At 55.1% G+C, this 265,683-nt stretch overlaps 87 protein-coding genes and 4 non-coding genes across 91 annotated transcripts; 51 read left to right on the top strand and 40 right to left on the bottom strand.

Moving 5' to 3' along the window:
* Nucleotides 1–703: 703 nt before the first annotated feature.
* Nucleotides 704–3,037, top strand: ACO1O0_003057 (regulator of G protein signaling domain-containing protein; the record flags this gene model as incomplete). The annotated part of the gene is made up of 3 exons (XM_083192517.1): nt 704–1,354; nt 1,523–2,857; nt 2,921–3,037. 3 exons carry the CDS (start codon nt 704–706, stop codon nt 3,035–3,037), a joined length of 2,103 nt encoding a protein of 700 aa, XP_083051574.1.
* Nucleotides 3,038–4,364: 1,327 nt separating this feature from the next.
* Nucleotides 4,365–4,959, top strand: ACO1O0_003058 (uncharacterized protein; the record flags this gene model as incomplete). The annotated part of the gene is made up of 2 exons (XM_083192518.1): nt 4,365–4,613; nt 4,678–4,959. 2 exons carry the CDS (start codon nt 4,365–4,367, stop codon nt 4,957–4,959), a joined length of 531 nt encoding a protein of 176 aa, XP_083051575.1.
* Nucleotides 4,960–5,251: 292 nt separating this feature from the next.
* On the bottom strand, nt 5,252–5,992 carry ACO1O0_003059 (uncharacterized protein; the record flags this gene model as incomplete). The annotated part of the gene is made up of 1 exon (XM_083192519.1): nt 5,252–5,992. The coding sequence occupies one exon, from the start codon at nt 5,990–5,992 to the stop codon at nt 5,252–5,254; it is 741 nt and encodes a 246-aa protein (XP_083051576.1).
* Nucleotides 5,993–6,634: 642 nt separating this feature from the next.
* ORC4 (origin recognition complex subunit 4 C-terminus-domain-containing protein) lies at nt 6,635–9,172 on the bottom strand (the record flags this gene model as incomplete). The annotated part of the gene is made up of 3 exons (XM_083192520.1): nt 6,635–7,690; nt 7,747–7,908; nt 7,961–9,172. The coding sequence occupies 3 exons, from the start codon at nt 9,170–9,172 to the stop codon at nt 6,635–6,637; spliced, it is 2,430 nt and encodes an 809-aa protein (XP_083051577.1).
* A 1,600-nt stretch (nt 9,173–10,772) lies between these two features.
* Nucleotides 10,773–11,714, top strand: ACO1O0_003061 (trypsin-like serine peptidase; the record flags this gene model as incomplete). Its single annotated transcript, XM_083192521.1, has 1 exon — nt 10,773–11,714. The coding sequence occupies one exon, from the start codon at nt 10,773–10,775 to the stop codon at nt 11,712–11,714; it is 942 nt and encodes a 313-aa protein (XP_083051578.1).
* A 421-nt stretch (nt 11,715–12,135) lies between these two features.
* Nucleotides 12,136–13,653, bottom strand: ENP1 (snoRNA-binding rRNA-processing protein ENP1; the record flags this gene model as incomplete). Its single annotated transcript, XM_083192522.1, has 2 exons — nt 12,136–13,003; nt 13,058–13,653. The coding sequence occupies 2 exons, from the start codon at nt 13,651–13,653 to the stop codon at nt 12,136–12,138; spliced, it is 1,464 nt and encodes a 487-aa protein (XP_083051579.1).
* Nucleotides 13,654–14,307: 654 nt separating this feature from the next.
* Nucleotides 14,308–15,543, top strand: HGH1 (the record flags this gene model as incomplete). Its single annotated transcript, XM_083192523.1, has 4 exons — nt 14,308–14,328; nt 14,377–14,526; nt 14,590–14,703; nt 14,764–15,543. 4 exons carry the CDS (start codon nt 14,308–14,310, stop codon nt 15,541–15,543), a joined length of 1,065 nt encoding a protein of 354 aa, XP_083051580.1.
* A 654-nt stretch (nt 15,544–16,197) lies between these two features.
* ACO1O0_003064 (Kelch repeat-containing protein) lies at nt 16,198–18,303 on the bottom strand (the record flags this gene model as incomplete). The annotated part of the gene is made up of 4 exons (XM_083192524.1): nt 16,198–17,250; nt 17,306–17,982; nt 18,038–18,133; nt 18,189–18,303. The coding sequence occupies 4 exons, from the start codon at nt 18,301–18,303 to the stop codon at nt 16,198–16,200; spliced, it is 1,941 nt and encodes a 646-aa protein (XP_083051581.1).
* A 3,566-nt stretch (nt 18,304–21,869) lies between these two features.
* Nucleotides 21,870–24,267, top strand: ACO1O0_003065 (uncharacterized protein; the record flags this gene model as incomplete). Its single annotated transcript, XM_083192525.1, has 5 exons — nt 21,870–22,067; nt 22,120–22,266; nt 22,315–22,356; nt 22,426–23,845; nt 24,179–24,267. The coding sequence occupies 5 exons, from the start codon at nt 21,870–21,872 to the stop codon at nt 24,265–24,267; spliced, it is 1,896 nt and encodes a 631-aa protein (XP_083051582.1).
* A 910-nt stretch (nt 24,268–25,177) lies between these two features.
* On the bottom strand, nt 25,178–26,762 carry ACO1O0_003066 (uncharacterized protein; the record flags this gene model as incomplete). Its single annotated transcript, XM_083192526.1, has 2 exons — nt 25,178–25,614; nt 25,679–26,762. The coding sequence occupies 2 exons, from the start codon at nt 26,760–26,762 to the stop codon at nt 25,178–25,180; spliced, it is 1,521 nt and encodes a 506-aa protein (XP_083051583.1).
* Nucleotides 26,763–27,448: 686 nt separating this feature from the next.
* On the top strand, nt 27,449–28,669 carry ACO1O0_003067 (uncharacterized protein; the record flags this gene model as incomplete). Its single annotated transcript, XM_083192527.1, has 2 exons — nt 27,449–28,182; nt 28,249–28,669. The coding sequence occupies 2 exons, from the start codon at nt 27,449–27,451 to the stop codon at nt 28,667–28,669; spliced, it is 1,155 nt and encodes a 384-aa protein (XP_083051584.1).
* A 1,828-nt stretch (nt 28,670–30,497) lies between these two features.
* On the bottom strand, nt 30,498–31,865 carry ACO1O0_003068 (uncharacterized protein; the record flags this gene model as incomplete). The annotated part of the gene is made up of 2 exons (XM_083192528.1): nt 30,498–30,627; nt 30,697–31,865. The coding sequence occupies 2 exons, from the start codon at nt 31,863–31,865 to the stop codon at nt 30,498–30,500; spliced, it is 1,299 nt and encodes a 432-aa protein (XP_083051585.1).
* A 749-nt stretch (nt 31,866–32,614) lies between these two features.
* On the bottom strand, nt 32,615–33,808 carry ACO1O0_003069 (carbon-nitrogen hydrolase; the record flags this gene model as incomplete). Its single annotated transcript, XM_083192529.1, has 2 exons — nt 32,615–33,473; nt 33,642–33,808. The coding sequence occupies 2 exons, from the start codon at nt 33,806–33,808 to the stop codon at nt 32,615–32,617; spliced, it is 1,026 nt and encodes a 341-aa protein (XP_083051586.1).
* A 1,862-nt stretch (nt 33,809–35,670) lies between these two features.
* On the top strand, nt 35,671–37,252 carry ACO1O0_003070 (uncharacterized protein; the record flags this gene model as incomplete). Its single annotated transcript, XM_083192530.1, has 5 exons — nt 35,671–35,820; nt 35,876–36,272; nt 36,353–36,444; nt 36,550–36,663; nt 36,788–37,252. The coding sequence occupies 5 exons, from the start codon at nt 35,671–35,673 to the stop codon at nt 37,250–37,252; spliced, it is 1,218 nt and encodes a 405-aa protein (XP_083051587.1).
* A 1,367-nt stretch (nt 37,253–38,619) lies between these two features.
* On the top strand, nt 38,620–40,525 carry ACO1O0_003071 (flavin-containing monooxygenase; the record flags this gene model as incomplete). Its single annotated transcript, XM_083192531.1, has 4 exons — nt 38,620–38,748; nt 38,808–39,471; nt 39,522–39,682; nt 39,755–40,525. The coding sequence occupies 4 exons, from the start codon at nt 38,620–38,622 to the stop codon at nt 40,523–40,525; spliced, it is 1,725 nt and encodes a 574-aa protein (XP_083051588.1).
* A 1,716-nt stretch (nt 40,526–42,241) lies between these two features.
* On the top strand, nt 42,242–46,088 carry ACO1O0_003072 (uncharacterized protein; the record flags this gene model as incomplete). The annotated part of the gene is made up of 5 exons (XM_083192532.1): nt 42,242–42,378; nt 42,451–42,665; nt 42,924–43,802; nt 45,207–45,996; nt 46,064–46,088. The coding sequence occupies 5 exons, from the start codon at nt 42,242–42,244 to the stop codon at nt 46,086–46,088; spliced, it is 2,046 nt and encodes a 681-aa protein (XP_083051589.1).
* A 2,177-nt stretch (nt 46,089–48,265) lies between these two features.
* ACO1O0_003073 (uncharacterized protein) lies at nt 48,266–48,904 on the top strand (the record flags this gene model as incomplete). Its single annotated transcript, XM_083192533.1, has 1 exon — nt 48,266–48,904. One exon carries the CDS (start codon nt 48,266–48,268, stop codon nt 48,902–48,904), a length of 639 nt encoding a protein of 212 aa, XP_083051590.1.
* Nucleotides 48,905–51,960: 3,056 nt separating this feature from the next.
* On the top strand, nt 51,961–52,850 carry ACO1O0_003074 (DUF3632 domain-containing protein; the record flags this gene model as incomplete). Its single annotated transcript, XM_083192534.1, has 2 exons — nt 51,961–52,321; nt 52,387–52,850. 2 exons carry the CDS (start codon nt 51,961–51,963, stop codon nt 52,848–52,850), a joined length of 825 nt encoding a protein of 274 aa, XP_083051591.1.
* Nucleotides 52,851–53,739: 889 nt separating this feature from the next.
* On the bottom strand, nt 53,740–55,857 carry ACO1O0_003075 (uncharacterized protein; the record flags this gene model as incomplete). The annotated part of the gene is made up of 1 exon (XM_083192535.1): nt 53,740–55,857. One exon carries the CDS (start codon nt 55,855–55,857, stop codon nt 53,740–53,742), a length of 2,118 nt encoding a protein of 705 aa, XP_083051592.1.
* Nucleotides 55,858–56,133: 276 nt separating this feature from the next.
* ACO1O0_003076 (baculoviral IAP repeat-containing protein) lies at nt 56,134–56,793 on the bottom strand (the record flags this gene model as incomplete). Its single annotated transcript, XM_083192536.1, has 3 exons — nt 56,134–56,244; nt 56,301–56,594; nt 56,653–56,793. The coding sequence occupies 3 exons, from the start codon at nt 56,791–56,793 to the stop codon at nt 56,134–56,136; spliced, it is 546 nt and encodes a 181-aa protein (XP_083051593.1).
* A 700-nt stretch (nt 56,794–57,493) lies between these two features.
* On the bottom strand, nt 57,494–58,019 carry ACO1O0_003077 (CoA binding domain-containing protein; the record flags this gene model as incomplete). Its single annotated transcript, XM_083192537.1, has 2 exons — nt 57,494–57,861; nt 57,926–58,019. 2 exons carry the CDS (start codon nt 58,017–58,019, stop codon nt 57,494–57,496), a joined length of 462 nt encoding a protein of 153 aa, XP_083051594.1.
* A 263-nt stretch (nt 58,020–58,282) lies between these two features.
* TMT1 (S-adenosyl-L-methionine-dependent methyltransferase) lies at nt 58,283–59,260 on the top strand (the record flags this gene model as incomplete). The annotated part of the gene is made up of 2 exons (XM_083192538.1): nt 58,283–58,296; nt 58,348–59,260. 2 exons carry the CDS (start codon nt 58,283–58,285, stop codon nt 59,258–59,260), a joined length of 927 nt encoding a protein of 308 aa, XP_083051595.1.
* Nucleotides 59,261–60,215: 955 nt separating this feature from the next.
* Nucleotides 60,216–60,798, top strand: cdc4 (uncharacterized protein; the record flags this gene model as incomplete). The annotated part of the gene is made up of 3 exons (XM_083192539.1): nt 60,216–60,396; nt 60,473–60,706; nt 60,770–60,798. The coding sequence occupies 3 exons, from the start codon at nt 60,216–60,218 to the stop codon at nt 60,796–60,798; spliced, it is 444 nt and encodes a 147-aa protein (XP_083051596.1).
* An 857-nt stretch (nt 60,799–61,655) lies between these two features.
* PRD1 (metalloendopeptidase) lies at nt 61,656–63,817 on the top strand (the record flags this gene model as incomplete). The annotated part of the gene is made up of 2 exons (XM_083192540.1): nt 61,656–63,493; nt 63,550–63,817. 2 exons carry the CDS (start codon nt 61,656–61,658, stop codon nt 63,815–63,817), a joined length of 2,106 nt encoding a protein of 701 aa, XP_083051597.1.
* Nucleotides 63,818–66,919: 3,102 nt separating this feature from the next.
* Nucleotides 66,920–68,573, top strand: ACO1O0_003081 (major facilitator superfamily domain-containing protein; the record flags this gene model as incomplete). The annotated part of the gene is made up of 4 exons (XM_083192541.1): nt 66,920–67,024; nt 67,079–67,123; nt 67,184–67,389; nt 67,442–68,573. The coding sequence occupies 4 exons, from the start codon at nt 66,920–66,922 to the stop codon at nt 68,571–68,573; spliced, it is 1,488 nt and encodes a 495-aa protein (XP_083051598.1).
* A 1,126-nt stretch (nt 68,574–69,699) lies between these two features.
* Nucleotides 69,700–71,391, top strand: ACO1O0_003082 (uncharacterized protein; the record flags this gene model as incomplete). The annotated part of the gene is made up of 4 exons (XM_083192542.1): nt 69,700–69,992; nt 70,055–70,256; nt 70,318–70,509; nt 70,570–71,391. 4 exons carry the CDS (start codon nt 69,700–69,702, stop codon nt 71,389–71,391), a joined length of 1,509 nt encoding a protein of 502 aa, XP_083051599.1.
* Nucleotides 71,392–72,273: 882 nt separating this feature from the next.
* ACO1O0_003083 (uncharacterized protein) lies at nt 72,274–73,239 on the bottom strand (the record flags this gene model as incomplete). The annotated part of the gene is made up of 3 exons (XM_083192543.1): nt 72,274–72,374; nt 72,437–73,130; nt 73,192–73,239. 3 exons carry the CDS (start codon nt 73,237–73,239, stop codon nt 72,274–72,276), a joined length of 843 nt encoding a protein of 280 aa, XP_083051600.1.
* Nucleotides 73,240–73,983: 744 nt separating this feature from the next.
* Nucleotides 73,984–75,237, top strand: LAP1 (putative aminopeptidase; the record flags this gene model as incomplete). Its single annotated transcript, XM_083192544.1, has 2 exons — nt 73,984–74,163; nt 74,227–75,237. The coding sequence occupies 2 exons, from the start codon at nt 73,984–73,986 to the stop codon at nt 75,235–75,237; spliced, it is 1,191 nt and encodes a 396-aa protein (XP_083051601.1).
* A 179-nt stretch (nt 75,238–75,416) lies between these two features.
* Nucleotides 75,417–77,114, bottom strand: ACO1O0_003085 (Gar1/Naf1 RNA binding region-domain-containing protein; the record flags this gene model as incomplete). Its single annotated transcript, XM_083192545.1, has 1 exon — nt 75,417–77,114. The coding sequence occupies one exon, from the start codon at nt 77,112–77,114 to the stop codon at nt 75,417–75,419; it is 1,698 nt and encodes a 565-aa protein (XP_083051602.1).
* A 426-nt stretch (nt 77,115–77,540) lies between these two features.
* ALG9 (dolichyl-P-Man:Man(6)GlcNAc(2)-PP-dolichol alpha-1,2-mannosyltransferase) lies at nt 77,541–79,520 on the top strand (the record flags this gene model as incomplete). The annotated part of the gene is made up of 4 exons (XM_083192546.1): nt 77,541–77,608; nt 77,676–77,934; nt 77,995–78,414; nt 78,465–79,520. 4 exons carry the CDS (start codon nt 77,541–77,543, stop codon nt 79,518–79,520), a joined length of 1,803 nt encoding a protein of 600 aa, XP_083051603.1.
* An 869-nt stretch (nt 79,521–80,389) lies between these two features.
* Nucleotides 80,390–81,551, bottom strand: ACO1O0_003087 (uncharacterized protein; the record flags this gene model as incomplete). The annotated part of the gene is made up of 4 exons (XM_083192547.1): nt 80,390–81,021; nt 81,090–81,280; nt 81,330–81,466; nt 81,546–81,551. 4 exons carry the CDS (start codon nt 81,549–81,551, stop codon nt 80,390–80,392), a joined length of 966 nt encoding a protein of 321 aa, XP_083051604.1.
* Nucleotides 81,552–82,115: 564 nt separating this feature from the next.
* Nucleotides 82,116–83,813, bottom strand: ACO1O0_003088 (ankyrin repeat domain-containing protein; the record flags this gene model as incomplete). Its single annotated transcript, XM_083192548.1, has 1 exon — nt 82,116–83,813. One exon carries the CDS (start codon nt 83,811–83,813, stop codon nt 82,116–82,118), a length of 1,698 nt encoding a protein of 565 aa, XP_083051605.1.
* A 591-nt stretch (nt 83,814–84,404) lies between these two features.
* On the top strand, nt 84,405–86,795 carry ACO1O0_003089 (HET domain-containing protein; the record flags this gene model as incomplete). The annotated part of the gene is made up of 2 exons (XM_083192549.1): nt 84,405–84,523; nt 84,710–86,795. 2 exons carry the CDS (start codon nt 84,405–84,407, stop codon nt 86,793–86,795), a joined length of 2,205 nt encoding a protein of 734 aa, XP_083051606.1.
* Nucleotides 86,796–89,034: 2,239 nt separating this feature from the next.
* ACO1O0_003090 (SLC26/SulP family anion transporter) lies at nt 89,035–91,575 on the top strand (the record flags this gene model as incomplete). Its single annotated transcript, XM_083192550.1, has 2 exons — nt 89,035–89,544; nt 89,590–91,575. The coding sequence occupies 2 exons, from the start codon at nt 89,035–89,037 to the stop codon at nt 91,573–91,575; spliced, it is 2,496 nt and encodes an 831-aa protein (XP_083051607.1).
* A 1,538-nt stretch (nt 91,576–93,113) lies between these two features.
* Nucleotides 93,114–94,829, top strand: ACO1O0_003091 (uncharacterized protein; the record flags this gene model as incomplete). The annotated part of the gene is made up of 2 exons (XM_083192551.1): nt 93,114–93,120; nt 93,148–94,829. The coding sequence occupies 2 exons, from the start codon at nt 93,114–93,116 to the stop codon at nt 94,827–94,829; spliced, it is 1,689 nt and encodes a 562-aa protein (XP_083051608.1).
* A 164-nt stretch (nt 94,830–94,993) lies between these two features.
* On the bottom strand, nt 94,994–95,821 carry PSF2 (DNA replication protein PSF2; the record flags this gene model as incomplete). Its single annotated transcript, XM_083192552.1, has 2 exons — nt 94,994–95,641; nt 95,708–95,821. The coding sequence occupies 2 exons, from the start codon at nt 95,819–95,821 to the stop codon at nt 94,994–94,996; spliced, it is 762 nt and encodes a 253-aa protein (XP_083051609.1).
* Nucleotides 95,822–96,096: 275 nt separating this feature from the next.
* On the bottom strand, nt 96,097–97,118 carry ACO1O0_003093 (Zn(II)2Cys6 transcription factor domain-containing protein; the record flags this gene model as incomplete). The annotated part of the gene is made up of 2 exons (XM_083192553.1): nt 96,097–96,985; nt 97,108–97,118. The coding sequence occupies 2 exons, from the start codon at nt 97,116–97,118 to the stop codon at nt 96,097–96,099; spliced, it is 900 nt and encodes a 299-aa protein (XP_083051610.1).
* A 2,385-nt stretch (nt 97,119–99,503) lies between these two features.
* On the top strand, nt 99,504–100,646 carry ACO1O0_003094 (uncharacterized protein; the record flags this gene model as incomplete). The annotated part of the gene is made up of 1 exon (XM_083192554.1): nt 99,504–100,646. The coding sequence occupies one exon, from the start codon at nt 99,504–99,506 to the stop codon at nt 100,644–100,646; it is 1,143 nt and encodes a 380-aa protein (XP_083051611.1).
* A 220-nt stretch (nt 100,647–100,866) lies between these two features.
* ACO1O0_003095 (proline--tRNA ligase) lies at nt 100,867–102,598 on the bottom strand (the record flags this gene model as incomplete). Its single annotated transcript, XM_083192555.1, has 2 exons — nt 100,867–102,109; nt 102,165–102,598. The coding sequence occupies 2 exons, from the start codon at nt 102,596–102,598 to the stop codon at nt 100,867–100,869; spliced, it is 1,677 nt and encodes a 558-aa protein (XP_083051612.1).
* A 2,186-nt stretch (nt 102,599–104,784) lies between these two features.
* ACO1O0_003096 (AAC(3) family N-acetyltransferase) lies at nt 104,785–105,744 on the top strand (the record flags this gene model as incomplete). Its single annotated transcript, XM_083192556.1, has 1 exon — nt 104,785–105,744. One exon carries the CDS (start codon nt 104,785–104,787, stop codon nt 105,742–105,744), a length of 960 nt encoding a protein of 319 aa, XP_083051613.1.
* Nucleotides 105,745–107,246: 1,502 nt separating this feature from the next.
* On the top strand, nt 107,247–109,054 carry cct1 (chaperonin-containing T-complex alpha subunit TCP1; the record flags this gene model as incomplete). Its single annotated transcript, XM_083192557.1, has 3 exons — nt 107,247–107,334; nt 107,392–107,477; nt 107,537–109,054. The coding sequence occupies 3 exons, from the start codon at nt 107,247–107,249 to the stop codon at nt 109,052–109,054; spliced, it is 1,692 nt and encodes a 563-aa protein (XP_083051614.1).
* Nucleotides 109,055–109,418: 364 nt separating this feature from the next.
* RIP1 (ubiquinol--cytochrome-c reductase catalytic subunit RIP1) lies at nt 109,419–110,391 on the bottom strand (the record flags this gene model as incomplete). The annotated part of the gene is made up of 4 exons (XM_083192558.1): nt 109,419–109,600; nt 109,681–109,831; nt 109,895–109,983; nt 110,097–110,391. The coding sequence occupies 4 exons, from the start codon at nt 110,389–110,391 to the stop codon at nt 109,419–109,421; spliced, it is 717 nt and encodes a 238-aa protein (XP_083051615.1).
* Nucleotides 110,392–110,886: 495 nt separating this feature from the next.
* Nucleotides 110,887–114,491, bottom strand: ACO1O0_003099 (mono-functional DNA-alkylating methyl methanesulfonate N-term-domain-containing protein; the record flags this gene model as incomplete). The annotated part of the gene is made up of 3 exons (XM_083192559.1): nt 110,887–111,186; nt 111,243–114,342; nt 114,397–114,491. 3 exons carry the CDS (start codon nt 114,489–114,491, stop codon nt 110,887–110,889), a joined length of 3,495 nt encoding a protein of 1,164 aa, XP_083051616.1.
* A 576-nt stretch (nt 114,492–115,067) lies between these two features.
* Nucleotides 115,068–116,577, top strand: ACO1O0_003100 (MCT family MFS transporter; the record flags this gene model as incomplete). Its single annotated transcript, XM_083192560.1, has 2 exons — nt 115,068–115,581; nt 115,637–116,577. 2 exons carry the CDS (start codon nt 115,068–115,070, stop codon nt 116,575–116,577), a joined length of 1,455 nt encoding a protein of 484 aa, XP_083051617.1.
* Nucleotides 116,578–120,359: 3,782 nt separating this feature from the next.
* ACO1O0_003101 (uncharacterized protein) lies at nt 120,360–121,347 on the bottom strand (the record flags this gene model as incomplete). Its single annotated transcript, XM_083192561.1, has 2 exons — nt 120,360–120,877; nt 120,978–121,347. 2 exons carry the CDS (start codon nt 121,345–121,347, stop codon nt 120,360–120,362), a joined length of 888 nt encoding a protein of 295 aa, XP_083051618.1.
* An 852-nt stretch (nt 121,348–122,199) lies between these two features.
* ACO1O0_003102 (PQ-loop repeat-containing protein) lies at nt 122,200–123,379 on the bottom strand (the record flags this gene model as incomplete). The annotated part of the gene is made up of 3 exons (XM_083192562.1): nt 122,200–122,941; nt 122,992–123,249; nt 123,303–123,379. 3 exons carry the CDS (start codon nt 123,377–123,379, stop codon nt 122,200–122,202), a joined length of 1,077 nt encoding a protein of 358 aa, XP_083051619.1.
* Nucleotides 123,380–124,838: 1,459 nt separating this feature from the next.
* On the top strand, nt 124,839–126,128 carry ACO1O0_003103 (uncharacterized protein; the record flags this gene model as incomplete). The annotated part of the gene is made up of 1 exon (XM_083192563.1): nt 124,839–126,128. The coding sequence occupies one exon, from the start codon at nt 124,839–124,841 to the stop codon at nt 126,126–126,128; it is 1,290 nt and encodes a 429-aa protein (XP_083051620.1).
* A 575-nt stretch (nt 126,129–126,703) lies between these two features.
* Nucleotides 126,704–128,127, bottom strand: ACO1O0_003104 (uncharacterized protein; the record flags this gene model as incomplete). Its single annotated transcript, XM_083192564.1, has 2 exons — nt 126,704–127,136; nt 127,190–128,127. The coding sequence occupies 2 exons, from the start codon at nt 128,125–128,127 to the stop codon at nt 126,704–126,706; spliced, it is 1,371 nt and encodes a 456-aa protein (XP_083051621.1).
* A 1,049-nt stretch (nt 128,128–129,176) lies between these two features.
* Nucleotides 129,177–130,304, bottom strand: ACO1O0_003105 (uncharacterized protein; the record flags this gene model as incomplete). Its single annotated transcript, XM_083192565.1, has 3 exons — nt 129,177–129,881; nt 129,939–130,009; nt 130,277–130,304. 3 exons carry the CDS (start codon nt 130,302–130,304, stop codon nt 129,177–129,179), a joined length of 804 nt encoding a protein of 267 aa, XP_083051622.1.
* A 1,613-nt stretch (nt 130,305–131,917) lies between these two features.
* Nucleotides 131,918–132,565, top strand: ACO1O0_003106 (uncharacterized protein; the record flags this gene model as incomplete). Its single annotated transcript, XM_083192566.1, has 1 exon — nt 131,918–132,565. The coding sequence occupies one exon, from the start codon at nt 131,918–131,920 to the stop codon at nt 132,563–132,565; it is 648 nt and encodes a 215-aa protein (XP_083051623.1).
* Nucleotides 132,566–133,086: 521 nt separating this feature from the next.
* On the top strand, nt 133,087–134,552 carry ACO1O0_003107 (uncharacterized protein; the record flags this gene model as incomplete). The annotated part of the gene is made up of 2 exons (XM_083192567.1): nt 133,087–133,285; nt 133,351–134,552. The coding sequence occupies 2 exons, from the start codon at nt 133,087–133,089 to the stop codon at nt 134,550–134,552; spliced, it is 1,401 nt and encodes a 466-aa protein (XP_083051624.1).
* Nucleotides 134,553–135,185: 633 nt separating this feature from the next.
* Nucleotides 135,186–136,200, top strand: ACO1O0_003108 (uncharacterized protein; the record flags this gene model as incomplete). Its single annotated transcript, XM_083192568.1, has 2 exons — nt 135,186–135,400; nt 135,492–136,200. 2 exons carry the CDS (start codon nt 135,186–135,188, stop codon nt 136,198–136,200), a joined length of 924 nt encoding a protein of 307 aa, XP_083051625.1.
* Nucleotides 136,201–137,216: 1,016 nt separating this feature from the next.
* Nucleotides 137,217–139,696, bottom strand: BEM1 (phosphatidylinositol-3-phosphate-binding protein BEM1; the record flags this gene model as incomplete). The annotated part of the gene is made up of 5 exons (XM_083192569.1): nt 137,217–137,527; nt 137,577–138,249; nt 138,314–139,111; nt 139,251–139,375; nt 139,450–139,696. 5 exons carry the CDS (start codon nt 139,694–139,696, stop codon nt 137,217–137,219), a joined length of 2,154 nt encoding a protein of 717 aa, XP_083051626.1.
* A 2,454-nt stretch (nt 139,697–142,150) lies between these two features.
* Nucleotides 142,151–143,774, bottom strand: ACO1O0_003110 (SAC3/GANP/Nin1/mts3/eIF-3 p25 family-domain-containing protein; the record flags this gene model as incomplete). The annotated part of the gene is made up of 3 exons (XM_083192570.1): nt 142,151–142,364; nt 142,420–143,629; nt 143,687–143,774. 3 exons carry the CDS (start codon nt 143,772–143,774, stop codon nt 142,151–142,153), a joined length of 1,512 nt encoding a protein of 503 aa, XP_083051627.1.
* Nucleotides 143,775–144,262: 488 nt separating this feature from the next.
* On the top strand, nt 144,263–144,359 carry ACO1O0_003111. The gene has a single exon. It is a non-coding gene; the product is annotated as a tRNA-Leu (tRNA).
* A 483-nt stretch (nt 144,360–144,842) lies between these two features.
* DTXS1_1 (NRPS) lies at nt 144,843–169,095 on the bottom strand (the record flags this gene model as incomplete). The annotated part of the gene is made up of 2 exons (XM_083192571.1): nt 144,843–160,613; nt 160,681–169,095. 2 exons carry the CDS (start codon nt 169,093–169,095, stop codon nt 144,843–144,845), a joined length of 24,186 nt encoding a protein of 8,061 aa, XP_083051628.1.
* Nucleotides 169,096–172,325: 3,230 nt separating this feature from the next.
* Nucleotides 172,326–176,650, top strand: VPS36 (ESCRT-II subunit protein VPS36; the record flags this gene model as incomplete). Its single annotated transcript, XM_083192572.1, has 6 exons — nt 172,326–172,508; nt 172,684–172,891; nt 172,976–173,310; nt 173,401–173,665; nt 174,695–174,740; nt 174,790–176,650. The coding sequence occupies 6 exons, from the start codon at nt 172,326–172,328 to the stop codon at nt 176,648–176,650; spliced, it is 2,898 nt and encodes a 965-aa protein (XP_083051629.1).
* Nucleotides 176,651–178,815: 2,165 nt separating this feature from the next.
* Nucleotides 178,816–179,153, bottom strand: ACO1O0_003114 (ATP19 family protein; the record flags this gene model as incomplete). The annotated part of the gene is made up of 3 exons (XM_083192573.1): nt 178,816–178,858; nt 178,911–179,041; nt 179,100–179,153. 3 exons carry the CDS (start codon nt 179,151–179,153, stop codon nt 178,816–178,818), a joined length of 228 nt encoding a protein of 75 aa, XP_083051630.1.
* Nucleotides 179,154–179,573: 420 nt separating this feature from the next.
* ACO1O0_003115 (mitochondrial 18 KDa protein-domain-containing protein) lies at nt 179,574–180,503 on the top strand (the record flags this gene model as incomplete). The annotated part of the gene is made up of 2 exons (XM_083192574.1): nt 179,574–179,782; nt 179,837–180,503. 2 exons carry the CDS (start codon nt 179,574–179,576, stop codon nt 180,501–180,503), a joined length of 876 nt encoding a protein of 291 aa, XP_083051631.1.
* Nucleotides 180,504–181,169: 666 nt separating this feature from the next.
* ACO1O0_003116 (AN1-type zinc finger protein) lies at nt 181,170–182,099 on the top strand (the record flags this gene model as incomplete). The annotated part of the gene is made up of 1 exon (XM_083192575.1): nt 181,170–182,099. One exon carries the CDS (start codon nt 181,170–181,172, stop codon nt 182,097–182,099), a length of 930 nt encoding a protein of 309 aa, XP_083051632.1.
* A 387-nt stretch (nt 182,100–182,486) lies between these two features.
* ACO1O0_003117 (Rad4 transglutaminase-like domain-containing protein) lies at nt 182,487–185,586 on the top strand (the record flags this gene model as incomplete). Its single annotated transcript, XM_083192576.1, has 2 exons — nt 182,487–184,753; nt 184,806–185,586. The coding sequence occupies 2 exons, from the start codon at nt 182,487–182,489 to the stop codon at nt 185,584–185,586; spliced, it is 3,048 nt and encodes a 1,015-aa protein (XP_083051633.1).
* Nucleotides 185,587–187,924: 2,338 nt separating this feature from the next.
* On the top strand, nt 187,925–189,530 carry ACO1O0_003118 (major facilitator superfamily domain-containing protein; the record flags this gene model as incomplete). The annotated part of the gene is made up of 5 exons (XM_083192577.1): nt 187,925–188,113; nt 188,164–188,364; nt 188,421–188,716; nt 188,776–189,022; nt 189,093–189,530. 5 exons carry the CDS (start codon nt 187,925–187,927, stop codon nt 189,528–189,530), a joined length of 1,371 nt encoding a protein of 456 aa, XP_083051634.1.
* Nucleotides 189,531–189,796: 266 nt separating this feature from the next.
* ACO1O0_003119 (fungal specific transcription factor domain-containing protein) lies at nt 189,797–191,921 on the bottom strand (the record flags this gene model as incomplete). Its single annotated transcript, XM_083192578.1, is given in 5 exon segments — nt 189,797–190,322; nt 190,409–190,652; nt 190,739–190,766; nt 191,003–191,902; nt 191,916–191,921. The coding sequence occupies 5 exon segments, from the start codon at nt 191,919–191,921 to the stop codon at nt 189,797–189,799; spliced, it is 1,704 nt and encodes a 567-aa protein (XP_083051635.1).
* Nucleotides 191,922–194,757: 2,836 nt separating this feature from the next.
* On the top strand, nt 194,758–195,738 carry ACO1O0_003120 (uncharacterized protein; the record flags this gene model as incomplete). Its single annotated transcript, XM_083192579.1, has 1 exon — nt 194,758–195,738. The coding sequence occupies one exon, from the start codon at nt 194,758–194,760 to the stop codon at nt 195,736–195,738; it is 981 nt and encodes a 326-aa protein (XP_083051636.1).
* Nucleotides 195,739–197,594: 1,856 nt separating this feature from the next.
* On the top strand, nt 197,595–200,974 carry ACO1O0_003121 (uncharacterized protein; the record flags this gene model as incomplete). Its single annotated transcript, XM_083192580.1, has 6 exons — nt 197,595–197,893; nt 198,194–198,650; nt 198,705–199,134; nt 199,200–199,557; nt 199,592–199,819; nt 200,266–200,974. The coding sequence occupies 6 exons, from the start codon at nt 197,595–197,597 to the stop codon at nt 200,972–200,974; spliced, it is 2,481 nt and encodes an 826-aa protein (XP_083051637.1).
* A 374-nt stretch (nt 200,975–201,348) lies between these two features.
* Nucleotides 201,349–201,806, bottom strand: ACO1O0_003122 (uncharacterized protein; the record flags this gene model as incomplete). The annotated part of the gene is made up of 2 exons (XM_083192581.1): nt 201,349–201,619; nt 201,691–201,806. 2 exons carry the CDS (start codon nt 201,804–201,806, stop codon nt 201,349–201,351), a joined length of 387 nt encoding a protein of 128 aa, XP_083051638.1.
* Nucleotides 201,807–202,536: 730 nt separating this feature from the next.
* Nucleotides 202,537–207,107, top strand: ACO1O0_003123 (uncharacterized protein; the record flags this gene model as incomplete). Its single annotated transcript, XM_083192582.1, has 2 exons — nt 202,537–204,790; nt 204,841–207,107. 2 exons carry the CDS (start codon nt 202,537–202,539, stop codon nt 207,105–207,107), a joined length of 4,521 nt encoding a protein of 1,506 aa, XP_083051639.1.
* A 265-nt stretch (nt 207,108–207,372) lies between these two features.
* On the bottom strand, nt 207,373–208,211 carry ACO1O0_003124 (DNA-binding protein; the record flags this gene model as incomplete). The annotated part of the gene is made up of 2 exons (XM_083192583.1): nt 207,373–207,573; nt 207,639–208,211. The coding sequence occupies 2 exons, from the start codon at nt 208,209–208,211 to the stop codon at nt 207,373–207,375; spliced, it is 774 nt and encodes a 257-aa protein (XP_083051640.1).
* Nucleotides 208,212–209,485: 1,274 nt separating this feature from the next.
* Nucleotides 209,486–211,390, bottom strand: ACO1O0_003125 (tryptophan synthase beta subunit-like PLP-dependent enzyme; the record flags this gene model as incomplete). The annotated part of the gene is made up of 7 exons (XM_083192584.1): nt 209,486–210,055; nt 210,110–210,470; nt 210,523–210,583; nt 210,641–210,731; nt 210,784–210,907; nt 210,959–211,151; nt 211,204–211,390. The coding sequence occupies 7 exons, from the start codon at nt 211,388–211,390 to the stop codon at nt 209,486–209,488; spliced, it is 1,587 nt and encodes a 528-aa protein (XP_083051641.1).
* A 1,989-nt stretch (nt 211,391–213,379) lies between these two features.
* On the top strand, nt 213,380–214,626 carry ACO1O0_003126 (major facilitator superfamily domain-containing protein; the record flags this gene model as incomplete). The annotated part of the gene is made up of 4 exons (XM_083192585.1): nt 213,380–213,599; nt 213,663–214,020; nt 214,206–214,259; nt 214,311–214,626. 4 exons carry the CDS (start codon nt 213,380–213,382, stop codon nt 214,624–214,626), a joined length of 948 nt encoding a protein of 315 aa, XP_083051642.1.
* Nucleotides 214,627–214,964: 338 nt separating this feature from the next.
* ACO1O0_003127 (PI31 proteasome regulator N-terminal-domain-containing protein) lies at nt 214,965–216,220 on the top strand (the record flags this gene model as incomplete). Its single annotated transcript, XM_083192586.1, has 3 exons — nt 214,965–215,145; nt 215,210–215,518; nt 215,580–216,220. The coding sequence occupies 3 exons, from the start codon at nt 214,965–214,967 to the stop codon at nt 216,218–216,220; spliced, it is 1,131 nt and encodes a 376-aa protein (XP_083051643.1).
* Nucleotides 216,221–216,517: 297 nt separating this feature from the next.
* On the bottom strand, nt 216,518–217,027 carry ACO1O0_003128 (uncharacterized protein; the record flags this gene model as incomplete). Its single annotated transcript, XM_083192587.1, has 1 exon — nt 216,518–217,027. One exon carries the CDS (start codon nt 217,025–217,027, stop codon nt 216,518–216,520), a length of 510 nt encoding a protein of 169 aa, XP_083051644.1.
* Nucleotides 217,028–217,344: 317 nt separating this feature from the next.
* Nucleotides 217,345–217,727, bottom strand: ACO1O0_003129 (uncharacterized protein; the record flags this gene model as incomplete). Its single annotated transcript, XM_083192588.1, has 2 exons — nt 217,345–217,643; nt 217,694–217,727. 2 exons carry the CDS (start codon nt 217,725–217,727, stop codon nt 217,345–217,347), a joined length of 333 nt encoding a protein of 110 aa, XP_083051645.1.
* Nucleotides 217,728–218,457: 730 nt separating this feature from the next.
* On the top strand, nt 218,458–220,132 carry ACO1O0_003130 (Zn(II)2Cys6 transcription factor; the record flags this gene model as incomplete). The annotated part of the gene is made up of 3 exons (XM_083192589.1): nt 218,458–219,263; nt 219,323–219,770; nt 219,836–220,132. 3 exons carry the CDS (start codon nt 218,458–218,460, stop codon nt 220,130–220,132), a joined length of 1,551 nt encoding a protein of 516 aa, XP_083051646.1.
* Nucleotides 220,133–220,392: 260 nt separating this feature from the next.
* ACO1O0_003131 (glycoside hydrolase family 71 protein) lies at nt 220,393–222,298 on the top strand (the record flags this gene model as incomplete). The annotated part of the gene is made up of 4 exons (XM_083192590.1): nt 220,393–220,465; nt 220,852–221,472; nt 221,529–221,656; nt 221,753–222,298. The coding sequence occupies 4 exons, from the start codon at nt 220,393–220,395 to the stop codon at nt 222,296–222,298; spliced, it is 1,368 nt and encodes a 455-aa protein (XP_083051647.1).
* A 416-nt stretch (nt 222,299–222,714) lies between these two features.
* Nucleotides 222,715–226,113, bottom strand: ACO1O0_003132 (karyopherin KAP114; the record flags this gene model as incomplete). Its single annotated transcript, XM_083192591.1, has 5 exons — nt 222,715–223,115; nt 223,236–223,360; nt 223,421–223,992; nt 224,043–225,705; nt 225,779–226,113. 5 exons carry the CDS (start codon nt 226,111–226,113, stop codon nt 222,715–222,717), a joined length of 3,096 nt encoding a protein of 1,031 aa, XP_083051648.1.
* Nucleotides 226,114–226,868: 755 nt separating this feature from the next.
* On the top strand, nt 226,869–227,967 carry ACO1O0_003133 (ketopantoate reductase family protein; the record flags this gene model as incomplete). The annotated part of the gene is made up of 2 exons (XM_083192592.1): nt 226,869–227,067; nt 227,129–227,967. The coding sequence occupies 2 exons, from the start codon at nt 226,869–226,871 to the stop codon at nt 227,965–227,967; spliced, it is 1,038 nt and encodes a 345-aa protein (XP_083051649.1).
* A 1,742-nt stretch (nt 227,968–229,709) lies between these two features.
* Nucleotides 229,710–231,460, top strand: fur4 (permease for cytosine/purines, uracil, thiamine, allantoin-domain-containing protein; the record flags this gene model as incomplete). Its single annotated transcript, XM_083192593.1, has 2 exons — nt 229,710–229,802; nt 229,874–231,460. 2 exons carry the CDS (start codon nt 229,710–229,712, stop codon nt 231,458–231,460), a joined length of 1,680 nt encoding a protein of 559 aa, XP_083051650.1.
* Nucleotides 231,461–231,842: 382 nt separating this feature from the next.
* ACO1O0_003135 lies at nt 231,843–231,914 on the bottom strand. Its single transcript has one exon. It is a non-coding gene; the product is annotated as a tRNA-Thr (tRNA).
* A 2,122-nt stretch (nt 231,915–234,036) lies between these two features.
* ACO1O0_003136 (transcription factor domain-containing protein) lies at nt 234,037–235,311 on the top strand (the record flags this gene model as incomplete). The annotated part of the gene is given in 3 exon segments (XM_083192594.1): nt 234,037–234,043; nt 234,063–234,567; nt 234,612–235,311. 3 exon segments carry the CDS (start codon nt 234,037–234,039, stop codon nt 235,309–235,311), a joined length of 1,212 nt encoding a protein of 403 aa, XP_083051651.1.
* Nucleotides 235,312–240,952: 5,641 nt separating this feature from the next.
* PPG1 lies at nt 240,953–242,029 on the top strand (the record flags this gene model as incomplete). The annotated part of the gene is made up of 3 exons (XM_083192595.1): nt 240,953–240,968; nt 241,028–241,516; nt 241,572–242,029. 3 exons carry the CDS (start codon nt 240,953–240,955, stop codon nt 242,027–242,029), a joined length of 963 nt encoding a protein of 320 aa, XP_083051652.1.
* A 304-nt stretch (nt 242,030–242,333) lies between these two features.
* On the bottom strand, nt 242,334–243,197 carry RDI1 (immunoglobulin E-set; the record flags this gene model as incomplete). The annotated part of the gene is made up of 3 exons (XM_083192596.1): nt 242,334–242,464; nt 242,535–242,906; nt 243,098–243,197. 3 exons carry the CDS (start codon nt 243,195–243,197, stop codon nt 242,334–242,336), a joined length of 603 nt encoding a protein of 200 aa, XP_083051653.1.
* A 2,033-nt stretch (nt 243,198–245,230) lies between these two features.
* ACO1O0_003139 (KilA-N domain-containing protein) lies at nt 245,231–246,498 on the top strand (the record flags this gene model as incomplete). Its single annotated transcript, XM_083192597.1, has 2 exons — nt 245,231–245,297; nt 245,351–246,498. The coding sequence occupies 2 exons, from the start codon at nt 245,231–245,233 to the stop codon at nt 246,496–246,498; spliced, it is 1,215 nt and encodes a 404-aa protein (XP_083051654.1).
* Nucleotides 246,499–247,586: 1,088 nt separating this feature from the next.
* ACO1O0_003140 (NAD binding domain of 6-phosphogluconate dehydrogenase-domain-containing protein) lies at nt 247,587–248,861 on the top strand (the record flags this gene model as incomplete). Its single annotated transcript, XM_083192598.1, has 3 exons — nt 247,587–247,694; nt 247,769–247,939; nt 248,139–248,861. 3 exons carry the CDS (start codon nt 247,587–247,589, stop codon nt 248,859–248,861), a joined length of 1,002 nt encoding a protein of 333 aa, XP_083051655.1.
* Nucleotides 248,862–250,282: 1,421 nt separating this feature from the next.
* ACO1O0_003141 (RTA1 like protein-domain-containing protein) lies at nt 250,283–251,422 on the top strand (the record flags this gene model as incomplete). The annotated part of the gene is made up of 3 exons (XM_083192599.1): nt 250,283–250,514; nt 250,597–251,095; nt 251,167–251,422. 3 exons carry the CDS (start codon nt 250,283–250,285, stop codon nt 251,420–251,422), a joined length of 987 nt encoding a protein of 328 aa, XP_083051656.1.
* A 223-nt stretch (nt 251,423–251,645) lies between these two features.
* Nucleotides 251,646–254,085, bottom strand: APL6 (AP-3 complex subunit beta; the record flags this gene model as incomplete). Its single annotated transcript, XM_083192600.1, has 3 exons — nt 251,646–253,763; nt 253,832–253,974; nt 254,046–254,085. 3 exons carry the CDS (start codon nt 254,083–254,085, stop codon nt 251,646–251,648), a joined length of 2,301 nt encoding a protein of 766 aa, XP_083051657.1.
* A 291-nt stretch (nt 254,086–254,376) lies between these two features.
* On the top strand, nt 254,377–255,009 carry ACO1O0_003143 (uncharacterized protein; the record flags this gene model as incomplete). The annotated part of the gene is made up of 1 exon (XM_083192601.1): nt 254,377–255,009. The coding sequence occupies one exon, from the start codon at nt 254,377–254,379 to the stop codon at nt 255,007–255,009; it is 633 nt and encodes a 210-aa protein (XP_083051658.1).
* Nucleotides 255,010–255,196: 187 nt separating this feature from the next.
* NUF2 (Nuf2 family-domain-containing protein) lies at nt 255,197–256,644 on the bottom strand (the record flags this gene model as incomplete). The annotated part of the gene is made up of 2 exons (XM_083192602.1): nt 255,197–255,313; nt 255,367–256,644. The coding sequence occupies 2 exons, from the start codon at nt 256,642–256,644 to the stop codon at nt 255,197–255,199; spliced, it is 1,395 nt and encodes a 464-aa protein (XP_083051659.1).
* A 3,520-nt stretch (nt 256,645–260,164) lies between these two features.
* ACO1O0_003145 lies at nt 260,165–260,246 on the bottom strand. The gene has a single exon. It is a non-coding gene; the product is annotated as a tRNA-Gly (tRNA).
* Nucleotides 260,247–260,261: 15 nt separating this feature from the next.
* ACO1O0_003146 lies at nt 260,262–260,341 on the bottom strand. Its single transcript has one exon. It is a non-coding gene; the product is annotated as a tRNA-Gly (tRNA).
* Nucleotides 260,342–261,703: 1,362 nt separating this feature from the next.
* On the top strand, nt 261,704–262,996 carry ACO1O0_003147 (uncharacterized protein; the record flags this gene model as incomplete). The annotated part of the gene is made up of 2 exons (XM_083192603.1): nt 261,704–261,830; nt 261,909–262,996. The coding sequence occupies 2 exons, from the start codon at nt 261,704–261,706 to the stop codon at nt 262,994–262,996; spliced, it is 1,215 nt and encodes a 404-aa protein (XP_083051660.1).
* Between the last annotated feature and the right edge of the window lie 2,687 nt (nt 262,997–265,683).

The following is a 265,683-nucleotide window of genomic DNA, read 5'->3' on the forward strand; positions in this document are numbered from 1 at the left end:
CAAGACGATGGAAATCTGCACAGGCACCGTGAATTCAACTAAGGCCCCATGGTCTTTCAGAGCAAGAAACTCTGTACTCGTACTCAGGAAAAGCCCCGACGAAACCCCACCGTGAGCAGGCAGCCTGTTGCAGAACAGGTTCAGGCGGTCACTGCCCGTGTGTTTACTCGCACTAACCTCGAGGCCTGCCAGGAAGCATTGACGGGCAGTCCAGCGCGTGCTTCAGTGGGCTACGGGCTGTCGCAGCGGGTGGGCGGGTTCCAGGTTCTCACCTGGGCAAGTACCCGCGACCTTCGTGGATCTCACTCGCCTGACGCGGCCACGTTGCTGGGCGCACACCCCCTGGGACCCACCACCACCAGCACGACAACCACCAGCCATGGTTCAATCTCAAGTGCCTGAACGAGAAGGGCGAGCCAGTGAGCCACTGCGGGAGCCATGACCATGTGGTGACCATTTCACTCCGTCCCCAGCAGCCATTCGATTGCAAAACTGGAAGCCAGTCAGTCCCAGCTCCATCCATCCAAGTTCATTGCCCCAAAAGCCCACTCACTCTAAAACACACGCCTACTCCTTCCTTGGTCATTTCTGCTTTGCTCCATCATCCTGCTGGCTGCCTTTTATTTCAACCAGCCCGGCCCCGTCACCTAAAAAAAAGGTCCCCTGCCCCCTCTCTGGAATCACCTCCCCTAAACCCCATTAGATGGCCGCCGTGTCTCGACGACCTTCGATCCCCGAATCACCACTGTCTCTGGATCCACCTGGGCCTCAATCGACTTCCCTCTCATCAGCAGCACCTGTCTCGTCGGCCGACTCTAACCTTCCACCTTCTACGGCACGATCCTCCGTCTCGGACCGCTCGACTCTCGACGACCTCGCCTCTGGAGCCGCCCCTCCTCCGCCTCACTTCTTCCGCCACCACTCGAGCTCGCCTTCGACGAACTCACTGCCCAGAGTCCAGCAGCGTTCGTCATCAAGTGGCATTTTCTCTCTCGCCGCCGCGGCTCTAAAGACTCAGAACCGCCTCACCAACACCTCAGAGCCCGCCGTTCGACCCCGCAACTCGCTGGCTCGGCTGTCCCTCGCCCCGGGTTCTCCTCCCAACACCGAGCCTTCCAGCCCAGCAAGGAGGTCAATTTTCAGGAGCTCGTCAAATCAATCTCTCTCAGGGCCTGCCGTGGACGCCAAACCGTCTCTGTCCCCCGCTTTGGGCAAGGTGCCACTGTCCCAGCCATATTCCGAGACAGACCCGAACACCCCGCCCCCCATCAAGGTGTCTCCCCGCGACAGCAAGATGCATCAGACTTCGTCGCGCTTACTGCGCATGACGGACGATGAACGTCCCTTTACTAAGGTACGTGCAGAAATATTTGACTTCAAATTGGCCCCGTCCGCCAGGTCGAGAGCCCACGGGGACAGACAGCGCACACCAAACCCCCTCCCCCCTGGTGGGGTCTCTTGGATACCCCAGCAGTTTACCGAGAACATTCGGAGCTGAATTGGCTAACATGCCCATGTGCAGGATTTTAATGACCTTTTCTCTACACTCCTTGTCAGCCTTCTGCCTTTATCGGCACACAGAGTGCGGCTGACCAAGGTCGATTACACGTTCCTGTCTGAAGATGCGATTAACAACCTCGGTTCCCTCAAGTTCTCCCAGTCCAATCGGATGCCGGATCCCAAAGACCCATCGCGAATCGTTACCACGACGACCACAACCACGTTCTCTATGGCAAAGGACATGGCGCGGTCGATCTGCCAGCGGTTCCTCGAGGCCCGCTTCATCGAGAGCGCTGATGGGAAATACCAGCAGGTATACAACATGAAGGGTTCGGTGTGGCAGCTCACGCCCAAGGGTGTCACCGTGCTGGATAGATTCTGCTCGAGAAACGGCATCCAGCAGAAGCAGGTCGCAGAACTTTCCGCGATGCACTCGACCCATCTCGTGATATTGGAGCGAGATTTGCAGTCGGACAAGCTCCTCCACGACCGGAGCACAATCGACGTCATCTTCCGCAGATTCGCTGGCGCCGAGGGTCGAAATGTCAAGTCGAGCGTCAACGCTGCCGACTCAGACTCGTTGCACGACTACCGCGACGGTTTGACGGGTGTCAAGATGGCTGCTGAGCGCAAGGTGAATGGCAAGACCTACCGTGAGACCCTCACAGGTAAGGCGGCCTCGGACTGGCTCATGGACTGCTCGACTATCGTCGACCGCCGGGAGACGATTGAGGTCGCGACCCTATTTGTCGAGTACGATCTGATGGAACCCGTGGCACAAGACCGTGCCTTCATGTCTCAAAACCCAGGCTGCAGCCTGTTCCAGCCTACCAAGTACGCCATCTACCAGATCACGCAGCACGGGAAGGATGTCCTCAGCGGCAACGGCCGTGGCCGACAATCGGAGAGCGAAGGTGGCGTCACTTCGCAGCGCAACGGCATCACCCGAGACTCCAACACCCAGCGTCTGGACAAGATCCTGAACGACCCCGCGCTCCGCCTGCTCTTCCGTGAGAACCTGCGCGAAACGCACTGCGAAGAGAACCTGTCGTTCTACAAGGATGTGGATGAGTTTGTGCGCTCGTGCAAGACGGCTATTCGTCTCGCCCAGAAGAACCCCAATGCCACATCACTTGATAGCGTCAAGGAGATTATGGCACAGGCCTACGGCATCTATAACGCCTTCCTGGCGCCGGGCTCGCCTTGCGAGCTCAACATCGACCATCAGCTCCGCAACAACCTGGCAACCAGGATGACCAAGGCTGTTGGCCAGGACGTGACCATGATCGACACGCTTCAGGAGGTGACTTCTCTGTTTGAGGATGCCCAGAACGCCGTGTTCAAGCTCATGGCCAGCGTAAGTTTACCCAACCCATGCAATAGTATTGGCTTTTTCCCCTGTACTAATGAACGTGTCCAGGACTCGGTACCCAAGTTTCTTCGCAGCCCCAAGTATGAGCAGCAGCTGCGCAACTACGAGTTTGAAAACGTCGGCCGTGTTCCGGAGCGAAGCCAGAGCCGGTCGAACCGAAATTAAACTCCAGCCTACCTTGGCCTACCTTGGCTACACTGGCTAGGCTGATGATGTTGGCGCGACCCTGTGGCGGGTGGCGAAACGACCCCCACGACGCCATGTGGCTGCGCGGCTTGCTTGGCTTCACGAGTCATGACGACAGCGGGCCTGCACCAGGCCAATCTCAATTCTACAAGTTCTCAACCCGCGGTGGTGCACGATCGCAGTCCCCCCGCCTTGCGATCGTGCCACGGCCACTGCCGGCACGATGATAACGGACGCTAAATAGATTCCCCTCCATCCATCATATCATGTTGCATCATTGGTGTTTTCTTTTATTTGTCATTCTTCTTCTTCTTAACTATTTCCATTTATTCCATTTTTCTCCACTTCTTCTACCGTTACTCATTTTTGGCACGGCCCCTTTTTCTTCCAGACAGCCTCACGCTCGCTGTTAGCCCGTGGTGTTTGGCATTACTTTGCTCTGGATTTGGCAGTTTTCATACTGCGTTTCACCGTCATCGGTTCTTGGAAAACAAAAACGGAGGGGAAAGGGCGTTTTAAGGCGGATAGGCTTGGCATAGAGGAGAGCGGTCACCTGATGATTTCTTCACACTTCCCAAAGTAATACCGGGGGCGAAGGGACTTGGCAGACGACTAGACCCGAGCATGTGGGATGCATTTGGAGCGGACGATGGACACAAGCGCTGTCCCTGAGCGGCATTGGACTGGGGCGATTCCGGCATCGAGAGAGCCAATGGCATGAAGCTGGGGTGCATCTTGGGCTAGGAGGGGGGCGATGAGACAAAGGCTGGGACTAGAAGCCGTGGTTAATGTGCGGCAGCATGTACGTTACGTACATAGAAGGCGTCACCAGCCCCAACACGAAGAATATCGAAATGACACCGAGACGAACCTGGTGCATGTGGGAATGTGAGGGAATGTGGGATCTGGTTGCCCCAGCATTTGCGCTGGGGGGCTGGCAACTGACAGTGAGTGACTGGCACGCTTTGAATCTGCGAGTGGAATGGACGCAAACCGACCTCCCCAGCAACGGCCACTCAAGGGCGGGACAGCGATTGGCCTGGTCCCTCCCCGAGGTGAAGAATCCCGAGGCTGGGTTTCGCTTCCGGCTGTTTTGATTCCATGAGATGTTGATGGGCCGGAGACAACGACCTGGACGAGGCATAAAAGGCGGTGCTCCGGACTATAGAGGACTACCAATCTTGGAATCAACGCACATCATCCACCTATTAGCCAGTCGCCTCATACGCTCCCTATTTTGTCCCTTTGACCAAGCAACTCGCTCGAGATACTCAGACACTACAGGTACCAATACCCAATCGTCACCATGTTTGCCAACAATATCCTCGTCCTCGCCGGCCTCACCAGTCTGGCCACCGCCTACGTGGCCCCGGTTCCCTACCACGCCTTGCCACACGCACGCCACGGCAACGAGACCGTCACCACTACCAAGGTCGTCGACGAGTACACCACCTACTGCCCTGAGCCCACCACCTTTGAGCTCGGCGGCCACACCTACGAGGTCGAGGTGCCCACCACCCTGACCATCACCGAATGCCCCTGCACCATCGTCGAGGTGAGTCCGGCCTGGATATCCCCAAACTACTCCAGGAAAAGCCAGTACTGACAGTCAGAAAAAGCCCTGCTTCACCTGCCTCCCCACAGCCACTGCCGTCCCAACCAGCGCTCCGAGCCACCACGGACCTCCTGCTCCTCCCAGCCATTCCGGCCGGCCCGGTCACTCCGGCCAGCCCGGCCAGCCCGGCGCCGAGCCTACCCACGTTCCCGGGGAGAACCCTGGGGAGAATCCTGGGGAGAATCACGAGCAGCCGCCACCTGTGACGGGCGGAGCCGAGGGCAGCCACCAGTATGGCACCGCCGCGCTGGCCGCTGCCGCCGCGTTCGGTCTGCTGGCGCTATAAATAGCCGCCGCCCAAGAAAAGGGGGTGTTTTTTTGTCGAACGGTTGATACGGCCTAAATACTAATAGCTAATGGGGTTCTTCGGAGAAGGAATAAAAAAGAGCATGATCGCAGTTGTTCGGATAGATGGCTCTGGTTCTCGGTGCATAGATATTTCCATAATTCAAAATTCTTAAACCTTCCACACATGGGTATAACGTCCCCGTCTCGCTGCTATGATGCCTTTGATGCTTGTTGCTCGGTGACTAACCAACCAACCAACCGTCTTTTCGACCAAATTCCCCCAGCATTCGTCATGACTGCCCTTGCGATACCGCCGCTGCTCCACGCGGTTCTGCCGGCTCCGAACCTGGAGCCTCGTACAGCTCCGCCCCTGGCGCCTCATACAGCCCCGGGACCTGGTACGGCTGACCCTGGTCCGCGCCGCCCGACGCAAACAGCGCCCGCTTGTTGCTGTGCTGGAGGGCGTGATCTCCCTTGGCCACCGCCATGACCTCGGGCGCGTCCACCCCCTCGCCCAGCAGGCGCATCCTCGCGGCCATGTTGTCCGAGAGGGTCGTGTGGGCCTTCTTGATGGTGCGCTTGACGAAGCCGGCCATGACGATGTTGCAACGGAAGTCGACGTCCTCGCGCAGGTACAGCCCGGACGAGGGGGCGCCCAGCCCCAGCTCCTGCGGCTGCGGGGGCTCGCCGGGCAGGATGCCGCCGATGGTCCACTTGTCGCGGATGTCGACGCCCATGGGCGCGTAGCAGTGCGTCTGGAGGCCCAGGGGGAGGTTGTGGAATGCGCAAGTGTAGTCAACGTCGCCGGTGGCGAGCCCGGGGACGTAGTAGAGGCGGTCGGTGATAGAGTACCAGGTGCAGGAGCGCTCCTCGGGCTCGGCGTGGTCGGGGGCTGGGATGGGGTGGCGCCTGTTGACGAGCGGGTTGAGGTCGATCATCTCGAGGTGGTTGTGGAGGAAGGCGACGGCCGTCTCGCGCGACATGCCCTCGGGCAGCGGCGTGATGGAGGTGAAGGTCGTGCGTTTCAACATGGTGTCGTGTGCATCTACATCTGGCGGAGGAGATGGAAGATGAATGCTCGACAGGCTTTCTAGTATTGGAGGCGGACAGCGACAAAGGATGCAGTGATCAGCAGTCAGCATGTAGGGGTTGGCCGAGAGCAAGAAATGACGTCCATGCTCAGCGCTTCACCGCCCGGGTTGCCCTACTTCAACTTGGGATAGGGATATAGGGTAGAGACCGGGGTCTTCAATTGGGTATTATATTTAGGACGGAGACCATTGTGTTTCACGCCCCCCGGCCATTTCTCGATTGAATGAAGAAGTAGCAAAGAGGAGATAGCATGACATGATAGACTTTAGGGTAGCGTTCCTTCAACGCCTCGTAAAGCAACACGAGCAATCAGCCACCAGATAGGGGCCGTTCCAATTACTAACATGCTCCTAAACCGTGATTCTAATTTGGGTTATAATTAGTATACCTTAAAGGTAGGTAAATTTACTGGGACTATAACAAATCTCCATGTCTATACAATCTATGGTGCCTAAACCGTCGTACTAGTACTTATCTATCATGAGGACATTATTTTATTTAGATAGCACCTCCTCGGATGAACGGCCGATCAAGTGCATTCATGGCCAGTATGGATATGATAGGCAATTAATGCTCGATCCTCAGATCTCCTTGCACCACCTGGCCAGCACGGCGCTGAGCTTCACTGCAAGGGGTATCTCCTCCAGCGCAACATCTACCTTCCACATCCTACCCTCCAGACCACCATGGCCTATGCCCTTCCCGCCTCCGATCCCCGAGGGCACGAGAAGGCCCAGCGAGATGAGCCTCTCCCATGCGATGGCCGCGACCCCGCGACTCCAGACCCGGACACCGCCGCCCACGGCCAGCATCCCCGACGCGGACGATTGCACTCTCTGCCTACCCACCAACGAGCTGTACTCGTCGTATGCCATGGCGAAGTTGACTGTATCCGTATGCGCCACAATGTCCAGGCGGGCCGCGGCAATGAGCAATCCCAGATCCAGGTCAGATAGCGTCGATAGGAGATGCATCCGCGAGTCTGGCGGTGTCAGGGACGTTGCCTCAGACGCTATCGAGGGGGCACCCAATTTCATGTCTAATGACGATAGGGTTGACAGTGGTAGGATCCACTCGCTGAAGAACGCTGCAGCCGACTTGGTGGTGTAGTAGTGGTACTGTAGCAGCTCTTGGAACGGGCGCTGTTTGTAGAGCTCCTGGAACATGTCAGCCATGTCGACCAGCATGAGAGTACGTGCAAAACTCACATCGATTTTGGAATTCCAATACTTGTGGAATTCCCCGTAGCCCTCCAGGTTGGTGTCGATGCCCTCCTTCTCTGCGTCCTTTCTCTCGACAACAAGCCCCTGCTTGCACACCTGCCAATACGCCGGTAGCGACCTGGGCAGCGTCAGGTACACATATCGATGGCTGAACCGACTCTTGACTCTTTTCTCCAGCATTTCAACAACACTCAGCCGCGTCGTGCAGCCTAGAACAGCGATAGGTGCTTTGCGGGACTGGGCGACATCGAATAGATTGTACAGTAGGGTTTGCCGTGGATGAGCGGCAAACATATCGAATTCGTCAATGATGAAAATGATGGACTGCGACGTCACTCCCTCATCGGTGCCTAGGATCTCGGACGGGTGCGATAGGAGGGCTAACAGAGAGGCCATTGTGTCCGCGTAGTTGGTCTGCTTGTATCAGCCGGGGGTGCTCCTACGCCAGGCTCGTAAGTATCATGGCTCACCCTATTGACGAGGTCGTCCTCAACATCCATCTCCTTGCCCAGTTGGCGCCAAATCTCCTTCAGCGCCAGCTTATCATCAGTGTGAATAAATCCATTCAGTCGTACAACGTGAAAGTCCTGCCGTGATGTCTTTGATACATCGGAAATTATATTCTCCAACAGCTACCCATGTCGTTAGTGCTTCCATTGAGCAGCTCGGGAGGGAGATACTCACAGTTGTCTTGCCACTGCCCCTGGCGCCAATCAATAGCATAGAGTTTCCTTCTCCAGCCACAACCGTTTGCTCAATCATTTGTCGAGCCTTCTCCTCCACCTCGTGGAGCCCAAACATGTCGATACGCCGTCGACCAGTGCAACGGTCTAGCAAAACCCTCTGGAGGGATCGTAGATGCTGATCGAGGTTGGGTATATCCGGTATGTCGGCGGCCTTCGCGGGGGCGTCCGGTAGGGATGCTGTGTCCTTTTTTGGCGTGTTGACAAGTACGTCTTCCTGGGAGCATGACTTGCATAGCCAATCTCCCTCTGGAATCTCAGTTATGCCGTAGCACTCCTGATGAACCGCATAGTCACAGTTATCGCACAAGATGATCTGGTTCGGCGGCTTCGAATGGGGCTTCGAACATATCCCACACACGATTTCGTCGACCGGCTCCTTCTCCTTTGTCTTTCTGGGCGTCGGCGTTTTCCTGCTTTTGGGTAGATCCTCAAAGTGCAGCTCCCCATCAAGTTGCCCGTCAAACTTGACGCTCTTTGGTGTCTGGCCCCTGTTCTTGGAGGGCGTCAGGATCCCCCTCGGCTTTGGTGACGGTGCCGTGGAGCCCCATAGTCGCTTGGCTGGAAGCTGTCTCTGTGCTGAGGGGGTACCCGCCTGCTCGGCGCCAGATTGGTCCTCTGCTAACTCGTCGTTTTGATCATCATCGAGGTGTTGGATGAAGCTCGTGCTTTTCGGGCGACCGACCGATCGGGGCTTGGAGGGTGAGTCGTTGACGGAAGCTCCTCGTGGCGTCCTTTGCTTCGCGGCGCTTCCGCTAGGGGTTCCCTTTGCCTTCAAATTGGCGGATTTGGGGGTGGTGTTTGTGGAGGCAGCCAGTCGGGGCTTCTCAGAGTTATCCCATATCGTACCCCTCAACGCTGCCAACTTGATGGCAGGGCGAGGCTTGCTGGGGGATCCGGCGGGGGATTGGGTACCAGAGGGAGGCGCTGCTCCATTGGTAGAGGCTTGCGGTTGCCGTCCGTAGCCAAATACGCTAGATATGGCTGAGCTTATGGCGCCCAACGTTCTGGGGGCGGAAGGGGACTGTTTAGCGGTGGCACTGAGTTTGCGCTTCTTGGTCGGGGTGGGCGTGGCTGTAGGATGGTCGTCGGGTCGAGACTGACTGCGCTTGTGACCGTTGGGAGTGGCATCGTTCTCGTCGGTGGCCGTCATGGGATGGGGTTGACTCGGCGGTAAACCGAAGCGTTTGGTCGAGTCAAATTGATCTGAGCCAAGTTTCTGAAAGGTTGTGGCTTCAACGGGCAGACCGAAGTGTCGGCCCAAGTTGAGTTCGTCCAGCAGAAGTTTGTGAGCGGCTGTGGCTTTAAGGGGGACCGAAGCGTCGTGTCAGCTTGAGTTCGTCCGGTCGAAGTTTGTGGACGGCTGTGGTTTAAAAGATGAGGCCAAGAATCAATGATGGAATCTTGAGGGCAGCATGTATGGAGTACTGCTGGCGGAGTGAGGAGGGTGGTGCCTGCGATGGAAGGTACTTGTGCACTGTGTTGTACCTGTAGCGCGTCGGCCGCCCTGCAGACGCGTTAAAATAAACGCCAATTGAACGCGCCAGGCTTTAATGGACTTTGACCCCCTTCACCACCCGGGATTCATACCACACACTTGGCTTCATGCATCATCGAGTCCTGCTAATCGATACGACTCTAACATGTGCTTTTTGTGAGATATTATTCACTGCAAGGCAGCCACAATCATGGCAGTCGAGAATCCCCGATGAAGCCATCGGGAGGCATCAGCTCTTTGCCAAGCTTCACATCGAGAGCGTCGAGGAGAAACATGGGCCAACCAGCCTTTGGGCCTTGATGTGCCCAGGGGCATAAGAAGACATGAATAGTTTCACGGACCATAGGCGAGATCCAATGCGGTCCAGTACTTGATACTACCGCAGCGATGCAGAGTCTCGCCTGCGTCTCGTTAAGCGCCTGCAGGGTCCTCGGCCAAGCATTCTACACCACTTTGACCACTGTGTAGCCGCCACACCAATGATTGGCGGGGCTTCAACGAAAGCAACACAGAGCCTGGCTGGACCTCCGTCCTAGATCTCGCCATTCTTTCTCTACCTGCCATGTCAGCACCGATAACCTGGATCGGGCATAGGATCCTTGATCGACAAGACCGAGGAGGCCTTGCAATATGGCCTGCTGGGATTCCAGCCTAACTCGAGCCAACGTGGTCATGGTTGACCTTGATTCACTGCACTCAAGAACAATGACTCAATGCAGAGTTGCCTTTGCTGAGATCATATTCCTACCCTTTCACTGCCAAACAACATTGTTTTACTGGGCATCCCGCTGTTCTCTCTGCCTGTTTTCATTGGGATCCGTGCTGTTTCATGGCGGGCTTGAGCTACCAAGTAAGCTTGGGTGCGGCCCGGAGAGCGACCACCCGGGCGCCTCAGGGACACAATCTTTAACAGGACCCAACTAATACGAGACCCTCCCATGATGTATAGCGGCTGAAGCGATGGTATATCCATGCACGGATCACCTCTCCTCCCCCCTCCACGATCCATGTTCTCACTCATCTGCCTTGACTCACAGTGCTCACTCATCTACAAAGGCGGCTGGAACAGCTGGTCTGGACAAGTCTGCCATCAACCCAGCAGTTGTTCGTATTCTTTTCGTCTCCGTTCCTTTCCCTGTTGCTCTCGGTCCTCCCCTTGCATCCTTTTCTACGCACGCTCTTTACTGTCGCCGTTCTTTTCGTGCCCTTAGGAAGGCCATACAACTCTTTCACCATGGTATATTTTATTACTTTCATGGCTGCGGCCATTCTTAGCTGCTCTAGGGCGCTGGCTAGCCCCATCGAAATCGAGGTAACTCCTTCGAACCCTATCATTGATGGTTCTGTCGGCTTCGACGAGAACTATCGGGGTGGCCCTAGTGCCCTCGACACGAGTGAAAAGGCCATTCTTCCCGAAATCATGCGCTGGTCCGAGGACCAGTTCGCCAACGACACCAGTGCTGTTGCCACCCCCTTTGAGCCTCCCGAACCTGTGGCCAAGAAGCTGCTCAGGCGTTTCATTTTTGGTGCTGGGGACGATCGGAAGTACTGGAATATAGGCGTCTATCCCTACCACTCGGTCGGAAGACTGCAGTGGGAGAACAATATCTTTTGCTCGGGAGCTCTCGTGGGACCCCGGCACGTCCTGACCGCCCGTCATTGCATCCCAGGTGATCCCGTCGGCGGCAGCTTTGCCCCCGGATACGATGATGGAGCACGTTTTGGCCGCGGCCGGGTTGTGGCGGCTTTGACCTCCGAGGGCCAGGAGAAGGGCTCTCCGTGCAATACCAAGGCGGACTGGGCCGTCTTGATCCTCGACAAGAAACTCGGCGACGAGCTCGGCTACTTTGGCGTCAAGACGCCCGACCCCAGCAAGTTCGACAAGCCGCTTTTCTATCACATGGGGTACCCCGGTGACCTGGAAAACGGTGGCCGGCCCTATCGCATGATGGACATCACGGTACTCTCGGAGCGGAGCCTTGGGTGCGATCCGACCGGCCCCTTCTCTACGGACACGGATACGGCTGGTGGGCAGTCTGGGGGGCCGCACTGGGAGTACGATAAGGACGGCAACCGGTGGATTTGGGGCGCTCTGTCCATAGGAGTCAGCTGGGGCGAGCGTCTTGGCTACGCTGGGTTTGCATCGGGGGCACAGATGGTTGACGCTATCAACAAACTTCGCAAGGAGTACCCATAGTAGGGCATTGAGGCGTTTCTAGTCTGTGGATATAGAATATACAGAACAATAAACAAAGACGCGACCAGGTATTCCATGCAGAGGCTTTCCTTCTATCGTTACCACTTGTTAGGGTGTCCTTTGTTCTAATGCAACCCCGCCCTTGATGACTGTTCTTCACTTCGGCACTGAGGGACAATAATACGAATACCTGTGTTGTAGGTTTGAGCGGGAATCACAGATGGGTCCCAAAAGGCAAGCGAAAACGGAATCAGATATATAGATAGAGCCTCCTAGTACTAGTAGTAGACTCGGTTAGATCCTTGTCTCGAATCAGTCGAAATACTTGGAATCCCCATCCAATGAACACCACAAACGCCGCGCGTCATGTCGTTTCGCGTCCCAGAGCCCCATCCGCATTGCCTCACCCAGCAGATCCTCATTAGTCCATCATCATGGTGTCGTCTCCGTCCAGCGCCGCCTCCTGAGACTCCATGGGGATGCCCCGACCACGACCGGCGAGGAGCTCCCTCCGCACCTCGGGCCCAATGGCCGAGTGGCCGTGGGTTAGAAGCAGATCGAGCAATGACTCGCGCTGGTCCTCTGTGATGTCTCCCTTGTAACGCTGCGCAAACGCCAGCAGACTCTGGTGCCAGATCACGGGAAGCTTCATCTTTGCATCGCCCTGCTGCGAGATGCCAGCCATGGCGTCGCCGCTCTGGACCGAGGCGGGATCCACGCTTCGGAACCGCAGGAAGTGGAAGACTAGAGCGTCGATGACCTGGTATGGCAGCGCGTACTTCTTTTCCAGCAGCGTCTTGATGAAGATGTTGGTGGCGCCGCCACCCTCGGTGCCTTGCGATGCTTCCTCGGCGGCAATGTCGCAGAGTCCCTTGAGAGCCGCAGCGGAGTGCAGGACAGGGATCGAGACTCTCGCTAGAACCGCAGAGACGATATGGGCCTCGCGCAGGGTGCAGGTGCCGCTTCCGACGAGAGGAAATAGGAAGCCCTTGAAGAAGGCGGCTGGCTTGTAAAGACCCTTCTTGAGGCAGTTGAAGAGATGGACATTGAGTTTCTTGTTATCGTAGATGTCCTCGCGTACCCGCTCCAGGACAACCATCTCAAGGAAGCGCTGGACGACGGCGGGCTTGCTGGAGACGAATATCCTCGTGGCCTGGTAGCAGGCGTTTGGCGTCCAAGTCTCGGGCCTGGTAACAAAGAGGATGTCTTCCCAGTGAGGGACGGTGGGGAGGATCTTGAAGGGCTTGGGCAGCGGGCCGGACTTGTACCGGGAGAGGATCTGGCCGATTCTGCAACACGTTAGCCGACGGAGGCTCTTCACCTGGATTCAACATCTGCCTTACTTGGTGTAAGCTTCAACGACCTTGGGAGGGAGCTCAAAGTCATCGTCCGGCGGCCCGGCGGCCCCTCGCGATTCGCCAGCCTCGTGGGCTGCAATCTTCTGCAGGATCAAGTCGGCAAGGTTGACCGACTCTCCCTGCTCCTCGTCCCCAGTGGGCCGGCGATCCCAACCGTGCTTTAAAAGGTCGTCCTCCTCATCGGGAAGGAATTTCTTGTACGTGTCCAAGTCCTCGGGATCAACTTCGATCTCCTCGACCTCCTCATCCTCATCGCCCCACGCCTCGTCGTCGTCGCCGTACAGCTTCTCGGGCTCGTCAGCGTCGTCACCGAACCTGGAGTCGTAGCCAAAGCTGTCGGCAGCGGGCGGGGCCGGCTTGGGGCGCTCAGAGTCCTCCTCCTCTTCGAGCTGGCGGCCTATCCGCAGGATGTTCTTGGAAGCTTTCGAGTCGACAAAGTTGTCACCGTCGTTGGCGGCATCGTCCTTGGATCTGCGCTTGCCGGGCTTGGAGCGGAGGATTCCGGTCGCGACAATGTCATCTTCTAGGGGGTTATGGCGACGCCCTTGACGGGCGACCGCGGGAGTTGTGGCCTTGGGCATTTTGAGCGGCTCAATGGGACGTCTGGTGGTTGAGGCGGTTGAGGCGCAGAGCAGACTGGTCGGAGCCGAACTTGTGGTGGCATGTGGGCAGAATTTCAAAAATTTGTGTTATCGATCTGCCACCCCTCTTTCCGTGAAGGGTTTAGCGGCATACCAGCAGAGCGACTCACCGCTTTCCGTTTTCACCTGGCTGGAACTTGACGACACCCAACTTTTCTTCTTTAGCCCAGAGATTGATATACATATAGAGTCATCTAAATATAGTCCTAGGTCCCAGATGTGTTGATTTTTTATCTAGGGATATAAATATGTGAACGTGCTAGCCCATTAGCTGCCCACAACTCACAAGCACAACCACTTGACGGTCGGTTAACCATACCCCCTGGGAAATTGGAGGTAAAACCACCACGTCTTGGACGGATTCATCATTTTGGGATCTTTGAACAATTGGATGTTTCTTTTCCCCTCGTAACAATGGTCGTGGACCTGGTGTCTCGACTCTCCTGTTCCGGTTTGGGCCTCCTACTATGACGCTGTGCAGCCCACTTTGGTCAGACCCTTCAACCCCACTATCACCTAGCTGCCCCTCCATCGTCCTCGCTGCAACACTCGACACTCACTCTGTAACTTTCATGACATAGTCTCGCAGCAACAATGGCGACCCAACTGGAAGAGGTGCGCCTCCCTCCCGAATACGTGTGCCATCCTCTGACAGCTTGACAGCTTGTGGGCTTCATTGCCAACCCCAATCCCCAGATCCGCAAGCTCGCCCTTGAAAATTTGGTGCCGTACTCGACAGAAGAGCCCAGCATCTTCAAGGCCGACCAGTTCACGCCCATAAAGAATCTCAAGCTCTTGGTTAAGGATCATCCTGTAAGCTACCTTATATACGACTACGGTTAACTTGGAATAAGGATATGCTGAGACGGGGTTTAGAAAATAGCAGAACATGTCCTCACCATCCTGGTCAACCTGTCTGGCGACAGCGCCGTCCTCGAGAACTTGGCTACAGATGACCAGTTTCTCGAAGTTCTTTTCAAACATATAGTCGTGAGTGACGCCCCGTATCTTAGCACTGCGCTTCATCCTTTGGTTCTGACTATATCCTAGCATCCCGAGGAGCCCAACGCCAATCTGCTGGCTATGCTTCTCGCCAACTTGGTCAAGTCGGACTCCCTCAAGTCCGTCCTCAAGAGGGCGCAGCCCGCGCCTGAGGGCCTCTCCTCGGATGAGTTGATCCTCAACCAGCTCATGGACCTCTTTGTCCGGGGTCAGGACGGCGCCTACAACAAGCACGCCAACTTCGACTACCTGGCCTACGTCTTCGCCGACCTGGCCAAGCACGCCGAGGTGCGCCAGTACTTCCTGAAGCCGCAGCCCTACGACGGCGTTGTGCCGCTCTCCAAGCTTAAGGTCTTTACCGAGCACAAGTCCAACATCCGCCGCAAGGGCGTCGCCAGCACCATCAAGAACGTCGCCTTCGAGGTGCCCTCCCACCCGGCCCTCCTCGCCGAAGACGCTGTCAACATCTTGCCCTACGTGCTGCTGCCAATCATGGGAAGCGAGGAGTACGACGTCGACGAGACCATGGACATGCTGCCGGACCTGCAGCTGCTGCCGCCCGACAAGAAGCGCGACAGCGACGAGACCATTATCGTCACGCACCTCGAGACCCTCCTGCTGTTGACGACGACGCGCGAGGGGCGGGACCTGATGAGGCAAATCAAGGTGTACCCCATCGTCCGCGAGACGCACGCACGCGTGCCAGATGAGCAGGTCAAGGAGGCGTGCGACCGCCTGGTCCAGGTAATTATGCGCGAGGAGGAGGAGCCGGGGACGGGTGAGAGAGTCACGGAGATTGACGAGGAGGATGAGATTGTCGAAGTTTAGGATACCAAATTGACGCTTTTAACATACGATATATCGAGGAAATCCTCACGCTCAGTCCGTCTTTCAAATGATGCCCAAGCACAAACATTATCCCTGGACAACGCCCGAATATGTATCCAAGTTATCCACCAAAAGAGGTGCCCGCATTATTTTGCCGTAAACAAGTTTGAAAAATCAAGATTATTGCCTTCCTAAATCCTCTTCATTCTCATGAAAGACACTTCGCCGCAGCGGGCTCACCATGGTCGATCTAGCCGAGAGGTAGTCTTCACCGGGGTAATCTCCAGCTGTCGGCGGTGATACGGGCGCCGCCTGGTCCGACATACTTTGCCTCGATGATGACCTCTCCTCACTTGTCCCGGCCAGAGTTTCTGAGAGTGACTGAATCTGCCCGTGGCTCTGCCCTGGCTCGGGTGCGTTGGGCAACGAAGGTGAGTCAGGACGAGCGTCACTAACGTCCCGCGAATGACCAGCCGCTGCCATAGACCCGCGTGAGACGGTGCTTTGGTAGTCGCTGGTCGCTCCGGAGCGGAATGAAAAAGGTGTGGAGGGCTCCTTGTCGTTCCCGTGGCGCGAATGCTTCTGAATAATATCAATGGGGCTCAGGCCTGTATCGGACAACTCAATGGGGGGCGATGTATCTGTATCTTCTAGTTAGCCAAAGTACGTGTTGAACAATTGAAGTCCAATGTTACCGTCAAGCTCTGCAATGGGGGTCCCGCCCATTTCATGGTGTGCAACAACAGGCGGTGGCGGGGATATTGCGGATGGCGCCCTCTCTACGGTCTTGGCCTCTCCTATTTCGGGGCTCATAGTGGTGTCGTCTGGTATGGTCACCGCCTTCTCTGTAGGTTGACCCCTAATCCAGGATATGATTCTGTTACCAGAATCTTCGGTTCCGTAGTCGCTGGAGCGGTTCTTGATGATCTTGCGACGCCGCCACAAACAGAAGACAACAATAGCGGCGGTCACAACCATCAAACCCAAGACGACTCCTAACACGGGGGCAACCCATGAGGGAAGTCCGGATCCACCACCACTGCCGCCATCATCTTCGTTATTGGGAAGATCTGGCCGGTTGGACTCCGTCTCTTCAGCTTTGTAGGGACCCCAGGTCGTGATCTTGTCCATGTCGTAGGAGCTGGAGAAGATATCCTCGAGCGCATCTGTCGCCCAACCGGAAGGAGAAGGCGTAGTGAGCGTGGCGCCGCCAGAAGCGTGGCCACCGATGACTTCGCGAACCTTGTCAGGGACACCGTACTTGCTGTGGCGATCAGGATGGTATGAATCCATCCATTCTCCACTAGTGAGGTTGAAGTTGACAATTGGGCCATCCTTGAGGCATCGCTTTCCTCTTCCGGCCAAATCTACATCTCCTCCAAATGCCATCATCTGATCAGGGTATGGCATGAAGCACTTGTGGCCTGCCCTTGCGTGTAGCGGATTTCCCTTGTTTAGAAGCGTCCATGTGAACGAAGGCAGAGAGAGGACCCAGACATCGTCGGAGAATGGGTCGAGATGGTTGAGGCCATCATTTCCACCGTAGTAGTAGATATTGAAGCTCGAATAGTCGGAGGCCGGGGCGACAACAGCACAACCCCTTGATCGGGTCTCTGTCGGGCCGTCTTCAGTCTCTTGGCTGTACCACTTTTCATTCTCGATGTCGTATATGTCGATTTTACGCATAAATACCGGACTCTCTTTCTTCTGCCAAGTTGTTAGCATCTAACGAAGCGCTGTCTCGAGATAAACCATCACGTACGTTTGCATCTTTATTTTCCGACTCATGCCCGTATCCTGCCCACTCTGGGTATACCACTCCTCCAAGGACGACAAGAATACCCTGTTTACCGACGGGGACCCACACAACCTCAGCATTGGCTCGGCCTTTAACAGCCTTGGGTAGTTCTTTCTCACTCCATTTTTCGTAAATTTGACTCTCCATGTCCAGCTCGATCATGGTGTTAGACATGTTTCGCGGCGCATGGGTCCTATTTTTCCAATCGGCGGAGTAGATATCTCCCCCGCTCTCAGATTTCATTCCCGAGAAGTACCATGCTTTGTTTTCTGAGGGTGCGCTGACGGCAGCTCCGTATGCTACGTATCGGTTGACGCCGTCAGGAAGGGAATTTGGGTCGAATCCACGATCGAAGGCAGGCTTTTCGGGCCCATACGAATAAATTCGGTATCCCAGCACATAGTCTGCATCGGGGTCGTCGTAAAGATCTCCATTGCGAAAAAGGGCGCCTCCATACATGTAAAATTCAGCATCGTTAGCAAGCATACCCCCATCTATAAAGTTGGGTGCGGCGCCATTGGCATTCCCTTCACCGCCAATGGCTTTGGAAATGGTATTTTCGATGAGTAGCTTGGTGACGTTGGTGTCGGCGTCAAAAGGGTTGCTCAGATTGTAACTGAAGATGACCCCTCGAGGATTACCTGTGCGGGCATCCGTTAGTTCATATTGGAAACTGGTTCACGTTTTTGAACAAACCCCAACTCTCGGGCGAACCATACACCCCGTTGGACAGGCCTGGTGTCCAATACACGGTGCCGCCATCGAGATAAACCGTGTCACGGATCAAGGCGGCTTGACCAGTGTTAGCTGTGGCTGCTAGAGATGATACGAACTGAGAAAATATCACCTCTTGGTTGGTACCAAGAACAGATACTGGTATTGACCTGCTCATCCTGCCAACCAACATACTGGGCACTGGCGCTGGCCGCATAAGCAGACCAAATGAACTGATGAAAGCGCATCGTGGAGCCGTTAATTTTTGCGGAATGGCTTTCAAAACTCGAGGCGACTCAACTTGGCATGTTGTCGCATGCAACTTAGCTGAGGTGGCGGATGATTTGATCTCGAGAGAAACCAACAATCTAGCGCGCCCGGCCAGAGTGATTGATACGAGACCGGACAAGCGGTTACGAGGGCGACGTATATTGAAGGCCGAGCACCCTAGCAAGTATGGGGTGGCGTCGAATGAAGGGTGATATTAAGGCTCTTGAACTGTCAATAATTGAGAAAGGGCCAGTCTCATGCCAGAGCGCCGAACAAATCCTCAGCGACGCACCAACACTAGAACTGTCGGGTGTCAAAACGGCCACTGTGAGGCTTGGTACGCGGGAACATTTGGGACTCGGAAGAAAGAAAGCCACAGAAGTCCCGGTCAGGTCATCAGGGCACCAGAAGAGGGGCGGGCAAAGCATCAGAAACCTAGGCAGGTACGCATGATAGTACGGCTGGCTGGCGGAGTCTTGCGAAGGTGGGAAAGGGACTCTGACCACCATCAAAGACACCACCGCATGCACCAAGTACATTACATTTCACCCCACTTGGGTAGTGCCCGAGGAGGGACATCATCATGCGAGGGATACTCACCTGCAGCGGATGCAATGGGCCGTCTTCCCAGGCCTCCGGGCTCGCGCCCATGGCTGTCAGCTGTCAGATCGCAGCGACAAGTTGTTCGCGATTTCTCAATGGGATCGTGGAGGCAAGCAAGTCCATGGCTACGGCTGACTCTGGACAGTTCCGCTAAGCTGCGGTGACCTCGGTGCCGATATGGACAACAAAGTGCGACCACGAGTAATACTCCTCGTACGAGTTCAGGCCTCTGGGCATGGATGTCCAATGCACGAACCAGGATGGTGCAGTTGCAACGGTGTACCCGTACTCCGCACTTGGTAGAAGCATCGAGCGTAGGGTAAAATGCCAACAATACCACAGCACCGCATTGTTGTCTCTCTTGGGAAAGGCTTTTCGATCGATGGGGTGTTGTCAAGCACCTCCGAGCGATCCAAGCTCCAGCTAGGCCAAAGTGAGCGGGCTTAGCATTCTGTGCAGTGGGCGAGATTGGGGTGCACATTGAGCCTCATTGTGGTGTCAATAACATCACCTCTCGTATCTGCGTGCGGGAGTCGCTCTTATCCAAGCTGCTTGTATCACAGCCATATCCGGCTTTGAGACTGGGCCATTGAGCTCTTCGGGGAGAAACTGATCGAAGTGGGAGCTCGATAGCTGGGGAGTGATAAATATCAAATGGTATGGCAATGATGACGCTCCTCCGGTGATGGCAAGCCCAGATAGGGATCGTCGCCGCGGCTGCATGCGAGTGCAAAAGCACTGGGGATGTGTTGGCACCCAAGGTCCAAGCCGAAGTCAGCAGAAACTAGGTCAGCCAGGGCGGGCCAGTCTCCGGCGGTGGCCCAACAACGAGGTGCCAGCCGCAGTGGGCTGCAGGTGAGATGCAGCTTAGAGCGGGCCCAAGGACGCCGCCCTCCCGTCGCCTGCGGGTTGTGGTTTGGCCAGAAAGTCACGCAGCATGTGGTGTGTGTACACTTACGGATAGAAAATAGGGAGAATTGGGTGATGAGATCTCCCAGATGCGTCGAATGCGCCGAGATCCAGTGATGGCTCTGGTGCGGGCGTAAAGAGGTAAAGCAGGTGCCCTGGTGCCTTCTAAGACCCAAACCCCAGGACCCTCGGACCCTCAGTCCCTCACACGGAAGTCGCACCTGCGGGGAACCTTTACGGATATCTTGGTGGCTTGCACGGTTGCACCTACTCCGTAGTCCCATGTAAAATGCCAAGCTTCTAGGTGGAGACCAAGTCCAGAAGGCTACCAATGGCGTACCTGTACGCTTAACCAACCTCGTCCTCAAGGTCCTCACCACATTGAGGGAGGAACAACGGCCGAGACCCCAATTCAATCCCACCTCCACCCTCATCGGCCTTGCTCAATTTCGTTGCGGCATCAGCAGAATTTCTGGCGAGAGCCTTCTTTGACGAAAAACACCGACTTCCACCTCTTTACGGCTAGTACGGAGTAGTAGTCTCGGGTTTCCACATTATCTGCCGACCTCAGCCCTACCGTATTAGTTCTCTTGGAGATGGACCTGGGGTTGGAACTTTATCGAGGCAACCTCTCTCCTCTTTCAGCTTGCGGCTCTGATGCCGATACGGACTTGACGAGCGTCACGTTGCCCCGGCTGACAGTTGAACGGAGGGGCCTCTGTTGTGTGTCGAAGCCGGCTCACGAGTCACCACCTCGCACACTGCACTTTGTTATGCTGCATTGCTGCAGCCTGGGGTCACCCAACGCTTCCACCAATCGCCTTTGCATCTGCGCGGAAGACCCGTCGACCCCTGGCGGCCGCCCCGCTTCTGATCGTGGCTGACCGGCAGCCCGTCGTCCACCAACAGCAGGAACACACGCCGCTCGCCGGCTCAAGATATCACCGGCTCTTGGCATCAGGTCCCCGCCTCGGGCCCTGCCAAACTCGCCCAACTCAGCCCTAACACCGCGCCTCCATTCGTTCTCTGCTCCCCGTCTCTTCGCTTACCCCTCACCCTCAGCCTCTGGAAGGCTGAGTTTGTGCCGCTCGTGAGACCTATGGTTACCTCCCATAGGCTGGCATCAGCCTCGACGTTGGCAGGTACGAGGGACGGATGGAACTTCGTATATCCTCACTTTGGGTCAAGATGCGGGTCGTCCACAACTCCCAGCAACATCCTTGTTGGCCGCGGCCTTGCTTTGTCGCCCTCAGTCCTACTTGCTACGTATGTACGAGTACTTTTTACGCCCCGATAGTTTTGCCCATTCCGGTGACAACCAACATGGCCCTAGGGTTGTATCCTGGCGCACCGTTCGGCCCGGCATGGGTCTTTGATGATGAGCCCATGCCGTGATTCTTACTAGAACTGCCCGCAATGCGGGCCTGGTCAGTGGTTGCTATGCAGAGAGCTCCACCCCAATACATGACCTTTTAGTCTGGAGCTACCCAAGCTCCCCTCATCTCGTGGTTGTGCCTGCATTCTTGTTTTCCTTGTGCCTTCTCTCCAAACTCCAAGTTCGAAGCTCGTCTCCGGCCGCGCCCATCTTGACGACTGTCGACATCGCTGGGTGGCTCGTTCCATTGTCTCCCGAGGACTCGGAAAGTGACAATAGGCTCAATATCAGCGTGATTACACCTGGTCCTTGCGTGGCGCATCTCAACGGTCTCTCTGGTGGCTTGTCAATAGACACACATTCAGAGAGCTTGGGCCTCCCGGTGCTGATTGCTCTCTCGAGGTTCTCGATTTATCAAACACATAGGGAAGTTCTCCTCAGCCGGTGAAATTGTAATTTCCCAGGAGTATCTTCGGCCAGGTATGTGCGCCCTCCATCGCCACCCCAATGTTGCCTATATACTCTCTTCTTGCTTCATGATGTTGACATAGCATCCAGAACTGAATACGCTCCTTGGGATCCATTGGACGCTCACTCAATTGGTGGTTACGCCCTCGGCTTCACTCACTCGCTTGATAAACACGCACAATCGTCAACATGCGCCGAACGTGGGCCCTCTGCGCCTTGGGTGCATTCGCGACAAGCACTCTGGCGCAGGAGTATAGTGCTTCGCCTGTGCCTGACCCTACCTACGGGGAACCTGTGCCTGACCCTACCTACGGGGAGCCTGAGCCCACCTACGGAGAACCCTCCCCATCCTGTAGTCTTCACTGCACTGTCTTTGTCATAGAGACTGTATGTAATATCCGACCTATCCCCAGCTTCTATCATTGACCAAATATTGCAGACTTATTTCAACACAACATTCACGGAGACGACGACATGCACGGAAACTGAAACGGAGACGGAGACGGAAACAGAAATCATCCTCACCACCGATGTTGAGTGGACCACCGAGTACGTGGTCAGTACGACTACTACTACTTTTGAGACGGTAAGTCTCGCGAACTGAGCAAATTTCAAACCCACACCCTCCTGACAGATCGAATTAGTCCTACCCCGTGACGACGACAACTGTGATAGAGTAAGTAGAGATATTCCTTGGATGATTTGCACCTGAATCCCGATCGTGCTGACTCGAGACAGGTGCCAGGACGAAACACCCACCGCCGAGACAACCTTTTATAAGGCCACACGGCCCGCAGATGATGTAGAGGCAGAGTGCTGCGGCCATCCTGACCCTACTCCTGTCTGCGGCACTATCACGACTACTGAATGGGTCACAACTACAACAACAGCACTGTCCACTGTCCTTCAGCCAACAACAACTACCAAGACGGTGCCCACCACGATTCCGACTCCGACTCCTGTACCCACCACAGTCTGGCAGACGACGACATCAGTCACGACGGCTACCATTACGTCCGAGATCCCTGTCACTGTGACTTCTGGCACAACCGTGTGGACGACTGTGTATGAGACCACCGTCAGCACCTTTACCACCAGTATTCCTGTTGTATCTTATACCACCGACTCCATCACCAAGACTGTAACACCACCGCCCGTGACGGTAACTGCATCTGTGACAGTTACGCCTGCCTTTGAAGTCACTCTCTGCCCTGCTGCTCCAACCGGCAACTCGGAGCCTTTGGATCCCAACTCCGATCTGACCTTCGGATGCAAGCCAGGCAAGGTCTGCAACCCCCCGAAACCTGCGGGCTGCAACTTCTGGCCTGAGCCTCCTAGTGCAGACTTTCTTTGCCAACCCGAACATTGCATCGACGCACCGCCATTTTCAATCATCCAGTGGCCGGAGAACGAGACGGGTTACTTCCCCCCTCAGTACGGCTATTTCAACCTAAACCCCGAGATCTTTGGACTGTCTTATGATATTTTCGAGTACGAAACCTACGAAAAGGTCAAGCATGGAACGACGTACACAATCACCACGGGAAACTGGGGGCCCCAAACAAGCTCCGCGGAGCCCGAACCGTACAAAGAGGTGCTCCGACGCAAGCTTTCAAAGCGAGATATCCCCGCGAGCGTTTGTTTCGACAACTGTGAAAACGCCAAAAACCTTGCAATCAATAATGGAAAATTGGATTCTCTGTGCAAACCTGGAAGTGACTTTATGCAATATTACGAGGCTTGCGAAGAGTGCATCGAAAAGTCTGATCCAGGGACACCTAACACCATTCGCGAAGAGCTCGCGCCAGTGTTCGACCAGTATCTCAATTTCTGCAAAGGACACAATACGAAACCTACAGAGACATCAGCGACAGCCCCGGACAGTGCTATTACGTCGCCGCCTGATGTGAGCACCACATCTCAGGGTGGGACCAACTCTGGCACCTTTGAGCCTATAACTACCACCACTGAACCCGAGGAGCCTACGACAGAGCCTACGACAAAGCCTACGACAAAGCCTACGACAGAGCCTATGACAGAGTCTACGACAGAGTCTACGACAGAGCCTACGACAGAGCCTACGTCAGAGCCGCCTTCCACTGAGAGCCTCCATGAGCCGACATCAACAGAAGAGGCTACGAATGCTCTGCCGACCACTAGCGAGGGTGAGTCCAGTGTGGCTTCTTCTTCTACGGCTCCGTCTTCTACAGAGCTGTCCCCTTCGGGCCCGTCTGCGACAGATTCGTCTCCTTCGGACCCATCTTCTACAAGTCCGTCTGCTTCGGATCCGTCTTCTATGGCTCCGACACCCACCGCTCTTTCTTCAAGGGTGGATGAGTTTCCGTCTGGATCTGCATCTGCTGAATCTGCACCTACTGAATCCAATACCACTGCAGTTGATGGGTCTCCCTCCCCAACCGGTGTTCCCACGACGGGGGAGACCCCTGGGCCTCCTCCCATTATACCCACCCCGGGCTCACCTACCCCGGGCCCGTCAGCCATCCCCACTGGCGCCGCCTCCCGCTCCGCCGCATCCTTCACCCTCGCCGCCACTCTTCTCTCTATGCTCGCCGCCTTCTTTGCCTAAAGGTTTGCGTGTATACTCTTCACTCTCTCTCGCCATTCACACACCTGGCCTGGGATCATCATCACCTCCTTCTTCACGACGGTCCTTTACGAAACAAAAACGATAATGATTATTTTACTATGATTTTCGAATTTTTACCCTTTTAAGCCGCCTTGAACGGCGAAGCCTGATGAAAGCGCTCATTCCTTACGGCAAAGCATTGGGCGTTTAAGCACGGATGACGATACCCGCCCCCCTTTCTCTCCACCTTTACCGCGTCCAATACACTTCTGGGAACAGGCTGCTTGGGGGCTGGGACAGATTACGGTTATTGTTGGCAGTACTGTTTGCTGTTTTAAGTTTTTCCCACTCTCCGCAAAAGGGAGTTTAAGTGGTACGGGGGCGGTGGACGACGAGGTTGCATGGCAATCTAAGATAGAAGGAACGCAGGTGGCTATGTTTGGGCATCCTAGTAGTAGTAGTAGGGTGCGAGATGTATTAGACCACATTTAATGGAATTTTGAGTTGGAAGCAGTATTTAATACCGTTCGTTCGAGGATCTTGGCGATGCGACTCCTGAGGTGGTGAGAACTCAGCACCCTATTGATGCCGGACCCTATTGATGCCGGACCCTATTGATGCCGGACCCTATTGATGCCGGACCCTATTGATGCCGGACCCTATTGATGCCGGACCCTATTGATGCCGGCCTCTGTTGTTGTCGAGTTCCGCTGCGAAGGGCCTTCTAAGAGCGTTCCCGGCACGTCCATGAAGTTCCTTGCGGTCTGCCAAGCCAATTCAATGCTCATTCGATAAAGAAACACATCCAGGAGAACTTTTGTGCTTCCTCCGATGTATAAACTCTTACTTCATGTCGGACCCAGCTTCGTTCGGCCGTCTTCCAAGACTCTGATACCAGGCGAAGGCCCCATTAGCCGCTACCGACATTCCCGGGAGAGGGAGGAGACTCGCTGCGGAGCGCTTTGAGATTGAGAGGGGCCTTAATATGCTCCTGTGAACGGTCACTGAATACTGTCGGCGCCGTCATCTCGGTCTGTCTAGCATTGGTGCTAATCGAGCCAGCCTGGCCCGCTGGACTGTCCATGGTGTCCAGTGACTCTGGTCCCTCGTCGCTCGTGGGTCTCTGTCGTCTACTAGCTTGATCATTTGGGCCGAAAATTTCAAAAAAGTCGATTCCCGGCGGGAGGAAAACGTTTTCGCACTGGAGTTGGGTTCTCAGGGCAGCGAGAGCCGGGCGCAACGGGACGACATAGGGCTCCCCGAAGGCGTTGTTCCCGACGACGTATCCATACACGCTCCCGCTGTTGCTATCAACGACCCACGAGCCAGAGTGGCCAGGGAGCAATCCTAAGGAATTGCGTTAGTATACCCCTCAGCAGCCGCAAGTGGAGAGTAGATGGGGTGGTCATACTTTGAACGCCGGCCAGCGTCAGATCATACGTCTCGATGAATTCTGCCCCCGAGCCTATCATGACTGACGATCGCTGGTTTCTGATAGTTCCAGCTATCTGGATCTTGGACGCCAGTACTGCGACGTTTCGCTCGCCTCCAGGGAGGAGATCGTCCCCGGTCGTGAGCTCCACCCTCTGGGGAGTATTCCCGGATCTGAAGATATCCATAAAGTTTGGCAGCCAATGCGACCTCTCCAGTTTGATCAGAGCGCAGTCGTAATTGGCACAGAGCCACTCTTGCTCATGGCACCCAAGGTGGCGCGTGAAATGAAGCCTACTTGGTATATGGGTGTTAGACTGGGCGGTACCCTCTTCAAAGTCGTCCAACTCGAGCTGGGGTTCATCGTCGGTGTCCATATCGATGTCATAGTCATCCTCAACGGGAGTGTCAGAATCGGTGGATAAATCATCATCAACTGAACTGGACCTCAAAGCTTGGAATATATGGCCCGATGTCATCCCGTACGGGGCCAATCCTTGCTTGGTCTGTATCATGATGACTCCGCCCATTGTTGCCAAGCTCGCTCTATCGCGATATGGCACAAATATGGTCTCGCCGCACAAGGTCTTCTCGGGATAAGCAAAGGAGGAGTGCAATTCAGGGCCTGTCCAAACGTCAATACCGTCGCTCCTCGCCAGCACCTTTGGCGGCCGGCCTAGGACGTATACGCCGAAGTCGGACTGGAACTGCTCCTTCACGTGGTCCTGGCTGAAGAAGTGCTTCACGGCCCTGGCGGCCGCCTTGTCGCACTGTATTATCAGGAAGAGAGCCGTATCATCGTCGGAGCGGCCGAGGTACCGGAGCTGGAGGGAGGCATCGGGCCTTCCTGGGCTGTACTTGCAGAGTATCTCACAGAGCTGCGAGGAGAAGAGGACCTTGATGTCGACCAAGCGTCTTTGTGCAGCGAGGGGCACGGGCCGTTCGAAACGCCTGAGTTTGGTCCGCAAGGGCCAGCGGCCGACGACTACCTCGTCTGGAGCTTGTTGCGATCCTGTAGGCGTATCCGCGCGCGTTGACAGCGTTGGAGGATCCGCTGGTGACATTCGACTTACCAGTACTCGAAATGGGGTTAGATTTGACTCAACCGGCTGGCTCAGCGTACGATCACGGCTCGTGGCACTGGAGGATGTGGTAGGTTCATGTTGCGTCGACGCTGAAGCAGGGCAGTCTGAGGAGGAGGGGGACTTTGACGTGTCGTGCGGTTGGTAACACTCCCGAATAGATCCAGAGTCGGCTAGGCTTTCCGAGAAGAACTGTAGGGCCCGACTGCTCGGTCCCCTGGGCCGTGGTGATTCCAGTGTCATCGTTGGTAGTTGAATTAATGTTAACTCTTTCAAGTCACAATCGTTAATAGAGCGGGCAACGGCACAGGAGGGCAAGCTTTGCCTCAGCCTGGTGAGCTTGTCACCTGTGACGAGACCTCATTCCGGAGGGGGCTGGGCCATCCCACTACCGTCTGGTGGCTGTGCATATCAGCTTGACTATCGATTTGATTATTGGCAGGAGGACAGGCCGCCTACCTACTATTATATACGACTGTGACCGGAGACAACTCATCACGCTGCAGAGCTGGGGCTGAACCACACCAGGCGAAATCGGGACTCGAGCTGAACCTCGTACTTGATACTATGAGCATAGATGTTGTGCATGCAAGACACCATCTTACCTCGAAAGGTGCTAGAATCTGGAAGAAGAAGGTTACTTTTGAATCTCTGTCTCTGTCTAGGTCATGGCCATGTCGCAACGTCCCATCGATTTGAACGATCGCAAGCAATTCCTAAGCTTCTGCCGCGCAGCCTGGTCCTGGGACGTCTGCGAGAGCTGCCATACACCAGAAGGATGTGCTGATCATCAACGTCCCGATACGGCCTCGAGACGACTGGAACCGTACTGGTGGCATTGCAAGCGTATGATAGGTCCTGGCCCTTCTTCGGAGGAGAACCTGATCAGTCTGATCGCTTCTTTGCGGGAGAACGCTCCTACCATCACAAGACAGTCGCTTCGAGAACAAGTCTTCCCTACAGCGCAAGAGGCCATCCCGCCCCAGCTTGATCAGAATGCCGCCATAGATGCTGCCGTCAAGATTCTCTTCATGTCCAACTGCTCACCCATCGACCACTGGTCTGATCACCTGGAGACGGGCATGCTTCGACGGCCGTGGAGGGACAACGTCGTCTTCGCCAGCTTCATCGAGGACATGCTGCCGCCGCAGCAGACGCACCCCGTGTTGTCCTATCCGGAGAGCCTCGAGTATGCTGACTTCAAGTCGTCCATCAAGGCTACGAGTCTCGTCAAGTACCTGGGGATCCGCATCCAGCCGACCGACGACGTCCGTGACCATCTATACTTTGACACGAGGCGAAGGGAGCTTCGCATTTTCCACTTCACCGGTTTTCTGAAGCAGCAGCTGCAGTTGACCAAGGACGCCCCACGGGATCTAGCTCTCGCTGACGCCTTGAAATTGTAAGCCAGATAGATGCAAGATCAAGTTTAGTATTGCATGCCTGTCCCAGTCTAATTCTGTGATAGGGGTGCCCTCCCGCGGCAGTTCGTCCTCGAGATTCTTGACTCGCTCCAGCACATCCTCTTCCCCCTGTCGGACAAGAAGTCCCGCAAGCTCCTGCAGTCTCTGATTGCAACGCTGGGGCTGGACCCGGACATGCTGCGCTTCGATTTTGCCTCGAACCGCAACCCTGGTGAGGAGTACACGCCGTACTATTACTTCGCCGACCGCCTGGCCGACCTCAGGAACGAGCTCGAGGCTCCGCGCCCGCAAGGCTGGGTCCAGGAGCTGATGGAGCGCAAGAGCGGCGCGCGCTACGTGATGCTGGCGACGCTGGTTGGCATCGGCCTTGCCATCCTGCTGGGCATAGCATCCCTCGCCGTGGGCTCGTATCAGACGTGGTTGGCCTATCAGGCATGGCAGCACCCAGTTTCGAACGGGCCATAGTGAAAGGAGCCGCTGGTATTGAGGTGCCATATCAAGGATCACGGCTAATGTTAAGAGAACCACCATCTATAAGGGGTAGTGATTATTCCATGGAACCATATGTTCAAAGAACAGAAAAAGCAGTCAAGAACGGTATTTCTTAGGTACTATCAATTAGTACACGAAAAGTCAGGGGCTTCTGGATAAGGGATTTGTGAGTTTATCATCTAATAAAACTAATATTGCTAGTGTTCCTACTCTTCAATTTTATCTCATTAGGCCCAAGCTCATATTTTCCTTTATTGTGTACGGACTATCTAGGTCTTTACGGCTTCCATAATAATAGGAATTACGAGAGGGGAGTACCTGCTGTAGAAAAGCGGCTGAACAGTCGATAGGATTCTATCAATGCTAAAATCTATTAATTTGAAGAAATTCTTGTTTCTCAATAATGCAAATACAAGATAGTCCTTCCTTGAACGTTCCTCCCGGTTGCGGAATGAATAACAGGCAGGAGAGGGCGATGAGGGCCAGGGCAGTCACGGACAAACATTCTCTTGCCCTGATGCTGGCCTCAACGCCTCTAGTTTTTTATCTCTCCTTCTTCCACCTAAGATTACTATACCACGGCAAGTCACATTCCTCACCAGTCTCTCGCCTTGCTTTCTCCCTCTTCTCCCCCCTACCCCTGACGCCCAGGTCTCTTCCATTCGGCATACCCATACCACCGTCAGTCTAATCCCTCGGTACATACTATCAAGCTTATCAACTATATACTAATGGTGATGATGCAGAACAGGATCAAACCCTGAATCATCGAAAACAAGATGGATGAATTTCTTCGGTGGACAAAGTGCGTCAGATATTCTCCACAATCCTAAATTCAATCCGTATTGACAAGGAGCATCACAGCAGCACAATATTGATAATCCCGCTCCCTAGGACCTTGACGAGGCCATTTCTACCTCGTCGGACGCCCGGGCTCCTTCGCCCGACTATTGGTGTTCGGCGACTGTGTATCCTCAGATCGTTCCCCGGTTTCTCGATGGACGGTGGCGACTTGGAGGCCGAGTGAGTAGTCAAAGACTTTCGCCGAGATCCTCGCAGCTAATCAGCCAGCCAGCTCCGACCAGGAGGAAGAGGAGGATGACGTCTGGGTGGTGGGTTTGTTCCCGTTCGGCCTGCTCATTCTGTTGGTGCTACTGGTGATGGGGGTTAGTCGATTATTCCGATAAATAGGGTTGATGGAGTGAGCCACACGGAGGAGGCATCTAAAAATCTTCTATTCATTGGCAAGACAGGTGTTAGATTACGGCATCATGGGTTATGACCACTGGCTTTGCAATAATACAGCTTAAAGATGGACTTGAAATGACTTTCGGTCAGGCTTCAGGTTTAGCAAATACGCAAGCTGCGGGTTCTGGCCAGGAGTGTACCATATTGACGTAGAGGAGCTATTAATCTCCCCCGCGCTGTTCGTTGACTGTGCTCACTTGATTTACGTTCAAAAGGATGGAAGTCTTTCTATTTTATTTTATTTTCAATGCGCCCAGTCGTCGTCTTCCGTAGATGCAATGGTTGGGAGACTGGCAGCTCAAGGCTTAGAGTTTTAAAAGTCTCTACAACTATGTACCTGTACGGTTGTGATTAATACCTAGAGATCGCAAGTCGGAATGGTTCCATCAGCGCTTGATACCCTAACGGGGGTGAAGGTGGCACGGCTGTCACTCGCGCAAGGAAGAAACATGGCTGTGACACACAAATCAATGGCATTCCTAACTAAGGCTCTCATAAAAGGAACTATAAATACATAATTACTATGAATTAGGGCTTGGTCTCTGCATGTCTTTCATGTCTTGCCCTCCAACTTGGCCGCTTGGGGATTGATGTAAGACACGATGCGGAGGTCTCCTCCGGCTTGTATGGAGCATGCGATCCACGTGTGGACGCCAAGGCCGCCGGCAAGGGCATGTTCCTTGCTGTAAAACAGTCAGCGGGCTGCAGCTACATAATGACGGAGCTTAAAATGTGTTTTGTGGGTAACTTACAAGGTCTTGTGCATGCATTTCGAGTACAGCTTGGCGTTCGCCTCGGCCATGTCAAGCCCAGGCCGTTTCGCAACCTCATCCACCATGAACCGGGAGACGGACTCGATGACCTGGAGGTCGCTCTTTGCGTAGTGCCTAACGGGTATGTAGACCTTGACCTTGGGGGCCTTACCGCCCACGCGAAACTCGACGTTGTAGAGAATCCCGGCTGTGCGGTGGCCGTTATGAGGAAGGGGCTCGTCATCGAGTGTGCCCTCGGTGCCCAGGAGGGAGTCCCAGAGAATCCGCAGCTTTCGCATGCCCTCCTCAAAGTCGGGGTTCCGTAGCTGGCCCCCGAGAGACATCATCTCCCGGACGGAGCCGAAGCTTGTCTGTCTGTTGCGGAAGTAGATCTTCAGCCGAGACTTTTCCACAGGGAGCAGGTCGAGTGCCAGCATGTCCATTTCAAGACCCAGGTCTGGATGTTTATCTGAATAGCTAACAAAGTCATGGAAAGAAGAAAGCTTCTCCGGGCAGTAGCCCGGGGCCGAAGTGATGGCATCTGAGATTACTTGCAGATTCGTCCGCTTTGTGACATATCCCACAGTGCCGGGGAAGAAGTAGGCCTTGGGGGTGACAGGGGTGTTGACCTTGTCTGTCAGGTCAAACGCCCAGAAGACGGTAGAGGGATGGCCCTCTGGGAACTCATCGCTCCAGCGGTGATCGAGACACGCCACGAAGTGGTTGTACCATGTCGTGTCAGTATCCGGGAACACCTTGACCACCGCCTTCTTGAACTCTGCCGCGGCCTTCTCGTTGCGCGGGTTTGCAGAGGTGCCTGCGTCCAGCGCAATGGGCTCGACCGAGTATCGGATGGTGGGCTTGTCTGCGCCGGTGTGGAAGTCCCAGCTGAGTTCGATGGGGGTGTGATCATCGGTCATGAAGCTGTCCCAGCGTGGTAGGTCCAACGCTGGGGCAGGGCCAAGATACGGAGAAACGAGACTGGCAAAGCGGTAGAGAATACCCAGCTGGGCCCTGCTCCCGTAGCCGGCGCCGTTGACCAGGGCTGCTAGGACGTACCCAGATGTCTGGTACCAGTAGCGCTGGTGAGGACTAAGACGGCGTCTGCTCCTGACCCTGACTAGGTGCCATGCCTTGGACCGGGAGGGGGAGGATTTGGAGGAAGGCATTGGTAATATGGGGCGTATGTGCTTAGATGGAGTATCTCAGGGTCCTGCTGGCCAAGAGCTCTGGAGTCTGCACCACCCAGAGCTGAAAGGGTCCGGATGGTTCCCCTATAAATCCCCCTCAGCTCGGTCTCTAGTCTGTACAGGCTGAGACAGCACGATCCTTCGTAACCCATAAGATATTACTGCGGGAAAGCATAGGCACTGCGTGGGTCATTACACCCTGATCGGGACTACCGATGGCCCAGAAGGGACCATCCACCATCCTTTCTCGCTACGGGATCATCCATGTTGAGCTAGTCCACCGGGTACATCTCCTGCAAGTTTGTGCAGTCTCGGGCGTCTCAAGTAGGAAGGGGGGGGGGGGGAAGGGGGGGAAGGGGAGAAAGGGACCCAGGGGATTATTGATACTTTGATAGGACAACCTGGGAGCGCCTGGAGTAGTGCCAGTTCCCGAACTGCCGATGCGAGTTGCCTCTCTAGTCATCTCACTTCCGTGGTTAAGCACGGCTGCATGTAAGTGATGCTTACAAGCTGGTGGATCCGTCATCTCGTAATGCGTAGAATGTGGCTCGTTGCAGATAAGAAAGAGGGACGGAAATCTAGCCTATTAGAACATTGAAACTACATGCATGTATAGTCTATTACAGCGTTCTTAAGCCTCGTCTGCTGACCAGCCCCCCTCATAGCTTAGTATGTAATTCCACAAATATATCACTCAGTTACAAAGGTCTATCGAAAATCATCATCCTTCAAACCTCCTCCTTTGGCTCCACCTCCTGGGCCGCCTTGAACTGCTTGGCAATGACAACCTCTTTGGGCTGCCTGTCCGCACCCAGCCAGAGGAGGTCAGGCCGGCTGTAATGGCCGACAATGTCCAGGAACCCCCTGGTGGCCACAATCTTTGAGAGGTCCAGGTCACAGTAGACGATGCCCTCGGTGTCAGCCTTGCCGTCTCCCAGGACGGCAGTCAGCCGGCGGCCATCGGGCCCGATCACGCAGCTGTGACCGCCGCCAGGTTGACTACACGAGAGGCCCTGCTGGGTCTTGAGGACGTCGATGCCCTTCTGCGAGCACACCGCCGTGCTGTGGAGCACGTAGGTGGTGCTCTCCATGGCGTAGGCCTGGGACAGCACCTGGGCGCCATCGGCAGTCATGCTGAACAGGCCAGGGTGGTCGACGCCGGTGGTGGGATCAATGGGCGGCCACATGGATATGTGGATGGCCTCGCCCTGGGCAATGGTATGGTACTTGAGCAGCGGCTGGGTGTGCTCCCAGCAGGCCAGGCAGCCGACCTTGACCTTGCCGTGCTCAGGGCCAAAGTCGACCTCGACCACGTTGTTCAGGTCCGGGCCCGAGCCCTCACCAAAGACGGTCCGCTCCATGTGGGTGGGCTTGACCTTGCGCCGGTGCATCAGCACCTCGCCCTGAGGCGAGACAATGGCCTGCGAGATGTAGATGCTGTGGGACGGGCTCTGCTCCGAGAAGCCGAGCACCACGGCGATCGAGTGCTCCCTGGCCGCGGCCTTGACCAGGTCCATGGCCTCGGACTCGACAGGCAGCGAGTTGTAGATGTAGCGCGTCTGGAGCTCAAAGTCGACGGGACGGGCCCTGCATGGAACGTCAGACACTTTGGGGAAACCATTCGAAAAAGGCAGCCTCCCGCTGTCCACCCCTGCCCCGTTGCCCTCGCCCTCGTTTGTTTCCCCTCCCGGTGGAAAGGGGCAGGGCAACAAGGCAGAGAGACATGATGGGAAGAAGATTGACAATTTGACCTACCAGATCCAGCCAGGATAGCCCGGGAGCCAGCATTCTGAGAAGGCGACCAGCTTGGCCCCGTTTTGTGCAGCGTCTGCGATGAGACCACACGCCTTCTTGACGGAGGCGGCCAGGTCGAGGTAGACGGGCTCTGCCTGGGTGACGGCAACGCGGATGGGGACGGCCATGGTGGAGGTTGTCTCAGGGCGCAAGTTGCAAAGTATCCAGTACGGGTTCGAAGTGTAGTCCTTTGGGGGTGCTGGGGAGGTGGATGGACAGAGAACGGTTGATATTTGGGATATCCAAGGGTCCGGAGTAATAATACCATGTAACAGCACCGACAACACGGGACGACGGTCAAACAATGATTCTGTCAGCCGGTTGGTTGCGCAAACCTGAGCAGGTTGGCCAGCAGGCCGAACATGGCAATAGATGTATGCATGGGGCTCGCTGACCACCTCCCTATTCGGGGATTGACGAGCTCCCTGGCTACCCAGCTGGTAAGTAGTAAGTAATGGTCATACATGGCCAGAACTAGCATGGTGATGCGCATTTCGGTGCAGCATCTTGTAGGCTCCAGCCGTCCATCGCAGGAGCATTTGTTTCACGTGTGTGGCCCAGCCCCAGGGGCCAGCAGCAGCTCCCGAACCCGATCCCCTGTCTCCGGAGGCCCGGTCCCCATGTATCTATCTGCTGCTATTCGGCGATTTGCTAGGTCGTACGGAGTACTCGTACGAGATCTAGGGGGGGGGGAGGGGGACCGACGTATGAGTACGAGCGCACCATGTTCGTACTACATGGGCTATGTATGCAATCCCCTCGTGCAAGCTGCATTTCTCTCACATGGGCTCTGCGTGTTGGATGTTCCACCCGCCTGAACGGCACCGGGGTCGCAAAGCAGCGTGGGAGAGACTCATATCATATGAGTACTCGTACATGAGCATCGGGGCTGCAGCACCGTTTCCGTTTCCGCATGTCTACCAACACATCTCGCCGACATTGTGGTATTGTACGTACTCACACTCGTGGTCGTTGACTAGTCTTTGGCTAGTATGGATACGGATACTAGTTAGTCTCTGCCACTGACATGTGAGACATTTCGGAAGTCGAGCCGGTACAGATCTCGCGAGTGGTCCCCCTTCTCCCAGTCAGTGCTCTCTCTATGCATGATCTGCACCCCTGCCGACATGTCATATCCTCCTGGCTGTCACCGACTCAAACTCTCAATCCTCCAACCTCCAGGGGGGTTGGGGGGGGGGACCCCGGCAGGCTAACCGCCCATCAGCACCCAATTTGTGTCACATTGCTCACATATCAAATGTCGGTTAACAAGCAAAGCTGCCAAGCTCCCCCGGCATCGTAGCAAATATGGATCATGGGATTTGGATCCCGGGCAAGGGGGTCCGGGTCAATGAGGAATTCATCGTCAATTACAGTTAATGACAGTTGCATGCGAGTCTTACCTGACGCATCTGGAGGGCGTACATGATATTCGTAGTACATAGCAGTACTAATAATACTGGACTGCGTATACGAGTATGTATCTTGACCATCTTGCCCACATACATTACAAATAAGGATCCCAGTGTCGCATCGCCTCCTATTTATATGCACCCACGTAGGGGTGGACCCTGCTGCAGTGCATTCGACGTTGTACTCGTACGAATAGCACTGCCCATGACATCTGCCGCGATCCCGACGTCCCCGGCATGCCAACGTCTTACTCGTCCTACTGGCTTTGCCTACATAGGCAAAGGATCGCTGGCCAACAGCATGTCTCGCCAGTTGCCACCTTGGCACATACGGTCACTGTTGAGACAGAAATATCGCCCAGCCTATCCGTAGCCCTACTAGTCCAGCCTCCGTGGGATTCGAGGGCGCTCGAGTGTCTAAAACCACGGCTGACACCGTCTCCAGTTCCTCTCGACTCTACCCTCACCCAAGGGGCTTCGGATTTGCTCTCCATGTTCTGCGTCTCCAGCGACCGCTCTCTCCCTCTACTAGGTAGGCCTCGAAACCCTCGTCGCCACCCATTTTGGACGACGCGACCATGGGCCAGACTCTCGCTGCCCAGATCGCCGAGATATGGATTCTTTACGTCATCGGCGCCGTCATGATCGGGGCCCGTATATACTGCAGGACGAGGCTGGTGGGTTTCCACAACTACCAGTGGGATGATTATCTGATCATAGCCGTGGGGGTAAGTCCATACAACTCCCCCCCCCCCATCATAAGTCTCAACACCACCTACAAAGGCGCGCATGCTCAATGAGAATGGCCTCGTGCTGCAACAGTGTATGTGGACAGCCGCGCCCGTCATCGGCCAAGTCTTTGTCCAGGCCGCCCAGGGGCGACACACGTCAGACCTGACCTACGAGGAGCGAAAGAACATGAGCGAGGCCGAGCGTGCGGAATGGACCTTTGGCTCGCAGATGTTCCTCTTCGGCCTCAGCGGGTACTTTGTCATCCTGTGGACGCTCAAGTTCAACATGCTGTGCTTCTACAGCCGCCTCGTCCGCAGCCTGTGGACCGAGAAGTTTGTCAAGCCGCTCATGGTCTTTGTCGTCATGTCTGCCGTGGCCATCGTCTTCACGCTGGCCCTGACGTGCCGCCCATTCCACAAGCTGTGGCAGGTCTGGCCTGATCCAGGACGTAAGGACGGACCCCTTGATGGTCTTTATCATAAAAATGTCATCTTTGCTGACCTGTGGCCCTGCGATGGATGATGATAGGTCACTGCGAACCCCAGAACCTCATCTTCTTTCTCGTCATCCTGGTCTTCAATCTTGTCACGGACTTCTGCATCATGATTGTGCCTCTGCCGGTGCGTCCAAGCCACTCACTCCACTCGCAGACGCCTTTTCGATATTAGTTCCCCATGGTCCATGTCCCATCCCCGCTGACACGGCAGTGTGCTGCTCCGTATTAGGTGCTCCGAGGGATCCAGATCAACCGCTTCCAGAAGCTCGGGCTGTGGTTCCTGTTCAGCCTTGGATTCTTCTGCATGTTTGCGGCCATTCTCCGATTCGTGCTCATCTTCAAGGTATGTATGCAGACATATCATCACCACTCCGTTATTCTATGATCAACATCCGCCCCCTCGCATACTCGTATACCCCAGTTCTCAAGTGCCGTCGGCTGACCTGGGCCGGTATTATTCACGTCAGCTGAACCAGCGCGGTGTCTCAGCCATGTGGTCACTGCGCGAGGACTGCGTGGGCATCTTCGTCGGCCAGGCGCCCCTCGTCGCGCCCATGCTGCGGCGCAACTTCTGGGTCCAGACCAGCTACGGCTCGTCCAAGAGCAGGACGTCCAACGCGCGCAGCCACCACGCCCACAACAACAACGCCGCCAACCAGTACCACCGGAGCCCCGGCGAGAGCCACGAGCTGCGGTCGACGACGCACGTCAGCAGCGGCAAGCCCAACGACCCGTACTCGATGACGACGCTGGGCATCGGCTCCGAGAGTCAGGAGGAGATGGTGGCCAAGGGCAGCAGCGGCGCGCATGGCATCAATGTCGACATAGAGCGGCCGCGGCAGAGTCACAAGGGCGGCATCCTGGTGCAGAAAAGCGTTGATATTCGAGACTCGGATGCCGTATACGGCGGCCCCGAGTCTCCCCGGTGGTAACGTTCATCTATTATCTTCTACTCCGTGGGGGAGGGGGCGGTTGGGGGAGATGGGCTGGGCCTGGTCTACTCGATATTGTGTATACATGGATACTTTCTTGGGCAGACGTGTTTTGGACATTACTATTAGATCTACATTTAATCCGGACCATAAAAGTAGTACATTCAAATATACCCACGTCATTTATTTAGCGGTGGTAACAGTTTCATGTGCTCATGGAGCCTCGGAGAGATGCGACTCGGAGGAGGCGCTCTCTGGCGTGTGCCACCCCCAGCATCGATCACGATGAATCCACCAAACCCAAACATGAGCTCACCGGGCGAGGGGGGGGGACGGGCCCTGTCTCAGGCTATCTGTCACCGGGACGAGACATTGTAGGGAAAAAGACATAGTACGAGTAGTAGCGGTGCAGCTGCAGAAGGAAAAAATCGCACAGCTCGGGGCGGCACAGACAGCAAGTGTCTCAGGTGTGTGGAAACTATTGAACCAGTGCTTCCAGCTGACATGATGGGATCATGTCGCATGGACCACGGGGGCTCATTCAACCTTCAGTCTTCACCGTACTGGGTACCAAGTGCAGGATTTAAGATTCCATGTCCAGAGTGCCGCGGTCATCGCCTCACCCCGCTGCCCAGGACAGGGTGTCACTGTCACTGTGGTCTGTGGGCATCCATGGACCATGATCCAAGCATCGTCTGCATGCTTGGCCCCCCTGCTGGGTGAGTCCTGGGCCAATTGCAGCGACACGGGAACGGCGGGATCCTCCCATGGTGCATAATAGGATCAAGGCCCGGCTGGCAGTTAACGGCGTGCCCCCCAGAACTATCCCTGCTGCTCTGTACATACGAGCAGCGATTGTCGGTTAGTCAATGCTACGGTAGTATGTAAGGTACGTCTTCCATGTATCATCGGGATGCGTGTACGAGCAGCTCGCTGCGGGCACGACAACCGAGACAGCAACGAGATATCTGGGAAATAGGACAATATACGAATACTGTAGCCTGTTCCTCCCGGCTGTCGTGCGATCCACTTGTACTGTTTAAGGAGGTCTCGTCAATATCCGGAGTTCGCGCTCCCCACTAATGCCACCAGTCGGATGAAGACAAAAGAGATGACTTTGCCTCGCATCCCACGATCCTATGCCCGAACTTGGCCCCAGTCTCATTACAGCTGTGAAGCCGAATGATACATGGATTTGGGGTATTACATATGAAGTTGGTATGCGGATGGTGGCTTTGCAACAGTGTGATCCCCCGAGTATTGACCTCAGCTTGTATCTCTCCCCTAGTATCTCTCCCCTAGTATCTCTCCCCTTGTACCTGTAGCGTTGACTGTTGAGCCTGGGATCCTCATCTCCTTTGAGCACCATGGATCCACTTCGAGAGAATGCCATTCACCACGAGCGCTTCGTGAAAGTCGTCTGCGTTGGTGCTGGTGTCTCCGGCCTCTGCCTCGCCTACAAGCTACGCCGGTCGTTCACAAACTACTCCTTAACGGTGCTTTACTATATTGCAAGTGTCTACCAAGTTCATATTGCTAATTTAGAGCATGCCAGATCTATGACAAGAATCCCAAGATTGGAGGGACGTGGTATGAAAACCGCTATCCCGGATGTGCCTGTGATGTCCCCTCGCACAACTACACGTACTCCTTCGAACCCAAGGCCGACTTCACGTCTGTCCTTGCCAGCTCGAGCGAGATCCAGGGCTACTTTGAGGATTTTGCCACAAAGTACGACCTGCGGCAGCACATCCACACTTCGCATCTCGTCACCGAGACCTCCTGGGACCAGGTCAAGGGCCAGTGGCACGTCACCGTCACCAACCTCCGGTCCGGCCAAGTCGTGCACGACTGGTGCCATATCCTGGTCCACGCAACAGGCTACCTGAACAAGCCAGCATGGCCCAACGTCCCCGGGCTCGAGAGCTTCAAGGGCCCCAAGCTGCACAGCGCCGACTGGGACGAGAGCGTCTCGCTCGACAACAAGGACGTCATCCTGATAGGCTCGGGCGCATCCAGTGTCCAGATCCTGCCCGCCATCCGGCCCATCATCAAGAGCGCCAAGGTCTTTGTCCGGACGCCGCGATGGACGCTGCCGTCTCCCAGCAACAAGAAGGGCGACAAGTTCTCGCCGGAGGACATGGAGAGGTTTATCAGCGACCCGGAAGCGGTCCTGAACCTGCGACTTGCGAATGAAAGAACCTTGAACAGCTTTTTCAGTAAGTCGGGCCCAACGTCTAGAGTGATGAGTAGACCTAACCAAGACCAGCCATGTACATGAAAGGCACAGTCTTGCAGAACCAAGCCAGGCAGCTTCTCGAGTCCGAGATGAAGAAGCTGGTCGTCGATCCCGCGCTGCATCAGAAGCTTGTCCCCGACTTTCCAGTCGGCTGCAAACGCATTCTACCATCAGGCTTCCCGTTCCTCAAGGTGAGTTCATTGCTTGCCCTCTCAATGAAGTCGATCACATGAGTAGAGAAACATACTCATCCAAATTCACAGAATCTTCTCGAAGACAATGTGGAAGCCGTCTACTCAGGCGTCAAAGCCTTCACTGAAACCGGCTGCGTCGACGACAACGGAGACTCCCACGAGGGCGACATCATCATCTGCGCCACGGGCTTCGACGTCTCCTTCATCCCACGCTACCCGGTGCTCTTCAAGGGGCACAACCTCCAGGAGGACTGGGCCGCCTCCATCACGGGATACATGGGCGTCGGCATCGCCGAGTGCCCCAACGCCTTCACCATGGGCGGGCCCTGGACGCCCATCTCCAACGGGCCCGTCATCGTCGCCCTCGAGGCCCAGGCCGACTTTGTCTGCTCCTTCATCGACAGGTACCAGACGGAGCCCGGCATCCACAGCGTGCGCCTCAAGTCGGCCGCGTCGTACGACTTCCGGGCGTACATGGCGCGCGCCACGCAGGGCATGGTCTGGTCCGACAGCTGCCGCAACGCGCACAACGTCAAGACCAACTGGGGGCAGCCGTCCATCACGTGGCCTGGGTCGACGCTGCACTACCTGGAGGCGCTGCGGGAGCCGCGGTTCGAGGACTACGACTTTGAGTACAGCGGCAGTCGGTTCTCGTGGCTGGGGGATGGTGTCTCGCAGGCCGAGTGGGACGCCACGGCTGACCTGGCTTACTATGTCCGGAACAGCGATGATGGTAGGCACTTGAGTCGAGGGGCAAGACGTCGGGAGATGACGAAGAGTGGGACACAGCCTGAGAGGGAGCTTCATCGGCAAGCAAAACTGTCCACTCCCGACGCTTAGCGATGTAGGCATAGACAGGGAAGCTACGGTGTCTACAAACTATATCAGATTCTGTATTTATGAGGATATTGAAGTGCTTGCTGTTGCCAATATTGATGCACCTATTGTGTGTATATTGCAATGCTTATTCTAGTCAGTCTGTAACATTCCTATGAGAGGCGACAGCCTCAGTGCATGTAGCTCAACTCATATTTGATTGTACAAGCCACCTGTCAGTCGGCCATTGCCATCTGAATGTCATATAATCTGTCCACTCTTTCCATGCATGATTTAAACTTGGCGAGTTCCCGTTCGGAATCATTTTGTGCAAATATCTGTTCGATCCAGTTGACCAGTGTATATGGCCGTCGGTCCAGACTACCAGCGAGTGCCAAGTTAGGTACACGCAGAACTAGAGTGATATTTGTCCGCTAAAGAGATAGAGTGACCGAGGTTCAACGAGGTTGAAATTGAAGAGTTCGCCTTGGACTAGCCACGTCGGGTTAGTCAGTTTGAGGTGAATTACAGCAATATCGTGGTGGAATACCGTACAAAGCTCCTTTGGCTCTTCACCAGCCGAGATGTATCGCTCAATGTGAGATATCCCAACCGGACTTGGATTATGGCACCTCCTCAATCGAACGCAGCCCTCTGTGCCCTCGGGTATCCTCGAGCTCGAAGTCGATTGCTTCGGTCAAGACCTGCCATGTTGAACACCTAGTCATGAAATATTGCCTCGTGATTGCGGCATTGGTCGACTGGCGACCTAGAGGCCCCACTATAATATGCTCGACGTGTTAGCTCTAGATTTTGGTCTCATGTAGGTAGCGTCGGCTTCGATAAGACTTACAGCTGTGTCTGTTGCGTCTCTGGTGGGAACGTTGGACCCATTTGTATACAACGAATACTGATGGGGGCAGAGCAACTACCAACGCAACAATTGCTATTATGGCCTCGATGTTCATTATTCTGGCAGAACTCGGATGAAGAAAGGGTAGGTAAGAAGGGCGGAATGGGTAAGGGATGTCAGTTGTCTACTCAGGATCTCATAGGAAAGAAAGAAAGAAAGAAATTTATGTAGGTAGCTGCTGTGTTTTACTGCTCTCTTTGGTGACTTGTAACATGAGCATGGGTGCCACTCTCAGATTCTGGCTTCAGCGTATGAATTTCGGGAGCATAGTCATTAGCATCTGGCTTTTTGTCGGATTCTGGATTCAGCCAATAATAAGAATGTCCTGGTAATCGGGTGGAGAATATACCGTTCAGATTCTGGCTTGCACTACTAGCAAACAGGGCGGAAGCCAGGGATGGCATGGTGGATGGCACCAAGCCACCAAGGCACCGTCATCGGTCATCGCTGGCGGTTCAGATTCTGGATAGAGCCACTCACAACCCGCATGAAGCTTGAGGCTCAAAGCGGTCATGGCCCACTCAGATTCTGGCAACGGCCATTCAGAGGCGAACACCTCTGGCCAGGGGCGCCGTTGGGTACGGTGTTGGGGCCCTGAGGTGGCCCAGAGCTTCAGATTCTGGAAGCGCCCAATCAAGATGGACTGTAGGTACAGAATACACATGCAGTCTGCACTCCAACAAGGCTCCCAGACTTGAGGAGCTGAACCGAAATCTGGGCATAAAAGCCCCCAAGGGCCCATCTCATCTCGAGTCTCCGATTCTCAATTCAAACCATGGTTTCTGCGTCAAAGTAAACATTACCGTCTCGTTCAATATTCATCCGCAATGGAGCAATCTCGACCTCAGCCCACTCAAGATGAATGGCTTCAGCACAAGGCCACCATCCGGCGGCTCTATATCGTGGACAAGATGCCGCTGAAGCAGCTGCTCGGCGAGATGGCGAAGATGGGCCTCCAGGCGACGTTAGTACCGCCCCGTCATTCTGGTAGACTTCCTAGTCTCATTGCGATTGATAAAACTAACCGGTCTTCTAGGAAGGCACAGCTTGAATACAAACTAAAGCAGTGGGCTTTCCGAAGGAACATCGACAAAGACACTTGGATCATCATCGACCGCCGGATCACGAAGCGGAAACGAGAGGGCAAGGATACCGAGGTGATTCATTGCGGCAAGCGCCTGAAGCCATCGACAGTCGAGAAAGAGACAAACCGTCACCGGCACAAGACAATATTTGCACAACTTGGTCCGGGTAGGTGTCTCTCTCTAGCCATATCCACACCGAGTCCCTTTGCTAACATCATCTTCGCTGGTTACTAGCACCAAGTCCCCCACCCACGTCTGCGATCGACCAGCAAGTCATGGTCTGCACTCCACAATCACTGCCAATGGAGTTTACATGGCCCACTACTCTGCCATGGTTTTATTTCCAATCTGAATACTCTCGGTGTTAGTATTACCCCTGCAAAAAAAAACGTTGTCCAGATTCTGATCCATCACTCCCCCACAGTCTTTGCAAGTCGTCCTAGCACAAGCGACCTAAATGTTGGAATCTCTGAGACGGTCCAGCTCACCCAAGCATCTCGAACTCGATTCCTCCTTTCGGAAATTGTGGCACTAGACTCTGAACTTGGGTCCATGCCCCTTGGTCAGCAGCCTACAGTTTCTCGACTAGCAGCTATCATTGGAAAATCAATGCCCGAGTCCTTCCCAGAGGAGCACTTGCACAGTGCTCAACTTCTGCTGGCTGGGTCAAGCGAGGAGTCGCTCCACGAGGGCTGGAAAATGCTCATTTACAACCTCTCCAACGACTTGACTGACTTGCGCGAGGCCATGGTGTGGAATACAACGATGCAAATGCTCGAAGAACACCGCATTTTCAATCTTCAGGTCGACTTGCGGAACCCCCAGGACAAGACCATCCAGGGACTCATGGACACCTTGTTCAGTGCAGCAATACATTGGACAACTAATAATTATAGCAACAACAAAATCAACTACGATAAGGCTCTGAACTTGGTTAAATGGCTCTTGTCATCAGGCTATGACGCGAACTCCAGAAGCTACTACCAGGTCCGTGCCGTTGGAACTCAGGTACCCCTCATGGCTGCTGTATTGTCTGGCAATGTGGATCTTATGCAGCATCTTTTGGACAAGGGCGCCGACGCCAATCTCACTAGCCTACTTCAGGGCGGGGGCGGGGATGAGTATTGTGATGAACACTGGGGTCTGCCCATGCACCCCGTCACCGTTGCCATGATGCCTGGCTGGGTGGCTGACTGGGTGGACCGTATCAACCCTGAAATTTCGTTGCGTATGGTCAAGATCCTGCTGAGATACACCAACACGGCGAATTTAACCCGAGCTTTTCATATTTCTATTTCGCAAGGTAAATTGCAACTCGCAATGGAACTATTTCAACAAGGAGCCAACCCAGCCACCGTATTACGACATTTGAGGAATGACGATCGCATAAGTTTCCAATACGAGGATACTGCATTAAGCTTAGCCATTGCAGTGGGAAACGAGGCAACTCAACTCGTCCTGGATGTTCTCAAATCTCAATACACAGCGCAGCAAATGGGAAGCTTTGTAACAACAGATGTCTTTGTGGCAGCAGCTTTCAAAGGGGACGATAATACAGTCCGTTTCCTCCACAGCATCAACCCCGTTGCGGCGACCTCTGCCAATCAACGCGGCTTCACCCCCTTGCATGCGGCAGCTCACCAAGGCCACCTAAGCACTTGCGAACTACTTATTGAGCTCCAAGGCTCAGAAATGTACCGCTCAACAACATGGCTATCTCCTCTGCATCTAGCAACCGTTAGGGCGCACAAGGAGATTGTACGGTTGCTCATCGAGAAGGGTTGCGACGTCAATGTAGTTGCGATACTTGATGATACGTATGAGGAATTTAAGTGGCAATTAGTTGTCTGTGGGTCTCCAAATGACATACTCGAATCCTTCGAGCCTCTAGATTTGGTCGTGGAAAAGGTTGAATCGAGCCCTTCTGACGCCTCTGATCTCTTAGACTGCGCCGCCATGTTAGCTCAAGCGGGAGCTCGATTGACAGGCGAGGAAGCAATTCTGGCTGCTCGTTTCTGCCATATAAATCTCCTTTCTGCGGCCTTGAGTGCTGGGGTGGATCCAAACTTCACAGACTACACAGGAACAAGTGTACTCCAAACTGCCTTGGCAGCAGGAGGGCTCAGGAACTCTGATCCTAGTGCCTTGCACGCGGTTGCAACACTTCTCGTTGATAAGGGAGCTAGGCTTCTCGGAGGAGAAGTCGTGTTGGCAATTCTCCAAGGTGACTGGGCTCTTGCGAAAATCCTCACGCACGGAACTGAAACTCTGGCGGACACCGATCCCAACGGAATGACGGCTCTTGAAGCTCAAATACTATCTCCGAAAAAAGACCATCTCCTCTTGGCCAATGGAATGAGAATATTTGAGTACAATGCCGGAGCTCTGTGCGCCGCTGTTATGACTAGAGATTACTCAATTACTGAGCAGCTTCTTGCTTTCCGTCCACTACACCTACAGGCGGATATCCTGGAGACAACGGCCGTTGGTCTGGCGGCAGAGACAGGAGATTTGGTCCTCTTACGAAAACTGCTAGCATATCTACCAGTCTCAAACGTTGCGTTGCTACCACTGTATGCCTCCTGGGAGGAACCGTGGTGGATAAAGCTGTGTCGCATTCACCAGCGCTGTTTTTGGCGCTGCAACAACAGCAAACATTTCAAGGGGAGCGCACTTGCTCTACCTGTAGCACGCGGGAACACCGCAGCGGTTAGCGAGCTTCTGAGGAGTGGTTATGAACCGGATATCTTCACTTGGACTGTCATTGCTTGCCGAAATAACCTGGAAATGGTCAAGCTTTTAATCGAAAACAACAAGCGGCCTCCCAGCATTTTCACAAACTTCCCGGTGTGGTCGTCACCGGATGATAGCTGCCACCCATTGATAGGCGCTATGCAGACCGGCAACAAAGAGCTTCTACTCCTACTCTTGGATGCTAGCCCGAAAATTCACCAACACAAAGAAGAAAATCCGCCGTTCCCAACTCTCCTCCAGTGCGCGGTCCAGCGGGGCTACCTCGATGCCGTGGAATATCTCATCAAAGCTGGGGCAGATGTCAATGAGTATAACCTGTACATCTCGGGAAGCCGATCTCCTGTCCAGTTTGCAGTCGAGTTAGGCCGTTTGGACATTTTGGACTATCTCGTCAAGGCTGGGGCAGACATCAATCAGCACAGACAGCAGGATGAAGAGTGCCTAACTCCCCTCCAGTGCGCGGTTCAGCTGGGTCGTTTGGATATCGTGAAATATCTCGTCGAAGCTAAGGCAGATATCGATGAGCATAATCTGCAGATCTGGGGAAGCCAATCTCCTCTCCAGTGTGCCGTCGAGGAGGGCCATTTGGACATCTTTCACTGCCTCGTTGAAGCTGGAGCAAACGTCAATAGCCCACCGGCGCTCGAAAGAGGTGGTACGGCGTTGCAGTTTGCTGCTATCAAGGGTCACTTGGGACTGGCCAGGAAGTTACTGGGTCTTGGTGCCCATGTGGATGCTCCTGGGTCAAACGAGAATGGTAGGACTGCATTAGAGGGGGCCGCTGAACAAGGCAGACTTGATATGGTGCAGCTTCTACTTTGCCATGGAGCTCTGACTACAGGCCCTGGGCGCCGTCAATATATCAGGGCTATAAAACTGGCCACTGGAGAAGGAAAGAATGCTGTGGCAAAGCTGTTGCGAGATTTTCGGGAATGGTCAGAGGAAGATGAAGACATGATGATGGAGGAAAGCCTCCCAAAGGATATCTTGAGTCTAGGTTCATCGGTTTGGGCTCAAAAGCCGGAGGTGGACAAATTATGTGTAAAGGATGTACGGGTTGAGTACACAAAGGCTTCACAGAGATATTGTTACTAGAATTGGAGAGAATAAAACTAGAGAAGATACCTAGTGAACCATACCCTAAAGCTGCGTCCATCTTATTCTTTTTGCTATCCTACTTGACACGGCCCGATCGGCTCTACGAACTTACTACTTCTATATACGGTAGTATCAGTATCTTCTTATAGGTAAAGGGATACATACGAACTTGGTGCCTATGATGAATCTCCAGTCTTTTTGTCACATATATATTCATCCCACTGACTGGTCATACCGTTAGGAATCAACTCCTCTGCAGACTTTGATGCGCTATTTTCTAGAATGATAAGACGGCAGATGTTAATTCCGTCAGACTGTTACTTTTTTTTTATCTAGCGCGAACCAAGGGTTTATGATAGGTACTAACATACTAGCCTCCCCAGGTACTCGCCGTGTCATTCCCTCTCCGGGAGACACTTAAGTGGTATGGCTTATGGAAGAGAATTAGACTCTTCCACGGTTCTTTATAAGAATTCTACTACACCTAGAAGAATCTGCACTTTATAAAGAGCCTATTTATCATCTTCCGCCATCTCCAAAAGACGGGGATTATCCGCGAGAAGTAAAGTATTATTAGAGTGAGTTAGTCTACGGGGAACGTCCTGCCTTTTCCCAAGCTGATAAGAGCCACATTCTATCGCCTTTCCTTCTCAATTCGCCGCAGTCAGTCACCAGTTATACAATCATTCACCGGACTTTGGTCCGACTTCTTCAAGAGCAGGCGAAGCAGATCACGTAGCCCCAAGATGTTAGAAGATGACAGATGTGAGGTGTGGGTGTTGGCTAATGTCGAGGCTATGACCTAGAGTGGATTGGAACTGCCAGCCGAGTACCTATGTAAGTTCTATCTCAGCATTTCAAATTTACTCCCCCGCGTATTCGTATTCTCATCTCCTATTATCTCATCTTACCATTTATAAGTTGCCTTACTCCTATGTAGACCGTCTCGCTCGTGAAAAGTCGGCTTAATCCATTGAAATTTGTCTTGTCCTTTTAATGTTCCTGGAGCCCCCCAAATGTGGGAATCGCGCTCTGAGTTCATAATCCCGCAACCACATGGGTGGACTGAAATGAGTTCTCATTTTCTAACAGTTGGTTAAACTGGTCAACACAGTTTGCCATCTACCACGTCCCTTGACACCGCGTTGTAAAATTTCCTCTCTGCCAATGCAGAGGCTGCTCATTTTTTTTTTTTTATCACGGATGACCATATTTAGAGTGTCTTCTTTCCACAAAACTAGAGCAAGACTTTTTCCATCCGCAGCTGGGAGTTATATGACCTTTGTCCATGAATAGCTTTCTGTTCTACCTCATTCAAGGACCCTGGCGCCAGACTCGGGGGTTAACGTCATGACTCCATCATGCCTGACCATATATAGCGAACTTGATTGAGGATCTTCTTGGGACGTTACATAGTCGCAAGTCTTGTGGTGGCGAATCAGAAGTTTTGGACAAGGAGTGCAATGAGTGAGCACACACATATTTTGGATAGAGGCAAGCAAAATCGAAAGTTGAGCACGCACCGTTTGCTGAGACAGGCCTGGCACTACGTTGTCATGAAACCCCTGTCAGATGAAGTCTGGACTCGGGAGTTTCCAAACTCGCCGAGTTTAGTGCCGGGATGGTGCCCAATATTAGATACTCCCCTCCAGGAAGCGGCTTGGCATCCCGGAGCTAAGACGCTAGCAATTTCCTCCAGGTCGGTGCGATTGACACATATATTGGCGACAGCCGCCGTCTTTTGCCTTCTTTGATCTATTTTCTCCTTGAATTTTGTTGCACTCGTGCTCTACCCCAGTCCCGAGTTCCAACTACAGTCGCTCGTTCCAAGACTCACCACTCACCCCATCCCCTCATTCAATCTCAACGCGACACGGACATCCAAGTAAATATTAACACAACACAACCACTATGATGAAGTCCTTGATCCCAATTTTCCTCCTCGCCGCTACGGCCGCCGCCAAGACGGACATTGAGGGCTGCACCTCCTTCACCAGCATGGTCACCGTGCGCCCAGAGCCCGGCTACGGAAACACCTACCAGACCGTCATCTGGTACCTCCCGGACTCGCTCGAGATCTGCCAGGGCGTCGACTGCGGCGGCGGCCGCGCCCCTCCCAAGACGGTGCCCGGGTGCCCGATGTACTCGGGCACCGAGACCGTCACGCCGAGCTTCCTCAAGGAGGATCCCATGAAGGCCACGCCCACGGTGGGCACGGCCGAAGCCACCGCGACGGATTCCTCCTCCGAGGCATCTTTGACCTCTGAGCCTCACAGCACGGCAGAGAGCACATCCGACGAGCCGAAGCCGACAGTGTCTTCATCGACCACCAAGAATGAATCCGAGGAGACGGCTAAGACTACAGTCACCTCCCCCTCCGGGAGCGCGGCCACGGCCACAACAGGCCGGGAAGTGGAGAGCAGCGGGGATGCTGAGAAGACTACTGGCGGAGCTGAAGTAACCACGACGGATATCCCCGACGCTGCGGTGCACACTGGTGTGGCAGCATTGAACGTGGTTGCTGGTATTGCTGCTGCTGTTGCACTCATGTAGTCAGTTTCTGATGGTCGAGTTATTTGACCCCCGTCATTGCCATGGTCTCAATTCTGAGGTAAAACCCACCGAGATGGCAGCAGTCCACGGTTTGGGAGACCGCTCCAGTGCCTTGCCCCTCAAGGTGTATGTTTAATTATTTGCTGGTGGCCCCGATTTTATGCCCAAGCACCTCAGGTAAAGGTGGAAGAGGAAGCCCGATAACCTACCCATAAGACGTTCCAGGCGCTCGACATCCATAAGGTAGCGAAGCCCTGACTGATACGCTAAAATATCTTTTGATATCCACGGGCATCCCCAGTTTTCAAACGAAAGGGAAAGTGTCAAATAGACAGGCGGACTAAAGGACTAAAACTTTTCACGGGTAACGTACAGCCGTTGAGAGACCAGAAAGGATTTCAGAACCCCTTAGGAATGCTATCAGTTTCTATCCATGATCTCCAAAAATTCATTATCCTCGTGATTGCAGTGGTAATTGTCAACTCAAAGGGAGACCGGATGATTTGGGAAGAGGGTGTTCTGGCAGTTGATCTATCGTGCCCTTTCAACCCTAAATTTGGGCACCAATCCGGACTTGAACATTGAATATCCCCGGGGTTGGAGACAACCTCAGACTCAGGGGGAGGGCCCTTGTGTTCATTGTGGCCAGGATCCCGAAAGTAGAAACTGCCGATTTTCCGCCTCCCGAGTTTGAAGGCAACCCGTGATTTAGGCGGGGGTTCCTTGTCGTGTTTCCATCGTGGTATCCCAACCCTGAAGGTAAAGTGAGGTTCGTCATGAACTTCCTCTTGTGGGCCGGACCAACTCGACTGCGGGTATTTGCCCGGGGTAGCTCTGTACAATGTACAATGTGGTTCCAACTCCGCGGGTGAATGTCTTCAAGGTCGATAGTACATGCGTCTACCTATTCGCTATTAGTCCTCATACAAGATCCGGGAAATGAGGGAGGAACACTTTGACTTGCAAGACTTTTCAGGCTCTGAGAATACATAGGAAAGCCTGAGTCGGTGCGCCACAGAGGCATGGTAATCGGCAACTCGCAGAAGGGAGGCCGAATGATTTGGTGGGGGTTCCGTGCAGGGCCTGCAGGTGCCAGATCCAGGGCCTGTCGAAGGGATATTCGGCCGACCGAGTTTCTTCCTTACAACGGCTAAAAGGCCGGTGAAGGTTCCATTGACAGAATGCCCGGGCGTCTTAGATTTCCATGGATCTAAAGTATGCCATCGACTCGGATTAGCAACTTGTCACATGGATGGACTTGGAGTCCGAAGACAAGGAGGAACAGAATCTGAGTGGTATTGTAAAGAAAAGCTCAAGATTTGTGGACGATGGGTGGGTACGAAAATCAGCCTCTGGTGGGATGGAAGGAGAGAATAGACCTGGGCCGCCTGGCATGGCTCCTTCTGTTATCCGAGTTCTATTTGTTCAGGAGCACTCATCACATGTAGGTAGGTAGTTGGGGGAGGCTACGAGGTCAAGCTACTAGTACTCAGAATGCAGGCCTAAAAACAGTACTTATTTTACTCACAGCGAGAATGTTCTTCGATGTGTTGTGATGATATTGCTCTATTTATTGCGGCATTGACCTCTATAATACCCTAATTATTATAGGGATATTATTGTGCTTACTGTGTGCTTATTGTCAAGATATTGTAAAGATATCAATACACGATTGTCCCAATGATACAGTATTGGTTACAGCCCGAGAAGCTCCCACTCAAACCACCGTCTTTCAAAGGGAAAGTGCCTCGTCAACCCATTTGACTCTAGTCCAGCTCAGCCGGGTCCATCCCCAGAGCCTTTCGGGCCACAACATACATTCTTGCCGCAGCTAATCGTGCATATCTGCGGACCCATCGGAACATGAATGTGGCCACGTGTAGTGAAGAGGGCGCCACCCGTCTTGGACTGTGCTGCGTGGCGTGTGTCACCAAGAACAGTCCCCTCAAGTTACCTCCCGGAAACACCTCCGAGGGCGTCCCCTTCCAAAAGTACTCATACCAAGCCCCCTGCCCGGATATATGGATCCAGATTTCCCTCATGTAACGAGGTTCTGGTGGTAGGAAATGTGGATATGGGGGTGGGTAGAGCCGCTTTTCAGACTGCTTTCTGCAGCCAACTGCCCCATAGTAGTCGTCGCTACTGCTCTCATATTCCACGCCCTTGCTTTCCGTATCCCATCCGAAATCATCCTCATCATCCTCATCTTCTGTGAGGCCTGTGAGGCCTATGAGGTCTGTTTGCATGGGAGCTCCCGCCTCGGACACAGGCCTTGGCACCACCACCCGTGTAAGACCAACGGCGTGGAGGTATGTCCCCGCCTTCTTGCCCGATGCTTGGCGAGAGCACACCAGTTCGAGTGGTGATCTGTTGCGGTTTGCCTCAAGCCGTCTTCTCTGGCATCTTGGACACAGCTTTCCGGGCTTACGGCAGACCAGACAGGGATTCTTCCCAAGATCACTCATGGTGAGGGGGAGTGCGGAATAATAGTCATCGTCCTTTGAGCACGACATTGTTGCTGTGGTCAGTGTGATTTCATTGAAAGGATGGGGTTTAGGAAAACAAAGATAGTAAGTTTGCGAAAGATTGGGAAGGTTTAGAAATCTACAAATTCCATCGCTGGGAGTCGGTGTTTTATATTATTTCTCAGCTTGAGTTGGTGGCTTTTGCTCACGCCCGCCCTCCAAGATACGTAAAGCACACGCACAAAAGTACTAGCTATTTTGACTCGAAATAATGGGAATGTATCCCTCAGTTTACAGTTGACCACTATAATTTAGAAAAGTCAATGACGTCGCCGCACCTCAACGAATGTGGGACGGTGTTCGGTAGTGCAGAGGCTGGTCGGGAACCAGGTCGTAAAGGGACGCACCTAGGCCACGATAAATAATAATACAGGTTTATGATGAAAATGGCATCAATACCGAGGGTGGTGTTGGCCCCAGGCAGGTAGATGGTACCTCCCAGGGGTCCGGGCAACCCCGCTTGCTTAGTCCTCGGGACCAACAACATGCTACCTACATCTTGCCTCGAGCACCATATCAAGCAGCGACTCAATGGCTACCGAGAAGATCAACCTGCAGCCTCTCAAGGATGAAGGTTTAAATGATTGGGAAGAGAAGGTGGTCGCTGCCTTTGAGAAAGCTTTCGAATCACTTTCTGAGCCTGGCCTTGACGATGCGGCAAAGCTCACAGCTACTCAGCTGCAAGAACTCATCCCCTTCGACGCACAGCCCAATAACATCGAATTCTTGTTTGAGAGACTCTGGGCAGTGGTGGCCAACATTGCCAAATATGTTCCATACCGACACCAAGGCCAGGCGTTCCTCGTTCAAGTTCTAGTGGCTTTGAACTCTTCTGGCGATCCCTGGAAAGGTCTTCCCTACTTGGTAATATGCTTAAGAGATAATTGGATCGGTACGTATTATATCTACCCTCCTCTCTACACTTCTATTTCACCTCGGCTAAGTAACGTATTAAAGATCCTACCTTCGAGGTAGTAGAAGGAGAGGAAGAAACGTATTCTCTGGAAGAGTGGCTGAACTTCAACTCGTTTACGGCTCGACTCTTCGGTGCCAATGTCAGTCCCGCGGGGAATTTTGCTGTCTGGCAGCTGAGGCACGGTCTTGAGGAAGACCTATCCGATGACGCCGCCGCCTTCGCCAACAGCCGAATAGCCGTTGCCAGCGAATGGCTCATCCAGGCTGGTGCGCGCATCCTCCCAATATGCCTTGTCCAGGAGCAGGAGGACCTCGACGAGCATGACAAGAGATCCCTCAGCGGCGGCGAACTATATACCGGGCTCCCAGGTTTTGACCTTGAGCGGTGGGGGTTTTGGAAACGGAGACTTCTGACGCTGCGGGAAGAGACTGCTCAGGGGTCAATCAATGGCATTGAAGAGGCCATAGATTCCATGCACGCGGCTGCGGTTGCTCTTGTCTCATAAGGAGTTGAATTTAGGGCGGATGGCGTGTCACGAGTTAAAGGATTAGACGACAACAGCAACACATGGCGATTACCGGCTAACGGACGCAAATTCAAGTAAACCTATAAACGCATCAAGCATTGGGAAACCTTCAGAGTGCAAGACGGTAGTAAATTAGTGCGCTTATTGGGGTAAGGCGGGTTTCCTCGTAACAGTTGGATATGTATAACTCGCAGATGCCCTTCAGCCTCCAAGAAGCTCAGTGTATTCAACATTGTAGCGCATGATCGTTCGTTGGGTGCCCACTTGTGTGTGCCCTCGCTGTGCATAACCCATCAGGGCGCCGGACCATCGTCCTCGTTCACGAACTACTAGCCCTGTCAGATGGGCTGTTGGGTGCCACGGATTCATATTAATTCGGTTCCCTTGTGACTACTATGGTTTATCACCTGTACAAAGTATTTTGAAGCCCACTTCCTATGTGGCTGTTGCTTTTCTGTGTTCAACTTTATTCACGCCACGTTTGGGACTCTCTGCCCTGCTGATAAGGGGCTTGACGTCCACTCTAGTGGTACTCATTATCTTCCTTCTCCATCGCCCCGAGACTAACTGCTCCATCATAAGTTAGATTCGTCATCCGTCGGCGCATTGATCGTGGTCCGTGGCTACCCATGGGTACTGGAATCCCATAAGCCTATTGATGTGCACCAATTAGGGGGCACCAGCCAAAGCCTCATCGACTGTCAACAAACCACAATGCTGAGCAGAGACCATATGCATGCAACAGTGTATCCCATTTATATCCAGGGTCCAAACTCAAACAAACGCCTTAGTACGTACGTACGTACAATCCATCCAGACAAGCCGCCTCCCATAATTACAAACGCCCCTTCCACGCTTTTTTCCGACATCACTCCACTTGCAGGCCCTCCAGCACATTCATTGCCTTGGTGCCTTCACTCTCGAACCGGCTAACCATGGCTTCGCACTCGTGCTTCAGCAGCTTCTCTGCCTCGCCGGCATTGAAGTAGATCCACTCTTCCACCGTCATCCGCTTCTCTGGGCTGGAAAGTTCCTTGCCTTTCCTCAAAAGAGTCTCCACGCCATTCTCCTTCCCATCTCCCGCAAATGGTGTGCCAAGCACCGCATCGAGATCCAACGGCTTCCAAGGGGTCTTGCTCTGAAGCCCCGCAAGCACGTTGCGTTTGGAAGGAGAGCTTCGTATGGGAGTCGCTACCATCGGCGCCAGCGCGACTCGCTTGGTCGTGGCGCTTGCCCCTTCCCTAGACGACGGCGGCGCATTTTCAGCGTCCGATGACTGAGGAGATTGCGAAGGAGACAAGGCGGCCTGTCGTGCCGAGGCGCTGGGCGAGACGCCGTGTGCTGGCGTCGACGGGGGTTGTGCAAACTGTCGGGATGGAGGCGACAGAGCTCTTGGTGACTCCTGAACAGGCGACAAACCAGCCTCTTCGTCAAAAATCTCAGGCTCGGCCGCAAGTGTCTTTGACTCTTCTTTGGCCCTCATATCGGCTGCGTGCGCCTCCTCCTGTAGCTGAGCCTCAGCGTCTTCTGACTTGCTTTCCACCGACAATTTCTTTGGTGGTCTTCCCCGGCTACGTTTCACCGGAGGATCAGCCGGCTTCGCCTGGATAGCTGCACCGGAGGCAATCCCCTGCGAGGCCTTGGAAGGACGACCACGGCCGCGCTTCTTAGGGGGCTCAACTGGCTCCACCGGCTTCTCAATAGGCTGAATAGACGCAGCTGAAGCAACAGAAGCCTTGGATGGTCGACCACGTCCCCGTTTCTTAGGCGGCTCCGTAGACTCAACAGGATGAAGCTCAACGGGATCTTCCGCCAGCTCATCTGCCTCGGTAGGACTTTGAGATGTAAAGGAATCCCGAGATAGACGCCCGCGACTCCTATCCTGGGATACAGGTCGCTCCGAATCTGATGTTTTAACAACCGTGTCGGTGCTACCCAGGCTAGCATCATGCTCGTCCGCTAATTCTTCCGGCTCCAGCTGCTGTTCTACCTCAGACTCAGCCTCAGCCTCAGCCTCTAGCTCAGCTTCAGGTTCAGGCTCGACTTCGGGCTCCAGCTCCCGCCCAGGTACGAGGTCAACCTCAGGCACAGGCTCGACTTCAAGCTCAGGCTCCAGCTCTGGTTGAGGCTCAGGCTCGGGATCCGCGGGTATTACCTGTTCCTCAGGCGAGGGCTCTGCAGCTTTGGACTTCTTAGGCTTAGTCTGTTTAGAGACCTTGCGAGTGCCGGCCTTGCGTCCCTTCTTGGGGACTTGCAGTTGTTCAGGCTCAGGCTCCGGCGCTTTTTCGGGCTCATCCACCTCCATTTCCGCACGGAGAGCCTTCAGCTCATCCTCCATATCATTATCGTCAGGCTCAGCTGGGGAAGGGTCAAACATGGCGAAATTTTCTGACTTCTTCGCTTGAGCATTCTTTTTGCTCTTGGCTGCCTTGGTCTTAGCCTTGTTCCTTTCCGAGTCCGAATCAAGTGTGATATCCTCATCATCTGTGAGGGGTCGCTCGAGATCTGCCTCGAGCTGGCGCTCAATCTCGTCATCGTCGGGGAAGTCGCCAGGAAGTGTTTGGAATGAGGCCACAGATAACATAGACGTGTTAGTTCGCGATGAGACCTTTTCTTTGGTTCGAGCTGTAGATCCGCGACCCTTTTTGCTGCCAGCAGTCTTCTTCGGGGCGGGGGCATCGGCCAGCATTTCGTCTTCCGCTGGCTCTAGAACCGAGCTCTCAACAGCTACGCTTCCTTTCCTTGTTGCCCGTTTCTTGCGGGCCGGCGCCTCGGAGACAACCGTCATCGTTGACTCATCAATCGCGTTGCTATCCCGCTTCTTTCCACGAGTAGCCCTCGCGGGTGGAGGCGCTACTGGTGATGTCTCAAGTGCCTCAGAAGCTGGCGCTTCTTCAGCCTCAGCTGGTTCTTCCTTCTTAGCCTTCGTCTTCCGCTTGGATGCTGTGCTCTTCTTGGCGCGTCCCTTCTTGCTTGTCGGTGTCATGGTGGATGTGGTGGTGAGAACAGTGTCATCACCAGCGGCTGTTGTAGCAATTGTTGTGTCGGCCATAGATGGTGCCTCGGAGGCGACCGTAGCAACGGACTGTGTTGATAAACGAGATGCCTTTGATGCCCGAGCAGCTTTTCCACGGGCTGTCTTTTTCGATGGATTCGGTTGACTTGAGAGGAGGAAGAACGGGCAATTGGGTGACCGATTGTGGTGTTCCTCGCTTCCGGGGAGTCAGCAATTGCAGCAAAATCTCAAGGCCGTTCCAACGTACTAAGGCTTATCCTTGGGCTCCCAACCATCGAGTCCCAGGCCACAATATGCGCAGGTGGCATTGTCGTCCGAGTCCGGGGTCGGTGTGTATTTCCATCCTGACTCAACAAGCTAGAACGATGTCAGCAGGTTCGACTCAGAGTGAAGGTATGCCCAGGTAAGCCCACCTGCTTGGTCTTGCACAACCACCCCTTCTTGCCGTCGTGCGGCCACCTGCCAGCAAAAGTCTCTTTGCGCGCCTCCACCATGCGGGGTTCGCCGGGGTGGATTAGCTCGTAGCCCTCAAGCTCTGCCTCTATGGCGGCAGTAATGGCCCAGCCGCAGCTTGATGAGTGCTTGAGGTGCTCCAGCAACGGATTGTCGCCCTCTTCCCAGCCGTCCATACTCTTGTGGCAAAGAAAGCAAACTACGTTGTCCGGATTCTCGGCCCATGGTTGAAAGTAGAAACCTGCGCGGGCAAGCTGCATCCACGCGTCAGCATAAGGAGGACGCGGGTTCTAAGGAGACAGAAGAACGTACTTCCTCGGGCGCAATCTTCTTATGGGGCCAGTTCAGGGCCTTGGAGCCTTTGGCTGTCGAACCGCGCTTCTTGGATTTTTGGAAGGACGCCAGGCGGCCATGATAGGTAAAGTACTGATCGTCGACAGGTTCGGTGTCCATCATGGGCTATTTGGGAGCTTTCGACAGCTCCGTCGCACGTGAGTATTAGGAATTGAGCAACGGATGTCGGAGCCGGTCGTGTTTGGAAGGTTGGATCGAGCAACGCGTCGGGTTCGTTGTCAGGAAGACGAACGGAACATTCCAGCTGGCGCGCCTTATTCAAACATAAAATTAATCATGTGAAGAGAACAACAAGAGAATGTGTACATGCAGCCAGGTCGAGTGGACATGGAAGTAGGGCAAACTTGGGTCGCTGAAGCCGATGACGAGGAGGGAGGATGTGGGAGCGGCGGAATCGCGTTTGTTTACTTTCAGCATTTAAGTGGGGCACATGGGGGAAGAGCCCCAGGTTCGCACATCGACCAGGTGGGGGTCGCCTCATGGTCTGACCGCACCTTGACCTGAATCTGGTCTCTAATGAAACACGTGCTTCTGAAGGAATACTGAAAGCATTGGGGGGTGTTTACTTTTTATTAGCTGATGGTTTTGTAGGTTACATCAGACTCTCGCAACCAGACAGTCGAATAGATACGGGGGTTTGAGGAAGATGGTGGATAAGTAGATGAGCGGCATGCGGGCAATAACAGAGCCAAAGGAAGCAGCCAAGGCTAATGATATTAGGGATATGGGTTGAGATCAACTACTAGTATGCATCTCCTTAGAGGTTCTTATCGCTCCAATCCCTCTACCTAAACCAGGCTTACAACTTGCCCGCATCTCTCATGGCCCTCTCGCCATCTACCAGGACGCACCATCCCTCGCTTCCACGACCCCCGTCCCCGTAGACGACGGTCTGAAAGTTGCCATCGGCATGCGCATACTTGAGCACTTCATCGTCCCAGGTCCCCGGCTGCAGCCAGATGGATGGCACACCGACCTTGTGCGCCTCCTTGAGCACGTTGATGGTGACGGGGGGGGCCGTGATGATGGACACGGCCGTCTCTGCGGGCTTGGACAGTGCCGTCAGATTGGGCACTGCAGGGTAGTCTTTGCCAGCGACGGCGACGGAGGGCGCCCCCGGATTGATGGGGGTCACGGGGAGGTCGTGGGCGAGATACCATGCAAACACTGGGGTCCGTCATCAATCTATCAATAGTCCAACTGCCTCGGCAACGGGAGGATGAAGAGGCACCTTTGTGGCCGAACTTGGCCGGGTTGGAGCTGGCGCCGACAACAGCAAAGGCCGGCGCCGTGAAGAACTTGCGAGCCGTAGCTTCAGTAGCCATGATGATGTCGGTGTCGGATATTGCGGCACGGTGTTGGACGGGGGATTAGGTAGATTGCTCAGCAGATGATGCCGCGGGAAGTACCGAACCAAGCTTGCTTCTTACGCCATTCACTCCCGTCTGCGGGGCTCCGAGCCTGGAGCCTCGGAGAGCCGAACCTCGATTCTGCTTATAAACAGGAATATCCGTACCACTTACACCACCGCATAGTTTACATATATACAGTTCATATTAGTTTGAAAACCTAATGTTTTGAAGCCGCAATGTCTGTCTTCGGGTATGTTTGATACTGTACACCGCACGGTTGTACGTACTAATCGTGAGCCAGGAGAGCCACCTTCTCTGCTGCTGGCTACGCCGCTGCGCGGCCAAAATATCCCCAAAGCCTGTTCCAAAAAGTCCTGGCGTATCACGATGCCAAAGACTCGAGCGGAAAACTGCTTGATTTGGGCTGCGGGCATGGGATTATTGCCAAAACCTTGCGTCCTAATTTCGCCGAGGTGCTAGGTGTCGACCCCAGCGCAGGCATGGTCAAACAAGCATCAGACAGTGTGAACGATACCAAAATCACTGTTCGCCAGGGAAACGCTGAAGATTTATCATTTCTCCCTGATAAATCTGTAGACATGGTCGTAGCTGGGCAAGCGGCTCACTGGTTCGACTACGCCAAGGTCTGGCCCGAGCTGTCTAGGGTAGTTAAGCCTGGCGGTTCGCTCGCCCTTTGGGGCTACAAGGACAACCTTCTCATTGGACACCCGCGCGCCAACAGGATCTTTGACAAATTCTGCTACGCTGATGGGGAGGTCGAGCCGGGAGTGGAAGGCATGAGCCATTACTGGGAGCCTGGGCGCAAGATTGTGCGGAATCTGCTGCGACAAGTCACGGTGCCAGCGGGAGAGTGGGAGTGCGAGCAGAGGATCCTGTGCGACATTGACCCATCGATGACCGAGATTCCAGGCGAGGACAAGGCCTGGCTGCGCATGAAGACGACACTGGCCGGCTTCGAGGGCTATGTGCGCACGTTTAGCGCGCTTCAGGGTTGGAAGGACTCGCATCCCGAGGTTAAGAGTCGGGCAGAGGGCGGGCAGGGAGATCTCGCAGACATCCTGATGGACCGAATGGTTGAGTCGGAGCCACAGTGGAAGGCTCTGGGCGACGGATGGAGGGACGCTGAGGTAGAGGCGGTCTGGGGGACGTATATAATCCTCGCGAAGAGGACTACGTCTACTGTTGTTGAATAACCTCGTTACCATATGTAATTTCAGAGAATGAGCACTACTGGATTGCGGAGCCAATGCTGCCCACTTTCCGCCGATTAGGCGCCCCAGAGAGCATCTCCAATCAATAATATGGCTTGGAAGGGTTCTTGTTCCCCGAGACCCTGTCCTTTACCTTGCGAGCGAGAGGAGAAGCGCTGATAGCTGTTCAACAACCTGAAGAAGAGTCCGGGAGCTCTCTGTTTGGCACCTGCATCCCCAACGATGTCTGCTTACCGTCGCCTTCTTTCAAACCATCCGAGCTATCGTGCGAGGCAATGGCAATGCTTTCTACTGGTACGGAGTACCGCTCTGTGCTGACCCAGCTTCTTCGTGCATTGACTAGTAATAGATGGCTGATGCACCACGAATAACAGTGTCAGACGGCTTGATGAAACGGGCATTGGCTGGGAGAGGACGGGCTGGAGCTCTGTAGCTTGGCGGATGACGCCTCGTTGTGCCGTTGCCCCGGCAGTTTCGAGCAGAAAGGGGATAAATCATAAAACGCACAACGTTGTGCAAATACGACCAGCATCAGGGGACGTGGACCACCCAAAGGCTTGGATCGTCGGCTGCTTTGTTTTCTCAACCTCTCAACACCATCCGCAGCCATCACGACCATCTAGTTTTGCCATTCTTCGACCAGAACCCCCTTGCGACTCAATTTGCTGCACGAAACCTTTGGCTCAAGCCTCCCTTTGATTCAGCACTATGGTGAGTCGTACAGGCGTTGCCACAGCACCGCCCCAAAGTAAACACAGCACCATAACCCCCCACCAGCGCTCCTCATTCGCCAGCTAGAGGCGTAAGGGGTCGCCTGGTCAGAACCTGTTGTCACTGTCGCAAGCAGAAGCAGCAGCATCATCAATTCTATTCCTCTCTCTCTCTCTCTACACGCTCTGCTCATCCCCCCACCTGCCGCGCAACATCTCCCGTCAAAATGTCTTCTAACAACCACGACTCCCAGGCGTCCACCAACTACAAGGAGGCCTTTGCTCTCTTCGACAAGCGCGGAAACGGCCGTGTCTCTCTCGATAGCCTTGGCGACCTTCTGCGCGCCTGCGGCCAGAACCCCACCCTTGCCGAGATCCAGGACCTCGAGAAGAATGTTGGCGGCGAATGTGAGTGACGAGGAACTCTAGGCGCATAATGTCTGTTGCGGAAGGACAGTTTGCTAATGGAGAGGCTGTTTGCTAGTCGACTTTGAGACGTTCCAGCGTGTGCTGAACCGCCCTGGTGGCTTCCGCGACCCTGGCGAACCCGAGGAGTACTGCCGCGGCTTCCAGGTCTTCGACAAAGACATGACAGGCTTCATCGGTGTCGGCCAGCTCAAGTACATCCTGACGAACCTGGGCGAGAAGATGTCAGATGACGAGGTGGACGAGCTGCTCAAGGCCGTCGATACCAGCTCCGGCCAGGTCAACTACACTGGTAGGTTTCAACAACGCCTCGCTTGTGGACTGTGTGCATTTGCTAAATCATGTTTCCACGCAGACCTTGTCCGGACCATCCTCGCCAACTAGGAGGAGATGTGATCGATCCGAACCAGCCTGTTTTGCATCTGCGGTCGGGACGGCGTTTGTTGCTTGCGTGTTTTGATTGATTCAGGGACCTGGACGTGGCCTCTTGGCTTCTTTGGAACGAACGAAGATTATGGGCCTACAACGAAGAGCCACGGGCTCATGTATGATTGATTTTCAGCTAGATATCGGAGCGGCCAGGCGTCAGTAGAGTACAACAAATCTGTTTTGCCTGTCCCATCGAGCTACTTGGCATGCAGTGCCACTTGCTATGCCTCATGCCACGCAGACTAGTCTGGAAACTGGCCATGCCATTTCACGGCAAAATGTACATGCCCATAGACTAGTATAACCACCAATTCATCTTTTCGCATATAAGCTTCCCGCTCATTGTGTTGGTATTATGCGGGACGGGATAGTGTGCAGGCCGGCGCAAGGTGGGCTGGGTGCGTGCTTGCGTTGCCAGTGGTTTGTTGGTTTCCCCGCCATCGATGCAGCCCGAGGGTCACGGGAGAGATCCCACCAAGCTCCCGTCACACCTTGCAGCTCCAACCTTGGCCCTTTCAAGCTCTCCTCTCTTCTCAACCATTGATGACTGTTGCCCCTCCATCGCGCCCCGCTCTTTGTCGAATATTCGAGTTCTAGTGCGTCAGACGCTCTGCAAACACCTTGTGAAGCTGGATTCTAGACGCCCAGCTCCATACATCCGCTTCCTCCTCCCTCTTTCTCTCCTCGTCCTCCTCATCGCCGCCACCGTGGCTTCTCAACGCGCTTTTCCTCGCCTCAACTCTCTTGTCAGCCATTTTAAACCACGACCCTTTGGCATCCTTAAACCCCTGCGCCCAGTGACGACAAGCACCATGGCCGACGCAAAGTTCAAGCTGCCTCCCCAGGCACCACCCCTCTTCACCCACACACCCGAGACCATCATTAGCGAGACCGAGCGCCTGAACACCGAGTACAAGAAGGTTCTGGATGATATGGTTGCTGAGGTCAAGCCGGAGAAGGCCGCCTTTGCAAACACTCTCAAGCCCATGCTGGCCGACGACGACACCTCTGCCGCCCTCCGCCGAATCTTGAACTTTTACCAGCACACGTCGCCCGACTCGGCCCTCCGCGATGCCTCCACCAAGGCCGACGAGATCACCAACGAATTTGACATTGAGTGCAAGATGCGCGAGGATGTGTTCCAGCTTGTGGACGCCGCCTTCCAGCAGCGCGCCTCGGAAAACCTGGACTCCGAGTCGCTCCGTGTGCTGGAGAAGGAGCGCAAGAAGTATGTGCGCAACGGCCTGCTGATCCCGGCTGGGCCCCAGCGTGATCGCTTCAAGGAGATCCAGAAGCGCCTCAGCCAGCTCTGCATCCAGTGCCAGAAGAACCTCAACGAGGACAAGAGCTCCATCTGGTTTAAGCCCGAGGAACTGGACGGCGTGCCGGAGGACGACATCACCATCAGTGAGCTGGAGAAGGGCACCGGTGAGAACGAGGGCAAGGTCAAGCTGGGCTTCAAGTATAACCACTTCTTCCCCTTGGTGAAATACGCCAAGAGCGGCGAGACGAGACACAAGTACATTGTCGCCGACGCGAACAAGGCCAACAACAATGTTCCTCTCTTCCAGGAGATCATTGAGCTCCGTGATGAAGCCGCCCGTCTACTCGGATACCCTGACCACGCCAGCGTCAAGATTGAGGAGAAGATGGCCAAGACGCCTGCCCGGGTCAATGCCTTCCTCGGGGACCTCCGTGAACGCCTGGCTGCTGGCGGAGAGAAGGAGAGGAATCGCCTCCTGGAGTACAAGAAGAAGGACCTTGAGGAGCGCGGCGTCGATTTTGACGGCAACTTTTACATGTGGGACACGTCGTTCTACTCCCGGATCATGAAGGAGAAGGAGTATAGCGTCGATGAGGTCAAGATCTCGCAGTACTTCCCTGTGGAGAGCACCTTTAACGGGATGCTCAAGATCTTTGAGGAGATTTTCGGTCTCGTCTTTGTCGAAGTGACGGAGGAGGACCGCAAGAAGATCAGCTCGACCGGCAAGGCCGAGGACATTGTCTGGCATGACGAGGTGCGACTCTACTCGGTCTGGAACGACGAGGCTGGAGGCGGTGAGTTTGTCGGATACCTCTATATCGATCTCCACCCTCGCGATGGCAAGTACTCGCACAATGCCAACTTCAATATCGAACCGGGCTTCATCAAGCAGGATGGCTCAAGGAACTACCCTGCCACAGCCCTGGTTTGCAACTTTAGCAAGGCCTCGGCCAATAAGCCGTCGCTCCTCAAGCACAATGAGGTGGTGACCCTGTTCCATGAACTGGGCCACGGAATCCACGATTTGGCTGGCCGGACCCGCTACAGCTACTTCCACGGAACGGGCGTCGTGGATGACTTTGTGGAGGCGCCGTCGCAGATGCTCGAGAACTGGTGCTGGACCCCTAGCGTGCTCAAGTCCCTCTCGCGCCACTGGGAGTCGGGCGAGACGATCCCTGACGACCTGGTCGCCAAGCTCATCTCGACCAAGAACCTCAACTCGGCCACGGCCAACCTGGCTCAGCTGCTCATCGGCACCTTTGACATGACGATCCACGGGCCCGAGTCTCACGAGGCCATCAAGAAGCTTGACGCGGGCAAGCTCTGGAACGAGCTTCGCCATGATGTTTCTGGCATCAAGGGCCCCGAGGACGTCGGCGAGGGATAGTAAGTTTTCCCACTAGTCCGATATAAGTTAAGGGATGAAGCTGACCGCTTGGTAGCAAATGGGGCAACCGCCACGCCAACATTGGCCACTTTATCGGCGGGTACGACGCAGGTTACTACGGCTACCTGTGGTCCGAGGTCTTCTCGACCGACATGTTCCACTCGTTCTTCAAGGAGAACCCAATGGACAAGGAGCAGGGCCGCCGTTACCGCAAGATTGTTCTGGAGCGCGGAGGTAGCGTAGACGAGATGGAGTTCCTAACGGAATTCCTTGGCAGAGAGCCAAGCACCGAGCCCTTCTACAAGGAGCTGGGTCTAGCCTAAAGGCATACCATACAATTAGACTAGCAGTCTCTTGGCCCATTACAGCTGTTAGACTAGATAGCCTTATTAAAAACCTCATTACGAAAGTCAGTAATTGGCGCTCCTGGTTCTCACACAACATATAATATTGCTCGCCAAGAAGGAGGCACAGGCAGGGTTAGGTAGGTATATTTTTCGGTGACGCAGTCCTGGGCCGGTATTATTATGCAACCTGCCGGGGAGGCCACAGGACACAAAATGACACTCAAGCGCATCTTGCCCTGGTCTTGCATGAGTCGGAACCAGCTGCCAGCCCCATGCAGCTCCGGTTGTGCAGTTGCCCGAGCAAGGCACACACGTGGGCGCAGGAGGCGGAGGAGTTGCCGCCTATTCTGTATGCGTACCCGAAGGCAATAAGGAGATCACGGAAGGAGGCTTGGCTCGGGTCACGGTATTTGCCGGAAGAGGGATGCATGTAGAAGAAGAAGGGGGGTTGAGGCGTCGGTTGGTGTTACCAGTAGGACATGCGGGTTTGAGACGGGGGTGGAACGGTAAAGCGTCTTCCTTTTTCGTCTCATCAGTTAGCATGATGTGGGTTCTTGGTGGATGAATCTCTGAGGAGAAAGAAGAGAGCAGCGTTCAGATTTGGAAGTGTAACAATTGGTTTGATTCGAATCATGGGGAATCATAGCCATGGAAGTATTGGGTTCTCATCATGTAAGGGGGGTTTATATCTGATGAAGGTATTCGTAGGGGGTGTCTTACCTTGAGGCAGTGGGATGAAGCAGTACGTAGCAATAGCAGCACGGGCGAGGATGAAGGAATGGGACGAAACTGAGGAGAATCAAGGACAGAATTTTCAGATTTCAGCTTATGTGGGTTGGAATTGGGCTTGATGCAGCTGTCCGATCGGCGTCGTGGGTGATCACTGAGCACGGAGCATAGCACTATGGCAGGATAGGATAGGACCCCTGGTTCAGAACATCAGTGGTTGACTGGGTTGACAGGCCTGGTGTAGTGCTGGTGGGGGTGATACGGAGTAGTGCTGAACGAGTTGCCTATTTCTGACAGTTATGCCGTGGGTTGTTTGAGGGGAAGGAGAATGGGCTCCAGTTTTCCCTCCTTCCCCCGAGGGCCCGCCCCAACCCGCCTGGGCGCTTCAGTGGTCGCTCGCACTGTGCCAGCCAAAAACCCCCCCGCAAAACCCACTAAAACATCATCGTCGGCTCTCACGGCTCTCGCCTTGGTATTCCATGGTGCTTCCAAAGTTCCATCGGGCTCCAGACTCAGCCACGTCCTAGGCTCCTAGTTCTGTCCCTCGTCAGAGCGGAGCATCCCGCTAGTATTAAGCAGTCAACCCAATCTTCAGGTACGACATACCTTGTAGGATCCGACTAGGCGCGAACGGATCCGGGTCGAAGCCTATTCGAAAAAATGTCATGGGCCCCATAAACAACAGACAGCCAACACCAACGGCCAACGGCGTCGGGTTCAACAAAGTTCACTCTCCGGAAATCTCGTGCTCCCTACCTGACAGGCATGGCTCCCTCCGTCCCGATGGACTCGTGCGCGGTTGCACGCGTCTTCTGTTGCTCTGTCGCACAGCGTCCTGCATGGATTATCTCTCTTGTCATCAACTCTGTACTATGTAATTATTCGCAGCTGGGAGAGCTTTTGTTCAACTTGTCGGATGCCAAGACAAATCAGCCTCTCGCTCTGGAGGCCGCATTTGACGGGGATAGTATTTTCGTCAAATGGACTAGGGGCCGACCTTGTGCCTCCACGCCAACTTCACGAGTACTAAAATAATTCTCCCCTCACGGACGGCAGCGACCAACTAGGTAGGGCCGACCTCGCCGACCACTCTTCTCGGCCCCACCGATTCCGGACACATCGTAATTGGGAGGAGGGAGGAGGTGAGGAGGGTCGCTCAGCCTGGTCCGGAAAGCCCCATGCTGTGATGCCTCGAGCACGAGTATTACGACTTGATGTACGAAGTAGCTAATCTGGGTTTCTGCCGCGTTCAACAACTCCGACGCCCACGTTGCCACGCCATCTTTCACGTGGGCGGCTGGAATCCCAGAGACAAAACCACCCGACTCCAACGCCTCCAACTCGGTTCATAAACTCCCGTCGGTCTGCAAGAGGTAACATCATCCGGGCCCATGCTCGCGGAGTCCCGGCAACCCCCCACAGCTCCCCCGAGAAACTAGTCCAGCGCGCCCACAGCGCCCCATCGCAACACCCCATCGCAGCACCCCATCGCAGCACCCCATTGCAGCAGTGGCAGCACCCCATCGTCGTGTCGTGGCGCACAGTGTCAAACCCCGCAGACGAGATCGGCCCCGTCAGCGGGTGGATGGCGTTGGCGTCCTTAGTTTGACAGAGGGGCCTTGGCGGGCGGTACGGGATACGCAGTACGGACAACATACCAAGTACGAGTACACGTATTTTTCTTAACGTCTTATCGGGCGAACGGATCTTGAGCTGTTTGCGCCGGCCCCTGCTGTCACTTTGTTCGTCTCCAACAGACCGGGGCCGTCAAGTAATCTGAGCTTCCGCCCTACGGTGATTCCGGTGAGGGAGGAGTTACAGACGATAAAGGGTCATCTTGGCACGCGGGCGCCTGTCTTCTGGTAACCCCAACGGCGCAAGAAGATCATACATATACGAATATATGGTATTGGGCGAGTCGCGGGGACACTCTTGTGGCTTGTATCATTAGGGGCCATATCTCCTGATTCACGGATCACCTATGCCGGTCCCCACTCCTGAGCTCCCAGTCTCAGAATCCTAGTCTGGGGTACGAACGCTCCTCCGTCATCTCTAGTCCTTTAGCTCGGTTGTTATGTCTGTTGGCTAGCCCCTCACGCCCCCAACTCCCGGGACCCCATTGCGCCCTCCCCCCATTCATAATTAATAATTACAGCCATCCCTCCATTTATTTGTCCCAGTCTCCCTCCTCGTCGTGGCACGGCTCTCTCTCAATTCCGCCTGTCTGTTGGTTGTAACTCTTGACTTTGCAGGTTTGCTCTGAATAGACCGACCACCGACCTCTTGGCCTTTTTTACCTGCTTGGTTTCTGTCGCGGAAGAGAGGACGCGCCCCTCTCGCTAGCCCATCATGAGCGACAACGAGAAGAGGTCTCAGGAGAACTCCTCCGACCCCGAGGTTGTCCAGATTGTCGACCCAGATGCTGGCAAAACTCCCGAGGAGAAGGCGGAGATTGTGAGCGTGACGTGGCTACACAATTGTTGGGATTGCCGCTGACCTGTCCCCTAGGAACGCAAGCTTCTTTGGAAGCTGGACATGAAGCTTATGCCATGGGTACGTCATATAATCTCGAAGGCACAGACTCGCAGGGACATTGCACTGACTCAGAACTAGCTATGCTTGTTGTACCTGATCTGCTTCCTTGACCGAACCAACATTGGCAATGCAAAGATTGCCGAGCTGCCGAAGGATATTCCCATGGGGACTCAGGACTACAACCTGACCCTGACCATCTTCTTTATAAGCTATGCCATCTTTGAGCCTTTGGCCAACATTCTGCTCAAGAAGCTGCGGCCTTCCATCTTTATCCCCATCATCATGTCAGTGCTACCCTCCTTGTCTACGCTGAAGGGGGATTCTGACTTCAAACAGGGTCTTCTGGGGTGCCGCCATGCTTGGCATGGGCTTTGTGCACAACTGGTCGGGCCTAATGGCTGCTCGGTGGTGGCTGGGAGTCGCCGAGGCCGGTCTTTTCCCCGGAGTCAACTACTACCTGTCCTGCTGGTACAAGCGCAACGAGTTTGGCGTTCGCGCCGCTATCTTCTTCTCGGCCGCGGCCATTGCCGGATCCTTTGGTGGGCTCTTGGCGGCCGCCATCCAGAACATGAATGGTGTCGCGGGCCTTAGGGGGTGGCGGTGGATCTTTATTATCGAGGGTGCTGCCACCATCGTGGTCGGCCTCATCTCGTTTTGGATGGTGCACGACTTCCCCGACGAGGCCAAGTTCCTGACCGAACAGGATCGCGCCCGGGTGCTCTGGCGTCTCAAGGAAGACAAGCAGAGCTCGGCCGAGCACGAGCAGTTCAAGATGGAATATCTCTGGGCTGCCCTCAAGGACTGGAAGACATACTGCGGCATGCTGATCTACATGGGACCGCTGATGCCGCTGTACTCCTTCAGCTTGTTCCTGCCAACCATCATCCAGAGCATGAGCTTCACCACTCCTGACAACATCATCAAGAACCAGCTGCTGAGCGTGCCGCCGTACGTGCTGGCCGCTCTCATGACGATCGTCGTCGGTTTTGCCTCGGACAAGTCTGGCAAGCGAGCCATCTTCAACATCTGCTGCGCCCCGATCAGCATAGCAGGCTTTATCATGCTCATTGCCGGGACCAACCCGGCCGTGCAGTACGCAGGTGCCTTCCTGGGTGCCCTGGGCATCTACCCGGCCATCTCCCTGACGATTGCCTGGGTCGCCAACAATGTTGAGGGTGTGTATAAGCGCGGCATCGTGCTCGGCTTCGTCATCGGCTGGGGCAACATCAACGGTGTCGTCAGCAGCAACATCTACCTGGGCACCGCGCCCTTCTATGAGGGCCACGGTACTATTATCGGATACCTCGTCTTTGCCATGCTTGGTGGAAGTGTACTATTTGCCTACCTGCTCTCAAGGGAGAACAAGGCACGCCTTGCGGGCAAGCGGGACCACCTGATTGAGGGCAAGACGGCTGCCGAGATTGATGCCATGGGCGACATGCGCCCTGATTTCATCTATACTATCTAAGGGGTTATATACTAATGGCTGAGCAGCGTCGGCTTTGCGACGGGGCGGTTCGCCGCGAGGCACTGGGCCATAATGCTGAATTCCCAAAAGCGTATACCGAGGTGGTTGACATATTACTGTGTGTAGTTGATGCATATAGACCTATATACAGCAGCGACAGATTTGCACATATTATTTGACCATCATTTTTCTGTCGTGACTCCTATCCCAAGAGTTTGAATGCCAAGAAACACGCATGTATAATGTATCTCCCCCATGGTTCAGTAGGGGAGACGCGCCCAAGACGACGAGGCTCCGGTGGGCAACACGGACTAGCCACCTGCAGATGGGTGGTGAGGATCGGGATATGTATCCAGAAGGACCCAAGTAACAGCCTTATATAATTGGAGAGGGCCATTGCTCTATTGACGCATAATGCATGCATATAACGGTCAGAGGAGGGCGGGCGCAGTTGAAAGGAGGGGGAGGGGGATGGATGGGGATGTTTGCTCTCCGGGTGGTACGTGCAGTCTATCACCGGTCGTTTGCCCCGGCATTGTTATTTGTTGGCCAAAAGGAGCGAATGAGAGAGTTGACTGATCGACATGTCATTTGGGGCGCTTTGTTTGTGGGACTACTCGAGGCCATTCCGACATGTGCGCCATGCTAATTATAGGTGGTTGTAAGTTGCCATGGTAGTGACACTGCTCACATATAGTCTACAACCACCAACTCGATTCTCAGTGACTCTATTTACCTCATCTACGAAGACATATTTTTGTCTCCCACTGTAGAAGTTGCTCTCCGGGGTCGAGGCAGTTGGGGTGGTACGGCCTGCATCATGCCGAGCATCCTCGACTTAGATAGGCCTGTTTGGCTGTATATTCGGGGAGAAATGCGGTCACCGGCATATGTGTGCGCCCTCAGAGTCCTCACCCGACTTGTCTTCTCATCTCCTGGTGCGCTATGGCATTGATGGGCTCAGCTGCTGATATCAATGTTACACGCGCCGCCTGTCCCAGCTTTCCTGGGCTCGCCCATTCATCCATCCATCTTCCTCCTCGAGTTGCTGCAATTTTTACTCACTCAGATATCGACCTGCCCTGATGATACCGCCCTCAGATCCACACAAAGAAGAAGAAGCAGAATGGCCGCCTCCCAGTTCCCCAATGTGCCGTCGGGAGAGCACATGACAGACGCGCAGGTCCTCACGCTCGTGGCGCTGGAGCGCACCGGCGGGTGCATCAGCCTCGTCGGCGTCATGCTCATCTTTGTCGCCTACTGGCTCGTCCCGGGGGTCAGAAATGTTCAGAACACCTTCATCGTCTTTGCCAGCGTGTCCAACGTCGGGGCCAGCATCGCCAGCGCCATCGCCATGGACGGGCTGTTCCGAGGGCGCGAGTCCGGGCTGTGTCAGGCCCAGAGCTTCCTGTTTGAGATGTAGGTGGGAGGAAAGAAGCCGATATATCTTTTGAAAGGGAATCTTTCTCATGTCTGTGCAGGTTCATGCAGTCGGATCCGTGGTGGGCGCTGGCCATGGCCATCAACGTCTTCCTCGTCTTCTACTTCCGCGCGAGTCCGTCCTCGTTCCAGAAGTGGTGGTGGCTGTACTGCCTCATCTGCTATGGGGGCCCCTTTATCATTGCCCTGTCGCTGCTGCTCGTCAGGCATTCCGAAAGGGGCCCCGTCTATGGCGAGGCAACAGTAGGTTCCATGTTCCTTGTGTCGGCGAAACTGGCTCATGTTAGCTGACGTCCGGTGGCAGATCTGGTGCTGGGTCGACCGCGAGTGGGACGATATCCGCATCTACACCTACTACATGCTCATCTGGGTCTGCATTGTCGGATCCATCATCCTGTACTTCATGGTTGGATACCGTGTCTTTCGGAATCGCGATCGGCTGCGCAGCTTCCCCACGACGACTAAGAGCCGTGAAGCTGCGCCAGCCGACGACGACGTGAGACACTTCTCCCGTCGTCTCTGGGTTTATGCCTTGTTCAGCTGACATCTGCAACAGGCCATGAAGATGATGCTGCCCGAGGTGCCCATGGTGGGCTTCTACGGCACGGTCATCACCGAGGTCCAGGTCATACACTCCGCCGCCTCCTCATCCACCACCCCTAGCAAGCCCCGAAAGGCCCGTCTGCCCACCGTCTCTTTCGAGGCCGACACCGACGAGTCCAATGCCCCTCCAGCTGCGAGCCAGTACTTCTCGACCGTGACAGCCGACCCAGCGAACCGCCGCAGCCAGCCACACCGACCTCACCGACATCACTCCCACCACTCCCGCCGCCGCCGCTCAGACAGCAGCAAGAGCACCACCGCCGTCGTCCGCCGCGTGCGCTCCGCCCTGGGCAAGTTTGTCGTGGGGGACCCCATCAAGTGCGCCTACCTGCGCACCAGCTTCCTGTTCGGCCTGAGCGTGCTGGTGACGTGGATCCCCAGCAGCCTCAACCGCATCCACAGCTGGCTGAGCGGCGAGTCGCCGTATGAATACCACGTGGCAACGGCGGCGGTGCTGCCGCTGCAGGGGCTGTGGAACGCCGTCATCTTCTTCGTGACGAGCAGCACGGCGTTGGTTAAGGGGTGGAGGGCCTGGAGGGGGCTTGGGGATAGGGGGCCTGGAGGGGGTGGGGGAAAGATGGCGGCGGCTGAGGAGGAGGAGGGAGGGTATTCTGGTGGCGGTGGTGGTGCTGCTTCTTCTGGTGCGAGGAGGGGAGCTGCTGTGGGAGATGTTGAGAGTGGTGAGTATAGTGACGAGGGGGAGGTTGGGACCTTGGGGAGTGACGTTGAGCTGCGACGGATGATTGAGACGCCGGGGCACCGCTCGAGTCTGTGATTGTCATTTCTGTGCTGGGTATCATGATTATGACTAGTGGATGTGTATCATCGCCTGTATGGGTTGAATGCTGGCTCGATTATGAAAAAGGAGGGCGCAGATAGGTTGGGTTTGGGAAGATCAAGGGTACTCGGGGTGTAACGCAGCTTTAGGTAACATCAAGTGATGATTCCGGCAACGTCGACGCGTTTATTATGGAGATTATAGAAAGAAATATGAGCAGAATCTGCAGCTTGAAAAGAGACTCGTGATAGTCCTAGTAGCTTCTCCCTTGGGGATGACGCCGTGGACCCATAGTGGAGGCCTTTATTCGTATTGCCAAAATATAGGCGGAAGATTCTCGAGCAACTTTTGGTTTGCGGGAGTCTTCAAATATACGGACAATAATGACATGGTGTCAAGACAGGCCTGCGAAATTCGAGAACGACCTCCCAGCAAGTCCAAATCCATTCGCAACACCCCCCTTCGACCATGTCGTTGAGCGCACTAGCCGTCAGCTGTTGCGACCAAGAGCATCCTCGGTGGATCGAACCAAGGGCCCTAGCTGGAACTTGGCACTAGGCGGTCAAGTGCGGGCGAGGACTGAGGGACCCAAGTGGTGCGCGGATTCCTGGCAAACAGCTTGAAGGGCGGGAGCCTAAGGGCATCATAAGTTGTTACCACCTTCTCGACTGTGAATCTGTAAGCTGACAGCCTCGTAACCAAAAAAAAAAAAAAATAGATGAAAATGGGCTCCTGGACACTCCCATTGAAGCCTCCGACTCTAACTCCGGGGGTGTGGGCAATGCCATTGTTGTCTTTATAAGGAAGTCTTCCGGACGACTTATGGGCTCAGGACCATAGGAACACGACATCGCACAGCCCTTGGTAGGTAAGAAAACTTCAGAAAGACACAATCACAATGGCTTTACCTGAATGCGTGATATCTTGCACCACCGACTTCTCGGCCGCCAAGAGAAGCTTTCTGGTTCGGACAAGCAGCTCTACGCCCCGGGAGTTAGTGTCTCTTCATAACAACAACCAAGGTCTATGCTTGCCAACTCACCCTCATATTGCAGCCTGTACGCAACAGGTGGGCAATCATCGGGGCCAGAGAGTACGGGCATCGTCTCGATGGGCCCGGGAGTGACGCTGAAGCGAATCCCGACATTCTGGCTCTCGTCGGCCCAGAGGATCCCATGGCTCCAGGGATCCTGCTTCGAACCGCGTGCCACAACCGCCGTGTCCGCGAGCCAGTTTCGCCGTACCCGGACGGTGCTGTCACTGATGTTGACGAGGCTGAGGAAGAGCCCCTTCCTGGGACCCGTCTTGACCAGGTTCGTGGCGGTGCACAGCTGCGAGAACAGCTCGCCCTCGTCGAGGTAGATGTCCTCGGTGGCCGTGTCGTCCACGGGACTATCCTCACAGAGCTTGGTCCTGCACCTCCGGTTCTCCTCTGCTATGGCAGGCCGGAAGCACGAGTACAGCCGCCGGAGATCGGGCAAGGCCGGGCAGCTCTTATCAGTGACAATATCCTCGCCCCTCGTCTTGGTGCCAATATAGTGGCATGCCAGGTACGGGGTGGAGATCTTGGCGCTTGGGTGGTAGCACTCAAAGATCAAGTCATTCTGGGGCAGGGAGGACACGTCAAGGAGACGGCGGTGGAGGAGACTGGTGATGAGCAGGCAGAAGCGGCGGCTGACAGGGGCAAGGGGGAGCAGGTCCTTGGTGGAAAATGAGTCTAGGACGTCGTCGAGGATCTGTACGAGGAGTGAGTGGAGGGTTGCTCAGGTTGGGGGGGTTGGTCACTAGTATCCCTACCTCGGTGGGCAATTCCTCAAGGGACGTCGGTACATCTTTGGGAGACATGGTGTAAAGATGGTCCGTATGCGATCAATCCACCGTGGAACGGGCCTGGGTGATAATCATGTTGGGTCCGGCTGTCTTTAGTAGGGCCTTCGGGTTTTGGACATGGATTTGAGCGTGTAAGCCTGACGGCCTGGATGTGTTGGTGATAGGACAGTGGGGGACACGGGTCAGCTGAAACCAGGGCGGTACGGCGGCCCAGCGATTACTGCGTACTCCGTAGATGGCGGATGGAAGATGCAGCTGAGATGCTGGAGAGGCTGCGAGGGTACTTCGTAGTGGTGGCGGCGGTTGATGCTGACTACCTATGGTGACTATCCGTACCTATGGTGACGTCGCTCAACCGTCTGGTGAGTCGCATTCGGCCTGCTAGCTTTGGGGGAGGGTTGGAAGATTTCGTCATCCACCAAGGTTATAACGGTCACCACGAAAACTAAACGCTTCAGACTCAATTGCCCGTGGGATTCCCATCGAGAGGGCCCATATGTATGATGCTGAATTGTGACATTACAGCTCTATAAACTGGCCAGTCTCAGAACGGGCAGTGTCTCGTGTGCGGGGAGTGGGCCACCAGTACGAGGACGGATTGCTGGGTGCAGACAGGGGGTTGGGACCTGAGACCAAGCTTGGCCGACGTCGCAGACTCGCAGGCGGCTGCCTCGCCGCGCATCATCCCCCTCCGCATCCTCCATCCACCTTCCAACTCCCACATCCTCTTCATCACTCTCGAATCCTCACCATCGCATCATGAAATTCTCCAAGGCATCTATCTTGGCGGCGTGCCTCCCGGCCGCCACAGCCCGCTTCATCGAGCCCCAAGAGGCTGACCACGTCGACCTCCATCCCACCGAGGAGACCTTTCTGATCGAGCTGGCCCCTGGCGAGACGCGATGGGTTACTGAGGAGGAGAAGTGGGAACTGCGACGCGTAATATACCGCGCCATCCTGCCGTAGGGCCCTTTTGTATGATGCTGACATTCCCCTCCGTAGAACGGCCAGAACTTCATGGACATCACCGAGACCGAAGCTCTGGGCACCCACCACGTCGCCGCCCAGGCCGCCGTTACATTCCCCGACAAGTGCAAGTACCAGGACGATGTTAACGCCCTCGCCCGTCACCTCGACCAGGACAGCATGCGCGCCAACCTCGAGAAGCTCAGCAGCTTCCACACCCGCTATTACAAATCCGACTACGGCCTGCAGTCCTCTGACTGGGTCCTCAGCAAGGTCCGGGATGTGATCGATGAGGCTGGTGCCTCTGGCACCGTGTCTGCCGAGAGCTTCCCCCACACCTGGAAGCAGCACTCGGTCATTGCTACCATCCCCGGCACCTCCAACACCACCGTCGTCATCGGCGCCCACCAGGACTCCATGAACCTGTGGCTGCCCTCCATCCTCGGCGCCCCCGGAGCCGACGACGACGGCAGCGGCACCGTCACCATCCTCGAGGTCTTCCGCACCCTTCTCCACTCCGACGCCGTCGTCTCCGGCGAGGCCACCAACACCATCGAGTTCCACTGGTACAGCGCCGAGGAGGGCGGCCTGCTCGGCAGCCAGGCCATCTTCCAGCAGTACGAGAAGGAGGGCCGCGACGTCAAGGCCATGCTGCAGCAGGACATGACGGGCTACGTCCAGAAGACCCTCGACGCCGGCCAGCCCGAGAGCGTCGGCGTCATCACCGACTACGTCGACGAGGGCCTCACGGCCTTCATCAAGACCGTCATCGAGGAGTACTGCAGCATCCCCTGGGTCGAGACCGAGTGCGGCTACGCCTGCTCCGACCACGCCTCCGCCTCCAAGGCCGGATACCCCTCCGCCTTTGTCATCGAGTCGGCCTTTGAGTACTCGGACCCCCATATCCACTCCACCGAGGACAAGATCGAGTACCTGTCATTTGACCACATGCACCAGCATGCCCGCATGACGCTGGGCCTGGTGTACGAGCTTGCCCACTACGACTTTTATGATTCCAAGAGCGAGGAGCAGGCGGGTGAGCTGTAGATTCCGCGAGATGATCAGTTCTGTTTTCCATTTAGGGCGAGATGAGCCACATGTTATTAAGGGTATTCGTTTTATCAGCAACGTCGAGACGCGAGCAAGCTCAGTTGGGTATCATTACAATAGAGCCTCCCCAGTTCTATATACACAGAAATTTACATTCGGTTACATCTGCACCTGTCTCACTGCCCCTGACCAGGCGGTTGTTGCCACGGTTGCTGCTGCTGCTGCTGCTGTCCTTGCATGTGGCTCATCAACGCAGCGAGCAGCGCCGGGTTCATGAAGTTGGCACCGCCAGCCGGCGCCTGGCCCGGTGCCGAGCCAGGCCATCCAGGGGGTGGGGGAGGCGGCGCCACCGGTGCGGAGGACTGTGCTGCGGGCGGCTGTTGCGGCCATCCGGGGAACTGGAAGCCAAAGTTGGGCATGGCCGGCGCGGAACCCTGTGGTTGTGCGTTCCAGCCTGGAGGGGGAGGTGGTTGTTGCTGTTGCGGCTGTTGAGGGTACTGTGGAGACCCCTGAGGAGGTAGAGAGTAGCCGTCCCGGGGTGCGCCGCCGCGTCCACCGCCTCGGTTGGAGCCTCTCCCGCGGTTGCCTCTTCCCCTGGGATCACCTCGCCCCCTCCCGCGAAAGTTGGTTCGGGGCGGGAGGTCGTACGTCTCCTGAGACACAGGGCCGTTGCCGAAGCCCGGCGGCCGGGTAAGGGGCTTGTAGGGACCGTCGTCGTCGTCGTAGTTGAGTTCGCCGCCCGCACCCATCTCCTGCCTCAGGGGGTGGGGTTCCCGACCACCCCGGCCGTTAGCTGTAGCCTTCTTCCTCTTCTTCTCCTTGATCGAGCGCTTGTACTCGGCCTCCTTCTCATCGTCCGAGAACTCCATCTCGTCATCTCCGACCTCCTCGTCGTGTAGGTTGCTGGCGTCGGAGCCCTTGAGGTTCTTGAGCGGCTCGGTGAAGACAAAGTTGGCGTGGTCGAAGGGGTAGAAGACCTTGGTGCCGACCTCAATGCCCAGCTCGCGGACCTCATCCTCAGAGTTGAAGCGCATCGTGTACATGGGCTGGACAACCTTGCCGATGGTCTCGGCGACGACACCGAGGACGGTGCGGTCGCCGTTGCAGAGCACAGAGCCTGTGTCGAGGACCTGGTACTCGCCCGGCGTGAAGGCCTTGATAAGAATCATATTCTCCACGATGTGCTCCACCAAACCCAGCTCCTCCATCTTCATCTCGGCGGTGATGGTGACGTCTGGTCGCGGTATCGTCTCCTCGGGCAACTCGTTCTTTGTGCGCAGCTGGGCAGCGGCCGATGACTTGCCACCCTTGTCGCCCTCGTCGTCCGAGCCGCCCTCGGCCTCCATGAGCAGGCGGGCCGTCTCCTCTACTCCGAGCAGTTCGTAGCCCTCGTTGTCCGAGTCCTCGTCCGATGACGAGTCAGAGCTTGTTGTGTCGGAGGAAGATGCATACGGGGATGAGTCCATTTCCCACTCGGGGTGAGCCGCTTCTGCGGCCTGTTCGCCTCCGTTCTGCTGTTCTGCAGCAGCAGCTTGTCCCGCCATGACTTGCGCAAGCACCTCTTCCGCATTGTCGCCTTCGAGCCCGCCCAGGGCTGCCTCTAGGGCGTCGGTCAGCGACGGAGGGCTTTCGGGTTGGTCGACAACCATGGCGTCTGTGTCGACATTGTGTTCCGCAGGTGCTTGCTTCTGCTCTGTCGTCTGGTCGCCTGTCGATTCGGGCTTGGTGCTCTCGGGGGCAGCATCTGTGATCTCAATGTCTTTGGGAGGCTCTGGCGTGGCACTGGAGGCGCCGACAGCTTGATCGGCGGGTAGGGGAGGGAGTTTCTCGTCGGGCTTGGCGTGCCCTAGGCCGGGGATCTGGAAGCCCGACATGGCGAGGGATGAGGGTCCCGGGTGTGGTGCGTGATGGTGCGAGTCTGAGGAGCAAGGATAGGGCTATTCTTGATATACTCTATTACAAGATGAATAACCTAAGAAAGTATATCCGATATTGTGAATCTAATAAAAGTGTGGTTGTGAACTGAAGAGAAAAATGAAGCGGCGAAGGCGAAAAAGTTACCAGTGGAATGGCGGTCCCTTGAAAAAAATCAAGGTGAAGGCGGGCGGGTGGACCCTCCAGCCTGCACTAGCGCTCCCCTCACCTGGACCCAACGATCCACAGCAGCCGTGCTCACCGAAGGCCACCGAAAGACACCGACGTCAACAGCTGCAGGACCCCCAAAAGTTGGGCCATGGGGCACCTTGGTCAACTTCCCAACTTCTTCAACTCCTGCCCACAGCCCAAGTCCACTGCCCGACATGGCTCCTCCTCCGCCCCCAGAGCAGAGGGAGTTCCAGCACCCCAGCTCGGAGCATGCCAAGAGAAAGTATGTGCCATTGCCCTCGTTCTCATATCCCCAACGACGTTGCCCCGCTGACAGCTCGCCTGTGCAGACGCCCCAGCGTGTACGCGATTGAGCCCATCAAGGCCTTCTACTGCTTCCTCGTCGCCAACCTGGTCTCCGCCGTCTTTGCGCCTATCCAGGACTGCGACGAGACATTCAATTACTGGGAACCCACGCACTACCTGTCTCACGGCTACGGTCTGCAGACCTGGGAGTACTCTCCCGACTATGCCATCCGAAGCTGGTTCTACATTGCTCTGCACGCCGTTGCGGGCAACTTTCGACGTCTCCTCCCCCACTCGAACAAGGTATGGCTGCCGTTGGACGCCCGTCGGTAAAGCCATCAAACTCACTCACGTCGGTGATAGGTGTCCGAGTTCTACTTTGTCCGATATGTCCTCGCCTTTGTCTGCGCCCTGTGCCAGACCCTCATGTTCCTCTCCATGAGCGTGACCATCAATGGCAGGATTGGCCTCTTCTTCCTCGTTGTCACCGTCCTCAGCCCCGGCAACTTCCACGCCAGCACAGCCTACCTCCCCTCCAGCTTCGCCATGTACATGTGCATGCTGGGTGCCGCCGCCTTCATGAACTGGCGGGGCGGCCTCAAGACGGCCCAGGGCATCTTCTGGTTCGCCATGGCGGGTGTCCTGGGATGGCCATTTGCTGCAGCGCTCTGTGCCCCGTTCATCCTGGAGGAGGTCATACTCATGTTCTTTGGCGACAAGGATGGTGCTTTTCAGTCCCTGATCCGACTGGCTCGCGGTGTTGTGGCTGGCCTCATCGTTGTGGTGAGTAGAGAAAGGTCTGCATATTTGTGCGCCAGGCTGACATTGTACAGTTCTTTGACTTCTCCATCAACCTCTTCTTCTACAGGAAGCCAGTTCTTGTCGCGTGGAATATTGTCAAGTACAACATCTTCTCATCTAACAAGGGACCGGAGTTGTATGGCACGGAACCATGGGACTTTTACATCAAGAACTTGATTCTGAACTTTAATATCTGGTTCGTCCTGGCAATGCTGGCCCTGCCGCTCTTCTTGATCCAAAAGGTTCTTTCCCGCTCCAACCAGGGGTTCCAGTCAGGCCTGCGGACGCTGGTTTTTGTCACGCCATTCTACATGTGGCTTGGAATCTTCACCGCCCAGCCGCACAAGGAGGAGCGTTTCATGTACCCCGCCTACCCGTTCCTCGCGGTCAATGCTGCGCTGTCACTCCACATCATTCTCACGGCCCTGGGCAACTCGGACCCAAAGACTCTAGTAGGCAAGATTCCGGCGCGCATGAAGCTGCTTGTGGTTGGGGCAACGATCGGATTGTCCTTGAACATTGGCCTCGCCCGTATCTACGGTATCTACACAGCGTACTCGGCACCGCTCAAGGTTTACGAGCCGCTCTGGACCGGGGTCGATGACAAAGCCCCCGTCGGCAGGGAGGGCGATCTGGTCTGCCTCGGAAAGGAGTGGTACCGTTTCCCGTCATCCTACTTTCTACCTAGGGACATGCGTGCGAAATTTGTGCGCTCCGAGTTCCGCGGTCTCCTGCCGGGTGAGTTCTCGGAAGCGCGAACGGGCTTCGGGTTCTGGAGCGGGACGTGGCTGCCGACGAGCGGCTTGAACGACGAGAACGAAGAGGACCTCAGCAAGTATGTCGACCTCGGGATGTGCTCATTCCTCGTGGACACGCAGTATCCCGAGCGGACTGACGCGCTACCGCCCAACGAGCCGGACTACATCGCCGATGAGGCCAACTGGGATGTGGTCCGATGTGAGCCGTTCCTAGATGCCGCCAACACCCACCTGCTGGGACGGGCTTTGTGGCTGCCGGACCTGGATATCGTGCCCGACAAGCTGCGGAGGAAGTGGGGACGCCATTGTCTCCTTCAGCGGAAGAAGTAAAGGAATCATGATGCCGAAGAATCTGCCGCGTGGTTCAGGCTATGATGGATGAATATATGCCGGTGGCTTGGTCACCAACGACAGCTTAATATACACCGTATCAGTGCTTCCCTGCCGTTGCTGAACACGTTTAAATAAAGCCAAAGCTAGAAACTAGGTAACTTGCCCGGTGGACACTGTACATCCTTGGTAGGGTCACAAACGGCATCCGGGGCAGGCTTTCGGCAGAACGGGGGCGAGATCCGCACGGAGACGGCACCGACTAAGCCAAGGATAGTCAGAAGCTCTTCGCCGTTTCTGGGGAACAAAACACGCCATCTATTCGCTGGTCGGCGATGCGCTCCGCAGCAACCCCGAGCCATGGCGCTAGGGGGAGTCGCCGTGACTCGCGGGCTCGCTGCTAGGTACGTATCTATTGATAATAGTATTCGTCGCTGAGAGCGAGTTTAAGCTTACTGGGGTACCTTATTTGACGAGCTCTACTTTAATTAATTACCTAGGAGTGGTGCCTACTTACGTACAGTAATACCACCCTAATGCAAGCTATACCATCTAGTTAGTGACCGCAGCTTCTCCGGAACCATTGTCCACAGTTCTTCGTCATGTCTGCCGCTGCTCGTTAAGGCTATTCGTCCACGTGTATACATATGTATAGCATGGAGAAGAAGAGATAGGCTGGCCTAGAGTCTTAAGCGCTGATGACTTGATTTTCAACAACTCGCCAAACTATGCCGACTTCGGCAACCAGAAGGAGGTGTGATACCAAGCGATGAAGGCCATATTCTCCCGGGAAGCACGGGGTTATCTACTACATGTACTTAGAGCTAAAGAGAGAAGCATCTATGCTTTATGATACCACAATTGAACCCTCACAATGCAGGTTGTACGTGGCCCATGTCTCTCCCTGCTCCTTTCTCCAGAAACGAGTCCACCATCAACGCTATGCCCTGCTCCAGCGACACCTTGGGTCTCCAGCCCAGCTGCTGCTCCGCGACCGTGATATCCGGTCTCCTCCGAACTGGGTCGTCCTCGCGCTTTGGCAGGTAAATAATTGGAGCCACCTGTTCGCGGCCCGTCTTGCTCGCGACGACCTGGGCGACAAGACGTGCCACCTCCCCCACCGTCACCTCGCGGTCACTGCCAATGTTGACCGGCCCCTCATACCCGCTCTCCATCAGCGCCGCAAGCCCCTCCACGCAATCCGCAGCGTAGTGGAAGCAGCGCGTGGCCTTGCCGTCGCCGTAGATGCGGATAGGCGCGCCCTCGATGGCGGCCGCCACAAAGTTGGGCACGGCGCGCCCGTCGTGGGCAGCCATGGAGGGCCCGTAGGCGTTGAAGATGCGCGCGACGCGGACCGAGACGCCGTGCTGCGTGCGGTACGAGTGCGCGAGGGCCTCGCTGACGCGCTTGCCCTCGTCGTAGCAGGACCGTGGGCCGAAGCTGTTGACGTTGCCAAAGTATGTCTCGGGCTGGGGCACGACCTGGGGGTCTCCGTAGATTTCTGACTCTTTTGTTAGTAACAGGTTCACACATCTATGTGAGTGTGAATGTGTGTGTGTGTATTGATACCTGATGTGCTGGCGAGGAGTACTCGAGCACCCGTCTTGACGGCAAGGTCAAGCACGTTCTTGGTCCCGCGGAAGCACGTCTCGAGTATGTCGATGGGCCTCGTCTCAAAATGGACCGGGCTGGCAGGACAGGCGAGGTGATATATCTGCTCAACATTTTCGACCTCGGGGAGGGCCTCCCTCACGTCGCACCTGTGACTGTCAGGTGCGGATCATATTGATAGGGAGTTCCCCAGAGTACCTGATGTAGTTGAATCTGGATTCGTCAAAGCCCCGAACGTTGTCCATGGAGCCTGTCCATAGCGAATCCATAACTGTGACATGGCGGCCCTGGTCCAACAGGAGCTGGACGAGGTGGCGACCGAGGAACCCGGCGCCCTGGAACCACGGTTAGCTGGAGTTGCAAGCCACCTGTTGACCGAAGTATCTCGTCTACACATACACCAGTGACGATGACAGTCATTTGAAGAAGATGGGGGTGAGAAGAGTCCCCAATGCCAATTGCAATTGCCAGGTCGTGACGGTAGATGTTGACAAAGTTGAGGAATGAAAGACGCACTTGCTATTAGGTACAAGTCAATTTATCCTTTACTATACACCAAACAGCAACACTTAGCACTTCTACTAGTATAAGTCAATTACAAGAGCATCTCTCGGACAAGGTTCGCTCCATCGCGAGGGGTAGCAGCTGAGCTGGCCCCAAGCGGGCAAGATCGACACTACTAGACCTAGTGACGACACGCGACGAGACAGGTCAGCTTCGTCAGTAGCGGTTGATGACTCAACACTTTTTCCAGTGGAACATGCCGTAATTCACTTCGCTCCTTAGTTTTGCAACGGTTGAAGTGTTGACAGTGTCGCAGCAGACTCGGAGGTGGAGCTCCGGGGGTCCGGGGCCCGGGGGGGCTGGAACCGGAGCGGCCGAGTTCCCCACAGTACCGATCTCCGGGGTGTTGCGCCTCGCTCGCGCATCTACCGCTATGAAGTACACGAGAACATGGAGAATATTAACTCAGACAGTGCCAGCTCACTCAGACAAGAGCTTCTCAGCCTCCTCGCGGCCCTTCACTGCCCCGTGCTCCAAGAGCAGCTTAATTATCTCCTTTCTTCCTGGGTAAATTTCCCTCTGTAGATGCATCGCCCACTCCAGAGCAGTCCGCTCATGTTTGATCCCCTTGTTCGGATCCGCCCCGTGTTTGAGCAGCACCCGAACCAGTTCCGTCCGCTTATCAGACTCGACGCCGGGTCCCGGTTGGGCCGCCGCCGCCGTGACGAGCGCCGTCGTGCCCAAGTCATCGACTGTATTTGCGTCTGCGCCATGCTCCAGCAGCATCCGCACAAGCTCGTACCGGTTATCCTGGCTGGGATCATTGGAATCGGCCCTCGCTGCCAGGATGAGCGGCGTCCTGCCCTGCTCAGCCCTCGCATCCACCTCCGCGCCATGGTCGAGCAGTAGGCGTGTGATTTCTATTCCCGGCCCGCCCCATCGCCGCATCGACTGGTGCAGAGGCGCGCTTCGTTGGTCGCTACTCCTGTTGACGGGAGCCCCGTGCTCGATCAGGATCCGGACAACGCCGGCGCTGTTCATGGCGCAGGCAGGGTTGAGCACCCCATCCCCTTCGGCACCGACGACCTGGACATCTGCCCCCCAAGTCAGGAGCTCCTCGACCGTCTCTGCCGTGCCGTGGCCAGCTGCCTCGTACAGCGCCGTTTTGCGTCCCCCGTAGCCATCAGAGAGCTGTGCGTTGGCGTCAGCGCCCTTCTGGAGCAGAAACCTGACAATCTCAACGGCGTCGCCATCGTCCCTGGCCGCCGCGCCGACGAGCACAGGGTCCAAGCTGTGCCCGACTATGCTCTCGATCTGCCTAGCCGCCCCGTACTCGAAGAGATCCCGGAATGTCACAGCGCTGGACAGCCGTGCTGCCTGGAAAAGCAGCTTGGGGCAAAATTCCACGCGGAGACAGTCCATAGGGCCATGGGCCTTCTCGACGTCGGCGCCCCTCTCGGCGAGGAGCAGGAACACCTCCCAGTGGCTCTTCGTGAGGGCGTAGTATAAGGGAGTGCCGCTCATGCCCATGCCGTTTCGGGACTCCATGTCGGCCCCGTGATCCAGCAGGAGCTTCACAGACCGTACGTCTCCCCTCGAGGCAGACATGTGCAGGGCAGTCGTGTCCCAGTGGACGAGCCTGTTGACGTCGATGGGCTCCAGCCCGAGCATCATCTCCAGGGCCTCGCTGTTCTCACACTTGATGGCCCTGATCCAGGGGTAGACGGAGCTTCTCAGCTGCTCGCGCATGGATTCCTTGCCCAGAACCAGAGCCAGGATGGCCCTGTCGAAGTGGGTGATGGCACACTGTATGTGCCCCAGGCTGAGTATCTCGGGAGCCACCTCGATGCCCCGTCGCACCGTGTCCAGGTTCCCGCGTTCGATGGCCCGCCAGAGCGCATCTGGAATAGGCGGGCCATGGACCTTGGCCTCCCAGTCGCCTTCCTCCTCCTCATTCTCCTCGTCATCGTCGGTATCCGAACTGTCCTCCTCCGGGAACTCTCCGCCGGCAAAGAGGGAGTCCAGGAGCTCCCTGTTGCTGCCGCAGCGATACAGCCAGGGCACGCCAAAGTGGAACAGCCTCCAGCAGGTCCTGGTCAGGGCACTGATATCACTGGGCGACGTCAGCTCCAGGATAATTGGCTCGAGGAGCTCGTCGGGGAGATCTGGAAGTAGCATGGCGCCTGTCTACCTGTCGCCTCTCTGGGCTGGATTGAGGGGTAAACGGTCCAAGGTGTTGAGTGATGCAACAGCGCAGACACAGATAAGTGGGCACACAACATGAGCGATCTTGTCCTGTCCCCCTGGAACTGGCGTTTCTGTGCACCACACCACTCGAGCGCGTGAGCACACAGGGGGGTGATGAGGACAATGCGAGATTGGGCTTGAGGAACTTGCGGACAAATAAACGAACGACTTCGGTGTCTTTTTCGGGTATGGGTATGCCCAGCGAACGAGCTGAGGGGTCACCATGGTGATGCCCAATAGGTAGCATGGGAAATCTCACTGCAGCGCTTGAAATACACGTAGCCACCCCATTTTGAAGGCCTGGAAATGGCTGACACTCTCAAAAGGACGCCGACATCATAAGGTCGGGTCCTCGCCCATTTTGCGCCCCATCGCTGACCCTCTTCAGAAAGGCCGCACCCAACAGTTCGCCTGGGGCACATGGGGCAAAGCGTTCTAGCTCATACTCTTGCCAGCAAAACTGAATATTGTCGGACTCTCAGTGCATCCAAAGGCAGCCTGTCTGGATGTGGGTCTTGCGTGATGGAGAATCAGACTGAGCGCAGCGAAATTGTCGTCTTCATTGAACAACGCCTCCGGACCTTGACACGGGAGGAGCCGCCGTACCAGAGGAAGACCTTCAGTTTTGAGGACCCCCATACGTGCCGTCACTGCAAAGATGCCGTTATAACAGTCGTCGTCAAACACCCGACCACTGTGTGTCATGATTGCTACTGGACAGGCGTCGGCGAGCCTACCACGGATGGGCGGCATCGCCTTTGTGGTAACTGTGGTAGGCCATATGCGAACGATGAGCAGAGAACCTTCTCAGCTACATTGGTTTACAGCCTATCAGATGCCATCTCTGCGTCCAAGGACGGTTGCGCTCTGTACGGGTGGCTCGTCGACAGCCTTGTGTTGAGAGTTACCGACCGAAAGAACTGGCGAGCAAGCGAGGTCCTCCACTCGGCCACTTCCAGGTTTCAACTCCACGCCATCTCGTTCGCCTTGGAAGCCAATACTAAGTGTGTCCTCACAGCAAGGCTCACGGCTGCCAAAACATCGACGACGGGCTCTGTCCCCAAGTCAGTGGATCTGGGCGATCTACACGGCTGGACGACGGCGACCGACCCTGCCGCAAAGTACATCTCATGTCGCCCATACGAGCGCGATGTCAAATCCGCCAGGTCGCTCAATTTTGCTCGAGACTGCTTCCGGGAGTGCTTGGAGGATCATGACCGCTGTCTCCCCTTCTTCACAGACAAGGCCGACCGCGAAAACCGCGCCCTGGGCCCTAAAAAGGCCATATCGAGGGAGACTGTTAATATCGCCGACATCCCTTCACGGCTTATCGACGTAAGCTCGGAAGCTGGACAATTCCGGGTGAAACTGATCGAAATAGGGAAAGTGCCCGACGAGACGAAGGCAGATGTGTCCAGATCCAGCTTCGCCGCCCTTTCATACTGCTGGGGCGGTGAGCAACCTCTCAGACTGACCAAGGCAAGCCATCGGGATCTCCAAGCTGGCGTCCATATATCTAGTCTGTCCCGGACGCTCCAGGATGCCGTGTGGGTGACCCAGGAGATGGGAATACGGTACCTCTGGATCGACGCCCTGTGCATATTCCAGGACAGCGACGAATACGAGGACAGCGAAGAGGACAAGGCGCGTGAGATAGCGCGGATGGCGACGTACTACGGCTGCGCTATATTTACCATCTGCGCCGCCGCGGCGTCCGCGGCAGCCCAGGGATTCCTTCACGTGCGTGAGCCGCCGCCTTACGGGTTCGGCCCGGTCCGCCTTCAACTCCGGGACGGCAACGGGGGCGACGCGGGCAAGGTGTACTTGCTGGAGGAGGCCAAGGCGGCGCCGGAGCCGACGACCACCCGGGGATGGACGCTGCAGGAGTCGCTGCTCTCGCGACGAATCCTCATCTTTGCGCAGCGGCAGCTGTACTGGTCCTGCGTCGACTCCTTTGCGGGCTGTGGCGGTGCGTCCGTCAGGCTGGTCGGCAGCGTGATTGGCAACCCCTCAACCCTGGTGGATGACATCCACACGATGGGATCCCTGCTAGGTCGACCGACCGATGATCAGTGGGATGTGATCGTGAGGCAGTACACACGGCGTGGGCTCAGCGTCGCGGCCGACAAGCTGCTGGCGGTGTCGGCGCTCGCAGACAGCCTTACCAGGCTGTGTGCCGAGCGCGAGGAGAAAGTCAAATATCTTGCTGGCCTACTTGTGCAGACTTCGGATCCTGCGTCGCTTCTCGCGCAGTTACTGTGGTACTCGGCCGGGCCACGGGCCGGGACGAAGAGGGCGGTTCCGTACCGGAGCCCCTCGTGGTCGTGGGCGGCAGTCGACGGCCCCGTCCACTTCGCACCCGTAGCCCGCATGATGGAGACCGCGACACTGGCTACCGTCGTTGATTTTGACATTAATGTCACTGTCCCGACCGCGCCATTCGGCAGTGTCGACGGTGGCTCCCTCATCCTTGAGTCCAGGATGCGCCCCCTGGCCGACTTTGCGAGCCTGCCCCTCGGGCACCGGATCGCCGACGACTGGAACAATGAAGAATTCCAGTCCAATTCTGCCGAATGGATCGAGTTCTTCCCAGACACTAAGGCGGACGGAGCCGCCATCGAGGCGACTCTCTCAGGCGCCGAGCCACAGCAACCGATGTTCCTTGCCAGCCTGTGCTGGATGGACGACTGGGTAACGGGCAGGCTGATTGATGTCACCGTTGGGGCTGCGGGCCTGGTAGTGGCTGCTCCATCTGATTCCAACAAGGAGGAGGCTTTTACTCGCGTTGGCATGTTCCGCGTCGTCAGAGACAGGCGTAACGCGAGTGCTGCCGGCACGGGACCCCCTACAGAGCCTTTCAACCTGGGTAGTCTCTTTTCCTCTCTGGAGCACCAAAAACTCCGCCTAGTATGACCCAAATGAGGACCCGGTGAGGCTATGGTGCATTCATGTCGTGGGTATTGACCATCACACAGGCGGTCAAGTCATGGATGATCGGTTACAAACCGTGACATAGCAGTTTTAGGATGTTGGACCAGAACTACAAACCTGTTGGAGGGTCAACAGGTAACCCTTATTCCTAAGGCATCCTCTCGCTATAAGAGCCTAATTTCCGGTCAATGATTGGACAGAAAAATGAAAAAATATTCATCATGTCGTCTTGTTCCTTCTCTCTCTTGCTACCTGCTCTCGTGGACATTCACGCTGGCTGTGGGTCCGTTTACGATGATTGTGACCCAATTCTGGGAATGGCAGCAGCTAACTAGGTCCAACACCCAAACTTGAAATCGGGCTGATGGATTCTCGCCTATATCTGTACCTGGTGGAACGTATTGATGAGACTAGTGGATCTGGGGCTTTGAATGACGGGTTTTCCAGTGAGCACTTGGCGAATACATCGTGTCCAGTCCGCCGCGAATGGAGTGTCGAATGACAGACTGGCCTACACTCAATGCACTTACTGAGCATGAAGGACCCTCTAAGCGAGTCTTAATCACTTGTATACATCCCACGTAAGATCCAAACTCTCCAATGCCTCCCCCATCACAACACCGACGACATAGCACTCGCCTACCAGGGTAAAGTATCCGTCTTCGTGGGGTCGAACAACGCTCCTCGACTTAAGCTACCATCACCACAATGGAGACATGTTAACGTTAACAGAACGGCTGTTACCTAATGACATAGTATGTTGTGACACGATGACCGAGTTTGACAAGTTGAATCGAAGTGGGGCATTGTCATGCCCCTTTGCAACGGTACAGGCCCCCAACGGCATCCACGTTAGATTGACAACGGCCATCATTCAAAAGCGGGAGACATGTGTTACTCCAGGCTCCAGCCCAGGTCAACACCCGCCACCACAGCATGTTCCATGTGGACAGCGGCTCCCGCTGTACGTTCAACGTGGGGCCGAGATGCTCTTAGTTGTGGGGTCCAACTTCGCCGAACTAGAGAGTGGAGCGCAATACCGGGTCGCCGATCTTGAAAGCTGGAAGAGCGCTGTGAACCTGCGGATTGCATGGTATTTTCGTGATTGTTGGTAACTGTGACGTAAAATCGCCTGTTGCAGGTGGTTTGAGGCGCCGCCCCCTGGCAAAAGAAATTTTGAGCATGGAGTCATGTCTCAAGCGTCGTAAGAGTGTCGTATTTTTAACTCTGCAGGTGACTCGGCGAGCCGGGTCGGTGCCCTGCTACCCAACCAGGGCGGGAACGAGGGGAGATGCCTGATGATGCATGCCTTGCCAAGAGGACATGATCTGGTGGTTCATTCGACATGGATAGCCTGGCAGTTATTAGAACAAAATCATATACATGTCTAGTTATACATAGTAGACAGTCGGGCGAGTGATGGCATGTTCAACGTCGACCATGCCAGGTGCATCCAGCCCTAAGCGGCGGGGATCGGCCATCGGGAGCCGGAGGTGGGTCCCCGGCCGGCACCGTCCCGGAGTCGGGTGGCTGAACCACTGGGGAAGCATCGCTCCTGTGCCGTTTGCAGAGTGCAACGCTGGGCGCCACCAGGCCTCCGCCCCCGACCACCGCCGACTGCCGGCCGGGGGACGGAGACCGCGGGAATGGTCCGAATGGCAGCGGGAGGCCTGAAAACCATATTTTCGGTCCAGACTCGAAAGCCTAGCCAATTGCAGACGGAGAAAAAACTCAATTGGGACCGTGCCAGGAATCTGCATGGGGACTACGCATCGCCAAGGGCGACTGAGGCTCCTCCTGCCTCCGATTCCCGTAAGCCCGCTGCTGCCCGCCAACCCGCTTGGAGAAAACCTGGGAAGGTACGGGGGGCCTCCACTCCGGCCGCACAGCAGGGCTTAGATCAGAGGCAGGTCCATTCCGATAGCCATGCTCTTGCCGTGCCCTCGTATGATTGCATCTCGACAAGTCTCACCTTGTCTCTTATAGTGCCCGATGTCCTGCTGTCTGCCCCTTTTACTCCCTCTCTCCTCCTCTCCTCGACCTTCAGCTCCCACTCTCCCAACCCATGGCCTATATTGACACTTCGTGACACCGACTCCAAGTGCTGCCGTTTCCGTGTTTCTCTTGGACACCCTTCCACATGGCCGCGTCACAGTTCAAGCCTCGATATCCTTACGCCTAGCCCAGCCCACCTCCTCTTGCCACAACGACCCCGGTGACCATGACCGGAGCGCAGGAGCACCACCAGCCGACCCCGACCCCGACCCCGACCCCGTCCAAGTCCGCGTCCAAGTCCGCCCGGGTCGGCAACTTCATCACCAGCAAGGTCCTAGGCATCGACGTCAACGAGCGCTTCTCCAGACAGCCTGCCGACCTCGACAAGCGAGCATACGAGATCCTCGAGCCTGCCGACATCTATCTCGAGCAGGAGCCAAGCGTTGCTGAATGGATCAAGGAGCTGGCCCCCACAAGAGCCGGTGCCTCCCACTACATCCAGAGCCTGTTCCCTTCCTCGTCATGGATTAGGCGCTACTGCGGACGATGGCTGGTGGGCGACTTTATTGCCGGCCTGACCATTGGCTTGGTCGTTGTTCCCCAGGCCATGGCCTATGCCGTCCTGGCCCAGCTAACCCCGGCCTACGGTCTATACACCTCCTTCACCGGAGCTGTCCTGTACTGGTTGTTTGGCACATCCAAGGATATTGTCATCGGCGTGAGCACCTTCCATGATGTAAATATTCCCACCTTGATACCGGTAGGCTGACATTCTCCTCAGACTACAGCTGTGGGATCTCTCCTTGTTGGCCAGGTCGTCAGCCACGTCCAGGAGAAAGCACCCGGGGAGTATAAAAACGAAGATATTGCCCATGCCCTTAGCATCCTTGCCGGCGCCGTCATGCTCTTCTTTGGGCTCTTCCGCCTCGGTTGGATCATCGAGTTCATCCCCTACATCCCCATCTCCGCCTTCGTTACTGCCGCCAGCATCACCATCATGTCCACGCAGGTCCCCACCTGCTTGGGGATCCGGGGTATCAACACGCGAGAATCTCCTTACAAGGTCATCATCAATACGTTGAAGGGCCTACCCAATGTAAAGGTGGATGCGGCCATTGGCCTGACCTCTCTCGTGATGCTATTTGCCATCCGCGACTTTTGCACCATGATGGAGAGACGCCAGCCGTTGCACAAGAGAATGTGGTCCTTCATTTCGTCGCTACGCTTGACTTTTGTCATGCTCCTATTCACCCTGATTAGTTGGCTTGTGAACCGCGTCGATGGCATAGACAACTCCCCCTTCCGCATTGTGGGCCACATTGAGCCGGGGTTCCAGCAGGCTGGTGTTCCTACACCAGATACCAGGCTGATGAAGTTGATTCTCCCCGAGCTTCCCGCCATCTGCATCATCCTCATCATCGAACATATTGCCATCGCCAAGGCCATGGGCAGGCTTTATAATTATACCATCACCCCGTCCCAGGAGATTGTCGCCCTCGGAGCGGCCAACATGTTCAGCCCCTTTGTCGGCGGCTACGTCTGCACTGGTTCCTTTGGCGCCTCAGCTGTCCTCTCCAAGGCGGGTGTGAGGACTCCATTGGCGGGTCTCTTCAGCGCCGGCATTCTAGTCCTTGCCCTCTACGTCCTCACTGTCGTCTTCCAGTACATCCCCAACGCTGCCTTGGCGGGTCTCATTATCCACGCCGTGATCAACCTCATCACCCCTCCCAAGAATCTCTACAAGTACTGGCAACTTTCACCGCTGGAGCTCTTCATCTGGGTCATTGGCGTTGTTGTTGCCATCTTTGATTCACTCGAGACCTCCATCTACACGGGCACTGCGCTGTCCTTTGTTCTCCTGATTGTCCGTCTAGCTAGGACAAAGGGGCAGTTTTTGGGACGTGCCCGGGCTCGAAGGGTTGCAGAGGATACCGCAGAGGAGGGTGAGCAGTGGGACCGCGGGTCGTCATCTCCCAGGCCGACAACCAAACGGAGACAAGCCTCGGAGAGAGATATCTTCATGCCTGTGAACCGACGAGACGCATCAAACCCAGATATCAAGGTGGAGACTCCCTACCCTGGTGTTTTCATCTACCGCTTCAACGAAGGATATAATTACACGAATCAGGCGCTGCACGTCCAGGTACTCATCAAGTACATCACGGAGAATACCAGACGTACCTCAAAGGAGCATTACGAAAAGGAGTCGGATCGATTATGGAATGACCCCGGGCCAAAACGCACCAAGGGCGACACGGACGGTGCAGATCTACCACTTCTGCGGGCAGTTGTACTGGACTTTGCGGCCGTCAACAACATGGATGTAACATCGATCCAGGGATTGATCGATCTGCGTAATACACTCGACCGCTACTGCTCGCCTGATGCAGTAGAGTTGCACTTTGCCAACGTCCACAATCGATGGACCCGCCGCGCGCTGGCAAGTTCTGGCTTCGGCTACCCATCATCGCACAATGAGGGGGGTCTGAGCAGCTGGCAGCCGGTGTATACCATTGCTGCTGTCCTCGACCCCGACTTATCGGGGAATAAGAAGCGCCAACCACAGGATCCCGAAGCTAACAGCAAGCGATCTGGCGCGGATGATAGCACCCTCGGAGGCGCATCAAACGAGAAAGCAGGAATGGCGGCCGCGTATGGGGTGGACCGTCCGTTCTTCCATGTCGACCTGCATGACGCAGTCGATTCTGCCATCAGAGATGCGCGACGAAAAGATGAGATGATGAACTGTGGATGCATGAGCTCATGACTAGATATTTAGGCGTTTGGGAATCTTCACTCTTGACATAGCGTATATTGGGTCAGCGATACACAAAAGGCCCAAGTTTTGGAATTAGAGGACCTAAAGCTAGCATTAGTGCGCTACATAATTTGAATCTTACTACTCTACTTTCAATAAGACTCCCGCAAGGCTCTGTGAAATCGTCGTTTCAGCTTAATTAGAGAATTGGACCATCATCAGGGAAGCCTACCCTCTTTTTTTTTTTTTTGGCATAAGATGAATCGAGTTCAAGCCCATGGAGTAAATATTAAAATCACCAGATAATCCTTTTTACATGTTAGTCACTACCATGACATTACCTTACTGCCCTGGTTCGTGAGTGGCCTCACCGTTGACAATAAGTGTGCGAATCACCCCGCCTGCGAGCAGCCACTAGTACAAAGAGTAAAGTATGATTCAGGGCCGCGGAGATTGTATAATTCAACAAAGCTTAAAGATTCCTCAGTAGGGCAAATGTTTGTTTGAACACTGTCGACATATAATTGTCCGATATCCCCGCTTCCCTTGTTCAGCTCTGCGCCAGTTCTAGCAAAGGCGGCGAACATGCTTATGAAGAACACCAGGACACGTCTCATACACTACATCTTACCACGCGCACACAGCTAACAGACCACCTCACTTACGTCGCGCACAAAAAAAACAACAACAGGCATCATGGTTCTCTACATTTTGAAGCCCACTCCGCCAGATGACGGACCCCCTTACCCGCTCCCCGTGCGAGTCGCCCTATGGACAGCCGGGCTGGGATACCTAATCTTCCTATGCAACTTGCTCCCCTGGGTATTAAACAGCCTCTACAGGAAGATCACAGGTGGTTACCTGCATCCCAGAAAGCACAGGCAGGGCTGGCTGGACCTGACGGTTCTCATCCTCGGCCTCCTTGCCGTCCAGCGGGGTCTAGCCGAACCGGCTCTCACGATGGTCTGGGTAATTATCAGGTTCATGTTTGGCCACGCAGTGGATCAGTTCGCTGCGCTGATCAAGTACTGGAATCAGGAGACGGTTCCTTCCGTGGTGATTTTGCATTACTAAAAAAAAGAAAAACTAGAGGGGAGAAGGAGGGCAAAGGAGGAGGGGACTGGGAGCGGAATCATTGTCTGAACTTGTACTACCATTTCTTACTTGCTTAGTTCTATATTGTTTGAGTATTTTATTCGGGAACTGCTATAAATATGGTATAGAATTCCAAGGTCATTGTGCAGCGGTGCGTTGACACAGCAGCCATGGCAACCTGCGTTGTCCTGGGATGGTCATTGTCCCTCTAGATGTCAACAAAGAATACTCTGCCACAAACTCGCCCTTGTTTGCAGAGCATGCAAATATACAAAGGCACCGACACCCTGGCAGTAGAGGGGGGGTGCAAATAAAGTGTTTGATGCCCCCATTGGCGTCATCTGTTCAATTTCCGACTTCTTCCTCATCCTGATAAACGACACATTTGTACGTCCACCAGCCATCTCCGTGTATCTCCAACGCTATAAAACACTCTGCTCCAAAATATCACCATGGCACGTTCATCTAGATCTCAACGGTCCGCAGTGCCACTGCGGCAGACCAGGTCCAGGTCGAAGATGGCGGGCGCCCCTCCTCTCATGTCTGGCTTGAATCACAGCGGCCGAGCGACCGAGCCATTGCCTGAGAACCTACCTAACCTTGCCTATCGAGACGCCGTTCAATTGGATGTCCAGGAGAGACTTCGAGCGCAAAAGCGCCGCCGGCGGGGTCAGAAGCAGGCTGAGACAAATGGCCAAGTCGACGATGCGTCGAATAAGGAGAACAAAACTCCCCCTACGGGCTCTTCCTCTCGACCCCAATCCTCCGACCAACTGGCGATTGGAGGCCTAGAAATGACGCCTCCCCCGAGCTCACACTCCAATTCACCGAGACTGACATTTCAAAGCGAGGACTCGGGTTCCTCTGTGGACAGCGGCTCAGTGCCAGCCTCGAAAGCAGAGACAGAAGTGGCAGAAGCCCACAAACTGACTAAAAAACGACGGCGCCTAGAAGAGGACAGTGGGCTAAGTTCACCTCCACAGAAGAAAGCCCAGGCCCCCAAGGGAACGAAAGGCTCTGCAACCAGATCACCAAGAGAAAGTGGCAGAAAAGACGCCAAAAACGAGACGGCCACAGGTCCGACCCAGCCCGCTAACCTTGCGGAGCCCTTCTATCCCGGCAATTCTTTCTCTGAGGATATGTTCGAAAACTTTCGTGAGAGTGGCCAGCAGTGGAGCGACGAGGATGCCGATGAGGATACCAACTCGGATGCCAATAGGGATACTAACAGGAATAGCGATAGCGACCTCGATGCTTCCGTGGATAGTAAGAGCTTGACGCACGAGGCAATGGCAGCGCACATCCCCCAGGAACCAAATGAGCAAACCCAAGCCCGATCTGATCCTCCTTCAAGGCTAGAACATGACGTCGATATGTCCGATGAAGGGCCAAAAACTTCGCAGATGTCTCCTTGCGAAGGCAGCGATTCGCCCGACTATGAAGGTGTTTGGGGTGAGGACTCTCTTGGCGAGGCCCACCAGACCGAGATGGCAGACGGCGGGAGCACAGCATCAGGCGACGAGTTTCTGAAATCTGGGGGCGATGTCACCACCACCACCACGACTCCAAAAGACTTTGCCAATCATGAACAGGGCGTCTCCATCACAGAAACCTTTACGGGACGCCAAACAACCATCATTCTGCCCCGACCAGTTGCTAAGCCAAGCAGCATGGCCGACTACCTTCCCGACCACAACCGCGTGGACGAGTATGACCCTGAACGCGGGGAACAGGCTCGCTCTCGCCCAGTGGCCGAGTATCGCCCGGATCATGATCATAATGAGGAATACAACCCAGCATCCCCACAGACTTCGATCTTATCGGGCCGTCCAGAGGGAGTTAGTCATATAGACGAGAGTCCCATAAACAGCTCGGGGGGTGGAGGCTTGGCCGAACTCCTCAACCCCAGAAGGAAAGTAGTGTTTGCGCGTAAACCTCCCCACATCCCCCCGTGGGTATCCGATACTCCGGTTAAACCTGGAACTTATTGGAGAGGAGACACGGCTGTGAAGCGGGATGGTAGCGTGTGGGACGCGAGGTGGGAGGATCAGAGTTCCGTTGGACGAGATTCGTCGGCAAGTGAGGTGGGCGAGGTGGGCGAGGCAGGCGAGGCAGGCGAGACAAGCGATGATGAGCGGACTGATTGGGAGTCTGAACCCGGCTACTGAGTCTGAATTCGGCGTTTGGCGGAGAGGCCCTGGTGGGAGGCTTTTGGTGTTCGGAGACCTGGCGTTTTGGATTAGAACCCGGGGGTGTAGTATATGATTGTCAACCATATTACCTTGTTTGACCAGTATCGAAAACTTTTGGCCAGAAACATGCTTCAGCGTCGTCATAGCCCCATGTCGTCGTCGCTCTGTTCCTCATCCATATCGTCGTCTCCGCGCTCTTCCTCTTCCTCCCGGCGCGCCGCCTCGGTGCTGGCACCAATCTTGCGCACGCCCTCGACTACCCCGGTGACCAGGCCCCTGCTCTCGGCCAGCTCCATGGCGCCGACGCCCCGAAGGCTCATGACGCCGTCGACACCGGCCTCGAGCTGCGCGGGGATGGCCCTCATCTTTGCCGCGCGCACCTCTTGGAGATCCCGCAGAAGCGCGCGGACGTCGGACGCCGCGGCAATGTCATCGCTCGCGTGGGAGAGCAGCATCTCGGCGAGCTCGAACCAGTGGTATGGAATGGCCCCTGAGGGGGCACTGGACGTGCATGAGGGGAGGAAGGGAGGCGACAAGACGGTGTCGCCAGGCCCGTTGGGATTTATCCTCATCGCGTTGCCTCGGCCGTCAGCCCTCGTCGGCGGCAGCGGGGGCGGCGCCCATCCTTTGGGGTCGATCTTGGTTTCGTGGTGGATGATGTCGCGCAGAGCGTCGGGGTGCAGCCATGGCGGGGGCACAATGTTGGCCCGGCGCTGCCTCTTGAGGAGGAGAGCAAGCCAGAGGGGGATATTCTCGCGTCGAGGAGGGCGGAGAACAGGCGTAGCGCCCTGAGATCCGTGTTAGAATGGCCGGGTGGTGGAGGGATGCGCGACAGTTACGCGTTAGAAGCTTACCGAGAGGAGGGGGATAGTGTCGAGTTTTTGCCTGGGAACGACAGTGATGAGCTCCATCTCGCACAGGAAGGAGACCTCAGAGGGGACCAGCCCCGGGGGAAGGGGCAATGCCATGATGGCTAGGTACAATTTAGGATTCTTGTGGGATCCTGGTACCAGGAGGAGGAATTGTTGGAGTTGGAAGTTAAATTGTTTCAGGCACTACGAATACCTCAACACGCGTGTCCAGAACCCCTCAATCCCCGCTGAGACCCCGCCATCGCCTGAATTACAGCGCTGCATCGCCGGTGAGGCTCAGCAACAAAATCGAACCTGGAAGGGCGCACATTCATCCCAATTCCTTCTTAAGGTTCCCTCTTCCTTCCACCGTGGGCTTTCCGTTCACAACCTCATGGCGGTGATGACCATCTGTCTCCCACTGACTGGAATCCAAAATCAAACCATTCAGCGCCGGTCTCTACAGATATCCCGCTGTCATCCCCAAGCATCTCATCATATCCGTCCGTCGCTCTCCCAGGCACATCCTCATCGGGCCCACTGACCTGCAGACCGACGAACTGCAACGCCTTGCGGAGCTCTATATGAAGCAGGCCCTCTATCTCGGAGCTCGGTAGTAATCGGCCTTGCGAGTCACGCTGAAGCTCGCCCATCATCTTGCATCCGTTGAACATGTGCGCTTGCGCCGCCTCGTGGTCGCCGTTCATCATCTCGAAGATGACAAAGAACAGGCAGCACAATGTGGCTGACTGGAGACTCCCTCGATTTATCGCCTCTTTCCGCAGCTGACCCAGAGCCAACCCATGGTACCTCAGCGCTCTGCGATATGACGCCCCGGCGTGGTCGCCCCCTTCGTCGTCCCAACTCGGCCGTTTCGCGTCGATGAGCGCGTGGATCGCCAGGTTCGCGTACCAGACAGACGCCTTCTGTCGCAGGAGATGAGGGACAACCACTTCCCAGAAGCCATCGTCGAAGCTGCTAGTCTCTGCAATTGTGCCCCCTGCTCCCCCGGCCATGGCCTCTCGTCTCCTCGGGTCCCGGGAGACGCAGACTTCATATGACTGTCCTAGGAGCTTATTGCTCTCGGTTGCTAATGACGGGTACCATTTGGGAACCTCGGCCTTCTCGCTATCGGGTGTCGGCGACTTGGAATTATCCTTGATGGACTCGGGGGGCAGGCTCTTCGTGCCGCGTCCCTGCTCATACCCATCGCAATGCCCCCGCCACTTGATGCATCTCTGGCATGCTGGTTTGCTCTCGTCGCACTTTACATGCCGCCTCCTATACCCGGATCGTTTAGCCTTAGAAGACGGGAAGGTGGGAAGCTGTCCGCGATATGGGGTCACTTACTTGCCTACACCAGTCAGCTTGAGATCACGGAAAAGGCCGGTGAAGCCACTTACAAGTTATGCATCCGGTTCGGACCTTGGCTACCATGGAACGTGTGGCACGGGGTCGATTTTCCAGTGCAAATGTCGATGTTCCTCCGCGGTCAATGTTTCTTGAACTGGCCCTGTTGATGTTTCCGTCAGAAAAGACATGGATCCGATGATAGTTTAGACGTGGGCCTTCCAGTGACATACATTCTCGGCTCTTCCCCTGAATGAGGATATTCGTCCGTTCTATTAGTAGATTGAATTTCTCCGAGAAGGATTTGGAATTTTGCTGTGACCCAAAGTGGATATATCACTCGCAAGTAAGTTGGTAACGACTTTCTTTGGCCAACAATTGTCCGTCCAGGTATGGCAGTGTCAGCAGCTTCTCATGCTCATATATACACAGCTAATAATAATGATCCACCCTCCCGGATGGGTGAGAATATCGGTGCCTAGCGGCATGGCGGAGTCTAGTTGGAGGCTGGACACATGAGCATGTTCTCCCGCCTTTCTTGTGTAACCTCCGTCACCTCATTACCTCACTCACCCTGGTCGCGGGATCAGGAACGGCATCCAGTCTCGACATGTCATACTATCCACACCAAGGCACCAAGGGTCCGAGACATGCGCCTCCAGGGTTAGAGTGTCAGTAGTATAGCCATCTGGCGGGCCTACCGATGCGATCAACATGGAATGGCATGGCAGGCCTCTAGGGCGTGGTCTCTGATTCGACACCACCACCAGGGTTACCCGCCCGTATATTGGATGTGCTTTCAACCTTCCACTCAGCCCTATGCACCAATCCCCACCAGCATGCCGACTAACTTCGGAGAGCTATAGTAGTGCTGTTACTATGCCCGTAGTACTATGTCTGTGTACTATGTACGACAGAAGAACATTGCATAGTATCGCCAGGCGGCAAAAAGGCGGCGAAGAGAATTCGTCAGTGATCAAGGTGTGATCAAGGTGTGCAATTTGTAAGCCGTTACGCATCTTGGAGGCGATCGAGCTTGCCTTCCATGGCTGCTTTGGAATCACCATTTGCCTCCTGCGGTGCAAAGCAGCCAGCAGGTAGAGTACTCGTACTCATCGAGCGGGCATGTGTGTGTGTGTGTGTGTGTTCGTTTCTACGCCACTGCTCCGAATATTGTGTGTCCTGCAGGATATCCTCCGTATGGGGTGGGTGGGCGCCACAGCAGAGGTTCCAGTCCGTGCCCTTTGCTGTGCTGACCACGGATGTGATTTCCGACGTTACATCGCTCCAAATAGCCACTGCCGAGCCGAGCGTGTGGCACTGGGGACGGTTCATTCACCGTCATTCTGGTCGTTTTGTGTGCGTTTGGCCAGGACCGGAGGCTTGCAGGGCGGAGGGCTCAGCCCCAGTCCCAGCATCTGCAGGGTGTTCGGCGATGCCGAAGAGCTCCAAGAGATAGAAGAATGGCGGATGCACCTCTGATACGTCGGCCATGGGCCATATCTCGTCTCCGGCCAAGAGGGAATTAGGTCATTTAGGAATTGGGGGACGGCAGCAGCACTGCGGCAGCACTGCAGCAGTCTGTCCTGTCGGTCTGGCAGTTGCTCTGGCAGTTTCCCTGCCTTTGTCACGGACTCACCCCTAGACCCCCCCCCCCCGCCTCAATAATAATTCTCGCAACTCCAAGGCGCCGGCATCACGAGACAAACTGGCGTGGCTGAGGCCGCCGAGGCTGGGGCTCCCCTAGTGTTTACCGCTAGTAGCATTAGTACTATTACTAAGTGCTACTACGTATGTATACGCGCATCAAGGCGGGATGACAGGCCGTTTCCAACTTAATGTTCATATCCTCCGGGTTCCAGAACCATCACGTCACTAACACTGTCCGTGCCCATCAGGGCCATCCTGCGGACGCGGTCGACGTGACGTAGTAGGTAGTTGGAGATTGGACCCCAACTCGCCTTCTTTTACATACGCACTCCAGCACTCTACACGGATTGTGAAAGGCCTCTCGCCGCTCGGTGCAGTGCACGCCGGACTCGGAGTTGGATGTGGACCCGTGGGGCTCCCCGAGTTATCGGCAGACTCACCGAAGAAAAAAGAGGGGTCTGGCGACTTCATGGACCATCATCAATCGAGTCAATTGAGCCTAACTCTGCTGCTTGTCTGCATGCCTCTGTGACTACTCGTCCGTCGGACCGCCATAACCTCACAAGGCGTGAGCCCTGCAAACACACTCGTGACTCACCCTGTCCTCGAACTTCTCAGTCCCTTGAGTTTCGGCGTTAGGGTATCATTCTGAGACTCTCCCCGACATTTCATCTCCTAGTCAGTCGCCTCGATATTCGGCGTTAGGCTGTGCCATACAACCTCCGATTCTAGAAGGCGATAGCCAATTGATTAACCCCAGCTCACCACACCCACCTGCTGACGCGAATCCACATACACCATGGCCTCTACAACCCCCCATGTCATTCTCGCCAATCCCTCCGAAGAGGAGCGCCTTCGCTGCTGGGAGGGCTCTCATCCCCTTTGGGGCGCCGCCCTCACCCTGGATGGCTACATTGGGCGCGAGAAGCGACAATTGGAGATCCCCCTCGCGCGCAACGGCGGCCTTACCAACTGGATCCTCACCGAGGTCGAAGGCCCCCAGGGCTTCGTCGCCGCCCAGGGACCCAATGGCTCGCGCCCTGTGCTGTCATCCTGCGAGACGCTCAAGAAGCGCGCCCTTGTGAGGACAGAGGACGGGAGCATACGAGAGGGCACAGCGCATGGAGTGGCCAGCGTCTTCACCGACCCCGAGTTCAGAGGCAGGGGGTACGCGTCCGCCATGATGCGCGAGCTGGCCAATACGCTGCACAATATGGAGCGCGAAACGGCGGGTGATGCCCTCTTCTCGGTTCTCTACTCAGACATCGGGCCCGAGTTCTATTCCAAGGCAGGGTGGCTCCCCCACGCCAGCAACCACGTCGAGTTCACCGCCTCCACCGACGAGCCTGTCTCCCCAGACGCCCTCCAGATCATCCACTTTGACGACCTGCCCCCCTTGGTCGCCGCCGACGAGCAGCTCATCCGCCGAGAAATCGCCAACCCTCCAGAGGGCCAAACCCCAGGGATCCGCGTCGCCATCCTCCCGGACCTCGACCAGATCCACTGGCACCTCGCCCGCGAGGGCTTCGTGTGCGACCAGCTCTTCTCGCGCCGCCCGACCGCCCACGGCGCGCTGTACACGACGCCCTCGGGGGCCCGCGCCTGGGCCATCTGGGCGCGCAGCTTCTCCGGCACCGTCGACCAGCCGGACAAGAACACGCTCTACATCCTGCGGTTCGTGGTCGAGGAGGGCGTAAAGGACGGGCAGCTGCGTGAGGCGCTGGCGGCCATTGTGGCGGTGGCGAGGAAGCAGGCGGCCGACTGGGCGTGCGCTTCGGTGCAGATGTGGAATCCGGAAGAGAAGGTCAAAAGTGCGGCAGAGAGCCTGGGGGCAAAGTACGAGGTCCGCCTGAAGGGTAGCATAGCTAGCCTGCATACCTTCAGCGACCATCCTCGCGAAAATGTTGAGTGGCTATTCAACGAAAAGTACGCCTGGTGCTAGGTAAGGGGGCATGAACCAAAAGACTATGGAAGACTGTTTATGATGTCGTCTATCTAGAAATCTTCCAAATGACCTTCAACACCATGGACTACCTAGGCTACGTAAACAAAGATGAGAGTATCATAACACCCCAGCCAAGAGCGCCCTTTGCCCCCAGCCAAAAGCAAAACCACGCCACCGCTCCCTCCTTTCCCATTCCTTCACGCCCGCTGGCTCGCCTCTAGTAGCTTCGTCCGAACATGACCCACTTCTGGGCCTTACCCTGGCACTCGGGGTTGAGGCAGTCAGTCTCGCCAGCGACAACACCTTCGGGCTGCTCAAAGGGAATGCAGAGACTCTTCATGCCCATGGCGGGAAGCTTCTGGTGCTCGGGCTTATCGGACGTGTCCTCGGCCCGGGTGGTGAGCTCCTTGATCCGGTCCTCGCACTTGCCGTCGAGACAGAAGGGGATGAGGACAACGTTCTTGTTGTCCAGGGCGGGGAGAACCTCGTCCCACTTGGTGATCTTGAGGCGATGTTCCCTGAAGGAACTCTCGGCCTTGCTGTACATGTCCGACTGGATCTTCTCAAGGAGCTCGGGGACCTTGGTGGCAACCTCGGCCAGGGGAATCTGGCCCTTCTCACCAGTGTCTCTCCGGGCAAAGCTGATAACCCCATTGGCTGCGTCCTTGGGACCGAACTCAATCCGCAGGGGAATGCCCTTGAGCTCCCAGTCATTAAACTTCCACGCAGGAGTGTAACCCTCCCGCCAATCAGACTCGCATCGAACGCCCGCCTTCTTGAGCGTCCGGCGAATATCCTCGACCGTGTCCTCATGGTTCTTCCTGGCTTCAGGAGTTGTGTTCTTGTTGATACCAACAGGGATAATGATGGACTGGATCTTGGCCACGCGAGGGGGCAGGACGAGGCCCTTGTCGTCGCCGTGGACCATGACCATGACACCAATGACGCGAGTGGACAGACCCCACGAGTTCTGCCAGACGTGCAGGTGAGAGCCCTTGTTGGCGGGGTCCTCAACAGTGATGTCGAACATCTTGCTAAAGTTCTGGCCAAGGCAGTGGGACGTGCCGCCCTGGATACCCCGACCGTTGGAAGGGATGTATCCCTCTACAGTGGTAGTGTAGTATCCGCCCGCGAACTTCTCGTTCTCCGTCTTGTGGCCCCGCACTACGGGGACGGCAAGCAGCTGCTCGTAGATACCCGCGTAGAGCTCGAGAATCTCAAGCACTTCCTTTCCAGCCAGCTGCTCCGTCAGGTGCGCCGTGTGGCCCTCCTGCCACAGGAACTCACGTGTCCGTAGGAAAGGGGTCGTCTGTTTCGCCTCCCATCGTACGACCGAGTTCCACTGGTTCAATCGGAAGGGGAGATCGCGGTGGCTCCGGATCCACTTCGAGTAGTAAGGGTACATGACGGCTTCGGAGGTCGGACGAATGGCTACAGGAACCTCTAGGTCCTTATCGCCGCTAGACGGGGGGAGATTAGCATTGGAATTGACACGTGAGTTGTTGATTGACTAACGCCTTGGTGACCCAGGCAAGCTCAGGGGCAAAGCCTTCAACGTGGTCCTTCTCCTTCTCAAGAGACTTGGAGGAGAGGAAGATAGGGAAGCTCGTCTCCTCGACGCCCATCTCCTCAATGTGGTGGGTGAACCATTTGCGGATAGTGGACCAAATGTGCATCGTTAACGGGCGCAGCACGAAGAAGCCGGAAATCTCCTGGTAGTACTCGACCATCTCGGCCTTCAGGACAACCTCTTGGTACCATTGGGAGAAATTCTCAGCCTTCTTGACCGTGATACCAATGATATCGTCCGCCTTCTTGGCCCCCACGGCAGGGAGACTGGCCTGCCTGGCGGCCTTGGCAGCCTTCTCAGCAGCCATCTTGGCCTGCTTCTCAGCCTTCTTCAAGGCGCTCTTGGATTGCTCCTTTGCGCCATCCTTGTTGGCCTCCATGTTTGCTCCTGGGTTTAGTACGTCGGCGGGGTCCCCGGGTCTAGAAGAATTGTTGCAGCAACAACGACTTAAAACCAAGAAACAATTCGGCGAGTGACAAGACTCGACAGAAGACGGTTTGAGTCACCCCGAAGATGACCTAGAGACGGCGAATGGCTTGACCCAAGGGAAAGGGAGAGGGAGAGGAAGGAGGGGAGGGGAGAAAAAATTATAGTGAGGGTGTGGTGTGGTGGTGACTCGAAATTGGGCACCGGTACCTCCGTCCTGACACAGACTATTGCCCCTCAATCGCACTTGCCTTCGGGGTCCCGGTCGTGTGCTGGATGAGGGGCACTCATAAATTTCGTGAGCCCGTTGATATGCGCCAGCCAATCAGGTGCTACAGATAGGGCTGGCGGGGAACGCATGCAGCCGATCCAGGAGACGGCCACAGGCCGGCCCACAGCCCACACCACGTCTCTGCCTCGCCTTAACCCTTCTAACCTTCCATTCTAGACTACAGATAAACGGTTTCTAAACCTCCCTTATATCCGAAACGGTCGGTCCACGACCCGAGCTGCCATTGATCCCTACCGACACCACCCTCAACAACATCCTATTTAGTTCAAGCGACTCCAAGACCATAGCTCCCCCAAGACCATTGGTCTGCTGCAGATCCAAATCAACTTCATTCCGGGACCGGCTCGGCTTCAGCAACCGTGGAAGCCAATGCGGCGCCTTTGACATGGATTGTCTCAATCACTGGATTCCCGAACCAGCCTCGCTTGTGCCATTTTCTTTTGCTTCTCTTTTCTTTTTCCCTTTTGGTTTTCCGCTCGTGACTTACAGTGACAATGCCAGCTTATTTCGGAGATGGCTGGCTACGTGTTGCCACACCGTCCAGTCATCCACCTGAGAGGCTGTCACAAGGACCGAGCTTTGCCATCCACATCCACCCACACTGCAAGTGCGTGTATTCATTACCTACTATCCTGGACCTTGCCTCGAATGCCCATCACACGCATTGCCAAACTCGCCCCTCGCTGTTATTGTTGACCAACATAAAGCTGGTACGTGGCCAAAGAAAACGTGTGAATGCGGAGCAAATCCTCCCATCTCAGTGGTCCATGACATCAGCGGAGTCGCCGTGGAATCTTCATGTCATCGCTCCATTCATGGTCTCCATCGCCGATACACACAATGGAAGACCAAAAAATATTATGTACCTGCAGAGTTCTCATCCACGGAGAATATCTGAAAGAAAATGGGTCGTTGATCGGGGCTCAGACGCGAGTTGCGTTGGCTGCCGTTGCTACCGAACAGCCACAGGGCCTTGGTAGCGGGGAAGCATGAGAACTCTGCTCGATGACGAATTTCCCGGCAAAACGACCCGAAAACGATGATACGGGAAATCCCTGACTGAGGCTGCCCATGATCTGGGTGAGGTCATATGCGTTTCGAATTCGATCATCACGAGGACCCATCTCATCCAAGGGCTCTGATGGTGTTTTGAGGCTCTGGGCGCACCGCAGCATGGAGTCTCGGACAATATCATCTAACTAAACATTTTCTATCATCAAGACGAGATCCTCTTCAATATCTACGTAATAACCAGCGTTTTCTTCATTCATGGCTTCCCCGCCTGCACCCTGACAGACCCGACTTCCATCGCGCAGGATGCCTATACTCAGCCCAGCTGTGCTGTCGCACAAGGCTACAGATAGCCCAATTCCGACCACATCGACGTCTCCCCAGGGCGTAACAATTGACTTTGGATGCTGATAGGTTCATATTTTAGCGAGCTTGTATACAAGTTAGTACTGGGCTACTAATCGTACGCCGTCTATAAATCTGTTGCTGTCGAGGCCCTCGAAACGTGCTACACAGCTCTCTTAATACTGCTGATATGAATATATTGCCAATTCATACGAGTACAAACCTCATCTAAAAAAATTCCTAGTATATTATTATGACGGTTATATCAGCAGTTTACTGATTTGGGAGAATGCTACGGAGTAGCAGTCCGAGAAACATCAAGGGCAAAAATGAATTTTGACGCAGTCTCGCCTATCGTCCGCCAGGGTTAGGCCAATCAAGGAATTCCTCTGCAAATCTTTACTGGCTTATGGACTAACTAGTATTCACTTCGAAGTCGAACTCTATCCACACATCGCAAAAATCCACAGACCTCCTCTAAAACCCGCCTAATGGCTGAACCCGCGACGAACCACCCTCCCCTCCCGCTGGGGCCACTTTGCACGGTGCGCAGTCTGGAAGCAGACTTCCGACGTCTAGGAATCGCAGAGGGAGACGTGCTTCTGGTCCACTCGTCCCTCAGCAGTCTAGGATGGGTGAACGGTGGCGCCGAAGCAGTTGTCCGCGCCTTGTTGAAGGTCCTTGGCGATGGCACACTGGTAGTTCCGACTTTCACCGACTATCTCTCAGCTCCAACCCCTGAGAGCCACCCCGGTGTCCCGGATGAGTGGCATAACCAAATCAAGGTCACAATGCTGGAATACGATTCCAGGACAAGCCGGTCTAGCGGCATGGGTGAGATTGCAGAGATGGTACGGACATGGCCCGGTGCCTTTCGAAGCAAAAACGATCAAAAGTCCTTTGCAGCCATCGGACCCTGCGCACATAAAATCACGTGCCGTTATTTTATTGACGACAGTCCCTTTGGCGAGAAGAGCCCCCTGGATATGATGGACCGTCTTGACGATGCAGAGGTTCGCGTGCTTCTTCTCGGCGTCGGGTTCGACAAGTGCTCGCCGTTTCATCTAGCAGAGTCTCGGCTTCCGGAGCCGCCCAGGACGTCTCAATACTACCGCGTGGGGGTAAGAGATGAGAGGAATATTTGGTCCAAAGCACACTTGGTAGACCACAAATGCGACGACTTTGAGGCCTTGGGGGTGGCTTTTACCAGGGATAGGCCAGTCACTCGAGGCATCGTGGGAGGGGCGAGCTGCACACTCTTTTCGCTCCCCGAAGCCGTGTCCTACGCTCACCAGTGGTTCCTGGAAAATCGCACAAGGTCCATCGCCATCCCCGAGTCTCCCACTTTTGAGGAATGTGACGCGTTGGGATACAATCCTTCAATGGGCAAGCAATGTCCACACCCTATCAAGACTCTATTCCGTGATCCGCGGCTCATGGCGCCGCCCTAAAGTCACGCGCATCTATTCTTCGCGAGCTTTCCGAGCACGTATTTATACCCTGGATTTACCACGAGCTTCTTGCTGGCTTCGAGTCGATGGAACGTCATGATGGCAATGCGCCGGACATGGCTAGGGGACAATCACAGAAGACCGACAAGAGCTCTTTTCCCAAATTCAGCCTGCTGCCAAATGAGCTGCGTCTCACGATCTGGGAAATGGCCATTCCAAGACGTCTGATAGCCTTCGATTCTGTGGAGAGAGAAGGTTTCAGACCCCAGCTCGCTATGCCTCACATCGCTCATGCTTGCCACGAGGCAAGGCAACTCGTTCTCAAACATGGGAAAATGCTCGAGGTCCCTATGATTACCGACTTGAGCACTCGGGTCAATCTAGGATTTGCTAGTAGCCACGACCTTATGAACGATAGCTTGTGGGAAGAGAAGGAGCCTCAATGGGAGGCTGCGGTGTCATCCAACGGCATGCGTTGGAACACGCTAGTGATACATGACTACAAAGATTTACGCTCTAGTATTCATGATCGCTGTCCTTTTCTTGGAGACTGCGGCCCATCAGATACAGTATACGTCGTATCTCGCAACATCCAGACCATGGTGGAGTATAAGATCACAAACTTGGAGCAAGAGCCCGGACCCGTTAGAGATGCCATCAGCAGGATCCACCAGGACTCACGTTACAAGCGCCATGAAGGCCAAGACATGCTGCGGGTTGTTATAGATCTGGACGACCATCAAAGTTTAGCGGACTTGGTAGCCTTCGGCTGGAACACACTTGATGAGGAATTTCTAGACGAGGAGGCCGCAGCCTTGCCGCGATACCGATACAATTACGATGACATCGGGCGTTGCCTCAATTGTGAGCGAGAACAGTGGGACTTGTTTCGCCGCTCATGGGCAGAGATGATGTGGCTCCTCGAGCAGGCTGAAGATCTCACTGACGAGGAAAAAGAAGCAATCTTTTTGTGGGATGAACCAGATGCAGAGTATAACTCAGAGCACCCATGGGTGAGGGAGAAGCTAGCATCAGCGCCTAGATTCAGGCCCGCAATCACCTGGTCTATAACGATTCCTCACGGGGACTTCGAGCAACAATTCACATGTCGTACTAGGCAATACAGATAGTTTTGCTAGTATGTAGTACCTGGAAAAGTGAATTTACAATGTATTACGGGCACTCTTAGGTACTTTGCACTTGGGCTATAATACCAAGCGAGTTGAGCGAGGTCAATTTAATCAATGAGCCACTATTCTTGATTCGGAAATATGAGGTTGGCGCGGGGCGGTGTGCCCGGGGCTGGAAGAATCAGAGCCTCCGAAGTGGGCAAAAAAATCGAGGGGCAACCGCACATTACAAGCCAGGCGAAGAAGAGCTCCCACCATCGGTAGCAGCTCCAGAGTCGACAGGACAGGCAGACACCCGACCTTCACTCTGCCCACGCACCTCTGTCCCCCCACGACTGCATCGCCTGTCCGATCGTCTTCGCAGAAGCAGCCATGGCTTCCATGTTCGAGCAGCCCCGCAACGGCACCCTCTTCCTGGGCGGCCAGAAGATTTCCGGGTCTGATATTCGTGATCAGAATGGTTCGCTCCCCCTCTCTAGCGCGGATGCGAGAGAGAAATATGGCTGACGCTGAGTAGTGCTGTCTACCCAGGCTATTGCCAATGTCGTTAAGAGCTCTTTTGGGCCCAGCGGGCTTGACAAGATGATGGTGGATGACATCGGAGTAAGAGACACCAAGGCATACCCCCTTGTGCCCCACGGCGCCTAGCTCACACAACGCAGGATGTTACGGTCACCAACGATGGCGCTACGATCCTGACCCTCCTCGACGTCGATGACCCGGCCGGCAAGATCCTGGTCGACCTGGCACAGCAACAGGATAAGGAGGTTGGCGATGGTACCACCTCGGTCGTCCTCATCGCGGCAGAGCTCCTGCGCAGGGGTAACGAGCTGATGAAGAACCGGATACACCCCACAACCATCATCACCGGATACCGTCTGGCCCTGCGCGAGGCCATCAAGTACCTCAGCGAGAACGTTAGCATCAAGGTGGAGAACCTTGGCCGCGAGTCGCTCATCAATATCGCCAAGACGTCCATGTCGAGCAAGATCATCGGCGCCGACTCTGACTTCTTCGCCGACATGGTCGTCGATGCCATGCAGGCGGTCAAGACGACCAACAACAGGAACGAGTCCAAATACCCCGTCAAGGCCGTTAATATCCTCAAGGCTCACGGAAAGAGCGTCCGGGAATCTATGCTTGTCAAGGGATACGCCCTCAACTGCACTGTCGCGTCGCAGGCCATGCCCACCCATATCAAGGATGCTAAGATTGCCATTCTGGATATGAACCTTCAGAAGGAGAAGATGAAGCTGGGTGTCCAGGTGACTGTGGACGACCCCCAGCAGCTGGAGCAGATCCGTGCCCGTGAGTCGGGCATGGTCCTCGAGAGGATCGAGCTCATGTTCAAGGCCGGTGCCAACGTCGTCCTGACAACCAAGGGCATCGACGACCTGTGCCTGAAGATGTTCGTTGAGCGTGGAGCCATGGGTGTGAGGAGGTGTAAGAAGGAGGACCTGAGGCGCATTGCCAAGGCCACCGGTGCCACGCTGCTGAGCACCTTCTCTGACCTCAACGGTGACGAGAGGTTTGACCCTTCATATCTCGGCCACGCTGAGGAGGTCGTCCAGGAGCGCATCTCGGACGACGAGTGCATCCTCATCAAGGGCACCAAGACGCACTCTTCTGCGTCCTGCATCCTGCGCGGACCCAACGACTTCTCCCTGGATGAGATGGAGCGCTCCGTGCACGACTCGCTGTGTGCCGTCAAGAGGACACTGGAGAGCGGCAGCATCGTCCCTGGTGGCGGCGCCGCCGAGACGGCCCTACACATCTACCTCGAGGAGTTTGCCGGCACCGTCGGCTCCCGCGAGCAGCTGGCTATTGGCGAGTTCGCCCAGTCGCTCCTCATCATTCCCAAGACTCTGGCCATCAACGCGGCCAAGGACGCCGCGGAGCTCGTGGCGCAGCTGCGCTCGCGACACGCCATGTCGCAGCGCATCCAGGAGGGTAGCGAGAACGAGAAGACGCTGGCGCACAAGAAGGGCTACAAGAACTACGGCCTCGATCTTACCAAGGGCAAGGTGGTGGATGAGCTGAAGCTCGGCGTGCTCGAGCCCAGCATTAGCAAGGTGCGGCAACTCAAGAGCGCGGTCGAGGCGTGTATCAGCATCATGCGCATCGACACCCTCATCAAGCTTGATCCAGAGCAGAGGGAAGACGACGGGCATGGGCATTAAAAGGGGGGGTTAATGTAGGGCAGTATCCGGCAAGCTATAGAATCAAAAAAAAAAAGCTGTGATGATTTGCCCATTCCGACACTAGCGTTTCCCGCTCCTTTTGCTATTGACGTACAATTCTGGACTCTGGACAAATTCTAATGACAGAAGACAGCTTGGTAACAAATGGAAAATTGTTCTGGACTTTGTATTGTTTTATACAATAGGCCCACAAGCCGACGTCTAAGGATCAAGGAGATGCGCCTTGCAGGACTTTCCCCCGCTATCGAGTACTCTGCCCTTACTCCCGGGTCTAAATATTTCGGCCTCGTCTCCTCCCTCCAACATGCTTTACTCGTACATCCCACAGTCCGCAGTTCTCCCTTTAACCAATGACCAGCTTGCCCTCCTCGGGGAAGTCGTACGCGGGAACCTCGAGGTTGAGAGGGGCAGGGCCCTTTCTTATCCGGCCGGAGATGTCGTAGTGGGAACCGTGGCAGGGGCAGAACCAGCCGCCAAAGTCACCGGCCTCGCCGATGGGGACGCAGCCCAGATGGGTGCAGACACCTATTGTCAAAGCATTGTCAGCCAAAAATCACGTCCCAACCGCCCAATTCCGAATTATAGAGTGCGTGGTGTATCCTTACCCAGCATGACCAGCCACTCGGGCTTCTGGACGCGCTGGTCGTCGGTCTCGGGGTCGCGCAGGGACGAAACGTTGACCTTGTTCGCCTCGGCAATCTCGTCCTGGGTGCGGTGGCGGATGAAGACGGGCTTGCCACGCCACTTGATGATGACCTGCAGCACACCCAATCAGTTACGCGTCCCTCCTCCTGGTTCACCTCCTAAATTTCCACTCACGTTCTTGCCCTCGGGGATGGCATTGAGATCGACCTCAACCTTGGCCATGGCCAGGACATCAGCGGAAGCCGACATGTTGACCAGGAACTCTATCCCACCCAAGTCAGCATATAAAACCACTCCTACCCGCAAACCCTGCCTCAATCCCCCTCGCTGGAGCCCAATTGGCGTCCCCGGAGCCCGAGATGGAGCGGAAACCCACCTTGCACAGTGCTCTTGGCGCCGGCAGCCGTGATGGCACCGAGGCCGCCGACCATGAAGTACTGGAAGAGCTTGTTGCTGGCGGGGTTGTTGGTAGAGGCGTACTTCCCAAAGTCGGGGACGTTGTTGGCCTTGTCGCCGCCCGCGAAGGGGCTGCTGTACGAGGTCCAGGCGGTCGCGCCGTCGCCGCCGGCCGGGCGCACGGCCGTGGTGCTCAGGGCGCGAGCAGCCGTCGAGGGGGTCCTGGAGGCGGCGGCGCGGAGGCACGCGCGGGAGGCGTTGGTGAGGCTCGCCATCGTGTATGTTTCGACGGGGTGGTGGCGGAGGGGGAGGGCGATTGTCGTCGGTGACGGTGCGATGGAAGGGGCGGTTTGAGGTCTTTTCTCGGAGCTGTGGTGATGGTTTGCCGAAAGTTTTGGGATTGGCCTGTGCTGCCTGAGGCCCCAACCCATCCCGGAGCTCAAATTGGAGGGGTCCCATTGGCCAGGAGCTCTATGTGGGTCCCGATCTCTTCCGTTCCTCGAACCACCAGTAGCAATTCGTCACACGAGCATCAGCAAAGGCTGAATATTCAAGTCACTGATTGATAAGAATAACAATGTTTGCCATCTGTGTGGTTTTTGACATCTTCATTCATTTCATCGTGTTTTTAGGGCATTTGTCCTTCGGGCTGATTTTGTTTTACATTGCTATCACATGTCTCCGCATGGTGACCCAACCTGGCTGCGGTTCCATAAGTCAAGTCGTTCATTCAGTTAGCACCATTCGTCTCGGCCTCATGCTGGCTCATCTCAATGAAGCCTCCTAAGCTCTTCGACGATATTCCGCATTTCCTCCACGCTCGGCCCCAATCCCTCACATACCATTTCTTGCTTGCTCTCCGTCAAGTCCAGGAACCTCTCGAGCATCTCTCCATCTAGGAATCGGAAAGGTCCCTCGCTCTCCCTGGCCTGGTTCCGGAACGAACGCCACTGCTCGAAGCTCAAATCACCCGTCGTCTCAATGGACCTTGAAAGGTTTGTCTGGAAGTTGATCAGTAGGTCTTGGTACTTGGGCGACACCTCTCCGAAGAGATATAATGAGCCCTCAACCTAGAAGAAGCGTTAGTGAAAAAAAAGCAAGTCTGAGATTTATGAGGCCAGCTTACCGAGCCAAGAAAAGCCTTTGGTGTGACAATGGAATTTTCTGTAGGGGCGACATAAAGCCGACGTATACGGTTGATTTGTTCACCAATGTTCATCTCGCTGATCACATCCATCCTCATCCGGTCCTGGTCGGTTGGTGCTTCGACATTCCGCCTCAAAACGGCCAGGTTGCCCTGGGCATCAGCCTCGAGCCATCGTTCATCCCCCAATTGGCACAGAGAGGTTGACCACAGTGGCTGGTAGTGTCTGGCACGCTCAACAAGCTCCGCCGAAGCTCCTTCCTTTGGAGGGATAAACTCGACCAACGTCAGGGACTGCATCAGGTCGGCCACCCCAATCATATTTCCAGAAATATCCAAATCCACGGGCATCGAAGCTGGCCTATAGGCCGCTACCTTCTCCAACGATCCCGAAACTGATGTTGCCTCGACATAACGATAAGCAACAATGGTCTTGGAGAGTCCGGCAATTAGGTAGCCGTCCAGGAAACCCAGGCAGCGGCAGTTGCCTTTGAGTTTGTGTGAGACAATCTGGTACACCTGGCGATCTTGATCGACTCCCAATACTAGAATCCGCCCACGGGTCTTGTCTCCCGAAGCGGTTTCTTCATTGTCGGGCATGAAGCTTGTACCCACGATGAATCTTTCAGCAGGGTTGCCGCTCGAATCTGTGAGCTCCGCCCGGATCACACATTCCACAAGTTCCAAGCCAGTCGATCCTTCCAACGGAAACGGCTCGCCCAGCTGCTTGAAGATGATTTCGTCCACCAGGCGGAACGAGCTAGTGACCACTTCTTCATTGTTCACGAGCTCCTTCTTGATGCAGCCTATGCCGAACGCCTTGAGATCAGCCGAGTATGCCACGCGCCGAACGGTCTCCCCAACTGGCAGCGTTTTCACGTGAGTCAGGCGCTCTTTGTCGACCTTACTTAGCCTCACATGGTTGTTTGTGGAGAGAATGATAGCTCCGGGGTAGGCTTCGGAATTGAAAGGCGCAACGAAGGTTGCGTCGTCGGCAGTGGTAGCAGAGTAGATGATTCTCCCCTCGAAGCCGTATATCAAGCTTGAATGCTCCGTCGTCGCAAAAATGTTACATGTCCCATCATCTTGAGGCAGAATATGTAATCGCGCTGGGCTACTACCGAGGGTGACTGTTTTTCGTCCGGATACAGCAAATCCTTCCGCAGAGACATTGAATGTCACGACGTTGCCGTCTTCAGTGGCAATCAGGAGCGTTGGGCCTGATGTCTCGGGAGGATGAAGCTGGACAAGCGCAATGTCTCGGGGGACTGAGGCACTGTCGTCTGTCTGCCTCAGTGACTCGCCGTGGAGAGGCTTCAGGGTCGCCATGTCCACAACAGATATCGTCCCCGACGACCACCAACCTACCACCCCCAAATCGGGCGAGGACCTGGCCGCATGTAGGCACGACATCTGGTCGGGGATCCCGTCCGAAGTAGTGTGGTCTGTGTGTTGCACCTGTGCTGACAGATTGTCAAGTAGGTTCAGCGAGACGAGAGTCACGCCCTCGACAGAGAGGAGAGCCCATTTGTCGTTGGCTGATGCTGCGGTGATTGTTTTCTGATCCGGGGCATCCCAGGTGGCCACTGTGACTCCACTCTCTGAATCTAGCAATCTGACCGACCGGGGCGTCACTTGAAGCAGGTTTCCGTTTGTTATGGTGGCCGCCAGCAGCGTCTCCGTATCTAGGACCAGGCCCGAGAATTCGGTCACCTCTTCGATCTCGCCTTCGCGGTCGAACCTAAACACCCGTGTCTCGTTGATGAGAGATACAGCCAAGGTGTCAACGAGCTTGGACCCGTACGACCGCAAGGTGAAAAGACCTCTAGTGCCTTCAACCTCGTCAAGGATGCCGATGTCATCCAAACCAACTCCGCTGCGGATGCTGCGAAGCGACCCGTCTCTGTAGGCGCCGCATCCTGCGACGATCCGTGCTTGACCAGAAGAATATGCGTTTCCAGCCTGGGTATCGCCTTCTCTATTCCCCATATCCATGATGGCGAAATCGAGAATGGGGGCATTGTTGCTCAGAGTCTTCAGAAGCACCATGCGCCTCAAGGACACGTCGATTCGGATAACTTGGCAGTCACCATGGTGCGACGCCAGATATAGCGTGCCGTTCCCCATGTATACAAGCTGCGAGGCCCTCGATGTGACGATACCTGGGTCCTCAAACACCATCGGGGCGACGTTCATTCCCGTGACAATGACGCCAGTCGGTTCTACTGCAGTCTCAATAGTGAGAAGATCTAAACGGCCGTAATCGTCGGCCAGCAGGTAGTGTGTCTCATCATATTGAGCCCAAGTGACGTAGATCTTAGGCTCCTTGAGACCAGAAGAGACCGTCGTATACGTGAGGCTGTCAAAATACGTCAAGAGAGTCTCTCCCACCACAAGCAGGCCCCCTAGGTGAGCCTTTGTGCCTTCGCTATGACGAACGTGATATCTCTTCTCCTCGGGCACAGGGATGGGTATCAGCATCGAGGCGTAGGGGTCCGGAATTGTCTCGTCCAGTTCTCTGTCTCTGAGAGGATCGAACCTAGACACGTCGCCTCCTTTGTCGTCCTTTGTCAGCCTGTAGACTGCTATACGAGCATCCTCTTGGTCGAGCCTGGTCTTGTATAGGAAGGCGATCTTGGGGTGGCCCGTCCGGCTGTGGAGGAATGTGCTGGCCTTCATCCATAGCTCACTCAGCCGGACCTGAGCCAGGGCCTCGAGCCTCATCTTGCTGCTTCCCCTCGTGCGCAGGCGGAAGACGTTCAGGACCCCCTCCCACAGATGCATGGCCATGAACTTGCCAGTGGGGTCGACCAGGCATTTGTTCTGGCTCTGCGAGTGGCGCATGTACGGTTCGGCATCATCGTTCATGCAGCTCTCCTTAACCGTGTCCAGCTTGTTCGTGTGCGGGTTCCACGCGACGGTGAAGTACTGCTGGCGGTCGGTGCCAATGAAGAGCAGTTCGGTGTCGGAGTCCTTGGGCTGGAGTCTCTGGAGCATGGCAATCGTGCCATAGACGATCCTAGTGTGTAGGCAGGTCAGGCCGTCCTCCGAGGGGCGCCATATCTCGAGGCGGTTGGCCTTGCTATTTGGGGGTTGCCTGTCAGCGTCGTTCAAGACGCGGGGTGGAGGGGCTTACGCGACAACGAGATCGTCCTCATCCGGCGAGGAGAAGCGCATGCGGAGGGCGTGGCGGACGCTGGTGGCCCTGTGGACGGGCGCAACGTACGCCATTGTGGATCATTGGGAGGCCGTGAAGCGGTGAGGAAACGGGGTTGTATCGTCGTACGAAGGGGTTGCTCTCCAGGCGAGCTTCCCGTCGTCAAAGCTCCCTTGGCGGAGGTTAGGGTCGCGAGTTGCAGTGCGTCACTGACGGCCCGGAGTTAACCTTTTGGATGCCCGGACCCCCAAAACCCACTTCCAGGTTGCTTAGGTGCCTGTTTGCCCACCTCAGACGTCGAGTAGTATCCGTACTCCATACAGACAACCTTGGAGCTGACAAGGTCCACGACTCCACTCAATGCCCTGCCCTGTAGCACAATTTAGCGGGGCATCGGCTTTCCAGTCTGAACCAGGCCGTCTTTCACCTCCCTCCGTCTGGGGCCTGTTGCCGCTGCCAAGCTGTGGCCCTCAAGCAAACAAATCGGGCCCCTGTATCCAATAAAATCCATGTTTCCATGGTTCAAAAGATTCAATTCCTCCCAGGAATCCATGGGAAAATTTCAATTCTTGACTTCTCCAAACTTATTGTGAAGCTTGACACCCCACCATTGTTCCTACCTACACCCTGCCTGGATTCCAGGTGGCTCCATGACATCTGGCTTGAGCAATGCAGAGGACACCTGCTTGAAAAACCACCTTGCTGGGCCCGTCCAGAACGATGGGCCTCTTTCACCAGCTTCTAGCAATGGCCACTTAGACGGGTCGGAGAAGGCCAAAGACGGCTTCCTCCAAGACACCCGCAACTCCCATGGCTCTCCCACCGACGGCTTAGACCCCGAGGCGAGTCCTCCTGATTCTGAAGAGCCATTCCCTGAGGGAGGCTTGAAAGCATGGCTCGTTGTCTGGGGCTCCTTCTGTGCCATGTTCTGCATTTTCGGCCTTATTAACACCAGTGCTGTTTTTGAGGCCTACTTCAAGGCCAACCAACTCCGGGCATATACCCATTCTCAGATCGGCTGGATCTTCAGTCTGAATCTGTTCCTGGTCTTCTTTGTAGGCATCCAGGTCGGCCCAATCTTTGATCGCTTTGGTCCTAGGATTCTGGTTGCGGGCGGAACGCTCCTCATCGTCACTAGTCTGATGCTCCTCAGTCTCTCCAAGAGTAAGTCTTGACTTTAAAATCTGTCCCTGTTGTCCAATAATTCTAACATCCACAGCGTACTACCAGATCATCCTGACCTACTCTGTGCTCGGCGGCCTCGGTGGTGCCTTGTTGAACGCCCCGTCCTACGGTGCCATTGCGCACTTCTTCGACGCCAAGAGGGGCCTCGCAACAGGTATTGCGATGACGGCCGGTGGCATTGGCGGAATTATCTTTCCTCTGATTCTTCGACCTCTGCTCAGCGAGAACGGCGTGGGCTTTGCCTGGAGCTGTCGAGTTCTGGGCTTCATCTTCCTTGCCCTAGCCATCCCGGCCAACCTCTTCATTAAGACCAGACGTTCGGTCCATCTCAAGCACCATAGTCAGTCCAAGCCTGCATCTATATGGCCCGATTTGACCGTCTTCCGAGACCGGCGCTTCGCTTTCGCTACCTTCGGTGTCTTCTTCATGGAGTGGGGACTATTTGTACCCCTGACGTACATTGTATCCTATGCGGCGGCGCATGGTACGAGTTCCTCGGACGGGTCACTCCTCATTGCGCTTCTCAATGCTGGATCTGTCGTCGGCCGGTTCCTCCCTGGACTGCTCGCTGACAAGTTTGGTCGGTTCAACGTCATCATCATCACCATCACCCTCTGCGCGGCGACTATCCTAGGCATCTGGCTGCCTGGCGGGAACTCCAAAGGTGGGCTCGTCGCCTTCTGTGTTACATTTGGATTCGCAAGTGGAAGCAATCTCAGCCTGATTCCCGTGTGCCTTGGGCAGTTCTGCGAGGCCCAGCATTATGGGCGCTACATCGCGACTGCTACCATGGTGGCCAGCTTCGGCACCTTGAGCAGTGTGCCGATCGGGGGTGCCCTTGTCGGTGTTGGACAAGAGTCGACCGGCTGGATGGCCCTGATCATCTTCTCTGGCCTCTCCTACATCGCAGCATTGGCCTGCTACACCTCTTCCCGGGTTTTGACTGTCGGCTGGCTGCCGCTTGCCAAATTCTAAGCCTGCATGCCCACCGTGCGACCATGATAACGACCCCAATGTGCGCCATTGATCCGTTATCTGACCCTCAACCGTCACCGCACCTCTCCAAATTTTGTGTTCAACATGCAAACAAAAGATCTTCTCTTCTCATACGCGTCCTCGGGTGCCCTATTCAGACTATAAAAATTACAATAAAGCAGATTGTCGCGTTATAGAGACGCCTGGCCAATCTAATGCCCCCCCTCCCACCTGGTTAATAACGAGATCCGTAATGTGAACTGCCGATGCGGCTTCTACTGAGGTACTTAGGTATCACTGGCCCCCTTTTACAAATGACGTCGGGACGCTCTTGCCCACCTAAGGAATTTGCAAATCCTGGGGTGTGCACCACTCACCTAGAAGGGGGGAAGGTGCAGGTGAGTCAAGACAGCCTCCACAGTACCTGCCATCAGCTAGGCGCCATCGTCACAATCATCGCCCCTCCCCCTTTTTTTCTGGCGGGCTCGCCTCATCTGAGACGCTTCCTTCTCTGCTTCTCTCACTTCATCTCCCAACTTCGTCGGCTCTTAAGGTCAATGCACATTCCCCCCTTGCCAAAGCCATTCACGATCTGGGTTCAGCCAACGAAAACTACAGGATGGACAACGAGGACACCACCAACGAGACGACCGCGGACGTGTATGGTCGTCGTGAAGAATGCTTCCATGATTTCCAGGATAAACCTTTCCGTTTCCAAGACTGTGTCGAGGGTATTCAGCTGCTCTCAGACCCAGTAGATGCCCAAGGTCTGATCCTCCAGCCAGGCCTACAGACTGCACGCCTTCCAAACCCTTCCATTGACCCTGATACATTTGATTGTGAGGACACGAATACCAGGGCTCTCGAGTACTGCGGCTCGCCCGAAAAGTGTACTGGAGAATTCTCGCCGTTCTTCTCGATAACTGCACTGCTGGAAGACTTGCAGCTTCCCTTAGAGCTAATAGAGCTCGATTCGAATCCCGCCGATGATGTGAGGGAGTATCTCAACACTGTCTACGCGAGGTCGTCCTGTGACCCTTTTGAGCAATGGCTTCCCCTGAGCCCCACCAGAGATGATAAGGACGAGGGCCTTTTATTTCCACCCAAATTGGGGAGATTAAGATCTCTTTTACTCCGAGAGCTCGATTGTGAGAGTATCTCCATCACCCAGGAAGCCTTGGCTCTGGAATGGGAGGCTCAGGCCTCAGAATTTGTCGGTCGGGACTTTTCTAGTATTAGGAGCTCAAAAATCGGGGTAAGAGAAGTCCTTTGAAGGACCTTCGTGAATCCTAGGACTGACATCAACAGCCAATTCGTAAGGAACTAGATCCTGTTACACCTCCGCTCTCCCCAGTATCAGACGATACCGTTCTCTTCGCCCCTAGCCCCGACTGCTATGCCGTTGATTTGACCACCGATCCAAGCACCCCACGAAAAGATGAACTCGATGAGCTTCAAAACGATATCATGAATGAGAGCCTTGACTCGCAGACGGAACATCTGTGGGACAGTTTCGAAGCAACTTCTCCTTGTCTGCCAGAAGATACAGATAATATTGGACAGTCTATGGGTCACCGGATAGACGTCCCTATAGTTTTGACAAGCTCGAGCCCGGACATGATTTTGGGGAGCGACTTTCTTTCACAGCCAAGGGTAATTGAAAGCATGGGAGGTATCGAGCCCAGCAGCTCTGATGGATGTCTCGATGATATTTTCGGAGACGCTCTAGCTCCCACATTGGAGGCTGTTCAGATACACGCCACACTAATGGCAGAGCAGGAGCAATTTTATCCCATTGACTCAATTTCTCGAGTCGCCGTTCCCGTCATGGACTTTGCAACACCTACACCGGCATGGACCGATCACATTTCAAGCCCCAAGGATCAATTCTCCTGGATGCGGACTCAACTGACGTCGGAATTTTCGCTTCCCTTCGAGCCTCAGTTGTCTCAAGACGAAAAGTCTTTGAAGTGGGCACCCTTTCCACTTGGGGGAGGTCGAGTGTCAGCCCAGGAAACGCTTGAACCCCCGTCAGATGCGGGCTTGCAGCTTCTCTCTCCCGAAGCAACTCCAACCATAAACAGCGCGAGTTACTTGACACTTAATCGCCGCTTAACAGTTCTAGGATCCAGGAACGAAGAGGAATTGGAAGCGGCTACCCCATGCATAGAAGACGAAATGTGCCCGTCTACAAATCCCAGACCTACCCAGGGCCTTGCCGATCTCCCACACTTATCGGCCTCAAACTCACAAGGCATCAGTCTCGCACAAGGCATCAGTCTCGAGTCTCTTATCAGTGAAGCCGCCTGTAAGCGCCATCATGAGCAGGCTTCTGGTCGAGTTAGCGGCCCCCTAACCGGCATCTTCCCTTCTACCAATGATGCCGACGCAACAAGCAAGCTCCTGTCAGGATTCATGGAAATGCGCGCAGTGAAGAAGCCGCGACTGACCAGTAGCTACTGGAACAGTACCGAGAGAACAGAAACCGAAAAAGGCTCACAAACATCGCAGCAGCACCGCCCTGTTTCCTGGGTCCAGCCTTCTCCTGATGTTGTAGAAACGCTAAGACAAGCTCCCGTTCCTGAAATACGTATTCCAGATCAGAAAGGTGTCTTCATGGTTTCTATAGGCATCGGACTGCCAGTTCTACGACATATCGAGTCCTCGTGGTCTTCCGACCACCTCCTAGACAGGGACTACACGCTTCACAATGCAGTTACCTGGTCTCCAGGGACTGCCCAGCGAAAAGAAGTTACCTCGCCGCTCTCATTCGAAGCAGACGTCTCCCTCACACCGGCAGTGGGTATCATTGCCACCACTCTTCTCAAGGCGAAGCAAAAGCCGCTACCCAATTCCCAATCACTGCCACAGATCCGCGAGCGCGTCCTTCAAGTCAGCCAGAAATATGAGACGCTGTTTGTCCTCGTCTCCGAGTCCAACACTGCCGGTGAGTCGATGAGCAATCTCAACGCCTCTGATATAGCAGCATACGCCGATTTCGTGGGATTCACCATCGCACTTCAGTCAGGAGTGACAACATACTTCGTGCCAGGGGCAGACGCCACCTTGGCCAAGTGGATTCTTGTCCTGATGTGCCGATTTTCACCACATTCTATAAGCTTGGCAAGATTCTTGAATCCCGTGGAGAGCACATGGGAGGTATTCTTCCGCCGAGCAGGGATGAATGTTGCAGCCGCCCAGGTCCTTTCCGGGACTCTATTTGAGCAGGCGGGTAATGAGGGATTGGTGCGATTTATAGCCATGTCCTTGCAGGAGAGAATGTCAGCATACAGTCAGCTCTTGGGAGGCCAAAAGGGGCTTGTAAATGTCAGTAAAATATTAGACAGAGCATGGAGTTAAAAGGCTAGGGGGGGGCTGGGGATGTCACAGAGAAGAGACTCCGCTACCGGCAAGATCGGAGATGGTTCACCGCCAACCTTTGGAGCAATAGTAAATCCTCTGGAGTAGTAACTTTACATATCTACCATCTAGCCCAATCTTTTGGTTGTACAGACTACTCAGGCAGCTCAGGAAACTGTATATCCAAGTTGGTCAAACTCTCTGCTTAGCAGAGTTCCCACAGTGGCCGAGGGAAATGCTTCATCGACAGGGGTCCACGCTGGTGCGCCTGCGTGAGTCTGATATAGACGACTTTCCGGGACGGATTCTTCACCATGACAGAGCTCGACTCCAAGCCGTAGTAGTCAGAGATGGAGTGCGTCAGCCAGCGCCTACACCACCACAGGTTAGTTCACCGCACATCCCATGAAGTCCAGGGCCACTCACCTGAAAGCAGCACCCTCGTCGTCTCCAAACGAGTCAAACACCATCCCCTGGTCAACCGTCTCCTTCTCCACCTCCCGATGGGCCATCTTCCACCCTCCCCTCGAACCCGCCTCGGCCGCGGCGCTCTTCCTCCCCGCGAACACAATCTCCTCATCCCCCGAATCCGACCCACCCTCATCATCAGCGTCCTCTGGGTCCGCCCGGCTGTGTAGGAACTGGCGCACCGGCTCCTCCAGCGCGCGCACCCAGCCCCTCACGGCGGGGCTGCGCTTGGCCGTCTCGCGCAGATCGCGCGGCACCTCGCCCCTGCCCAGGCCAGTGGCGCTCCCCGCCGCGAGCTGCTGCCTCTTGCGCTGGGCGGCCAGCCGCGTCGCCTTGTCCTCGACGCTCTGCCGCACGCCGCGGTCCCAGAACTTCGCCAGCTGGTACGGCACGCGGTGCGACGGGTGCGTGGGGCGCACCTCCCAGTCAGCGGGCTGCGGGGGCTGCGCGTTGGGGACTCCCACGAGGCGGTCTTTTTTGTTTCCGAATGCCAAGTCTCAGCACAAGAAGAGGGAAAATAAATCGGCCCAGGATAGTTTGTATGCAGTGGGTTCAAGGCCAGGTCGGCTTACCGTTCTCCCAGCGGCGGCGCTGGCGACTGCCCTCCTTTCCCTTTAGCAGGGAGTCCCTCTTCTGGAGGCTGTCACGACGCGAGGGCGGGCGGCGGGGGGTCTCGACGCGGACCTTGGACTCGGCGAAGGTGACGGTTCGGGCGCGGTCGTGGTCATGGTCGTGGTCGTGGTCGTCGATGGGGATGGCGAGCGGCGTGCCGGTGCCGCGGGCGACGGGCGAGACGCTCAAGGACTGGAGGGCCGAGATGGTCCAGGCGTCAATGTCGATGCCCGTGACGGGTTGGTTATGGGGCGGGGGGGTGGCGGCGGCATTGTTCGTCGGGGGTGCTGCGTACTCCGGAGGAGGCGGGACAGCGCTGTAGATGGCCATGGTGGTGTTGCGACAGATAAGGGGCGCGGGTGTGCTCGGCCTAGGGTTCGTGCCAGGGAGGGGCCAGCTCAACCCCAGGTACCAACCTGGAACAATATGTATATAAAGAGAGATAGGACAACCCGACAGTCTATCGGAGGTGAGTCAATGAACGACCAGGTGATGAGGGGAGGTCAAGGATGTTCCAACGGGCGACGTCGGAAGGAATTGAGGTGTCGAGATATGGGAGCTAGAGCCAATCAGGGTGCGAGCGCATGGCATGTGGGGGTCCTTGGTCATCTGTAGGGGAATCGCGCCGCGGAGTCATCCAACGCGTTGCCCTTTGAACCCCTGCCTAGATCCTCAACATCTTACTTACCCTACGGCCACGACATGGACACCAAAAGCACCACATTGGAGCCATGGCTCGGTCTTATAGTCGTAGAGACAATGAAGAAAGTTGGGTATTGGCCCCTAAGGAGATGCTACTTTAAACTGATGTCTTGTTTCAGCTTCGTACGCAATACGGCGATAGGAGAGAAGTCTCCATTTCCATTACAACACACTCGTGTCACGTTATTATCGAAACCAGAGACTGTGACAGACTCACGCAAATTGCGTGCTTTTTTTTTATTAGGATAGTTAGCAGAGATATTTTTTCTCCTGCATTGTGGCCATGATGCGCTAATATCTGGCCGATGACTCAAAGTGACCATGGATGATCTCCCTCTCCCCCTCGCAAGAAAGCACTAGGGGCACATGTAAGCGCCCTAATAGACGCTTGGCTACTATACGCATACGGGAAAGATAGAAGCAATATTCCTTCCCAACTAAAACTACAATGGGCCCCACGGACCAGCCTCCGAACCTTCCTCAGTGATGTCCTGAGTCATAGTTCCTGTGGGGATTGCCTATCCCGCCGGGCTTGAGCAGGGGCTGGTTTTCCCGCGCAATGGCCCGCTCTTCCCGCTCTTGGATATCGTCCAAGTCTTCCTCGGTCTCAGCATATCGTTCGGGATGTCCCGTGAAGGGCCCTGGGAGTCCTCGCTCCCAGCCTTCCGAGTACGTCCGGCTGGCCTGTGGGCGACGGTGGGCACTGGTGTGCTGTTCGATAGGCGAGTCTGGAACACTGTCGTAGTAGCCGTTGGCATGGGTCTCGCGATTGCGGGCCGTGAGCTCGTAGTAGATACCCATCACCAGCACCGCCCCTTGCATGCTCGCCGTCAAGAGGTAAATGACCCAGGTGCTCCAGCCTGCCATGCCTAGTCTGAAATAGAGGCTGGCGGCGAAGAGGAATCCACCGGGAGTCTGGATGCACATCATTGGGATGCTCAGGCTGCCGACGTGTTTCAAGCGATACGTCATCCAGATTTGCGGAACGTACTGGATACCGGCCAGGACTGCTGCCATGACTCCGAGGAAGTTGGCCCAGTTGTTGAGCTGCTTAGGCAGGGCGAGATAAAAGACACAGGTGAGGATGATGACTACTAAGCCATGCAGCAAGCAAAGGCTACCCACGGTGGCAGCGGTGCGCCAGCTTGGAGCAGCTCCACGAAGCTCATCCTGAGGGATGTTGGCCAGTCTGTAGCGGAAAAAAATGAGGAAGAGAATCAGGCTGTCAAAAAGTCAGCGATAGGCCACGTTGATCGGCAAGGTGGGACCAACATGAAGGTGAAGCAAAACCACTGGGTACCGAGCTGGGCTACCCCCAATAGACCTGCAGCACACTCGAAGCTCTCAAGCTCCTTGCAGCAGCCGATCGCGGTACGGGAGGGTGGCACGGTGAGGATGTTGGCAAACCCGGCCGTGGCTGATGTAGTCCCTAGGAGCACAAAGTAGGGGGAGATGCCCTCGGAGGTGCCTCTCGAGATGATGCGGTAGTGCTGTGGAAGATAGGATACAAAGAGCCCGAGGAGGATGACGCTGCGATGCGTTAACGCTCTGCCATCGGGGATCAGTCTTCGGGGCGTACGTACATGGAGACGGAGAGCTCTAGATATGAGGGCGTCTTCAGCACCTCACACTCGGCGTGTGCGGATTCTAGGACGCCCATCGTGCCTTCGATACGCCGTGGTTCTCTTCAGGGTCTAGCGGTGTAGATATCGTTGTAAGCAAAGCGCAATGTTCTTTCGTCGACGGTTGTGTGTCACGTCGGGGTAGATGGCTGAGATGGGTGTGGTAAGGTGAGATCGGCGAGGGGAGTCTGGAGTAGCGGGTAGAGACGGTCGGAGCTTCGAGATGGAATGTCGATTCGGGATTCTGGTCGATGATCGGCGACCCAGAGCTCGCAGCAACTTAGCACAGCAGATTACTATTCACAGACGCATCATCACTGGTGTTAGGGTGACGAGCGGGGATCGAGGATGGAATGTTGAGCAGGGCACGAGGTGGCAGGCAACTGGGCGTCGATTTGTCTGGGGTATGCAACTCGGTTTGGCGCGCTCGCTTTGCTGGCTGCGGGTGAGTGGACGGCAGGCAGGCGGTCGGATACGAGTCGGGATGGAGGATCTGGCAATGGAGCAGAAACGGGTGATGGGGAGCATGGGGAGATATGCGACAGGAGCTTTGGCCAGGGCACCTGGGCAGGGCAGTTGGAGGCTGTGGAGCTTGGACGGTTGGCGCTGTGGCGGCTGGCCAGCAGCGAACTGCGGACGGGAGCGGGCACCCGTCAGTTAGGTGCCTTCCGGTCTGCCTGGCCCACTGAACGACACTGATCCCGGGGCTCGCTCCAGTAGCCGGGGTTCCTGGGCCCACCGGAATTCGCTTAGCGGAACTGTCGCTGTCATAGCCCCACGGTAGGACAGAGGTCACGAATGGCGCCGGCGTGTGTGCGTTGGTTACCTGCTGTGGTGCCTGAAACTAACAGCCGGTGGGACCCGCCAAGGCACCCCTTACGTATGAGTGCAGCGATGACGTCGCAGTGGGCAGGTGGCCCTGGACCCTGGCTCGCTGGAATTCCACTGCACGCAGCACGCGATAAGGCCCTGCAAAAATTCAGTGGCTCGGGCACTGGCAAAGGCCAAATTAATGGACCGCTCAAACCGCCATCTGCTCACTTATCGATCCCGAGGTCGTTGCGAGTAGACTGAACTCTGACTGGCTTGACAGCCTGCCAGCTTCTGGGAGTCTAGGACAGTGTTCTTGTCTGCGACACAACAGAGAACTATCGGTGAGCAGCTGCCAGCCACCAGCAGCAACAGGGACAGTTGTCACCATCTCAGCTTCTCAGACCTCAGGCTCTCGCCTCATCTGCAACTCTCCGCGGTAAGGATAGCATCATTCTGTCTCGCGGACTCTTTCGGCTGCCGTGGCTTCTCACCCCTTGGCATAATCCGGTCCAGGCATCACCACTGGAGCAAGCCAGCTAGGTCCCCGCGCTACGACGACGTATCACGCACCACCACCCCCCCTAAACACGAGAAACAATGCAAGCGCCAAGCTGCTAGTCTGCAGTAGACGGAGATGAGGAAGGACTTATCATGGCCGATCCCCAGCATCACCATCAACACCAGATGCCAACCACGGCCACGCACCAGCCACATGTCCGGCTTCTCGCCGAGTCTCACCGCGCCGGCTCTCCAATAGCAAATGACGACCTGCAACGCCGTCCCGGTGGGTCGCCATCCTTCTTCACTTCCGCTCAGTGGACCGCCGACGGCACCTCTGTCGTGGTGGGCTCTTCCGACAAGACCGTCCATGCCTTTGTCCTGCCGGATGATCTGCTCGACGACGGCCCTGCCGATACCCGCCAGTTGAGCCCCCAGGGAACTGTCAGGCTCCCCGAACCCACGCAGACCATCACGCCGGCCCCTTACTTCTCCCTGGGGGATGCGTCCACTCAAACCTTTCTCGCAGGGTGTCGTGATCACCCCATCCACCTGTACCACGCGTTCCCCGACGAGGGCCGCTCGGCGCCGCTGTACACGTATAAGCTCATCAGGGCCGAGACGGAGGCGTACATCACGCCATCGTCGTTGATCTGGCAGTATCCTGGCACCCACTTCTTATGCGGCTCCACCAACCGCCTGGACCTGTTTGATGTGTCTGGCCATGCGTCTGATGGACCCATCACCACCATCCCGACGATACCGTCCCGGAGGTACATAGCCAAGGGGGGCGGCGTCGGGATGAAAGGAACTGTCTCTGCTCTCGCTGCTTCTGGGCCCGACGGCGACACTACACCCCTCATCGCAGTTGGTACGTGGACTCGTTGGGTCGGGTTATATGATCTTTACAGGACCGACAAGGCTGTTGCAAATTGGAGCATCGCTCAGGCTGTCGCCGAAGCTCCCGGGAAAGAACTCGGTGGACAAGGCATTGCCCAGACAGCCTGGAGTCCCGATGGACGGTACCTTCTCATCAACGAGCGGCACTCCAGCGGCCTGCTGGTGTATGATGTCCGTGTCACAGGCCAACTGCTGAGCATCCTGCGAGGCCGCAAGGCTGATACACAGCAGAAACTTCTCTGCGACGTCTACCAGGGCGGCGGAGGTGGGTTCGAGGTCTGGGCCGGCTCGCAGGACGGCACCGTCCACGTCTGGGAAGGCGTAGGATTGCATGGGGACTTCGAGACGCAGCCGGGCTGGGACTGGAAGGCTCACGAGTCGCCGGTCGGGAGCACGGGGCTCCACCCCAGCGGCTCCGTGGCCGCTACGTGCTCTGGGGGCTGGGAGCATTCTCGCTCACACGAGAGTGAGGACGATGAGGCGCCCACGGGCAGGGGCGATTCCTCGAGCACCACCGTTCTTGATGAGACTTCGCTGAAGTTCTGGTGCATTGAGGGTCCGCAGGAGGATCCATAACCTGACATATCGTACAATGTAATCATACCTAGAGTACCCTCTTCCTGAGGAATGAATCGCAAAAGCATTCTATATCGAGTGCCGGCATCCCTCTTTCCTGCCTCTTCAACCACGAATCGCCTTTCTGGGATCACTCTCGGACCTAGGCTGATGGCTGGACTCAGTGGTAGAAATCGTAACTGATATGATGATGTGTTTGCTCTTCAAGAACTCCCGGGTCCTCAGGTTAGATGTGCTCCACACATTCTGGCACTCGGCTCTTGCATTGGGGGAACCTGGCTTTTCAACTGTCTATCCGCATTTTCAGCTGTGTAGACAAGCATTATTACCTAACGATTCGACCAGTGTACTTTCAAGAGATACAAGGCGAACCACCCAAACTCCAATGCTAAGCCCCGGCCATAGCCTCCAAGGCTCATAAACCTTATTACTTTTGAAACCGCCCGAGCATGCCCTTACAGGATAACGCCACCCTAAAAGAAAATGTCCGTTGAAAAGCTTGCCTCCCTGGTGGTATGTTTATGCTGCGCTTCCTATAAAAGATGTCCACGCCCCCTTGGCGTTATTAACCTCCCTCACAGCCACGTGGTATTGCGTGTCTGCTGCCACAACGCCCCGCTGCTTCCCCTCCTCGGACCAGGGTACGCGCCATAACCACCGTCGGGGGGAGGCCTAATGTCTTCGTCGTGGTAATCATCAGACGGGCGGGCGAAGTCCCCACCGTGATAATCGTTGGCTCCCGGCGCCCTGCCAAGGTCGCTCGTCAGCGGCATTCGATCGGGCTCCTGCGGACCGGAACCCCCTACGGCGGGGTAGAAACCCTCCCTAGAGGACCCGGATGAATAATACGGTGATACCGGCTCAGCAACATCATCTGTGTGGTGGTAGGACTCGCTGCTGATGTCGGCGGAGCGGCGCGGCCGCGTGGGTTCCTGCGCGTGTTGAGATTCGTCGACCTCCTGCACAGGGGGTAGGGGCTGAAAGGGATGACGCGGGTCCGACGTTGGACTTGGGGGCAGAGGTTAGCTGGAGAGATTGGAAAGCGGAGAGAGATCGCCTACCTGATATACTTGGTATCCGAGTCGAGTCCCGGGCCTTGGCGGGCGTTGCCCTTCTTGCGCCGCCAGAAATACAGGCCCAGGATGGCCATGGCCATGAGGAAGGCGAGTCCGCCTATGGTACCACCGACTATGGGCCCTATGTTATTCGGCTTGTCTTTGCTGCTGGTATCCGGGGCTGCACCCTCCTCCACGTCGGTAGCTGACGGCTCAGAGGTGTTCGTCTCTTCCGTCGCAGTCCCCGTACTTGACTCCTTCGTCTCGGTTGCCGAGCTGGTCCCCTCCTCCTCCGATGTCGACGTCCTCGTCCCCAGCGTCGTCGGCTCCGACAGCGCGGTCCTGCTCGCCGTCATGGCGACAGACAGCATGGTCAGGTCTAGCGGCTCACGGCCGCTCGCCGACGGCGCGACGGTGGCGCCCATGCCCGTGGTGGACCCGCAGCCAAACTGGAAGTAACCGCCGTCGAACTTGTTCTGGAAGCACACATCGGCGCCGCGACAGGTGTAGACGTAGGGGTTGAGCTCAGTCTGGGGCCCGCTGTCGGCGTCGACACAGCCCGTGTAGACGCCAGCGGTGCAGGGGGCGCCGTCCGGGCAGCAGCCGACAGCGCTGTGCTGGACGTCGACGGCGCAGTGGGAGCCGGCGGAGCAGGTGGCGGGCAGATCCGGGTCGCCGCCTATGTAGCCGCAGACGGTGTTGAACTGGCGTGCAGCCAGGAGGAGTGGGTTCGGGCCGCGGCCCCGGCGACCGCCACCGTGGAGCCCCGGGAGGGCGGTCGGGGCCGGAGTGGCCAGCGGCCAGGGCTCGACGTTGAGGGTGCGGTGCTCGAGGGTCCTGGTCTGGCGAGGCAGCACATGGCTGGCGGCGGGATTGATGATGGACGACAGCACCAGCAGCGCCGCGGCGGGGGGTATGCGCAGGAAGAAGTCGGCGGGGATCATTGTCGAGTGTCTCAGACCCTGGAGGCCTGGGACCCGATAATGCTGCTAGTGCTACTCCGGGGTTTGAGATGGTGTAGAGCGATGTTGGGATTGCTCAAGGCGAGGCAAAAGGTGCAGCAGAAAAACGACAAAGAGACAAATGACAAGGCGATTTATGAGGAAAGAATCAAGGAGAGCGAGCGAGCTGGGTGGGAGATAAATGAGCACCAGTGAGCTGGGACCCAGATCGGGCCGGGGGTTGATGCACGGCAGGTTCAGCGGGGAGGCTGGTAAACTGGCTGGGCTGACACGGCAACTTTTCACAACTCACGGTCCCATTCTGGTGAAAAATTTGGTCAAATATCCAAGTCCGACACTGGGGACAAAAGGCAACATAATAACCCTCATACGTACATCTCTTGGAAGACGACCCATAGGGCAGTGCTCCCTGTTGAGGCCTGTGGACAAGCAACAACGCCTTGTGGCAGACACCCCACGTCGTGGTGTTTTGGCACAGCGAGAGAGACCGTCTAGTGTACGTTCTCGCACGGTAGGCTCCCTGCCATATGTAGGGAGGCTGCACAGTGTTCCTACCCCAGTTGCACCCGCATGCCAGCAATCGTGGCTATGCTGTTCCAAATTTAGAAAGCGCAGACAACTCCAGCTCAATGCCAAGAGACACCACTCTGGAACTGGACTGTACATTCGAGTTTCTCTATTACTTCTGAGTACCAGTCCTGTTGACCTCCGTCGTATGGTATGTCTATTGGGCAGCCTGTGGGGTCTCGGTTCCTTTATCCGGCCGTCTTCCATTGCGTAAGGCTCCTCAAAGCTTGGCTATGTTCGCTGGGTTGCATCTGCATGTCATTCATGCTTTACATACTTGGGATTAATGTTATGTATTCGTACATGTGGTATTTCTATGCCACAGATTGGGTTAATACAGACCCGATATGTCGTCCCACACTCGGACCGTTTGTCTCAAACAACCTCATCTCCGTCACAATCCAACAGGCCACAACATCGGTGAGAAGATACCTCTACGGAGTACGGAGTACTTCGCATGTATCTCATTTCTTGTCCGGCGCAAAACCGTGCATGCGAATCTGGATCGAGCTTCCACCGCTGAAAGTTCGACACTGGAAGTCGAGGGTAGGGCTGCGAACCTCGCTACAAGCCTGAGTACTGATCTCATCGCCGTCGACAAGGGTATCATTGCCGGCGCCATTCTCAGAATTCTCCTCGAGCCCCTCGTGAGTACTAGTGACATTGACCAATGTCTCGGTTTCGGACTGGATCCGCGCCTTCTTCCTAACCTGGACAAGACCAGGCTGGGAAGCACCGGTGGACGAAGACGGCATGGAGATGGGCACGGAAGCAGAACGGTTGGCAGGGGGTTCGGCTGCGGGAAGAGACACAGCAGGCGCAAACCGGGCTCCAGCTGCTGAGGCCGCACGAGGAGTCGCAGCGGGTACGGGATCGATAGCGGTACTGGATGCTCTGGTGGGAGTCGGCGCCGAGGCGCTCTGCTCTTCCCTGCCCTGAAGGGACGAGGGATCCGGGATCCCGAGATGGTCGCGCACCGCAGCCAACTCGGAAACAATACGGCCCAGCAGGGCACGAATGTTGGCCGCCAGATAGTTGTGAGTGTTGAGCGCCTGGACGATCTGAGCGGTTTCGGACATAGGAGCGGCACTTGGGCGGCGCGAGGTTGTGACGTTGGCGCGCTTGCGGAGAGCGATGTACTCGTCGGCGACCTGGCGATAGTTGGAAGGCTTTCCCAATAGCCGTCAGTATAACGAAACTGAATTGATCTCAACTCCTCAACTTACCACAGGTTGGCCCAGAGAAACGTTGTGCGAGAGTTTGGCCAGATCCAACGCTCGGGTACGCAGCTGGCCATCTGCAGTGGTCAGCTCACGGTTGCACGCCTGATGGGCGTTGTTGCAGGCCAAACAATTCATGGAGGAGCCTGACAAAATTAGTAATAGGCATGGATTATCAGTAGGAAAAAGAAGCAGCCCACCATATTTGCGGCAAAGAGTGCCAGGTATAACGGCCATGGCATTGAGACAAGCGATGCATGGAGTCTCGAGGTCCGGAGGACCAACCCGAGACTCATCCACAGAGTCGCTCTTCCTTTTTTTAGAGTTTGTCTGGAGTGACCGACTCGAAGCCGAGGACTGCTCGTTAGGCATGGCTGCGGATGGATGAGTGGGAGATATGAAGCGGGGACAAGTGATGGGAGCGAGATCCAAACGAGAACGCGTGCTAGAGCGAGGACGATGGCAACTATTGGAAAAGGAAAAGCATACGAGGGGAGGGAGACAAACACGATGGAGCTTATATACAAACGAAGGGAAAACTCGCACATTATGGCGTGCACTGCGAGCAGGCCAACAGCGGCTAGCAATCAGCAGCTGGCAGCCAGCTGGCAACCAGCCGGCCACCAGCCGCCGAGTCCATCACCGGTTCGCCGCCCCACCACCGCCGTCACCGACATACCCGGGAGGCCGGGACCCACCCCGGGCGGCCTCTATTAGGGCTACATTCACATGCAGGTGCCCCCTAGTTCCTAGAAAGTCGGACCGGGCACCATCATCATGCTGGTAATCTCGCGTATCACATCTATCACATCATCCACATACGTCGCTATGGTCGGCGGTACGGCAGGAGCATCGGCTGGCAGGGAAGGAGGGGCTGGCTGACTGAGGTGCAAGGCAGGCCTGGAAGAGAAGTTTCCCGGTGGAGTGGGAAAGAACAACTGGAAACTAGGTTCTCGAGCCTTCCGACGGTGCCAAACTGTGTATTTCCCACCTTATTGCCAGACTTTCCATGCAGACCCCCATGGTCCCAGCCATCAGGAGTCACCGGTCAGCATGACGACGTTATTAAATTGCCATCTGGCTGCTTCTCCCAACTCACGCCGTCTGGAACCGTTTGGCTCTTTAGTTGCTCTCATCTCGCAACCATCATGAGCGTTGAAGCTCACCCAACTCCACTGAGTAACGACGATGCCGCCTCTTCGCCCCGCACCGCAACATCGCCAAGCCTCTTCTGAACAGGGTGATGTTACCTTGCCAGACATAAAGAACATCGACACCTTCAGACAGGTTGTCAGAAAGCTCTCCATGTAAGGGCCTGTGTACCGGGCGGGCACCGGTAAGGCGCTATCTCACCATCACTTTAGATACTTCAAGGAAGTAATCGAGCTTCCTAGCACGGTGGAACAGCTTAGAACCACCGCGGCTGACAACTGCCTGCGCGTTCTCGTCGATCACCTCGTCAATACTTGTGAGAACCAAGCCACTGCCAATGCCCTGGTGTATGCCCCGTGATTGTATCTTTTCTATGTTTGTCCTCACTGATGACGCTCTAGAGCACGGAAATGGCACTGTGCTCTTAGCAATGGCCAGCATGGTCTCGGTGTTGCAACTGCCAAGTTAGTCACGCTCACGCGTTCTAGGAATCATCGGGCTATGTAACGACAATCACGATCTAAATGACTGGCCTTTGATATCCTGTCCCTCGAAGCGTTATTTCTAATACCTCGAATCTTCTCCATTTCGAGCTTGAGTCCATATTGGCGGACATTGATTCCGTGCCTTAAAGAAATGGGTAAGGGCTTTTGCAAATTCATGGTGCTTCTTGCGGTCTTCTTCCTTGGATTCCTTACTACATTTTCTCTGATCGGGAGAGAGTCTTTCGATCTGTCTTCTATGTCCATAATCCTGACACGAATCTTCTTTGGATCGAGCTACATTGGATTCGACGTCATGCGCGATATCGACCCGGTCTTTCGCCTCCCCTTATGATCATCCTCGTCATATTTTCCAACATCCTTCTCCTTAGTTCACTTACGGGTTTTCTATCCAACAGCATCTCCAGGGTCACCAATTATACTTATGTAGAGTATCTGTATGTATACGCTGTGTACGTACTTGAGGAGTCCGCCAGCAACCGCCTCATCCACTTCTACCCGCCGTTCAACCTCATCACCTTTGTCATCTTCAATCCATGGTCCCTCATATTCCCGGAATCCCCAACGATCATCAAAGCCAAAATTATGGCCCTCAAGATCACTCACCTGCCAATGGTAGGCGTTATACAGGCCTACGAGGTCCTTTGCCACCGGCAGCCCGAGGACGAGTTCTCGGGGTTCAAAGGGTCTGCAAAGCCCAGGGGCCGCAACGAGCGGCCGACGATGCCACAAGCCCGTCCTTCATCGGGACAACGTCGACCGATGATGCCTTTGCCTGCTCAAGCCAGAACTTGGCACCGGGCCAAGGATAGAGCGGCCGAGGATATCGACGAGGACACTTTGATGGCGGCTCAGATCGCCGAGTTAAATACCAAGATTGACAAAATCACCACGGCTCTCTTAGTAATGCAAGAGAACCAGTCAGCGACAAGTAAAGCTGCTGTTGAGGCGGAACGTACTGGTGGTGTCAGGTCATGAACTGTGGCTTGTTACGGACAGAGCAGGGCCCCTTTCGGGACGTAATTACTGAGGTGGCCGATGTTAGTACCTCCTTGCTTATTTGCCAGTGAATGCTTCATTGGCGCGCCTGGGCAATTCCTGGTGTCCACTTCGGGCACTCGCGAGAGCAATCTCCCGATGCCAGCACGTCGGCCAAGCTTTTGAAGGCCGATGTGACGTTGTGGGACATGCAAGGAGCGCGGGCAGCGGGGTGTTGGGGAACGGGCCACGAACCCCCCGGTCGCCGTCGACGGGATCCGGCTTCCCCGCACGCCTTTGAACGTGGGGCCGGCCTTCATGAATCCGTCCGTAGGCGTAAATCCCACCAAGTTTTGGAAGAGGCCGTGTGGAGCCGGGCTGGGCGTTGCCTGTGGTTGGGTTTTATAAGTGCTGGGGGAATGACCGACGGTTACTCCTCACTCTGCAAGCCTCTTCTTTTTCGATTTCCACCTTTGAATGCTCCAACTCATGTGAAGATGGCTCGTCTTGTTATTTTGAGCATGGCAGCAGCTGCCGCGGTCTTCGCTGGCCAGGGCATTGCTGCAGCATTGGAGGGACGATCCTTCGAAACTGACCTCCACAGCTATGCGGCCAGAGAAACAAAGTGGCCTTATGGGCCCTTTAATACGAAGGGTCGAGACATTATCAATGCTCGGGGGGACAAGATTACCTGGGCTGGCGTCAACTGGCCCATGTCAGGTGAGCTACCGTCTCATCCCTTGGCTCGAGGGAATGCCCGTTCCCACTTACACGCTTTGTCACAGGGGAGACTATGGTCCCCGAAGGACTCGAGAAGAGATCCGCCGCCGACATCCTCGACGACGTCGAGAGCTTGGGCATGAACTTTCTCCGCATGGGATACTCGGCACAGATGGTTGATGAGGTCTTCGAGTCGGACCAGGACGATGTGTCCCTCGAGGCTGCTATGATCAAGGCGCTAGGCTACTACAATGGGACCCGAATCACGACTAACATTGTCAAGCATAACCCCAAGTGGAAACGCAGCACCGGTCGTTTCCAGATTTGGAGCGATATAGTCGAGCTGGCCGCGAGACGTGGCATCTACGTCCATCCAGATATGCACACTGCCAAGGCGGGATGGTGTTGCGGGCATGATGATGGCAGTGCCTGGTTTAACGACGCCAGTTTTAGTGTTGCCAACTGGACGCGCGCCCTGGGATATGTGGCCGAGTGGGCAGCGCAGCATCCAAACATCGTCTCCATGTCGCTCGTCAACGAGCTTCGCCAGCCGTGGGTGGAGAATTTCCCACGATTCCAATATAACTGGATGACATTGGTGGGCAACATGACGCTCGGCTCTGATGCCATCCACCGTGCCAACCCAGACCTGCTCATCTCGTGGTCGGGCTTGCAGTTTGATGAGGACCTCTCGGCCCTGACGAGCGGGACCAACCTCCTCACATCGCCATGCTACATGTGCGTATCGATCCAGGACTCGCCGCGGCGGGACCCGGTCGTGTTTAACCTCGACGACTACGCCTGGGGCGCTAAGGTCTTCTACGAGCTGCACCTGTACACCATGACGGAGGATCTTGACGTGGGGACGTGCGACATGGTCAAGGCACAGCTCTACCGCGCGGGGTTCAACGCCCTGGGGATGGATCGCCCGCGTGACTGTGACCTGCTCGAGGACCACCCGCTTGGGCCCTGCCGGAAACCCTCGCGGCTGTCGCCCGTGGCCATGACCGAGTTTGGCCAGGCGCAGGACCCGACGCTGCTCAACAGCAGCTACATCGACTGCCTACGCGAGTTCACGACCGACAACGGCGTCAGCTGGGCGGTGTGGTCGCTCGCGGGGTCGTACAGGGCCCGGCAGGGCGGGCAGAATGTCGACGATACCTGGGCACTCAAGAACTTTGCGTGGGACGGTTGGAGGTTCCAGGAGGGGATTGACAAGGTGTGGAAGCCGTGGATCGAGGATATGAATGTGACGAGGAAGGGCTGAGTTTGCCTACCCAAGGTAGCCAGCAACGACGCCGACAGCAATTGTCTACCCCGGGCTCCCGACTCAGTCACTCAGTCGTACATTCCTTGTGTCGCTTATTGTATCACTCTTCTGCCACTTGTTGAACTCGCAAGGTTTTGTACCTGTTTCTGGTCCGATAATAACCACCCCATGTCACAGGGTATTTCCGACGGCTCCGTGTGATAAGTCAGACCGCTGCACCGTCAGCTGGGAACCCTGAAGAAACAGCGACACGAGGCCGGGACATGCATAAGAACGAGGAGGCGGATGAGACAAATTAATCATGATCGCTTCCCCAGAGTTTGTGGTTCGTTCGACTGCATCGTTCACCGCTGTCCACCCGTCTTGTCGCCGGATTTGTGTGGAGAAGGCTAGAGGCCACCCCTCCGATCTCGGGCCCCAACTACCCCAGCCATTGGAAATTTTGTCATAACGCAGCTCCATCCCCCAAATCGTCAGTGCAGCACGTCCGTCCTACCTCTCTACCACCCGCTTCTATTTTTCCCCCGTCGCATCTCGTCCCCAACCTGTATTCGCCCCGGGGACCTGGCGCGTTGCAATGCATCCCCATTGAGGCGTCTCTTTCTCTCCTTTTTCCTTCTCCCCTGAGCCATGAAGAACCAGGACGCCGCTACCACGCCATCCGTCTTGGCCATGTCTTCCTCCGATCGGGAGTCGGCCTCGCCAACGGCCGCCGACGCGTCGCCAACTCTGGCCACCAAGAAGTCCTGGAATACGGACAGGCTGGCCTTGCGCCTTGGTTCCGATGTCCTCAGCGCCGCCAGCGCGGGTTCGCTCGTCGCGCCCCTCATCGCCATCATCGATAGGTACGGTACCATCATACGATATCACCCAGACCCTGACCTAAGGTATGGGAGGAGGGTCCACAGTTGCAGGCTAACACACACCTTAAAACAGGAGCATCATGGAGAACGCCTCCGGCCGCAACACGCTCGCCGGCTCCATAAAATCCTCCTTCAAGGCCCTCCTCCTCCGCCCCCACTCCGTCCTCTCCAAGCCCACCGCCCTCATCTTCCTCCTCTACGGCGGCACCTACTTCACCGCCAACACCCTCGATACGGCCTCGTCCACCATCCACGACCGCAAGGCCTCCCACGTCACCGCCGGCGGCCCCAAGTTCGCCGCCTCCACCGCCGCCAACGTCGGCCTCTGCATCTACAAGGACCAGGTCTTCGTGCGCATGTTCGGGCCCCCCGGCTCCGTGCCCCGCCCCGTGCCCCCCGTCTCCTACGCGCTCTTCGCCCTGCGCGACTGCCTCACCATCTTTGCCAGCTTTAACGTCCCGCCCCTGCTGGCCCCCCGCATCGACGAGCGCCTCACCGCCGACCTGCGCCGCCACCTGTCGGGCGCGACGTGCGCCCAGTTCCTCGCCCCCGCCGCCGTCCAGCTCGCCTCCACGCCCCTTCACCTGCTCGGCCTCGACATGTACAACCGCCCGCGCGACGGCGCGAGCCCCCCGACCTGGCGCGAGCGCTGGGAGCTGGTGCGCAGGGCCTGGGCGCCTAGCGCCGTGGCGCGGATATGTCGCATCGTGCCGGCATTTGGGGTCGGCGGCGTGGTCAACACCAAGGTGCGCCGGAGCCTGATGGAGAGGCTTGAAAGATGAGAGGGGAGAGAGAAGGATCATTGTCATTGTTAATGGATCCACGCGACTTCAGTTTCCAAAGTTTGGTTGTTGCCATTATCACTTGCAGGCGAGCTTGGCGTTTGCTTTCTTTTTCTTTTGGGGAGGGAGGGTCTGTTTCGGAGAGATTTTCATGACGGCATGCCTTGCTTGGTCTAGACCCATGATACATCTCATTGGGAAGCTCCGTACTACGGGGTATAATACTAGCTAGATATTAGACTGAGGTTACGGTAACTGGGCATAGAGATAGAGGGACCCCGGTATAACGAGGGAATGAACATGGAATACACACTTTGCTCATCATCATCATCATCGTCGTCATCATCGAGACAAAAGGCTTGATATATGCTTTGGACTTGAACTACCTTGTTGCAAGAGAGCATAGCTTCTCATTCATTCATCCGCTACCATCCGAATTTCATACGCCTGCCTCGACGCTCATCACCCATTCACTCATCGTAGCCCCATCATGCCAGACCAACTTGCCGCGAGGTATAGAAAGCCAGCCAAATCACCAACCGGCCAAAAAAAACATAATATAAGATGAACTTGCGAAGAAGAGGAAAGCCAAAGAAAACGAAGCCCTTCCTTCCCAGAACGCCCTTCCCCCCTAGACCTGGCCAACCATATATGAAGAAGTAGAAGGCGAATGGTAAGAGGAGTTCTTTTTTTTCAAGCGAGTGTCGTGTAGTGAACGTGAGTTCCACTGGTGGGCCATGATTCGGATCGTTTCACATGGCCATCCAGCTAGTAATCAAGTTTCCAAGAAGCGGGGCGGTCGGTCCGCACATGATTTGAAGAATATCAATCGTTCGGTTTGCGAGACTCTCGGAAGACGTTTCGTTGTAGGGGAAAACAAAATTCATCGTCGGTGGACGCAGATGATTGGTGGGGGGTATGCTGTCTTGAATGCTTCAAAAAAAGGGGGGGGGGGGGTTTAAAAAAAACAAAGGAGAGAGACTGTTAGTGGTAACGCTAGATAATGCTGCAAGTCGCTATACGACTTCCACATAAAGCAAAAGCTTCTCGTTCCGTTGCAGTGCATAGTCGAGATCGTTGTCGCTCATGAGGTTAGGCTTGTCGCCTGTCGCTTCGTCCTTGTAGAACAACTGCATCTGCTCACCCTCTGGCACCTTGAGTCGGTCTCGGATCTTGTCAAAGAGCTGCTGGTACGAGGTGTCGGACGGTACGCGAATGGCAATGAGATCGCCGTTATAGTACATCTTAACCTTCATTGCCGAGGGCTGTTGCGTTTGTTGGGGCTGTGATTGCGATAGCGAGTGTGTATGTGAGTGGGAATGTGAAGCTGTGCGGCGTCAGTAACCGTTTATCCACTGTTCCCAATAAAGACTTACGTTGGTGACCGCCGCTCATCTGGCGTGGCGTAGCCGACATATTTGAATAGCCACCTCCATTCAGGTTATTCCGCGACGACTGGTGCGAGGTCCCGTCCACGGGGGGTTCATTGGACGACATCTGCGAGCCCTGTGACAAGCGATACTCCCCAGCTCCCTCATTCAGGTCGATCTCGTAGTCACCTTCGCGAGGCGCAAAGAATTGCTTCACAAGCATAGAGCGAGAGATGTATGGGGGTTGGTTGAGCAGGTTCTTAACGTATGCGTCGAGGTTGTGCAGACGGCCCTCGGTGATGGCGTCTGTAACGTAGCTTACGGGTCCTGGCATGTAGGGCAGCGTGCGCTTCTGCGTTCCCGTGTTGCCAGCCTCGGCCGGGTACTCGGTGAGAAGCGCGATCTGGAAGTCGTAGAAATCCTCGTAATACCGAGAAAGCTCCCACTGCCGCCCGTCCTCCAACATGGTCTCAATGACGAACCAATATTTATCCTCCGCAAAGCAGTACCGTGGTATGCGCGCTTGAATGGGTGCATAGAGCTGCGATGTTGACTCGGCGGCGTACATATTCTGCTGGACCTGCTGCTGCTGCTGCTGCTGCTGTTGCTGTTGCTGCTGTTGGTTGGACCGCTGGCTGGCCCGCATGTTCTGCTGTTGCTGCTGCTGCTGCTGCTGCTGCTGCCGCCACGAAATTGAGTTAGCCAAATGAGTTCGACAGAACACTCGGGGTTCCAGGGCTCACCTGGAAGTTGTTCTGACTGCTCTGGCGCCCATTTTGCTGGATGCTCATGCGATCCATTGCTTGTTCCATCGGCTGTCCTCCGCTAGGCCCACCGCCCTCAAACTTTCCCAGCGTGATGCTGCTGTTCTTGTACTCGGCGGCCATCTTCTTCCACTCTTCCACCTTGGGAATGCCGGCCTTCTTGATAGCCTCCTCAGGATTGGGAAGGGGCTTATCGGTCGCCATATCCCGGAGCTCCACAAACGAAACGGGAATCAGGCCTGGTCCACCGAGTCTGCCAATGGGCTTGGCAACAAACCACTCGGGATTTGACTGCGCAATAACGATGATGGCCTCGCCGGCCTTTGCGTCCAACTCGTCGGCTCTCTCGGCGTCAAAGTTGAACATGACCACGCCATAGATCATGGGGCCATTGCCACCGAGCTTTCCTCCCGGCTGAGACTTGCGCTGCTGGCCAGGAATGACCTGGGCCATCCCTTGTGGCATTCCCTGCGGCATGCCCTGGGGCATGCCCTGGGGCTGCGCACCGTGCGAGTCGCTGTATCCGGAGTCGTGGTCGGGGGACTTGGTCGCGATTGGTCCTCGCGTGCCGTCCGAGTGCCCACTATCCCTCTCGGTTCGCCCGAGGGCCTGGAAGAAGGCCACGGGCACAAGGCCACGGGCATCGGGCAGGGCGGGGTTGCAGGCTTCGTACCAGTCCGAGTCGTCCTCGCGGCCGATAACGTGGAAGAAGTCGCCACGGGAAAAGCTCAGCTCTTGGTCAGATCTCGCCTCATAATCGTACAGCGCCCTGATGACCTGTGTTCCGGGCGGGACCCCTCGTTAGCGCCGCTATTCGGTCGTTGCGCTTGGTCGGTAGAATATGTCAAGAGGGGCACGACACACTCGAGATGTGGGACCCAAGATGCGGAGGGAGGAGGGGGGGAGCGAAGCGCACCTTTTTCGGAGGAACGATGGCGAGCGCAGACTTGTGCCCGATGGATGCTGTGGACGGTTTGTCCTTTTCGCCCTTGATAGAGCGGCGGAGAGCCTGGACAAGGCGCATATTGTCAGCTTTCTTGTCTGGACTGTGTGGCTATACTGTGTTCTCGCGCAACAGCGCGTAGGAAACAAATAGAGAGGAGAATTGGAAGAACAGGGGCAGAATGCTGGTAGTCCTGATCGCAGAGGAGTCGTCGTAAGGATGACAGCGATGCGGGGAGGACAGCGGTTCAGAGCAACGCAGCGCATAAGCTCGACCACGACAACCCAGAATCGCTGCACAGCTGCAACACCAGGTTTCGGATTCCCAATAAAATCGGATAGTTTAGAAAATTCTGAGGATGAGGTCGCAGAGGTGATTGTGTGGTCGGCGGCGGTGGTTGGCTGGTCGCGAGGGGGCATTGTGATGGGCAGGCGCAGAGTCACGAACCTTCATTTTTGCTGGTGTAACGCCCAGCCCAGGGTGCGATCAAATGGATTTCGACAGTCGAAGCGAGGTGGATGGAATAGGCGGAGGATCGAGAACCACAAAGCGGACGGTCGCTGGGAGTTGGTGTAACGTGACGGAGGAGAGAGAGAGAGGGAGACAGGAGAGCAAAAGAATTGGATGAGGTGGATGAGGAGGATGGTGTGGTTTGATACCAGGCAGTTAGTTGGTGGTGGTGGTGGAGGGGCCTTGCGGCGGCTACGGTCGCTGTGACGCTGGTGGGCAGTGGGCTGTGCAGCCTGCCTGTGGTTGCGCTGAAGAGAGCCTTGGGAGGGAGGGGGCGGGGGTGGCAGATCAGGGGGCCACCTTTGAGCCTTTGAGCATTTTCCACCTGCATCATCTGCATGTTCCACCAACCTACAAAGTCCAACTTGCAACTGGAAGTTCCATCCACGGATCCGTAAACAGCCCACCGCGGCCCACCGCGCCATCATCCTTGGATCCTCTACCACCACACTGGGTTGTTTCTTTGCTAGTTTCATGTCAACACGATCAGAAAGTCTCGGAATACCGACCAGCTCGCACTGGCGTCTTGGGCCAACGTCACTGCAACCATGCTCATAGTTACTAGGTAACTACTAACCCCTACCCTTCTCTCGTCCCTAATCAGTCGAGCGTTGGTTGACTGACTGCGTCCTTTTTTTTTTTTTTTTTTTTTTTTTTAATTTCCTTCTTTTTTTAACCTTTGCTTCGCCGCTGAACCCTCGTTCGTTTTCTTCTTTCGAGTCCTCATTGCCTTCGGTCCTCGTGGTTCTGGCGTATGCCAACCCAGGTCAGACTTGTTACGACGAATTTCCGCGGCCAGACGGCGCTGAAAATCAATCCTGGGAAGTAGGTACCAACTTCGTAGTCAGCCGGGATGCCAAAAAATGAGACCACGGGCAACAGAGACAGGAATCCCAGTCACACGCAGGGCAGACAAGGCCTGGCCCAGGCTTCTGGTGCCCCTGGGATCGGTCGATGCCCAACAGCGGGACGCACAGGGAGGGATGTCAGCGACGCAATCCATCCACCCTTGCCCCCTGCGGTTCCCGTCGTCTGTCACCATAGTTTCAACCTCCGCTCTGCCGCCCTGCCAACCCTAATGAGTCTGTCTCTGTCCCTAGTTTCCGGACGCTTGCTGTGCCGTTGCGACGCTGTCGCAAGACTCTCATGGAAGGGGGCTTAACAAGTAGCATCGGCTATAAATGTCCCTGTCGAAACCAAGGTGACAATATTAACCGCAAGCGAGAGATTGAATGCGCATTTCAACGGGTGACTTGATGAACGTTCTATCTTTGAATATGATTGCTTGCAGCCTGTCATGTCGCATAAGGCCGATCATGTAGATGCTTCCTTAGCGTCGCAGCAGATCGCCACCATGTTGATGGCAGTCTCTCCAAGGTGTCAAAAATGGTCATATTACTGGACAGGAGAATGTGGAATCCCCGGCATAATAGGCGTCCCTGTAACATAAAACGGCCGGGCATCCTCCTCATGATAGGGCAAACCTCATTGGGGTTTCCTTCACGAAAACCCTTCCACGGCTGCCATGTCCACGAAACCCTGTTGAGATATGAACTTCTCCGAGGGCTCCGGCTCACCTCGTAAGCTCGCGCACTTGGCTTAGGCGTGGTTGAGTGACACGCGCATGAGGTGGATTCCCGCAGAATCTAACAAAAGCTTGGATTGAAGAATCTTGAGCATTGCTAGAGGCGTGTTCCTACACTTTTGGTAAAGGGGGATCGCCGGCGCGGAACTAAACAGTCATCGTGCTCGTAACGCTACATTTGTTCGCCAACAACATCAGTCAGGGGGCCCCAAGAATCAATCACAATCGTTATATTGCTATTGTAAGTCGCTAACGGTAACACAGCCGGCGTTCTATCTCACGGCGCTCTTTTGTATCAAACAATCCTTAACACCTTGCAAGCCTAAAAAGCAATTCCAGGGCCACACCAGGTACTCAGCCAATCATCCAACGGGCGGTCGATAGGTCAAGACTCGAAAATCGAAGGCTGAGGTCGCTCCCGCCAGACGCCAGCCACCCCAGGACCATCTGGGGGTTTCCATGTCTTTTCCACTTTATATGCGTACGAGCTCAATCATCTCGCTGCCTAGATGCGCCTTGGCATAAAATCCAAAGGGCGGTGGCTAGCCACCGCATCTCGAGCATCGTCACCGTCGCGGGGTTCGGCAGCAGTTAGGTAGTCAGTGATATCGGATCGGTGGGCGCCGGGGCGCGGGCTGCTCGAAGAAGAAAGGGCAGTGCCGAAGCGAGGTGTACGCATCATGAACTGAAAAGGTTGGGCTGAGGGTATTAAAGTCGACGCTGTCGAAACCCAACTCAAAGACAACGATGGGGTTGGGGGGGGGAACAGAGAAGGAAATTAAATCTGCCCCTTGATGTCGACCTTCCGGAAAGCCGACGCTCTCGCGCTCTCAAAAATATTCCCGGCTTTGCCAGTTAGAAACGCAATATGCTCGGTTCGATCCTCCAGAAGGTGTTGGCCGTGATAGTCGATGATGAACTGCGCAGCATCAGCGTCGGACTCAAAACCGAGCTCCTCCGTGATGAAACGCAGTTTCACATCAGGCTTGTAGCTGCAAGAGAAATTAGTACGGCCAGAAAAGGAAACAATCGGAGGGTGACACTCACGCTTTGCAAATGTTACATAGGGCAGCCAGACGCTCTCGTACGATGAACATATCCATAAGGTATGCCCCCATATTAGGGGTATCCATGTAGAGCTGGAAGAACCTGTGATAGTTGCCGAGAGCAAGAGCGGAGCGAACATCCAGCGCGTGCTTGATGGGCCGCTCCGTCTTCTCTGCTGCGGTTAGATCTGCTATAGCATCGTTCAAGCCTGAACGATTGGCGGTGTGGATAAAGTAGAGGATGCGATACGCCTTGAACTCAACGGGATTGCCCTTCAGACCCAGCATGTATAGTGACCGGAGCTGGGTCTGGCACTGATTATACTCACCGATATCCCCCTTCTCCAAGGCAATCCGGGCGTGTATCTCATAAACAGAGACGGTGAATTCGTTCTTAATGTGCTGCACTGTGAGGTCCTGGCGCATGGACTTGAACTGATCGCAAATGTACGAGTAGTTGCCTTCCTTTCTCCACTTCTTCTTCAGCAGGTCCAAAGTTTGACGTAGCACCCGTTCCGGTCGGACTTTTGAGGGCACTGGAGGTGCCGTGAGGCGAAGGTACTTCTTCTCCAGGGTCTCGCAAGTCCCGATGATCGGTCCGGATGAAGGGGGCGGAGGGCTGGGTGAGCGGAAAGTTTTGTACTCGGTTTCGAAACGACGCTTCCGCTTGTTGGCATCCTTCTGGAACTTACTTGACTTAATCGATTCGTCGCTGGCCCCACGCGGAGAAGTGATACGATCCTCGAGTGATAGTCGCGCGTTAGTAACAGCCCAAGGAGGCTGGGAGTTCCCGTCACTGGTATACTCCGTTGACTTCCGCTTCTTGGGATTGAAGAGAGATTGGGCAGACGCCGCGGCGTGTTCGGCTTTCACCAACGCCTGAGGCGATGGCATGGAAGCCCAGTCTATGGTGTACAGAGTACCATTGTCCGTTGCGGACCGAATGACCTCTTTGAGTTTTGTCTCCATCTCTGGGCGTGTCACAGATGGGTCATCGTTGTCGGGATGGAAAGATCGAGAAACATAATCTCGGACTGAATCAGGCCATTGTACTTTGCCTTGAGATTGATCAGGCTTGGGAGGATTCTGGTTCGTTGTGGTGTTCACTGGGTTTGGCACGGGGGCAGGCGGAGGTACGTATGCAGGCGGTTGAGGAACAGTCCCGTAGGAGGCAAACCCCTGGCGTACGGGAACGGCTGTGTAGGCAGGATCTACGGAGCGTTAGTATATACTCTCTCGGCAAGTAGGCAAAGAAACTAGTGACTTACTCGGAGGATAAGCATACGGTGCGGGAGGGGCCTGTTGGGCGACACCAGGCGCTTGCTGCGTCGTGGTGGCCGTCCACCCAGGCATCATGGCTGCGAGAGAGAGATAAAGAACAAGGACAGAGGGAGAAATAAAGAAGAGTTCGTGCACTCAAAGCACTTGAAATGAGGTCGAACAGGACGGTCGGCAAGGCGTGGTTATGGCCAGATGACGACGGTGCAAGATGTATTGGGAGCGAAGCGTTAAAGGCGGTAAATTAGGAGGAGGACAAGATGGCCGTGGTGGCGTAGAGTCTCGTGACCACAGCCGGTAAAACAACGGTTAATCAGTCACTGGTCCATTGAAGTGGGGTAAAGGTACCCAAGTACCTCCACGGAGAGTGCTGTTGTCTAGCATCCTAGGGGTGCCCATATGACCCATTTGATGATAAATGGTCACAGGCGCTCATTATGCGCTTCAAAAGTCTCTAGTATAATGTGACTTTTTGTCGTCTTGTGACTGTTACGAGAACACGGTTTTTCCCAGCTAGTTACCCAGCACCTTAGGGGTATTCGTTCACCACCCCGACATGCAAGTTCGGTGAGATGGCCGAGTTGGTTATGGCGTCAGGTTAAGGTTACCTTAATTCATTTCCTGGTGGAGCAATCCTCCTGGGTTCGAGTCCCAGTCTCATCAGTTCATTTTTTGCTTTTTTTTTGGTTGTTGTTGGGGGGGATGTGGTTAAGTTGAGAGTATTCTTTGCCCCACGTTGGTGTCAGTTCATTAGCGCTTGAATTACCGGACAATAACTTTGCCTACGGAATACTCATAGTCTATTTATGATCAGGGCCTTTGGGGAATATCAAAAGGTAGTAAATATAACATTACAATATGAATAGGATCAGACCCGTTCTATCTATAACAGAACATGTCGACTGGCAGCCTATACACATGCACCGTGAGGACTGCATAATCCGGGTATTACAAAGAATATAATAATGAAAGGGTTAACTTAAATGATATAAAAACGAGAAAATTATATGTACTAACTAGATCTATATATTCTGCCACGCCGAAACCATACCACAGGCGCCAAATTCAAAATTATTTACGTCTTCGTGCCAAAACTCCAACACCAGTTACCCAAACATCTATTAATTGTTCCGCCGTCTCCTTGGCTTACCCCTTTAGATGAATACCAGCCATGATGCGTTCCAGAGATCCATTCAAATCATTTCCAATATCCCCAACTATTGTGCTAAGATTGTTCATCATCGACTTTGCCATGTCGGTGGTCATCATGTGGGTGTTGCAGCATAATCGGATCTGGAGGCGATTCCCCACTGGGTAGGATATCATGAAGAGCGATGGTGGTACAACCCGACGGTGATCAAAGAATCCCACACGGGTGGGCGCATCTGAAGTTTCAATCTCTGGATGCTCATCAATGTTTTGATGCTGGATTGCAGATGCAAAAGTCGACCCGACAGGCCAGTCAGTGCAATTCTCGATGATATCCTTGAAGCCCAGCGAATCAGCATCGCCAAGGGAGGCAAATTGCTCCTGGAGCTCGAGTAGCAGTTGCTTTGGAGTCTTGCCTGGGGTCAGGGAAGCCCTCAAGGGAATGATGTTCAGGCATGCTCCCACCACCTCGGCGATTCCTGGCATGGCCATATTGCGACCCGCAGCGATGTGCCCGAAGACAATGTCGTCTTCACCCGTGATATGTGAAAGCAGTAGGGCCCACGCGGCGCTGAGGAGTGCCGCGGCAGTCGTCTTTTCAGGTAGCTTGGGAAGACCGGTCTCAGTTTGCTCATCGATGCGCTCGGGCGATGATCCAGGCGTAATCTTTGGCCGAAGGAATGGGTCAGGAGCAGCAAGAGACGAGCCTCTGAGTCTCTCCTTCCAGTATGCAATAGATTTCTCCCGCTTCTGGGCAGCGTGTGCGAGGTACTTGGTGAAATCTGGACCGGCGGGACGTTGGATGCCGTTGTACCCGTCCATGAGCGATTGCAGGATGACGGGGGAGGAAATCCCATCGTACTGGACATGCGATATGCGGAGAATCAATCGAGAACCTTGGGCACCCTGGTTCAATACTGTAAGAGAGAGGGGGGGTTGGCCCGATGTGAGCTTCTCCATGTCGTCGAGGCAAAACGCTTCCGAGACACCTTGGAGATCATCATTCTCGCGTAGATGCTTAACGTGGAACGGAAGATTGAGCTGGCGGAAAACAATTCGCCACAGCTGACCCTGAAGGCGAAGGAAACGGGAGCGGAGGATTGGGAGCTTTTCTAGTGTTGTCCGGAAGCCCTCCCTCATCTGGGGCACATTCAGGTTGCCGCTAAGGTCGATGTAGAAGTAGTTTGCGTGCTGTCCGATCGACTCCGCGTCCAGGATAACCCTCTCTTGGAAACTTGTGAGGGGTAAAATGTCTTCAACATCGTTTGTGCTGAGATCAATGTCAAGAGAGCCGATATCCTCTAGAAGAGAATCCTTCTTAAAGGCATCCACAAGGACAAAGTCTTCCGGCACCTGATCCTCCTTCGCCGGTGCTTTCAGTGGCTGGCTGGCTAGGTCTTCAAGAACGTCATGACGGAAGATTTCTGGAACCGAAAGCTCGAGACCGACTTTGCGGGCCTCAGAAACGACTCTCATGGCCGTGATGGAGCTGCCTCCGAGTTTAAAGAAGCTATCCTCGACTCCGATAGTGCTGGGGTCCATGTTGAGCACGTGGGCCCAGATCCTCTGCATCTCACGCTCCGTTTCCGTCCTAGGCTGTTGTATTGACGACGCTCGTACGGCTTTCCGGACTTGGATCATCGTTGCGAGTCTTTGGCGATCGACTTTGCCATTTGCATTGATTGGCATCTCATCGAGCACAGTGATGACTTGTGGAACCATGTACGAGGGAAGCTCTTCCTGAAGTCTCTTGGAGAGATCCTTCTGCACCTTCTGGTTTAGCTGGAGCTGTAGTGGTCGGCTGCTAAAAGAACGGACTGGCCGGTTGTGGTGATCTGTCGGGAATCGGAATAAGGTCCTCTCCTGGCCGTGGACTGGTTGATAACGGTGGAAGATAGCATCGAGACCGGCGTGCTGAGACCACTGCCGAGCGCAGCTTAGTTCGACTCGGAAGCCCTCCGATTCACCGAGCTGTGCTAGGTCAAGGGCAGATAGTGAAGGGCAATTGTCGGCCTGGCGCAGGGCAGCTGCGATCCAGTTGGGGCTATCCGCGCCGTGGTCAAGCGCTTCAAGGATATGTCGCTCGCCTATGGTCTTCTCGTAGGAGATGTTGCTGACAGCTATCTTGGTTGCATCCGGAGATGACCTCAAGAGCTGCGAGAGTGATTGCCTATCTAGGCGCTCACCCCTAAAGTCGATCCATTCACTCTTGTCAACGTCGTGAACTTGCTGCCTGCGGGACGGGAAATTCCGGCCCTTAAGATGGACAACAGCGGCGTAGCGGAAAGCGCTGAGTTCGTTGGTGGCCTTCATCCTCTTGGGTATGATCTCGACGTGGTCAACATGGTCGGGCAGTCTATCCACTAGTGAGGTGAAGAACCCGGGATCAGCCAGAAACTCTACATCTGCCTTGGCAATCCTCTCCATCTCTTGCCGCATCGCTTCCTTGCTCGCGGCTTGTCCGATGGTGCGAACTGCTTTAGCTGCTTGAAATTGTCTGAATAGGGCATAGGATCGCATATCGCCGAAGAAAAGAGTTTCGATGCTGTCCATTTGGGCAAGATCCTCAATCACTTTGAAGATATACTCCTGGCTGGGGAAGTACTGGGCCACGGAGTTGACGACGACGAGGTTTGGCGAGACGGTAGCCGGGAGTCGCGCAGCGTCTCTGGCCGAGCCTATGTAGACACTGACCTTATCCATGAGAGAGGGAATTGCTTTGACACCCTTGGCGATGAAATCCACCGCCCTGTCTGAAGGGTCGAGGCCAACATAGCTTCGCAGCCCTTCGCCTAGGTTGAAGAGAATCATGCCGCTTCCACTCCCCAGCTCAAGGACGTCGCCAGCATCCCCACCGTTGAGCAGGGTAGAGATGGTATCGTCGAGCCATTCGTTCATTTCCACCTTGTCAATCTCCTCTCCATCATACATGGAAATCCATCCAGTAAAGTCTCTTCCGATGGCCTCTGGTCGCACCTCGGAAAGACTGCTGTATGTATTAGCATCGAACACGTCTCCCCAGACATTGACCATGTCGGTCACGGCCGTGTCATCTGGTTCCAAATCGTCCGCCGCGGCTTCTTTGATGGTAATGAAACCAACAAGCTGCGGTTCTTGAAGAGATTCTTCCTTCTGCAAAACAACAGCGGCGTCGTCGACAGTGCCGTGACTGTGCAGGAGGTACTCGATCTCTGCCAGCTCAATACGATTGCCTCGCACCTTGACCTGTCCATCTATCCTTCCAAAATACTCTATTTGTCCATCCGTGGGGCGATAACGAACATAGTCGCCAGTTCGGTAGGCACGGACATTGCGTGTACCACCGATGGTGATATTGATAAAGCGGTCGATGTCGCGCTCCGGATCGGTGTATCCCCTTGCAAGGCCATCCCCAGCGACTACCAGCTCTCCGATGACACCTAGAGGCACAAGGCGCTGTTGCTTATCCATAACATAGGTGTTCGTGTTGCTTACAGCTTGGCCGATGGGCATTCCGTTGACGCATTTCTCTCCGTCCTGTAGGAGGTAGAAGGTTGTAAGTACCGTGTTCTCTGTTGGCCCATAGCCATTCATGATAGGGCCATTGACCAAGCTTCGTGCCTTGAACACGTCCTGTGGATCAGCACGATCGCCAGCAACATACAGCACCTCTAGAGCAGCAATAGCATCGGGGCTTTGGGAGAGGTACTGCTTGAGCAAAGCGGGGGGCATCATTGCTGCCTGGATACCTTGGCTGACAAATATGTTGGAGATGGCTCTGAAGTCCAGTACCTCCATTGCACTGATGCAGATCATCGTGCCACCATTTAGGAGGGCGCCATACATCTCCCACACGGACATGTCAAAGGCTGGATTGGACATGTGCGCCATGATCGGGGCAGCTGGCAAGTAACTTGCCACGTTGCTCCCCTTGACCAGCCGTACTAAACCACGGTGATTGACCATGACTCCCTTTGGTTTTCCTGTGGAGCCTGAAGTGAACATGACATAGGCAAGGCTTATGGGTGATGGGCTCGTTGTTGTAGAATCCTCTGGAGAAACAGTCTCCGCGTCTTGGAGTGCCTCTGCAATGGATACAAGCTCGATATCTTCTCGCTGAACCGGCGGTTGGGTCTCGCCACCAACGAAGATGATCTTGTGCCCTTCGATGGAAGAGAGAATAGTGTCCATCCGCACTTGTGGGATTTTGACGTCGAACGGCAGGTAGGCCAAGTTTGCCTTCAAGATGCCCAGAAACGCAACAACTGTCTGGCAGCATCGGGGAGAGAAGACACCGATGAGGGTCTCGGGTGCTAGAGCTCGCTTAGAAAGCCATTGGGAAAGTACGTTAGACTGTTGGTCCAGCTGGGCATATGTAAGCTGGGAATCTGAGTCCTTGACAGCTACCCTGTCAGGGAACAGGTGAACCTGCTGGCGGAAAACATCGACAACACTAGATTCGCGCGGGTAAGGGGCTTCGTCAACATTTATGAGACCAAGCTCCTCAAGCTTGACCAGGTCGTTGCCGGAGAATATCGGCAAGGATTGTATAGCTGATGTAGGGTTTTCAATGCCTGCGGCCAGTACACTGCGGAAGACGGAAAGCATATTGCGAATTGTCTGAGCCTCAAATAGATCAGTGGAGTAAAAAACTTCACCATGCAGGGCCCGTTGTTCCTGGAAGAAGTGGAACTCCATGTCGAATCTCGTGGTTGGGGAGATCCGGATGGTCTCGGTGTCCAGGTTCTCTAGAGGGAATTCGCCAAGATCCATCTGGGAGTGCAGTGCGAACATGAGTTGAGCTAATGGCTGACGAGACAAGTCTCTATCTCTTTTCAAATGCGACACAATGTTCTCAAAGGGAACGTCTTGGTTAGCAAAAGAGGCAGTGGTCGTGGCATGAACCTGCCGGACAAGCTGTTCGAAGGATTCGTCCTCGACTTTGATGCGAATGCATTGCATGTTGCCAAAGAACCCAATTAGGTCCTTCACTTCCCACCGATCGCGGTTGGCGTTCATTGTCCCTATTGTCGCATCGGCTGAGCCCGTTAGGAAGAAATGAGTTACCCGGAAGACTGATAGAAGAGCGATAAAAGGTGTCACGCCATGTGTGTTGCAGAACTTTTGCAGCTGTTCATATAATGGACCTTCGATTCGAAGGCTCTCGTTGGAGGCTCTCCCAGACAAGGTAGGAGGTCTGGGTTTATCAGAGAGCAGTTCTGCCGGCTGGCTTGTCTCCAGCTGCTTCACCCAGTAGGCGAGCTGCCGCTGGTGCTCATCAATCTGTTCTTGACCCCTTTGCCACACCGAGAAATCCCTGTACTGGATGGGTAGAGGTTCGATCTGGGATAGGGGGTCCTTGCCTCGAATCGCGGCGGAGTAGAAAGCTGAAAGCTCCTTGCGAAGAACGTCGACAGACCAGCCGTCAGATACAATGTGATGCATGATAATAGAGAGGAGGTGGTTGGTGTCATTCAGTCGGAAAAGTGTGATCCTCCAACCGGGCTCCCTCCGAAGGTCGAACGGAGTCGTCTGGATTTTATCTAGTGCGCGCGCCAAATCGTCCTCATTCGTGACATTGATGACTCCCAGCTCTCTTTTTTGGAAAGGGTGAACTTGCTGCATATCACAATCATCCTGGGAGATGAATGTCGTTCGCAGTGTTTCATGGCGCTGTTCTAGGGCAAGAATTGCCGTGTTGAGGGCGTCAATTCTGAGGGGCCCTCGAAGTCGGATGGCGGATGGCATCAGGTACCAGATCAAGCCTGGGTAGAGCTGCTCCTGGAACCAGAGCCGTCCCTGGGCAAAGGACTGCTCCACGGGCCCTTCAATCTCCGTCCTTGGAATGTTCTCTGCGGCTCTTGATGTAGAGGACTCTTCATAGATAGCCATGTCGCGGAGCGTGGGATGACGGAAGATATCTGCTACTATGAGACCGAGGCCAATCTTACGCGCCTCAGCCACGAGCCTCATGGCTGCCAGAGAATCGCCTCCGATGGAGAAGAAGCTATCGTCCAGTCCAACCACAGAAGGCTCAATATTGAGCACCTGAGCCCAGAGGACCTGGAGTTCTTTCTCCGTCTTGGTTGTCGGTTGCTGCTGAGCTGACGTCGTACGTGTCGGTATTTGGCTCTGGACAGTTGCAGATAGAGCACGTCGATCAACCTTTCCGTTTTCATTAACGGGCATAGCTTCGAGCATATGAATTGCACGAGGAACCATGTATGAAGGCAGATGAGCTTGAAGTCTCGCCTGAAGCTGCTCCCGGATTCTTCGCGTCACCTGCTGCCTCAACGGCTGACTGCTGAGAGAATGAGACGGGCGATGCTGCGTTTCCTCAGTGGGGAACCGGAACATGACTCTCTGTCCAGAGGTAGGCTGATGCTGATGGAAGATGGCATCCAGGCCACCGCGCTGGGAGTATTGGCGGGCCCAACTGATCTCGACTCGATATCCCCTGGATCTGGCTATCTGGACTAGATCCGTGGCGGACATGGAGGGGCGTTGTTGTGCTCTTTCACGGGCATCCGAGAGCCAGCTATCTGAATTCGAATCGTGGTGTTGATCACGACCATCATGAAGCGTGTCGAGAACATGACGTTCAAAAATGGTCTTGCTGTAAGGAATATTGCTGATGGCGACTGTTGGCGAGCTTGAGGATTGCAGCATCTCGCTAAGAGATTCCGGGTTGAGATTTTGCTCCACAAAGTCCATCCATAGGCCATCATCGACGCTATAAATTGGCTGGGTGGGACTTGTCTCTTCCTTCTTGACGTGTAACACGGCAGCGTACCGGTAGCAGCTGAGCTCGTTGGTAGCCTCCATCCTTTTAGGGAGAATCTCGACGTGCTCGATAAGATGGGGTAAACGACTCATCAATGAAGTAAAGAAGGCTGGATCGACGAGGAATTCCACCTCCATCTGCTCCATATGGGCCATTTGTCGCCGTACTTCTTCCATGGTGGGATTTTTACCAACCCTATATAGGGATCTGGTGACATGGAACTCATCGTACATGGCGTAGGATCGCATGTCTCCAAAGAAGATGGTTTTAGTCGTTCCAAGATTGAGGATTCCCTCCACAACCTTGAAAAGATAGTCCAAGCTTGGGAAGTACTGAGCGACGGAATTGATGACGACCAGGTCGGGGGATACGGGCCCATCCAGACGACCAACATCGGCTGCCGTACCTTTGTACATGTGAACCTTGTCTGCTGCCGCAGGCAACGACTTGGCTGCCTTGGTAACGAATTCGACGGCCTTCTGGGACGGGTCAAGGCCGGTATAGCTCTCCAGGCCTCTGTTGATTAAGTTGAAGACAATCATACCAGAGCCGGATCCAAGCTCCAGAACACGACCCGCCGTGCCGCCGTTAAGCATCGTCTCCATGGTGTCATCTAGCCACTCATTCATTTGCCCCTTATCGATGTCACTCCCGTCGTACATAGAAGTCCAGCCGACAAAGTCTCGACCAATACTGTCTGGTTGGACATCGTCGAAACCGGCGTAGACGTCTATGTCGAAGGACTCCTCCCACACTCGGACCTGCTCCTTCTCATCATCGCCTTCCGCATCTTTTTCTATGCGTTCTACCTGAATCTGAATATCGGACTCACGAAGAGTGACAAACCCAATGAGCTGAGCGTCACTTCCCTCTTGGCCCTGGTGTAGAATAACGGCTGCATCATGCACCGATCCGTGACCGCGCAGCGAATGCTCAATCTCGCCGAGTTCAACGCGCTGTCCGCGGATCTTGATTTGGCCGTCGATTCGCCCGAGGTACTCGATCTGGCCGTCGGATGGCCTGTAGCGGACGACGTCTCCAGTACGATAAGCCCTGGTCTGCTTCCCGTCAGGGCCCTCAGGTGTGGCGATATGCACAAACCGGTCGGTATTCTGTTGAGGATCGAGGTAGCCTCTTGCCAAGCCATCGCCGGTCACAACAAGCTCTCCAACAACACCGAGCGGGACCAGCTGTTGCTGCGGGTCCATGACGAGCGCACCGGCATTGGGGAGAGCTCGACCAATGGCCACACCATTGACGCACTTGTCGTCGGCTGGAACTTGGTAAGAGGTGCTGAATGACGTGTTCTCGGTTGGTCCGTAGCCGTTGACGATCTTGCCTCCTTGCATGAGGCTCCGGGCTGTAGAAACGTCCTGCGCGTCCAGCCTGTCTCCTCCGATGACGATGGCATCGAGGACGCTAATGGCAGCCGGGCACTTGGATAAATATTCTTTCAGAAGAGCAGGGGTAATGAAGATGGCGCGGATCTTTTCCTGGACGAGTATCTTGGAAGCGGCCACGGGGTCTAGCACAGCGAGGCGATCGATGCATACCAGGGTCCCGCCATTGAGCAGGGTGTAATATATCTCCCAGGTAGCCGCGTCAAAGGCAATGTTGGACATGTGTGCTATGGTACCAGGACTATGGCAGGAGCTGTCTCCAGTCATATTTTGGCTCGTAGCAAGACATACGATGCTGCGATGTTCTACCATGACGCCCTTGGGCCGGCCTGTCGAGCCCGAAGTGAACATGACGTAGGCAAGGCTCGTGGACAACGGCTTGGATGCCTCCAGGCTTGTAGTGCCATGGCTGCTTCTTGCACCGGCCTCGAGAGCTTCCCTGATCATGACGAATTCTGCGCCAGCGACAGGGGCCAGCTTCGGATGTGACACATCGCTCCCAGTCAGGACCAGCTTTCGGCCTTCTATCGACGAGAGGATGGTCTCCATTCGAGTCTGGGGAATCTTGAGATCGAGTGGCAGGTAGGCCAGGTTGGCCTTAAGGATGCCGAGGATGGCGACAATTGTTTCGCAGGACCTGTTGGAGAAGACTGCGACTAGGGTTTCCGGTGCAAACGACTGGGTCGTGATCAACCACCGAGCAATATGATCCGACAAGACGTCAAGCTGCGCGTACGTCAGATGCACCGACGGGTCTTTGACAGCTGTCCTCTCTGGGAAGATGGCCACTTGTTGACGGAACACGTCAATGATGCTCAAATCCCGCGGATAGTCGACGTGTTGCGTCTGCGTGAGACCCATCGAACTGAGGGTAGCATGGCCGGTATCGCCCAGCAGTGGCAGGAGGGCAACCGGCGTCGCGGGCTCGCCGATACCGTGCTCAAGTACATTGTAGAAGACGGAAAGTAGGTTGTTAATGGTCTCGACATTGAAAAGATCTGTCGAGAAGATCAATTCTCCGCGTAGTGCCTTATCCTCAACGAAAAAGTGGAACTCAAGGTCGAACCTGGTGGTGATTGACTGATCGATATACTCAGTATCACATCCTTCAAACGAGAACTGCCCTAGGTCTAGTTGAGCATGTACGGCAAAGATCAGTTGGATGAGAGGGTGGCGCGATAGGTCTCTCTCCCTGTTGAGCTTGGAGACGAGCCGTTCGAAGGGCACGTCCTGGTTGGCAAGGGACGAGATAGCTGCCGACTGCGCGTTCTTGACCATATCCTCGAACGTCGTAGACTCATCCTCAACCTTGACACGAAGACACTGCATATTGACAAAGAAGCCGATGGTATCCTTGACCTCCCACCGGTCACGATTAGCGTTAGGGCTGCCAATGAGGGCATCGCCTTCACCAGTAAGACGATAGTGGGTAGCGCGGAAGGCCGCGAGCAGGACAATGAACGGTGTTACGCTGCGAGCCTTGCAGAAATCCTGTAGACGAGCGTGCAGCAGACCGTCAATGCGGATCTCACGCATATCGGCCTTTCCAGACAGCGTGGCTGGGCGAGGCTTGTCGCACAGGAGCTCCGCCGGGGGACTGGCCCCGAGTTCCTCTACCCAGTGGTCTAGCTGTCGGTCAAGTTCATTAGCTAGGCCGTTTTCCTTCTCCCTCTGCCAGACGGAGAAGTCTCTATATTGAATAGGCAGCCGCTCGATTGTCGAGAGCGGATCTAAACCAGCAAGGGCCGAAGAGTAGAAGGACGCCAGCTCTTTGCGGAGCACATCGACAGACCAGCCATCAGAAATGATGTGGTGCATCACAATGCAAAGGATATGCTCTTGGTCGCTAATTCGGTACACCTTAATTCTCCATCCTGGCTGACTAGACAGGTTGAATGGTGTTTTCGCATCCAGATGGAGGATGTGTTCTAAATCTGCCGGATCCGACGACGATTTGTCAACCACAGTCACCTCCTTGGCTCGGGTAGGGTGAACATGCTGCAGGTTGACGCCTTCCTGGGTTGAGAAGGTCGTCCTGAGAGTCTCGTGTCTATCTTCTAGTGCGAACAGGGCCGCATTGAGCGCATCAAGATTCAGCGGCCCCCTGAGTCGCATGACACACGGCATGAGATACCACGTAAGTCCGGGATATAACTGCTCGAGGAACCACAAGCGACTCTGCGCAAAGGATTGCTCAACAGGCCCCCCTGAGTGGTCCCGGGCGGTGATGGCCGAGATGCCGTTGACATTACTCGTTGATGTCAGTCCTTGCATCGCCATTTCTTGCAGCCGTGGATAGCGGAAGATGTCTGCCACAGTTAGGCCAAGTCCGGCCCTGCGCGCCTCGCCCGAAACCTTCATGGCTGTGATGGAGTCACCACCTAGCTGGAAGAAGCTGTCGTCTAGCCCAATAATAGACGGTGTAATGCTAAGCACTCGGGCCCAGATGCTCTGCATCCGCTTCTCCGTGTCAGACACTGGTGGCCGCTTCGGCCCGGCCATGGCCTCGCCGATCTGGGCAAGGTCCTCGACGGAAAAGGAGGAACCAATCTGGCGAATCTTCTTTCTATCCATCTTTTCCGTTACGCCGATAGGAAGTTGCTCCATTGAAAAGAAGGCCGAGGGCACCATATAGCTCGGGAGCGTTTGTAATAGCATATCCATGGCGTCTTTCGAGGGGCGGAGCACCCGGACAGATTCTAGAGTTCCTGGTATATGCTCGCAGGCCATTGCATCGTCTCCCATCTGCAGGAAGACAACTAGTTTTGGGGCTGCATGATCACCTTGCGGCACGATGATTTCGGCCACGACTTGTGTCGCCACGGGGAAGCAAAGCTTAGCATGATGCTCAACTTCGCCGAGTTCAACCCGCTGTCCACGAATCTTGACCTGTTCATCCTTACGGCCAACATAGGATATGGTTCCATCCTCGTTAAATCGGGCCAAGTCGCCCGTCTTATATAACCTCCCATGCCGGCCTGGGTGGCGGCCACGTACACCGTCCATCAGCCAGCGGGGGTCTCTGATAAAGGCGGCCGCTGTCTTTTCAGGTTCATTCAAGTAGCCTTGGCCAACAAGTGGACCCTCGAGGACGAGCTCTCCAACATTTCCCAGAGGGACTAATGAATTGTGATTCTTAGGGTCCACGATCCAGGGTACCTGCCCTGCACCCCATCCCAGGCGGGAAACATCCTCAGGGGTGATAGGGTCGGGGTTACCCATGCTGGCCGGGGTACACTCGCTTGGGCCGTAGTAGTTGGTGACCTTGCATGAGCCTGAGTCCCACCAGGGCTTGATATCTTTGGGGCGTACTGCCTCTCCGCAAAAGATCAAAGACCTGATGTGTGGAACCTGCTCGGGAGATAGCAGCTCGGCGACAGAGGGAGTAAGAAGTACCGTATTGGCTTTGAGCGACTCGATGCTTTCGGCTAAGGCACTCTTGCGGCCTTCGTCAGTAGGGACGCACAAGGAGCCGCCTGCGGCGAGCACCATGAAGACATTAAATATGGCTCCATCGAAACTATACGTCGAAAAATCGTATAGTCTCGTCTCCCTTGTGAATCCTAAGCCTTCCACTTGGTGCAGCATGGCTGAAGCGAGGTTTCCGTGGTTTATGATTCCGCCCTTTGGTGTTCCAGTAGTACCCGAAGTGAAGATGATGTAAATATTCGAGTCTAGAGGAGGAGGAGGAAGATGGCGCACAATCCTGCTACGCATCCTAGCGATGAATTCATCATCTGTGACGACGATATTCTGACATAGTTTCGAGCTGAGTGTCTGGTTTGTGGGGGAAGAAACAATGATGCTCGCTTCCACTTGTTGAATGATAGACTCGAGACGTTGTTGTGGGAGAGAAGGGTCGAGCAGCACAAACGAACCCCTGGTTCTCACCATGGCAAGCATAGCGACCGTCGCCCACATTGACTTTTCATAGCAGAGGGGCACGGTAGCTCCAGGTCCCACTCCCAACTCGGTTAGATGCCCTGCCATGCTGGCTGAGAGCTGGTCGAGTTCTTGGTAGGTCAGCTCACCATCCCAGGCGCTCACGGCCGTTGCGTGAGGCCGCTCCCGGACCCGATCCTGGATCATTTCATACACACTGCGGTCAGCCGGCAACGGCACAGTTTCGTTCCACTTCCAGAGCTGCTCGAGATCCTGTTGTGTGACGGAAGACATTATGTCCCCGATAGACTTTTCGTTGCCCGCGTTGTCATCCAGCAGACGTATAGCGTGCGCAAGTTGCTGCAATAGTTTCTTCACCTCCCACGCCTCGACGACCCTTGAGTCAAAGTTGGCTTGGACCACCATATCAGTGGAGCTGGTATTCACAATGAGTGTGAGGGCATGTGAGTTGAACCAATGGTGCTGATCGCCTTCATGCCATTCGCCTAGCATATTCTCCGCGCCGCTATCCTTTGGCTGGATTACCAAAAGCGTCTGGAAGGCGCATGCCTGCCTTGCACCTGGCGAGAGCTTGGCGATTTGGTACAGGCCCATCTGCTCAAAGGGTATCATCTCGGTGGACTGGTGCTGTACTGCCTTTAAGTATTCCTTAACTTTCTGGTTCGGAGATAGCCGGACCCGTAGCGGGAGCGTGGCGAAGGTAGGGGCAACCATCGTTTCAATGCCAGGGACCGACGCATTTCTCCCAGAGACAGTGACGCCAAAGACGACGTCGTCGTCGTCGCACTTTCTTCCCGCAACCATTGCCCAGGCGGCACGGGTGATTGTTGACGCTGTGATATTGTGGATTTTGTTCCGGGGCAGTGGTAGTACCTGCTCAACCGACGTGGCTGCCGCCGGTTCTTTGATGGAAGGCGGCAGGGAAGGGAAAGGAACCGCCTCCGTACCATCCAGGGCATGTTTCCAGTAATCAGCCATGGCGTTGGCTTCTTGGTTCTTGATATACTTAATGAATGCCGGGAACTGGGATCCCGCCTCGAAACGATGCCCCTGGTATGCCTTGTTGACGGCCTTGATCATAAGGGGCTCAGACCAGCCATCATACAGAGCGTGGTGTATTGTCCATACAAACCACCTCGCCCCGTCAGTTCTTCCCTTTGATCTATTGTCGATTAGTGCATAACGGCTGAGCGGTCGGCCTATCCCCATCGATTGCTGTCGATCCGAATGGAGATAGTCCTCGAGGCGCGACGCTTCCGCCCAGTGGATCTTTTCGTCAAGCACTACTTGGATGAGACCCAGCTCCTGGTGCTCAATAATCCTAGTTCGCAAGATTGGGAACGACTGTACCACCTCCTCCCAGGCATTGCGGAAAGTTTTGATATCCACACTAGGAGCCAGTTGCAGAGTGGCCTGCAGGGTATAGGCCCCGGGCCGCTTCATGGAGATGAAAAACAGCCCTTCCTGCAGCGGTGTCAATGGGTAGGCATCTTGAATTGTCGTAGAGGATTCCAGCTGGCATTGACTGGCCGCATCCTGGAGGAATAGCTCCATGTCAAGGCCATCACCCAGGAGGCCGAAGGGTGATATTTGGGCTTCAACCCCATCACTATTAGGAACAACCCGTCCACTGTCCTGTTGAGTCACCTGGGACAGGGTCGGACGACGGAAGATGTCTGCCACGGACAGGTACAGCCCAACCTTGCGGGCCTCAGCTACCAGTTTCATGGCTCCGATAGAGTCGCCTCCTAGTTTGAAGAAGTCGTCATCCAGGCCAATGGAAGTGGTATCAATGTTCAGCAGTTGAGCCCATATCTGTTGCATTTGACGCTCCCTCTTAGATGTCGGCTGCCGTTTCTGACTCTGTTCACCCGTCCGCATCTCAGCTAGTTGTTGAGACGAGAATGATCCGCCAATCTGCCGTAGCCGGATTCTGCTGATTTTGCCGGAAGGCGTCTTGGGTAGCCTCTGGATCGAAAAGAAGACATCCGGAACCATGTAGCGCGGAAGGCTACTGGATAGCTTGTCTTTGACCTCCTCAGTAATGCTGAACATGCTGACCTCGGCCGTGGTAGCACTTGTAGGGTCCTCAGCCGCTTCGGTCTGGCTGCCAGTCTGGAGGAACGCAGCCAACACCGGGTTCGAGTTGTTACCCCGCGGTTGTATTACGTCGACAATCACCTGTGACGCCTCGGGGACGCACCCCTGGATATGACTCTCAACCTCTTCAAGCTCAACCCTCTGGCCACGGATCTTGACTTGTGCGTCCTTGCGGCCTATGAATCTTAGACTTCCGTCACACTCATATCGCACTAGATCACCAGATATATAGAGCCTTCCTCGTCGACCGGGGTAGCCAGTGGTACCTTGCAGAAGCCACCCCGGATCCTCAATGAATGAATCCGCAGTCTTTTCTGGATCGTTGAGATACCCCTGGCCAACAAGAGGGCCCTCGAGGACCAGCTCGCCAATAGACCCAGGCGGTATGAGGCGGTTCCTATTTTCAGGGTCAACGACCCATGTAACCAGGCCAGCCCCCTTACCCAGTAGAAGAGCCTTATCAGGCGTGGGAGCATCGGCGTTGACGGTTGTGATATGCGTTTCGGCGGGTCCGTAGATATTCACAATTCGGACTCGGCCCCACCATCGGTTCACATCATCCAACGACAAAGCCTCACCGCCCAAAATCAAGGTTTCCAGGTCAGGAAGAGTCGTTGGATCCAGGAGGCGAGCTACTGAGGGGGTCAGGTCGGCCACAGTAGCCCTCATAGCCCTCATAGTAGCAGCAATGTTGCTCTTGCGATCATGCTCTGAAGGGACGCAGAGACACCCGCCAGTGGCGAGAGTGACAAATACGTTGTGGGTAGCCATATCGAAGGAATAGGAAGCAAAGTCAAAGACTCTTGATGTGTCGCTAAACCCGAGAGCCTCGACCTGATGAGCTAAGGCAGAACTGAAGTTGGCATGTGTCACGAGTACCCCCTTAGGTATTCCCGTACTTCCCGACGTGAATACTGCAAACATGGTAGTCGACTTTGGGTCCGAAGCAGCCCTTGGAAGTGGTGTTGTGTTGGAATCACCAGAGTCGGTCATGTCCGCAGTAACTCGGACGACGGTTCTGCACAAGGAGGCGCTGAGATCCGCGTTCGACTCTGATGACAAGATCACATCGCTCCCAATCTGCTGGGCAATAAACTGCAACCTCTGAGATGGGAGCAAAGGATCTAGCAGCATAAAAGCAGCCCCAGTCTTCAGAACTGCAAGCATCGCCACAGAAGTCCATAGTGATTTTTCAAAGCATAGTGGGATGAGGGCACCTCCTGTAACTCCCAGCTGGACAAGGCGCCTAGCAAGCCTAGTTGCGGCGTTGTCTAGCTGCTTATAAGAGAGTTCTCCGTCCCAGGAATAGACGGCGGGGGCGTCAGGTCTGATCAACACTTGCTCGTCGATCAGCTCGTGGACGAATCGGTCTTTTGCTGTAGGAACGACGCTATTCCACTGCCAGATTCTTTCTAGATCACTGTCTCCGATCAAGCGAATATCCCCGAGCGGCTTGGTTGGGTTGGCGACGATTCCAGAGATGGCGGTGCTAAGGGAATCGGCCAGACAAACTGCATCCTTCATGGGCAGGCAGCCGGGCCGGAAGTCTAGCAAGATTTGCAATTCGGCGATCCTATCTTCGACTTCGACTATTATGTCATACTGTTTGGAGAGTGAGGTCAGTTTAGTGTCTTCCGTGCCCATTTAAACATTTGTCTGGCGGTCATACCTCTGTTGGATCAAAATTTTTGATAACCTGGACAGTGAACGGCTGGTTGCTGCCAGATATGTCCTCTTCCATTTTCTGGTACGTCAGAATAGTATTGAACAGGGCATCGGCGCCAAGTCCAGCTGCCCTGTGGATTTCGGCCAGCGGGGAGTGCTGGAAGGGTATCGTGTTGAGATAGCCGGCCTGGGCCTCCCTTAATGTGTCGATGACTCCCTTGTCATTAGCCAGGTGGACTCGGCACGGAATCACTCCTATAAAGGGCCCAAAGAGCTCGTCAGCATTTTCCACAGGTACATCCCTACCTGAGGTTGGATTCCCGAAGCATGGATCTGCCGCCCCCGTGTGCATGCCGAGCACGAGCGCCCAGGCCAGCTTGATTATTGTTGCCGGAGTCACATCCCACTGCGCAGAGAAGGCGCGAATCTTTTCCACGTCGAGACGTGGAACAGCCGTCCTGTTCTTGCTAGCACAGTCGGATTCTCCCACTGCAGAGGTCGGGAAATGGCACGGATCAATCCCATTGAGGTACTGGGACCAGAAATTCAGTCCAGTACCGCGTGGAAGACCTTCCAGGTAGAGAACAAAATCCTTAAAGGAACCTGAAGCTGGCTGCAGCTGGCCACAGTAAGCTGTTTGCAGATCCCTGCACAGGATTTCCTGCGAGATGCCATCAATGATGGCATGATTCGAGTAAAACCGTAGGCGAGCATGCCTCTTGCTAGCCTCAAAAACGTGAAGATGATGGTGAAGATTGTATTTGTCGAAGTGTTGAGCCAGGGCTGGTTTAGCCGATGTATCCCAGGTGATGCTCGGTTTAGGATTCTTCAGCACAACATTCATAGCTCGGTTATTTCCTGGGAAACTGTCGACCAATACAGTCCGTAGTAGGATATGCCGCTTGACGACTGCCTCCCAAGCCTTGGTAAGTCTCGACTGTTCGAGATGAAGCCCGTCATCATTCCATTCAATCTCAATGTCGCACCATCGCTGGTAGTTGGTTGAGTCCTTTGCCTGAGCCAGTAGAATACCTTCTTGGACAGGAGTGCAAGGAAAGATATCCTCGACCTCGTCAGGCTGTACACCTATCTGGCCCAGGATAGTATCGCAGAACTCATCGACAGCGTCATAAGCTTCAAAGGCCAGGGGGAAATCATTCAGCGTCCAGGTATGAGACGAGGTAGATAACACCTGGGCCATATGCTCCAGAACACCCACATATTTATCGATCCACTGCAGAATCTTGGAACGATGAAGCATATCCTTGTGAAACTCGACAGTGCCAACGAGGCGTCCTCTCTCGACACCCACGTTAAACTCGAACAGCGCAAATCTGCGTACCTCCAAGCTGGATGGCGGATCGCATCCGGCAGGGACACTGATCTGTTCAAATAAACCGACATCTTGCTCCAAACTCTGATATAGCTTAGCATGGTTGAATATGACCTCGACTGGGAACTCGTCTCCAAACCGGGCCGCATTGCTCTCGGAGGCAAATCGAGACGTAAAGTCGGACCAGCCATTCTTAGGCAGACTGCGAATACAGTCCTTAGTTCGACGCACAAACTCGACGAGGCTAGCGTCGGCATCAGGGCTAAGCTCGATAGGGAATATTGTCGAAAACCATCCCACCGTAGCGGCGATATCAAGATACTCGGCCCAAGGTTCGCGTCCATGGCCTTCGCTGTATATGAGGGGAAGCTCCCGATCACCAAATACACCACGGAAAGAGTAGGCTAGAGCGGCTATCATAAGCTCGAGGGGGCGTGTGCCCAGAGCGTCGTTGCAGCTGCCGAGAATGAGTGAGCTGACCGACTCGCTGAGGGCAAACTCCTTAATCATGGCGCCGCCTTTTATGTTTGAGTTGGATTGCATGCCCCAGTAATCAAGAAGTATGTCGTCCCTACGCAATTTCGGGATGGTGCGAGACTCGAGGCTCTGCTTGGCAAACTGAGCTTGCATCGAGCTCCAGGTAGAAAACTCCAGCGAGTGCGGAGCAGCCAAGGGACCATCCAGTGTCAACAACGCCTCAAGCTCCTGTATAATCATTCCCCAAGAGACCGTGTCAATGGCAAGGTGGTGTATGGTAAGGAAGAGAGTCTGTTTGGCGGAGTTGTCGAACAGTGTGGCGGAAAAGATTGGCCCCGTTATAATGTTCAGTGCTTCGCGACTCTGTGCGATGGCCGCAGCAAAGTCGGGCTCCGTAGACGAGTCGACACGGAATAGGAACGAGCTTGAAATATTACGATCAATTCGGCTTTCCCATTTCTTGTCCCGGTTCTGGGTAAAGCGAGCACGAAGACCCGTATGTCTGCGAACCAATGTCTCCAATGCCGCGGATAGGAGCTTGGAGCCAACCTGCTTGCGCAGCCGAAGATAGAGGAACTGGTCAAAGCAAGCTGTTGGATCATGCTGCAGCTGGAAGTAGAGTCTCTGGATTGGACTCAGAGGAGGCGTGTCAGTCCTAAACTTAGCCAGGGATTTGCTATACGGGTCTCCCTGCGCCGCCGGACCATCTTTACTTTTCTGGACTACCTTAGCAAGGCGATAGAGTGTTTTCTCGCGGAGGATATCGACAACACTAATAGTTATGAGCGAAGACCTAGCAGTCGCGGCCACCTGCATAGCAGAGATGGAGTCGCCTCCAAGTTGGAAGAATGTATCGTCCAATCCAATCCGGGACGGGTCGATTTTCAGCACCCGGGCCCAGATGGCATGAAGCTGTCGTTGTAATTTCGTCGTCGGGGCACGCTTTTCTCCCTGTTGGCTGGTTCTCAAATCTGCTAACCCCTGAATAGTGATGGCATTGCTTCCGATCTGGCGAAGTCGTCTCCTGTTCATCTTTCCCGTAGCCGTCATGGGCAACGCTGCCATTTCGAAAAACAGTGCTGGCACCATGTAGCTCGGTAGGTGCTTAGATAGTCGTTCTTCGACCTTCGCGTCGATGGGGAGAGCCTTGATTCCCGTATCAACTTCCGGGTCCAAGTTTTCATCGGTGGATGCCGATGTGGTGGTATCAGGCAGGAGAAGGAATGCCACCAGCATCGGACTCGACTTCTCTCCTCGGGGGACGATAACCTCAGCCACAACTTGCGTGGCCTTGGGCACGTGCTCTTGTACCCTGAACTCGACCTCACCCAGCTCCACGCGCTGTCCCCGGATCTTGACTTGTGCATCCTTTCTCCCGATGTAGGAAAGATTGCCGTTCTCGTTATATCTGACCAAGTCGCCAGTCTTGTACAGCCTTCCATGTCGCCCGGTATATCCGTGAGCGCCATCCAAGAGCCACCGCGGGTCCTCAATGAAGGCTTCCGAGGTTTTGCGTACATCTCCAAGATATCCTGTACCAACTAGTGGCCCCTCCATGACAAGCTCGCCGATACACCCAGGCGGCAGCAGCTTCTCGTGGTTATCAGGATCCACTACCCAAGTCACGCCGCCTGACCCTGTCCCAATCTGGGGAACTTGTTCCATGGTAACAGCCTGGATATTGACAGTGGCAACAGTGGTGACTTCGCTAGACCCATAGGCCGTGAGCACACGCTTCTTTCCCCACCAAGGCTTGACATCTTTAGACCGCACCGCTTCGCCTCCAAAGATGATAGTCTCTAATGAGGGGACCTTATCTGGGGACAGGTGCTCTGCAACAGAAGGCGTGAGAAGAACAGCAGTAGCTCTGAGCGCGTCTATGCTGGCAGCCATGTTACTTCTCCGATCGTTGTCACTGGGAACACACAGGCAGCCTCCTGAGGTCAACGCGACGAAGGCATTGTTGAGCGAGGCACCAAAGCTGTAGGACGCAAAATCATAGATTCTAGAGTCCCCAGTGTAGCCAAAGCATCGAGCGTGCTCCGGAACCGCAGAAGTGACATTCTCGTGTGCGACCACCACGCCTTTAGGAGTCCCCGTGCTGCCCGAGGTGAAGATGGCGTAGGCCGAAGAAGAAGGGGTAGCCCTGCAGAGGACTTGGTTGGTTTGGCCCTGTGCTTCCAACCGTAGGCTTGCGACTGAATCTGGACCAAGAGTGAGGACTTGAGGTGCCAAGGCTAGACTGGAAGCCTCGTTTGACGCTGACGATATAAGTAATCTGGCCCCAGTCTGGCATATGATTTCCTCGAGGCGCTTCTGGGGAAGCGAGGGGTCAAGTAGAACAAAAGCAGCGCCAGATTTAAGTACACCGAGCATCGCAACCGTTGTCCACATCGACTTTTCGAAGTATAGGGGGATGAAGGTCCCTTGGCCGACCTCCTGCTTAATGAGCTGAGCTGCTAGGCCAGTGGAAAGATGGTCCAGCTCGCGATAGGTCAAATCGCCGTCCCATGCACAGATGGCCGGTGCATCGGGACGCGAGCGCGCCTGGTTCTCCAGCACTTGAGGGATGCATAACTCGGAAGTCTCTGGTACTTGGCGGTTCCAGTTCCAGATCTGTTGGATGTCCCTGCTAGTGATGAGGTTGAATTCTGACACCTTTTGCTGGGGGCCTGCACTATCGAGCTGCCTTATCACGAACTCGAGGCGCTCTAGCAGTCTCTGTACCAGCCACGGCTGGATAACTCTCGAGTCATAGCTCGCTTTGGCCTTCATCTCGCCCTTCCCTAGCTGAATCTCTAGGATCAATCCATACGTGTTGAATTGCTGTTGCTGATTTCCAAGGTTCCAGAGCCCAAGTGCGGTCTGAGAATCACTGTTGTCGTTTGGTTGGATCACAAGCAGTGTTTGGAAGTTGGTAGCCTGTTGAGCGTCGGGGCCCAGCTTGGCAATGCGATGCAGTCCTATCTGTTCGAAAGGTATCATCTCCGTAGAATCCCTCTGTACGGAACTGAGAAGCTCAGAGACCTGCTGGCCCTTTGAGAGCCTGACTCGAACGGGAACAGTGGCGATAGTCGGGGCCGGGATAGACTCAACGCCGGGGACGGATGCGCTTCTTCCGGACATGGTGGCGCCAAATACCACATCGTCTGAGTTAGTCATACTAGATATAATGATACTCCAGGCGGCACGGACGATTGTCGAGGGCGTGATGCTCGAGTGGCGTTGCCTAGGGTGAGGCAGCGCGTACTCCACCACCCCATCTATCACTGGCCGCTCAACAGAAGGCGGTACTGGTGGGAATGTAGGGCATTCACAGTCCGCAAGATATTGGGCCCAGTAGTCGGACATATCCTCGCGGCTCTGATCCTTGATGTACTTGATGAAAGGCTGGAAAGGGGGTATCGGGATGGTCGGTTTCCCTAGATAAATGCGATTGATGGACTCGAGAATGAGAGACAACGACCATTCGTCAAATAAAGCATGGTGAATAGTCCACACGAACCATCTCGTATCTCCGCTCTCGTCCTTGACTAAAGCATATCGGGTGAGCGGCTGCCCAATGTCCATAGCGTTCATCTTGTCGTCTTTCAAGTGTTTTTCTAACCCAGTCGTCTCGACCCAGGATATCCTCTCGTCTAATATCAACTGTAAAAGCCCGAATCGTTCATGCTGTATAATTCTGGTACGAAGAATCTCCAGTGTGCGAACGGTCTCTTCCCAAGCATTGCGGAAGGCAATCAAGTCAATATTGTCAGCAATATTCAGTACGCCCTGCATGATATAGTCGCCCGAGGACTTTGCCGTCAGTGACAGAAGACCTTCCTGTAGGGGAGTGCAGGGGTAGGCGTCTTGCAGTGAGGAGGGATCCAGTCCATAGTTTTCTGACACGTCTTGGATGAATGATTTGACATCGACCCCCTCATCCAGGAGGGAGAAGGGCAGGACTGCCTCCGGGGACCGTGTCGGTGTGTCGCGAGCCTGGCCTGCGACTTTCTGGAGCGTTAGGTGTTGAAAAATATCCGCAACCGTCACTTCAAGACCAATCTTGCGAGCTTCAGATACAACCTTCATGGCCCCGATGGAGTCACCACCAAGGTCAAAGAAGCTATCTTCCAGCCCGATTGCTGGCGACTCAATCTCAAGGACCTCTGACCAGATTCCCTGCATCTGCTGCTCCACTTCGAGTACTGGCTGTCGCTTTGGTCGTTCGCTGGACAGCACGTTGGCCAGGTGCTGAGACAAAATGGGCCCCCCAATAGTTCGCAGCTGCTTTCTGTGTATCTTACCCGAGGGCGTCAGTGGTAGCCTATGTACCGCGAGGAAGACACCCGGGACCATGTAGCTCGGGAGAACCCTATACAAACTCTCCTTGCAACGGGTGGTGACTGAGTCTGGCAACACGCTAGCCGCGGATTCAGATCCAGCGTCTTTCTCGCCCCCCTGGCTGGTCTCGAGGAAAGCAACAAGCGTTGGGGAAGGCCGAGTGCGCCCCGTAGCGATGATTTCGACCACAACACGCCCAGACCCGGGCACGCATTCCTGTACAGCGTGTTCAACCTCGCCGAGTTCCACTCGGTGGCCGCGAATCTTGACCTGGTTGTCCTTTCTCCCGACAAATGTCAGGCTCCCGTCAGGTCTATACTCGACAAGATCGCCCGTCTTGTAAAGGATTCCGCTGCGGCCACAGTGGCCGGCTGCCCCCTTTCGCAGCCAGGCGGGGTCCTTGACAAATGCTGATGCAGTGCTGGCCGTATCGTTCAGATACCCACGGCCCACAAGTGGTCCTTCGAGAAGTAGTTCTCCAACACTCCCCGGTGGAAGCAGCGTATTGTGATTGTGAGGATCCACAATCCAAGTCACCAGACCCGCACCCTCCCCGATGCTGGTGGCGTCCTTGGAAGACGATGGATTTAGTTTCGCGGTGCTGGCCGTCGTGCACTCGGATGGTCCGTAGGTATTAATCACCTCTATCTTTCCCCACCAGGGGTCGATATGGTGGACGTGAAGAGCCTCTCCAATAAATGCCAGCGTTTGGAGGCTAGGCGTCCTCTCTGGCGACAGCTGAGAAGCCACGGTAGGCGTGAGGTAGGCAAAGTTGGCGCCAAACGACGTAATGCTCTCGGCCAGCTCATTCTGCCGCTGGTGCTCGCTTGGGACGCAGAGGCAACCACCCAGTGTGAAGGCAGCAAAGGTATTAAAAATAGATATGTCGAAACTGTACGCAGAGAAATCAAAGATTCTGGAATCAGATCCAAGCCGTAGCTTTCTCGCCTGGTAATGAAGGGCGGAGGCATGGTTCTGGTGTGTGATGGTTACACCCTTCGGAACGCCTGTACTTCCCGAGGTGTAGATGACATACATGATAGAAGAAGGATGGGTGGAGGGTAGTTTCTGACGTGGTTGGTGGTCCAGGTTGGCCAAGAAGCGAGCGCTCACAGTGACCACATCTGGTGCCAGCCGCGAGCTTAGGTTGCGATTCGAGGCCGATGCGAGTATGAGTTTGGTGCGTGCTTGATCGACCATGGCCTGGAGTCGCTGTTCAGGCAGAGATGGGTCGAGCAGCATAAAGCCAACGCCTGCTTTGAGCACAGCGAGAATGGCGACGGCCGTGTACATTGACTTCTCAAAACACAACGGGACCAACGCACCAGGAGTGTTAATGCCCAGCTCAACTAGATGGGCCCCTAAAGCAGTAGAAAGACGATTGAGCTCCCCGTATGTCAAATTGCCGTCCCAGGCACATACGGCAGGCAGGTCGGGGTGCGCCTGAGCTCTTTCCTCCACCAGGTGGTGGACGCAGCGCTCCATGGGCTCAGGAACCCTGGCGTTCCTGCCCCAAATATCCTTCAGATCTCGCTCACTTAGCATGGTGACATCACTGAGCCTCCTCTGGGGATTGGTGAGCCAGAGCTCAAGCAGAATGACGTCAAGCCGTTCAAGCAAGCTCTCAACCGTGTCGGGGCTGATCACTCTAGAATCAAACCTAGCCGAAATGATTGTCCCTTGATTGACCAGCGGTTGGAAGTCGAGTTCAAGAGAATATTTCTGGATCCCTGGCAACAGAGTCGGCTGCTCTTGCCCAGCAAAGTTACCATTCTGCTGAGGACGGATCGTGAGGAGGGTTTGGAAGTTGCAGGCTTCCTGAGCACCGGGGCAAGTTGTCATAGGGCAAGATAGACCGGCACCTCCAAGTGAAGCCATGTCTTTCTCCTGCTGCTGCACAATCTTCAAATAAGATTCTATGGTCTGTTCCAAGACCACGGGAATGCGAAACGGTAGTGCCGGTGCATTGGCATTGGTGCTGGTCCGGGTATCCAGGGACGTTCCCGAGACCGTGGTGCCAAAAACGACATCATCAGAATCTGTCGTGCGTGCAACAAGCAGAGCCCAAGCTGCGCGTAAGGCGGTTGATACTAAAATGGCCGAGCCACTACCCTCAAGACTTGGAGAGCGATGCTGAATCACGGTATCTAGCAGAGGCTGCTCTACCGAGGACGGGACGGATGGGAATGGTACGCCCTCATAATTGGCGAGAGTGTTTTGCCAGTAGTCTGCTGCGTCGGCATCATGGTCCTGGGCCTTTTCGTCCTTCTTGTCCAGAGTCATGGTTGATTGTAATTTGAAAATGGACTAGGTGGTGCAAGATGAGGTGTGGAGGAAACTGTTCGAGTTCCTGTGTAGGAGAAGTGGTGAGCCCTCAAGTCAGCAACTTTGCGGTCCTTCAAGCGTCCTTTGGTAATGGAGTATCCGCACCTGCAATAGTACATGTACAGGAGGCAAGTTGATGATTGGAGAACGAGCCAGTAGTGTTGAGGCGCTGGCTATTCTGGGTGGTTGTGGTTCCAATGACAGTCAACGTGAACTCAAAGGTTGAATTCGAAGCTCTGTTCTGTCTCTCCTTTGCAGAGCCAAGTCTTTGCTGGAGATCGAAGACTGGTTCTCTTTGGCGGATGGCCTACAGTACATGTACCAATGAAACCCATAGGGTAGTCTGATCCGGAATATACAGATAATCACACCAGTGCCATTGCAAGACTTTCTAAAGGATCCGTAGTACCCACACAATCCCGACGCATGACTTGGAATATCCTTGATGATCTAGAGACAACTCTAGTCGTCTTCGTCATCTCCTTCTCCTTCTGGCGCCTCTTTTACCAATACGAATAGAGCTGCCGAGATTTTTGCTGCCGAGCGGCAGCGCTTAGCAAGACTCTCGCGGTCTCTCCCATGGTCGGCTGATGGAACAATTCGGCATTAGCATCGGCATTCAGACTAAGACAACAAGAGGCTGGAATGCAAGCTAAGACAATCGGGTCGATCTCTTAGACACCCGGTGGGAATTCTGCAGTAGACTCTGCCGCGCCGCTTGAGTGGTTCTGACTCGTTGACAGGTGAGACTCTGCGGGCTCCGTAGCGAGACCGAATGGCGCCACACCACCGGGCATAGCATCGTTGCGAGAATAGAACGCCCGGCTGCCCGGCAAGTCTATATGGCTTATATGCAGTCATGCACGGCTAGTTCGGCAGATCGCCAGAGACCCCACCCCTATACATCACATCACGACTAGAGATGCCGCATCCCAGCCGCCTGGAATAATATGGCGTTCTTCTCGCGTCATTTTTACCTTCAGGCTTCAACACATATACGAGGACGGATACATGAAACGAAACATGCCTCGGCAACGTTTCTACCCGTACATAGCAATGAACTCATTGCACTTCGGTATATGCCTTAACGCCGATAGCTGTTCCTGGCGCAGTTTGAATGAGTCGAGGACCGGGGTATGCATAATGCGATGATGCAATGGCTACGCCTTACAGCTAGTAGCCATCGCCCTCGCAAAGCTTCAATTAATAGGATGCTTAAAAATAAAAATAAAAGTTTCCTCTAATCTATTATAGCGTCGCCAGATACTTGTGTCGATCCCGGATGGCAACGAGGCGGTGTCCCTGGGCCCTAATGCAGGGGATTCGGGGAAAGGTTCCCTTCCCTATAGGCTATTGATTATGGGGGCAGGATTTCCCCACATGTGTCCGCCAAGCGAGACGTCAACCGTGTATGGCCTCAAGGCGTGGATGGTGCAAAATATCGACGGTGTAAGGTGTTAGTTGCTCCATCGACCATTCACCATTGGCCATTGGCCATTGACCATGGACTGGGCGCGCTCCCCTCACGGTTTACCGATGCTCGGCCCGTTATCCGTATAATGCGTCAGTGTCTGCGCCGACGAGTCCACGTGCATATAGATATTCGTACCAATGTAGTACCTGCTGATCAGTTGCTACGTCCCCTGAATCACCCAGCAGCCTTCCGCTCCACCCTATGCTAGATACTACATGGTACCTTGCGACCCCAGCGGTCCTGACTCCCGGCTGCCCAATCTGCATCCTGCTCGACACTACTACTACAAACACGCGAATGATACCAACCTGGTACATCCACAGACTGCATTCCCAATATACCCTATCGGGCTGTTTCTCTGTTTCACATGTACTCTAGTGTCGTATGATTGAAGTGGGATCTGCAGACTGCATCCACATGTCAGCCTATCCATTCACATCACGAGGAGGGTAATAAGTCCTGACAACCGACACCCTGGTCGATGTGTCAATGTCGCGCGTAGCATCGTCCACATAGATCGGCACTACTTACTAGTGGGCCAGTGGTGCGTATTGCTAGTTCAGGTACGGATATTATTTCTCCGCCCAGAGTATACATATCGCTCTGCCTCCGCAGATCTACCGTTGTGACCCTGAGGAGTGACGCAAGGAAGTTTTAAGCAGCTCACAGCTCAATGCTGTCAGCCGGGGAAGCGTACCTTCGTCAGGCATCTACTCTATACCAACACAAACAATTGAACGGAACTTTTGCGGGAGCACGCAATGCGCAGGAGGCAGCTTTGAGCATCCCGAACCTGCGTGGGGCGTGGCGCGACTCCTCTTGGCGCCTTGTCTCATCACGGGCTTCGCCTGGCGCTGAAGAAATCGTGGGACGCGACACATCTGGTATCGGTCGACGCACGGTCTAGGCTGGAGTGAGACTTCATGCGCATGAAGGTCTGAGCATAGCAACACGCATACTGCAGACAAAACCGAGACACAAGCAGCCAGCTGAGCTCATGCAGAGGGTCGCCGATTCCCTGCCGCCTTCCATGGCGTTATCCGTACCTGACGAGCCTTTCAGGTCGAGGTTATGGTCGTCCGATTACACTAGTGTAATTACAGCACGGAGACTAGTCTTAGCATTTCGGGTCAATTTGTAATAAAAGTTATCTGGTGGATAACGGCGACTGCCTAGCACCAGAGCATCGTGGTGAAATAACTTGGAATGGCTACTCATATCAACGTTGCAGTAGATGCAATATGATAAGGCTGTTGTGGAGAAATGGCTAGGTACGTGTCTAAGGTGACTGCCATGTGAGAAGAAGGTGAGACGCAGGTTAACCTTCAGAGGCTCGCTAAAGAGAAGAGTCATGGGATACCAAGCGGCAGGCAACCGAATGTAGGTAGGTGGGTTCTCTTTCGAATAAGGCTTAGTTGTCTGTTGCTGTTTCGTTCTTGTCCATGCGGGAGCCCGTATTCAGGAAGAACTCGGGCGACAAGGCGGTAGATCTTGTCTCGCCGGAAATGCTCATGACCTCATACCTCAATGGTACCCAGCCGGTAGGCTCCTTTTCGGGCCCATAACGCATGTGCATCGAACAGTGTCATGTTGCCATGAATCGGTTGGTCTTATGCAGACATCCAGACTCCGGAAGAGCCCAATCTTTGTGTTTTCACCTCCTTTCAAAGTAATTTTTCCGTCCAACCAAGTTTGAATTGCAAAGTTTCCATCAATGGCAAAACCATCTCTCAACAAGCTTGTCCAGGTTCCGGCGTCTATGCAGGCATCCATCTCACGGACAAGAGCAACATACCGGAACCTAGGCAACTCGGGGCTGAGAGTCTCCAATCCCATCCTCGGAGGGCTGCACATCGGCAGTCCCAACTGGTTCCCATGGGTTCTCGAGGAAGAACAGGTTGGCCAACACCCACCGCCGAGCCCCTAAATACAGCCGTCTTCACTGTATCCTCTATCGGTTGACTGACATGGGCCCAGTCACTGCATCTCCTGAAAGCTGCTTATGATCGAGGTGTTAACACTGCACGTGGCCCCTAGAACCGTCAGAAGCACCACTACTAACTTCCTCCAAGTGGGACACAGCTAACGTGTACTCCAATGGCTTGTCAGAGAAGATCATTGGCAAGGCACTCGCCCTGTACAAGATTCCTCGAAGCAAGGTGGTGCTAATGACCAAATGTTACCGCGTCGTATGTGACCCGGAAGAGTATGATCCTGGCTCGGGAGTAACCATGCACCATGGCATGGCAGATCGAAGCAAAGACTATGTGAATCAATGGGGTGAGTTGAAGCTGAGAACACGCACACTTGAGTATTCGTATTTTGCGCCGGTGAGCTGACCATCCCCCCCCCTCTCCCCCCCAGGCCTCTCACGGCAGGCCATCTTCAACGCCGTCGAAGCGTCACTCGACCGTCTTAACACCAGCTATATCGACGTCTACCAGATCCATCGGTTCGATCCTACCGTCCCCCCGGAAGAGACTATGACCGCATTGCACGACCTAGTAAAAGCCGGCATGGTCCGCTACATTGGCGCAAGCTCCATGTGGACTCATCAGTTTGCCATGCTCCAGCACATAGCGGATAAGCACGGCCTTACAAAGTTTATCTCAATGCAGAATCACTATAACCTAGTCTATCGTGAGGAGGAGAGAGAGATGATCAAATACTGCAACATGACCGGTGTTGGTCTCATCCCGGTAGGCATCCATTCCCTCCAGTGTCTCCACCTCACAGGCCTTGAAAAGCAGATGACAATTGATCAGACTGACATTTTTTGCTATCTCAAGTGGGGGCCATTGGCTTCTGGTAGACTCGCGCGTAGTCCGAGGGATACGACTCAGTCTCTCAGAGCCTCTTACAGTTCCAATGGCTCTCTCTACGAGGGCGACGAGCGCAGTACCGGCGAGATTGTTTCGAGGGTCGAGGAGGTTGCGAAGGAGCGAGACTGGCCCATGAGCCATGTCAGTCTAGCTTGGTTGAATCGACGAGTTGTAGCCCCAATCATTGGCTTTAGCTCTGTTGAGCGGATGGAAGAGGCTCTCGCCGCTAGAGGTAAAGAGTTAAGCAAGGAAGAAGAGCACTACCTTGAAGAGCTATACCTTCCCCGAGCTATTCAGGGGCATTCATGAAGCATTGTTACATGTATTTTTGTTGTTAGTACTAGTAGGGGGCAAGTTACGAGATCCCAATATTATTAGAATATTACTAGTAGTACGGAGTATATCTATATGTACCTAAACATCCGATAACCCGGCCCCTGCTCGTTTGTGGAGATGTGCAGGGATATATTAGGAATATGCACAATATGGAGCCACTTATCAGAGTATCCATCTAATGTAACAAAAGGAGTTGAAATGATGATATTATGGAAGACTCTATTTGAATGTAAACAGTACCGTTAAGCCTGGAGGGTTTGGGATGGAAAGGATCATGGTGTCCTTGCAATAAAGACTGTTAGCTTCTGCCAGCGGAGCAATATAATTAAAAATCACAAAGGATTTAATAACAAAGAAATCAAAGTTTATTGTATTTTTTTTTTCCAATAAGCGCGAGTGCTTTGTACTATACGGATACCTAGTACCTAGTCGTCTAGTCGTAGCCAAGCATCCACGTCTCTAGGGTAGTCACCTGACTGAGGAGAATGCCCAGGTTGAGCAAAGGCAGCAAGGGCACTATTCCGGATTTGGATGAACGCCACGTCGCAGCCAAACCTATCATCTCGCAACGGGTAGTGACGTGACGACAGACAACGGTATCTCATCTCTGCTCTCTGATTGCCACGAGGCAGAGCGACGAAATTTTTGGACATTTTCCCATTCTGAAACCCCTATCGCAAAACAAATTACGGGAATAGGGCCTTCTTTATAGACTTTCATAAGGAAGCAATCTGGGTCCATCGCACTTGAACGTATCTCCAGGAGGAGCCGCGAGTACCCCCACTTCAAGTTGCCATCTCGAGTCCCTCCCTAGAAGTCTCGCACCCTATCCGCCCGACAACGCCCCATCCTCTCGTTCCGGCATGACGGATGTTTTTAAAACACATCGACCTGACAACTGCCCTGAGGCCCTCCTATCTTCCAGATGAGGTGCTACTCTTTGTCCAGGACAACGTCGGGCTCTATGAGGGGTAGGGGATGGAGGTTCATAGCGAGCGTGCAGTGCTAATACGCAGCCAGGAAATTCAAGCTCCCCAGTCAGCAAAATGGCCAGGTTTACTTAACTTCTCATCGCATATGCTATGTTGATAAAGCTGAGCCGCGCTCCCATTCGGTGGCTCTGGATTTGAAGGACGTGGACCGGTACGAGTTCTACGCCGGCTTCTTGAAATCCTCGGCCAAGATAACCATCTTCCCGAAGCCCCCGAAGCGCTCTTTAGGAAGGACTCATGTTTCTTCGAGCGCCGGCACTCCGCGCCGTAGTGGTTCAGCTGCCTCCCAGCGGCCAGAAGGCTCTCCCAGACCGCCGCCTGAGCCACCCTCTGTCACCACGGCCACTTGGGTTTGCACCATCTGCAGTTTCTCTAACCCCGTCCCATCCAACTTTGACCCGGCGGCTGCGAACGCCCATACGCCGCTACCACCATGCCTCGCCTGTGGAATCAAGCCGACCTTGGCGCATGTACTGAAAGCTGCCATCATAAATGCTAACAATCGCCCATCAGCTTCGCCCGCACCAGCCTTCAACTCTCCTCTAGCAGACAGGTCAAGACGGACAGACTCAAGACCTTTGTCTGACAACTTCAGCGACGCTGCCTTCTCAGACCGAACCTGGAGCCCTCAACTTAATTCAGAACAAAAGGGCGGCTCAGCCCCAAGTTTCCAGTGCCCTCGCTGCACCTTCTCGAATCATCCCTCTCTCCTATCTTGCGAAATATGCGGCGCGCCTCTTCTCTCGCAAACTGGCGCCGTGCCAGAACTGAGTCAACCTTCAGAAGCTATCCGAGCCCAATCTCCTGGCCCCGTGGTGGATAATCCAAGCAAAGCTGGCCAAGGTGGGATCGACGTCACTGAAAGTATCAAGCTCTCGTTTCGGGGGGGCGGGGAGAAGATATTCTACGAGAGACTCAAAGGTGCCATGACGCAGCGCAAATGGCTTCTTCAGAACGCGCCCCCAGCTCCCAAGGGCAGCCGGATGATGAGCCAGGGCGCCGAGCCTAGCTCCCCGGGAACCTCAAGCACTAGAAACAAGACGGCTGGAATTGCAGGCTTGGAGCAGCTGGGTCTTAATATGCGCAAGAACAATGAGATTATAATCGGCAGCGCTTTCGAAGATCTCGAGGCATTGATGGCGTCTGCTAAAGATGTCGTCGCCCTCGCGGAGAGACTGGCCCGCCAGAACAGCTCCGGTGGGGAGGGCATGTCGGTTGAGGAGAACGCGGTGCTCGCAGAATCAGCCCACCAGCTCGGACTCATCACTACAAAAGATATCGTCGGCGGCGGCAGCTCACAGTCACTGTATCTTTCTGAGCTAGCGAGGAACCTCGCCGAGTTCCTCACGGATGATTCCCGCGGTGTCCTCAAGAAAGCGGGTGGCATCATCACGCTGGTCGACCTGTGGGCCATGTTCAACCGCGCCCGAGGAGGTGTCGAGCTGGTAAGTCCGATGGACTTCGAGAAAGCTGCCTGCCTGTGGGAAAGCTTGAAGCTTCCAGTCCGTCTCAGGACATTCCGGAGCGGCGTCATGGTAGTCCAGGGCCTCGACCGTACCGACGAGGCAACCATCAAGACGCTCCTGGCCTGGTTACAGGATTTGCATGAGTTTCCTCCCGATCGCGAGGTGGCCTGGGACTGGCGGGAGTTTGGCCGCGGTGTCACTGCGCAGGAGACAGCTGAGCGATTCGGGTGGAGTCTCGGCGTTGCAGAAGAGGAACTGCTCATGGCCGAAGAACATGGGGCGGTTTGCCGAGAAGAAGGGTTGGAGGGCTTGAAGTTCTGGGTGAACTACATTGATACCGGAGATATCAAGCCACCGAAATCAAAGGCCCAGCAAGACCAAGATGAGGTGATGAAGGCCTTGAAAGCTAGTGGGCTTATTTAGCAGACAACATGGTCACGGAAGTTCATTCAATGAAAACATTATTGTTTGTATTACAAGCTTTAACATATATGCCTGCTTGTTAGGGTATTCGCAAATTCCGATCGCTTCCTGAAAAATCTTCCCACTCCCAATTACAAAATCCATACCAGTACCCCTTCGCGCGTATCATAACTTCATAAAAAAAAAGCCGGATTTTCTCATTAGACAACCACGTGTGTCGACATATGTTCAACGGCTTCCTTGATCGTTCGCAGCATGCGCTGGTTGACACAGAATGGGCATCTTATGGGCCTCTCATTAGGTGCCATAGGTCCTTCGGAATGGATAGGTGTGAGGGTCAGATCGTGACCCATCTCCTGCCCGGGTGTTGCATACCGGGGGTCCGACGAGGCACGTCCATTGGGACTGGTGATCATCCCTGGATGCGCCAGGCCAGCTCTCTCTGCACGCTCCCGTTCCTCTCGAACAGCAGCTGCCTGTTCTTCGGCGGCTTGCTCTTCCTGCTGAAGTTGCCGCAGGGCGTTCTGCAGGACTACTTCGGGGTCGTCATCGGCATACATTGTGTGCTCTGGTTGCGGAGGTGGGGTAGCAGGGGCGTCGGGGGGAGGGAGAGAGGGGACACCATCATGCGGCGTAGATAGTCGGCGAATAATCTCATCGCGGACAAGAGCACAAATGTTGAGGCTAGATTCCACGCCGACAACGCGAAGGATTTGCTCCTTGATGGCGGCTGGGCTCGTGTCTGGGGCGATTTCCATGAAGCGAGGTACGCAGTCGGCCAAGTAGTTGATATCCTCGGCGGGGTTTATTCCACCATCGCCATGTCGGCGCTGTCGCCTGACCAACAGGCCATAGCGCTTCTTGAAGCGATGGATCCAGCCCGGGGAGAACTCTGGCGGGGTTTCCTCCTTGTATCGCGGTAGTTGATTGAAGATGGACTTAGCCTTCTGGCCGAGCTCCTCGTTTGTTGGTTGTCTGCCCGTGTTCTGGACTTGCTGGTACCATCGCAAAACAAGCTTCTCCACATCAGGCCAGTTGCCAAAGCGCAGTCGCGACCCTGAGAGCTGTGGGTTGTCGTCGTCTAGTCGCGAGTATTTTGGCGACAGCGAATGGGAGACGGTCGACTGGCTAATCTGCTGGCCGTATTGGGAGTAGAACCACTCGATGCATGCTTTGTGGGAAGGGCGAACCGTCTGGCGGTTGGCCCACCGGCGAAGAGCGCGTCGTTGATCGAGTGTTAGGGAGTTGCGCTCCTTGGACGAGACTGATGCCGGAGCTGGTACGGATGGAATGTCGGTGGGTTCGGCGGCCACAAGGGCCGGGTCGGTAGTGGAATCGGCCATGCCCCCGTAGTGTAACCCGTCTCCTTTAAGGTGCTAGGTGGTGCGGCGCGAGACGTGCAATCGTTGTATCCGAAGCCTTGGGGATGGGGTTTCGATTAAAGGGAGAGGAGATCCTCACTGGAAAAAATGCGGGTGGCGGGGGTCCCTGCCCCAGTTGGAAGAGCCGCAATCACGTGACCCTCCTAGCTGATCCCGTCTTCTCCATTGTCAATACCAATGCCTCTGTGTGTTTATGAACATTACTATAACTATGATCATGAATTTTGATGAATCTATGTGTCGTGCCTGACGGTAGGGTCTACAGGTTTTCACTATGCTAATTCCGAGGGTCCTGACAAGTTACTCTACTAAATAGTCTTGATTTTCCCAATACGATGCGGTCATTCATGGGGCAATACGCTTCGGTACTAGGAGACAGCGACGGAGACGCAGGCATGCGCTTAGATTTCAGCTGCGTTGCTATAAATTCGCGCGCTGGTCAGTGAATTAAGTGCTGAAAGCGTCGTGCAATTGAGCTAGATTCCACACAGTCACGTTGGGCACAACCTCATTATGCCCATGCAGAGATTTGCGTCTAACAGCCGAACACACAGCAGGCAGCACAGCTTCCAATTCCAAGGCCCGTCGTAGATATCCAGAAGTTTCGAACACAGGATAGAGACTCGATGAGGGTTGTGGCGTCGGTGTCAAGGGCGGAAGGTCTGAGGTATTGTTCGTCGGTTCAGGAGAATGCTCGATTCATGAGGAAGCTGATGCTCCAATGCTTGCTATATGTACAATGCGTTGTACACTCCGCCCATACCCGTCTTCCACCAGGCCCATTTAGTGCTTCTTCTCAGAAGCATCCTGCTCCTCGAGGAACTTCCTATGTGGGGGTCAGTATAGGCCATCGTACCGGGGGAACCGAATTCGCGCACTTGATGAAGTCGGCCTCGTCGGAGCTGGAGGCATTGATCGGAGGGGTATTGTTGGCAGTAGCAGCCTTCTTGGGGCCAGAGGTGGCAGCGTAGATGCCGCCGAACAGGCCACCGAGGATGCCCATGGCAAGCTGTTCGCGAAGGTTAGCGATGAGGCTGCGACAGGTCCGGGTCTCGGGGGGAACCAACGTAGTGACCGCCAACCTGGCGACCAGCAATGGTGTAGTAAGCGACGCCAGCCATCTTGACCGAGTTGAGTTGTTGAAGGGAGTTGGTAGGGAGTGTGAGGGCAATCAATGGGTTGGTTGGAGGATTGACAGTGTTCGACTGTTGCCGAGATCTCAAATTCCGACCGGGGTTGCCTGGAAATAAAGGCCGACACGTTCCGGGTACTGTCGGGAATACTCCGGACTTATTGGCCCCCCATTGCTCGCTTTGCTGGCTGCGCACCGTTGAGTTGAGGTGGCTGACTGGAGGAGGTGCGGGTCGCCCCTCAAAGCTCCGACGTCACACCCAGATACGCGGGCCTTTTTCGCAACCAAGCTCGTCGGTTATCGCTGAGGCGCACGGAGTTTGAACTCTAAACCATTTGCGCATCTTGTCGCATCCATTCTTTTCCCCGACCTTGCACTTCTTCCAATTTCCTCAGCGAATTATTACACAATGCCTTGGTGGGGAAAATCATCCGACTCGAAAGAGTCCAAACCTGAACCGCAGCATTCAACCGAATCAGCGGAAGCCTCGGGAAGAGAACCATTGGACTCCGACAAGCTGCCGCCGCCCCCCAAGGCCAAAAAGCTGCCATCTGGACTCCAAAAGATCGTTGATAAGGCAGACAAAGACAGCTTTTTTGAAGATGTATCTGAGGGATAGTATGTTCATTCTTTAGCTACCACAACTCAGTACCTATGCTGACCGCGACCTAGTGGCCCCGATTCTACCGATACCAACTTTCGATATGCTGCCTATGCCACCAGGATCCGGACAATTATGCTGTCCGCCCACCGTTATGTTGCCTACACCTCCGATATAGGGGAATCTTTTCGACCAGTTGCCCATCCGAACATTGTCAGGGCTGCGTACGGAATCTCGTGGCTGTACATTTTGGGAGACGTCTCGCACGAAGGTTATCGGGCATACTGGCACAACAAGCGAATACTCAACCCCCAGCTGGAGCTCACGCCTCAGCAGGAAAAGGTCACAGGGCTACCAAGCGTTGCGACAGAGCTGAAGGAGCCGGGCGTCGTTTCTCCCCTGGAGGACTGGCGCACGGTGATGGTGCAGCGAGGTATCTTCCAGAGTTTGGCAAGCATGGGGCTGCCCGCTTTCACCATCCACAGTGTCGTGCGGTACTCCGGACGCGCCATGAAAGATGTCAAGAACAAGACCCTGCGCACATGGGGACCCATCGGGCTAGGCCTGGCCGTGGTCCCATTCCTCCCAGCTCTATTTGATGAGCCAGTGGAAAATGCCGTAGAGTGGATGTTCCATAAGGGCTTCGAGGCGTATGGTGGGAAAGCATACGTTGGAACTTCCCCCACCACTGGACGGGAGGAATTACTAAACAAGAAACCCAAAGAGAAGGAACTGTGAGTCGGGACGTGTATATGTGCACTATTTGTAGATTCGTTGGCGTTTGGCGTGCGGACTCGTTTATCCACTCTAGTTGATACAAGATCATTTCTTCTCTAGACTTCTAGACTAGAGAGACATGCATGATGGGAACAAGATATCTTGAGCTTATACTTGATCATGAGTGACTACCCGACTATTAGTAGTATGATGGCATGTATATTACTTATTGTGAAAAGATGAAAGCAAGCAATAGGAAGGTAGTTGGAATCGAGATCGTTACCACCCGGGTAGCTTCACTCGTGGTGAGTTCCCCTCATCCGAACATGGCCAATGCCAAGGTCTCTGCCGCGCGGTCATGGAGCCTAATGCACTTGGATGCTTGCAAAAATATAGTTCCCATATGAAGGATAAGGATTGTATTTGCTTGTAAATACGGCTCCCCGCACCTACCAAGACTATCTCTGGAGGTCGTCATTGCGCAGGTGGGCTTTTTTTTTTGGTGTCGCGCCGCCCGTTTGAGCTCTCGCCTAGTACGCCACCCAGAGGCTTCCAGACGCTTCGCCGACGCTGTCAGTCATCAACGCGACGTCGCGGCCACGCTTCGCTTCGATTACGCAGCACCGTAGCCTGCGCTGTGGCGCGATTACGCTGATAAAACCGTTCCGACTCCCTCCGCCGTTCAAGATGGCGTCCTCATCGAACCCAAACGCTGACGAGGCGAGCTACGTCGAGATGCACGACAGATACGACGCTTCCCTGGTGGGGAAGCACTGCGAGTACGAGTACTGCAATCAGCTCGACTTCCTACCGTTCCTATGCCAGTCCTGCAAGAAGACATTCTGCCTCGACCACCGCACCGAATCATCACACAAATGCGCGGATGCTGGGGCGTGGGCGGAGCGGAGGCGGCTTGCGCAGCTGGCCCAGCCGTCCATCGGTGCGGGCAGGACGCTGAGGGACAAGGTCTCGGAGAAGCCATGCGCATCGTCGACCTGCAAGACGGTAGTTGGAACATCTCTCGTCCCCGGGGTACACTGTCCGACGTGTAACCGCGACTACTGCTTGAAGCACCGCTTAAAGGAGGACCACGACTGCAAGAATCTCATTCCGATCGGTGGCAGGCCAGCACAGGATATTGTCAGCCAGAAGACCAAGTCGGCTCTCGACCGCCTGAGAGCATGGGGGACAAGCAAGAAGGAACAGGCCGGCAGGGTATTACCAAAGCCTAAGCCCAGTACCGCGACTGCGAGAATTATTGCCGTCAATAATCTCAAAAAGACGGCCAAGGGGGATGCAAAGGTACCCATGGAGAAGCGGGTCTATCTTTACGTCGAGGCGGAGGCAGAGACGGCAAAGGCCAAGTTTCCCAAGGGCGAGTTCTTCTTCTCCCGGGACTGGGTGGTCGGCCGGGTTTTGGATGCAGCAGCCAAGGGCCTCCAGGTGCAAAATGTCAACAACCAGAGCGCCGATGAGAGAGACAAGCTGCGAGTATTCCACGTTGAGGGAGGTCGTCTGTTGGAGTATAACGAGAAGGTTGGTACGGCGTTACAGAGCGGAAACACCGTCGTCCTACTCAGAGGCGTCGGGCCACCTCCGGACCTGATAACCCCATAAGAGCATGTCCGCCGGGTACATGTATATATCGATATCACCAAGCATTATAGGCGTTGAGCGTTGATGGGGGTAGGGAGATACCAAAGCATGGAACGTTGTTTGGATACCTTGAGAAGGGGAGGGTTAAGAAGCCTGCGATTGCGGCTCCATGAAAACTATCCGTATATGACAATGAAATAAGCTATGAATAATCGTTTGCCTCTTGCGCTAGAAGTTTTAAAGAATGCGTTCGTGTACGTATCAGGTATTTGATTGTGTCACGTGCTTTCGTGGTGGTCGCGCGTATCAATGACGGGATTGAAGTCTCGAGGCGGTCTCATTTTAGCACGCTCACCAGACACTTGAGACCATCCACAACAATGCGCGGTGACTCATTTTTCGAGCACAATGCCGCCTCTCGTTCCGCGCAAGCGGCTGCGCGAGTCGCCGACCAAAGATGAGGCCGCCAAGAAGGACGGTGCAAAACAACAGACTCCCGGATCTGCGTCGAACCGGCGCAAGGCGACGCTGTACGACGATCTCGATGCAACGGCAACGCCACAGTCGTCGTCGCTGTTGCACGGCTTGGGCGCAGATGAGGACTCGAGCTCATTGAGCTCACTTTCAGATGAAGATTTTGAGGATGTTCCTCCTCCGAAGCGCCAAAAAGCTGGGGAATCCGCTGATGGTGATGATGATAATGATGATGATGATGACGACGATATGGAGTTCGAGGATGTGGCCGCCCCACATGTGCCTGTCCTCGACGCCCCCGTCACCTCTGGCGATTTGGAACTCACTCTGAACCGGGACACCCGAATATCGCTTACGAATGAGTATGGCGATAAGAAGGGCGCAACAAAGCGTGAAAAGCAGGTGCGCAACGCAACACACAAGTTGCACGTTCTGTTGCTTCTCTGGCACAATGCTGTGCGCAACTCCTGGCTTTGTGATATGGAGGTCCAGGCGACCATGATATCTCATCTACCTCCGAGATTATGGGAAGAGGTCGACAGGTGGAAGCGAAGCAGCGGGTTAGTCAAGGATCTTCCACCAGAACCGATGCCAAAAGGCAAGGGAAAGGCCAAGGCCAAGGCGACAGGGAAGGGCAAAGCCTCTACCAAGGAAAAATCCCGGGATTGGGGCTCTGCAGCAGACAAGCTGGAGAGCGGCGCTGTGGACATGAGCCATGGCGACCCTCTCTTCCGCCTCATGCAATCGCTCTCCTCGTGGTGGAAACAACGTTTCAAGATTACAGCGCCTGGTCTTCGAAAGCGGGGCTATATGCCGCTTGAGCGCCTTGACCGATTAACGAAAGCACATGAGAGCCATGAGCATGACCCCGAACTCTTTGGTGAGAAGTTAACGCGTCTCGAGGACTTGAGAAAATGCGCTCGGAATTGCCGTGGTAGCCGTGACGTTGGGTCTCAGCTGTTTATAGCGCTGCTCCGAGGGCTTGGTATGGAAGCTCGAATGGTGGTCAGCCTGCAGACCTTAGGATTTGGATGGAACAAACTGGAGGATGCGGAGCCAGAAACCAAGAAAGAACTGGAAAAGACTTTGGCCAAGCCTAAGGCATCACCGACTAAAAAAGACGGAGATGTTCATTCGAAACCAAAGCCACAATCGAAGCAGGGGATAAGCTCCGTGATGCTTAGTTCGCCATCCTCAACGCGCAAGGCTAACCGGTCGGACCCTATAATTGTGGATGACTCTGATGAACTGGATCTGGAATACAAGGACACAGATGACGAGTCAATCGTCGAGCTTGAAGTTGTCCCCAAGAGGCCTCGACTGCCCGGCAAAAAGTTCGACTCTGATCTGGAGTACCCGCACTATTGGACCGAAGTATTATCGCCAGTCACTCAGAAATACCTGCCCGTCGACCCCATCGTCAAGGGCATCGTTGCTACAAACAGGGAGCTGATTGAATCGCTGGAGCCGCGTGGTTCCAAGGCAGACAAGGCCCGGCAGGTGATGGCCTACATTGTGGGGTACTCGCCGGATGGCACTGCCAAAGATGTCACTGTGAGATATCTTAAGCGTCAAATTGTTCCCGGCCGAACAAAGGGTTCACGCATGCCTGTCGCGAAGGTACCCGTGTATAATCGGCACGGCAAGGTCAAACGATACGAGCTATTCGATTGGTTCAAAAGGGCCATGTCCGGGTACCGACGAGGAAGCCAGAAGACACCAGTTACAGAAGTTGATCACCTGGAAGACTCTACTGATCTTAAACCGGCCGAGCCGGAGAAGAAGCAGATAAAGGAAGGAGCAGAAACTCTACAATACTACAAGCAGTCTAAAGAGTTTGTCCTGGAGAGGCACTTGAAGCGGGAAGAAGCTCTGAAGCCAGGGGCCAACCCAGTCAAGAAATTCAAGAACAAGGGGAAGGGAGGCAAAGTGGAAGAAGAGGACGTGTATCTGCGAGCCGACGTACTCAACGTCAAGAGTGCCGAGACTTGGCACAAACAGGGAAGAGCACCCCTGGATGGCGAACAGCCGTTGAAACGTGTCCCCTATCGAGCCGCCACCTTGAACCGACGAAGAGAGATCATGGAGGCCGAGGCGGCGACTGGTGAGAAAGTGCTGCAAGGACTCTACAGTTTCGACCAGACCGACTGGATCATCCCTCCGCCCATCAAAGACGGCATCATTCCCAAGAACGAATATGGGTACGTCTCAAGACCTGCAGGTTAATGGCTATCGGGGCTAACGCATTAGTAGGAATATCGACTTGTTTGCGGAGCACATGTGCCCCGAAGGGGCTGCGCACGTCCCCTTTCGCGGCGCGGTGAAGGTCTGCAAGCGACTGCAAATCGACTATGCAGAGGCGGTTGTCGACTTTGAGTTTGGGCACCGCATGGCGGTCCCTGTGATCCAGGGGGTCGTGATTGCAGAGGAGCATCACGACAAGGTGATGGAGGAGCTGCAGAAGGACGAGGCAGAGCGCATCCGGAAAGAAGACGAGAAGCGTAGAAAGGCAGCGCTGGGCAAGTGGAGAAAGTTCCTCATGGGCATGCGCATCGTCGAGAGGATCCGCCAAGACTATGGGGAGATCGACGAGAAAGTTCCGGTCTTTGGGCACAGCAGGGGTGGCGTCCCGGGGAACGCTTTGTTGAGGCCGCCCGACGAGGACGAGCACATGGGCGGAGGGTTCCTTCCGGAGGGATACGAGGAGGACGAGGGCGAAGAGGACGCTCCGGCTCACCACACCTCGAGCTTCTTCCCAACGACTGCTGGAGAGGATGGTGGGGCGGAGGATGACGGCTTGGTCATGGAAGACCAGCGCCAGGAGGAGCCTGTGCAAGATGTGTCGGAGCCACCAGAGGAGCCGGAGGAGCCTCCACAGTCCTCAAAAAGGGGAAAGAGAACCCGAGCCGCGGTGAAGAAAGGCCCACCCGCACAGAGAAGGTCGACTAGGTGCAGAAGAAGAAGGGTGGTTTCAGAGGATGAAGAAGACGAGGGTGAGAATAGCTGGGAGAGAGACTCAGAAGACGATGAATGAGGGCCAGTGGAGGCCGTTGGCTGCTATGGGAAGCCCGGAATCCGTCGAGGAATGCTTCCCCAAGAGGTGAGACACGAGAGGGTGGGGTTGGCATGTGGGAATTGCATATTATTACATCAAGCAAGTGGGAGGCCGCATGTACGAATATACCGCACCAAGGGTGCTTTCAGCTGATGAGTGAGGAATCTGACCGTGTGACGGGAATCTATACTAGCTAGCTGGTGACGAAGCTGTTGGTCTCTAGTTGGCCGTGTCGGCGGACTCGAGCCGGCAAGACGGTTGGCGTTTTGTCGGCACCAAGATGAGTAGCATTATATATCTGACGCTTGTCTGTACAAGAACAATAATTTAGAAATATCGAACGCGCAGTAGACATGGTATTCAGCAGTTGCTATACAGTATAGCTAATATGATGCTTCGGATAACCTTTTCGGGAGTTGCGTCTATAGGCCAGTGCGAGAGCTAGGCTAGGGCTGTCGATTGTTGGAGATTGATTTAAGTGGGATGCCAAGTTTCTCGACGAGGACTAGAAGGCCGCCAAGGAGCTTGCCGTTGCCGCGCAAGGGGGCGCAGTGCATTACACGGCGGACCCTGAGGGCAGAGGGCGAGGGTAGCTGCTTATTAGGTACCTACGTACACCCGAGTACTACCAGTAGCACCGTGATGATACCATCGTCTGGAGACGGCATGGACATATGAGACAACAGCGGGAGACCCAGTGAATAAGCACGGAGTGAGGCTGGGGGGATTTGGAAAAAATAATGCGGGATGATCTGGGGTCTGGAACAGAGGGCGGAGGCAGAGTCGATGGATCATATTATGGGCATGGCACAACGTGGGGCCGTTTCGTTGGGGGAGACAATAGCGGAGCAGCTAGAAATGTCGATGCGACGGAGGAGAAGGACGGGATGGCGGCTCAGAAGGTTAGCGGAGAAGAGAGGATGGAATCAGGAACGATGAAGTGCCCCAGGTATGACGCACAGATCACGACAACGACAATGGTGAGCCCATAGTCAAGTTCTAAACTTGCAACCCCTAGATCTGACGACCGGTGCGGGGGAAGCAGAAGGATGGTGGGCTTCTTCTCAACGTCATGGCCTTGGCCACGCAAGAAATGCAGACACGGAACAGGAGGCTGCTTGGGCGCAGGGGCCAGAGGGGAAGGTCATGGCGAACAAGGGAACAGACAAGGCGGGTAGACATCGTACATGCGGGCTCCCCGCACGAATGGGAGCATCATGGGTTGACGAGATGGTATTTGAGTGGCTGGATGACCCAAGCGCGGTGGATTTGGGGATAGACGGGGAATGGAATGGTGAGAAAGGGGGAGGAGGGAGAGGAGGAGGGGAGGAGGAGGAGGAGGAGGAGGGGGAGAGGGGATCTGCCAAGCGTCAAGAGGGATTTAACTAGGTAGTATTATTGGCGTCTCCAACCCAGAGAATGGGGAGTCCAGATTCCAGAACGACTCGAAATCCACCAAACAAGGTTAAAAGTAGAGTTATCTCGACGACCCTTTGGTGGGCGCCTGTGCGCAGAGCTAGAGCCAACACCGTCAAGCGTGTTTCTTGGCGCAGCGACGATCCTGACTCCCCGAGTCTCCCAAGTTGGAACATTCCCTGCCGCCGTACTGCTATCATCTATGCTGTCTTTTCATCCATCCTGCACTGCCAGCACAACAGGCACCTGGCATTCGCTACTGTGCTCGGGTGGGTGCCAGGTGCCAAGGAACAGACAACCCCCAGTCCCATCTCTGCATACTATGTACCTCTTCGCCAGACGAGCATAGGGCAATATTGAACCGAGTCTATGTATCTAGTGGAGGGCAACCAGGACTCGGGAGGTGTCGTCAACTGCCAAACAGAACCCCTCAGAACATGGGGTTCATCGCCAGCCTGCTCGCCCGCTCCCACCATTCTTCAAATCCTCCGAATAAACAGCCGAAGATGATGTGCGGCATACCGCTGGGCCAAACCCTGGAAGAAGGGTTGCCCAGATGTCCATGTTGCGTTCTCGGTAGCCAGTCTCTTCGCTGCTTATCCGTACAGTTACTCCAGACAGTAGTAGGCTCCACGTCTCCGACATTCCCCAGAGAACAGGGATAATCCCCATAGTAAAGCTGATCTGAGCTGGTGGAAACCCAGGTGGAGGGGCCTCTTTTTGCGGAGGTGGGCATACATGATCAGGACTATAAGAACCCACTCGAGTCGTTGTCCGAGTCCGTCTCCATCGACTCTTCCCAGTGCCACCCCAGACTCCCCCGGGCGACACTCGTCTCGATCCTGTCCCTTCCTTCCCTTGTCTATCCTTTTCTCCTGGGCGGGAGCATCTAGTTGAAGTCATGGCGGCCGTCACCACCACCACAGACAATGAACTCCGCCTGCAGCGCACCAAGAGCACGGATGATGCCTTTGCCGAGACGGTGGAGAAGCCCATTCCCCAGGTCGGCAAGATTGACTACTCCGGTGCCCACGAGAAGACAGACCCCAAGGAGATTGCCCTCGTCAGGAAGCTGGACAGGTGGATCATGGTATGAGATCCCCCATAGACCACTAGGCCCAAGTGACTGACATGTTGCAGCCCATGCTGTGGAGCATGTACTGGCTCAACTACCTGGACCGCAACGCCATCGCGCTGGCCCGCATCAACACACTCGAGGATGACCTCAAGCTCAAGGGCTCGCAGTACCAGACGTGCGTCTCTATCCTGTTTGTGGGCTACGTGCTGGGCCAGGTGCCGTCCAACATGTTCCTCACTCGCACCAGACCGAGTCGCTACATGGTGAGATCCGCCCCCTACTTGGGGATGATATCAAGTTATGCCAACTATTTATCTAGGGCATCATGATGATGCTGTGGGCGATCGTGTCAGCCCTTACGGCTGTGTCCTCCAACTATATTGGGCTCCTCCTCACACGCTTCTTCCTCGGTGTCACTGAGGCGCCCTTCTACCCCGGTGCCGTCTACACCCTCTCCCTCTTCTACACCAGAAAGGAGGTTGCCACCCGCATTGCCATCCTCTACACGGGCAACATCCTGGCCACGGCCTTTGCCGGTCTCATCGCCGCTGGCATCTTCCACGGCATGGACGGAGCAGCTGGGTTGGCCGGCTGGCAATGGCTCTTCATCCTCCAGTACGTGCCCTCCACTCCCCACCGCGACTCATGCATGGAACTGACACACGGGTACTTAGGGGCGTCGTGACGTTCGTCATCGCCCTGGCCGGATACTTTATCCTCCCCGACACGCCCCGCACCACCCGGTGGCTCACCCAGGACGAGCGCGATCTGGCCTACAACCGCATCGAGCTCGACACGACCGAGAACACGGGCGAGACCAGCACCATGGCCGGCCTCAAGCAGGCTGCGAGGGACCCGCTGGTCTGGATCTTTGCCGGGATGGCGCACATGCACCTGGCGGCCAACGGCTTCAAGAACTTTGTGCGTCCCCCCCCCCTCTCTCCACTTTTCTACATCCCTTTCAGCCCGCCCTCTAACATGACCCCCCCAGTTCCCCACCGTGGTCCAGACGCTCGGCTTTGGCGAGACGGTCACCCTGGTGCTGACCTGCCCGCCGTACCTCATCGCCGGCGTGTCGACCATCCTCGTGTCGTGGATGTCGGGCAAGTTCAACGAGCGCACGTGGCACATCACAGCCTCCAAGGCCGTGGCCATCGTGGGGTTCGTGTCGGCGGGCGCGACGCTCAACACGGCCGGGCGGTACGTGAGCATGGTGGTCTTCACCATCGGCACCTACGCGGTCAACTCGCTCATCCTGGGGTGGTGCAGCAGCGTGTGCGGGCAGACCAAGGAGAAGAAGGCCGTGGCCATCGGCATCGTCACCATGGTCATGAACATCTCCTTCATCTGGACGCCCTACCTGTACCCGCAGAGCGACGGGCCGCGCTACCTTATGGCCATGCGTCTAGACTCTAGAGGTGGGCCATGAGGTAGCATGAGGCATGTAGCATAACGCAAAGTATTGTAAGGGGCTTATAAGGCCACCAATCAAATAACATGGAACATGATGTTGAAGTCAAGTTACACCGAGTCCATGACCCCCATGAACTCGTAAGCCCGTGACATCGTGACTACATGTTGGATTGCCACTCGATCTGAATCATAACCACCACAGCCATTCCCCTGAATAGCCCCAACACCCCCTGGCATACCACAAGGGGGAGGTTCACACAGCCCTCCCCCCATCTCCTATTGTCATCGCCTCGGCTCCTCGTGCGCCCGGAGCCCCTCCAACTGCTCCTTCACCATGCGTGCAACGGGAAACAAATCCCCCATGGCTGCCAGCTGGCCCACGATCTGCCCCACCGGCGACGCCAGCCCGTCCTGGCCATGGCTGCTACTAATACTCGCTCTCGCCACGGGGGCCGCCCCGGAGAAGCTCCCGCGGGTCGACCCGCTGCTCGCGCTGGTAGCAGACGACCTCACAGGCAGCGAGGGCGTGCTGGTGGCAGAGACAGGGACACTCGCGCTACTACTGCTAGCCCCAGTGTCCAGCTTGACGGCGGCAGCGGCGTCGGCGGTGACGCTCGCCACGTAGACGAACAGCGGGACGAAGCAGGGCGCGACGCGCGGCAGGATCTGCCCGTTGTACGAGGCCGACAGCATCATGACGGTCTGGGACGCCTCGAGGCAGATATCCTGCGGGTCGATGTTGGACTCGGTCGCGCGGACGTGGCAGAACGGTCGGAAGAGGGCCATGAGGCAGAAGTGGTAGAGGAGGCTTTGATATATCAAAAAGATGTTAGCATGATGCTCTTCGAGGGGGAGTCTGCGCGCCCTGTTCGCATCGCGGGGGGAGAGGAGTACTGCGTAAAGTGCACCGCGGGGCGGCTGTTTTCCTCGTCCTGCGAGCTGCGCAGGACCGACTCGTACAGCGAGAGGCACTCGGCGTAGGTATCCCTCAACGCCCGTGGAAGAGCGTCGTCACCGCCGTCCGAGGGCCATGGGTTCGATTGTGCAACGTAGACGGCGTACGTCAGCTGGGCGCAGAGGGCGGGGAGAGGCTTGATATATCGTGTTAACAGGTCGGTTGCCTCCTGGGAGGCCAGCGCTGGAGAGACGGTACACATAAGACTCTCATTGCCATGTTGTGGTATCCCATCGAGGGGTGGAGGGGAGAGTTGGTTTCGTGCTTACTTTGTTCCAGGGACGAGTCCTTCTTGTCCTGGAGGAGGTCAGATAGTCGGGTCGTGGGGACTTGTAGTTGTTGGGGTACTCGGCAGCTTGCCAGACAACGGACAAGCATCCGGAGGACCCTTGGGGCACGAGTTAGCCGGCAGGCGAGGCACACGGGGTTGCTTGAGGTATATACCGAGCCAGAGTTATGATCCCCAGCAGGACGGCGTCCGTGTTAGCCGATCCCGTCGGCTTCGCCCATCCTCCGCCGTCCTCCCCCCGAACCGCGTTGATTCTCCCGACGGCTTTTTCGGCGAGTTCCACGGCCTCCGTCTCCCTTCCGGCGCCCAGCTCATGCAAGGCAAGCAGACCCAAAGCCTGGGCATCCGGGACGGCGAACCGCGTCGACGCCATCCTGCCCAGGGCCGACTTGGACTCGTCAAAGAGCCGGTCGCCCAGGTTGACCAGGAAAGAATAAGCCGCGTCGTACCCGGCAACGGCCCGGCAGGCTTGGCACAGCACGGCCCGGACCAGAGCCGGCGAGCAGCACTCGTCGCCGCCGCCCAAGAAGTCGTGCATGAAGGCATCGCGGTCGACGCTGAGGAAGGCCATGTACTGGCCCCCCTCGAAGAAGACGCTCAGGAGGCGCCGCAGCTGCTGGGCCGTCAGTCCGGAGACGCCCCAGGTGCGCAGGGCCATCTCGAGGGCCGCCGCGTCGTGGTCGTGGTGCGTGTTCCCGCCTCTTGCGGCGCCCTGCGTGCTCCGGGCATCGCTTTCGGGCGTGAGGTCGGCGGTCGAGGGGCTCGCCTTCATCTTTTCATCGCGCCGGGACGACTCAGCGGGTTCGCGGACTTGGGCACGTCGTGCGTTTTGTGCATCTAGGACGTCTTGGTCGAAGTCTTTCTGCTGTGGCATGTTTGGGGAGACATTTCTGGACTCATCAGTGCTTGAACCCGCGAGTTTCCCCTGCGCGGAGTCCTCTTGTGGCAGGCTTGCCATCAGTCTCGAGGCGATTTGATCGAGGGAGTCGCGGCGCCACAGAGCCTGCAGGGTCGTCTCGGCATGCTCCGGGGTTGCGAGAGCTTTAAAGACGAGGTCAATCCTCTTCTGCCGGCTCTGCAGCTCCTCAACGGTTCGACGGAGATCATCCTTGGAGTCTCGTTGCCGCTCTTCGAAGAAGCAGTCCTTTTTTCGATACACACATCGTTGGCAGGGTTGCTTGCCGTCGCACTAAGAGGGGTTTCAAAGACCCGACATTAGTGTCTTCCAACTTTTCGGGGTTGCCGTGGCTGTTGTTCTTTGGTAACTCTTTAGGCGTGGCGACCGTTGTGGACAAGGTTTTCTATGGGCTTGGGGGACTTCGGGATCAGGGAGAGAGAAAGAGAGAGGGAGTTTTCTTACCCGTGCACGTCTCTGGCGGCATTGCATACATGCCTCGTAGTAGGTGGGTTTTGTTTGGTCCATGGTACGAGTACGGGATCTTGGGACGGGGGAGGGCTGTGCCAAGCAGGAGGAAGGCGACTAGGCATAGCTCACGGCCGAGTAACTTGTTCGAGAAGAGGGCTTAGATGATCTCGTCCCGACGAGGGCTACCTGTAGGCTGTAGATGGGGCCCGACAAGTCTGCTCTGTAACGCATGGCCCACCAATGAAGGCCTCGCGGTGCAGACTCCGGCAGAGGTATCTCTCTAACAAGGACGTGGGGAGACGTCGAAAGCGATTGGGTACGAGGCATAGGCAAAGTATACATGTTGGTGGCAAGCATCTCGATTCTGCCCAAGCAGGCGGCACATCCCCCCATTGCGACAGGGCGGTTCTCGGTTGCTTCAAGGCAACATGTTTCTATTCTCGGGACTCGCTACAAGTCTACTCGTACAGGCATCAACCTCTCGGCGGGTCGACGGATGCAGCAGGAATCACGAATCCAATATGTTCGGACGGGGATGGGGGACCACACAAGCATGGACAGGCAGCTTTGAGCAGAACATGGTATATCCCGCCCAAAGGCAACACCCCAGAAATGGGCAGACCGGGTCACGGGTGAATGTATGCTCAACAACGAATCCCAGTTCTCTAGTTCCCTGCTCCTGGGCGGCTTTGCTCCGTCAAGTTGAGAGAAGGGCGAAAAGGGGTTCGCTCGTCGGGCCGTGGCCAAGGAGGTCGAAGGGATGGATTGTGGCTGGGAACACATGGCCGTGGACGACAACTCGCGGATTTCGCACAATAGCGGACGGACGGGACGAAAGAGAAGAGTCGGAGGAGGAGACGAGAAGGACAATACTCTTTGGGACGAGGACACTAGTGCGTGCTCTTGATGCGATTGGGGGGTGACACCAGTTGGATGCGCCCTGGAAGGCAGGTCGCCTCATCTCCACAGCGGGTTGTGGGCGGTATGATGAAGGGGTCTAGGGGCTCCAAAGATTCCTGGGCTCGTCTGTGATTGGGTTCCAATGCTTTTTTTTTCGGCAACTGTCATTTGTTGTCATGCGGCGTCTCCGTGGAGCGTTGTTGGTCGGGTAAATGCTGCGCGCTCTCGAGCCCCGTAGTTGGTTGACCGCATAATGTAACAACATGTTGATCGGCCGTGTGTATGTACCAGGACACTCCGGACGTGCCAGACTTTGTTTCAAGGACTCGACTTGCCCGGTACGCCGTATGATGCCAAGTCCCAGCCACTTGGAGAAGCAGCAAACCGCCCCAACGACCAACATGCGCCGGATTCGGAATGGGTCCCCCCCCCCCCCCCCTAAGTTAGCCTTACCAAAGTTGGCGGTTACCAATCTCCTCGCGTGCTGGCGCGCCACATGCGACTGTTTAGCATATACAGAGTAAGAGCGCACTGTACGTAGACTGTTGGTAGTCGGCTGAAAGGCGATGAGCAGTCAGACAGTCAAACTTGCCCAGATGCCACCTCAACATTTGCGATCACCATGGCACGCGGCCGCTCCTCCAAATCGAGCACATTGGGCACGCGCCAAGAATCCTGTCCAATGAGGTCCAGAGGACCGGTTTTAGTCTTCAAGCGTTGTTAAATCGGGGAATACGGGTCCCGATGTCGCGGGCGACCCTTGAAGCAGTTGGGCTCTCGGGCTTGCCAACCTGAAAACCTGAAGTCTCAGCCCGATTTCATACAGCAAATCCCAAGATGGCCATATCCATAAGAATACCGACAAGGCTCTTCGAGGCCGCCGATGGGTTGAAGCCATTTGGCTTCAGCATTTGGCGGGAGATTAAGAGGGGGGCTACAGATTTGCAGATACGAAGAAGGGCGTCGAATCGACTCAAGTTAACTATTTGCGTACTAATGTACTTACCGGCCTGGCCGAACGTGCGGAGATAAGACGGGAGAGACGGGAAGAGAGAGACCGTGTTCGGTCCTCAGTTTGGGGTCAACGTGTCTCCGCCCATCACCTTCCTCGGTTCTGCCTCGGCAACGTCGATCGACTTTTCAACCCTTCATCACTACGTGCCCCATATACATCTAGCCTTTTAGACATGCAGACGCCTTCTGGAGCGCCTCCATCTGCTTGTTAGAACCACATCGAGTTGCGAGGTTGCATCTCCATCTCGCGCCATCCATGATCCGCCATTCCACCTCTTCCAGAGCCAAGACTCGCCGCGTTGATCAGAAGACATCGTAGCACTCACGCCCGTACCACTCGTGTAGATATCGGAAAATATGGTTTCTGGCCCGATATCACGTCAAAGGAGCAATGTTTCAGCGTACCATCTGCACCCGAAAAAGTGAAACGATAGGTATGAACCAAATGACGATAACTCCCAAGCTTAACCTATTCCGATTCTCCAGTCTTTGCCATGCTGAGTGTCTAGCAATGGCTTTGGTAGGAGCTGCATGTATGGCATCCAGCTGTCCCAACGGCGGATGCAGTCTTACTCAGCAGACGCGTCTTGACGAGATGCGCGTCCAGTTCCAGGGCTGCCTAAAATAACGGGTGGCTGATCTTTTAATCTCCGCACCAAAAGGCGGTGGCGTGCCGTCATCAACTTGAAAGCCCGCACAAACATCGAGCCGCTCGGAAAATGAGCGAGACTGTGCTATCGGTAGCCGACGACCCTGTTCGTCTTCAGATACCGGGCCGCAAGCCCCCCCTATCGCTTCTCGACATCCCACTGGAACTCCGGCTCGAGATATATCGCGAGCTCCTACTCGCAGGAGACTACATCCCCATATATTCCATTGAGGATCATTTATTCTTTCTCATCACCGGCAGCGATGACGATAACGGCCCAGAGGATGTATGGCCCCAGATTCTCGCCACATGCTCGCAAATAAACAGGGAGGGCACGCCCATCCTCTACGGGGAAAACAAATATCTTGCAGATCGATATGCTGATGGCGATCATGATTACCTGGAGGGGCGGTTATTCCTGCCGTTCCCACTCCTGAACCAGCACCACATCGCCGATGTCCGGCTATCGTACGGGTACAACTCAAACCCGGAGAACGCATTTGATTGGGACGGTGAGCTATGGGCTATGAGAGCTTTTCCATCACTGAAGACCCTCGTGGTGCACTTCCATATAGGCGGGTACTCGCGCTTCGACACGGAGGAAGTCTGGCTACGGGTCATGAGGTCGGCCGATCGCAAGCTGCTACCTCCGAAGCGGCTGCAGTGCGACCTAGGCATCTCCATGGCCGACAAGGACCATCAGGAGTGGTTCCAGTCCCGGAAGCGGAAGCTGGGATTCAGCCTCCACGAGAAGAAAAAGGCCCACTGTCAGGACATGATGGAGAGGGAGGGGCTTTTTCGCGACAGGCGGATAGCCTGGGATTTCTACATACACGCCTGGTCATGGATGACGCAACCTGGGTGCTCTATTCACTTCACGGTGGGAGACGCGACAGTTGCAGGACAGGACTGGAAGAATCAGGCGGTTCGTTGCTGGACAGTCGGAGAGGACGATACGTTGGAGGAGGCGGTTGATTCGGAGGAGACGGCTGAGTCGGAGGAGGCGGTTGAGCCGGAGGAGGCGGTTGCGTCGGAGGAAACTGTCGACTAACTAGGGGTAGGGGGTTGGTGATGTGATTCCCCCCCCTTTTTCCTCCCCCCCTTCCCCCCGGGGGGATGGCAGCCTGGATAAACTTGGAGCAGGTGCAGCATAGCCTGGACGATGTGAAGATACTATCTGAAACACGGTAAATATCCAATGGAATAGTATCAGCTGGCAGGGGGGGCCTAATTTGAGCTTCTCTTTAGCTTGGTGTCTGGGCCCATCAGAGGAGGACAGTGACATATCAGGATTTCCATTTTGGGAAAGCTTCGGCGGCCCATCGGCGGCAACAGGCGTCCCAGGCCGTCCCGACGCCATGCCTGGTGTCTCCGCCCCGGGCCCGGAACGGAGCTCTGGACTCTGTGTTCTACCAGATGCCGGCGTGCCGATGTGGATATGGGCGATTACTATATCTCCAATTTCTCGGTCGTCGATGGGAGCATGTGGCCCGGTGGGCAGGTACCTACGGGGATGGCGCGCTAGCTACGGAGTACAAAGCAAGCAATGCCAGAAACCGGCGTGGGGCATTTGCGCAATCGTATTTTTCCACTTCTTTCTGGCGATGATGAGGAGCCTGCACCCGTCGGGTGCAAGGAATCGGCGTTTGGTGAAAATGTGTTGGCGCATGATAATTGTTGGTAGCATCATTACCACATATGTTTGGGTGCAGTTGACCAGTCAGTCCAGTCCGCCCACACTACTGCTACATTATTAGGGGCGGGTTGCCGCTGTGCCGCGCACCTGCCTACCCACCTGTTAACCCACCTTCCTGCGAATCCTGTCCACCTGTGACCTGCCTGCCCGCCTTCATTCAAGGCCCCGTCCTTAAATCAACGTCGTCCCCGTTACATCCATCTCCTGCTCCTCCTCATCCATCGCTTGGCCTCGTCGCTTGGCCTCACCACCCGAAACTATCTATTTGGCACCGGCGATGGGTCCTGGACAGGAGCAGGCCAGACAGCGATCCGGTCCATGACGACGCTCACACAGTCACCCACCGGAATCCCCTGTCGCGGGCTCCCAGCTACGGTAGAATTCAATCCTGGCCAGCCGCCTCCCAGCCCTGCCAGCCTTCCCAAGCCTCTCAGCCTCCACCGGCGCCCGTATGTTGTCCAGACGGCCATGCAATCGTGATATACCGAATACGAGCCTGCGCTCGGTCTTTGCTGGCCCAGAAACATACAGCAATCATACCACCGCTCGCAGCGCCGGTCCAGGCCCCTGAGGTGGGCTGATCCCCCCGCACATCCATTCATCTCGAACCCACTCGACGTCTCCAACTCTCTATCTCAACACTTCTCAAGGTTAGAAGGTTAGATAAAAAGGCACGTGGCGTCAGGTGAGCCTACAATTCCATTGCCATCAATCTGTCGTCCCCGCCGGGCACATGAAAGCTGCGTCACTCATTCACTGTCCGCTACCCTGTGCATCCAAGCCAAGCCCCGAGGGGCCGGACAGTGTCACCAGCTGTCTGGCAGCCCATCTCCCGCCCGTCACTGAGAGCGGAATTCTCTCCAGCTCTGCGACTTGAATTCACTGTTCCGGTATTATGGGATTTATTGTAGTCTCGTGCGTGGAAGTCCTTTTAATTCTTGCATGCACACTTTCCACGCGCATCTAGTTAGGTCTCGACTGTTTTCGGACCTTGCCAGGCTGCGCACCCTTATCACTGGCATCCCAACGTCAAGCTTTACCATGTGATGTCTTCAACAGGTAACCAAAAGGATATTGGGGCTAACTCGATATATTCGGAAAAGCCCAATGAGAGGTTATCATCCCATCCAGGTCAAGAAGCATTCCCTCGGGCTAGGTGGCCTCGTGCTCTATCGTGGATCAGCCGGAGGCTTCGCATCGTCGCCTTTCGCATGGCACGAGGAACCCGCCGGGACAAGATGGCCCATCCACCGCATGACGATGCCAAGCTTTGCACAATCGAAGTGGCCGCCATGTTTCCAAACATTGCTCCGGACTACCTACGGAAAGTTGCTGCCCAGCACTCCTACGATGCCACCGCGACGATAAACCACATTGTGGACGAGGAAGAGGCCGGCCGTCCCTACGCCAAATCACCACAGTCTGCCAAAAAGAGAAAGCGAGACGAAGAATCTGACGACGACGATAGTGACGCCGAAGCCGACGAAGCCATGACTCAACTCAAGCACAAGTACGACAATCCGCGACGTAGGGCCATGGATGTAACGGAAGCCCATATCTCTCTCGCGTGAGTGTCCTCTGTACTTTACCATCTGTTGCAGTTTTGTACTATTCATTATTCCCTGTACAATTATTGGTCAATTCCGCCTCCCACCGCCTCTTACGGCTCGGCTTACCTGCCCACGGCTGGCTGATGGCTGAAGGCTATCATTATGGTGTATATGACACGCATGACTACAACAACATATACAGCTTCTCTTTAGGTCTCTTCTAATCATATAATGCTAACCATGCTGAGAAACCTCCATAGTACGAAGCTGATACTGCGAGATTTCCCCTTTGTCCCCGTCGAAAACATCCGGAATCTTTTGGGCCGGCATAACCATCTGCTCCTCCCCACGTACCTGGCCCTGGAAAGAATCATTTTCACATGGAACGACACTGAACAGAAGCCCTGGCGGATGAGATTCGAACAGAAGAATATCCCGCGCATATCGTCTCGTCACAGGCAAGAATTGGCTGCCATAATCGATCGCTTCAAGCAGAACACCCACGCTAAGCTCAGGGAGTTCTTTGAGGAACTGCAGGCCGCCCGGGCTATCCGAGCTTCAAGGGACCGAAAAAGATCAATGGAAAGGGAGATGGAGGAGGAGGAGAAGAGGATCGACAGGGAAGCCGAAGAAAGGGGCGAGGTGAGCGAATGCCAGTGTTGCTTTATCGACTACCCGGATCACCGGATGGTCCATTGCAATGGCGAAGAGGAGCATGTAAGCCCATCACAACTTCCCGTCGGTGTAATTCTCTGACCAGTAACTTCCCAGACCTTCTGCATCAAGTGTGCACGCATGAATGCTGAGACGGAAATCGGAATGTCCAGGTACGAGCTCCGCTGCATGTCTATGACAAGCTGCCTCGGCACCTTCACGCATGCACAACGCTCCAGGTTCTTGGACCAGAAGCTCACCGCCGCCCTGGACCGCATCGAGTGTGAAGCCATGCTGCGGCTGGCACAGCTGGAGAATCTTGAGAAATGCCCCGCGTGCGACTTTGCGGCCGAGTACCCCCCCGTTGAAGAGAACAAGGTGTTTGTGTGCATGGACCCAAAATGCGGCAAGATGACCTGCCGCCTCTGCCGCAAAGATTCCCACCTTCCCAAGACGTGTGCCGAAGCGGCCCTGGAGAACGGGTATTCGGCCAGGAGGGAGATCGAGGAGGCCATGTCGGAGGCCCTGATCCGCATGTGCAACAAGTGTAAGTTGGTGTTTTTCTGCGCCGACTCTGTCCGGAATCTTCCCAGATTGCTGAATATGTAGCAGGCCGGGTGCCATTCGTCAAAGAATACGGGTGCAACAAGATGACCTGCCCCCGAGTGGGGTGCAGAAACACCCAGTGCTACATCTGCTCCAAGTCTTGCGACTACAGCCACTTTGAGAATAGAGGCAATGGCCCGTCCCATTGCCCACTATATGACACCTTCGACCGTCACGACCAGGAGGTCAAGGCGGCCGAGGAAGCGGCGAAAAAGTCGGTCGTTGAGAAGAATCCAGAAGTCGACGAGGAGCGCCTCGCGATCAAGATGTCGGACAGAGTGACCGCCGATGACAGGGCCCGTCGGATACGCACTATCCGGCACAACCCAGATGGCTATAATCCCCTTCCAGAGCGAAGAGAGCGGTTCAGGGATAACATTGCTGCTGCCCGTTTGGAGGCCATGGCACTTCGACGAGGCGTCGCACCTCCACATGCTGAACGGGGCCAACGTGCTCCTCATTTGCGCTTTATGGACAGAGGACTTCGCCCTCCCTATCAACCACGGCAACGAGAGCAACAACCACCAGCACCAGCACCAGCACCAGCACCAGCACCAGCACCAGCACCAGCACCAGCACCAGCACCAGCACCAGCACCAGCACCAGCACCACAAACACCACCAGCAGTAGAAGCAGTACCACGAGCACCAGGGTCGGCGCCAGTGAAAGGAGCCGTACCGGTCGCCGCTGGAGTGCCGGCACCAGTAGTAGGACAGGGGCGTGCCCAAGGACCAGCCCAGGGGACAGCCGAGGGACAATTGCAAGGACTAGCACGAGCAAAAGAACGAGTGCGGGCACGACTTCGAGGGCGGGGAGAACAAGCCCTTAATGGGCAGTTTGATGAAAAGGAAGCCTTCGGGCCTACTATAGAGTGTGCTAGGGACCCGATACCCGTCCCCCACCAGGACTTCTGGCACTTTGGGGACTTTATGGTAGGCGGCCCGGCACCGAACGCTTGGGGAGGTGAGCAGAATGTATTTGGCGGTCCCGAATTCCCACCTTTTCTGGAATACCCCCCCGGGGTGGCCCAGCAAGCCCAGCCAATTCAGCCGTTCTATCCGCCAGACCACAGGCCTATCTGGCCTGGGTGGTTCCCGCCACAGCCTCAAGGACAAAATGACATTCCTCATCCCCTTGGATTAAACCACGCGGGCCCTCAGGGAGATCCATTTGCCGCGGCCCAGGCAAACATATACCAGCAACCGCAGAACGTTCAGGGTAGGCCAGGCAACAATGAGGGACAGGAGACAGGCGGTGCTCACTGGTCCCACCAACATGGCGCCGGTGCATACGCGGGCATCCAACTCCAGCCACAGGAATTGCCGTTTGGCCTCGGACATGAGGGGGCGCAAGGCGGTGGTGCTGGCGGACTGCTGGATGAAGTCGCAAGAGGCGCGGCCCCTACGCGGGAGCAGCGCCGGGTGTTCAACGCTCAAATGCACATGTACGTGAATGAGAACCAGAACATGGCCGCGGGCGGGATGCGCACGGCTGCGCAGCTGCACATTGGAGCGGCGACGCAGAGGATATCGGACTTCGTCCACAATAGGGGGGCTCGGCTCGTGCGGGGAGTAAGGGGACAGAACGGTGGACCTGCAGACGGGGCTGGTGGTGGTCAAGACGAAAGGGCGACTCGGAGAATGAACGAGTTCATTCCAGGTACGAATACACCATTCGTACCGGGAGCGAGGCGCCCAGACTTTGGATCCCCAGTGCAGGTTGGCGGTGGTGGTCAGAGAGGCGCTACCGGTGGGAATGTGAACGGCTCGAGAACGGCATAGGAGGAAGGGGTCCTCTTATGATGATGGGTCTCAACGTAAGAAGAGGGAGATATAGCGCTTGATTTCAACTCGTTCCCGCCATATGGGGATAAACTGCATGTGGGCATTATACAGGCGTTAGCGGGCGTGATGAGAGAAACTTTGCATTGTAATTAGAGTGGCATCTTTTGGTTTCTGCTATCGGTTCGGTACTGAACCGGGGAATCTCTGAATCTTGGTAATATCTGCCGAATCCATTGGGCGGGGGATCTAGCCATATGTTGCCTGTCGTATATCAGAAGTCGACGGGAAGAAGAACCCTATCATGAACTGTTCTCACCCAAGATCACCTCCTATAGATAAAATATGCACTTTTTGCCTGTGAGATATGTCGGCTACCTGTTCCTGCCGAACCGCTCATGCCATTTTCCCTTGGCGGAGGCAGGCTTCCCGTCGGGCCCACCGAGAGAAGCTTCGGAGACGGCCTGGAGCTCGACCGTCTCGTGGATGGTGGAAAAGGCTGCCAGCCCCAGTTCGGGCGTGGAAGAGTCGGGGGTGTGCGGCTTGAGCAGGATGAGGCCGTTGGAGGTGTTCTTCTGGCGGAGGGCGTAGATCTTGTTGGGGGTCCGGAGCAGGGCGGCCGTGTCGGAAGACTCGAGTGTCAGGCTGAATGTTGCCGTCAGTGAATGCTTTGGGAGTGCAGGTTCTTTTGGGGGGGGGGGGATATGGAGGCATACACCGGGGGTGCCTCGGACTCGAGGAGGGACTGGAGTTCCGGGGGGAGCTCGATGAGGCGGTAGCCGGCGTTGTCGGGGACATTATGGAGGGGGATGCCCTTCTCCTGGCTGGACATGTTGATTGCGGGATGGGGGGGGAAGGGCAGGTCGACTGCCTGCCGTGGCTCAGTGCATGGCGGTTGATGGTATGGTGGTTGATGTGTTTGGAGGTCGAGTATTATTCGCACGAAATCCTGTGACCTGGAGATGCCCCTCACTCTGTTTACTGGCAGTGGGGGAGAACGCCAAAGCGGGGTGGGCAGTGTGAAACCTTAAGGGCGACGCGTCTCAGAGCTCCAGTCCAGTGCTCAGACTCGCTCAGGCTTTGGAGTCTGAGCGCGTCTAAAAATGGATACACGGAACTCGGGGACCTGAGGTGGGGACGGGGGTTTCCTCCGAGAATGCCACGCCGCCTTGACCGCTTCCTGCGACCCCATGGCCACCAGGCCACCTCAGTTCTTGCGCCTGCAAATTTGCTCGCATCCTGTACATACTTTGCTGCTGCTTTTTTTTTTTTTTTTTTTTGTGTTTAAGTTTCAGCCATCGCTTGTTTGGTGACTCACGGATCCTTCGAGTGTAGCCCGCGAACAAGGTTCCCACGCTGCATGGATCAACCTAGTTGACGCGATCGCCAATGTTTACCTGCTGCGGGCGGCCCACTTGTTGACAACCACACCTCGATAGCATCACCTTGCGACAACAAATCCATCGCGCACGATCCGCTACCAAGAGACCATCATCCCCATCATCACCATCACCGCCTATTCGCACTCGAAGAGGCCATGAGACCCGTTATTTGACGCAACCATGGTTCGTGTCACGGAGGAGCTGGCGCTCTCGCCAGAGCACCTAGTCCTATACCACGTATCCGACCCTCTCCTCGGCCACCTCCCCATCCTCATCTTCCACGGGCCGTCCACGACGGCCAACTACACCCACAACAGCTCGCGCGTCCAGGTCCACGTCTTCACCCCGGCCGGCTTCCAGTCCTTCCCGCGCCTCACCATATCCCCCAACTCGCCCTTCTACAGCGTCGTCAACCACCTGCCGCGCGAGTTCCAGGGCGACGAGGTCTACCGCGGCCTGGCCCTTGGTCTCTGCAAGTACTTTTCCGAGCTGTCGGATGGCGTCAAGACATACCTGAGGAACCTGTACCCCACGAGGGGAAGGCGGCCTGGCAGCGGGCCCACCCTCTTTGGGGACCAGCATGCTGCGGACCTCGTCAAGTCGGTGACCAAGTGCGAAAGGGTCGCGGATGTTATTGCCGCGCTTCAAGAGGCGCTGCAGACCCAGCATTTGAGCCATGTGGACCTCGACTTGGTCCTGCCACCTGGCGCTGTCGTCCCCCTCCAACCAGCCGACTTGGAGGAGGTACCCGACGATGAGGACGACATCCTCGACCCCACGCTGCGCCAGTATGGAGGCTACACCCCCTTGGTTAAAGTGTTTGGGGAGCCCGTCTTTCTGCCGACGAGCAGACTCCGCCGCGCCCCATCAAAACCGACCTCGATAAATCGAAGCCGGTCATTCACAAGGAACCAAAAGGTCGAGCTTCGGATGAAACTGGTGGAACTGGTGGAGACGGAAGAGCGCTACGTTCAGAAGGTACGCGACCTCGTCGACCAGATCGCCAAAGATTTCCGTGAGAGCGCCAAGAATCGTAATCCATCCAGCCTCAGCCCGTCCGAGGAGGAGTTGGAGAAGCTATTTCCAACTTCGGCGGACGGGATCCTCAATGTCAACTCTGCTTTCATGGCAGAGCTGCGCAAGGTCATGGACGATACCGAAGAGGAGGCTAGGCAGGACATGGAGTCGTCAACGGTTGTCCTGACGGGCTCCAAGCTTGGTCCCTCGCCTCGGGGGGCCAAAGACCCCAGCGGCGCGCTCGCCATGGCGCGGTTATTTTTGGAGTGGTTCCCGAAATTTACGGAATGCTATCAGGACTACATCAAGGCTAGTCAGCACTTCCCAACTCTGCTCAACTCCTTCCTCGATCAGCAGTCGAGCTTTAGGCAGAGAGTGACCCAGAGGGGTGAGCAGACGATTCGATCCATCCTCATTGAACCTGTCCAGCGCCTTCCCCGGTACAGCCTGCTCATTGACCAGATTGTTGGCTGTCTTCCCATGACGCATCCCGCCCTGCAGCCGATGCTGAAAGCAAGGGACATCATTACCAACATTTGCTCCATGGACGAGCCCCTACCTGACAAGCCACATGTTGCCAATCGACTTCGAAATATGGTTGAGTCGTGGCCGATGGATCTTGAGCCCCAGGGGCGACTCATTGGATCGGCCGACTTTGTCGAACTCCAACCCCCTTATCAGACCGATGTGAACCAGGCCGACAAGTCTGGCGTGTTCCTCCTCTTCTCTGACTGCATCGTGGTTCTGAAGAAGATGGGCGGCACCATGACTGGGCGGGACCTTATCCGGGAGATCGACAAGCCGTCCGCCGCCGGGCTACTGATTTCCATGACCAACGCCGCCGGCGGGCCGGCTACATACGAATTTGTCTTCACTGGTTATTATGACCTGGCAGACGTGCGATTCACAGAATCAGCCGATGGTGGCCTGGTCTGGATGACATCAACTCAAGATATGAAGGGTGCCCATGCGGGAGAGCATCGGATCAGCAAGTCCCCCACTTCCCGCTGCTTTATCCTTATCGAGTTCTTGGAGGGCAAAGTAGCCAAGTGGGATGAAGACATTGTTAAGGCTAGAGTGGAGGCGCGGTTCTCCGAGAAGGAGCGCGAAGACCCTTGCTGGACACTTCGATCGACACGCATGCCCGATAGCAATCTGGGGTTGCACGCTGCAGTGTTTCAAGAGGGCGCTGATCAGCTCATCGAGGGCCGGCGGGAGCCTGCCCCTATCCGCGTGGTGGTCGATCATGAAAAGGGAACTAAGGGAGCACCTGTGGGGCACTACGGCGTGGAAATTGTTGTGGATGTCAAGAGCAATGACATGAAGCGGGTCACGATGATCACTGTTGGCCTAAACGGGAAGCAGTTTCAGGACGATATTGCGGTTGAGGACTTCCTACCTACACTATCGCGACGAGGTGAGCAATCCGACTACACACACTACCCGACCGTACTGACTTTGAAGTAGTGATCCAGCTACTTAGCTCCCAGTTCAACGTGTCCAACTCTCACTTGACGGCGCCTATGGTGTCTTACTACTCGAAGATCCTCCGCAACCTACCACTTTCCACTCGAACAGAAAAGACACGGTCTTTCTTGGCCTCGTCGCCTGTTAAACTCCTCTCGAGCATCTGGTCAGGGGGATCGTCGTCCAATAACACCCCTGACACATCTAGTCCGAAGCATCAGCGCCAGGTTCCGTCAATCACCCGCAACAACAGCCAGCATTCTTTCCTCAACTCCTTGGGCTCATTGAGGGGCAAGGACGACCGTATTGCGACTGAGGAGATCAGGCCAGAGAACCCTCTTGTGCGATTGGAACAGACATTTATAGGATATGTGGCTGCTCTTCAATCTCGCAGAGGAGCAATCATTGGCCGATCGCTGCTCAGCCGGACCCTTGCGGATGAGCTCTCAGTCAACGATCTATACAACAAACTCCTCGAGAGCCCATATGACTTTGATCCCTCTTCCGACGTCAGCACCGAGATCATCTTTGTGGCTTTTGAGAAGTTCCTGCGGATTGCCTGGACGGAGCATATGGGGCCCGTCATGACCATGCAGTCGCTCGATACGCTGTTAGAACGGCTGAATAAGAGAGTGCCGGGCGATTTTGCGGACTTTGTCAACTTCTTGTTTGGCGACATGGCGCCCCAAAATCGGAGAGCCTTCACATCGCTCATCAGACTGCTGGCCGATCTCCTCGATGGTTGCGGTAATGATAGCGATCGTGGGGCGCTGACGCTTGCCTTTGCCGAGCTCCTGGTGGAGGACGGAACTGCACACAACTATATCAACTTGCTAGATCGGCTAGTTGAGGATAGCGATCGGATTTTTGAGGAGCCCGGCTTGAACCACAGTTTCAACCTAGGCAGCGAAGCCTTTGCATCGATCAATTCAGCCATTAGGGGAGGCAAATCCTACACTCCGTCGCTCACCTCCAACACGTCCTCGCTGCGGCGGAAATTCGGCTTCGATACCCTCTTACGGCAGAACAGTAAAGACGAGCGCTCGTCTGTCTGGCGGACGCTGAGCAAGCACCGAAACCCCGCTACGGGCGAGACTCTAGTCTTTGCGAAGCCACCATCCCTTGGCCGTAGCGAATCCCTGGATGACGGCCTGGTGCCGAAGAAGATGCCTCGACGCCCAGGGTCACGAGATCGGCCGCCAATAGCTGGTGCGTTCGACGAGGGCTCGCGGCCGACGAGCTCGCATCGCATGGATTTCCCATTAGACACCATTGGGGAGCCTGCAAATGAGCCAGCGGGCTCCAAGACGCCCAGGAGGAAGCGCCGTAGCTCACTGTCTGATCTCAAGAGTCTTATGGCGGCCGCTTCACTGGGCCCTGACGAGCCCCTGCAACCCCTTCAAGTCACGAAACAGACCTCGGAAAAGTTCAACTCCACCCCCAAGAGTCCGGCACGCTCGAGAATACCTATCAGCCCTAACGTAGCCCACGTTCTCAGTACGCCAAAACAGAAGGAGAATGTACTAGCAGACCCTTTCCAACCCATTCCGCTCGAGGCAGAGCCGGCCAAGAAAGGCTCGCCGACCAGGCTAGAGTCTCCAATCAAGAGGCGCGGGCATTCCAAGACACTGTCAACATCCAACATCCCAACGTTGAAGCCCTCCAGGCCAGCTACATCAGGGGCAGATTCGCCGACCCGTCCTCCCAACAACCCCTTCAGATCTGGCAACGCGAAACTGCGCCTCCAATCGCCCCAGAAACTGCGTGAGCGGCTCCAGACGGAGAAGAAGGCGGTGGATGAGATTGACGCGTCCCTGCGATCAGAGCTTTCCAAGATCGGCGAGGAAATGGCGCGCGTTAACAACGCCAGCCTCTCGAGCTCCCAGAGCGTGGATCTCCGGCGACTGACGACGTCGATCAGGGCGCTCGAGGAGCGTATACCGTCGACGATGCAAGAGCTCGGTGACAAGCAGGCTGCGATACAGCGGGATATGGACACGACGGTCAAGGCCTCCGAGGCCAAGGTCAAGGCTATCGACCAGCTTTACAAGGAGGCCGTGGCGGAGAATGAGCTCCTCTACGAGAAGTTCAACGGTGAACTGGGCAGGATTGTCAAGGCCCTCAAGGGCAAGGGCAAGGAAGACAAGGAGGAGTTAATTGAGAAGCTCAAGGAACAGGGAGAGGAGACGGCGCGGATGAAGAAGGAGAACGCGAGGCTGAAGCGCGAGATGGTGAGCCTGCGGGCAGCGCTGAAGGGTACGGAGTAAGTGATGTCGTCCTTGGCACGGCTCGTTTGGGCGCATGCCAGGCGTCTTCTGGGTCCCACGGCGGCGAGGCGCTTGGCGAGGGCATTGGTTGTTCGGTTTCGGGATATGGCTGCTTTCTTGTACGGCAAGATGTATACTATGTGCTGGCTGGGCTGGTGGTTATAAGCATGGGTAGATATTTGGTTGGCAAAGGGGCAGGCGTCTCTGGAAGATAGCACTGGTAATGAACATGACGCGTTATGACGATGCACTGGCAGCATTCTGGCTATGGCCCCGTTGATGGCTGCTTGGAGTCGTCAACTTCGGGCTTTGGCTGCTCAACCCAGCACTCGAAGAACAGTGGCCCAGCCTGAACCGAACGTATCGGTGTAGCCTGGGTACTGGTGACGGCAAGTGGCTCTTTCCGGGCGTCCCCTTTCGACGGCGGTTGAAGATCCGGTTGCGAAGGGATCCATTCTTGGGGGTGCTGGAGGATGTAAGCACCAACACATATGGGGGGCGTGCAAGGGCACGATGGCCAGCAAAACATACCCCAATAGGGGCCGAGGCCTCGTCGCGCAGCTCTACGGCGAGAGTGAAGGTGCACCCCTCGGGGAGGCGGGGCATCTTCTCGGCGGCGTAGGCGAGCCTCCGCAGGGCACCCCTCAGGGCCTCGTTCACGTCGGTCCAGTTGACCTGCTGGTCGTCCTCGGCGTCGCCGGCACCGGCACCGGCTATGTTGCCGCCGCCGTCCTCATCCCTGCTACCCCAGTCCGGGAACCGCGCGACGTCGAACACCCACCTCTCGAGGACGGCGAAGGCGCGGGTCGGCGCGTGGACGGCAAGGACGACGCGGTGGACGGCGGCGCGCTGCACCTGGGCGGCTACGGCGGCGACGGCGTCGGAGACCCAGGTGCAGACGCCCGGGTGGCGGGACTGGTGGACGGGGAGGTTGTAGGCGCGGGCGGTGAGGAAGGTCTCCGGGGCGTAGAGGTTGCGATGGTAGAGGAGGGAGTGGATGGCGAGGGTGAGGAAGGTGGCGAAGGATGAGAGGAGCGGCGAGGCCTGGGAGGCGGGCATGGACAGGGTTGGCCCGTCCTCAGGGTGGTGGGCGTCGTCCGGCATGGTATGAGGTGAAATGAGATGAGATGAGATGGGTGGTGGTTAGTGATAAGTCTGATGACGTGTTTGAGTGAGATGAGATGAGCGTGGACGCGTCGAGAGGGTGCGCGAAGTCACGTGGTCTAATTTGGCGAGCCCGTTAATGACGTACCTAGGCAGTTCAATCATCATCTCTGGAGGCCTTTACAGCATTCGGTCTACCGTCTTTGGTTTGTCCCATGGGGTAGGCGCATTTGGGCTCCAGAGAGACATCCTACGCATACCTCCAACACTCCGCTACTTCCCTGGAGATGGATGTGGAGTACTGGTGATTGAAGCGACTTTCCTTCTCGTCGTACGCTCATGGCCTTTTTAATACTGAACAAATATAAGGAGTACATGTCGTCTTATTCCCCATCGTCCAAGTTATTTGCGGGGTGCCGTGGTCCTGACCTCTGGCACCGTCGGAGCATTGCACTCAGCTCTATCCGTATTATTATTATTATTTTGTCTGGTGTGGAATCAGGTGGAATTTATCTGGCCTAATTAGGCAGATACGCTCAATTACGACACGATGGCAATGATTACAACCGCCCTCGACGATCGTACGATCTAAGGACCCCTGACTATTGTTATAATGATCGGATTATCAATCCGATCATTAAGACTGTTAAAGGGATGCATACGATCGCACTAAGGCCTCGAAAGCTACGTACGACCAATGAAATATAAATAGGGCGCATTCAATCGTATCTCTTTTATAGAAAATAAAGGCCATTTTTAATCCATTCTATGCATCCATTACTCCGTACATGAGCTGCTATTGTTCTACCCCGTACAATACCTGGCTTGAGATGGCTATAGTACTAGTGAGTGCCTTCGTGATCGGGGCGAGGTCAGTTGATCCGATCAATAGTTGCATTGGATATGTAGGAGCCTTGGTAGGCACGAACAAATACAAGCGTGTGAGCTTGTATAATCGAGTGAAAATGGAGGTCAAGCAAGTATCAAGCTAGTGGTGGCGATTTCGATAATACTTGGTATACGGCTATCACATGTCGGGCGTAAGCAGTCCAATTCCAGGCATCACCGTGCGGGAGTCGAGCGTCCAGATACCTATCTACCAGTTCTCAGAAATATTCAAAGCTTAGCTACAGTCTTAGATGTTATTATAGCATAGATCAGTCGGATGCCCGGAGGTAGCCAGCTAGGTCCATTGCCATCTTATACCAAGCTACCAACGTTTATTCTCGGGGTATTTTCAAATTCATACCTATTCATGATTCCTCTCTTCATACTCAAACTGCCTGGGCAGTCACAGAAATGGGCATCGACAAGCCCTTAATCACCTCTAGGGCATTTGCGCCTTGCTGCTCATCCCCCGCGCAAAATGCGCCGTCAGACTGTTCTCTCAGCATCCTCAGCGCCTTGAACCCGCCCTTGACGCTGTCGGCCTCGCATCCCTTTGCACGCAGAACACTGGTCGCTACCCGGGCGCTATCGCCGTCGTAGCAGAGAAGCAGAAGCCGCTTGCCGGCGATAAGGTCCTCAACGTCCCTGTCAGGGGCCCTGAAGAAATTCTCCAGTCTCGTCCACAGGGCGTCGAGCACCTGCGGGTCTGAGAACGGGCTCGGGGTGCCTTCGTGGACGAATGGCATGTTGACGGAACCGGGGAGCTGGAAGTCTTGGAAGTGGAGCGGCTGCCGGACATCGATGATGGCCGTGTCGGCTTGGGGCGTCACTTTGGAGGTAACGGGGGCCACCTCGTGTACCAGTGCATCGTCCAGCTTGTAGAACTGGCGGATCGCGTCTGCCGCTTCCTTCTCCCACCTGTCGTCATATCGGTGCAGGTCGACCTTTGTCAGGTGCTGCGATCTCTGTTAGTCTAATCTCGAATTTGATTCCTCCACCACTACACTAACTTCGTTATGAATCTGTGGGAAATACTTATCTCCCAGCTTATCAAAGTACTCATTGATGTACTGGTATGGCAGATCGCAGCAGAGAAAGACGCAGTGAACCTCGCCATTCTCCCTGGCTAGCTCTGCCAGGGATCCATCGGCCTTGCGAGTCTCGAGAAACTGGTACAGGCCCTGGAGATTGAAGCCCGAGGACGGGCCGCAGACAATACCCTGCCGGCACAAGTCGAGTGACAGTGAGAAGGAGGTGTGCGAACCCACTTCTTCGATGTGGTCTACCGACGACTTCCAAGGAAACTCCACAGGCGCAAGCAGCGCCTGGGAGCGAGGGCCGGGAACACGATCGCCGGGTGCTGTGCACACGCTGCGAAAGAATTAGTCTTTATTTCTCATACCTTCAGTCTGGATTCACATACCCAACGCGGTACACACTTGGCTTGGCGTCCTTGAAGTAGGTTCCCAGGCCAGTCATGGTTCCTGTTATCCTTGGTCAGCGCCCAGACGACCATGACGAATCTTGGAAAAGATGTTTACCTGAGGTGCCCATCCCCGCGCAGATCAAGTTAATCTCGGGCAGCTGCTTGAGGATCTGTGGTCCAGTCCACCGGATGTGAGATTTCCAGTTCTGGAACCAAGTCAGCAAGCCTGTTAGCAAGGCGCTTGTGATGAACACCAACGTTGTCATTCTCGTATTGGTTAGGGTTGACGACCGATTCAGACTCCTTTGCAATTCTTTCGGCCGCTTTGATGCCTCCGCGGTCATCGTCGGGCTCTGGTTGTGAGGGTCCGCCAAACAGAGTTCTGTTCAATGTTACAAGTGTCTCTCTCCCAAAAGAAGTATCAAAAACTCACATATCAAGTCCAAAGAACTGCATCAGACGGAGCTTTGCCATGCTCGTCTTGTTGCTCAAGTACGCTCGGACATCGGGGAGGTCATAGAAAACCCGAGCAACCAGCGACATGGATATGACGGTCGAGCCGGAGCTGTACTCAACAATCGTTTCGGTTGTTCCCGGTTTCACGCTCTTCTCCAGGAGATTCATAGCTGGGACATATCAGCTGCTGTGACTGTCGCAGAAAGTCAGGGCTTAACTCACCGGGCATGGACTTGACGTTGTTGGCCGGGTGCATCGACATCATCTTGGCATATATGCGCACACCATCTCGCCGGTATGGGTTGAGACAGTCAGGGATCTCAACCAAGGGTAGTGGAGGGGAAGCGTCAGGGTCGAAGTAGCTGCGGACGGAATCCGGACCTCTGTACACGTTGAGATGGTTGGCCATGATGTTGACTAAAGTCAAAGTTTTAACTTGAAGCGCCAGTTGACAACAGTCCTCGAGTGTCCAACTCTCAAGGTTGCAGGTGAGAGAATAGTTCGAGGGCTGGATACAACATTCGGCCGTTAATGGCTTGGAGCAGCGCACCCTTCTTATGTGATTCTAGTCTCAATTCTAGGTACCATACACAACTGGCGACGAAGAGCACGTTTGTGACACCATACATGGACCTCTCGCACCGATCTACATGCACTTAATTTCTTCTCACGTTGCATCTGGAATTCCGATGCCCGCACGCCTTTGGGAGCTGAATCCGGCCTCCGAGGAGATAATCTCTCAATCCTGAATGCGGAATATTCGCTCTGGCCCCCTCACGGTCTGGGTGTGTTGATATTGATTCCAGAGCCAGTTTGAGTTTTTTTTCTTTGACACTGATCGTCACTTCTTCCGGCCAGCGTTAGAAGATGTCTTAAGACAGATAATAGCGATAGTAGGCCATCAAGGTTGTTGCGACAAGGATCCGTCGGGAAGAGACATTCACCTTGTCCTCCTTGGGCCCCATCTGCCACCCTGATGACCCTGATGGTCGAGGGATGGGCATCGTGCTGCAGGGATCTGTCGCCCTTGGTGACATCTCCCCTGTCAATAACTTGACATGTCACCTAGCCGTGCGTCCTTTTGCGCTGGTTTGCGCTGGTTTGAGCCTCTCAAGGTACGGCCCTCGTCCCGGATCGACGCTACTGCATGGTGTGCAGAACTGAGTTCTTCATAGCGCATCGGCATTTGAGGAGAGCGGCCCGCCCAATGATGGTGGGACGGGGGCCTTCTTCATCACGATCTTTTCTTTCTCCTTGTGTCGCAGGACATCAAGGTCCTCACGGTTCTACGACGTTTGACCGCTTGGTTAGCCTGCACCTTTTCTAAACGGCTACACGTGCAGGGCGTCAACGCTCCTACATATTGCCTTGAAATATTGCCAGCTGTTGTGCTGGGTTCCTCTGAAAGTTAATCTGTACCTGAATCAGCAAGCACACAGAGTTGCACGCCATCGACGCCATGCAGCCGTTGGTAGGTACGGGCATACAAGCCCACGTTAGCCAGGAGCCACAGAATCCTCAAGGACAGGTAGAGAAGCCAGGCTCGAGCGAGACCATCGTTGACGGCAGTTTGCCCGGAGGTTCCAAACCACATGAGTTCAATGAGCAGACCAATTATGTGCCAAAGAGGACTATTATCACGGTGAGGCCCTCGTCTTAGCGTCTTCAGGATGTGCGAAGCTGACTCCGCCAGATCTTCCTCGCATGTGCAGGCGTCGATCTGCTGGCTCTCATTGACCAAACGACGCTTGCTGCCAGTTTGTACATTATCGGGAGTGCCTTGGGATCTACAGACCAGGTGTCGTGGATAGCGGGTGGCTATTTCATGTAAGACTCGTGGCATCATTTAGGACCGGGTGTGGCAACTGACTGACGACCTTAGAACGTCGACTGTTGGCCAACTGTTATACGGGAGGCTATCGGACATTTGGTCGCGCAAGGGCGTTCTCTTGACCGGCCTGGCAATTTTCTTCATTGGATCTTTGGCGTCATCACTGGCTAGGTCGGTGCTGCAGCTGACCATCTTCCGTGCCTTCACTGGTGTTGGCGGCGGTGGGTTGATGACAGTCGCCCAGCTAATAGTTAGCGACGTTGTTCCTCTGAGAGAACGAGGAAAATACCAGGGCATTCTTGTGAGTTTAGCTAATCCTGCTCTATATTCTTCTCCTGACTGTGTGCCTGGAGGGTGCCGTAGTAGCCCTAGCGAACGGTATTGGACCAGTCATTGGCGGTGCCATCTCGTCCAAGTCAGAGGACTCGTGGCGCTGGATCTTCCGCATGAATATGCCGCTCACACTACTCACTACCACGGGAGTGATATTCTTTATGCCGCTGAGGAAGGTTGAAGGAGACTGGCGAATGTGAGTCTTTGCTAGTTCCAACTTCCAGGTGGTTCACCATGCTGAACATAGGTGCCAGGAAGCTGAAAGCTGTCGATTTTACCGGCATCATCCTCGCCCTGGCCGGAACAACGATACTGATGCTGGGTCTCACGTGGGGAGGGGGAGAATATCCATGGAACTCGACCCACGTCATTGCAACTCTAGTGGTGGGCTTCGTTGTCTGTGTTGGGTTTGTCCTGTGGGAGTGGAAAGGTCCACGATACCCATTGGTCCCACGTATGTTACCCTCCTCAGGCCAACGAATCCGTTTCCTATCACGGCTCTCTGACGTGGGACCAGTTCACATCTTCAAGTCGAGAATTGTCAACGGGGCTTGCATCACCATGGCCATCAACGGATGGAACTTCGTCATGCAGGTCTACTACATCCCGTCATTCTACCAGCTCGTGTACGAGTACTCAGCAACAAGGGCTGGTGCAATGCTTCTACCCATCACACTAGTCCAAACAGCGAGTAGCACCCTCTCCGGGCTCGTGGTGCATTGGGTTGGACGGTACCGCGAGTGCATCCTCTTCGGGTGGGTCTGCTGGGCCGTCGGCTTAGGCCTCATGTCGACTCTCGATGAGAAAACTGGAATTGGAAAACAGATCGGGTATTCTCTGCTCATCGGAGTGGGGGTTGGCAACACATTGCAGCCGTAAGTCTTTGGGAGGCGCCTGTCCCTAGCCATGATGCAGCGCTAACGCAAGACTCAAGAGCGTTGATCGCCGTCCAAGCGGGCGTTGAGAGACGCGACATGGCTGTCGTCACGTCGTTCCGAAAGTAGGTTTCGCAACCCCCATCAAGGTCTTCGACTCGTCGCCCTAGCTAACAAATCACCAGCTTCGTGAGGAACCTGGGGTCCACCCTTGGGCTTGCCATATGCGGAACAATCATGTAAGTCAAAGTCCCATATTTGCGACAGGCAAAATCTCATGCTGATGGCAGCAATAATGTGCTGGCGGGCTCCCTATCATCGCTCGATATCGGGGATGAAGCTTCGGGGACGCTCCTGGGCAACCCGCAGTCCTACCTGGGCACAGTCCCCAAGACCGAAGCTGATAGAATTCGGAGCATCCTGATCCCAGCGTACAGAAAGGGATTCCGAGTGATATTTATTGTGGGTTCGGCGCTGTGCGCTCTTGCCTTTGTCGTTGCATTTCTCATGATGCCTCAAGTCGAGCTATCTCGGCCGGACGATGCGAAGCTGAAGGAGGAGGGGCGCAAGGCGTATAGGGACAAGAAGGGCGAGAGCGCAGCGTAGATGGGAGACATGAATTCATGGTACAGAAGAGAATGATTGGAGGGGAGGCTCGATCTAGAGATATGTTGCGGTGATAGTATATGGGTCAGAGTTGCTGCCCAAAGCAAAATCCCATGACTGCCATTTGATGTGGTCGCTGTTTCTTCCTGTGGGTTGGGTTGGCCCAGATGAGGACCCATATAAGGCTCCCACCTTCTGTGTGGGGAGGCAACCAAACCATGACGCCACCCCCAGCTACTCCAACGTCGAATTACTTCACAACTTCAACTTGCCACCTGCATTCATGCTTGTCGCCACTGCATCTGCCATCAGTGCCCATCAATAATCCCACAGCCAACATGTCGAGACTGGGTCCCAGCGCCATGGTCAGCCGCATGGCTTCAGCCCTGCCCAACCACCAGAAAGGCGACGACGGGTCCGATCTTGCCAGCTCCTACGAGGTCATCGCATTGCTCATCCACTCGTACCTCGAGGCCATCGGGTTCAGGCTCGTCGGTTTCGATGAGGGCAAACCTCTGCGTACCCTACCCCCAGGTCTCCCCAACTCATTTCGGGGCAGCTCATGCTAACCGTCTGTCTCCAGCTAAAACGTATACCTTCCCGCGCCTCCCCCCCCAGTGGAACGATGGCTTTGGCTCGCTCAGCTTCGCCTACACGCACAAGCAGTCTTCCATGACCTTCGTCTTCCGCGTGGACCGCCTGGGCAGCAAGGTCGAGGTCCGCGGCCTAGCGCTTGGCGATGAGAAGATCTACCGCTTCGAAAAGGCTGTGGGGGACGTTATCAATAACAGCAACTTACCCGTCCGCATCACCATGACACACGGCGGCGAGTACCGGGGCGATCTGGAGGAGAAGCTGTGCAAGGTCTTTGTATCGGAGGAGGCTATCGCCAGTTCGTCTGCGATCACCCTTGGCTCTAGCTCTACATTGTGACTAATCTTTTTTCTTCCCAGGTGTGCTCCGCGAACTCAAGGTCAACATTGTCCAGAAGCTCGTTCCGAAGCTCCAGTGCGATGGGTACATTGAAGAAGCCGAAGCCGAAGCTAACGCATGGACCGAACGCCGCGCACAGGAGGCACGGGATCCTCGTCGTCCATTTGCCGGACCGCGTCAACCCAACGCTCCACTCAACCCTATGGGTCCGCTTCCGCTTCCCGAGATGGCTCGTCCCCGACCTGCCCCCGTCGGCGACTTCTCACCACCAGGCTTCGAGGATGAGCACCAGATGCAGGGTCTTGCGGGACAAAGGCAGCCTTGGTTCGGCGGTACCTCGCCGTACAACATCGGGCATGACGACTTGAACCCCCCGGGTCTGGGGCCCCAAGATCCGCTGAGAGGTTCTTTTGTGGGAGGAGGCGGTCTACCTCGCCCTGGCGCCTCGGGTATGCACCCCACGTTTGACGACCCGCTCTTCGGGGGGCTGGGTAGCGGAGACCCCAGAGCATCTGGCGACGGATACAACCCGCAGGCACCACCGGGAGCTAGATGGGATCCGACGGGACCGGGTGGTAACCCAAGGTTCCCGGGGTCGGGGCGCGGTCAGGGCGGCGGGTTTGGTGGGTTTGGAGGTGGGTTTGGCGGCGACATCATCTGATGAAAAGCAGTCTGTCTGGTTTATGAGCGCATGACTTTTGATGAACGATGGTATGAATTGCTCGGGATGATTGGACGAAACAGGATGGTTTACAGGAACGGTGATGTGTACTAGTAGGCTGGCTACTGTGTATTTTATGTTTGAGAGGGGCGTTTAGCAGGTTAACAGCCTATGATTCAACTGCATGCAATCATTCGATTCACTGCGAAGTAAGGCCCCTGTTGGACCACTTTGCTTGGTACCATGTACCCAAACTTGAACACAAAGCTTTCAACTCACCCCGCCCATTCACCATGATCACAACTGCTTGGCCGACCGCACCAATCCGTCCAACCAGTCCTGATGCCCGTTCAGCATGGGGTTCGGTTTTGTAGCAGCAAGCTGGGCCGCCGGCTTTCCAATCTGGGATTCCTGTGTCAAGATCCGAACGACCCCCCATTCCAACTTCTCGACAATCCAGGCGTGGTAGACATCAAGGGCCGTGTCCTCGTCCCCGTTCTGCGTTGCTCTCCAGGCCAGCCGCCCCGGGGTTGTCTCGGTCGGGGCAACGGACTCGCGCACCTCGGCTGCCAAGGGCGGGAAGCCGAACGTCGAGAAGCTGAACTTGTCTCCCTTCTCGAGGATAGGACCGGACGCCGGCGGGGTGATGCGGCTGACATTGTCGTAGTACGACTCCCACTTGGAGATGTCGGCCAGGAGCTGCCAGACTTGGTCGACGGTGATGCCCTTGACGATGACCTCGTTGGAAACGAAGTTGTCGGTCGTCCCGGGGAGGAACTCTTGAGGCCAGATTATGTGAGAGGGCATGTTGAAGCAGGGTTCAAATAGAGTGGGATGTGAGACAACCGCGAAATTGAAATTCCATCCAAGATACGTTGTTCTGCTTTACGAACTTGCTTTTTTAAGTTCCGTGCTATGCTAGTAACGGATGGATAAGGATGTCAGCGAGAGTAATCACGTCACTTCCAAATCATACCTGAGTAAGCCATTTCACTCGATTAATGTAGGACACTTAAGTACCACCAAGTTGAATGTTTTCATATGCATTTCTAATCAATGTTATGTATTCGTTGTCGCTCTGCATGTCACAGTACATGACAGCAGCGGCTGCACCCACCCCCTAATCACCATGCCAGCTCGCCCTCAAGGACCGTCTCGCCAGGTTCAATCATGGCGTTCTCCTCCAGCGTCTCGGAAACCTTCATGTAGATCATCTTCCTTGTCTTGGCATGGACGCTCTCTAGGGCATCCTCGATCTGCGACGCAGGGTTGCCCACGACGTGCGTCTTGTAGGAGGGAGCTCCCTGGTCAACCTCGACCACAATGGCCTGGGTTCCCTCGAGGTGGTTGTACTGCCCAATCATGACGAGGGCGGTGATGACCTGGAACTTCTTTTCGGGCCCGTGGAGGAACGCCATGTTCTCTGTGGGACATTAGCAACGGGTACGTGAAGGGAAGCCGTGCCATGCTCACCCAGGATTTGCTTGCGCAGCGTTTCGGCGGCCATGGTGAGTGGATGAGAAGATCTGAGTCTGTAGATTGGTGTAAATAGTAGATGGCTAAGATATGGTCAGAAAGTCGTGCATTATCTCGGGATGATACGACTTTAAATAGGTCATCATCACCGCCAATATAGACGGTCATACTGGTATTATCCCAAAGGCATTGAATTCTGCCTCTCATAATTCCCCCGATTCCTCAGTCAGCCTGGTCAGCCTGGGTAGACTTATGATCAATACGAGTTTTACGAGATTTCCGTTTTACCAACGCGCGCGCAGGAGTCGACATATCATAGCATCTTTTGGTTGGTTCATGCATGGCCATGCAGGGTCCCCCAGGAATTCCGGAACACCAAGCCCACCAGCGCGCCGCAGCTGAGCTTCATGTCAGCCTTGTAGGGCCATGTTTGATAGGAAATGCACCCCAAAGACGAGGGTATCGGCAACAGTCTTCCGGGAACGACTACACATTACTAGTAATACCATGTAAGTCAGGGCGGTGAGTCGGTGAGCCCAGGAGGTGGTCCAGGGTAGCCGATAGTTCTGACATGATGAGGGGGCACGCTCAAACGCTGATCCCCCGCACTTCTCCAACGTCTATGGAGTAACAATGCAACACAGCAAGACGAGGATTCGGAAGGATTCGCCAGCAGTGCCAATAATGCAGCTGCAACACCCTGAAACAATGAGGAGACGTGGCCGCCATGGCCTCCTCATCTTCAACCGCATCAACCCATCATGAATCGCAGTCCAAAGTACGAATACACCACGGCCAACATCACGGCCAACACCACCGTGAGAATCTCCAACCCCTGCGACACATGCGCCGTCCGTCGCGTCAAGTGCGGTATCGAAAGGCCATGCCACGAGTGTCGCAAACGCGGGCTGGAGTGCACCTCGCTGCGCACCAAAAGGAAGAGAGGCCCCAAAGGCCCACGCCAGTCGACCATAGACAGAGTACGAGGGCGTCTTTGCCGGAGGAACATCGTCACCCCCACCTCGACCTCAGCCGATGACCGCTTGGATTCTGCATGCACCAGCGTCAGAAACTACAGACCTCCCCTCTCAGCCTACCAGCGCTTCATCGAGATATTCCGCACTCGCCTCTACCCAATCTGGCCCGTCATCTCCCCTGAGCCCCTCATAGCAAACCTGGTCTCAGACCAAGGCCAAGTCCAAGGCGACGAGACCTCGGCCCTTGCCGCAGCTCTGTGCGCTGCCACCATCTCGCAGCTGAGGCTCGACGAGCACACAAACCGCCATGACGGCCTCTCCTCTCTGACCTTCGCCCTTGAGGCAGAGCGCCTCCGCACCTCCTATGACTACCGCGAGAACTGCTCCCTGTCCTCCCTGCTGACGGCCTTCTTCCTCCACATGTACTACTCCAACGCCGGCAAACTTCGCACCGCCGCCCTCCTGCTGCGCGAGGCCATTACCTGCTGCCACTTGCTGGAGCTTCATCGCCCCGGTACCATGGCTGCCCTTAGTCCTGCCGAGCAGTCCCTGAGAGTTCGAGTCTACTGGCTGCTCCTTATTTCAGAACTGTAAGGAGCCCTCGTCCCCTCTTCTCCATCGAGACTTTCCATTGACCAGGTTCATTTAGAACCTTTTCCGCCCAGAATGGGCTGCCAACCATCATGCAACCCATCGATGCCATCCCTCAACACGAGGACGACCAGCAAGGCGCTGACTTACACGCCTTCACCAGCCTGACCCACCTCTTCTCTTTCCTCCGGACCCCCGCAAGGACCATGATAGCAGACGGGACGGCCAAGGAGGCCGAGGGCACAGAGCTGGCAGCCGTGCAGGCCAAGCTGGCGTCGGACGGCGACGACGCCGCCCTCAACGAGACGCAGCGCGTAGACCTCTGCGTCACACGGCAGTGGATTCGGGTCCTGACGTGGGAGTACATGACCCGGCACTTCCCCATGTCGCGCCGCCCGGACGATCCCGCCTTCTCGCTCTTGCTTCCCGTGCAGATTGGCCGGGAGGTGCTGTCGTTCTTTGCCACGGTGGACCCCTCCTTCATCTTGGCCCATGGTTACGGCATGGTGAGAGCCCCTGCCCTGCTTGTTCCAGTACGTGCGAGCAGGCAAGACTAACAAGGTGGAAACAGGAGCTTAAGGTGTTTAGGGTGGCCGACGCCATCATGGACATCATGATGTGTGCGCCAGAGGCGAGCCTCTCGGACGGCATGGTCCTGGGGGCGGGGGATGTGCTGTCCTCGCTGCAGAGGGTCATCTTCATGGTCGGCGGGAGCCAGTCTGACTTCTTTGGCAGGCTACAACGGCGTCTGGGGACCCTTGGCATGTCGGCGCTGGCCCCATACCGGGTGCTGCCAGTCGAGACAGATGTCCCCGAGATAGCATCTGGTGTAGACGATGGGAATGCTAAGTTGGATTTCTGTATATAACAACATCTCTTCAGGTAAATGACAGGTCACAACTGATAACACCACCTTGAGACGAACCACACAAGGCTGGCAATGTGTGGTAGTACAAGCGGAATCTCGCTGCCGAATGGTGTGGCATCTGGCACAATTGCTCGCTTGATTTTGAGGCTCAATATAATACTATAGCTTCGCCTTATTGCTATTTAATGTTATAGTAGACGGTTGGGTTGGAGTATCGGGCGTTACCATAACCAGGCTGCTAGACCCCTGGTAGAAGGATCATGGACCATGCATCCATCTACCGTGTCATTTCAAGCACTCGCTGGCTGAAATATTCGGCAATTATTTCCACTGGTTCGCCCTACATGATTGATAAATAAATAAACATGCACCACACCCATCTGCCATCCGCCGACTCGGTTCTTTTACCCCACAAGCGAAGCTGAAACCGCGAGGGGCGAGGCTAGTTAATCGTCGTCCTCCTAGTCCCTGGGAACGTAAGCGCGTTCCTACACGGCACGATCCTAACGGCTAGACAAGCGAATCCGCGCATACTCGCTGGCTTTAGATTGCCTAGTATTGGACATTGCACTTGAGCCTTATCTCTGGACGCCAGGATCGAGTACAAATACGTCCCATCTAACCCGTCACTATCATGGACCTCCCCAACTCATCCAAACCAACGCAATCAATCCCAGGCTAAGAAGAAAAGATGAAACCCATTCAGAACATCGCTCCAGCATTGGTTGCTGCCTTTTCCCTGGCGGCCCGCACCATCGAGGCCAAGGCAGCTTATGCCCACTACATGATTGGCACCGTCGATAGCACCACCGACCATGCAAAACAGGACATCGTCGACGCCCAGGCCATGGGCTTCGACGGCTTCGCCCTCAATGTCCGTCTTCCCAACGAGGACTGGGCCATCAGCTGCATCGACCAGCTCTTCGCCGCCGCCGCTGGCACCGGCTTCAAGCTCTTCTTCAGCCTCGACATGAATGGCAACGACGACGTCTCCCAGTTCGCCTCCCTTTTCTCCCACTTCACCGACGATGCATACCTCAAGGTTGGTGACGACGCCCGCCCCTTTGTTTCCACATTCTGGGGAGGCCGCCTGGGCCCGGACGTCTGGAAGGGCCTCAAGGACGAGCACAACATGTACTTTGTCCCCAGCTTCGACGATATCGAGGGGTACTACGACGACCCCCAGGGTTTCTTCGCCCGGTGGGGAGACATCGTCGACGGCGCCTTCAACTGGGAGACTGCCTGGCCGGCTCCCGGAGACACACCCGCCAACGTGAGCTCCACTGCCGACGAAGCATTCCAACAAGCTGCCGTGGCGGCTAGCAAGGACTTTATGATGTGTAAGCCAACCCCCATGGTTCTCTTCCAAAGGCGACACGAGCTGACCCTGGACAAGCCATCTCTCCCCTTCAGTACAAGCACCTCGACAGCAACCACTACTACCGCATCGGCGAAGGAAACCTCCCCGAGCGCATGACCCAGATTCTAGCTCTTGGGCCCGAGCTCGTCGAGTTCATCACATGGGTGAGTAATAAGCCTCCACACGCAACCAAACACGCTCCCCCCCCTCCCCCCCCCCTTTTTTATTTAGCACGGAAACCAGGACTGACTGACTTCCAGAACGACGCCGGCGAGAGCCACTACATTGGTCACATCTGGGAGGAAGGAGTCCCCGCCGAGATCCTCCAGTACGCCAACACGGACGACTTCCCCCACTACGACTGGCAGCCGCTCCTCACGTCCTTCATCCGCGCCTTCAAGGACGGCGCCGACGCCAGTCAGATGATACCCCCCTCCTCCTCGGGAGGAAGCGACAGCGACACCCCCATCGGCGCCATGTGGTACCGCGGCGTCCTAAAGAGCTGCACCAGCGGCCTGCCCGACAACGCCCAGGCGGCCGTCGACGCCGTCAACTACGCGCTGGTCCTGCCGGCGTCGCTCGAGGGCGCTGCCATCCGCGTCACCAGCGGGGGCAGTGTCCTGAGCGAGACGGCTGCTGTCGCGGGGCTGAACTACGCGACCGTGGGTGGGATTGTCACTGGCGCGCAGAAGCTCGAGGTCCTCAGCGGGGACACGGTCGTGGCCACTGCTGCGGGAGGTCCTGATGTCCAGGGGGATCAGCCCGAGTTCTGCAACTTCAACTACCTTGTAGTCGGCCTGGAGTAACCTGTGGGGGTACTGTGAGATGCGGTGATGATCACGTTTGGGTTGAGTTCAGTTACTCATAGCAATACGAGTAGCACACTATGCCGGTGTTTGGATAGCCCATCGATCCACAGCCTCCCAGTTCGTAATCGTCCATTTATTGCTCGCTATCAATAATGCTGTGAGATCACTTTTGGTGCTTTAACTTATGCATACCCTTCTCAGTGGCAGACCATAATCGTTCATGAGTTTTGTCGCTTCGTTTTAAATTCCCCGCCACCTTGCTTCCGATTTCTATCCTGGCCATCATTACACGTTCCAGCGTTTACCCATCAATTTCCAGCCGAGCAAAATCCTCCCTAGATCAGGCTTGCCTGCTCAGCCGAGCGTCTCCTCTTCCCCAGGGTCAGAGCTCATTCTGCTCAACAACGAGACTCCTACTGCGTGGCAGAGTTGGCGATCTCCTCGAGCTTTTGCTTTTCTTCGGCATTAAGCATGTTGTACCAGTCCTGGAAACTGGCGGTGTTCTCGCGAGCGCAGCGGATGAAGAAATCGGTCAGGGCAGACTGTGTCTCGTCGTCAGGTTGTCTACGTCCAGGTCCTTCAATGAAAGACATGAAGTCCGCCTTGGTAGACGCGAGACCCATGTCCAAGGTATCATCATCGTCTTCCCAACCTTCGTCATCATCACCACCATCATCAGAACCAAGTTCAGCGCTAGCAAGCGCGGCCGATGCAGCACTGGCAGCGAGACGGGCACCCGAGGCCGACAGCAGCTCGTCAATCAGCAGCTTCACAATCTTGAGAGGTGCAGGCACCATGGTGTACTGATCCGGGTCTGTAGGGTGGTTCAAATTGTCAGTTTGTGTTGCTTCATCCAGACACGCCTCTAGGACTTCCGGTGGGATACAAAAAGAAAAGGGGACTTCGGGGGGAGCTGAAGTGCCCGACAACGTACTCTGCTTCGAGCGTGAGCGAGTCTTGATTTGCCCACCGTCGTTGCCGACAATCAGATCTCCCTTCACGTGAATTTGAGCTAGACGCTGGTCGTTGAGGGAGTACAGGTTCGACAGAGCAATTACACTGCCAAGAGTTCAGTCATCGTCGCAGCTGGTCCATAGGGTTGGGGTTTAGTTGACTCACTTCTGTCGAATCTCATCGTACCCCGCAAAGTTGACCGAGTTCTCCAGCCACTTAGACATGACAACTTGGAGTCCGCTCTCTCCGTTGATCTGGATCTGGCTGAGGAAATCCACGACATCGTTAGCACTGGTCAGGGACAGCCTGGCAAAGACCAGGATGAGTGACTGGATCAGCTGTGCGGCTTCAGCAGTCGCGAGCCTGTTCGCCACAGCCTGTAGCAGCTGCGGCAGGAAAGGTCCAAGGCGCTCTTGGCCGGCCCTCTCTACAAGCTCAGCCGCCAGTCCTCCAACTTCAGTGGCCGCATTGTCTTCGATAGACGGGCCCAGGAGGCGGTCGACGATGCGAAGGCATACTTCCAAGCCGGATCGCCCACTCTCATCCTGCCATCCAAAGACCTGCTGGTGGTCATGGACCAGAACCCACTTGACAGTCTCCGCACCCGGTCGCAAAACATCGCCCTCAGTAGATTCCATGAGAACAGTGGTGAGCTTGGGGAACACAGCAGCCACGAAACCAGGGGGGAAAGGCTCCGAGCCATGCTCGACCAGCACATCCAGCAACTCCGTTGCCACCTATTTCTCTGTCAGGTAGTTCTAGCTACTCAGAGAAAAAAAACACTTACTGTAACAAGAGGGCTGTCATCCGTCACGCGAGAGACGTCAAAGGCGCCCATGAGCGTGGGGACCATCTTCGAACAGAGAGCAGCAAAAGACTCAGGACCTTCTAGGCTCCGAACGATCTCCTCAATCGCTTCGGATACCATCATGGTCACCTGGAAATTGCTAGCGCCAATCTTGGCCAGGAGGAAGAGGAGGTCAATGGATGGGACATCGTTGGAGAGTGCAATATTGCAGTCCAACCGCGTTGCGGCTCGAAGAGCTTCGCTGAGGGTAACGAGAAGTTCGTCTGCATCCTCCATTTCTTCGGGGTCCCTGCCATTCATGTACTGCTCGATGGCCTTGATGATGGGAATCTGTCTGTCCGCAGGGACCTTGCCCGCGTTGATAAGACCCTCGACAGCCTTGATGCAAGCAACCTGGACCACCTCTGCCTGTTCCTCTGTGATAGAGCCAATGATGCGGTCCAGCAAGGAGGGCGGAGCATCGAAAGTGCGGCAGATCATGCCGGCAACCAAGTAGCCTCGTGCCCGGAGAAGAGGCTCCTCGGCCCGAGTGATGGCAAAGTCAACCATCTCAAGATACACGGTTGAAAACGAATCCGGGATTGGCTTTTCGAGGTCTTGGAAGTCACTTGCCAGCATGACAAACAAGAAGAGCGCAGCCTCCTGGCTGCGCCAAGACGCACCGTCGCCAGCGAACAACGTCTTGGTGTATCCAAACAGCGCATCGACCGTCTTCTGATCAAACCACTCGCCCATCTTGATCAAGAGGTCGCTTGCAGCCACGCGAGCGGTGTAGTTTGCGGTGACTGACGTTTCCTCCGCGAGATACAGAGAGCAATCAACGTCCCACAGCTCTTCCTCCTCACATGTGACGCGGGAATACGAGACTAGCATCCGCATGATCTCCATCATCCACGGTACGTCATGGCCTGCGGCATGAGCTTTAAGCTGACCATCCAGCTCGGCTTGAACCGGGGCGGCGCGGAAACACTGGTTGAGAAAGTCAAGCTCCTCGAGAATGAGAAAGTCCAAGGTATAAGGCAGGCTATCAGCATCCTCCAGCCGCCTCTGGACACCATGCGTGATGTAGAGCTCCTCGTACGGCTGCTGCATTAAGGTCAACTCTTCCCAGACAGCAGTGAACAAGGCGGTGCTCTGGGGAAGCAGCACCGCCGGGAATACGCGCCGGATGCGAAGCAGAGTCTTGGCGACCTGCAGCTTGAGCGAGATGATGTTGTTCCAGCTTTCGGGCTGGACGCCAGTGGTAAGATCGGCCTCCGGCAGTCGGGTCTTGAGCACGGTGAGAAAGAACGGGTTCCACTCCTTGAGAAGCTCCTCGGCAAAGGCCTTGACTTCCTTTCCGTGTTCTTCCTTGATCATGTTCATCATGTCGAAGCATCCCCGGAAGACAGAGATGGCGAGAGCGCGCAGAATTGGCTTTCGGTTCTCGTTGAGGGCGACCTCGGTAAGGGTGCGAGCAATGTCATGGGCCATGGAGAAGAACTGATCTTCGCTGAGATTCTCCTCAACCAGGTCGCCCAGAACCTTGAGGGCACCATGGAGCTGTGCATCGCTTCCAGAAGAGATGACCTCCAGGACCGTCGGTAAAAGGGTCGGCCAGTTTTCGGGAAAGTCGTGAATGGCAATCTTGCCGATGGCATAACTGGGTGATGTCATTTAGATACCGAGGAACACGTCGTGGAGCGCGTTCTTCCGGTTCGGTTCAATAGGCTTACCTGGTGGAGATTTTGACTTTGCGGTCCTCCTCGGCACTCACGGCCAGGTTCAAGAGGGTCTGCTTTACCTGGGTCCTGGCATCGTCGGTAATGGGAATCTGGGGCTCGTCATCATACGGATCGGGGGCCCAGTTGTTCTCAACAAAGAGGCGTAGATTGGACAGGGCAGCCTGGCGAATATTGGTCTCGACCGAGGTGTGGGCGGCGATGTTGGCGAGGGAGGTGGGAAAGGCGGGATTCTTGATGGCGCGCTTGAGCTCGATTTCGGCCTGCAGGCGCGGGGCTTGGTCAGGGAGCTGCGTGTTGGACAGCAGCTGGATGAGCTGCTCCTCCATCTTTGCAGTCACGGTCGGCAACGGGACTGCAGGCAGAGGGCAGGTCCGCAAACGCGAGAATGCTGGGAGAGGTGGCAAGGAAAATATTGACTTTCCCGTTGCTGATGGTGGGGGATTGAGGCCAAGGAGGGGACGGTGACCAAAAAACACCCAACAGGGATCAGCAAGGGACTAGCTGGGAAGGCGGTGAGCGCGTCCAAGGTGCGGTGCCGCGATAATAGAATCAACCCCTCCCGATGCCGATATGCACTTGGCGCGGGGCAGAGGGGTAACCTGCCAGAATTGCTACTATTAGTAGCACTTCTGCTGCAATTTAGCCTCTCAAGTCTATTTCATCGTCAACATTCCACTGGTTTCAGCATCGATGAAGCCACGCCACATCCCCACGGGAACTGGGGCCAAACTCCAAGGTCCTAGCCATTTAATAGTTAAGGCAACTCACATACCAGGTACCAGTAGTACTACGTAGGAGTTAGGACCCAGATATCATAGCTTGGTACCTCAACGTCTTGGCACTTGCTCCTCCTCAAGCTAAACGAGACCCCACTACGGAGTAACAATTGAACACTAATATCGAATCCGGTCCCACGCCGAACACCGGAGACTGAAGAGCCACCACGATGCCTCAACAGTACTAGTATAAAGACGCATCATAAGATAGGAGTTAAAAAATATTAAACCAAGACCTTTCCAGCCACTTTACTAAAGTCTCTAAAATCACCACAACGCCGAATTTTGCTTCTACATTGACCAAAATGACAGAGCCCAGGGCCAGAGTCCTCATCGTCGGCATGGGAGGGGTCGGAGCCATGGCCGCATACGCCCTAGAGACAGGGGGCCTGGCAGAGGTAACGGCCATTCTGCGATCCAACTACGATGCTGTAGAGAAGAACGGTTTCGACATTGACTCCGTCCAATTCGGCCATGATATCCGGGGATGGCGCCCAACAAGCAGTAAGAAGATGCACCTATGACAAGAGCTGCGATGGCCCCTTTGGCTTATACAAGATCCTAGTACGCAAGACTGTGCCAAACGTATCGACGGGACAGATAGAGCCTTTTGACTACATCCTTGTGACGACAAAGACCATTCCCGAAGTCCCACCCAGCGTGGCGGACATTATCGAGCCCGCCGTGACGCCCGGCAGGACAGCCATCGTGCTCTCCCAGAACGGGCTCAACATAGAACAGCCTATCATTGCGCGCTTCCCCACCAACCCCATCATCAGCAGCATATCTCTCATCGCCGTCGCCGAGACGGCGCATGGTAAGATCCTGCACGAGGACGACGATATTCAGAAGCTGGGACCCTTTTCCAGCGACGGCGTCGACCCGTCCGTGGCCGAGGCCGCAACGCGACGGTACATGGCCCTATACAACGCCCGGGGCATGCTGGACGTGACGTACGAGGCCGATGTGAAGCTCACGCGGTGGCGCAAGCTCGTCTACAACGCCAGCTTCAACACGGTGGCCGCCGCGCTGCGCATGGACACGGGCCGGATGAGGATGAGCCGGCACGTCATCGATGACTTGGTGCGGCCCATCATGCTGGAGATTATAGCGGCCGCGCGGGCAGTCGGGTGCGACCTGCCGGATGATCTGGCTGAGGGCGTTATCCGCATAGACCCAACGGACACGGACATCAAGCCGAGCATGTGCCAGGATGTTGAGAAGGGCAACCTAATCGAGATTGAGACCATTGCCAAGCAGCCATTACTAGAAGGTGAAGCACGAGGAGTTCCAATGCCGACGCTGCGCACCGTCTACGGCATCTTGAAGGGCGTCCAGCTGAAGACGATGGAGGCAAAGGGTCTGTGGGAGAGGAAGTTTACACCTGATAATCCGTACCAATAGTTCAATAGTGCGTCATGTCATCCTCAATATGGCCTTGGAATATGGGCGGCGCTAGTGGTTGGGAGAGATATGAGTTTGGGCGCAGGTTGGCTGACAAGGGGAAGCACAAAATATTAGAGATGAACTACAGGGGATTCCTGGTGGACACCGGAATTGTGGTGGGCTGAGACACACATGACAACGTGAGCATGTGCATACGCGAATTAAGAAGCTTCCCTAGTTTTTTGGGACTGATAAACTTAAGCACCAAGATTGGCTCAGCAGCAACTGAGACGGCGGTGCAAGTGGCCGCCAACTCTAAACACAATCTTAAGCCGACGTCGTCTAGCAGACGAGGCGCTAGGGGGAGAAAAACCAGATACGAACGCATGACGGCTCATCAGGTACAATAAAATGGCCAACTATCTGACGGTCATCGCCGGCAGCCATGTGCCAGTCGGGTGGCTGCAGAATCATCAAACTCGCAGACCGCTGAGGTGAAAGCGGACAATCTCAAGTCTGGCAAGCAGAGGAAAAGCCAGGCCAAAGCTGACGACACGTCACGGTCGAACGTGCGGGGCTGGAACTGTCCGGCTCGTCGGGCTCAGTCCTGGTGATGCAGCACGTACATACTACTCCGCAGCTGGCTTCAGATCCGTCTTGCCGTTTCCCACTCCCATTCAGCGATGATGGAATGAATGGATGGGGTTGACTCGATGGCATCGAGTAACGCGGGGGTGAGACAATCGAGTGACCAGGGGCCTTATCAGGTTATCAGCAGGGTTAGCAGAGTCCCCTCGCGCCAGCAGGCAGGACCGACCTACCCGCGACCCTGCCAAGCACGCTGATAAGGGCCCCAGATCGCAAACGCCTATCGCCTCCGCTCTGTACCCTGTAGATGCCACCTTGAGCCCTTGGCCACGGATGATACCCAGCCCCCAATGCCATTGGCTCCGGCATTTCTTCTTATCATGGCTCTGCAAACCACCTTGCGCCCTTGCCCATTGCTCTGGGGTCGCGAACTGGGGGACCCTGCACCACCACGCGATACCAATGACGGTGTGGCCGACCAGCGCTGCGAGTCTCATCCTTCATCCTTTGACTTGAGGCCTCATCCAGCGTTCTAGCCTGAGTGTGGGGGGCACGCCGCAAAGCTCGACGCGTTCCAAGTTTTTTTTCTCCCTTTTTGATATCGCATGATAGTATCCGTACTAGCGTCCAGACCTAGGTGCCCACGCGATATGGTCCACGGATATTGCTAGCTAGTCATGCCACTGGTGATTGAGTCCCGGCAGTGGCTCTGGCCCCGCCGAGACGGGGACTAACCAAGGGCTCTTGTCCTGAGAAGCTCCATCAACAGCCCTACATAAATATTCTGCACTGCTCCTCTGGCCTGACGAGATTTCTCGCCCGGTCCCTTGGATTCGGATCTCGAAGAACTCCAGAACAAACGACAACCTACAGGGGATTGCCAGACATTGTCATTGGGCGGTGTCCCCGGAGCTACATCCTGGCTCACGTCATTGATACGCCCTCAACCCTCCCCGCCGGATCGTCCACGACATATTAAATACATGCGCCGCTCCCGAGAAGTAGAAACCTTGTCTGCTGCGACTTCTTTGTTCTCTCAGGGGTGGATTCACAGCTCGACGTGCCTGACCGACGGCCGCAGCTGACCCCAATTCCACTCCCATCATCCTTTCCTTCTTCGAGGAAAGCGACCAGGAAAAAAAACCGAGACCCTCAGAAAGGAAAAAAAAAAAATGTCTGGTGTGGCGAGCGAGTCGCGGTTGGCCTACTGGGCCAACAAGTTGGCTGTCGAGTCGGAGCCCGGGTTGTCCACCACCCAACTCATGGTATTTTTCCGTCTCCAAAGTCTCCCCAAATTCCTCGGGGGAGCTGAGCGCTGACGAGCTCCTCACTCCAGCTCACGAACCATGATCTCAAGCCCGTCGAGAAGGAGCGCCGCCAATGGGGCCCCTGGAACTTTGTCGGCTTCTGGATCGCTGACTCGTTCAACATCAATACATGGATGATCTCGTCGTCCATGATTGTTAACGGCCTGTCGTGGTGGCAGGCCTGGATCTGTGTCTGGATCGGCTATGCCATCTCTGGCACTTTTATCGTCATGACCGGTCGCATTGGCGCCGTCTACCACATTGGTTTCCCCATCGTGGGGCGCTCGTCCTTTGGCATCTGGGGTAGTCTGTGGCCCGTCTTCAACCGCGCCGCCATGGCCTGCATCTGGTACGGCGTCCAGTCCTACATTGGCGGCCACTGCGTCTACATCATGATTCGCGCCATCTGGAAGGCCTGGGACCGCGAGAAGATCCCCAACACATTCACCGAGACCACTGCCACCACCACCGCCGACTACGCCTCCTTCTTCCTCTTCTGGCTTTGCTCCCTGCCCGCCATCTGGTTCCCCGTCCACCAGATCCGCCACCTCTTCACCGTCAAGGCCTACTTTGTCCCTGCTGCGGGTATAGCCTTCCTCATCTGGGCCGTCGTCCGCGCCGGCGGCATCGGGCCCATCGTCAGGCAGCCCAACACCATCCACGGTGGCGACCTCGCATGGGAGATGGTCAAGGGCATCATGTCCTCCATTGCCAACTTTGCCACCCTCGTTGTCAACGACCCGGACTTTACGCGTTTCGCCGTCAAGCCCAGAGATGCCCTGTGGTCCCAGCTATTCACCATTCCCATCGGCTTTGCCGTCACCTCCTTCATCGGCATCATCGTCTCGTCCTCGTCCCAGATCATCTATAACGAGGCCATCTGGGACCCCCTCCACCTCCTCGAGAGGTTCGTCGACGATGGCGGCTCCGGCCAGCGCTTCGGCGTCTTCATCATCGCCGCCGCCTTTGCCCTCGCCCAGCTCGGTACCAACATCGCCGCCAACTCGGTCTCGGCCGGCACCGACATGACGGCCCTTCTCCCCCGTTTCATCAATATCCGCCGTGGCGGATACATCTGCGCCGCCGTCGGTCTAGCCATGTGCCCCTACAACCTCCTTTCGTCCAACAACCAGTTCACCACCTACCTGTCCGCGTATAGCGTTTTCCTCAGCTCCATCGCCGGTGTCATGATCTCCGACTACTACCTTGTCCGCCGCGGCTACCTCGAGATCAAGGAGCTGTACGACGGCCGCAAGTCGGGCCCGTACTACTACACCTTCGGTATCCACTGGCGCGCCTACGCCGCCTACATCGCAGGCATCCTCATCAACGTGGTCGGCTTTGCGGGTGCCGTCGGTACCAAGGTGCCCATTGGCGCGACGTACATCTACAACCTCAACTTCTTCGGCGGCTTCATCGTGTCGTCCGTCGCCTACTGGGGCCTGTGCAAGGCATTCCCCATACCGGCGACGAGTGACCGCTGGATGGAGGTGGGCGACGAGATTGACGATGTGCGCGTCGCCTACGACACCAACAGCAGCAGCCAAGACTTTGACGAGGAGAGGGTCACGGGCGGGTCGGCGCATAAGCTACCAGAAGATCCCAAGAATTTCTAGCCGTGTGTTTTTTTTAGCGTATCGATGATAAATACCTACAGCAAGATAGAGATGCTCCGAATGTTTTTCAAATTGGATTTGACGTGCGTGCGCGTTGCACGCTCTAAACAAAACTCATGCTCTCTCATCGTGGATGTTGCGAATCTGTGCCGACCGAATTTCAAGCTGTTTAAATGTCTCGAGAGGAATTGTTGTTAAAACTGTATCGATAATTATCCTACGGGGGGTCCAGCGAGAGAGTCGACACTAAACTCCTACAAATCTCAAAATGATGCACCAAGAGCGAGCAGGTGAAGAAGGGAACTTCAAAAAAAAATGTGTATATACCCAGTCTCAATGATGAATACGGATAAATCAAGGCAAAATGCAAAAAAAAAACAGCTGCCCAGACGCGGAATCGAACCGCGGATCTTATCATTACTAGTGATACGCTTTACCACTGAGCCACCCGGGCTGTTCACCGTTGGAATGGGTTTCTGTTAATGTATTATATCAAGGTCTTTTTATCCCACAGCATTACAGATCAGATAACAACCTTGGAACCCTTCAACGCCACCTTCAACGGCCGCCTTTAGGCTTTTTCAAACAGTCCAGGTCATCAGCCTACGGCACGTCAGAATGGGGCCGTTGCCCATCAGAGGTTCGATAGTGCTCCAGACCCTATGTTTCGGGTGATGGGAACGCACGTCACGGCTTCAACCGCCTCAAGAACCCCGCAATGGATGCGGGACCCATTCCAGGGCACTACCGCATTTCAACGTTGATTACCCGTTTCGGCAACCGTGAGAGCTCTGGATGGACGGTTTGAACGGAGTCGAGAAGGGGCGGGGATATGCAGGACGGCAGCGCTTGAACAAGTACACAACGTTGCAGGAATAAAACGGACCGCATCCGTTCTATAGATGCCCCAATCCCCGTAACAAGCTTTCTCTCGGGGTCCTGGCTGGCCGTTGGCGCTGCAGGTCCACCACACAACGGACGCACGGCGTGTATGATGGTTTCCCCTTTGGGCAGCCTACCTAGAGACGGACAACTTCGGCGATTATCCGCCATTTCGCTCCGCCGTCCCTTCTCCACGGACAAAAATAACGAGCGCAGAGAGGGCCTAGAGACGTAGAACTAGAGGGGAGGGGAGAACGAAAATGAGGCGATCGATATCACACCGGATGTGACATTCCTGAGCCATTGAGCACGGGCACAATTCCAGGTTGTGGGAAGGAGGAGGTCTGGTCCACCGTAGGGCAAGAGCGAGCTCGGGGCTGGAGCATGTTGCCCCTCATTCCGCCGCATTATCACCATCATCATCACTGCCGCCACTGCCACCTGCTGCCTTCATCGCCACTTCAGTCTTTTCATACCTTAGGTCCCTCTTGTGCGACTAGATTTGGATATCATACCTCCTCTCTTTCATCACTCATACACTACCAATACATCAATTGCGGGCCCTAAGAGCAGCTGTGATCCGTCAGCAACAAACTTGCCCTCCAGGTCCAGCATACACTCTGGACCCGCATGTCTACCGCTTCGTGATGACCAATCGTCTTCTTTCCCCTGCGTCAGGTCGCCATTTGTCTACTAGTACTGATGCTCCAGTACCAGACATCAATCAACCCAGCAGCCCTTCTCTCATGTACCATTTGACTAGGTCTTCTTCTCACTCTTCCGCAACTGCAGCTCACACTCACTCACAGACCTCGATCGATCCGTCGACCGTCGTCCCACACAGCTCACCATCATCATCATCAGCAGCAGCAGCAGCAGCAGAAGCAACAGCAGCTGTGTCAAGAACCACATCACCAGCGGGCGGCTTAAGCCAGCGTGTGCGCATGCACAGCTCAGGCAAGCCGTGTCACAACTGTCGCCGTCGACGCCTGCGCTGCGATCGCTCGTGGCCGAGCTGCCACAAATGTGCGGTCTCGGGTCAGGAGTGCCTTGGCTATGGAAAAGTCTTCATCTGGACCCAGGGCATCGATGAGAACGGAAATGTGAAGCCAGCGTCGTCTAGCCGCAGAGTCGCCAGCTCTTCTGTTTCCTACTCCAACCCTCCGTCAACGTCCGCGACTCCGATCCAGCCCCTCAGTGCCTTTCAACCCCCCACATCAGCGGCATCAAGTCTCTCTCTGCGGCCGAAGAACCATGGCATGGTCCAACCCCAGTTCCACCACTTTCTACCCTCGCCGACTGCTTCGCCCGTGGTGGCACCAGCATCCGAGTCCACCACCAATGACGCCTCATCCTCTTCCTCGGTCGGAGCCCTCACGGACCCCCTATTCCAGGACTTAGACCGGACTTCACGATACTATCTAGCATATTGTGAGTAATAACTCATTTCCTAACGTACCAGGTGACCAGACTAGCGCTGGAACCTGCCGCATCTGGACGGTTGCTTCCGTTGAACCCTTCGTACATGCATACACCGCATGTTCGCTCGCTTCAATCTAAACGTACACCCTCCTCGCCACGTCTTTTCACGCCCTCGGTCTGTCATGTCTCGCTGCTTGCAACTCACCGACACCATTGTGTCTTTGTACCACCAGTCCAGACCCTGTTCTCGCCTTGGGCCAAACACGGGACTAATGCGCTGTCTTCACACGCTCCGCAGTCGCCGACCGAGTCTGTCAGGACCTCGTTGCCCGGGACCGGCCCGACAACAATCCATTTCGCGAGATGCTTCCATTGACCAAGAAGCACCCGCTTCTCTTGCAAATTCTCATTGCGACCTCGGCAATCCACTGGTCCAACATATTCCGCCCCATCACCGACATACCCACTGGGCTCACAGATCCGGGCGGCTATCTTGCTCAGCTCCGCTCCAAGGATCTGGTCTCACGTCAGGCACTCATCGATGCCCTCACCGCAAAGCAGAAGGCCATGGGCCATCTGAGAGAAGTCTTGGATACCCTCGATCCCGCTGGGAGCGAGGTGGCCCTCGCCGCCATGCACTTCTTCATCAAGTTTGACTTGATTGATCTTGATAAGCATCGTGACTCCGGCTGGAAAGCCCATCTAGAAGGGGCCGCGAGCATTATGGCTTTGCTAACCCCTGAAACCATAACACCGGCGTCGAACCGGATGCTACGCGATACGGTCGTAGCAGACTGCTTCATGTAGGTAGTCATTCTTCGGGCCATGCCCTGACTGACAGTTACAGATATCACATCCTCGGATCGACTCTATCGTCTGGTGGTCTTGCAGCTCGTATAGCCCGCTATGCGTTCGAGCTTCTCCCCGTAATGAAGCGCGTGGCGGCCAATAGCTACCTGTCTTGCCCGCCCGAAATTCTCAAAACCATTCTCGTCGCGTCCCAGCTCTCATACGAGACACCGTCCTGTACCGATTGGTCTCTTCCAGCCGCCGATGAGGCACTTGATCTCATTGATCAGGCTCTCAGCTTTGACATTAATGCCTGGGCCTCCAACCTCCAGAATCTTCCCAATATCACAGACATAGAGAGTAGGGTCCATATTGCCTCAGCCCATCGCTCTGCTGCATGCCTCTATATTCTTCAGGCCCTACCTGTCATTCGCTCCGTTCGTTGCGTAGACGCGGAATTCTTGGTGGATGACATACTGAACCATCTTGCTGCCGTTGGAGACGACGATCCGTTCTTCAAGGCCACCTCCTGGCCTGTGTTCATTGCTGGAGCTGAAACACGGAATGCGGAGAAAAGAACATGGACGCTCAAGCGCCTGCTTGGAATATGGGACCGCTTCCGTTGGGGGTACGTCTTCACTGCCATTGAGATGCTCAAGGCGACCTGGCAGCTCCAAGATGCCGCAAGGTCCGGTGGAGATGGCGTAAACTGGCTACGGGACCTCAAGGGATTGGGGTTCGACAACCTGATTGTCTGATTACTATCCTTCATAAAACTTCATAATCAGTTCAGCGTGTCTTTTTCTGTGCGTCTTAGGTCTTGTCGATATACAGGGAGATTTTCCAGATAAAGGTTTTAAAGGCTAAGCGTTCGCTCCTTGTTAGATGAATACGAACGAAGAAAAGGGGGGGTTGCAGGCGGAGAGTTGGAAAACGAAAAGGGATCATGGTGGTATGGATAAGGGACATGCCAATGTAATGTTATTTCGACGATTAGGAAATTGACGGGCCACTCTCCTCTTGCTCTACCCTTTTTGAAAGACGGCTCAAGGGAATTTTCTAACGCCAACCCTACACTGGAGAACTACACTGGAGAACTTAGATACTTTTCCTTGAAGTCATATTTACCCAGAAGATGTGACTCTTGGCATTGATCTGCAACCACACCACGGGAGATCTGCACTGCAGCACTCCATCCCGGGCATCCACCCGATGGCTTACAAGACAACAAGCAGCGCCAAATCTCTAGCGCCCAGCGGCGGTTGACTACCAGTAGTGCTTGCTCAAGACTTATGGTACGTGGTTGCTAGGCAGTTATGTCCAAGGCGGCAAAACCTACCGTAGCAGAGAGTATTTCCTACTAGATATTGCATTTATGCAGCACGATACTACGGTTGATGGCCGGGGCTGGTCTCCTTCCTAGCTGCTATTGGGCGACGGAGTCTACTAATAGTCCTTGAAATCACTCATGGCCTGCATGACCTACTTCTTCCCGGGAGTGCCAATAGAAAGCCAGGAGGAGTCGAACTTCGAAGCTCGCCCTAGAACTTCACCATCGGCAGGGCTTATAAAGCTGTTTCCAATATATATTTTTACTGGATATCCGTGGATACTTGTGCCGGATGTCAATACACGTTCGAGATGAGTTGTAGCCGTCTAGATATCGATGTGATTAGAACGCAGCAGGTTAGCCTTAAGGAAAAGAGCTCCTTCACTCCCGTGAATTGGGGATGGTAAGGACGGCCAATGTTAAAATCGTGTGCGGGTGCATCAGGGGGTGTCAAGGGGGCATGACAATGAGCAACTTGGGAGCCACTGTAACGTGCCAGATGACACTGGAGGAGGGCGCACTCGCGCATATAACAGGCGATACCCCTGCTCATCTAAATAGGCGCTCGGGCAATCATGACTCGCTCACTTGGGGGACAAGACTGCAAGGAAGACTGACGAAGACGAGAGAGGGGAGACGCTGAAAAACGCTCGAGCTGTCACTTGAGAAAAGGGAGGGCATGGGTCATTGGTTCAAAGTGTAGTTGATCCTATCACTCAGATACACCAGTTTACGGTGAGGGTACAGCCGTCATTTGACAGTATCTTGCAGTAAAAGGAACCGGCTGTGAGGGCAGCCGAAGTGAACAGGGAAACAGGGCTATTACAGATGTAAACGTAGGTAATTTGTTTGTAGTGTATTCACGCGCAACATCGTGAATTCTATGGTGAAACGCCGGATCGCGGATGAAAGGCGAAAATAAAATTTCATGAACTTCGTAATTGCCTCGGTGGAAGGCAAGAGCATCTCGGAATAAGGTGGGTAGGAGGTCGTGGGAAGATCTCGCTCGAAATTGTGACAAAAAGCAGAAACTGTGCTCCGAAGGCATGCTCACCGAGACCTCCCGGGCTCTACAGGGCCAAGGTTGCGAGCCAGCTCGCGTCGCAAGAGTGAAATAAGAAACGCAACGGAGCGTAAAGATAAAGAAAATAACGACCATATTACCAAAGACTTGAGTTGGTATTGACTGCAGCCATCATGGCCAGTGTTCCGAACACTTCTCACCATCGCCGGCTGTCTTCTCGTTAGTCGAGTTCAAAGCTGGGCCAACGAGGCACACTCTTACCTGTATGCCGAGTCGAGCTGGACACGGCGTCGCTTGGGCTTTGGTGCTCTCTCGTCACTTTGCCGACCCCTGTCCTCCTCATGCTGACGCTTGTCTTTAGGTTCGATCCCGAGGAGCTCCATATCTAGGGAATCCAGGCCGGACGAATGAGAAGATGCAGAAGACACTGAGGACCTGCGCGAACCAGGCGATCGGCGCCTCGTTTCCGATTCCCTTCGGTCAAAACTTTCGCGAGGGCGGTGATCATGGCGGCTGGGCTCTGAACGGTAAGACTCCGACCGTCGATCTCTTTGGTGACTTGATAGGCGCCGCTCTCGAGGTGGAGAATCCTGATGAACCTGATTCCGCAATTCAGGAGAGGGGTCGGGAGATCTCTTCCGTTTTATCTGCCCGTCGTGGGATTGGCGTCTCTCCACAGCCATATGCTCCCCGCCTGAATGCTGGCCATCATTCTGATCTTTTTGGTGGACAGCGCCCGTTGTCTCAGAGGTTTCGTTCGCTCTTCGGATTCTTGGCAAGGGATCACCACTAGGCAATAAGCCGTCCCGGACAAAGGCGGCATCAAACTGGATGTCTTCCCAGTATTGGGTTTCATGAATCGGCCTTATGAACTCCTCGAGATTGTCCAGATCTATGAATTCCGATTCGATGCACTTGGAGTCCCACTTCCTAGGCAAGAGCACGTCGTCGTTGTACGTAGAAGGAAGTGGCTTCCCAACTTCATCAGGGTCGTGCCTAGATTCAGGCTCCCTGAAGATGGCGTCTATCTCCCATTCAAAATCAGAAGCCTCACCAGGATCTTCTTTGACTAGAAGTGGCTCTGTAGTTTGGTCTGGGACTTCCTCTAGAGCTTGATCTAGGATTTCCTCTGGGACTTCCTCCGGGGCGTGGTCGTTTGGCTGCTCAGGAACCCGGATTGTATCCAAGACATTTCCAATCTCGCCACTGTGTGTTGTGTGCTCGGACTTGGTAGGAGTTTGTTCGTGGCTATGGTCGTCACGGCTGGCATCCTGTTGAGGTTGGACTGTTCGTGGCGGAGAAGACTTAGGCAGGTTCTGTCCCTGAGAGCTGTGCCGACGGTTATGCCGTTGTTGCTTGTGGATCGATGGCCGCCTGTTGCCCGATTGATCCTTAGATTTGTTATCACGGCTTCCTTTCTGATGGTCTTGCTTCTTTTTATTTCGATGATCGCGTCGAGTATCTGGGCGGTCCCTACTAGGAGCAGGAGGTTTTGGTGGGAGGCCATGGGCGATCCTTTCCTCGGGCGGCATAGCACCTGCGGGAGGGCGCTGTAATGGCTCAGCAGCTGGTCCATGAGACTTCGCGGCATGCTTTGGAGGTGGGTGGTTCTTTCTTTGGTGATTTTGAGGACGTGAAGCCTGGGGCTGCGAGTGGCGTGGTCGTTGCGGCCCATACCCAGGCGCACTGAGGACTGGTAGAGGTGGCCCTGGAGGTCTTGAGGGTGGCCCAGGCGGCGCTCCCGGGGGGATGGGAGGTGGATATGAATTGTAAGTTGCCGGATACGACGGTACCGAGGAATGGAGTGGTTGTTGCGGGTGATGAGCCCCGTAATCCGGGCGCGAAGACAAATTCGCATGGGGCGCGGGCCCATAACTCGGGGGTGCATGCCGAGGAGGATAAGACGGCGGGGGATGGTACCCAGGTGGATACGGGGCAGCTTGTGGAGGGTATGAGGAATATTGAGGAGGTGGTGGTGGCGGCTGGGGGTAGCTAGGAGGTTGAGGGGGCTGGTGAGGTTGAGAAGGTTGAGGATAAGGCGACGGTCCAGGATATTGACCTGGGCCAGAATAGTAGCCTGGATGAGGCGGGTAGCTTGTAGTTTGCCCTGGTGGAGGCGCATATCGTGTTATTATCGGGCCTTTAGATTTCTTTTGGCCCCCTCGTTGATCCTTCCCATGGCTTTGTCCCGGGTTTGATGTGCTCCTCCACGCTTCAAGTCCTCTTTGATCCAAGCCAAGTCAGCCTCGCTTCCCCTCGGACATATCAAATGAGCAAGAGGTCAAATTTTTACTCACGCAGGAGTCTGCCTTGTAGGCTCTGGACAAGCGACGGCCCAGTGCCCAACAGTGCCGCAGTTGTAGCACTGTGGTTCATCAGGCCGACGTGCATAACCAGGAGCAGGTTCCGCCATAGTAGCCGACCTAGGAAGCTACTTGCATCCAAAAGAAAATATCATGAATAAGATGTTCGCGCCGGTGAGCAGTCTGTAATTGCCAAGGTGCTGAGGCACGAGATAGTGATGATCCTGTGCAAGTTTCGTCGCAGCAGAGAAATGTCCAAAATAGACCGTAGTTGTCACAGCCTCACTGGCCGCCGTGGAAACAGGACAGCTGGTAGAAGCTCAGTATCTGAGTGCTATGCCTCAGATCCCTGTAGAGAGTCAGCAGAGGTTATATATTGCTTTTTAGGATGGGCTGGACTGGGCCACGAATCCACAGACTGTTGGACTTAGTACCTTATCGAGTCGCCAGGTAGGTAGTCAGTGCCCAACAGGCTGTCTGTCCAGTTTGACAGCCCCGTCCCCGGTCCTCCGTAAGCAGCGTGAGGGTAGCTTCATTGATACATAGTACGTCTGCAGTCTTCCAGTTCAAAATCCAGGCCCCCGCGAAAAGTCCAAGGCTGAGGACATGGTGAGAGCTTGACGTCCTGGGCTGAAGTCTCAGGTGGTGAAGGGAAGGCGTGTTGCACAGAAGTATACACGTGATTCGTGCACGGGCCATGAATGTGTCTCAGGTAAAGTAAGGTAGTAGCGATGTCCTGTCCGGACATTTCCCGATCATAGTGTTCCAGGTTAATATACGGAGTACCCAGGTGTCATTGCTTCACAGTTCAAGAAATGCATTTACAATCAAAGGCTTTAAGACCTTTTTATCAAACTTAGTGTCCGAAATTGCCTCACGTAGGTACTTATCTAGGCAAAACATAAAGACCTTTGCCTGTGGTCGACCCTACGGGTACGAGTAGATGTGTACCCATTTTCCAGCCGTCATGAGCAGATCATATTAGGTAGCTCAGCACCACCCAGCAGCAAGTAGTACCAGGAACCATAAAGATTCACGCCAGATATTAGTCCCAAAGAAATATATAATCAGCATTTCAGAAAAAGATATAGAACGCCTTAGGGACTTCAGAACGGAGTAAGCTAGAGAGGCCAGCATGTTTGAGCATGCTAGTTGCAAAAGAGCCAGTACAAGCTGGCCTCTCAACACAACGGCCGTAAAAGAACTCAAATCTGGCGGGATGAAATGTGCCTCGCAACCCCGTTAGCTATTAGTGCCGTGGATTGAACATCGTCTCTATAACACTCTATAACAGAGGTATCTACTTTTAATGGTGCATCATAGAGGCTGTCGCCCGCTTTGTCCCATCCAGATGCTCGTAGAAGAAGACCCTGCAGCTAGCGAGGCCAACCAGCAGCGCCAGTTGCAGCGCGCTCTTCATGGTCGGCTAGCCCTGAGGGTCGGAGCTCGAGTTGCGCCGACCATCGACACCATCACCCGTCGTCAAGCATCGCAATACTGGCTCCGCCAAACTGGTACCTTTAAATAGTCGCCAGCAACCCCAGCAAGGCGCCAATGTGAACGCGAACTCCCGGACCCCATCGATCATGTTGGTACTTCCAGCCAGTGCCCCTCCAGTCATAGCCTTCGCCTGGAGCAGAAACAATCCCGACCGGCCTTAATGATAAGCATCTGGTCGGCGCGCAGGTGATTCCTCGCACTTTAGATTTGCTCTCGTCACTCTTTTCATACCCTTAGCCAAGATGCCAGGCCTACCATGTGAGCCCAGCTCCGCGCTTCAAGGTACGCGACCGTCGCTAACCAATACTGCCACCCAGCGTCCGTCGACCTCGACGAGTGCATTGCACGTCTTTATAAGAAAGAACTCCTCGCCGAATCCGTCATCGAAGCGATATGCGCCAAAACAAAAGAGCTGCTAATGCGAGAGAGCAATGTCGTGCACGTCGCAGCCCCCGTCACGGTCGTCGGCGACATCCACGGGCAGTTCTACGACCTCATAGAGATATTCAGGATCGGCGGGTACTGCCCTGACACAAACTACCTCTTCCTCGGTGACTATGTCGACCGGGGCATGTTCAGTGTCGAGACCATCTCCCTCCTCGTCTGCCTGAAGCTGCGGTACCCGAACCGTGTCCACCTAATCCGCGGGAACCACGAGTCTCGAGGCGTGACCCAGTCCTATGGATTTTACACCGAGTGCTCGAGGAAATACGGAAACGCCAACGTATGGCACTATTTTACCGATATGTTTGACTTCTTAACGCTCAGCGTTGTCATTGATAATCAAATTTTCTGCGTACATGGAGGTTGGTAGTCAGCCCTCAAGCACCCCCTCCCTCGCATCGACTAACGGAAGAGCAGGTCTCTCCCCCTCCATACACTCCATCGACCAGATCAAAATCATCGACCGTTTTCGCGAGATTCCCCACGAAGGGCCCATGGCCGATCTGGTCTGGTCCGACCCCGACCCCGAACGAGACGAGTTTTCCCTATCGCCGCGCGGCGCAGGCTACACCTTTGGCGCGCAAGTGGTGAAGAAGTTCCTGGCCGTTAACGGCATGGGCCACATCCTCCGGGCCCATCAGCTGTGCCAGGAGGGGTTCCAGATTCTATACGACGATCGGCTAAGCACCGTTTGGAGCGCGCCAAACTACTGCTACCGGTGCGGTAACATGGCCAGCGTGCTGGAGGTTGGCTTGAACGGTGATCGATTCTTCAACGTCTTTGCCGCCGCACCTGAGAATGATCTACATAAGGATATGCAACAAGGCGGTGAGAGGGCTGCCGACGGGAACGCGCTCCCTGACTACTTTCTATAAGGGAAGGGCCACGCCCTGGTGTTGATGGTAATGGAAACCTGGTAGCGATGGGCACCACCACATGTCGTTGTGCCGGAAATAGGTACACATGCACGGAGGGTTATAGACTTGCATAGCAAAGGAATTTTTCTGGGGAATATGATTGTCCAAATTTTGACTATTCGCGGGAATCTCATGTGCTAATTTTGCTAGACGAAGTGAACCGCCAACTATATTTTGCCAATAATGTGTAGTCGTATCTCATGACAAGCCTCCACAAGTCGAGCGTGACAGGGTCAGGAACCCGGGGGGACCTCCTCTCCGTCTACCAGTCCTTGGCAATGTCGAAGCTCCATTCGAACTGGAGGTGCGTCTTCTTATCGTCGTCGACGAAGCTAGAAACGGCGTTGTAGTGGCCACGGAGGAGCATGCCTGAGGGAGCCTCCTCCTCTTGCACTAGATCAGAAAGTCAGCATTTCATCCAAGTTTCCATGGGTCACATAAAAAATAAATTAAAAAAACTCACACTTCTTGATGTAGGTGGGCTGCGTCTCGGTGTTGGGAGCGTAGCTGCCAATCATTTCAGAGTCCTTGGAGACCCTAACGCCCTTGCGCTTGACGACCTGGACGTAGTGCAGGCCACTCAGAATCTCGTGCTGGACCTTGAACTTAACACTCATGGTGAACTTGGCGCCCTCCTTGATCTTGAAAGGCTTGTCCTTGAGGGTCGATTCGCTGCCCGCAGCGGAGAGGTCGATGGTAACGGGGTCGCGGCCAGGGGAGTCCATGGTCAGGGACAGGATGATGCAGACGCGAGGGTCGTTGGGATCAGAGATGGTGTTGCTAGCTCCGAGGCCGAGAGACTTCTTGTAGCGCTGGAGAGCTTCGTCATCGGCATCTAGTGGAAAGAAGGCAAGGTTAGCAAAAGCTCCAGTCAAAGCAGACAGCACCCGTAATCAATAGTAAGAGAGGCCGGGATCCTCCAATATTAGTGCCAGAACCAGTATGAAGCCGTCATCCTGATATTCTATTGCAATTGGGAGAGTCCCAACCTCCTTCAATTGCCCCTTGGGCCGCCGTTGTACGTACCCATCTGCTGATACTCAGCCAAGCTCTGCTTCGGCTGGGAGAGCTTGTAGCCCGCCGTCTCCTCGGGCATGGTATCATCATCGTGGGGGTTGGACGCCATATTGAAAGCAGGCTGAGAGAACAAGATCAAATAGCGCCCAGGAATCGTCTAGTCTAATGGAGAGATGCAAAGAGGGTAAAGTAAGAAACAAGACTGCTCCGTGCGACGGTGGATGCGGTGGATGGCGGTGATCATGGAGGGGCAGGAGGTCCCTGGTGGGGTCCTCGATTCATGCTGTGTGATTGGACACCCAAACACAAAACAGCTGGGACACGCCGGGACTGGAGAGGGGTGCCTAGGTCAAGATCTCTGACAATGGTCAGGGTTTCCATCCGGTCTGGGTTGCAGACCTGTAGCAGAGGGGTAGGCAGACTGGCGGTGTTGAGCCGTCGAGTAGTCCCGTGTGAAGCACTACCCCTGATCACGGTGCCAGGCCGGAGCTAAAGATGTCTGAGGCGTGGGCTTGATGAACCGCTGGCCTCCGTATTGCCAATAGAGGGCCCTCTGCCGTCATGCTATTATTACTCGCACATCGGAACCGCCAGAACGGCCTCCAACTGTCACCAACAACCGTCACCAACGGTCCCGCCTGGAGGCTGTGACCGACACGGCACAAAAAGTTCCTAGGAGTCCCAGGTACCTTAGACGCATGTCTTGGAAAATGAGACAGTGGCTCACCTTGGTTGACTGATGTCGACAATTTATTCCTAGTACAACATATCACGCGTGCTCTAGTTGCTGCGGGCACTGTCTAAAGTTTACAAGGTGAACAAGTGTCGAAAGATGGGTCGTAAGAGCGACAATACAAGTACGGCTGAGTTTGTGTTTAAAGTTCAAAGTTCCAAGCAACAAGTCCTCAACATCGCATCTATATGTTTAAATGATGCATATTGATATCGGACCTGTCATATCATCGATGATACTGTGTAGAAGATTGGAATCATTTATATTCCAAATGAGCTATAGGGTAGGTACGCAAGACCGTGACGGTGCGCCTAAAGCCACGGAGCCAACGTCCCAACTCCGTACTTCCTAAAGCGTTGATGCGAACTATCCGTATGTAGTACAGGCATCGGATAAGTTCGGACGGGTTCATCCAGCTCCATGCTTCTCACGATACAATACGTGTCTAAGCGAGTGATAACGGGGATCTCCTAGGGTAACGGCTCAGAGCCTCAGATAACTGCGATTCGCTGCTGGCATGAACGTATGCGAGTGCTGTACGTAGTCCTGTGGGAAAATAGGTGGTCAGATTGCCCAGGGGTCACTCGTGATGCTTGGCAAGCATTAAAAAATCCCCCCCCCTTGCAAAACTCTAGCGATTTACGGTAGCAGGCCAGCAGGCCAAAGCTCGCAACGTGGCAAAGCGATGGTCCAGTTGTTGGGCTTCACCTGGGCTCTTGCAGGGCCGGACGATTTGACGAACGCGCTGGGGAAGCGCAAGTGGGGCCTCTGTCGCGCATCTTAAAGGGGGAAGGTGTTTCCGTTGTTCCGTCCATATTCGAAGGGTGCCAAGAGTTATAAAGTACTTTATCAGACGGGGCAAATAGCATCTGGAAAAAGGTTCCTTCTATCAGCAAGCTCCACTCTACCCTTCCTCACGCCAGCTCAGTACCCAAGCGCCCAGCAAAGCTAGGCGAATCCTCGACGCTAATCCACCCAACTAATTTGCGCGCGAAGCTCCCGCCCTCCATCGCGAACACGACTTGGACCTGTCGCCCTTTTCACTCCTCCACGATCACGGACCGCCTTTGGCTCCTCGGACGACGCATCCGCCGATTCACACAAACCGATCGCACGACTCGCCGCGAATCGCCTTTCAAGTCGCCTCAGTTGTTTTTGATGAATTGAACGACTGCGCTTGATTCCCCCCATCGCCGCGTCCCCTGGTCGAATCTGTATGCGATCTTCTTCCGCTACGTTTTTTCCTTTCTCGCGACTGGACTTGATGCTGATGCGCCTCTCTCTTTACGCAGTCTAGCTTTTTGGCCTCATTGCGCGCGCCTTTGCTTTCGAGCATCTCTGGGACTACTTCCATCGCGTTTGGGACTTTCTCCTCGTTCTGTTCAACCGAACCTCTTCAACCCACCAAAATGGCGCCCAACGGTCGAACCCTACCCGAGAAGTCGAACCCTTTGATGGTCGATCACAAGCATGACTGTACTGCGCTCCGTCTCTAAGTTATGGATCCCCACGTACTTACATTCTCATAGATGCTGATCTTGTCGCGCGCCGCCGGATTGCCCGGACCACTCTGACCCCCAAGATGGTTGGGGATGAGGGCGAGAGCCATCTTGGAGCGGCCTTTGATTATGCGCACCTGCGTGCACCGCTCCCCAAGGGCATCGTCTCAGGAGTCTTCAAGTCTAGCCCCAACAGCTACTTTCTGATGCGCCGAAGCTTCGACGGGTACATCTCAGCAACTGGCATGTTCAAGGCTACGTTTCCCTACGCTGAAGCTTCCGAGGAGGAAGCCGAGCGCAAGTACATCAAATCTCTTGCGACTACGAGTCCCGAGGAGACGGCTGGAAACATATGGATTCCTCCGGCGCAGGCCCTGGAGCTGGCCGAGGAGTACAACATCGCCATCTGGATCCGTGCTCTTCTCGATAACGCGGCCATCAGCGTCTCAGGAAGCAACAATGATTCATCTTCGCCTTCTAAGATCCCAGCCCCCAAGGTTCCGGGGCCCAAGATTACAGCTCCTCCCAAGTACGAGCCAGGCAAGGTTGCCCTGGCGCCTCCCACTCCCTCACGAGTCTCTCGCTCTCGACGGTCCGCCAGCCCCACCAAGGGCTCCAAGCGTGCGACTGCGTCACCGCGGAAGCGTAGCACCAAGGCCAAGGCCGCGAGCGTTGAGGTTGCCAACGAGAAGGCCAACGGCACGAATCAGGAAGATGTTGTGATAAAGACGTCAGAGTTCGAGCCCCAAGTCACGCTTGAGCCCAGGGAAGAAGACCCCAAGGTCACAGTGCTTATCAACGAAGAGGTTTCGAAGAACCACAAGGGTGTTGAGACCAAGACTACCACTACAGAGGTTGAGGTTCCCATCCCGACCGCTGGCGAGCCGCCGAGCGCCGACGAGATCGCAAAAATGATTGACTCGGCAAAGGAGATGGTCCAGAGCCAGCAGAAGTCGAGCGAGGAGAAGGAGTCTGAGGAGGAGAAGCCTACTGACAAGAAAAGCAAGCGTAAAGCTGAGGATATTTCTGTCGGCGATAAGGATGTCGAGAAGAAGGAAGACGCTAATGAGGAGGAGGAGCCCAAGGTCAAGAAAGTCAAGACCGAGGTTGAGATACGGAAAGCAAAGGTCAGGAGCCGTGCCCTGCTGGGTATTGGCGCAACAGTGGCAGTTGGGTAAGTTGGCCAGCTTTGACGCGATAAGGAATTGGGTTTGCTAACGTTGTACTAGGGCGCTCGTGCCGTGGCTGACAAACTTCCTATAGAGGAGACGCCCTCTTGAGATTGTGTATTCAGAAGGGAAGAGGAAACAAAGGCTACGGGAATATCTGGAGGAGAAAAGGTGCTCGGGTCGGCGCGAATTGCTCTCGGTTTCTTATTTTTGGCCATTACCCCGGCGGGATGGGATTCCCTTCTCTCCCGTCACGAATGATCCCTTATTTCCTTGTGTTTGGACATACCCCCTCTCGTTTTACTCCTCGGAACCGGCATCAGGACGGCCGAGGAGTTGTGCTTGCCTCATTTCGTGTTGACACTTGAAAGATTGCGCCTGAAACTGTTAGATATGGGGCAGGAGTATAGGGAAAAGGAGACGACGTGACGCCGGCGAGCAGCAGCACTATTCGCATGGTACAAGGGCTGGTGGACGAGGGGGAGATATGGTAATGAAGATGAGCTATAAATCCAAGCTATACTAAGCTACCTAGTGCGCTGGGCGAGCCCGTAACCCTGTAGGCAAATGGGCGGAATCGACGTCTTTGCAGCTGGCCGTTGACGGGAACTGCTCTTCCATGCCCATCCTCCGACTCAACATGGTGCCACGTACGTAACCATGGATCATTGGATGCTTTCGGCGACGACTCCGGAAGTCCGACGATGGTGGGAAATGCTCCACCTAAACCCCATGGAGAACCTTGGAAGGTGGTGCCCCAGGCCCCAAATGCCCCCAGTTACCGCCCTGATTAGAGGGTCACCTGTCCAATTCCCCCCAACTGCAAATCTCCGCACTGGAAAATCGCCCACCACTTTTCCTCCTTCTGCAGCTTTGCTCCTCACCCCCAGGGTGTCGCCCCCGGTCTCAGTTGCTTTTCCAGCCCGCTGGCTTCCACCGGCAATGGCCGGCTTTTTCGGTATCGGGTAAAACACCCCGCATGGCCGGACCTTCCCAACCATCGTGACCGCCAAGGGTCAGCACGACGCCTTTTCTCCTTTTCTTTTCTCCCTCTTGGTAATGGAGATTGTCACCTCGTCATCACGCTGCCGCCCAAGATGAGAGTCGTCGCTGCTGCCGTTTCACGCTCGCTGATGCAGAGGAGGGGCTTTGCCAGCACGGCGCGGCGGCTGGATAACTATGCCTTCGTGGGTCTCGGCCAGATGGTACGTTTTTCCACGGATCTGCAGACTCGATCTTGACTTTGATGATTCGAACTGATGGGCTGACGGCTGTGTAGGGCTACCAGATGGCCAGGAATCTGCAGTCTAAGCTGCAGCCCGGCGACAAGGTGTCCATCTTCGATGTCAACCCGCAGGCGATGAAGAACCTCGAGACCGAGATGAAGGCTGCTTCCCAGGGCGCCAAGGTCGAGCTGGCAGCTAGTGCCTTTGAGGCGTCCAAGGATGCTGTAAGTCAAGCCCCTGTCTCCTTTTTCTCCTCCCTTTCGTGATGAGCATTATTATTGTTCTATCCATGATCCAAATTGGGGCCAGCTCGCTGGCCTCCATATGATTAAACATTATATAACCTGAATCCCGCACCCCAAATCATTAGCTCTTGTCTGTATCCGACTTCAATGGCTAGCTGCTGACAAGTGTGGATCGTAGGATACCGTCATTAGCTGCCTGCCCGAGCCGCAGCATGTCAAGGCCGTGTACGGGTCGATCCTGGCCGATTCGCTCCCGAAGAAGGACCGCGTCTACATCGACTGCTCGACAATTGACCCGTCGACGTCGCGGGAGGTGGCTAAGCAGGTCTCCGACGCCGGCCAGGGCACTTTTGTGGACGCGCCCATGTCGGGCGGCGTTGTCGGTGCCACGGCGGGGACGCTGACCTTTATGCTGGGCGCTGCCACCAGCCTGATTTCGCGGGTCGAACCGACGCTGCTGCACATGGGCCGAAAGGTTCTGCACTGCGGCGAGCAGGGCGCTGGCCTGTCGGCCAAGCTGGCCAACAACTACCTCCTGGCACTTAACAACATTGCCACTGCGGAGGCCATGAACCTGGGCATGAAGTGGGGGCTAGACCCCAAGAAGCTGGCGGGGGTCATCAACGTCAGCACAGGCCGCTGCTGGCCCAGCGAGATCAACAACCCGGTCAAGGGCGTCGTCGAGACAGCCCCGGCGAACCGCGACTATGCGGGCGGATTCGGAATCTCGCTCATGAAGAAGGATCTGCGGCTGGCCATGATGGCCGCCACGGAGGCCGGTGCCAACATGAAGCTGGCGGACACGGCGTTCAAGGTGTATGAGGATGCTGAGAAGGAGGAGAGGTGTGCGGGACGGGACTTTTCTGTCGTGTACAGGTACCTGGGTGGTAAGGAGGATTAAGCATATTAGACGTTTACGGAGCAACCCGCTGTTAACAAATAAATGATGACTCAGGTTCTTTGAGCACACATCAATGGAGGTCATGGACGACGGCCTTGGCTTGCCGTGGCCTCAATGACTGCCGTAAGCTACTGTAGATCCCTTAGGCACACTGCACTTTGAGGTCAGGGTCAGATACATCTGCTTCACGTTAGGGCCGGTAACCCGAGGCGTTAAAATTGGGGTTAGATGTATCGTTTTTGCCACAGCTTCTTGTTGGCTGAAACCCCTGACGATTCCCTGCAAAGTGATCAGCAGTACAGATTACGGATACCTTATCCAGCATTGCCTCTTTGTGCATCATAGTTAGTCCAGCGTCCCCTCTGCACTCGGAACCCTGTTTGATTCAACTGCTGCGACTTCGGATCCACTAGCGTAGGCTAACCAGATCGTACACTTAGCCTGGTTAGCTGCTTTTATGTACTATTACGCCGATAGCAACTTCTAACATGGTTAGGTATTCGATCAGCTACTATCCGTTCTACGTACTACTCTAGCTCATCTGTTGATACAAAACAGGGGTTCAAATGTATCCAGGCGTGCGTAGAGGCTGTTCGTACGGGCGCACTATTAATATGGGACGTACAGATTCGGTTACGAAAGAGCAAATGATTAGACACATCTACAGGATCAGCTATGCTTGGCGATAGTTCGGGGCCCACAGAGGTAATTTATGGATGCGGAGGAATCATGGCATGAAATCCGGTTTGGGGCGAATGGGTTGGTCGGAGTCCGTACAGGAGACACGAACTCAGCGAGGTATACGCGTATAGAGACAAATACGCGTATTCTGCTGACTCGCTTTTACGAGATGGTCGCTAAGCCCCGCTCGCTTGTCCGGGTCGTGGCTGTTCCGATGCGCCTGAGCCCTGCTTGAGCATATGCTGCGCCCATCGAGACCGAAGACGGGTTGGTTGGGTTACGTACGGGTAAACAAGTTTTGATCACGATGGCTGCGTGTTGAGGAGATAGAGTGCGAGATAAGGTTGATGCATGGCGCCCAAGGGGCCGACGGGATGATGAGTTGGATGGAAGAGGATTACGCTACGAGCAGGTAATATCCATGCGGATGTAGATGGGTGGAGCGGGTTCGTTTGCAAAGCCGCTATCCGCACCACGTTCCAGCGTTCTATGTGTTCCATGTGCGGGACTGTTGAAGACTGACACATTCTGGAGACGACCAGGGCCCGTTGCTAGCTACATGTAGGTACTCCGTAGTAATGGGTATATCTTACGCGACTGCCCACCCTTATCACTCACGGCTGCATTTTTTTTGTTTCCCTGCGTATTCTCATCCAAAACCAGATCGACGGATCCTCGATCTTTTCCTTAACTTTGGCCTCTTTTCAATTCTTGTCGTTCCTTTGACGCCACCCGTCACCATGGCCGACCACAAAGGGGGCTTGCGCAAGAGCTTCAATTCCTGCACGGAAGTCTCGCTCCTCTGCCCCATCGAGGCCACTGTTCTGGGATACTACCCGAACAAGGGCTCGGGCATCTTCTTCGCCGTCGCCTTTGGCCTCTGCATGATTGCCGCTGGCATCCTGGGCGTCTGGAAGCGCACCTGGACCTTTGGCGCTGCCATCACCGCGGGGCTGCTCCTCGAGACAGTGGGTAGGTGTTCTTCAGGGTGATGGAGATACTAAGACAGTATTTGGGGGAGACTACCAGAGAAAAGGGACTGACCAGCGACTAGGATACATCGGCCGCACCATCCTCAACGAGAAACCCTGGGACAAGGACGCCTTCCAGATGCAGATCTGCACCATCATCCTCGGACCGACCTTCGTCTGCATCTCCATCTACCTCACCCTCAAGCACGTCGCCCTGACCCTCAACCCGTCCCTCTCGCGCATCCCGCCCGTCTGGTACCCGCGAATCTTTCTGCCCGCCGACCTGTCCTGCCTCATCGTCCAGGCCATTGGGGGCGGCCTCGCTGCCGCTGCCGGCGGCGAGAACCAGACCCTCCTCAACGCCGGAAATAATGCCATCATCGCCGGCATCGTCCTCCAGGTCGTCGTCCTCGCCGTCTTTGGCAGCCTCGCGCTCGACTACTACTTCCGCGTCCGCAAGTACATGGCCAGCGGTGGCGCCGAACCGGACGCCCTCGCCGTGTGGAACGACTCCAAGTTTCGCAACTTTTCGTATGCCGTCACGGGTGCCTACGCGGCCGTCCTGATCCGCTGCATCTACCGGTAAGCAGCCCATGCCTTTCCCTCACACAGAGTAATCGCCACCGTAGGTGCCCATGGCTAACGGGGATTAGTATCGCCGAGATGGCTGGCGGCTGGGGCAACCACATCATGCAGGACGAGATCAGCTTCCTCGTCCTCGACCCGACCCTCGTGCTCGTCGCCACCTACCTCCTCACCATCTTCCACCCGGGCCTGCTGTTCCCCCAGATGAGCAACGGGTACCGCAAGGGCGGTGACGCCGACCAGGAGAGCGCTGGCGACACCACAGGCGAGTCGGCCCACGACGGCTCCAAGGCCGTGGTGGAGGGTAAGTCTGAGAAGAAGTAAAGAAGTGTGAATGGGCTGCTGCTCCGTTGAGATACGGTAACTCGGACCGAACATGTGTATGTGGAGAGCGGCGTTGTGGTTTGGTTTGATTTAGACTCTTTGATTTACCTATAGAAGATTGGCTCAGGTTAATGAGTCCGAATGTTAAAATGATACCTTTGGTTACTCTTTGAATAAGTTCGTCATTAGGTGATATGGTCGCTCGCATGTCTATAAGCGTCATTTACGACTTGACCAGTCTGTCGCCCTCGCCGTCATCATCGCTCTCCTCGTCCTCGTCATCCTCCTCCTCTTCACTCTCCTCCTCAGACTCCTCGCTCTCTTCTTCGGATTCCTCTTCCGATTCTTCACTCTCCTCCTCCTCTTCCGCCAACCAGTCGTCCAGCGTCTTTTTCCCGACGCCCTCGCCGAGCCCGTTCGTCTTGCTGGGCGCGCTCCTCGCCGCATCGTCCAACTTCTCGCCGGCGGGCACAAAGCTCTTCTCCATGTCGTACCGGGACGTCGGGGTCGGTTCCGAGTCACGTAGGCGGGGGTCTGGTTCCTGCCCCGGCTCTACCCAGTCGGGAAGCGACTGGTACCCCTGGATGCCATGTAGGCCGCCGCCTCCAGCCAGTACAAGCGTTGACGAGCCCAAAAGAAACCCTTTCCTAGATTCGGACGGGCTCGGAGCTTGCGGGGCGGGCTTTGGAGCTAGAAGCATGAGGGTCGCTAGCTGAGGCACGGCCAGGAGCGCACGGTACATTCTCGCCCTGTCTCGTAGGTCATACGATGTATCATAGCGCACTAGAAGCAGCACATAGTCCCAAAGCCGGGCAATGGGATCGGCGTCGGGCTCCTGGGGGGCATCCTCTTCGAACTCCTTCTCTTTCTCAGCCTCGCTCTTCCGGTTCAGGTGATGGAGGTAGACTTTCGCAGCAAGGAGTAGGATCTGCCTCTTGGCAGCCTCGGACTCGCTCGCAAAATCTTTGAGAAGAATTCGGAGGACATCAGGGGCAATGTTATCTTCTCCGTTCAGCCCCGAAAACTCGCCCACAAGCCAGATGATAGTCGCTCTAGCCTGAGGATCAGTCGCCGAGTCGAGGTTCCTTGCCAGACGAACCACAGTGCCCACATGTCCCTGCGCGTCCTGCTGGATCAGGTGCCGGATGACCGTCAATGACTCTGCGGCCAAGGTACCATCCAAACTAGTAATCTGCCCCAGCAGTAGCTTTAGACACCTCGGTGCCGTCGTCGCATCAGACTGTGCGCACCGCCCGATTGCACGGACTGCCTCTCGTACGAGCGCCTTGTCGGTGCCCTGAGAGAAGTGTTCCAGCTCTTTCAGGACGAGACTCTTGATATGCGGTGGGCTGTGGGGGAAGATGATGGTCAAGACCTCGAGCTTCAGCTCCCAAACGGGCTCCGTATCCGTGGCCCTGACGAGGAAGTGACTAGCATACTTGACAAAGTCTGCTGGCCGCATGAGGCACACAGAAACAATATTGTAAAGGGCAATCTGCTGGATGTCCTGTGCACTCCGCAGAAGAGCAACGAGGGGGCCGATGGCCTGCTTGACGTACTCTCGGGTACCCACATCGACATAGCACCTTGTCACGGCTATGACAACGGCCGAGTTTCGGCTTTGGAGAAGTGGCCTAATGCTATTCAGAAACAGAGCCAGGTCAGAGTCCACTGATATTGATTTTTGACCCTGCCCTGTGGGTTCGTCATAGAAGTCGTCCACGCTTGTGTCCTTCCTAGACACCTCTGAGGATTGTGGAGATTTCACCCGCCGAGGGAAGCATCTCCGGGCGTAGTAAGTCATCAGCCGTAGCACTGCTAACTGACTCCACTCGTCCATGTCGACAATCTTTCTGACCAAGCTCCGGTAATGCTTGTGGATGAGGTCGATCCTCGTGGGGCAAATCTCCATGAATGCCGAGACCGCCGCACCCGCTACGTAGTATTGCTTATCCCCCAGAAGCGTCGACAGATAATCGATCAGCTGCGGCGACTGGCTGGGGTCGAGACGGTAGCACTTGGGGATGGACAGGGCCGCCGCCTTGCGCACATAGGGACTGAGATCGACGGTTCCCTTCTTGATCGCCAGGGACACGATCTGGCTGATGACGGGAACGCGGATCCCTGACATGGTCTTGAGGGCGAGGGCCCGTACTTGGGGGTTCGAGTCGGAGAGTGACTTTTGTATCGTGTTGATGGAGAGGAGGGCGAGGTCGGGCTCCTGCTCGGCGTGGTGGATGAGGTAGATGTAGACGAGCTTCTTGATCTCGAGGTTCGGCGATGCAACATTCTTAACGACGTTGGAGAAGAAGGGGATGGTCTTTTGGTTCTTGCACATCATCTGCGCGGCAGGGCGTCAGTAGACTGTCGATACGACAGGAGGATAGAGGCGAGAAACACGAAACATACCGAGAGCACGCGGCGTAGGCCCTCGAGGACCTCCCTGTCGTTCCTGCTGTCCAGGAGCTTCCTCATCTGATTACGGTCCATCGGGCGGGAGGTTGTGCGCATGCTGCGCGTCGCCTGGGCGGCGTCGAGCGTGAGCTCCCTCGCTAGGCGGTGGCGGTTAGCAGGAGGCCCGAGGGCCGCGGTGGTGGCGGTCGTGTGGGATTAAAGGGCTTACCCGTCTCCATGAGACTCGAAATCTTGGCGATGGACTCCATCTTGGAGCTCCTGCAGCCGTGAGGCGAAGCTGCTGGGCTCGTGGGGAGAGGAGGTTGGAGTTGGGTTGGAGGTGGGTTGGAGGGACGAGGGAATGACGTGCCGTCTCGTGCCAGCAGATCTTGGGGGTCTGCAGCTGGTGTGGTGTGGTGGGGGTGTGTCTCTCTCAACATGCACTTCGAACCTCCAAGCTCACCACACTACAGCTACCAGTACGTTTGTCTGTTGAACTCCTCGCTATGAGATGATGCGAGATAGCTTATGATGGGGGCATCGGAAAGCCCTCCCCTAGGATGACATCTCCCATCATTCTCCCCCCTGTAACGCCCTCGGAGCTGTTCCTCGATATCCTCGCCCACCACCGGTACCCGACAACCATCGTCGTCGCCTCGTCCAAGCAGCCCTTTCTTGACGCCCTCACCCTCGAAGTCAAGTCACAAGACGAGCCCCAGCAGGACCGTCTTCTCCATAAGACCCTCCTCCAAACCGCCATCTCTCGGCACATCCGCCTCGTCTTCACCCCCACCGTCACCCACCTCCGTGCGTACCTGGCTACATTCTCCCAGGAGGACTCCAAGATTCGCGCTCCGCCCAATTTCAAACCCAGTGGCGCCGGAGACCCGCTCCTCTTAGTCTATGGATTTCTCGAGGTGCATCGCGTGACGAGCGAGTGGTCCGCACAGGGCATTGCAAACTCGGCAGCAGCTTTGGTCGAGGCCGCCGCGAGGAACTCGTTGAGGGCGACCGTCACTGAGCCACGAGGGGGTGGGCAGGGCTTTGAAGGGCTGGATGAGTTTCTAGAGGAGAACGTACCTGTTTTGAGCGGAGCATTCATGAAAGAGTCCGGAGCATGGAACGGGCGGACCGTCGAGATCAGGAGAGTTCTCAGTCGATGGTTTGAAGCAAAACCGGAGGGGCCGTCATGAATCTCGGGATCACCCCTCCAACATAAAAAAAAGATAAAAATAAAAATCTTCAAGAAGGTTTCATGCCATTTATTCTGTGCCCAAATTGTATGTCATCATGATATCCTAACCAACCGCCCCAACGCCAAACCCGTGGTATCTTTCCGTCATGCCTCATCATCATCTACAAACTCCAGGCTGAAGTCGCTCATGATATGTTCTGCTCCATCTCGGTGATGTATAGCTTGATGTGCGCTTCCATCTTCTGGTATTCCTCGTATGCGCTGTGAACCTCGTTTTCGATGTTCTCCTTCAGATCGCGCATCTAGAAACCGTTAGTCTATGCAAAGTAACGTGGAGAAAATATAGGTGGCTCACCTTCTTTTCTGTCTGCTCAATCCTGACCCTGCGCACCTCCATCTCCTTAGACTTGTCTGTATGCTCCTCGGTGAGCGTCTTATGTAGCGCCCGTAGCTCGTGCATCTTCTCCTTGGCTTCCTGCGACTTTAGGCTGCTCTGCTCGCGCAACCTCTCGGTGCGCTCCGTCCACTTCGACAGCTGCCGCTTGAGCATACTTTCAGCCCTCTCAACTTCGCGCGCGTTGTTACCACGCTCCGATAGGGCGTCCCTTTGCCTAGCGTTCTTGGCCATCTCTTCTTCTTCCTTTGATAGTTCCGCGGCAACCTCATCCAGGATCTTGATGCAGGACGCAACGTCCGTGGATACGACGGCGAAGGAATCTGTCGATGTTTGCAGCGCACGTGCCCTGCGGTCCAGTGACTCGATGTGAGACTTGTCGTTGTTGAGAATCTCCCGCAGCTCTGTCAGGTTGTCCTGGAGCGCCGAGGGGCTCTGCAGCATGTACGGCCGTAGTTTGTTGCTCTCCTGCTTTAGCGTAATCTTCTCCTGCGTCCTCTGCTCCAGGGCCAAGGTGAGGTCGCCCTTCCTCTGCTTTGCATCCTCGAGCCTTGTCGCAACCTTTTCCTGATACCTCCGCAGCTCCAGAAGTTGCGTCTTCAGCTCCTCATTGCGCGCAGTCTTTTCCTGCACCTTTGCCTCCATCGTCTTGCGGTTGTGCTGGAGGTCCTCCAAGCGCGCCTCGTGTTCCTGGTTGTCGTTGTACAGCGTTTCTATGCGGGTTTTGGCACCCTCGGCCTTGTTATAGTGCTCGTCGATGACGCTCGTCTGCGACTCACGGAACCGCACAAAGTTGATGAGGTAACTGAAGATCTTGACCAGGCGCTCATATGACGGCTTGTAGAGGTCGTTGAAGCTGAAGTCGGTGATTCCGCATTCGAACAAGAGTTTCCGCAGTGATATGTAGAAGCCCATTAGGTTGCGAGTGTCGGGTGGGATAACGTCGGCGAACTCTCCGCACACATCCTCGGCGGCGGCGCGCATCGGTGGCTCGACTGTCTCGCGTGTCGCATTGAGCAGCAGCTCAGCAAACCACTCGAAGATCTGCTGGACGTGGGCGGGATTGGGTTTCTGGAGGTCGGCGACGGTAAAGTTGATACCAATGTCTGTAATGCAGCCGACAATCTCGCGGTCGGGGAGTCGCATGAAAGCATCGGCCTCCTCCTCCTTCTTTCGAGATCGGGACTGCCCGCCCTGCTGCGAGCTGGGGATAATGCTCATCCGTGGATTATATGCCATCTTGAACAATCTTCGTCGGCTTGTCGACGATTTCGGGGGCGGGGTGTACACTTTGAGGGCAGGGTGTCGAGGGGCATCAATGTTGGCATGGGTGTGCGCAGCCGTGTAAACAAGAAAGCGCGTTGCTGCAGGGACCCAACATCGAACCACGTGACCATGCACGAGTACGAGTACTACCAGTACCTACATAGTACCTACGTACGTACGTACGTAGAACAACCTGGAACCCTTGCAAAACTAAGTGTAGACCACTTTCCCTCCAACTCCGTGTATACTATCTCTTATTAGCTGGCCCACGTCGCGTATCGTAGTTTATATGACGGCGCTATGGTCGAGACACACACATAGAGGGTCAAGGACCCTCAGTCTCCGAGCTTATCCCCTCCCTCGTCAATCCCCGGGGGACTTATCCATTAGCTGAGTCGCGATCCTATGTATCTGAAGGCTGCCAATTCGCACACACCGGCGGACAAAGGTCTTTAACCCTCTTTTTGTATTTTTTTTTTCTTACTAAAGAAGTCAATGGGTCCTTGGGACTGGAATAATATGATTATTCAGTAGGTCTTCCTGAAGGGAGATCGGCAAACCCAAACTCCTACTTGGTCGTGCCGCCCTCGAGTGCGCATACTCGGTGGGCCTGCATGACTCCCCAAGCTTCAGTGTCTCTCTATGGAACGACCATATCATCGGCTGCTTTCGCTAGCTAACCCTGCTGTGTTTGTTATAGAGAGCATCGAACACTTGTGGCGAGCAGAAAATGAGGCTGATCGACACCAAAACCCTCAAATTGCGAGAATTCGGCGGCAAAATTCCTCCATACGCGATCCTTTCCCACACCTGGAGCAGCCGCGAAACAACCTTGCAGGAGTACCAAAACAGCCACCGAGTAGATAGTAGTGGTGTCGCCAAAATCGTTGCCGCATGCCGCCAGGCACGTAGCCAAGGCCTCCACTATGCCTGGGTTGACACATGCTGTATTGATAAGACTAGCAGCACAGAGCTAGGAGAGGCAATCAACTCTATGTTCAAGTGATATCGGAATGCAGCTGTTTGCTATACCTTCTTGGAAGATGTATCGACGAGGCAGCGTGCCGAGTCCAAAGCGACCAGCATACCGACAACAACGGGCATTGGTTTGACCCATAGCCGGTGGTTCACTAGAGGGTGGACCCTCCAAAAGCTGATCGCGCCGCGTCATGTGGAGTTTTACGATAGAGAATGGAATTTCATCGGGGAGAAGCAAAACATGATCTCCGAGCTGCGGTCTCTAACAGGAATTGACACCTTTGTTCTCCAGGGTGGCCCTCTGGAGCAAGTCAGCATAGCTGGGAGAATGAGCTGGGCGGCTTATAGACAAACCAGCCGCACGGAGGACGTCGCCTACTCTCTCCTAGGTATCTTAGGTGTGAATATTCCGCTCCTCTACGGGGAAGGGTCCAAGGCATTCTTACGGCTCTAAGAAAAGATCCTTCGGCAGTCGGACGACCAGACTCTCTTTGCATGGCGAGCAGCTCCTTCGGACAACGATGAGGCACAAGTCCGAGGACTATTTGCTTCTTCCCCCAAGGAGTTTCGGAACTTCTTCGATGGGTTGGAGCGCTCTGTCCCGAAACACCAGGGCTCGCATCGAGCAAAAGACCACCTAATACGGCTTTGGGACTCTAGAGCATCTCGAGAACCCATGACTATCAGTAACAGAGGCATCAGAATCACGGGCCAGATTCAGGATTTGAGACCAAACTATGAACATCTTGATACTATCATTCTACTCCTCAATTGCTGCTTTGGCGGCAATCCGGTCCGAACAGCTGGTATTTATCTTAGACGTCAAGACGAGGGCCGCTATGCGCGCGTTCGTCCCGACGAGTTGGCCAGTGTTGAGCCTCTTAGAAGCCATACAGCTCAAGTTCGTGGACATCACTATGATCAGCCTTGGACGTCCTCATACAAGATTCGTCTTGAACTAGGGGACCTTGAACACTCAAAGTTTGAAGACGTTCAGGCTACGAAGGGTCGATACGAGCACGCATTCTACGTCAGAGCAAAATGTCTCAAGCCCTTGACTGTCTTCGGTCAGTACAAGCTCCATGGAGTCTTGATGGCTGGCTCTCGGGGACTGCTTTGCTTCTTTTGCTTCTACCCTGATGACCCGCACATGGACATCGTGCTTAAGACATATCCCGGTTTTCGTGTTGTCCTTCTGTACAGAGCTCCCACCAGCTCAGACTTGCTCTTGGTCATGTTGGGTCGAAAACCGCAAGCACACGACGGAGGTCAGCACTGGGTTACCGCCACATATTTGACTAAACTGGAACTCAAGGAGAACAGCTCACGACTTTTCGATGCGGTGGGATCCTAACAGAGGCAACCACAAACTCGAAAGCAGTCTCGTGCGAAGCCAAGAATGATAAGCATCGCCTCCATTTGTCGCTAATACCAGGGCCGGTCGAAGGCATTCCAATGACACAGCTACAAGTTTCTGGGCCATGGCCGGCATCCTCTTGGCTAATAGTCATGAAACTTCTAAGACCATTTCTATTGAACGCCACGTTATGGGTTGGGATGATTGTGTTTCTAACTATCGCCGTCATTGGGGAGCTTGAAATACCTCAGTCTCCGTTGGGTTGAATCTGTCGGTAGATGGGCCTTCACACACAGGAACAGAGGCACAAGAAAAGGATCAATCGATACCTCTAGGGCGATAACTACTGTGATTCTATCTGGAAGTCGTTCCATCTGGCGAAGACAGGATGCTGTTGAAGTCCCCTGACCCACAGCCAAATTCCCTACAGATAAGCCTACTATTGCCTGGCTGGATAGTCTTCTAGGTAGACTCCCCGGCTCCAGCCTCCATATGACTAGGTATTAGAACCGGAGGCGGAGCCGCCCCAGAGGCAGAGCTATGTTGATCTCGCCGATGAGGGGGCCAGCTAGGTACTTGATCTAACGTACCACCATACAGAACTTTCAACGCAAGATCGCCCATACCTTTGCTTGGTATACTCGTGGCATCCTCAATCGAGATGCGTCGGTCCCGCTTCAGGTGCGGGACCATAAGGTGCCCAACACACCTCAGCGTGCTCTCTTATTTCGAAGGGAGCTGCGGCTTGCTTCCACCAAATCTTGTTCCTAATCATGGCGCGTGATCGAGTGACCACCAACCCTTGGTCGCCCTATCCTCATGTAGTCTTCCTCCTTATGTTCCAAGACTTCATTCACCTTGGACCAACTATTTGAAAAGTAAGCTCAGTCTAACATTTCATTGTTGAAATTAATATAATCTGGGCACTTTTTATTATTATTTATTTATACTGTCACGACTCGTACTAACGGACTACTACTACTAGTACTAGTAGTACGGAGTACCTAGTATAAGTGGATCAGGAGCCTGGGTACGTGTCCTCCTCAACACCAAAACACCGCACCACTAGGGGAGCGAACTATTGTTCAACAACGAACTAGCCAGCCCAAGCAAAAAGGAATTGAATCTCATGCTCGAGAGAGCAAAAAGAGAAGTGCTTGCGTAATCTGGGAATCGAACCCAGGGCTCCCCGACGCTGCTCGGATGGCAACGGAGAATTTTACCACTAAACCAATTACGCTGGTAAAGAAAGCACTGCGTAATCTGGGAATCGAACCCAGGGCTCCCCGACGTTGCGGATGGCAACGGAGAATTTTACCACTAAACCAATTACGCTTCGACTGTGATGGTTGAGATCACAGTCGGTTGATGTCGAGGTTGGCGCGAATAATGCACATATTGCATCCACAATTTCACCGAACCACATTACGCCCGTTCCGAGCAGTATGCGAACCAACAGCTACGAGTAGTTTGAAATTTTGTTTAGCCCACGTGGCAGCGCACCTATAAGCGCTCGGCCTGGGCCGACGGAAGCGCTGATGGGTCGAGAGCTATTCGCACTCGTGATTTGGATAGTACTAGTACTCGTGCGAAGTGTAAAGACCTTGATGCCAGCAGAAGCGTCATCCTAGAGGTAGATAAAGCTACTGCAGTCCAACCAAGCGCTCTCCCCTCTCTCTATGTGTGCGTCTGTGCATGTGTGTGTCTGTCTTTTTGTTTTATTTTTGCAAATGCCCCTCTATTAATATGTACTATAACTAGGTAACTTTACTCGAATTAACCACAAGCTCCCAAGTCCAGTCAAACGTTTAAGGTTAATTTGCAAGTGGTAATTTCAATGCCCGTGACCAATACTAATAACCCGAGATGCCAATGCCCGGGCGAAAGTCAGCACGCTGGCATTCAACTACTACCTACATTCTATATGGGGCTTCGGCCTGTCGCGCTTCGAGGTGTAGTTACTCGTAGCCCTTGAGTTCGGTATCGCTTTTTCGCGACACGGGCGAAGCTTAAGTCCGGACACGAAATGATATCATGACGTAGTCTATGTGAGATTTTGATTATCTTGATTACGGATACATAGTAGCGACCATCCATGTTCTCATAGGCATTAAGCTTACCCGTACTGGTACGAGTAGATGGTGACGCTTGGATGACAGAAATACCACCTCGCGATTCGGGGTTCCGAGAGCGGCGATGGTACTTCGTAGCGGCATTATAAAAGCTGCATGTGGGTATCACCCAAGTTTACGCCATGGACATGGCTGTAATTGCCCAGACATCTGCTTCGAACAACCCATAAATTAATAACATCGTCAAATTTCATTCCCACTGAGCTGTATTTATAAAAAAAAAAATGTCGCCGCAATCCCTACTACTACGGAATGCTACCATCCTCGTCCCCCGGGGCCCCGGTGACGATCATGTCGTCCCTCTCAAGCACCATTCACTTCTGATCGAGGGGAACAAGATTGCTCGCATCGCTCCCAATATTGACCCCCCATCTCCCTCGACTGAGATAATCGACTGCACCGCAAAGATCATCTCTCCAGGGTTTATCGACACTCATCACCATGTTTGGCAGACACAGCTCAAGGGCAGGCATGCGGACCAGACTTTGCTGCAGTACATGGCTCCAGGCACGGCGGTCAACCTGCTCAACTCCACGGAATTTTAACTAACAGCCTACAAGGAAACATGGCGGGTGCCAACTACACTCCTGAGGACGTCTTCTGGGGTGAGCTTGGAGGATGTCTCGAGATGCTGGAGGCCGGAACCACGACGGTTGTAGATCACGCTCATATATCACATTCTCCAGAGCATAGTAAGTACATGTACCCAGTGAAAAAAGACACCCCCAAAAATGAGGTCTCATTCTTGTGGTGCTTACATTCACTACCAGATACCGCGGCGCTCGCAGCAGCCGTCTCGTCCGGCATTCGATCCATCTACTGCTATACTCCCGTCGGTAGGATCAAGGCTTGGAAGCCCAAGCTCGAAATGGAGCAGTCTCTGTTCCCGGACTGGCTGTGGGAGCAGCTTGAACTCCTCTGCAAATCCGGTCCCCTTGGTGACGGCAGAGTTACAATGGGGTTCGGCTTCGACATGTTCTACCTTCCCAAGGAGATGGTCATCGACATTTTTAACAAAGTCCGGGGACTCGGTGTCAAGACTATTACGTCCCACTACCTCCCCACCTTCTTCCCCGGCTCGACGGTTGACTTACTCGACACTTATGGTCTCCTTGAGTCCGATATCCTCTTGTCCCACACCAACGGGCTGAGCCCGACAGATGTAGAGAAGCTCCAAAAGGCCAACGGGGCCATTTCCTCCACGCCAGACACGGAGCTCCAGATGGGCCAGGGCTGGCCCGTCTGTTTCCAGGACAATATAAAGTCCATCAGCTCATTGGGTGTGGACTGCCACAGCAACAATACTGGCAGCCTTGTCGCCCAGATGCGCGTCGGCCTGCAAGCGGAGCGCGGTCGGCGCAACGGAGAGACGCTCCAGGCAGGCAAGCTACCGGGGAAAATTCCCGTGTCCACCCAGGAAGCATTCCAGCTGGGGACCATCAGAGGTGCCAGAGCCATCAAGATGGCCGAGCGGCTTGGCTCTCTAGAGGAGGGCAAGGCCGCCGATCTTGTCGTGTTTGACACGCTTAGCCCAGGGATGATCTGTGCAGCCGAGGAAGACCCCATCGGTGCCATCATCCTTCATTCATCGGTTGCTGATGTCGATGCGGTGCTCGTGGACGGTCAGTTTCGAAAGAGAGGTGGTCGGCTGGGGACGACCAAGCTTGATCTTACTCTGGCACCCAACTTGAAAACAAACAAGACTGAGGTCCAGTGGCGAGATGTCGCCCTGCAGCTTCTCCAAGGCCGAGAAAAGATTTTGGAAGCCGAGGAGGAGAGTGGAGCTAATGACTGGGAAGCGGCGCTTGAGAGTGTAGTCGCCCTCTCTGGGGTGAAGAAGGAAACTCTCGATCTATGAAAAGAATCGAACGTGTTGCAAGTGTTTTGTACCAACATCAATAGTCCAGCTGATGGATACGTAATATAGCAAAGTCTTCGCTCTGGTCACTTTTCTAATATTATACACTGCGCAAGCTCATCTGTTGACTTACATAGTTCTATGCATTGCATGATCTAGGGAGGCACAGAGCGAAGGGGACAGAATAACTAGTGGCTTAAGAACGTCGTAGGATCAGTACGCGGCCACTCAACGCATGAGGGTTCTGTGTCGATCCTCGGAGACGGCCAAGGGTAATGTGGAATATTGGAGCCCTGGTCTCGGCCAGTAAAGCAGCCCCTTCCATGATTTAATGGGTTCTGACATCCTGTTTCCCAGCAAATTGGAACGGCAGTGGGGATGCTTGCGCGTGCTTCAGGGACGAGTGACGCGCACCCACTTAGCTCCCATCTTCACGCGCTTTTCACGCGATTATCGATAAGGTGTACGATGTTGTAGGTATCGCCCCGTCTCTCGGTATATTGTGTTCGGAGCAGGTTTTATCTAGCCTGGTCACGCTCGGAAGACTCTAGACTGACGGAAGTGCTTATGGTGGCATGAGGCCACGAAGAAGGAAACGGTGAAACGCGCTGGGATGGGATTTGCTTCTTCGGCTCCTCGTCGCGTGGACGAGCATGGCTGAGAAACGCTCATTCTTCCCAATCCGTGCGCTCCCGCTAACCAACGGATCTCGATTGGCTGCGCGACAAGATTGCGGCTGAGTGCAGCGCGGGGCCATGTGGTGTGAAAGCTGTTGACTGTGACACTCGAAGTTTTACGACCTACTCCCATCAGAGCAATCACAATTCACAGACATCTGGCTAGAGAGTACGACTTAGTCGTCTCTGGAGCCTTGACCCAGGGTGTTCGGATTTCCAAATTCCAACGGCCAATGTCTCAATTGGAGAGTCGCCAGACGTCCAGGGGTGCGCCAATCATGTCCTGGCGGCAGAGTGGAGGAAGCTCCTGAATCGTCCTGCGACTCTGGCTCCAAAAACCTTGTTGCCATTGTCCCACCATGGCTACTTTCAAATCCTAGAGATGAATCCTCGCACGACTACGAGTACGGGGACGGGTCACACCGGCCTGGAAGCGAAGATGGTGATAGTATTAGAGCAGCAAACAAAGCAATAAAGCGTGTGTACGGATTAGTATTACGGAGAAGGCCACAGTGGGGATCCCACATTGCGTTGGACAGCAGTCACGTCCCCCAGACGGAAGAGGGCAACGAGGGACGGCAGCGCTCGCTCCAACTGTAGATGAGATTTTGTGGTACGAGTACGGCTTGGCTGTGCCAGTAATCCCAACATCGTACTCACTCAATTATATTACTGCTCGTACCTTATATTAAATCTTGGCGCTTTGCCGTCCCGTCCTTGCCCTTTGTTTTACGTATCAGCGTGGAACCATGTTGTGAACGCCCGTTTAGTTCGATCACAGCGGACAAACTTACATACGTAGTACATAGAACAAGCTGCAGGGATGCACGAGGGTTGCGGTTGAGGTTGCGTTCAAAACGGTTCATCACCAAAATGAAATACACTGATTCAGAATTTTAGAACATTCTGGCGATTGACTCTCGGTAGCCTGGGACATTGAGGTAGATCGTGGGCTTCTGAGACATCCATTTCCTCATGCCCCTGGTACAGGGTAGTACCTGGCCAAACCACGCAAACCGATGTTCCCGAGATCTGAGACTGCGGGAAATGCAGTTCATTATTCAAGTGTACACTGCTATCATGTAATACATAATACGGAGTACGGGGCGGCGAGATGCGCCAGGGGGAACGTCCTCTGGCGAATACGAAGACCTGAAGCGGATCCTTCATCAATGGTTCCTGAGGGATGAATACGAAGCGGTGCATGCGGACTGTCAGGTATTTTGTATTATTGTCATGCAGGCACAAAAAGCTCGAGTACCGGCGGATAAGTTGGCTGTTGCCAGCGCTCTTGACTCCAGTAATAAAAAGGCGGAGACAAAGACTGCGGGACGGCCGGGACCACGCGCCTGAATCGCGATCTCCGAGCCAGCCATGCGAGCCATGCAAGCCATGCAGCGGATACTGATAATACTATTGCAGCCTAGGCTGCTTGTTGAGGCCCAAAAAGCAAGTAGAGTCGCACTATAAACAACCCTCGGCCCGGGTAGGATGTTGGACGGTCATGAGGGAGGGTAGAGAAGGATGACTGTGGAGCTGGCGGCGGGCCCGTTGTCGTGACACCTAGGCATTATTCGTAGTGTTTGAAGACCTCGTCACCTCGTGTGACTACTCGTAGACTCGCGAGGATGATCCTTCCAAACCCCCAAGACGCTACGGATTGTGCGGGAAATCCCATAAGTGGCCTTAACCAAAGAAGCTGAAAAAAAATGACTACCTGATACTTCGTAATAGTGCTGGCTCGGTTGCCAATTGTCGGGCTAGAAACGGAATCGGGGACGGTTGGGGTTGTACGAACATGAGGCCATCGCCGTTTTCTCATTTACATACACGTACAAACATAAATAATAAAAGCAGGGTATATAAAGCAGGTTTTACAAGTACACAAACATTCGTTTCACTTCTGCTATGTTTCTCTCATTGTCTGAGCAAGGTTACTGAATTAATATTATTGGGTTTTGCTGGAACCGTATACCTCATGTGGGATCCCATCCATATGCATTGTCCACA

Source organism: Amphichorda felina (assembly GCF_050947745.1).
Source record: "Amphichorda felina strain 45539 chromosome Unknown scaffold_3, whole genome shotgun sequence".
In the NCBI taxonomy this organism is placed as follows: Eukaryota; Fungi; Ascomycota; class Sordariomycetes; order Hypocreales; family Bionectriaceae; genus Amphichorda; species Amphichorda felina.